Source organism: Phyllobates terribilis, unplaced genomic scaffold (assembly GCF_046119375.1).
Source record: "Phyllobates terribilis strain yellow unplaced genomic scaffold, ASM4611937v1 Scaffold_2__4_contigs__length_985480577, whole genome shotgun sequence".
NCBI lineage: Eukaryota > Metazoa > Chordata > Amphibia > Anura > Dendrobatidae > Phyllobates > Phyllobates terribilis.
Genome location: NW_027362762.1, coordinates 950,484,035 through 950,725,530, shown reverse-complemented (window position 1 = coordinate 950,725,530; position 241,496 = coordinate 950,484,035). Strand labels below are relative to the sequence as shown.

Sequence of the window (241,496 nt, the reverse complement as noted above, 5' to 3'; positions counted from 1 at the left end):
GTGACCACCCGAGCCGTGCTGCGTCCACCAGGTACGGGACTCGGCCAACTCCCAGGCAGTTCCAGAGCGTGGTCCAGAGCTCCCCTATCTTCCTTCCTACTGGCCGTCCTCACCAGGGACCCACCTATGTCCGGCTTCCTCGGGCCTTATGGGGCAAAACCTCTCTCCGGCTTTCCTGACCCTATGTGGCGTGCCTTCCTGGTGGATGTGGCAAGGGGTCGTGCCAAAGCTTGACCACGACCTCCGGTTCCTGGCTAAGGATGATTGACCTCCACCAGTTTGGGATCCGGTACCCTTCTCTGCCAACCCTTCACCCGTTTTAGTTCACTCGTGGGATCTCAGGGTTCCCTCTATGCTTGCGTCTCTGGGCCTTTCTTTGTGTTCCTGCTCCTTTCTGTTCCTTCTTCTTCTTCCTTCTCTCTCTCCCTCTCTCAGCTTCAGGCCTAGCTCTGGAGCTGGGCCCAGACGGAGCCACAGCTCCCTGTCAGCCCTCTCTGGCTGAGCTCCTCTCTGAACAGACCCTGTCTTAAGATGGTGCCCACCTTTTATACTCCCTCTGACACCCGAGCCCTGGTGACAACGCAACCAATGGGCTCCTACCTATGCCCAGAGTCCCTCCCCTGTCTGCTCCTACACCACTGGGATGTTCCTACCCCCCCCCACTCCAGCCAGGGACAGACGCTGTCGTACCTGCACATCTATCTGGTGGGAGTACCGTTGTTCTGTCCCCCGGAAATGGGGTGTATGTGGTGCATGCAGCTAACTGAGCTCTGTTCCACACTCCATCCTTACCCGGGAGTGGAATACCACACCTCTGGTTCGAGGTGCAATACCCCTGTAGCAGCCGAGTCCTCGGGGTGCTACATTCCCCCCTGGTAAATCACAGCACGTCCTCGGGCTGGAAAAGAGTAAAACAACTTAGACATACAAAAATTTTAAAGTACACACTAACATATAAAACATTATAAAAACATTATCAGGAAACATAACATTACAGGTAACTTCTTATATTATAGTCTTAGCAGCATAAACTTTCAATATAAAACTCCTTCATATAAAACGTTCTTGATCAACACGTCCTTGATCTCTGGTCACCGTGCAACTTATGACCAGGTAAAGGGCAACAGTCACTAGTTCTAAAGTAGAAACGCTGTCCCTCTATAAAACCAGTAGGGGGCGCCTTAGGAAGCGCAACTATTTACAGGGTATGGCCGCTCTCAGTCCTCGGCCCGTGGTGATAAGGAAGTGGCTGCTCACAGTCCTCAGCCTGGTTAGGGATAGGGGCACACAGGAAACAGTCCCTTTAATAACTCCACACTAGTCCCAACGGGGACCACACTTCAATTAGCAGCAGTTCACATAACAGTTCTTGTAACAGTTCTGGTACCCTGACGGGTAACTATATACAACTCCTTTGTTTATGCTACTTCCCTTCAGTAGCGGTGTCCTCTCCTTGTCTCCTCCTGAGGGTAGTCTTCAGACCCGTCCGGGTCCTCTTGATCTTCCTCATACCGTATCTCCTTCTCCGTCAACCGGTGCACGTGAAGGGCGTATGGTCCCTTGGCACACTGATGCCGGGTAAAGGTGACCTCATCACCCGGGTAAAGGTCACGACCTCGGTGTCCCTCCGGCAGGTGGCTCTCGACATCCCTGCGGGTGACAAAGACGTCGCCGGGGGTCCGGTGGTCTCGTATAAAGCCCCAGCCGTGCTCCAACTGGAACTTTATTACGGTCCCGTTGGCGCGGGGACCGTGGGCCGCACGGGGGTTTCGTCGGGCCCGGCGTTTCTGCTCCGCGCTTTGAACCTGCAGCCGTTCCTCGCGGATCCGCCTCTCTCGCCGTTCTCTCCCAAAGACCTCCAGCTGTTGACGGCAGCACTCCTCACGCTGGGCTGCGGCCGCCCGGGTCTCTTGGGTGAACCCCATGAGGTTTTCACCGGTGGGGTCCCATGCAAATTGGGCCTCCTCCAACGGGAGCGGGACAATGTTGGCGGGTGCCGGTGCCGGGATCAATGGCTCGCACAGGGGTCGTTCCTTCCGGAGTCAGGGGTTGACGTACTCCGGTGGCCACACGAAAGGCAGCCCGTCCGGGCTGGTATGTTGTGCAAACAAATCTTCGCCCAGGGGCAGCACTGTGGAGGTTGAGGGCGCTGTGGGGGCAGCGGCGCCCGGAGGTACTTGGCCTTGCGTCCAGGCCGGAGGCATCCTCTTTGGATCCAGGTATGGCACCTTTGGGGAAGAGGGCGCTGGAGGGGCAGCGGCGCCCGGATTCACCAGGCCTTGCGACCAGGCCGGTGGCGCTGTGGAGGTAGAGGGCGCTGTGGAGACGGCGGCGCCCGGGGGTACTCGGCCCTGAGACCAGGCCGGTGGTACTTCCTGCTTCGCCGCGCTCAGGGTTGAGGCGCATGACGTGACAGGGGGCATGGCCGCGGCTCCTGCCGCTTGAGGCCTAGCTGGAAGCAGTGGCGGTGCAGCGACGGGCGTGGTAGGTGGGACTTCGGGCTCTGCGACGGGGAGCTGGGGCAGGCTTGCGGCTACTGGGCACGGGGTGATGACGTCCCCATTACCTGCTTCCATCTCTGCGGCTCCCTCCGCGGCGTCGTCTCCGGCCTTCGTCCCTCCTGAACCATCCTCAGGGGCAGACATACTCCACGTTGCGGGTGGCGTCCTCTGCTGGCGGGTTCCAGCCTGCTGGACCATCTCCCTTCTCCACTCGGCCAGTGCTTCTTGCTGCACTCGGGCCATCTTCCGGGCCAAGGCCTCCAGCGCGGTCTGTGCACGCTCCCGATCTCTGGGGAGCTGTGCCAGGATCTCCACCAGGCCTTCTGGGGTGGCAGCCTGCAACAGGTTCCGGACCACAGGGTCGGTGCTGCTCGACTCTCCCTCCATCTCCGGGTGCGATCTGTCCAGACTCCTCCAGGCCGCACCCATCTTCTCTGTTTTGTTCCCTATCCGCCCCCATTGAGGGTGGTCCAGGGGCAACTTAGTGACAGTCAGTTCCAGGGGCAGCCCTCCCACGCTGATCGACATTTCCATTCTCACAGTCTCTGCTGGTGGGGGCGGTCCCTGCTTTTGGCGCCATTCCTGGACCTGGCCCACGATGGGAGGTGGCCTCTTGCCACCCTCTGGCACGCCCATAATGGCGTCCGCTCTGCCAGGGCGGGAAATCGTCTCAGATGGCGGGAATCGTCTCTTTATGGCGGGAAACTCCGTGGATGGCGGGCAAAGGCTGCAGATGGCGGGCAAACGGCGGGAAATTACCCGAGATGGCGTCCGATGGCGGGGACCCTCTGGAATTGGCGGGAGACTCCTTTTTACGGTAAATGTGAACTTTTCTTCAGGCACGCAGTACCCGTCGGTTGCGGGCACGTAATCCTGCCGACTACGCCAAAGTTGACGCGCCCCTGGGCCTGAGTCGCGCGGCATCGCGCGCACGGGGGCTTACCCGGAGCCGGATCAGATAGGGGTAGTAGTCTCGTGGCGGTGACCCGGTCCGTGCCCAGGGAGTCAAACTGAGTGGCAGTATTTAGCAGTAGATGTTAGAATGTTCGACTACGCCACCCGTGGATTGCGGTTATGAAACCGCCGCTGCCGGGCAGACCACTGAGGCTGGTGTTGTTTGTGCAGCTGAAGATGGGATGACTCCCCACGGGAGGAGTATTGCCTCAGGGCAGCTATTGTAGAGTTTGATGATGGGGGTGATGGTGCGGATGTCCCAGTACTGGTGGTGCAGGTACGACGACGAAACACGGAGTCTGGTAGTGCAGTTTCAAAAGCTTTACTCACAGTTGTTGCTCCGGTCACTTTGGCCAGCAGTGACCACCCGAGCCGTGCTACGTCCACCAGGTACGGGACTCGGCCAACTCCCAGGCAGTTCCAGAGCGTGGTCCAGAGCTCCCCTATCTTCCTTCCTACTGGCCGTCCTCACCAGGGACCCACCTATGTCCGGCTTCCTCGGGCCTTATGGGGCAAAACCTCTCTCCGGCTTTCCTGACCCTATGTGGCGTGCCTTCCTGGTGGATGTGGCAAGGGGTCATGCCAAAGCTTGACCACGACCTCCGGTTCCTGGCTAAGGATGATTGACCTCCACCAGTTTGGGATCCGGTACCCTTCTCTGCCAACCCTTCACCCGTTTTAGTTCACTCGTGGGATCTCAGGGTTCCCTCTATGCTTGCGTCTCTGGGCCTTTCTTCGTGTTCCTGCTCCTTTCTGTTCCTTCTTCTTCTTCCTTCTCTCTCTCCCTCTCTCAGCTTCAGGCCTAGCTCTGGAGCTGGGCCCAGACGGAGCCACAGCTCCCTGTCAGCCCTCTCTGGCTGAGCTCCTCTCTGAACAGACCCTGTCTTAAGATGGTGCCCACCTTTTATACTCCCTCTGACACCCGAGCCCTGGTGACAACGCAACCAATGGGCTCCTACCTATGCCCAGAGTCCCTCCCCTGTCTGCTCCTACACCACTGGGATGTTCCCCCCCCCCCACTCCAGCCAGGGACAGACGCTGTCGTACCTGCACATCTATCTGGTGGGAGTACCGTTGTTCTGTCCCCCGGAAATGGGGTGTATGTGGTGCATGCAGCTAACTGAGCTCTGTTCCACACTCCATCCTTACCCGGGAGTGGAATACCACACCTCTGGTTCGAGGTGCAATACCCCTGTAGCAGCCGAGTCCTCGGGGTGCTACACCTCCATGTAGCTTTGTTTTGCGGGGATTTAATATTAGAAATAGAGAGCCGATCTTTTGAAATTCAAATTCTCCGTCTTCAACAAATTTTACCTCCAAAATTTGATTTGCAGCGAATAAATGTGCGCAAATTTCAATATCGGAAAGCTTGTTATTGCTCATAAAATACACGAGGGGGAAGAGATTACACTGCAGGAGAAAGAGGACCCTGCTGACCATAAGAGCTTACTACACTGCAGGAGAAAGAGGACCCTGCTGACCATAACAGCTTACTACACTGCAGGAGAAAGAGGACCCTGCTGACCATAAGAGCTTACACTCTACAGGATGGAGAGGAATCTGCTGACCATAAGAGCTTACACTCTACAGGAGAGAGAGAGGACCCCACTGACCATAAGAGCTTACACTCTACAGGAGAGAGAGAGGACCCTGATGACCATAAGAGCTTACACTCTACAGGCGAGAGAGAGGACCCCACTGACCATAAGAGCTTACACTCTACAGGAGAGAGAGAGGACCCTGCTGACCATAAGAGCTTACACTCTACAGGAGAGAGAGAGAGGACCCCGCTGACCATAAGAGCTTATGACGCGCCCCCTGGGCCGTGTGTGTGGTGAAGTACCCGGAGCCGGGTCCCCGTGTGATGCTGGGGGTTGTAGTCTCCGTGGCGGCGACCCGGTCCGTGCCCAGGGCGGTCAAACCAAATGGCCAGTCTATATGCTGAATGTCCGACTACGCCACCCGTGGATTGCAGTCAGAGTGAACCGCCGCTGCAGGGCAGACCGCTGAGGCTGGTGTTGTGGGTGCAGCTGAGGGTAGTATAACTCCCCACGGGAGGAGTATAGCCTCAGGGCAGCAAGTGCGGATGTTGGGGGTGATGGTGCGCGGGAGCAGCAGTAACGACACAGAGTCCTGTAATGCCGTCCAGGGTATTTACTCACAGTTCTTTATCCACATTACTCCAGCTGGTCATAACGTCCCACGGCGCACTGTGTTCACCAGGTGAGGGGCTCGGCCGACTCCCAGATAACTTTGGAGCGTTTCACAGGACCCCCTTTGTGTGTCCTTTCTCTGGCCTGTCATACCCCACCAGTGACCACGTTTCTGTCCGGCTGCCTCGGGCCTTCTCGGGTAAACGATAGTGCCCTGACCCTATATGGTGCCTTCCTAGCGGGTGTAGCGAGGGGCTGCGCCACATAAAATGTCACAGCCTCCTTTTTCTAGCTGAGGGTAGTTCCCCGCCTCCACTAGTTTTGGGGACCGGTCTCCCCCTTTGGCCTGACCCCCCTACACAGGTAGATTCAGGCGCGCGGTGGCGACTCGCCGGTCCACACCCCTGGGATCCCTTCGTTCCTTGTTCCTGGAGCCTCCTCCGCTCCTCTTCCTTCCTTCTCCTTCCTCCAGGCTCCGGCCGCTCTCTCAGGCCTGCCTGTGGAGCAGAGCTCGGTCTGAGCCTCTGCTCCCTGTCTTCTCCTCTTACTCCCCACTCTCTCTCCTTGCCCTTTCAGTGCTGGCTGGGCCTCACAGGCTAGGCCCGCCTCCGGAGCAGAGCCCCATGCAGAGGCCCTTACTCTGTCACTTCTTCTCTCTGAGCTGAACTGAGCTGAACTGAGATGGTGCCCACCTTTTTGTAACATACCTGGCGGCGTCCTTGCATGGTGGTCCATCTCCCACTGTGCAAGAGCGCGCACTTGATCTCCAGTCCAGAATGTCTCTCTGGCTTCCCTCCTTGCTGTCTGTTTGTCTGTTTTGGCTGCATAGGGCGACGCCCGCTGAACTTCCTGTTTCTTGTACCTTCTGCGGACACGCCCCTGTTGCACCTTCAGCCTATTGCTGTCCATCTTTGGGTATTTATACCACCTTCTTCCTCAAGATGGCGCCTGAGCATTGTGTCCTGTCAGTCGGCTGTTTGTCTCTGACATGCCAGGTCCTATCCTGTTTTCCTGCCTGTTTTCCAGTTCTTTGTCTGAACTGTGGTCTGTTCTTGTGAACACGCTTCTTGCCTGTTCTTTCGCCTTCTAGGGGCCGTATTCCTAGATCTGCCTGTCTGTGCCTTGCGGTATCTGTTCCCGTCTGAACAGAGTCCTGTTTGTGTCCCTGCCTTGCGGTATCTGTTCCTGTCTGAACTGAGTCCTGTCTATTTCTCCTGTCTTGCAGTATCTGTTCCCGTGTCTGAACTGAGTCCTGTCTATGTCTCCTGCCTTGCGGTATCAGTTCCCGTGTCTGAACTGAGTCCTGTCTGTGTACTCTTGCCTGCTGCCTTTCCTGGAGGCTGTATTTCCAGGCCTGTCTGAACACGCTCCTAGCCTGTTCCTCCCGCCTTCTAGGGGCCGATTACCTAGATCCGTTCCTGTATCTTGTCTGTCCTGTCTGAACACGCTCCTTGCCTGTTCGTCCCGCCTCTCTGGGGGCCGTATTCCCAGACCCGCTCCTGTATCCCGCTGCAGTGTCAGTCTCTTCCGTACACTCAGTTCCAGTCTGAACTCTCTCCTATCCTTTACCTGTTTTGCCTCTATGTCCGTTCCTTTCCTTTTTCTGCAGAGTCTGAACTCGTACCTAACTCCTGCTGGTTGTCTCTGTACTCCCGTTTGTGAGTTTGTGGTCCCCTCGCTACTTCACTGCAAGTACCCTGTGGGTATCTGGCTCTGCCTTTCCCTTCCTGTCTGTTCCGTGTGAACAGAGCCCTGTCCGTCCTGCTCTGACTCCTTGCTCACTGCTCCGGCAGCCTTGCTCCGCTCTTACCCTTTTGCTCACTGCTCCGGCAGTCCTGTCCTGCCCTGCTTCTGCCCGCTGCTCCGGCAGTCCTGTCCTGCCCTGCTTCTGCCCGCTGCTCCGGCAGTCCTGTCCTGCCCTGCTTCTGCCCGCTGCTCCGGCAGTCCTGTCCTGCCCTGCTTCTGCCCGCTGCTCCGGCAGTCCTGTTCTGCCCTGCTTCTGCCCGCTGCTCCGGCAGTCCTGTCCTGCCCTGCTTCTGCCCGCTGCTCCGGCAGTCCTGTCCTGCCCTGCTTCTGCCCGCTGCTCCGGCAGTCCTGTCCTGCCCTGCTTGTGCTCGCTGCTCCTGCAGCCCCGTCCTGCTCTGTTCTTGCCCACCGCTTTGGGCGTTCCCTCTCTGCAGTGGTTGTCTACCGCATCTGCGGTTCTGTGACCCAGTCTGTACTGGGTCTTAACCTTTCTGTGCTCCAGCCCGTCCTTTCGGCCAGTACCTCCCTGCCTGCATACTCGCCTGTATCCACCCCTCTGCATACCTGCCGTGTTTGCTTACATCCACCAGTCTGTGCCAGCCTAACCTGCCTGTTCCAGTAATTCCAGTGTGGGTCAACCCCCGTGTCCGGAGTTTGACCTGGAGTAGCACCTGGTCCCTCTGCCCGGTTTCTCCCTGGTGCACTGGCGTCGTATGCCGTCGTGCCACCTTGGTCGGATCGGCCAGATACTTAGTCACGCCCCTCCAGGCACTCTCCGGTCCATGGTCCAGTGGAACCACAACACCCGCACACGCCAGTCAGTCCGGGCGTGTGCATAACAGCATGCTCAGGCCATGGTTCCCGTTGAGCCCCACGGCCTTCGCTCTCTGAGAAGTTTTCCAGCGAATACATGCATTAAAATAAATAAATAAAATTTATTTTTTTTTTTCTCAGCTGAGTTCCAGGCGAATTACGCACCCGTCCAGATGGATCTATCTGCTCTCGTTCCTGCGGATCCGCCACGTTACTATGGGGATCCAAGACAAAGTCGTGCATTTGTGGAGCAATGCATGCTACACTTCAAGTTCTACCCTCTATGTTTTCCCACCGATCGGGTTAAGGTGGCATTCATTATGTCTTACCTGGCGGGTGATGCCTTGGAATGGATCAACCCCCTATATGAAACACGGGATCCGATCCTCCTGGACCTAATGGCCTTCCTGGTGGCCTTTCTAATGGTCTTCGATGATCCTAACCCGGAGGCTCCTGCTGAAGCTTCACCTCCCAATATCCCGGAGCAGCCCCGATGGGTAATGTGTGTGGGTAGCGCAATAGTCCTCCAGCCCAATGAGACTACTGCCCACCCAGAATCCTCACAGGGTGACTACGCTTTCCGGAATACTTCTCCCAACCTCAAGAGGCAGTCCAGACGTGCTAGACGTAGAGGCAAGCCGTCACGCCAGGGTCTGTCCTCCCTGAGACCTCCTGACCCCAACCTTGAAGTCCCTACTGAAGCTTCATCTCCCTGTATCCCGGAGAAGCCCCAACGGGTAATGTGCGTGGGTAGTGCTCCGGTTCTCCTGCCCGAAGAGACTTCTGCCCATCCAGACTCCACACAGGAGAACTTCCTGCACCCGGCATCAGATGCTTCACCCACTTTAACCGGTGTGCATGTCCAAGGATGCTCCAAAGCTGTGGTTACCTCTGAGTCTGTGCACCTCTACTACCTGGCGGAGGACCCCCTGTTGCCTCCTGAATCCTCCGGGATACCACTCAATGACAAATGGAGAGAGACTTCTCTACACTCGGTACTCGATACTTTGTCCGCTTCGTCCTGTGAGCCTGACAATCGGTACCCCAAAGTGGTAGTTACCCCCGAGTCTCTACACCCCTCCGACCAGGCGGAGGACCTCCAGTTGTCTCCAGAACCCTTCGGGGTGCTACCTGGTAGCGAAAGGACAGAGACTCTCCTATACTCTGTACCTGATACCTCGCTCGCTTCGTCCAGTGAGTCCAACCTAGTGTACTCCGAAGCAGAGGTTACTCCCGAGCCTCTACACCCCTCCGACCAGGCGGAGGACCTCCAGTTGTCTCCAGAACCCTTCGGGGTGCTACCTGGTAGCGAAAGGACAGAGACTCTCCTTTACTCTGTACCTGATGCCTCGCTCGCTTCGTCCAGTGAGTCCAACCTAGTGTACTCCGAAGCAGAGGTTACTCCCGAGTCTCTACACCCCTCCGACCAGGCGGAGGACCTCCAGTTGTCTCCAGAACCCTTCGGGGTGCCACCTGGTGGTGAATGGACAGAGACTTTCCTATACTCGGTACCCGATACCTCGCCTGCTTCCTCCAGTGAGTCCGACCTAGTGTACTCTGAAGCAGAGGTTTTCTCTGAGCCTCTGCACTCTTCTGACCCGGCGGAGGACCTCCAGTTGTTTCCTGAATTCTCCGGGGTACCACCAGATAACAAAGAGACAGTGACTTTTCCTCATTATGTACCTGATAACCCGTCTATTTCTTCCTGTGAGTTTGACAAGATGTACCTCGAAGCAGAGATTACCCCCAAGTCTCTGTCCCCCTCCAACCCGGTGAAGGACTTCCAGTTGTCTCCTGTACCCTCTGGGGTGCCACCTGAAAATATGTGGAGAGAGACTTCCTTGTGTGCTGTTCCTGGTACTCCACCCGTTTCGTCTGTTGCTGAGGATGGCTGGATAGGAGGTAGCATCCTAGCTAACCAGATGAGATCAATTTTTCCTGTGGACAGTGGAAGTGATCTCCTTGAAGTGAACGACTGGTCCTCGAATTCCCTGCGGAAGATTCTGGCAGGCCTGAAGAAGAGGGGGCGTAAGGGGGGGGTACTGTAACATACCTGGCGGCGTCCTTGCATGGTGGTCCATCTCCCACTGTGCAAGAGCGCGCACTTGATCTCCAGTCCAGAATGTCTCTCTGGCTTCCCTCCTTGCTGTCTGTTTGTCTGTTTTGGCTGCATAGGGCGACGCCCGCTGAACTTCCTGTTTCTTGTACCTTCTGCGGACACGCCCCTGTTGCACCTTCAGCCTATTGCTGTCCATCTTTGGGTATTTATACCACCTTCTTCCTCAAGATGGCGCCTGAGCATTGTGTCCTGTCAGTCGGCTGTTTGTCTCTGACATGCCAGGTCCTATCCTGTTTTCCTGCCTGTTTTCCAGTTCTTTGTCTGAACTGTGGTCTGTTCTTGTGAACACGCTTCTTGCCTGTTCTTTCGCCTTCTAGGGGCCGTATTCCTAGATCTGCCTGTCTGTGCCTTGCGGTATCTGTTCCCGTCTGAACAGAGTCCTGTTTGTGTCCCTGCCTTGCGGTATCTGTTCCTGTCTGAACTGAGTCCTGTCTATTTCTCCTGTCTTGCAGTATCTGTTCCCGTGTCTGAACTGAGTCCTGTCTATGTCTCCTGCCTTGCGGTATCAGTTCCCGTGTCTGAACTGAGTCCTGTCTGTGTACTCTTGCCTGCTGCCTTTCCTGGAGGCTGTATTTCCAGGCCTGTCTGAACACGCTCCTAGCCTGTTCCTCCCGCCTTCTAGGGGCCGATTACCTAGATCCGTTCCTGTATCTTGTCTGTCCTGTCTGAACACGCTCCTTGCCTGTTCGTCCCGCCTCTCTGGGGGCCGTATTCCCAGACCCGCTCCTGTATCCCGCTGCAGTGTCAGTCTCTTCCGTACACTCAGTTCCAGTCTGAACTCTCTCCTATCCTTTACCTGTTTTGCCTCTATGTCCGTTCCTTTCCTTTTTCTGCAGAGTCTGAACTCGTACCTAACTCCTGCTGGTTGTCTCTGTACTCCCGTTTGTGAGTTTGTGGTCCCCTCGCTACTTCACTGCAAGTACCCTGTGGGTATCTGGCTCTGCCTTTCCCTTCCTGTCTGTTCCGTGTGAACAGAGCCCTGTCCGTCCTGCTCTGACTCCTTGCTCACTGCTCCGGCAGCCTTGCTCCGCTCTTACCCTTTTGCTCACTGCTCCGGCAGTCCTGTCCTGCCCTGCTTCTGCCCGCTGCTCCGGCAGTCCTGTCCTGCCCTGCTTCTGCCCGCTGCTCCGGCAGTCCTGTCCTGCCCTGCTTCTGCCCGCTGCTCCGGCAGTCCTGTCCTGCCCTGCTTCTGCCCGCTGCTCCGGCAGTCCTGTCCTGCCCTGCTTCTGCCCGCTGCTCCGGCAGTCCTGTCCTGCCCTGCTTCTGCCCGCTGCTCCGGCAGTCCTGTCCTGCCCTGCTTGTGCTCGCTGCTCCTGCAGCCCCGTCCTGCTCTGTTCTTGCCCACCGCTTTGGGCGTTCCCTCTCTGCAGTGGTTGTCTACCGCATCTGCGGTTCTGTGACCCAGTCTGTACTGGGTCTTAACCTTTCTGTGCTCCAGCCCGTCCTTTCGGCCAGTACCTCCCTGCCTGCATACTCGCCTGTATCCACCCCTCTGCATACCTGCCGTGTTTGCTTACATCCACCAGTCTGTGCCAGCCTAACCTGCCTGTTCCAGTAATTCCAGTGTGGGTCAACCCCCGTGTCCGGAGTTTGACCTGGAGTAGCACCTGGTCCCTCTGCCCGGTTTCTCCCTGGTGCACTGGCGTCGTATGCCGTCGTGCCACCTTGGTCGGATCGGCCAGATACTTAGTCACGCCCCTCCAGGCACTCTCCGGTCCATGGTCCAGTGGAACCACAACACCCGCACACGCCAGTCAGTCCGGGCGTGTGCATAACAGCATGCTCAGGCCATGGTTCCCGTTGAGCCCCACGGCCTTCGCTCTCTGAGAAGTTTTCCAGCGAATACATGCATTAAAATAAATAAATAAAATTTATTTTTTTTTTTCTCAGCTGAGTTCCAGGCGAATTACGCACCCGTCCAGATGGATCTATCTGCTCTCGTTCCTGCGGATCCGCCACGTTACTATGGGGATCCAAGACAAAGTCGTGCATTTGTGGAGCAATGCATGCTACACTTCAAGTTCTACCCTCTATGTTTTCCCACCGATCGGGTTAAGGTGGCATTCATTATGTCTTACCTGGCGGGTGATGCCTTGGAATGGATCAACCCCCTATATGAAACACGGGATCCGATCCTCCTGGACCTAATGGCCTTCCTGGTGGCCTTTCTAATGGTCTTCGATGATCCTAACCCGGAGGCTCCTGCTGAAGCTTCACCTCCCAATATCCCGGAGCAGCCCCGATGGGTAATGTGTGTGGGTAGCGCAATAGTCCTCCAGCCCAATGAGACTACTGCCCACCCAGAATCCTCACAGGGTGACTACGCTTTCCGGAATACTTCTCCCAACCTCAAGAGGCAGTCCAGACGTGCTAGACGTAGAGGCAAGCCGTCACGCCAGGGTCTGTCCTCCCTGAGACCTCCTGACCCCAACCTTGAAGTCCCTACTGAAGCTTCATCTCCCTGTATCCCGGAGAAGCCCCAACGGGTAATGTGCGTGGGTAGTGCTCCGGTTCTCCTGCCCGAAGAGACTTCTGCCCATCCAGACTCCACACAGGAGAACTTCCTGCACCCGGCATCAGATGCTTCACCCACTTTAACCGGTGTGCATGTCCAAGGATGCTCCAAAGCTGTGGTTACCTCTGAGTCTGTGCACCTCTACTACCTGGCGGAGGACCCCCTGTTGCCTCCTGAATCCTCCGGGATACCACTCAATGACAAATGGAGAGAGACTTCTCTACACTCGGTACTCGATACTTTGTCCGCTTCGTCCTGTGAGCCTGACAATCGGTACCCCAAAGTGGTAGTTACCCCCGAGTCTCTACACCCCTCCGACCAGGCGGAGGACCTCCAGTTGTCTCCAGAACCCTTCGGGGTGCTACCTGGTAGCGAAAGGACAGAGACTCTCCTATACTCTGTACCTGATACCTCGCTCGCTTCGTCCAGTGAGTCCAACCTAGTGTACTCCGAAGCAGAGGTTACTCCCGAGCCTCTACACCCCTCCGACCAGGCGGAGGACCTCCAGTTGTCTCCAGAACCCTTCGGGGTGCTACCTGGTAGCGAAAGGACAGAGACTCTCCTTTACTCTGTACCTGATGCCTCGCTCGCTTCGTCCAGTGAGTCCAACCTAGTGTACTCCGAAGCAGAGGTTACTCCCGAGTCTCTACACCCCTCCGACCAGGCGGAGGACCTCCAGTTGTCTCCAGAACCCTTCGGGGTGCCACCTGGTGGTGAATGGACAGAGACTTTCCTATACTCGGTACCCGATACCTCGCCTGCTTCCTCCAGTGAGTCCGACCTAGTGTACTCTGAAGCAGAGGTTTTCTCTGAGCCTCTGCACTCTTCTGACCCGGCGGAGGACCTCCAGTTGTTTCCTGAATTCTCCGGGGTACCACCAGATAACAAAGAGACAGTGACTTTTCCTCATTATGTACCTGATAACCCGTCTATTTCTTCCTGTGAGTTTGACAAGATGTACCTCGAAGCAGAGATTACCCCCAAGTCTCTGTCCCCCTCCAACCCGGTGAAGGACTTCCAGTTGTCTCCTGTACCCTCTGGGGTGCCACCTGAAAATATGTGGAGAGAGACTTCCTTGTGTGCTGTTCCTGGTACTCCACCCGTTTCGTCTGTTGCTGAGGATGGCTGGATAGGAGGTAGCATCCTAGCTAACCAGATGAGATCAATTTTTCCTGTGGACAGTGGAAGTGATCTCCTTGAAGTGAACGACTGGTCCTCGAATTCCCTGCGGAAGATTCTGGCAGGCCTGAAGAAGAGGGGGCGTAAGGGGGGGGTACTGTAACATACCTGGCGGCGTCCTTGCATGGTGGTCCATCTCCCACTGTGCAAGAGCGCGCACTTGATCTCCAGTCCAGAATGTCTCTCTGGCTTCCCTCCTTGCTGTCTGTTTGTCTGTTTTGGCTGCATAGGGCGACGCCCGCTGAACTTCCTGTTTCTTGTACCTTCTGCGGACACGCCCCTGTTGCACCTTCAGCCTATTGCTGTCCATCTTTGGGTATTTATACCACCTTCTTCCTCAAGATGGCGCCTGAGCATTGTGTCCTGTCAGTCGGCTGTTTGTCTCTGACATGCCAGGTCCTATCCTGTTTTCCTGCCTGTTTTCCAGTTCTTTGTCTGAACTGTGGTCTGTTCTTGTGAACACGCTTCTTGCCTGTTCTTTCGCCTTCTAGGGGCCGTATTCCTAGATCTGCCTGTCTGTGCCTTGCGGTATCTGTTCCCGTCTGAACAGAGTCCTGTTTGTGTCCCTGCCTTGCGGTATCTGTTCCTGTCTGAACTGAGTCCTGTCTATTTCTCCTGTCTTGCAGTATCTGTTCCCGTGTCTGAACTGAGTCCTGTCTATGTCTCCTGCCTTGCGGTATCAGTTCCCGTGTCTGAACTGAGTCCTGTCTGTGTACTCTTGCCTGCTGCCTTTCCTGGAGGCTGTATTTCCAGGCCTGTCTGAACACGCTCCTAGCCTGTTCCTCCCGCCTTCTAGGGGCCGATTACCTAGATCCGTTCCTGTATCTTGTCTGTCCTGTCTGAACACGCTCCTTGCCTGTTCGTCCCGCCTCTCTGGGGGCCGTATTCCCAGACCCGCTCCTGTATCCCGCTGCAGTGTCGGTCTCTTCCGTACACTCAGTTCCAGTCTGAACTCTCTCCTATCCTTTACCTGTTTTGCCTCTATGTCCGTTCCTTTCCTTTTTCTGCAGAGTCTGAACTCGTACCTAACTCCTGCTGGTTGTCTCTGTACTCCCGTTTGTGAGTTTGTGGTCCCCTCGCTACTTCACTGCAAGTACCCTGTGGGTATCTGGCTCTGCCTTTCCCTTCCTGTCTGTTCCGTGTGAACAGAGCCCTGTCCGTCCTGCTCTGACTCCTTGCTCACTGCTCCGGCAGCCTTGCTCCGCTCTTACCCTTTTGCTCACTGCTCCGGCAGTCCTGTCCTGCCCTGCTTCTGCCCGCTGCTCCGGCAGTCCTGTCCTGCCCTGCTTCTGCCCGCTGCTCCGGCAGTCCTGTCCTGCCCTGCTTCTGCCCGCTGCTCCGGCAGTCCTGTCCTGCCCTGCTTCTGCCCGCTGCTCCGGCAGTCCTGTCCTGCCCTGCTTCTGCCCGCTGCTCCGGCAGTCCTGTCCTGCCCTGCTTCTGCCCGCTGCTCCGGCAGTCCTGTCCTGCCCTGCTTGTGCTCGCTGCTCCTGCAGCCCCGTCCTGCTCTGTTCTTGCCCACCGCTTTGGGCGTTCCCTCTCTGCAGTGGTTGTCTACCGCATCTGCGGTTCTGTGACCCAGTCTGTACTGGGTCTTAACCTTTCTGTGCTCCAGCCCGTCCTTTCGGCCAGTACCTCCCTGCCTGCATACTCGCCTGTATCCACCCCTCTGCATACCTGCCGTGTTTGCTTACATCCACCAGTCTGTGCCAGCCTAACCTGCCTGTTCCAGTAATTCCAGTGTGGGTCAACCCCCGTGTCCGGAGTTTGACCTGGAGTAGCACCTGGTCCCTCTGCCCGGTTTCTCCCTGGTGCACTGGCGTCGTATGCCGTCGTGCCACCTTGGTCGGATCGGCCAGATACTTAGTCACGCCCCTCCAGGCACTCTCCGGTCCATGGTCCAGTGGAACCACAACACCCGCACACGCCAGTCAGTCCGGGCGTGTGCATAACAGCATGCTCAGGCCATGGTTCCCGTTGAGCCCCACGGCCTTCGCTCTCTGAGAAGTTTTCCAGCGAATACATGCATTAAAATAAATAAATAAAATTTATTTTTTTTTTTCTCAGCTGAGTTCCAGGCGAATTACGCACCCGTCCAGATGGATCTATCTGCTCTCGTTCCTGCGGATCCGCCACGTTACTATGGGGATCCAAGACAAAGTCGTGCATTTGTGGAGCAATGCATGCTACACTTCAAGTTCTACCCTCTATGTTTTCCCACCGATCGGGTTAAGGTGGCATTCATTATGTCTTACCTGGCGGGTGATGCCTTGGAATGGATCAACCCCCTATATGAAACACGGGATCCGATCCTCCTGGACCTAATGGCCTTCCTGGTGGCCTTTCTAATGGTCTTCGATGATCCTAACCCGGAGGCTCCTGCTGAAGCTTCACCTCCCAATATCCCGGAGCAGCCCCGATGGGTAATGTGTGTGGGTAGCGCAATAGTCCTCCAGCCCAATGAGACTACTGCCCACCCAGAATCCTCACAGGGTGACTACGCTTTCCGGAATACTTCTCCCAACCTCAAGAGGCAGTCCAGACGTGCTAGACGTAGAGGCAAGCCGTCACGCCAGGGTCTGTCCTCCCTGAGACCTCCTGACCCCAACCTTGAAGTCCCTACTGAAGCTTCATCTCCCTGTATCCCGGAGAAGCCCCAACGGGTAATGTGCGTGGGTAGTGCTCCGGTTCTCCTGCCCGAAGAGACTTCTGCCCATCCAGACTCCACACAGGAGAACTTCCTGCACCCGGCATCAGATGCTTCACCCACTTTAACCGGTGTGCATGTCCAAGGATGCTCCAAAGCTGTGGTTACCTCTGAGTCTGTGCACCTCTACTACCTGGCGGAGGACCCCCTGTTGCCTCCTGAATCCTCCGGGATACCACTCAATGACAAATGGAGAGAGACTTCTCTACACTCGGTACTCGATACTTTGTCCGCTTCGTCCTGTGAGCCTGACAATCGGTACCCCAAAGTGGTAGTTACCCCCGAGTCTCTACACCCCTCCGACCAGGCGGAGGACCTCCAGTTGTCTCCAGAACCCTTCGGGGTGCTACCTGGTAGCGAAAGGACAGAGACTCTCCTATACTCTGTACCTGATACCTCGCTCGCTTCGTCCAGTGAGTCCAACCTAGTGTACTCCGAAGCAGAGGTTACTCCCGAGCCTCTACACCCCTCCGACCAGGCGGAGGACCTCCAGTTGTCTCCAGAACCCTTCGGGGTGCTACCTGGTAGCGAAAGGACAGAGACTCTCCTTTACTCTGTACCTGATGCCTCGCTCGCTTCGTCCAGTGAGTCCAACCTAGTGTACTCCGAAGCAGAGGTTACTCCCGAGTCTCTACACCCCTCCGACCAGGCGGAGGACCTCCAGTTGTCTCCAGAACCCTTCGGGGTGCCACCTGGTGGTGAATGGACAGAGACTTTCCTATACTCGGTACCCGATACCTCGCCTGCTTCCTCCAGTGAGTCCGACCTAGTGTACTCTGAAGCAGAGGTTTTCTCTGAGCCTCTGCACTCTTCTGACCCGGCGGAGGACCTCCAGTTGTTTCCTGAATTCTCCGGGGTACCACCAGATAACAAAGAGACAGTGACTTTTCCTCATTATGTACCTGATAACCCGTCTATTTCTTCCTGTGAGTTTGACAAGATGTACCTCGAAGCAGAGATTACCCCCAAGTCTCTGTCCCCCTCCAACCCGGTGAAGGACTTCCAGTTGTCTCCTGTACCCTCTGGGGTGCCACCTGAAAATATGTGGAGAGAGACTTCCTTGTGTGCTGTTCCTGGTACTCCACCCGTTTCGTCTGTTGCTGAGGATGGCTGGATAGGAGGTAGCATCCTAGCTAACCAGATGAGATCAATTTTTCCTGTGGACAGTGGAAGTGATCTCCTTGAAGTGAACGACTGGTCCTCGAATTCCCTGCGGAAGATTCTGGCAGGCCTGAAGAAGAGGGGGCGTAAGGGGGGGGTACTGTAACATACCTGGCGGCGTCCTTGCATGGTGGTCCATCTCCCACTGTGCAAGAGCGCGCACTTGATCTCCAGTCCAGAATGTCTCTCTGGCTTCCCTCCTTGCTGTCTGTTTGTCTGTTTTGGCTGCATAGGGCGACGCCCGCTGAACTTCCTGTTTCTTGTACCTTCTGCGGACACGCCCCTGTTGCACCTTCAGCCTATTGCTGTCCATCTTTGGGTATTTATACCACCTTCTTCCTCAAGATGGCGCCTGAGCATTGTGTCCTGTCAGTCGGCTGTTTGTCTCTGACATGCCAGGTCCTATCCTGTTTTCCTGCCTGTTTTCCAGTTCTTTGTCTGAACTGTGGTCTGTTCTTGTGAACACGCTTCTTGCCTGTTCTTTCGCCTTCTAGGGGCCGTATTCCTAGATCTGCCTATCTGTGCCTTGCGGTATCTGTTCCCGTCTGAACAGAGTCCTGTTTGTGTCCCTGCCTTGCGGTATCTGTTCCTGTCTGAACTGAGTCCTGTCTATTTCTCCTGTCTTGCAGTATCTGTTCCCGTGTCTGAACTGAGTCCTGTCTATGTCTCCTGCCTTGCGGTATCAGTTCCCGTGTCTGAACTGAGTCCTGTCTGTGTACTCTTGCCTGCTGCCTTTCCTGGAGGCTGTATTTCCAGGCCTGTCTGAACACGCTCCTAGCCTGTTCCTCCCGCCTTCTAGGGGCCGATTACCTAGATCCGTTCCTGTATCTTGTCTGTCCTGTCTGAACACGCTCCTTGCCTGTTCGTCCCGCCTCTCTGGGGGCCGTATTCCCAGACCCGCTCCTGTATCCCGCTGCAGTGTCGGTCTCTTCCGTACACTCAGTTCCAGTCTGAACTCTCTCCTATCCTTTACCTGTTTTGCCTCTATGTCCGTTCCTTTCCTTTTTCTGCAGAGTCTGAACTCGTACCTAACTCCTGCTGGTTGTCTCTGTACTCCCGTTTGTGAGTTTGTGGTCCCCTCGCTACTTCACTGCAAGTACCCTGTGGGTATCTGGCTCTGCCTTTCCCTTCCTGTCTGTTCCGTGTGAACAGAGCCCTGTCCGTCCTGCTCTGACTCCTTGCTCACTGCTCCGGCAGCCTTGCTCCGCTCTTACCCTTTTGCTCACTGCTCCGGCAGTCCTGTCCTGCCCTGCTTCTGCCCGCTGCTCCGGCAGTCCTGTCCTGCCCTGCTTCTGCCCGCTGCTCCGGCAGTCCTGTCCTGCCCTGCTTCTGCCCGCTGCTCCGGCAGTCCTGTCCTGCCCTGCTTCTGCCCGCTGCTCCGGCAGTCCTGTCCTGCCCTGCTTCTGCCCGCTGCTCCGGCAGTCCTGTCCTGCCCTGCTTCTGCCCGCTGCTCCGGCAGTCCTGTCCTGCCCTGCTTGTGCTCGCTGCTCCTGCAGCCCCGTCCTGCTCTGTTCTTGCCCACCGCTTTGGGCGTTCCCTCTCTGCAGTGGTTGTCTACCGCATCTGCGGTTCTGTGACCCAGTCTGTACTGGGTCTTAACCTTTCTGTGCTCCAGCCCGTCTTTTCGGCCAGTACCTCCCTGCCTGCATACTCGCCTGTATCCACCCCTCTGCATACCTGCCGTGTTTGCTTACATCCACCAGTCTGTGCCAGCCTAACCTGCCTGTTCCAGTAATTCCAGTGTGGGTCAACCCCCGTGTCCGGAGTTTGACCTGGAGTAGCACCTGGTCCCTCTGCCCGGTTTCTCCCTGGTGCACTGGCGTCGTATGCCGTCGTGCCACCTTGGTCGGATCGGCCAGATACTTAGTCACGCCCCTCCAGGCACTCTCCGGTCCATGGTCCAGTGGAACCACAACACCCGCACACGCCAGTCAGTCCGGGCGTGTGCATAACACTTTTATACCTCCTTCTCAGTGCACCCAGGAACTGCTCTCTCCCTCCTATGCATTACAGGGTTCCCCTTCCTCGGTGTTCCCTCCCCCACTCCAGCCAGGGACAGGGACTGTCGTGCTCCACTTGGAGCATATCGGTCGCCCTGCCCCCCTGAAATGTGGTGCAATGCATGCAGGTGTCAGGGTCCTGATCCACACTCCATCCTTACCTGGAAGTGAGATATCGCACATCTGGTTGAGATACAATACCTCTGTAGCGACCGAACCCTCGGGGCGCTACACTTACACTCTACAGGAGAGAGAGAGGACCCTGCTGACCATAAGAGCTTACACTCTACAGGAGAGAGAGGAACCTGCTGACCATAAGAGCTTACACTCTACAGGAGAGAGAGAGGAACCTGCTGACCATAAGAGCTTACACTCTACAGGAGAGAGAGAGGACCCCACAGATCATAAGAGCTTACACTCTACAGGAGAGAGAGAGGACCCTGCTGACCATAAGAGCTTACACTCTACAGGACAGAGAGAGGACCCTGCTGACCATAAGAGCTTACACTCTACAGGAGAGAGAGAGGACCCTGCTGACCATAAGAGCTTACACTCTACAGGAGAAAGATGAACCTGCTGACCATAAGAGCTTACACTCTACAGGAGAGAGAGAGAGGACCCTGCTGACCATAAGAGCTTACACTCTACAGGAGAGAGAGAGGACCCTGCTGACCATAAGAGCTTATGTTTCACCCTGGCCTGGATGCCACAAAATGTAATAAAGCTGTGTCTGAGAGCAAGGGGGAGGTTCTCTAGTCAGTGGAACATTAGCATGCAGTACCTTCTGTCTCAGGCCAGTAGGGGGAGCAGGCTGCCCCTATAAAAGCTGGTGCTGGGGGCAGGGTTAGAGAGAACTGGATGACCTGTCTCAGTACTGAGACGTGTCCCGGAGCAGAGCAGGGGCAGAAAGTTGTATTGCACCTAAGAGGAAGTGTGGCAGGAGGAGAGCCACAAGCCAGAGACAAGAGGCGAAGTGAGCCTGTCTTGGCAGATAAAGGACTTAATTTACCAGACTTTGGTGTCTGAGGCTGGGAGGATTCCACATCCCACAGCAGATAACCAGTCCGCAGGGGACTGTATATTCCTTGGCCTAAGAAGCCTGAAGGCCCTGCCACAACAGAAGGGACCAGGAAAGCCGTACCAGGCCGGGAGCAGAAAGGAACCAACGTCGCAGGTCATACAGGCGAGAGTACACGGAAAGCTCGGAAACGTGGGCTGTTACCCTATAACGAGGAGATAGCCAGAAGGAGCACAGAAAGCACGGTAGGCCTACACCCTCACCCTGACCAGGGCCAATTTCCCCATTGCTCTCAGACATCCAGGTCCCCTCCTAGCCGGGACTGTTTATGGGTCAGTTTACCTGTTTTAGTAAAGACCCTGGACTGCAACCTGTTGTCTGTGTGCTCCTTCGCGCCTCCAGCACTACCGGTACTGGGACTCTCACCACCATCACTCCCACCATCCATTATACTGCCCTGGGGCCGCACTCTTCCCGTGGGGAGTCACACTACACTAGCTGCACACCTCATCAGCCCCAGCGGTCTGCATGCAGCGGCGGTTCCTAATAACCGCAATCCACGGGTGGCGTAGTCGGACATAATCATCAGCGCATAACGGACTACCACTGGCCTGACCACCCTGAGCCACGGAACCGGGTTGCCACTACTACTCCCATCGTTTCCCTATTGCCCGGATCCGAGTGCCCCACGGCCCAGGGGGCGAGTCACTTACACTCTACAGGAGAGAGAGGACCCTGCTGACCATAAGAGCTTACACTCTACAGGAGAGAGAGAGGACCCCAATGTCCATAAGAGCTTCCACTCTACAGGAGTGAGAGGACCCTGCTGAGCATAAGAGCTTACACTCTACAGGAGAGAGAGAGTAACCTGCTGACCATAAGAGCTGACACTCTACAGGAGAGAGAGAGGACCCTGCTGACCATAAGGGCTTATACTCTGCAGGAGAGAAAGAGGACCCCACTGACCATAAGAGCTTACACTCTACAGGATAGAGAGGAACCTGCTGACCATAAGAGCTTACACTCTACAGGAGAGAGAGAGAGAGAGGAACCTGCTGACCATAGGTGCTTATACTCTACAGGAGAGAGAGAGGACCCTGCTGACCATAAGAGCTTACACTCTACAGAAGAGAGAGGAACCTGCTGACCATAAGAGCTTACACTCTACAGGAGAGAGAGAGAGGACCCTGCTGACCATAAGAGCTTACACTCTATAGGAGGGAGAAAGGACCCCGCTGACCACAAGAGCTTACACTCTACAGGAGGGAGAAAGGACCCCGCTGACCATAAGAGCTTACACTCTACAGGCGAGAGAGAGAACCCCACTGTCCATAAGAGCTTACACTCTACAGGAGAGAGAGACTTAGGCTACGGTCACATTATCAGTATTTGGTCAGTATTTTACATCAGTATTTGTAAGCCAAAACCAGTTGACGAAGAATCAGAGGAAAAGTATAATAGAAAAACGTCACCACTTCTGTATTTTTCACCCACTCCTGATTTTGGCTTACAAATACTGATGTGAAATACTGAGCAAATACTGAGCATGTGATCACAGCCTTAGGCCACGGCCCCACTATCAGTATTTGGTCAGTATTTCTTCTCAGGAGTGGGAGCCAAAATCAGGAGTGGGTGATAAATGCAGAATTGGTGACTTGTTTCTATTATACCTTTTCTCTGATTGTTCCTTCTCCTGGTTTTGGCTCCCACTCTTGAGAAAAATACTGATCAAATACTGATAGTGGGGCCATCAATGAATGATTTTTGGAGCTAAATAAAGTTGGTGGGACATTGCTTAAACCCTTGGATTACCATAAGAACTGGGGTGAGTATATTGGCTCATTTAAATTACTAAAGAATGGGTCTGTTGTATTTCAAATAAAGTGTTTACACTGTGTCTATGTCTTTCTTTACTTTGTTTGGTCATGAAAAGGTCTGATTGACACCTTGACATCTCCAAACAAAAGAGCTATGTGTCAGCTAGTCCCATTCACCCAATCTTCATTAGCATTTCTATTCATGTAGTTTATGCGGCTGCTGTGAGGTGTTTTTTTTAGCCTGTGAATGTGCCACTAGGCAAACAGTTTCACTGCCATAAATAACATCTCACAGCTGGTTCGTTAGCCCCTACGTCCCTCCTCCCTGATCAGCACTCAGCAGCGGAACCAGAAAGATTGTGACCCCCGGCTGCTGACAGCACTTGTCGAGACATCAGCGGATGTCAGAGCTGGCTGCAGCCGGGGGTCACGTGATGCCTGTCAGCGGCCAGTGATAGCGCCGCTTACAGGCATTATCAGCAACAGAAGGTATTTACAAGAAGTCTTAGGGGCCCCGGGGGGATACATGGGGGGGAGGGAATATAAAGTAGTGGACAACCCCTTTAATAGCCATGGAAGGGGCCATGAATACTAGCCCGCTCCGCGGCTATTAATATCACCCCTCAGCAGTCCCAGAAATGGCGCATCCATAAGATGTGCCAAATCTGGAGCTTAGCCTCGCTCTTCCACGCTGCCTTATAGCGGTAGCAGGGAGTAATGGGGTTGGGGTTCACGTCAGCCGCCAATACAAGGCCCAGGTTAGTAATGGAGGGCGTCTACACCGCGTGCAGAATTATTAGGCAAATGAGTATTTTGATCACTTTGATGCTTTTTATACATGTTGTCCTACTCCAAGCTGCATAGGCTTGAGAACCAACTACCAATTAAGTAAATCTGATGGTGTGCATCTCTGTAATGAGGAGGGGTGTTGACTAATGACATCAACACCCTATATAAGGTGTGCTTAATTATTAGGTAACTTCCTTTCCTTTGGCAAAATGGGTCAGAAGAGAGATTTGACGGGCTCTGAAAAGTCCAAAATTGTGAGATGTCTTGCAGAGGGATGCAGCAGTCTTGAAATTTCCAAACTTTTGAAGCGTGATCACCGAAAAATCAAGCGTTTCATGGCAAATAGACAACAGGGTCGCAAGAAGCGCATTGGCCAAAAAAGGCGCAAAATAACTGCCCATGAATTGAGGAAAATCAAGCGTGAAGCTGCCAAGATGCCATTCGCCACCAGTTTTGCCATATTTCAGAGCTGCAACGTTACTGGAGTATCAAAAAGCAGAAGGTGTGCGATACTCAGGGACATGGCCAAGGTAAGGAAGGCTGAAAAACGACCACCTTTGAATAAGAAGCATAAGATAAAACGTCAAGAATGGGACAAGAAATATCTTAAGACTGATTTTTCAAAGGTTTTATGGACTGATGAAATGAGAGTGACTCTTGATGGGCCAGATGGATGGGCCAGAGGCTGGATCAGTAAAGGGCAGAGAGCTCCACTCAGACTCAGACGCCAGCAAGGTGGAGGTGGGGTACTGGTATGGGCTGGTATCATCAAAGATGAACTTGTGGGACCTTTTCGGGTTGAGGATGGAGTGAAGCTCAATTCCCAGACCTACTGCCAGTTTCTGGAAGACAACTTCTTCAAGCAGTTGTACAGGAAGAAGTCGGTATCGTTCAAGAAAAACATGATTTTCATGCAGGACAATGCTCCATCACATGCATCCAACTGCTCCACAGCGTGGCTGGCCAGTAAAGGTCTAAAAGAAGAAAAAATAATGACATGGCCCCCTTGTTCACCTGATCTGAACCCCATAGAGACCCTGTGTTCCATCGTAAAATGTGAGATCTACAGGGAGGGAAAACAGTACACCTCTCGGAACAGTGTCTGGGAGGCTGTGGTGGCTGCTGCACGCAATGTTGATTGAAAACAGATCAAGCAACTGACAGAATCTATGGATGAAGGCTGTTGAGTGTCATCGTAAAGAAAGGTGGCTATATTCATCACTAATTATTTTGGTTTTTGTTTTTGCATGTCAGAAATGTTTATTTCTAAATTTTGTGCACTGATATTGGTTTACCTGGTGAAAATAAACAAGTGAGATGGGATTATATTTGGTTTTTATTAAGTTGCCTAATAATTCTGCACAGTAATAATTACCTGCACAAACAGATATCCTCCTAAGATAGCCAAATCTAAAAAAAACCCACTCCAACTTCCAAAAATATTAAGCTTGCATATTTATGAGTCTTTTGGGTTGATTGAGAACATAGTTGTTGATCAATAATAAAAATAATCCTCTAAAATACAACTTGCCTAATAATTCTGCACACAGTGTATAAGACGCCTCCATTACTAACCGTGTGGTTAAATGGTCGCCGCTTTTTCAATAAAAGACACGGCCAGAATAAAGTATTTAAATGAGAAAAAAAACACACGGTTCTACAATTTTTTTCATTACACGCCTCCGCGAAGCCCTCGATCTCCTGAAAAAAACGTAAAATAACAAACAACAATATCTCTCACCTGTCCGCCGTCAACGACGCAGTCCACGTACCGCCAACAATTGTCCCACAACGATCCGGGTCACTTCTACAGCAGTGACATCAGCCATCATTGATGTCACAGCTGTAGAATACAGCACTGTATACTGACAGGGGTGTAAAATTAATGCAGAAACGCATTAAAACCGCATTGTGTGAACTCAGCCGTCTGATATTATTGCACCAATGCCCTTTGAGGTATATTCATAGGAATATTGCACTACGCCCTTTTTAGATCTGGAGCACAACCAGATTATGCAACGTCCTTATCTAAGGAATTTTCCCTATGACGTTCACGCTTTTATCCTGGAGTGTGAACACTAATGCTCCTGTGCTAACAAACAATGTATGTTGTTTAGCACCAATACAATAGGGTGTTAGCTTCCTGATGTATCCACCGAATGTGTTGTGGGGGGTGAAACGCATTGAGCTGAAATACAACTATTATATTAGCACAGGGATTAGGTGCCCATAAAACCCTGATGCTAGGAAATAATCTGATGAGCAAAAGGGTAACAATCTTTAGAACTTTTGAGTTTCAGGCTCCATGTCTCACCATCCACTACAGGTTCTGATGTGAAACGACCATCATTTTATAGACAATCATCTTGGCTACCTCATACATAAATTTGACTTGGAACTATTTAGCATATGATTACTTATGCAGATTCTTGTCATTGTTACGGTTTTGCTCCTAAAAATCTAAATTGAAATTTGTATTATTTTGTAAATCTACCTTTGGCTTTCAGCATTGCCTGGATCCTTCTTGCTCGCAATCAGATTCAATCATGTCTCAACCGAAATCTGATCCTAGGTCTCTTCTACACGTTCCCACAGTTGGTGCATACTGGTTGCCTCACTTGGGTATATGTACAGCTTTATCTTCAACTCTACCCACAAGTTTTCAATTCAGTTGAGGTCTGGGGACTGTGGGGCCAAACCAGCACATTTACTTCATTGTCATTTAACCATTTCTTCGCCAATCTCGATGTATCTGTGGTGTCCCTGCGGGTTCAATCGCCACAGAGGTACTGCATCTCACCCCGAGGTGTGGTATCTCACTCTCAGGTAAGGATGGAGTACTGCCCGGGACCCTAATACCTGCATCCAACACACCACTCCAGGCCAGCAGTGGGGGCAAGATGTCTCTGGTTCTTGCTGAGCCCTTCCCTTGAGTGGTGTGGAGGGGAACCAAGTGAGGGGGAACCATGTAGTTGGTGTGGGTGGAGGACGTAGTTTAGGGGAGCACTCAGTAGGAGTATAAAAAGGGGAGCCATCTTAGAGAGACAAGTCAGTCAGAGGAGGAAAGTGAGGGGAGCAGAGGCTCTGCAGGAGCTCTGCTCCAGAGGCGGGCCTAGCCAGTGAGGCCCAAGTCTGAAGAGAGAGAGGAGCGGGAGGAAGGCTCCAGATGGAACAGAAGGGATCCTAGGGGTACGGGAAGTGCTGGAGGCCACCCGTACGCCCGAATCTGCCAGGCGGTGGAGGGATCAAGTCGCAGAGGGGACCGGCCCCTGACCAGTGAGAATTACAAAGTTCAACTGGAAACCGGAGGCTTCTGTACTTTTAGGGTGCAGTTGCCACATCCGCACTCAAGTAACCAAAAAGGTAACCACATAGGATTCAGGGAACTCCAGGTTGCCCAGAAACATCCGAGGATACCGGCTTGGGACATTGTTTGGCGAGGCGCAGGGCAAGACAGGTGAGAGCCAGGGCAGGAAGACGGCTGAGAAGGTCATATAGAACGGGGTCCTGTCAGGCACTCTTGAAACAACTGGGAGTTTGCTGAACCCCTGCCTGGTGAACGCAGCACCACGTGGGAGGCTGTAGTCTGGACAGTGCAACCTGAGGAACTTAACAACTGTGAGTAAACTCTGAAGACTGCACCCCACTGTCTCTGTGAAATTATTGCTGCGCAATCATGCCCTGCACTACACCGCAACATCCATAACATCTGAGCACAGCCCTGGAGCTAAGCTCTACCTGTGGAGAGCTAAACCAACTCTGCTGCATTAACAACAGCTCCAGAGGATCTGCTCCGCAGCGGCTGCTCCATATAGCCGCATACCACAGGTGGCGTCACGAACTATACATAAAAACTATAAATCCCGTGTAAATAACCCCCCTTTTGATTGACCGTCCTGGGTCATGGACCGGGTCACCGCCACTGTGACATCTCCCCTAGCAACAACTGGCCCGGCACCGAGTACCCCACGGCCCAGGGGGCGCATCATCTTTGGCGTCACGAACAGGATATGAACCCACCCGTTATCACCGGGTATTGTGCGCCTAGAGACAGTGTTCTATACTGAATGTGGCGCCCGCTCCAGAAGAATGGGCGCCATTATGTGCATTATCAAGGACAACATAGAACCTCCCATCGTGGGCCGGGTCCCAAAATGGCGCCAAAAGCGGAGCACGCCCCAAGCAGCAGTAACCATGTACGTAGATGTGTCCATCAAGGTGGGGGAGCTGCCCCCAGGTGTGGTCGACAGCAAGCAGCCATGGGACCGCCCCAGAAAGGGGATAGGAAAAAAGAAGAACACTGGGAGATGGGGTGTGGTCTCAAGCAGTCTAGACAGACCGCACCCGGCAGGCAAGATGGAGGGAGGTGAGACCGGAGTTCCCGCCAGCGGCCTGCAACAGCCTGAGGCACCCCTCACCTATGAGGAGATGGTATCCAAGCTGTCCCAGGAGGATACGGAGTTCCTCTACGCCGAGATGGAGGACATAAGTCGGAAGATGGAGAGGGCCCAGCAGGATGCCATCGCCAGCTGGAAAAAGGAGATGGAGAGAATGGGGAACAGGCAGCAGCCAGTGCTGCAATCAACAGGCAGCGTCCCAGCCTTGGCGGAGCCGGACCAGTGCCAGGAGGCAGAGTGCAGCACAGGAGCGGCCGCGGGAGCAGGTAAGAGGAGTCTCCCTGTCCCGGGCGCTGAAAGTGACTCGCCCAGGGTGATGGGGATGACTCAGGTACCCAGGCCTTTAGCCTTAAGGATGTCGCGGTGGTCGGCTCCCGGGCCCGTACCCTGGGGTTGCTCTTTAAAAGGGGCTAATAGGTTTCTTAGTTTTATTAAAGTTCGTGACGCCACCTGTGGCTTCTGGTGAGAATCACCAGCGCTGCGCAGTCCACTGAGGCCGATGATAAGGCAGCTCGATAGTATAGCTCCCCACAGGTGGAGCTAGGCCTCAGGGCAGCGTAGGGAAAGGGGGGATGCAGGACAGGCGAGACCCAGCCGGGTCAGAGCAAGAACAGGGACAGACACGATAGTCACTTCAGTACCTTTTACTGATGGAAATTCAGGCACATCACGGAGCACTGTAGGGTGAAGGGTGCATGTCAGGATCCTCCCCAATGAGCGGGTGTAGGGCCTCCTGTTTCTTGCCTCTGCGTAGTGAGCTTCTGACCTACCTGGAGCTAGGCCTAACTTTGTCTCCGTCCTGCGCTGGCTGACCTTGTGGTAGGGCCTTTTCTTGGATTACACGCTCCTCAGCTTGTGGGGCCTATGTGTTTCCTGGCTCTATTACGTATCAGCACTATAGCGATCCTGGGACTTGTAGTTCTCCAGGGATTCCGGTTATGCTTTACTGGGTCATAGAGATCCCGGTAAGCTTCGGACCCGGTGTCCGGTAAATTCTTCGGGGTGAGCTTGTTAAGCTCCTCTGCCCCCTATGTACTAACTCTCCACTCGCCTTCGGCCTACTCGGGCCCTCACTAGGCTATACACACTAACGGCAGCTTGCCGCGCTTCACCGATCTTATGGCGCCGGCACACCTAAAGCTCACTATTCTGAGCTACAACTGAGTCTGGACTGTGCTCCACTGCAGGCTAACCTCTCTCAGGCGTCTCTACTGCAGGAACTCTCTCAACAGACTGTACTAGACTGAGCTCAACTCTGTATTCAGGTCTGTACTTGCTGAACTCTCCAGAGGAATTGCTAACTGCCTGGCTCCGCCTTCCCTATTTATATCCCTAACGGGCTCCCTGTGGTGGTCTGAGGTGGAAGGTGGAGATGTGTGAATGGTTGTGGCGGCCTCTTGTGGAGGAATCCATCAATACACCCTTCCAGGATCTGTGATACCAAGCGCAGCTGGGCGTCACAAAAGCACTGATCTGCTCCTGGGCCCCTTGCCGGAACTGTCAACCCCGGGCACTGTCGACGCAGGCCCGCTCCTGGTCCCCCTGCAGAGCCCTCCGTCACCGGGCGCGGAAAGTGCAGATCCGCTCCTAGTCCTCTTTCAGGACCCTCCGTCTCCCGGCGCAAATGTGGCACCCCTGAGGGTTTGGTCGCCACAGAGGTATTGCATCTCATCCAGAGGTGTGGTATCTCACTCTCAGGTAAGGAAGGAGTACAGCTCAGGACCCTAACACCTGCATTCATTACACCACATTTCCGGGGGACAGGGCGAGATTGCTCCTACGGGAGAGCACAGTCCCTGATCCCTGGCTGGAGTGGGGGGAACCACCTAGAGAGGGGGAACCATGTAGTGGATGGGGTGGAGGAAGTAGATCCTGGGAGCACTTGAGTAGGAGCAGTATAAAATAGAGGCACCATCTTAGATCTAGAAGGAGAGTTCAGTCAGTCCAGTCAGAGGAGGAGAAGTGAAGGAGCAGAGGCACTGTATGAGCTCTGCTCCAGAAGCGGGCCTAGCCTGTGAGGCCCGAGACTAGAGGAGAGAAGAGAGGAGTGGGAGCAGGAAGGCTCCAGGAACCGATGGGACCCTAGGGGTACGGGCCGTGCAGAAGGCCACCCGTACACCCGCTGCTACCAGGAGGTAGAGGGGTCAGGCCAGATAAGGGGAACCGGTCCCTCAACTAGCGGAGAAACAGCAAGGCTCAACTAGAAACCAGAGGCTGCAGCACTTTAAGTACCGTAGGCCAAAAGTCCACACAAGTCCCACTAAGAAGGTAGCCATATAGGACCCAGGGGACGGAACACACGTCGCCCGCCAAGGCCCGAGGGTACCTGATAGAAGTGTCACTGAGTGTGAGGTGCAGGGAGAAGGCCAGAGAAAGGACACACAAAAGGGGGTCCTGCTAAATACTACGGAGTTACCTGGGGGTCGGCTGAACCCCTCACTGAGTGAGCACAGAACGACGAGGGCCGTTACATGGGTCCCTGTAACCAGAACTGCAACAACTGTGAGTAAAGATCTTGGGACGGCATCACACGGACTCTGTGTTCATTACTGACTCCCCGCACCACAACCACCATCATCCACCCACACTGCCCTGAAGCTACACTCTTCCTGTGGGGAGTAATAATACCCTTGCTGCAATACCACCAGCTTCAGAGGACTGTTCCACAGCGGCGGTCCCCTTTAGCCGCACTCCACAGGTGGCGTAGTCGGACACTATAAAACCCATATAAATAACCCCTATACACAGATACTAACCTTGGATTGACTGCCCTGGGTCACGGACTGGGTCACCGCCACTGTGACTACCACCCCCAGTGTCTACCGGCCCAGCTCCGGGTACCCCACGGCCAAGGGGGTGCGTCACAAACGCCCTAAACCTACTCCTGGGCCCGGAACCGCCAATCCCGGGCACCAGTGACGCAGGTGTGGCGCCCTTGAGGGTTCAGTCGCCACAGAGGTGTTGCCTCTCAGCCAGAGATGTGGCATCTCACTCTCGGGTAAGGAAGGAGTACAGCTCAGGACCCTAACACCTGCATCCAACACACCACTCCAGGCCAGCAGGAGGGGCAAGATGCCTCCCACGTACTTGCTGAGCCCCTTTCCTGGCTGGAGTGGGGGGAACCTAGCTGGTAAGGGGAACCACATAGTGGGTGTGGGTGGAGGAAGTAGTTAAGGGGAGCACATAGAAGGAAGATATAAGTAGAGAAGCCATCTTAGAAAGACAGATTAGTCAGAGGAGGAAAGTGACAGGAGCAGAGGCTCTACAGGAGCTCTGCTCCAGAGGCGGGCCTAGACAGTGAGGCCCAAGTCTGAGAGGAAGGAGAGAAGAGAGGAGAGGAGAGGGAGCAGGAAGGCTCCAGGAACCAGAAGAAAGGACCCTAGGGGTACGGGCCATGCAGAAGGCCACCCATACACCCGCATCTACCGGGAGGTGGAGGGGTCAGGCTGCATAAAGGGAACTGGTCCCTCAGCTAGCAGAAGACTGTACGTCTTAACTAGAAACCGGAGGCTGCAGTATTTTATGTCCTGTAGCCAACAGTCCATACCAGTCTCTCCAGGAAGGTAGCTATATAGGACCCAGGGGACGGAACAGACGTCGCCCGCCAAGGCCCGCAGGTACTGGACTGGGACACTTGGTATGAGGTTCAGGGAGACAGCCAGAGAGAAGACACAGAAGGGGGTCCTGCTATGTACTCCGGAGTTACCTGGGGGTGGACTGAGCCCCTCACTGAGTAAACGCAGCACGGCACGGGAAGTCACTTTGACGTCTGTAACTTGGACTGCAATAACCGTGAGTAAAGACCCTGAGGACTGCACTTCCTTGTCTCTGTGTTTCTTGCTGCGCCATCTGCCCCTGCACTACAACGCCCAGCACAACCAACATCAACTACACTGCCCTGGAGCTAGCTCTTCCTGTGGAGAGCCACACCATCCTTGCTGCAGTAACATCAGCTTCAGAGGACTGCTCCGCAGCGGCGGCTCCCTTAGCCGCATTCCACAGGTGGTGTCACAAACTCTATAAAAACTCTATAAATCCCCTATACATAACCCCTTTTATTGACCGCCCTGGGTCACGGACCGGGTCACCGCCGCTGTGACATTCCCCCAGCATCTACCAGCCCGGCACCGGGTACCCCACGGCCCAGGGGGCTCGTCACAGGCACGCTCCTGGGCCCCTTACAGGAACCACCTCCCCCGACACCTGAGTGGGTGTATGGGCGCCTGCCCTGGGACTGGTCCGCGGAAGTGTAGGACCGTAGCCTCCCACTGCTACCCGCTCCTGGGCCCTCCGCCATCTGTAGGGGTGAAGAGGACCAGTTCCTGTGGGAGAACCCTGGGGGGGACCTCATGGGATATCGCCGGGAGACTAAAGCAGAAGCTGCGCGCTGGGTGGAGCAGTGTAAGGGAGAGCTCGAGCATTTGGAGAAGGAGCGGCGCTTCCGGCGGGAGCGCTGGGAGAGGATGGAGGCCCGGAATATGGAGGAGAAGGCCCGGGCCCGCAGAAACAAGGAGGCCGCACACGGTCCCCGTGCCGAGGGGACCGTGGTGAAATTCAACCTGGAAGGGGGATGGGATTTCATCTGGGATCCACACACCGAGACGGATCTCTTTGTTAACAGGAGGGACGTGGAGTCCCACCTAAAGGAAGGACATCCGGATCGGAATCTCTACCCTGGTGGACACGTCACCTACACCAGGCACAGAGGTGAATGGGGCTGGTATGCCCTGAACGTCCACAGGGTGGTGGAGGAGAGTGTACCCTCGCCATCTAGAGCTGATGACCCGGCTGGGCCAGCTTATTGTGGACAGGTGCTTCCACGGAGGGAGCACCATTATTGAACTGCTTCCTTTAAAAAGAACTGTATATAGTTACCCGGAAGGGTACAGCAATGTTGGTGTGAACTGGAAAAAGTTATGAGTGTGTTTTCATAATTACCCGGTAAGGGTACTAAAGACTGACAGGCTGAGGACTGTGAGCAGCCAAGAACTGACCTTGTAAATAGTTGCACTTCTTAAAGTGCCCCTTATTGGTTTTATGCAACAAAGATGACCTCAGAACAAAAACCCGTTTGGCGTGGCCGAAGACGTGGTCCAACGACCGGATCACCTATGCCCTGCAGCCACGCCCAGGGCCTACGTTGAGGGTTTTCGGACGGGTCCCTCAAATTGCACCTTCGTCAGTGAGATGGACACCCTGTTACAGATCATGCTGTAACCTGCTAAGAATGTTTTATGTGGAAAATGTTTTAAATAAGTGAAGGCAATGTTATTGAAAATGCTTTGTAATGTTTTGATAAAGAAACCAGTAATGTTCAAGTAATGTGCCTCCCATAAAGGGAAGAAAAGTTGTTTGCAAATTCTTCTATGCGAATGCATTCTAAAATTGCATGTCCTTAAAATATTTTGTGTTTCACTCTGTTCCAGCCCGCGGACGTGCTGTGTTTTATCAAGAGGGTATGTGGCGCCCCTGCGGGTCCAGTCGCCACAGAGGTACTGCATCTCACCGAGAGGTGTGGTATCTCACTCTCAGGTAAGGATAGAGTGCTGCCCGGGACCCTAACACCTGCACCCAACACTACACTACTCCAGACCAGCAGGAGGGGCAAGATGCGTCGCTTCCCTGCTGAGCCCTGTCCCTGGCTGGAGTGGGGGGAACCAAAGTAGGGGAAACCATGTAGTGGGTGTGGGTGGAGGACGTAGGTTAGGGGAGCACTTGTTAGAAGTGATATAAAAGAGGGAACCATCTTGGAAAGATAGATCAGTCAGAGAAGGAGAAGTAGTGGGAGCCGGAGCTCTGCAGGAGCTCTGCTCAGAGAAGGAACAGGGCCTATCCAGAGAGACCCAAGACTGAGAAGAAGAGAGGAGCAGGAGAAAGGCTACAGGAAAGTGAAAGGGATTCCAGGGGTACGGGCAGTGCTGGAGGCCACCCGTATGCCCGAATCTGCCAGGTGGTAGAGGGATCAAGTCGCAGAGGGGACCGGCCCCTGACCAGTGAGAATTACAAAGTTCAACTGGAAACCGGAGGCTTCTGTACTTTCAGGGTGCACTTGCCACATCTGCATTCAAGTCGCCAAAAAGGTAACCACATAGGATTCAGGGAACTCCAGGTTGCCCAGAAAGTTCCGAGGATACCGGCTTGGGACATTGTTTGGCGAGGCGCAGGGCAAGAAGGGTGAGAGCCAGCGCAGAAAGACGGCTGAGAAGGTCATATAGAACGGGGTCCTTTCAGGCACTCTTAAAACACCTGGGGGATTGCTGAACTCCTGGCTGTGAATGCAGCGCGACGTGGGAGGCTGTAGTCTGGACAGTGCAACCTGAGGAACTTAACAACTGTGAATAAACTCTGAAGACTGCACCCCACTGTCTCTGTGAAATTATTGCTGCGCCATCACCCCCTGCACTACACCGCAACATCCATAACATCTGAGCACAGCCCTGGAGCTAAGCTCTACCTGTGGAGAGCTAAACCAACTCTGCTGCATTAACAACAGCTCCAGAAGATCTGCTCCGCAGCGGCGGCTCCATATAGCCGCATACCACAGGTGGCGTCACGAACTATATATAAAAACTATAAATCCCCTGTAAATAACCCCCCTTTTGATTGACCGCCCTGGGTCACGGACCGGGTCACCGCCACTGTGACATCTCCCCTAGCAGCGACCGGCCCGGCACTGAGTACCCCACGGCCCAGGGGGCGCGACACTGGCATGGACGTCTGTGATCTCACTATTACGATTACAGTGTTTGTAGCACCAGAACTGATAGACCTTGTGATGAGCCGACTTGTTGACTTCGATATTTTACCTGGACGTCCACCTCTTGGCTTTCTATTGGATGGACGGACTTCATTTTGTATTCTTTCAACTGGCATGGCGCTCACATGATGTAGGTTGGCAATTTTCTTGGCTGAGAGACTGCTATGGATGAGCTGGATGATGCTGTTTCTTTTTTCTTGGGAAATCTTCTTCATGGCGGCTCCTCGATTCAAACCAGTGACCTTCACTTGGGAATCAACCTAATAACACACTGAGCTATTAGGGAATGTGAGAACAGGTTGTCTTTTGTAGTTTACAGGAAGAAAAGGATTTATGTGCCGCCAGGAGCAAAACAGTAACAATGCAGTGACATGACAAGAATCTGCATAACTAATCATATGCTAAATAGTTGTAAGTCACATTGATGTATGAGATAGCCAAGATGATTGTCTATAAAATGATGGGAGTCTCACGATCGAAGCCGTAGAGGATGGTGAGATATGGAGCCGGAAAGCCAAAAGTTCAAAACATTATTACAAGTGATGAGCGATCGTGCTCGCTACTGCTTGGTACTCACCTGAGCATCTCACTGCTCGACATGCTCGGCGCTCGGTGAGTATTTCCGGGATACTCAGGTGGGAGCTCGGGTCCCCTCCCCGCCGGCTTGGAGCTCTTTAGAGAGCCAATTAACATGCAGGGATTGCCTGCCACTCACTGTAATGCCGTAGCCATGTTGGTTGTGGGCATTACAGTGATTGGCTGGCCGCACAGCGTCATCAGGTCTATATAAGACCGGGCGCCGCCATGCTCGTCACAGTCACTCTGGAATCAGGCAGAGTAGGGAGAGGTGCTGCTGAGCTAGGGAGAGAATTGGCGGTGTAATAGTTAGATATAGGTATTCTACAGCAAGATACAGGTGCATCTCACTAAATTAGACTATCATCAAAAAGTTAATTTATTTCAGTTCTTCAATACAAAAAGTGAATCTCCTATATTATATAGAGCAGTGGTCCCCAACCTTTTTTGCACCAGGGACCGGCTTGAAGCAAGATCATTTTTCCATGGCCCAGCAAGGAGGGGGTGGGGTGGGCGGGGCTTTGGTCATATGGGGGCGGGGTAATGGAGGGATTTGGAGTTTAGTGCATACTTATCATATAGTGTAGACCAGGTCCCCGCCAGGAGCCCCACATAATGTGCTGTGCCAGGAGCCGCATCACTGAGGCCCCATCACGCCCTGCAGCAGGACAGGGCAGCTGTCCTGACAGCTGCTGTTCAGCTGCAATTACTTCATCCCAGGGGCGGACACAGACTGTAGTGGGCCCCTTTGCAAGAAATTTTTGGGGGCCCCCCCCGCCCTTCATAAGGCAACAAAGTTATGTAAACATAACCCCCCCATGTGCATCTCTCACCCCCCCATGTGCAGTTCACCCCCCGTGCATCTCTCATCCCCCTCCGTGCATCTCTCATCCCCCTCCGTGCATCTCTCACCCCCCCGTGCACCTCTCATCCACCCCCCGTGCATCTCTCATCCCCCCCGTGCATCTCTCACCCCCCCGTGCATCTCTCATCCCCCTCCGTGCATCTTTCATCCCCCTCCGTGCATCTCTCACCCCCCCGTGCACCTCTCATCCACCCCCCGTGCATCTCTCATCCCCCCCGTGCATCTCTCATCCACCCCCCGTGCATCTCTCATCCCCCCGTGCATCTCTCATCCCCCCGTGCATCTCTCATCCACCCCCCGTGCATCTCTCATCCCCTCCGTGCATCTCTCACCCCCCTCCGTGCATCTCTCACCCCCCCGTGCACCTCTCATCCCCCCCCCGTGCATCTCTCATCCCCCCCTCCGTGCATCTCTCACCCCCCGTGCATCTCTCATCCACCCCCCGTGCATCTCTCATCCCCCCCTGTGCATCTCTCACCCCCCCGTGCATCTCTCATCCCCCCCGTGCATTTCTCATCCCCCAGTGCATCTCTCATCCCCCCCCGTGCATCTCTCACCCCCCCGTGCATCTCTCATCCCCCCCCCGTGCATCTCTCATCCCCCCCGTGCATCTCTCATCCCCCAGTGCATCTCTCATCCCCCCGTGTATCTCTCATCCCCCCCGTGCATCTCTCACCCCCCCGTGCATCTCTCATCTCTCCCCTCCCCCCCATGTGCATCTCTCATCTCTCCCCTCCCCCATGTGCATCTCTCATCTTTCCCCTCCCCCCCATGTGCATCTCTCATATCTCCCCTCCCCCCCATGTGCATCTCTCCCCTGCCCCCCTTGTGCATCTCTCATCTCTCCCCTCCCCCCATGTGCATCTCTCATCTCTCCCCTCCCCCCATGTGCATCTCTCATCTCTCCCCTCCCCCCCATGTGCATCTCTCATCTCTCCCCTCCCCCCCATGTGGATCTCTCATCTCTCCCCTCCCCCATGTGCATCTCTCATCTCTCCCCTCCCCCCATGTGCATCTCTCATCTCTCCCCTCCCCCCCATGTGCATCTCTCATCTCTCCCCTCCCCCATGTGCATCTCTCATCTCTCCCCTCCCCCCATGTGCATCTCTCATATCTCCCCTCCCCCCCATGTGCATCTCTCCCCTGCCCCCCTTGTGCATCTCTCATCTCTCCCCTCCCCCCATGTGCATCTCTCATCTCTCCCCTCCCCCCATGTGGATCTCTCATCTCTCCCCTGCCCCCCTTGTGCATCTCTCATCTCTCCCCTCCCCCCATGTGCATCTCTCATCTCTCCCCTCCCCCCATGTGCATCTCTCATCTCTCCCCTCCCCCCCATGTGCATCTCTCATCTCTCCCCTCCCCCCCATGTGGATCTCTCATCTCTCCCCTCCCCCATGTGCATCTCTCATCTCTCCCCTCCCCCCATGTGCATCTCTCATCTCTCCCCTCCCCCCCATGTGGATCTCTCATCTCTCCCCTCCCCCCATGTGGATCTCTCATCTCTCCCCTCCCCCCATGTGCATCTCCCATTCCCCCCACTCCTAGTTAATTGTATTTAAAAAAAAAATAAAACTTGTTATACTTACCCCCATGCGATCCCTGCAGAATCCTGGCGCTCGTCCAAATCGCTGACACCAGGTTCTCCTGCCTTCCGGTCATGTGACGGCGCCGTCACATGACCGGAAGTCAGAGGAATTATGAGATGTCCTGGACCCGGCGCTTTGCATGGGGCCGGGGGCCCCATGAGGAGAGAGACGCACAAGAGGGGGGCTCCGAGGGGGCTCCTACCGGCCGGGCCCCATACTGGAGTCAGGGCAGTCATGCTGGAGGCTGGAGGGGCCCCCTCTCCCTCGGGGCCCCCGTTCAATGAACCGGCTGCACGGGCGGTAGTTCCGCCCCTGCTTCATCCTGCTTCAGGACCTGTGGTGACATCACAGTTATGTACCTTGATGTCATCACAGGTCCTCTACAGGTCTACCCTGCGGGAGTCTAGAACAGTGGGCAGCATCCACCCCACACAGTGTGCTCTGAGCCACCGCAGACCAGAGCACACTGTCAATGTTTAGTGATTGTCTGTGGCGGTGCCGCGGACCGGCTGAAAAACCCCAACGGCCCGGTCCTGGTCCGCGGACCGGCGGTTGGGGACCTCTGATATAGAGTCATTACACACAGAGGATCTATTATATAGAGTCATTACACACAGAGGGATCTATTATATAGAGTCATTACACACAGAGGGATCTATTATATAGAGTCATTACACACAGAGGATCTATTATATAGAGTCATTACACACAGAGGGATCTATTATATAGAGTCATTACACACAGAGCGATCTATTCTATAGAGTCATTACACACAGAGGGATCTATTATATAGAGTCATTACACACAGAGGGATCTATTATATAGAATCATTACACACAGAGGGATCTATTCTATAGAGTCATTACACACAGAGGGATCTATTATATAGAGTCATTACACACAGAGGGATCTATTATATAGAATCATTACACACAGAGGGATCTATTATATAGAGTCATTACACACAGAGGGATCTATTATATAGAGTCATTACACACAGAGGGATCTATTATATAGTCATTACACACAGAGGGATCTATTATATAGTCATTACACACAGAGGGATCTATTATATAGAATCATTACACACAGAGGGATCTATTTCACATGTTTATTTCTGTTAATGTTGATGATTATGGCTTACAGCCAATGAGAACACAAAAGTCATTATCTCAGTCAATTAGAATACTTTATAACAACAGCTTGAAAAATATTTTTAAAATCCGAAATGTCTGTTCAGTCAATGCCTCAATACTTGGTCGGGGCTCCTTTTGCATCAATGCGGCAATGTGGCATGGAGGCGATCAGCCTGTGGCTGCTGAGGGGTTATGGAAGCCCAGGTGGCTTTGATAGCAGCCTTCAGCTCGTCTGCATTGTTGGGTCTGGGGTCTCTCATCTTCCTCTTGACAATACCCCATAGATTCTCTATAATAGATTCTCTACGGGGTTAAGGTCAGGCGAGTTTGCTGCCAATCAAGCACAGTGATACTGTTGTGTGTAAACCAGGTATTGGTACTTTTGGCCGTGTGGACAGGGGCCAAGTCCTGCTGGAGAATGACATTTCCATCTCCAAAAAGCTTGTCGGCAGAGGGAAGCATGAAGTGCTCTAAGGCTGCGTGCACAATGCGTTTTTCATGCGTTTATGCTGCGGAATTTCCACAGCGGAAACGCATTAAAAACACATGGTAATCCGCACCCCATGGTCCCCAATGGCATTCCGCAATGTCAATGCACATGCTGCGGATTTTTCCGCAGCATTTCTGCAGCGCTCATAAATCCGCAGCATGTTCATTAATTTTGCGGAAGCGCCGCCATTGACTTGCATTGAGACGCATAGAATCCGTGTCTGTACATTTGTACAAACGGATTATATGCTGTTCAATGTGCGTATGGTACCCAAGTCTGGAGGAGAGGAGACTCTCATCCAGACCTGGGTACCATTGTACCTGTAAAAAAAAGAATAAAATAATAAAGTTTATATTCACCTGTCCGGCGGCCCCTGCAGCGCTTCTCCTTCCAGGACCTGAGATGACGTCGCGGTCATGTGACCGCAGGCTGTCTCGCGAGATGCTGGCAAGCCACGAAGGAACCAGGAAAGAGCGCGACAGCACACGCGGCGGCATCGGGGGTGAGTATAGCTTTTATTTTTTTATTTTTACGGTCACACTATATAAATCTGTGCCGGTTGTATGGATTTATACAGTGTGACCTAGTTGTCAAGCACTTTCCAAGTGATGCTATCGCCTGGAAAGTGCTTGTCAGTCCGCATGCGGAAACACATGCATTAACGCATGTGGATAAGCATGTGAATCCGCATGTATTCTGCAGGAAAAACGCATGCACAATCTGCATGCGTTTTTTCTGCCAGGGAGATGCAGAAATGCTGCAGAAATTTTCTGCTTCATTTCTGCATCGTGGGCACATAGCCAAAAATGTCCTGGTAGACGGCTGTGCTGACTTTGGTCTTGATAAAACACAGTGGACCTACACCAGCAGATGACATGCCATCACTGATTGTGGAAACCTCACACTAGACCTCAAGCAGCTTGGATTGTGGCTTCTCCACTCTTCCTCCAGACTCTGGGATCTTGTGGAGTGTGTCAATGACTGCCTCTGGACATCTGTCAAGTCAGCAGTCTTTCCTATGATTGTGGAGCCTACTGAAACAGACTAAGGGACCCTTTTAAATGCTTAGGAAGCCTTTGCAGATGTTTTTTGTTAATTTTTTTAATTTACTGAGAAAATGACTTTTGTGTTTCCATTGGCTGTAAGCCATAATCATCAGCATTAACAGAAATAAACACTTGGAATAGATCACTCTGTTTGTAATGACTCTATATAATATATGAGTTTCACTTTTTGTATTGAAGAACTGAAATAAATTAACTTTTTGATGATATTCTAATTTAGTGAGATGCACATGTATCTATCCATCTGAACTAACAGTCCTTCTGAGGACTAATCCAGCTACATATATTATTGGTGATAGCAGGAGTTAGGCAGGCAGGGTTTGTGGACAGTGTATACAGCACAAAAGGGTCCTTTGCATGTTCTGTCTGCTGCTATTACAGATTCATAGCCTTACATATCAGGGGAATTTTTTTTTGCTCTTAATCCTGATTATTTGCTTACAAAGCAATACAGTACACCATTGTACTGCTCCATTTGCTTGTTAGCAGAATACAGGCAGATTTTTTTCATTTCATTGGCATTGCTGTATTGTGGAAGCAGAGAAACTTTTCCATCATCAGACGTGATCCTATATTACTGCGGTAATAATTGTGACATTTTGTGGAGCGTGCCAAATATTCCACTCCATTTAAAGTCAGCCAGCTGTGTTTTGTTGAACCTATTCACACTTGGTCGCTGACCAATACCACATCTATAAGGCCACCTCCTAAAACCGTGGTCATCAGATGTGATCCCATATTACTGCCGTAATAATCGTGACATTTTCTGGAGCATGCCAAATATTATACTCCAGTTAAAGTCTGCCAGTTGTGTGTTGTTCCAAACTATTCACACTTGGTCTCTGACCAATAGCATATTACAAGGCATGTGCCTAAAACCATTGTCATCAGACGTGATCCCATATTACTGCGATAATAATCCAGAAATTTTTGGGAGCGAGTCAAATATTATTCTTCATTTATAGTATGGCAGCTGTGTGTTGTTGAACCTATTCACACCTGGTCGCTGACCAATATTAAGTGTACGACAAGGCCAGTGGCTAAAACCGTGGTCGTCAGATGTATCAGATATTACTGCGGTAGTAATACTGAAATTTTTAGGGAATGTGTCAAATATTATACTCCATTTAAATTATGCCAGTTGTATGCTCAAACCTATTCACAATTGGTCGCTGACCAATACCATATCTGTGAACAATGTTGTCAGAGTATTACGCCACTTTTACGGACTGACATACAAAAACAAAGCTAAAATGGATTTTACTGGAAGAAATGTTAAGAAACATTCTTTGCAGGGTCATGACTTGTATATAAGGCCAAATATATATATATATATGTTAAGAAACATTCTTTGCAGGGTCATGACTTGTATATAAGGCCAAATATATATATATATATATATATATATATATATATATTTGGCCTTATATACAAGTCATGACCCTGCAAAGAATGTTTCTTAACATTTCTTCCAGTAAAATCCATTTTAGCTTTGTTTTTGTACAGTACAGACCAAAAGTTTGGACACACCTTCTCATTTAATGATTTTTCTGTATTTTCATGACTATGAAAATTGTACATTCACACTGAAGGCATCAAAACTATGAATTAACACATGTGGAATTATATACTTAACAAAAAAGTGTGAAACAACTGAAAATGTCTTATATTCTAGGTTCTTCAAAGTAGCCACCTTTTGCTTTGATGACTGCTTTGCACACTCTTGGCATTCTCTTGATGAGCTTCAAGAGGTAGTCACCGGAAATGGTTTTCACTTCACAGGTGTGCCCTGTCAGGTTTAATAAGAGGGATTTCTTGCCTTATAAATGGGGATGGGACCATCAGTTGTGTTGTGCAGAAGTCTGGTGGATACACAGCTGATAGTCCTACTGAATAGACTGTTAGAATTTGTATTATGGCAAGAAAAATGCAGCTAAGTAAAGAAAAGTGAGTGGCCATCATTACTTTAAGAAATGAAGGTCAGTCAGTCCGAAAAATTGGGAAAACTTTGAAAGTGTCCCCAAGTGCAGTTGCAAAAACCATCAAGCGCTACAAGGAAACTGGCTCACATGAGGACCACCCCAGGAAAGGAAGACCAAGAGTTACCTCTGCTTCTGAGGATAAGTTTATCCGAGTCACCAGCCTCAGAAATCGCAGGTTAACAGCAGCTCAGATTAGAGACCAGGTCAATGCCACGCAGAGTTCAAGCAGCAGACACATCTCTTCAACAATTGTTGAGAGGAGACTTTGTGCAGCAGGCCTTCATGGTAAAATAGCTGCTAGGAAACCACTGCTAAGGACAGGCAACAAGCAGAAGAGACTTTTTTGGGCTAAAGAACACAAGGATTGGACATTAGACCAGTGGAAATCTGTGCTTTGGTCTGATGAGTCCAAATTTGAGGTTTTTGGTTCCAACCACCGTGTCTTTGTGCGACGCAGAAAAGGTGAACGGATGGACTCTACATGCCTGGTTCCCACTGTAAAGCATGGAAGAGGAGGTGTGATGGTGTGGGGGTGCTTTGCTGGTGACACTATTGGGGATTTATTCAAAATTGAAGGCATACTGAACCAGCATGGCTACCACAGCATCTTGCAGCGGCATGCTATTCCATCCGGTTTGCGTTTAGTTGGACCATCATTTATTTTTCAACAGGACAATGACCCCAAACACACATCCAGGCTGTGTAAGGGCTATTTGACCAAGAAGGAGAGTAATGGGGTGCTACATCAGATGACCTGGCCTCCACAGTCACCAGACCTGAACCCAATCGAGATGGTTTGGGGTGAGCTGGACCGCAGAGTGAAGTCAAAAGGGCCAACAAGTGCTAAGCATCTCTGGGAACTCCTTCAAGATTGTTGGAAGACCATTTCCGGTAACTACCTCTTGAAGCTCATCAAGAGAATGCCAAGAGTGTGTGACGCGCCCCCTGGGCCTGTGTTGTGCAGGGGGATACCCGGAGCCGGATAGCTGGAGGTTGTAGCTCTCCGTGGCGGTGACCCGGTCCGTGCCCAGGGCGGTCAAACCAGTGGCAGTCTATTGGTGTTATAATAAGTGTCCGACTACGCCACCCGTGGATTGCGGTCAGTGGGGACCGCCGCTGCGCTGCAGACCGCTGAGGCTGATGTTATATGCGCAGCCAAGAATGGGATAACTCCCCACGGGAGAAGTATTCCCTCAGGGCAGCTGGAGTAGATGATGGTAGTGATGGTGTGAGCGTCCCAGTACTAATGGTGCTGGTGCGGCGATGAAACACAGAGACGTGTGGTTGCAGTTTCCAATGCTTTACTCACAGTTCTTTACTGGTCCTAGTCACCTCGGTACCGGCGGTGACTGCCCAAGCCTTGCTGCGTCCTCCAGGCAAGGGGCTCGACCAACTCCCAGGCAATTCCAGAGCGTGGCACAGGACTCCCTTCCTTTCCTTTCTCTGGCCGTCCCCACCAGTGACCCACCTTTGTCCAGCTTCCTCGGGCCTTCTGTCGGCGAAACCTCTCTCCGGTTTCCCTGACCCTATGTGGTATGCTTTCCTGGTGGATGTAGTGAGGGGTCGCACCAAGATGTGGTCACAACCTCCGGTTTTGGCTGAGGATTAGTCGCCTCCACCAATTTGGGTTCCGGTACCCTGCTCTGCCAACCCTTCACCCTGTATCTCCTGGGCATATGGGGTTCCTTCTGTCCTCGTGTCTCTGGGCCTTTCTCTGTGTTCCTGTTCCTTGCTTCCTTTCTTACTGTCCTTTCTGTTCATTCTCCTTTCTCTCTCTCTCAGGCTCCAGCCTCCTGACAAGGCCTGCCTGCGGAGCAGAGCCCATGCAGGGGCTCTGCTTCCTGTCTTCTCCTCTCACTCTTAGCTTCTTCTCTGCACTGCACTGACTACTGTCCTAAGATGGTGCCCACCTTTTATACCTCCTTCTAACACCCGAGCCCAGGTGACTAGCAACCAATGGGCTCCTACCTATGTCCAGAGACCCACCCCTATCTGCTCCTACACCACTGGGTTTTCCTCCCCCTCCCCACTCCAGCCAGGAACAGATGCTGTCGTACCTGCACTTCTGTCTAGTGGGAGCACCGTTGAGCTGTCCCACGGAAATGGGGTGTGTGTGGTGCATGCAGCTTACTGAGTCCTGGTCCACACTCCATCCTTACCCGGGAGTGGAATACCACACCTCTGGTTTGAGGTGCAATACCCCTGTAGCAGCCGAGCCCTCGGGGTGCTACATTCCCCCCTGGTAAATCACAGCACGTCCTCGGGCTGGAAGAGAACAAAACAATTTGAAAACATACAAATTTTTAGAATGCATTCGCATATAAGACATTAACTTTTCACTCATCCCTTTATGGGAGGTACTCTTTTCTTTTTAACGTTACTGGTATAAACTTCTTCATAAAACACTTTGCTAATGCCACCGGAACTCTTTTTGCAAAAACACCATATAAAACTTTGGCATTTCTATTTTAGCAGCATATTAAACTTTTTCAGTAGAAAACATTCTTAAGTAAAACATTTTTTTTTTTTTTTTTCAAAAACACATTCTTGAGTTCTGGCCGTGGTGCGACTTGCAACCAGGTGTTCTTTCTTCTTAGGGGAATGGCTGCTCACAGTCCTCAGCCTGGTTAGGGATTAGGGGCACACAGGTAACAGTTCACACAGTCAACAGTTTCACAACAGTTCTTGTACCCTGACGGGTAACTATATACAGTTCCACTTTACCGTTCACTGGTAACGGTGTCCTCCCGATGCCCCTTCCTCGTACTCTTCAGATCCGTCCGGATCCTCAGGGTAGTCCATGTCTGGGAGGTACCGCAGCTCCTCCTCTGTTAGACGGTGGGCATCGAGGGCATACAGTCCCTTTGCGCCCCCTTGTGCAGCAGGCCTCGCGACCGGGCCTGGAGAAGGTCGCTGTTAATGACGCCCGGGGTCAGAGGGTGCGACTTTGGGCCTGGGCGCGGGCTGGTGGCGGCAGTGACCAGGGCTGGAGGGCTCGGCAGCAGGGCTTTTTGCGGGGTCTGGAGCAGGTCGGTGTCTGCAGCGCCCAGGATTGGCGGCTCCACCAGGGGGCCCGGGAGCAGGCTGACGCTGTCAGCGTCCGGGACAGGGAGACTCCTCTTACCTGCTCCCGCGACCGCTCCTGCATCACTCCTCTTCTCCTGGCGCTGGTCGGGGCCGGCGACGGCTGGGGCACTGCCGATGCTGGGCAGCTTGGTCTGCTGCCGGTCCGCCATCTTGCTCTCCGTTCCTGGTGTCCTCCTCCCCCCTGGTGGACTGTGGCCTACCTTGCGTTGATCTTCCTCCGTAGGCCGCGGCTCCGCAGTCGATCGTCGGGGTTGAGGACCTTGCGTCGCGCTCCTGTGACGTCAGCGTCGCTCCCTCTCCCTTCCAGGACCTTACGCAGCGTCAGTGCGTGGGGCGGAGCTTCAGATCTCGCGCGCTTTCGGCGTCCACGCCCCTCTTCTTCCCGCCCGGCATCCCGAAGATGGCGCCTGATGGCGGGAAAACGACTGCGGATGGCGGGAAGACGGCGGGAAATGACCCAAGATGGCGTCCGATGGCGGGAAACGGTCCAAGATGGCATCTGATGGCGGGAATCGGCTCCGGATGGCGGGAAACGACTCCGCACGGCGGGAAACTTCGGGAAATGGCGGGAGACTTTTTTTCAAGGTACATGCACAATCTTCTTCAGGCACGCAATACCCGTTTGTGGCGGGTTGGTCTCGATCCTGCCGACTACGCCAAAGTTGACGCGCCCCCTGGGCCTGTGTTGTGCAGGGGGATACCCGAAGCCGGATAGCTGGAGGTTGTAGTTCTCCGTGGCGGTGACCCGGTCCGTGCCCAGGGCGGTCAAACCAGTGGCAGTCTATTGGTGTTATAATAAGTGTCCGACTACGCCACCCGTGGATTGCGGTCAGTGGGGACCGCCGCTGCGCTGCAGACTGCTGAGGCTGATGTTATATGCGCAGCCAAGAATGGGATAACTCCCCACGGGAGAAGTATTCCCTCAGGGCAGCTGGAGTAGATGATGGTAGTGATGGTGTGAGCGTCCCAGTACTAATGGTGCTGGTGCGGCGATGAAACACAGAGACGTGTGGTTGCAGTTTCCAATGCTTTACTCACAGTTCTTTACTGGTCCTAGTCACCTCGGTACCGGCGGTGACTGCCCAAGCCTTGCTGCGTCCTCCAGGCAAGGGGCTCGACCAACTCCCAGGCAATTCCAGAGCGTGGCACAGGACTCCCTTCCTTTCCTTTCTCTGGCCGTCCCCACCAGTGACCCACCTTTGTCCAGCTTCCTCGGGCCTTCTGTCGGCGAAACCTCTCTCCGGTTTCCCTGACCCTATGTGGTATGCTTTCCTGGTGGATGTAGTGAGGGGTCGCACCAAGATGTGGTCACAACCTCCGGTTTTGGCTGAGGATTAGTCGCCTCCACCAATTTGGGTTCCGGTACCCTGCTCTGCCAACCCTTCACCCTGTATCTCCTGGGCATATGGGGTTCCTTCTGTCCTCGTGTCTCTGGGCCTTTCTCTGTGTTCCTGTTCCTTGCTTCCTTTCTTACTGTCCTTTCTGTTCATTCTCCTTTCTCTCTCTCTCTCAGGCTCCAGCCTCCTGACAAGGCCTGCCTGCGGAGCAGAGCCCATGCAGGGGCTCTGCTTCCTGTCTTCTCCTCTCACTCTTAGCTTCTTCTCTGCACTGCACTGACTACTGTCCTAAGATGGTGCCCACCTTATATACCTCCTTCTGACACCCGAGCCCAGGTGACTAGCAACCAATGGGCTCCTACCTATGCCCAGAGACCCACCCCTATCTGCTCCTACACCACTGGGTTTTCCTCCCCCTCCCCACTCCAGCCAGGAACAGATGCTGTCGTGCTTGCACTTCTGTCTAGTGGGAGCACCGTTGAGCTGTCCCTCGGAAATGGGGTGTGTGTGGTGCATGCAGCTTACTGAGTCCTGGTTCACACTCCATCCTTACCCGGGAGTGGAATATCGCACCTCTGGTTTGAGGTGCAATACCCCTGTAGCAGCCGAGCCCTCGGGGTGCTACATGTGCAAAGCAGTCATCAAAGCAAAAGGTGGCTACTTTGAAGAACCTAGAATATAAGACATATTTTCAGTTGTTTCACACTTTTATGTTAAGTATATAATTCCACATGTGTTAATTCATAGTTTTGATGCCTTCAGTGTGAATGTACAATTTTCATAGTCATGAAAATGCAGAAAAATCTTTAAATGAGAAGGTGTGTCCAAACTTTTGGTCTGTACTGTATATGTAGCACCCTGAGGATTCGGCTGCTACAGGGGTATTGCACCTCAACCCAGAGGTGTGGTATTCCACTCCCGGGTAAGGATGGAGTGTGGAACTGAGCTCAGTCAGCTGCATGCACTACACACATCCCATTTCCGAGGAGCAGACCAACGGTACTCCCACTTAGAAATGTGCAGGTACGACCGAGTCTGTTCCTGGCTGGAGTGGGAGGGGGGTGGACCATCCCAGTAGTGTAGGGGCAGATAGGGGGAGCAGCCTGGGTAAAGATAGGAGCTCATTGGGTGCTGGTCACCTGAGCTCACACATAGAGGGAGTATTTAAGGTGGGCACCATCTAAGATCAGGGTCAGTCAGCCAGTCTTTGCAGAGAGGAGAGGAAGAGAGCAGAAGAGCAGAGCAGCCCCAGGCCCAGAGAGAGTGAGAGAGGAGAGCCAGAAAGACCCAGAGGGGGAGACAGAAAGGAACTCTGAGAACCCAAGTACAACCCCAGGGTGAAGAGTTGGCAATAGGGTACCGGATCCCAAACTGGTGGGGGCTAAAGCATACCTCAGCCAGAGACCGGAGGCCGTGGGCAGGATCTGCCACGGCCACCCACCACATCCACCCTGAAGGCAAACCACGTGTAGGGTCAGGGAACCCAAGGCCAAGGGTCTCCCAACAGAAGGCCCGAGGGAGCTGGACCTAGGTGGATCCCTGGTGGGGACGGCCAGAAGAAAGGACAAGAAGGAGGGCTCAGGGACACGCTCCGGACTTGCTTGGGGGTTGGCTGAATCCAGGACCTGGTGGACGCAGCACGGCTCGGGTGGTCACTGAAGGCCGGAGTGACCGGAATATCTGCAGTAAGTAAACACCCTGAACTGCACAACCCGACTCTGTCTTTACTTATCATCTACGCTGCACCACCACAACCCCCATCCTCTGCACCTGACCCCCTGAGGCTATACCCCTCCCGTTGGGGGTTATACTATCTAAAGCTGCACCAACACCATCAGCCTCAGCGGACCCTGCTGCAGCGGCGGCCGTAGTGACCGCAATCCAACGGGTGGCGTAGTCGACATAACGAACTTTGTAACATCTGTAGGACTGCCACATACTCTGAGCTTGACACCCTGGGCACGGACCGGGTCACAGCCACTCGGAGACTACAACCCCCATCTGATCCGGCTCCGGGTATTCCCCTAAAGAATATGGCCCAGGGGGCGCGTCAACTTTGGCGTAGTCGGCAGGATTACGTGCCCACAACACCCGGGTACTGCGTGCCTGAAGAAAAGAACAAGTTTACCTCAAAAAGAAGTCTCCTGCCGGTTCCGGAGGGTCCCCGCCATCGGACTCCATCACAGATCGATTCCCGCCGGTTGTCCGCCATTAACAGCTTTTTCCCGCCATCTGCAGAGTTTCCCGCCACTGGGAGACGATTCCCGCCATTTCCGAAGATTTCCCGCCTTGGAAGAGCGGACGCCATTATGGGCGTGCCAGAGGGTGGCAAGAGGCCGCCTCCCATCGTGGGCCAGGACCGAAAATGGCGCCAAAAGTGGAAACCGCCCCCACCAACAGAGACTGTGATGCTAGAGGTGTCTGTCAGCGTGAAAGAACTGCCCCTGGAGCTGACAATCACCAAGTGGCCCCGGGACCGCCCTCGAAGTGGGAGGACTGAGAAGAAGAGAGCAAAGATGGGTGTCGCCTGGAGCAGTCTGGAGAGAGCGCACCCGGAGACAAGACGTCTGGAGGGAGAGCCAGGCAGCACCGACCCAATGGTCAGGAGCCTGATGCGGGCCGCCACTCCAGGCAGCACCGACCCAGTGGTCAGGAGCCTGTTGCCGGTCGCCACTCCAGAAGGCCTGCTAGAGACAGCGGGAGGAGAGCAGAGCAGCACCGACCCGTTGGTCAGGAGCCTGCTAGAAGCAACGACCCCACTAGGCTTAGTGGAGGTCCTGGCACAGCTCCCCCGAGATCGGGAGTGTGCACAGACCGCGCTGGAGGGCCTCGCACGGAGGATGGCCCGGGTGCAGCGAGAGACGTTGGCGGAGTGGAGCCGTGAGATGGCCCAGCAGACAAGAACCTGTCAGCGGAGCACGCCACCCGAGACGAGGAGACAGACCGCCTCTGAGGATGGCGCAGGAGGACTGAAGGCCGGAGACGGCGCCGAGAAGGGAGCTGAACGAAAGGAGGCAGGTAAAGGGGACGTCTCTACCCCAAACCGGGAAACCGCGCACCTGCCCCAGCTCCCCGTCGCAGAGCCCGAAGTAACCCCTGCCGTGCCCGTAACCGCAACGTCACCGCCGCCGACTAGGCCTCAAACGGAAGCCGCGACCCCTGTGACGTCACACGCCTCGACCCCGAGCGTGACCAAGCAGGAAGTACCACCAGCCTGGTCGCAGGGCCTAGTACCCCCGGGCGCCGCAATACCAACAGCGCCCCCTACCTCCGCGGAGCCACCGGCCTGGTCGCAGGGCCAAGTAGCCCAGGGCGCCGCCGTCCTTACGGTGCCCTTCACTTTCCAGGTGCCCCAGGCCTGGCCGCAAGGCCTGGGCAACCCGGGCGCCACCACCACCGCGCCCATAAAACCAAGAGTGCCGCACCTGGGTGAAAATCTATTTGCCCAGCATACGTGCCCGAACGGGTCTGAAACTGAAACTGTCCACAAAGAAAGAGCAGGAGGACGTCGTCGTTGAGTACAGCGGAGTAGAAGCTGTATATAGTTGCCCGTCGGGGCACAGTGAACTGTTACTGCTGCTAATATAGTCCCCGTTGGGACCAGTAAATTGAACTGTTACCCGTATTTCCCTTAATCCCTCTGACCGAGGACTGAGAGCGGTCATCCCTTTCCTAATACCTGGCCGAGGACTGAGAGCGGCCATATTTCCCCTTGTATATAGTTGCGCTTCCTAAAGCGCCCCCTACCGGTTTTATAGGAAACTGTTTTCTTAAAGAGACTGTAGCACTTTACCCGGTCACAAGTTGCACCGTGACCGGAGGAACCAGAAGACAAGAATGTTTTTATGAAAAGTTTTTATGAAAAGTTTTATATGATAGTTTATTATGTTGTTTATGCAAAAATTGTATGTTTGGTGTTTTTTATCTCTTACAGCCCGAGGACGTGCTGTGATTTACCAGGGGGGAATGTAGCACCCTGAGGATTCGGCTGCTACAGGGGTATTGCACCTCAACCCAGAGGTGTGGTATTCCACTCCCGGGTAAGGATGGAGTGTGGAACTGAGCTCAGTCAGCTGCATGCACTACACACATCCCATTTCCGAGGAGCAGACCAACGGTACTCCCACTTAGAAATGTGCAGGTACGACCGAGTCTGTTCCTGGCTGGAGTGGGAGGGGGGTGGACCATCCCAGTAGTGTAGGGGCAGATAGGGGGAGCAGCCTGGTAAAGATAGGAGCTCATTGGGTGCTGGTCACCTGAGCTCACACATAGAGGGAGTATTTAAGGTGGGCACCATCTAAGATCAGGGTCAGTCAGCCAGTCTTTGCAGAGAGGAGAGGAAGAGAGCAGAAGAGCAGAGCAGCCCCAGGCCCAGAGAGAGTGAGAGAGGAGAGCCAGAAAGACCCAGAGGGGGAGACAGAAAGGAACTCTGAGAACCCAAGTACAACCCCAGGGTGAAGAGTTGGCAATAGGGTACCGGATCCCAAACTGGTGGGGGCTAAAGCATACCTCAGCCAGAGACCGGAGGCCGTGGGCAAGATCTGCCACGGCCACCCACCACATCCACCCTGAAGGCAAACCACGTGTAGGGTCAGGGAACCCAAGGCCAAGGGTCTCCCAACAGAAGGCCCGAGGGAGCTGGACCTAGGTGGATCCCTGGTGGGGACGGCCAGAAGAAAGGACAAGAAGGAGGGCTCAGGGACACGCTCCGGACTTGCTTGGGGGTTGGCTGAATCCAGGACCTGGTGGACGCAGCACGGCTCGGGTGGTCACTGAAGGCCGGAGTGACCGGAATATCTGCAGTAAGTAAACACCCTGAACTGCACAACCCGACTCTGTCTTTACTTATCATCTACGCTGCACCACCACAACCCCCATCCTCTGCACCTGACCCCCTGAGGCTATACCCCTCCCGTTGGGGGTTATACTATCTAAAGCTGCACCAACACCATCAGCCTCAGCGGACCCTGCTGCAGCGGCGGCCGTAGTGACCGCAATCCAACGGGTGGCGTAGTCGACATAACGAACTTTGTAACATCTGTAGGACTGCCACATACTCTGAGCTTGACACCCTGGGCACGGACCGGGTCACAGCCACTCGGAGACTACAACCCCCATCTGATCCGGCTCCGGGTATTCCCCTAAAGAATATGGCCCAGGGGGCGCGTCATATATACAGCAGGATCTTTATTATAAAACCAGACTTGCCAATGTAACCTCTTAATCCTTGCAAGTTATAACACAATGTTCACAAGGTAGACAGCAGCGGTGGTCGGTCCTCTAGACAACAAGCAAACTCCTTCATGATGATAGAGGACACTATCTCCTTAGCTTGTTGGTACTTTTCCAGCCAGGAATATCCAGTGAATTGGCACGCCACCATTTGGTATCAGTACCCAGTACCAGAAGCGAAGCCATCCACATTTTCCATATCTCAGGAATTTTATTTGGTAGACTGGCTGCCCAAACATTAGTTTTTCACAAAGGAGCTGAAGATGTAGCACCCTGAGGATTCGGCTGCTACAGGGGTATTGCACCTCAACCCAGAGGTGTGATATTCCACTCCCGGGTAAGGAAGGAGTGTGGAACTGAGCTCAGATAGACTGCATGCACTACATACATCCCATTCCAGAGGAGCAGGCCGACGGTACTCCCACTTAGAAATGTGCAGGTACAACCGAGCCTGTTCCTGGCTGGAGTGGGAGGGGGGTGGTACATCCCATGTAGTGTAGGGGCAGATAGGGGGAGCAGTCTGGGTAGTGATAGGAGCTCATTGGGTGCTGGTCACCTGAGCTCACACATAGAGGGATATATAAGGAGGGCACCAACTTAGATCAGGGTCAGACGCTGAGAACAAGTCAGTTGGAGAGGAGAGAGAAGGAAACAGCAGCCCTGGAGAGAGAGTGGAGCAGAGAAAGACCCAGAGGGGGAAGACTGAAGGGACCCAAGAACCCAAATTAGAGCACCGGGTGAGGAGTCAGCAAGAGGGTACCGGAACCCAAGCTGGTGGGGGTAAAGACATTCCCCAGCCAGAGACCGGAGACCGTGGGCAGTGTCTGTCACGGTCACCCACTACATTCACCCCGAAGGCACACCACATGAAGGGTCAGGGAACCCAGGGCCAAGGGTGTCCCAAAAGAAGGCCCGAGGGAGCTGGACTTAGGTGAATCACTGGTGGGGACGGCTGAAGAAAGGACAGAGGGAGAGCTCAGGGCCACGCTCCGGACTTGTTTGGGGGTTGGCTGGATCCAGGACCTGGTGGACGCAGCACGGCTCGGGTGGTCACTAGCAGCTGGAGTGACCAGTACAACATCAGCAGTAAGTAAACACCCTTAACTGCACAACCCGAGTCTGTCTTCATTGCCGGCTGCATCGCACCACCACAACCCCCATCCTCTGCGCCTGTCCCCTCTGAGGCTATACCCCTCCCGTTGGGGGTTATCTCACCAAGCTGCGCACCCACCATCAGCCTCAGCGGACCCTGCTGCAGAGGCGGCCACAGTGACCGCATCACAACGGGTGGCGTAGTCGACACAAAAGAACTTTAGTAACATCTGTAAAGCTGCCACATAACACTTAGCTTGACGCCCTGGGCACGGGACCGGGTCACAGCCGCTCGGAGACTACAACCCCCCATCTGATCCGGTGCCGGGTATTCCCCTCAAAAAGGAATATGTCCCAGGGGGCGCGTCAAAGACACTGAGTGGCAGTAGGTGCAAGTTTCTCCAGCATGACCTATTTGTTAGATATCAGAGGGAGAACAGAATTTGGCTTTGCCAAGGTGCCAGATTGCATCTTAAGTCTTATTGATTGCTGGAGTCCACAGTAAAAAAGCAGCCATAGAGTATTTGGGAACCTTCACACAGACTTTTCTTAGCCAGGGCTGCTTCTCGGTGAGAGTTGTTTTTCACCACAGCCATATTCTTTAGGTTGGTGAAAGGACTGGCATAGAGGGAAACCGTACCTACTCCGTCTGTCATTTTTCCCAGGAAGTCCTCTAATGCAGCTTGTTCCATAAGCAATGGCAGCCAGTCCAACATCAGCTCACACTTCTTGGTGCTTAGACACACAAAGATCTCTTTCTTTACGCCTTGAATTTCATGACTACACAGTTGAGCAATGGCCTGATCTGCAATGCGTTTTGAGAAATAAAGTGCATAAGCAAAGCCACGGTTTAGGCCACTGAAGGTCATCATTAACCGAAACTCATACAGCATTCCCACAGACTGAAAGAGGGGTATCAGTGCATCTTCATAGATCTCCTGAGGAATATTGCCAATAAAATTTTCAGAACCATGTGGAGGAGCTTCTCCAACCCAACCTGGAGGGGGGGCCACCATATTACCTCTGTCCATTCTCTTGCACCAGTGATACATTAGAGCTCCTCATCCACTCGACGAGTCCAGCTTTATTTTTCCTGTTCTCAGAGTTGAGCCATATCTGAGGCTTGCAGGCTGCACTGGCTGCTCCTTTTGGTTCCATGGCTCCTCTCCTGCAGTGTCTGTGTCTCTTTGGATAAAGCCCTGCTACCAAGTTGATGGTCTGCAGAGAGTCTGATCTCTGATTCTCCTTGTAAAGTCTCTTTCAATTATCTGTCTCTAATCTCCTGCTACAGAGGCATATGTTCCTTAAATAGTTCAATTGTCCTTTGAAGTACACATCCACAAGTCAAGAATTAGGGAGGGTATTTTTCTACAGGGTTCAGGTCTCATTGTTTGATCCTTTAAACAATTTACATAGTTGGTATAGCAAGGGGCTCTTGTGAACAAACATCTAGCTGGCTTTAGTATAATATGCAATTAGCATAGTAACAACCATCATTGTTTTAGAACCAAGAGAAGACAACAATCAGGGTTATACAAATACTGGTCTGTCCTTCTTGACCCACCACAGAAATACACATACATTTGTGACACCTCAAAGCCTTCTGTAAGCCCCTTACCCTGGGAGATGGGGGACTCGGAGTCGGGTCCTGTGTTGGAGAGATGGGGTGCAGCCGTGGCCCGGACCCGTTCCGTGCCCAGGGCCGTCACATTAAAAAGAATGGTATGGGCTTATCCGGGTTGAGTGGCTGATTCCGACTACACCACTGTGGCACCTGGTGAAGGCCACCAGCGCTGCTGCAGTCCGCCGAGGCATGGTGTTATGGCAGCCAACGTTGTTACTACTCCCCACAGGCGGAGCAGGGCCTCGGGGCAGAAGGACAAGATGGAGGGGGTAGTAGTCTAGGAGATCTGGTGCTGTGTAGTGCAGTGTAGTGCAGAATAAAGAGTCCGGAGGCCATAGGGGTGAACTTCCAAGGCTTTACTCACGAAAGAGATGGCAGTAGGAAGGCGACTCCCTGCTCCTCGCGGAGTTCTGCGGTCACCAGAGACGAGGGGGTCCGACAACCTCCGAGTAAGTCCAGTGTTAAATCAGGACCCCACACCAGAGTGTTCCTAGACTTCAGACCGGGTCCTTTCCTGTCTGTGTGTATGTAGATAGGCCTGGTCTCCCTCTGAACTCCTCTCAGAAAAAGGGTACGGGTGGCAGCGCCATTCCTTCCGTTACCCGGTGGGATCCTCAGGGCCTACCGGGCTTTCCTGACCGGGACGTAGAGTAGCGAGGTCAGGTGTCGGGGGCCGGTACCCCTCTTGCAGCCGGAATCCCTCTGAATAGATCAGGTTGGAGAGGACAGGTGGCGTATACCGCTCCGTCTGCATCCTCCCGTGATCCATTTGCGGTGGAGCTACACTCTTAAGCTCCGGGCCTTCTTGGTCATGGTCCTTGACCGGGTTGAGACATTCTTTATCTGCAACCTGCCCGTCGACCCAAGGCTAGGGTACGAGGGCCGTGTCTCCCTCCACTGCAGGCCCACACAGGATCCACGTTCAGCGTGTGAGATCACAATACAAGAGACCCAGAACCAAAATGTTTTTTTTGTTAAATATGAAATTTAAAGTGTCACTAAAATGTGAGTCCTCCACCCTCACCCACTAAATTGGTTCCCCTAGCTCTTGGTTCCCCAATCTCCCGGTAACCAGGAGGGCAGCACCTAGTGCCTTCTAGCCCCCTCTGGTGGGAGAAGTGTGGTGTGGGATGTGAAGGAAGGGTCCTGACCATCGCACTGTTCTTACCTCAGAGGAGGAACACCACACTCCATAAAAGAAGTGCAGCATCCCTGTGGCGGTCGAACCCTCAGGGGCGCCACACATTCACAAGTCAACACAAACACACAATAGTGTATTTATCTTGGCTTAACAAATCTAACCATCTGGCTGATTAAGATTATAAGCTGTTTTGTCACAGTAGTGGAGGGCCACAGTTAAAAATGTATTTTCTATAATTAAGGAGTGGGTCTCCTACACTGGTAATGCCCACGCACTAAGTGTATGGGCTGAAAAACATTGACTTCTGGGGGGTATACATATATATTATATATGATATATGAAGTTAGAGGTAGGCCTCTAAAAATAGTTCCTACGCGCATCATAAACACCCTTAAAAAAATTATGTGGGCGTTGCATGATGGTCACCCTGGTGATATGGTGGTGGAGGATGAGGAGAAGGAGGACGGCGACATAAAATAGAAGAAATCCTGAGGCATATATATTACCCATGTCTGGGTATGAAGGGGTGCATAGGAATAGACCCCCACCCCCCTAAAAAATAACCACTGGATTTGAGTTTATGTTCTATGCTATCATCTGGTGGTGTTGAGAAGTCTGGCCCAATCCAGCCCTTGTTCATTTTTATAAGAGTCAGCCTGTCAGCATTTTCAGTTGACAGGCGAGTGCGCTTATCAGTTATATTAGTTATAATGCCCCCGGCAGCACTAAAAACCATCTCTGACAAAGCGCTAGCGGCTATGACCTCCAAGGCGTACAGAGACAGTTCATGCCACATGTCCAGCTTGGATATCCAACAGTTGTAAATAAGGCACAGAGAGGAATCATGGAGGACGCTGGTACGGTCACCAAGGTAGTCCTTCAGTATCTTCCAAAACTTTTCCCTCCTTGTCAGAGTACCCCGTGTATCAGGGCCTGTGCACTGGGAGGGTATAAGAAAAATGTCCCAGACCTTTGACAGCGTTCCCTTGCCTCTGCTGCATCTGGTTTGTGTCTCCCTCTCCTATACTCCTTGGTTGTCCAATGAACTGTCTGTGACCTCTGCCGCCAGCATTGTCAGATGGGAATTTTTTTTTTAGAATTCTTCAACAAGGACCTGAACTGAATATCTCCAAAAATGAACTCCTTCTGTTTCCTCCCTATACTAACTTACCTATACCTGATTTTTTACTAACCTACCTATACCTGACTTTTACTAACCTACCCATATCTGACTTTTACTAACCTACCTATACCTGACTTTGCAATTTCATGTAAGGTGGTGCCACCATAACTCCCACTCAGCACGCCTGCTGTCTTGGAGTCATATTTGACACACAACTTTCCTTTATTCCCCATGTACAATTGATTCGCCGAGGGGGATTTGGGGGAGACTCGGTACCCGGGCCTTGACCTTCTGTGGGATGTCACGGCAGTCGGCTCCCGGGCCCGTACCCTGGGGTCACTCTTTAAAAGGGGTTTTGTTAACAGTTTTGTCTCGTGACGCCAACTGTGGTTCCCGGTAATGAGTACCGGCGCTGCTGCAGACCTCCGGGGTGATGGGATGGCAGCTGGGATGTTTCTGCTCCCTACAGGCGGAGCGGGCCCCGGGTCAGGGTTGATGGAAGGGATGCAGGTGAGAGGTGGCCCGATCGGGTCAGGGGGAATGACGGACACGCACACAGGGGGTTTGCTTTAGTACCTTTACTGGTGTAGACGGCAGGTACAGTCCAGGGTACTTGATAGGAAGGGTGCACTTCTGGACTCTCCCCAGTGAGCGGGTATAAGGCCTCCTGATCCGTTTCTTCCTTTCTCTAAAGCTTCTGGCCAGCCTGGAAGTAGGTCTAGCTTTTATGCTGTTTCACTCTCTCACCTGTCTGCTTGTAGTAGAACTTTTTTTTGGCTACCACTATCCCTGGATGCTGGGGCCTTCGTGGTTCCAGGTGAACCAGGGGTCTAGAATCCTCCTGGTATGCCTGTTGTCCCTACTGGGTGTAGAGGACCCTGTAGGCGCGGACCCGGTGTCCGGCTGGTGTCCTGGGGTGAGCTTTAGATGCTCTTCTGCCCCCTTAACTCCTCTCTCCTTGCCTCGGCCATGCTCGGGGCCCTCAACACAGCAGCAGATGTGCTGCTCCTTCACTGATCTAAAGTGTCAGCACACTCCGACTACCTAACTCCACCCTCCAGCCTATATATCCCTAACAGGGCTCCCTCTGGTGGTATGAGGTGGAAGGGTGGAGGTGTCTGTGTGTAGTGAGGGCCTCTTGTGGAGAAGTCCGTCCATGCACCCTTTTGGGTCCTGTGGTACCTGTGGTAGCATGGTGCCACATTCCCCCCTAGTACAACTCAGTACTCCTGGACTGAAGCATTTTTGTAAAACAGGTAACAACAACAATTATGATAACAATAACACAAATAAAATTTTCAAAGTTACAGTGAGTCCCATAACCAGGTGTCCATCTCACTGGTGAAGGTGCAACATGAGCAGCATGAGGGACCCGTCTGAAAACCCTTAACGTAGGCTCTGGGCGTGGCTACAGGGCATAAGTGATCCAGGTGTTGGACCACGTCTTCGGCCACGCCAAGCGGGTTTTTGTTCAATGGTCTTTTGACATAAAACCAATAGGGGGCACCTTAGTAAGTGCAACTATTTACAATGGACAGTTCTTTGGTTATTCACCGTCCATAACCTACAGTCTCTATACCCTCACGGGTAACTAAATGCACACATATAAATTTTTCAGTTCACACACAGATTTTAAATTTTCTTCTGTACCCTTACTGGTAACTATGTACAGTACTTTTCAGCAGTTCAATAATGGTGCTCCCTCCGGGGAAGCACCTATCCACAATAGGCTGGCCCAGCCGGGTCATCAGCTCTAGGTGGCGAGGGTTTGCTCTCCTCCACCACCCTGTGGACATACGGCAGGGCCATGGGTATCACTGGAGCCACGACCCCTGCTGGTGGGGCGGTCGCTCCGGCCTGAGCAGCGCCGGGCGCGAGTTGAGCATCAGGAGCGTTAACCGGTGCTCCGGCATTTTGCTGGTCGTCGGCCATAGTTGCGCCCCCCTAGTCAACCGTAGCCTACCTTCTTTACTTTTATCAGGTAGGCCGCTCTGCAGATCACGGTCTCCTTCCAGGACCTGATGCTTCCTGGTGCTGCGTCAGAGCGCGAGGCGGGGCTTGAGCTTCGCGCTACTAATGGTCACGCCTCTCTGGTTCCCGCGGTTATGCCCCTCTTCTTCCCGCGTGGCGACGCGGTAATGACGGCGATGTTCACCACAGTTAAAACACAGTTCAAATACGGCACACAGTATCCGGTGGCAACGGGCACAAAATCCTGTTTGTGACGCCAGGAAGAGTTGACTTGCCCAGGGGGATTTGGGGGAGACTCGGTACCCGGGCCTTGACCTTCTGTGGGATGTCACGGCAGTCGGCTCCCGGGCCCGTACCCTGGGGTCACTCTTTAAAAGGGGTTTTGTTAACAGTTTTGTCTCGTGACACCAACTGTGGTTCCCGGTAATGAGTACCGGCGGTGCTGCAGACCTCCGGGGTGATGGGATGGCAGCTGGGTTGTTTCTGCTCCCCACAGGCGGAGCGGGCCCCGGGGCAGGGTTAATGGAAGGGATGCAGGTGAGAGGTGGCCCGGTCGGGTCAGGGGGAATGATGGACACGCACACAGGGGGTTCGCTTCAGTACCTTTACTGGTGTAGATGGCAGGTACAGTCCAGTGTACTTGATAGGAAGGTGCACTTCTGGACTCTCCCCAGTGAGCGGCTATAAGGCCTCCTGATCTGTTTCTTCCTTTCTCTAAAGCTTATGGCCAGCCTGGAACTAGGCCTAGCTTTTATGCTGTTTCACGCTCTCACCTGTCTGCTTGTAGTAGAACTTTTCTTTGGCTACCACTGTCCCTGGACTCTGGGGCCTTCGTGGTTCCTAGTTCTGTAAAATGATAGTAGCTTCAGGTGAACCAGGGGTCTAGAATCCTCCTGGTATGCCTGTTGTCCCTACTGGTTGTAGAGGACCCTGTAGGTGCGGACCCGGTGTCCAGCTTATGTCCTGGGGTGAGCTTCAGATGCTGCTCCTTCACTGATCTAAAGTTTCAGCACACTCCGACTACCTAACTCCACCCTCCAGTATATATATCCCTAACAGGGCTCCCTCTGGTGGTATGAGGTGGAAGGGTGGAGGTGTCTGTGTGTAGTGAGGGCCTTTTGTGGAGAAGTCCGTCCATGCACCCTTTTGGGTCCTGTGGTACCTGTGGTAGCAGGGTGCCACACAATCACTCACTCTCTCCTCTCCAATACAATCTGAATGCAGCAGCCAGGGTCGTATTTCTATCAAGCCACTTCACCAACGCCTCTACCTGTGCCAGTAAATGCACTGGTTAGGTTATCCATTCACTACAGAATACAATACAAACTCATCTCTCTCACCCACCAAGTGCTCCACAGTTCTGCACCACCCTATATCGCATCCCTTATTTCTGTCTATCACCCTTCCCGTGCCCTCCATTCTGCAACTGATCTAAGACTAACATCCTCCTTAACCCGAACCTCACACCTCTGTCTAAAAGACTTCTTTCGTGCCGCGCCAGTTTTCTGCAATGCCAAAATGCATATGTGGCACCCCAGGGGTCTGGTTTCCACAGTAATGCAATGTTATGTCTGAGAGCAGGTGGGAGGTCTCTTGGTCAGGAATCCTATGCATGCCACACCTCCTGCCCAGTCCTGGGAGGGGAAGGACTTCCCCTATATAAACCTGGGGCTGAGGCAGGGTTAGAGAGTTCAGAGGGAGAGTTCAGCCAGGAGGGCTGACAGGGAGCTGTGGCTCCGGCTGGGCCCAGCTCCTGGGCCATGCCAGAAGTAGAGACAGAGAAGAGAAGCAGCTATGGGAAGAAACAACAGGAGCTCTGTGGGAGCAGTGTTACAAGGAGTCAGGGGCTGGCAGCTGCAGAGCTCGCCCTGACTGAGAAGATTTCTTACCGGACCCGGAGTCCGAGGCTGTGGGGACTAACTCCTACCCAGCAGCAGAATCCGTCAGGCAGGGGATTTCAGGTCCTCTGGCCAAGAAATCCGAAGGCACGGTCACACGCATGGGACCAGCACCGCCGTCGTGGAGCGGAAGCTACTAGAAGGCCCCGAGTCACCGGCCATACGGGTGAGCACCACACGGTACACTCAGGGACGTGGGCTACTTATACCCGCCTCTAGCAAGGTAGCCAGAAGAGTACAGTTAGTTTGGGAGGCCTACAACTCCGCCTGGCCAGGGGAGATCCCATCTGCTCAAGGACTGACCAGGCCCCAATCGCTAGCCAGTACTCCGGGAGGGTCTATCGTTGTCACCAGTAAAGACCCTGAACTACACCGTACCGTCTCTGAGTGGTTCCTGCTACCCCCATCATCCACGTCGGCTGCCCTGAGGCCATACCCCTCCCGTTGGGGGTTATACTATCACGCTGCACAATCCTACTGTTATGCACACGCCCGGGCTAAGCGGCGTGTGCGTGTGATTGGTAGTGATTCCACTGGACCGTGCCGGAGAGTGAATGCCTGGAGGGGCGTGACTAAGTATTCACCCGATCCGACCAGGGTCGCACGACGGCATACGACGCCAGTGCACCAAGGAGGAACCGAGCAGAGGGACCAGGTGCTACTCCAGGACAGACCCCGGACACGGCTGTTGACCCACACAGGGGAATACAGGAACAGGCTGGTAGGCTGGCACACAGACTGGTGGGTATAGGCAGGCACGACTGGTATGCAGGCAGGCGGGTATGCAGGCAGGGGGGTAAAGGCAAGCACAGCTAGAGTGCAGACAGGGAGACACTAGCAGGTAGGAACACAGGCGGGATAGGACCCAGTACACACCGGGACTCAGGAACAATACAGGCAGAGGGTTACAGGCAAGCACAGCTAGAGTGCAGACAGGGAGGCACTAGCAGGTAGGAACACAGGCGGGATAGGACCCAGTACACACCGGGACTCAGGAACAATACAGGCAGAGGGTTACAGGCAAGCACTGCTAGAGTGCAGACAAGGCTGAGCAGGGAGGACAGGGCTCTGTTCACACGGAACAGACAGGAAGGGAAAGACAGAGCCAGATACTCACACAGTACTTGCAGAGACAACAAGCAGGAGTTAGGTACGAGTTCAGACTCTGCAGAAAAAGGAAGGGAACGGACATAGAGGCAAAAACAGGTAAAGGACAGGAGAGAGTTCAGACTGGAACTGAGTGAACGGAGGAGACCGACACTGCAGAGGGATACAGGAGCAGGTCTGGGAATACGGCCCCCAGAGAGGCGGAACGAACAGGCAAGGAGCGTGTTCAGACAGGACAGACCAGACGCAGGAGCGGGTCTAGGAAATCGGCCACTAGAAGGCGAGAGGAACAGGCTAGGAGCGAGTTCAGACAGGACAGACCAGACACAGGAGCGGGTCTCGCAAAGCAGGAGACATACAGGACTCAGTTCAGACAAGGGAGCTGATACCGCAAAGCAGGAGACATACAGGACTCAGTTCAGACACGGGAGCTGATACCGCAAAGCAGGAGACATACAGGACTCAGTTCAGACACGGGAGCTGATACCGCAAAGCAGGAGACATACAGGACACAGTTCAGACACGGGAGCTGATACCGCAAAGCAGGAGACATACAGGACTCAGTTCAGACACGGGAACTGATACAAAAAGCAGGAGACAAGAGACGGGACCTGGCACCTTCAGAGTGCAAGCACACACTGAAGGAAACACTATGCTCAGGCAGGGATAGAAGGGAGCTGCTGAGCTATATACCAGGTGACAGACAGCAATAGGCTGAGGACGCACAAGGGGTGTGACCCACAGCAGGTACAAAAGGCAGGAAGTGATCGGGCGCCGCCCTTAAGCAGCAGAAACAGACACAAACAGACAGCATGGAGGGAAGCCAGAGAGACATTCTGGACAGGAGATCAAGTGCGCCCTCTTGCACAGTGGGAGATGGACCACCATGCAAGGACGCCGCCAGGTATGTTACAGTACCTCCCCCCTTACGCCCCCTCTTCTTCAGGCCTGCCAGAATCTTCCGCAGGGAATTCGAGGGCCAGTCGTTCACTGGGTTGGAGGGGGACAGAGACTTAAGGGTAATCTCTGCTTCGAGGTACATCTTGTCAAGCTCACAGGAAGAAATAGACGGGTTATCAGGTACATAATGAGGAAAAGTCACTGTCTCTTTGTTATCTGGTGATATCCCGGAGGATTCAGGAAACAACTGGAGGTCCTCCGCCGGGTCAGAAGAGTGCAGAGGCTCAGAGAAAACAACTGCTTCAGAGTACACTAGGTCGGACTCACTGGAGGAAGCAGGCGAGGTATCGGGTACCGAGTATAGGAAAGTCTCTGTCCATTCACCACCAGGTGGCACCCCGAAGGGTTCTGGAGACAGCTGGCGGACCTCCGCCTGGTCAGAGGGGTGTAGAGACTCACGGGTAACCTCTGCTTCAGAGTACACTAGGTCGGACTCACTGGAGGAAGCAGGCGAGGTATCGGGTACCGAGTATAGGAAAGTCTCTGTCCATTCACCACCAGGTGGCACCCCGAAGGGTTCTGGAGACAGCTGGCGGTCCTCCGCCTGGTCAGAGGGGTGTAGAGACTCACGGGTAACCTCTGCTTCAGAGTACACTAGGTCGGACTCACTGGACGAAGCAAGCGAGGTATCAGATCCAGGATATAGGAAAGTCTCTGTCCATTCACCACCAGGTGGCACCCCGAAGGATTCTGAACACAACTGGAGGTCCTCCGCCTGGTCGGAGGGGTGTAGAGACTCAGGAGTAACCTCTGCTTCGGAGTACACTAAGTTGGACTCACTGGACGAAGCGAGCGAGGTATCAGGTACAGAGTATAGGAGAGTCTCTGTCCTTTCGCTACCAGGTAGCACCCCGAAGGGTTCAGGAGACAACTGGAGATCCTCCGCCTGGTCGGAGGGGTGTAGAGACTCGGAGGTAACTACCACTTTGGGGTACCCATTGTCAGGCTCACAGGACGAAGCGGACAAAGTATTGAGTACCGGGTGTAGAGAAGTCTCTCTCCATTTGTCATCGAGTGGTATCCCGGAGGGTTCAGGAGGCAACAGGGGATCCTCCGCCAGGTAGTAGAGGTGCACAGACTCTGAGGTAACCACAGCTTTGGAGCATCCTTGGACATGCACACCGGTTAAAGAGAAAGAAGCATCTGATGCCGGGTGCAGGAAGTTCTCCTGTGTGGAGTCTGGATGGGCAGAAGTCTCTTCGGCCAGGAGAACTGGTGCACTACCCACGCACATTACCCATTGGGGTTTCTCCGGGATACAGGGAGATGAAGCTTCAGTAGGGACTTCAAGGTTGGGGTCAGGAGGTCTCAGGGAGGACAGACCCTGGCGTGACGGCTTGCCTCTAAGTCTAGCACGTCTGGGCTGCCTCTTGAGGTTGAGAGAAGTATTCCGGAAAGCGTAGTCACCCTGTGAGGATTCTGGGTGGGCAGTAGTCTCATTGGGCTGGAGGACTATTGCGCTACCCACACACATTACCCATCGGGGCTGCTCCGGGATATTGGGAAGTGAAGCTTCAGCAGGGGCTTCAGGGTTAGGGTCCTCGAAGACCATACGAAAGGCCACCAGGAAGGCCTGCAGGTCAAGGATGACAGGATCCCATGCTTCCCATAGGGGGGTGACCCATTTCAAGGCATCACCCGCTAGGTAGTCAATCATAAAGGCCACTTTAGCCCAATCGGAAGGAAAATAGAGAGGGTAGGCCTTAAAGTGTAGCATGCATTGCTCCACAAATGCACGACACTGTCTTGGATCCCCATAGTAACGTGGCGGATCCGCAGGAACGAGGGCTGATAGATCCATCTGGACGGGTGCGTAATTCGCCTGGAACTCAGCTAAAGGGGGAAAAAAATTTATTTATTTTATTTTAATGCATGTATTCGCTGGAAAAACTTCTCAAAGAGCGAAGGCCGTGGGGCTCAACGGGAACCATGGCCTGAGCATGCTGTTATGCACACGCCCGGGCTAAGCGGCGTGTGCGTGTGATTGGTAGTGATTCCACTGGACCGTGCCGGAGAGTGAATGCCTGGAGGGGCGTGACTAAGTATTCACCCGATCCGACCAGGGTCGCACGACGGCATACGACGCCAGTGCACCAAGGAGGAACCGAGCAGAGGGACCAGGTGCTACTCCAGGACAGACCCCGGACACGGCTGTTGACCCACACAGGGGAATACAGGAACAGGCTGGTAGGCTGGCACACAGACTGGTGGGTATAGGCAGGCACGACTGGTATGCAGGCAGGCGGGTATGCAGGCAGGGGGGTAAAGGCAAGCACAGCTAGAGTGCAGACAGGGAGACACTAGCAGGTAGGAACACAGGCGGGATAGGACCCAGTACACACCGGGACTCAGGAACAATACAGGCAGAGGGTTACAGGCAAGCACAGCTAGAGTGCAGACAGGGAGGCACTAGCAGGTAGGAACACAGGCGGGATAGGACCCAGTACACACCGGGACTCAGGAACAATACAGGCAGAGGGTTACAGGCAAGCACTGCTAGAGTGCAGACAAGGCTGAGCAGGGAGGACAGGGCTCTGTTCACACGGAACAGACAGGAAGGGAAAGACAGAGCCAGATACTCACACAGTACTTGCAGAGACAACAAGCAGGAGTTAGGTACGAGTTCAGACTCTGCAGAAAAAGGAAGGGAACGGACATAGAGGCAAAAACAGGTAAAGGACAGGAGAGAGTTCAGACTGGAACTGAGTGAACGGAGGAGACCGACACTGCAGAGGGATACAGGAGCAGGTCTGGGAATACGGCCCCCAGAGAGGCGGAACGAACAGGCAAGGAGCGTGTTCAGACAGGACAGACCAGACGCAGGAGCGGGTCTAGGAAATCGGCCACTAGAAGGCGAGAGGAACAGGCTAGGAGCGAGTTCAGACAGGACAGACCAGACACAGGAGCGGGTCTCGCAAAGCAGGAGACATACAGGACTCAGTTCAGACACGGGAGCTGATACCGCAAAGCAGGAGACATACAGGACTCAGTTCAGACACGGGAGCTGATACCGCAAAGCAGGAGACATACAGGACTCAGTTCAGACACGGGAGCTGATACCGCAAAGCAGGAGACATACAGGACACAGTTCAGACACGGGAGCTGATACCGCAAAGCAGGAGACATACAGGACTCAGTTCAGACACGGGAACTGATACAAAAAGCAGGAGACAAGAGACGGGACCTGGCACCTTCAGAGTGCAAGCACACACTGAAGGAAACACTATGCTCAGGCAGGGATAGAAGGGAGCTGCTGAGCTATATACCAGGTGACAGACAGCAATAGGCTGAGGACGCACAAGGGGTGTGACCCACAGCAGGTACAAAAGGCAGGAAGTGATCGGGCGCCGCCCTTAAGCAGCAGAAACAGACACAAACAGACAGCATGGAGGGAAGCCAGAGAGACATTCTGGACAGGAGATCAAGTGCGCCCTCTTGCACAGTGGGAGATGGACCACCATGCAAGGACGCCGCCAGGTATGTTACACCTACCACCGGCCTCAGCGGTCTGCCCTGCAGCAGCAGCTCCTTAGCTGTACTCAACGGGTGGCGTAGTCGTCCAACATCTACCGCTATTACAGCGCCACTTAGTCTGACTCCCTGGGCACGGACCGGATCACCGCCACGAGACTACAACCCTCAAGAGATCCGGCTCCGGGTAAGCTCCCGCGTGCGCAACGCAGCGCGACACAGGCCCAGGGGCGCGTCACATACAACGCCTGTGTCACGGTAAAGGCAGCAGAACATAAAGGCAACCATGTGTGCCAGACTGCCAAGAGTCAAGACTTCCCTGTCTTCACCAAGAGGACGACTGTCCATGTTCTCCTCCTCTTCCTCCTCCTCCTCATTATCACCCAATCCTCGTTGAGATGAGATGAGGCTGGGCTGTGTAGCATCACCCTGTATAGTTCCTTACCTATCTCATCGTGCTCCGCCTGCAATGCCTCCTCTTTAATTGTCAGCAGCGAGCATTTTAGTAGACAGTGAAGTGGGATGGTGACGCTAATTATGGTGTCATCGCCGTTTACCATCTTGGTGGAGTCCTCAAAGTTTTGGAGGATGGCACAGATGTCAGACATCCATGCTAACTCATCAGCTCTTATGTGTGGAGGCTGACCTGAATGCCTATGGGAGTGTTGAAGCTGGTACTCAACAACTGCCCTCTGCTGCTCACAAATCATTCCAAACATCTGCAACGTTGAATTCCAATGCGTGGTCACATCGCACACCAGTCTGTGAGCTGAAGCAGGGCGAGGGCGGCGGAAGCTGTAGCTGACTTTCTGAAATGGGCACACACGCGGCGTACCTTCACAAGCCGCTCTGGCAGGTCCGGGTGAGAAACCGCTGAACCTCTAAATTGAGCACATGGGCTAGGCATGGTACGTTTGCGAGTTTGCCTAGCTTCAGAGCTGCCACCAGGTTCCGTCCATTGTCACACACGACCATGCCTGACTGTAGGTTCAGCGGTGAGAGCTACAGATCTGCCTTCTCTGTTACAGCTTTCAACAAATCTGCAGCGGTGTGCGGCTTGTCACCTAAGCATACAGTTCTGCTCATTGTTATTGTCACCCATGAAGTTTAAGTACATAATCTGGAATATCTCCTGAAAAAAAATGAATCAAGTGATGTAGATGGAGGCTGAAGAGGAGGAGATGCAGGAGCTGTAGAATGTGGTGGCAACTCTGATTGACCCAGGACCCATAATCCTCTGCGTCGGGAGGACGTGTTCCGTCCCAGGGTCCGATTGAGTCCCGGCTTTGAACAATATTAACCCAGTGTGCCGTCAGTCAGAGATACCGTCCCTGGCCACAAACACTTGTCCACGTGTTTGTGGTTAGGCGGTTCCCAGTAACTGCGTTGGTGAGGGCTCGGGAAATGTTTTAGGACATGTGCTTGTGTAAGGTGGGGACCCCACACTGTGAGAAATAGTGGCGGGTGGGGACTGAGTACCGAGGGACAGCCGCCGCCATGAGGTTGCGGAAAGCTTCCGCCTCCACAAGCCTAAAAGGCAAAATTTCTAGTTCAAGCAGTCGAGAAATGTGGCAGTTTAGTATGGTGGCCTGTGGGTGGGTGATTGCTTATTTGTGCTTGCGTTCCAAGGACTGGGGTAGGGAGTGGGACAACTGAACGCTGCGCTGGGACAAGGATGTGGTTGCTGATGCTGAAGGTTGGAAGTGTGCAACGACAGGTGCAGGGTGGGAGGCATCTTCGTCTGCATCATGGACGGAGGCTTGGCGTGCACGTACAACAGGGGAAGAGGCAGTGGTGTCACCCACAGACACTGTTTCTGGACCCTGGTGCTCGGCCCATCAACTTCATCATCCACCACCTCGTCTTACACTTCCGCACCCTGGTCCTCCTCCTGACTTTCTGTCCATTGTGTTTCATCATCATTCACCTCTTGCGATGGTAATTGCACTTTCCCACCGTCACCTTCGGGTGACCATGGCTGCTCAAATATTTGGGCATCGCTACATGTGATCTTCTGTTACCCCGCTTGAAGCGGACCGAGCCAGAGGCCAGAATCTATAAACGGAAAGATGAGCAGAACAGCTCTTTGGAGTGTCCAAGTGTGGGAAGGGTTGTCTCCGGGCACTCGGCATGGTGGGAGGAAGGAGGATCAGGGTGAAAAATATGCCAACTCCAAGTAAAAAAAATCTCCCGGATCTGCACATTCTTCAAACAAGAATCTGCAAAAACGCTAGTGCATGCCCTCATCATCTCCTGCCTCGACTACTGCAAGCTCCTGCTTTGTAGCCTCCCTTCTAACACTCTCGTACCCATCTAATCTATCCTAAACTCTGCTGCCCGACTAATCCACCTGTCCCCCCGCTATTCCCTGGCCTCTTCTCTCTGTCAATCCCTTCACTGACCCAGAGACTCAAGTTTAAAACCCTAACCTTGGCATGAAAAGTCATCCACAACCTGTCTCCTCCATACATCTGTGACTTAGTCTCCTGGTACTTACCTGCGCGCAACCTCCGATCCTCATAAGATCTCCTCTCTACTCCCCTCTTATCTCCTCTTCCCACAATCGCTTACAAGATTTCTCCCATGCATCCCCCCTACTGTGGAACTCTCTACCCCAACATATGAGACTCTCGTCTACCATTGAAACCTTCAAAAGGAACTTGAAGACCCACCTCTTCTGACAAGCGTACGACCTGCAGTAACCCTTGCCCCACCATACTGCTGCACGATCAGCTCTACCCTCAACTACTGTATCCTCACCCATCACTTGTAGACTGTAAGCCCTCGCGGGCAGGGTCCTCTCTCCTCCTGCACCCGCCGCTGTCACGTTTTTGTTCATGATTATTGTAATTGTTTTTGCTATGTATACCCCTTTTTCACATGTAAGGCGCTCTAATAATAAATAATAATAATGTAGTCCAGACTCACGACTACTGAGACCGAACCGTGTGGAAGACAGGGTGGTGGTTGCAAACTGACTGGAAGCATTATTTATTTATCTGCTATCCAACCAATAACCTTTTCACACTGATCTGGCTTCAAGAGTGGTGTTTCGCAGTCCCCTAGAAAGTGGGACAGGAAGCTAGGTCGACATGAAGTGGGTACTGGTTGTGCTCCCTCAGCAGGCACAGTTTCATCTTGCCCACGGCCTCGGCCTCTGCATGCACCATCACCATCACCATTGCGTTTACTTCCCAGTCCCTTGTCACACACCTTGCCCATGTGAAATGGAGTTTAATATTTGTGACATTGCCAAAAATATCTGTATTATTACTGCAGTAATATAGGATCATGTCTGATGGCAGTGACCTGGGAGTCAGAGATGCTTCTAGGGGTCTTCCCCATGATGTTCCCATGTCAATTTAGCACTGTATGGATGTGTTTGATGATGTGTCACACACCACATGGCCAGATAAGGTAGTAATATGTTAAGATTACATTTACTGGTGAATGTATTTTCCACCATTGAAAGTAACACAAAAGTGCAAAAACGCATCAAAAACGCTATGTGTGAACATAGCTCAAGGTGTGGAGGAGCATTTTTTTGGGGGGTTATTTATTTTGCCTTATATGCAAGTCATTACCCTGGAAAGAATGTTCCTTAATGTTTTTTCCAGGAAAATCTATTTTGGTTTAGTTTTTGTATGTTTTATTGTGAGTCCGTAAAAGTGGCGTAATACTGACAAAATTGTTGACAGCAGTGACCTGGGAGTCAGAGATGCTTCCAGGGGTCTTCCCCATACTGTTCCCATGTAATTTGAGCACTGTTCCCATTGATTTGGACAATTTTTAGGCCCCCTGCAGACCTTAGGGGGGCCACCGGAAAAATGCTCGAGTTTCCCATTGACTTACATTGGGCTTGTTGCTCGGGTCGAGCACACGAGCATTACAATTTGCACCCAAGCATTTTAGTGCTCGCCCATCACTAATTGTTACCCTCTTGCTTGTCAGTGGAAGATGCTCTGATATGAATATACGACCCCTGGCAAAAATTATGGAATCACCGGGCTCGGAGGATGTTCATTCAGTTGTTTAATGTTGTTGAAAAAAAGCGGATCACAGACATGGCACAAAACTAAAGTCATTTCAAATGGCAACTTTAGGGCTTTAAGAAACACTAAAAGAAATCAAGATTAAAAATGTGGTACTCAGTAAGGGTAATTTTTTCAGACCAAGCAAAGGGAAAAAATTATGAAATCACTCAATTCTGAGGAAAAAATTATGGAATCACCCTGTAAATTTTCATTTTCAAAACTAACACCTGCATCAAATTAGATCTGCTCGGTAGTCTGCATCTAAAAAGGAGTGATCACACCTTGGAGAGCTGTTGCGCCAAGTGGACTGACATGAATCATGGCTCCAACTCGAGAGATGTCAATTGAAACAAAGGAGAGGATTATCAAACGCTTAAAAGAAGGTAAATCATCACACAATGTTGCAAAAGATATTGGTTGTTCACAGTCAGCTGTGTCTAAAATCTGGACCAAATACAAACAACTTGGGAAGGTTGTTAAAGGCAAACATACTGGTAGACCAAGGAAGACATCAAAGCGTCAAGACCGGAAACTTAAAGCAATATGTCTCCAAAACAGGAAATGCACAACAAAACAAATGAGGAACGAATGGGAGGAAACTGGAGTCAATGTCTGTGACCGAAGTGTAAGAAACCGCCTAAAGGAAATGGGATTTACATACAGAAAAGCTAAAAATAAGCCATCATTACCATCTAAACAGAAAAAAACAAGGTTGCAATGGGCTAAGGAAAAGCAATCGTGGACTGTGGATGACTGGATGAAAGTCATATTCAGTGATGAATCGCGAATCTGCATTGGGCGAAGTGATGATGCTGGAACTTTTGTTTGGTGCCGTTCCAATGAGATTTATAAAGATGACTGCATGAAGAGAACATGCAAATTTCCACAGTCATTAATGATATGTGGCTGCATGTTAGGTAAAGGCACTGGGGAGATGGCTGTCATTACATCTTCAATAAATGCCCAAGTTTACATTGATATTTTGGACAGTTTTCTTATCCCATCAATTGAAAGGATGTTTGGGGATGATGACATCATTTTTCAAAATGATAATGCATCCTGCCATAGAGCAAAAACTGTGAAAACATTCCTTGAAAGAAGACACATAAGGTCAATGTCATGGCCTGCAAATAGTCCGGTTCTCAATCCAATTGAAAATCTTTAGTGGAAGTTGAAGAAAATGGTTCATGACGAGACTCCAACCTGCAAAGCTGATCTGGCAACAGCAATCAGAGAAAGTTGGAGCCAGATTGATGAAGAGTACTGTTTGTCACTCATTAAGTCTGAGACTGCAAGCTATTATTAAAGCCGGAGGTGGTGCAACAAAATATTAGAGATGTATTGGAGTGTTCTTTTGTGTGTTTGTTTTTCATGATTCCATAATTTTTTCCTCAGAATTGAGTGATTCCATAATTTTTTCCCTCTGCTTGCTCTGAAAAAAATTACCCTGACTGAGTACCACATGTTTTATATTGATTTCTTTAAGTGTTTCTTAAAGCCATAAAGTTGCCATTTGAAATGACTTTAGTTTTGTGCCATGTCTGTGAGCTGCTTTTTTTTCAACAACATTAAACAACTGAATGAACATCCTCCGAGCCCGGTGATTCCATAATTTTTGCCAGGGGTTGTAGGAGTGTTTGCATAAGACTGTCTTATAGGTTCACATCTGTTTGGTTTTATTTCTCTAGATTAGTTCATAACTAGGACCTAGAACTTCATAGGGGAAATTCCTTAGATAAGGATGTTGAATAATCTGGTTGTGTTCCAGATCTAAAAAGGGCGTAGTGCAATATTCCTATGAATACCTCAAAGGGCATTGGTGCAATAATATCAGACTAATAGTGCAATATTATTCCATCTAACCATAGGAATAACAAGATACTCTGGTATGACTCTGCGATAGTATAGGCATAAGGAATTCCTTATTGGTGCAGTATTATATATGCCATCACTCGTAGCATGGATAGAATCACAGTTGCAAACAGAAGATGATAGGACACCTGGGTGTTTTTACCCTTTATTGATGATATCCATAATATGACCCTGATCTGTACAGAAGGGCAGTATTGGATAGACTTTACATAACACAGTGGATTTGGGAATGAATTTATTTTAAGAAACCATAATAAAGGTTATATTTTATTTTTAGTCCACCTCTTTCAGTGAATTTGTTTTCATTGTTTTGAGGTTGTGTTTTCAGTAAATATTTAATTGTTGCACATTGAGAAACATGATGGTGAAATCATATAAATAAATATCAAAAATGTGTTAATTTCATGACTCATTCTCGTTACGTTAATTACATGTATTATGACGGCAAGTTCCAGTACTGTGCTGTTTGATGCATATGTACATGTATATTTGCCAGCACTTATTTTTCTACAATGCTAATGTAATTACTTTGTATTATAGCTGATTCACTTTGATTCACTCCACCTTGCTGGTATTATAATTGGAAGCAAAATTACCACACGCAAATCTGCAGCAGAAAATTTGTACTGTATTTATCCTGTGGGAATATATCCCAATGAGATCTATTTTGTGGCAAATTTGTTTAGCTGAAATTGAAAAATTCCCAGATATTTCAGATTTATCAAACTGTATGTTATGCACACGCCCGGACTGACTGGCGTGTGCGTGTTTAGTGATCCCACTGGACCATGAACCGGAGAGTGCCTGGAGGGGCGTAACTAAGTATCTGCCCGATCCGACCAAGGTCGCACGACGGCTAACGACGCCTGTGCACCAGGGAGGAACCGGGCAGAGGGACCAGGTGCTACTCCAGGTCAGACCCCGGACACGGCTGTTGACCCACACTGGGGAATACAGGAACAGGCAGGTTCGGCTGGCACACTGACTGGTGGGTATAGGCAGGCACGACTGGTATGCAGGCAGGCGGGTACTGATAAGCACGACTGGTATGCAGGTCGGGGGTACAGGAAAGCACAGCTGGAGTGCAGACAGGGAGACACTAGCAGGTTGGAGCACAGACGGGATAAGGTCCAATACAGACTGAGACTCAGGAACAGAACCGCAGATGCGGTAGACAAGCAGAGCAGAGCGAGGCCGCCGGAGCGGTGAGCAAGAGCAAAGCAAGGCAAGACCGTATGATCAGACCGTGTTCCTGCACGGTCAGACACGGCCATTACACAGAAGCTCATTTATAAGATTATCTCAGCACAGGGACATTTTATTTAAACACATCCGATTGTGGAGCGTATTATTATTCCAAAATCTATTGATTAAATTTAACTTTTATTTCTTAGAAAACCCCTTTAAGTCTTGTACTGCCTGGTGAGGAGTAGAGTGGAGGTGTCGGTTTTTGGTAGAGGTGAGAATTGTTCTGTGACTGTTGCTTGGTATTTCGACTGTGTGCATAGTCCCCATTCTCTCCTATTTTGTTTACCTTCTAATCTTTCTGGTGTTTCCCTCTGTTGTCTGTGTGCACATATTTTGTATGATTGGTATTTTCATTTTATCCCTGTATGTCCTTACTTTTTTGTCTGGTTTGTGTATTTAAATACACTATTCCATCTCACTTCCCTGGGTGGGGGAGGGGATAGATTAGGGCTGATTCAGAAGCTCAGCAAAGTACGTGACCCCAGCATCTTCACCATCAGTATTAACCTGGGGAGCAGGGATAGCTAGGGCGCCCCTAGCATTAGGGACCAGGAAGGAACCCCTGGCCCCGGGTTATCAGACAACAGAATCATGACAGGATGGCTGTGAGAGACATTGTGAGGGGCTGGCTGTGGGGGATATTGTGAGGGGCTGGCTGTGGGAGATATTACAAGGGGCTGGCTGTGGGAGACATCACGAGGTGCTGGTTGTGGGGACATTACAAGAGCAGCTGACTGTTGGGACATTACAAAATGGAATGTGTGGGGACATCATATTATATGGGAGACTGTGGGGGACATTATACTGTATATAGAGGGCTGTGGTGGACATCATACTATATTTGAGGGGCTATGGTGGTGACCATACTATATAATAGGGGGCTGTGGTGAACCTCATATTGCATAGGGAGCTGTGGTGGACATCAAAGTGTATATTGGGGGCTATTGTGGATATACTGTGGGGATATGTGTAGGGGGACACTGTGAAGAGGATGGCACAGTTTGGAGAGGACAATGTGATGGGCAGTGTGAGTGCATAGTGTGAAGAGGGTGCACAGAATGGATATGGAGAAGGGGCAGCATGAAATGTCGGCACAGTATGGTCGAGAGGTTAGCCTGGCGGGGGACAGTGTGGAGATATAGAGAGCGTAAAGGAAAACAGTGGAGAGGGGACAGCCATGGTATATGCTGTGGTTCATAAGGACGGATGGTGGGGCAGTTATAGCTAATAATGGCTGACAGTGTGGTGGTTATAGCTCGCAAGGGCAGACAGTGTGGTGGCTGTAGCTCACTAAAAGGGTTGTCCACTACTAGGACAACCCCTTCTTGATCTAAATGTTTGGCCCAGATAAAATAAAAAAGGTTATACTCACCTCTTGTGCCGGTGCCATTTTAACTGTGTTGGCACTTGCGCTCCCGGGGCTCTCGTGCGGTTGTTGAGACACCTTGTTGTGAAGCCTTCGTATGGAGACAGTGCCCCAGCCTATTGATGTGAAAAGTCATCATAGCATCTGGATAAGTTGGAGACAAAAAGAAAGAAACAACTCAATCAGAGAAGATGTCACCTATAAGGTACCTGGATGTAATTTTTTACTTGTTGATACTGACTATGTCTCATTAGCACTGTGGTTCCTGTATGGTCCGCAGTTTGATAATGACTGTTGACAACAATTCCCAGCATCTCCTTATCACTGTTAAAGTCATACTGGAAGTTGTCGGTTCATGAGATACATATTGTATATGGGTCTGACTTGACATTCCAACTTTTTGCAGTACTAAGCTTGGTGATGTAGTCATGTACTGATGGTGGTTCTGGTGACTTATACATGTACTGACGCTTTGCCTCGGCTCTTCCTCATTGCCCTGGTGTGTTGGCAATCAGGGTAATGTATCAAGGCTGCATTATACAATATATGTACATTCTACCTTTTGTGTCTCCCCCATTTCCTCATAGACTGTAAGCTTGCGAGCAGGGCCCTCACTCCTTTCGATATGAGATATGCTTATTCTGTATTGTCTGTATAAGTCCCCCCTAAAATTGTAAAGTGCTGCGGAATATGTTGGCGCTATAAAAATAAAAAAATATTATTATTATTTAGTTGGGGTTGATGTCAGCTGTCGTTTGTCAGAAATCACAGCTGGCATCAAACCCTGTTGTTAGTAATGGAGAGGTGTCTTTCAGATACCCCCATTATTAACTCAGTAATAATAAAATAAAAAAAACACACAAAAAAAATATTTTATTTGAATAAACACTCCCCCACACTTTCACTGGTTCACCAATTTATTAAAAAAAATAAAAAACCTATGCAGGTCTGACGTAGTCCCCAAGAGAGAAATAGAAACAAGACACTGTCCTTCGTTCACCAATTTATTTAAAAAATGGTCCCACGTAGGTCTGACGTAATTGAGCGATTACCACGACATTCCCCTAATCTGGCTCCGGCGACTGTAATGCTATTCACAGTCGCCGGGTCTCGTTGAGCACATCCTGAGCCGGCGACTTTGATGAGCGGTGACGTCAGCACCCGCCGACTGTGAATAGTAGTGATGTTGTCTCGCCCAGGGGGATATAGGGGACTCGGTACCCGGGCCTTTTACCTTGTTTAGGAGGTCTGGCAGTCGGCTCCCGGGACCGTACTCTGGGGTCTCTCTTGAAAAGGGGTTTTAGTGTACAGTTTGTCTCGTGACGCCACCTGTGGTTTCTGGTAATAGTTACCGGCGCTGTTGCAGACCTCCGGGGGTGATGGGATGGCAGCTGGGATGTTTCTGCTCCCCACAGGCGGAGCGGGTCCCCGAGGCAGTGTAGGTGCAGATGGTGATGCTGGGCGTTGCAGTGCAGAAGAATGGCGCAGCAGGAGTAACTGACAGAGACAGGAGATTCACTTCAGTACCTTTACTGGTGCGGATGTCAGGTACGGTCCAGGGTACTCGGTAGGAAGGGTGCACTTCTGGACTCTCCCCAGTGAGCGGGTATAAGGCCTCCTGGTCCGTTTCTCCCTCTCTATAAGTTCCTGGCAAGCCTGCAGCTGGGCCTAGCTTCTGTGTTGTGTTGTTCTCTCACCTGTCGCTTGGTAGTAGGACCTTTCTCTGGCAACCACTATCCCTGGACGTTGGGGCCCTCATGATTCCTAGTCCTGTAAAGGGTTTAGCTTCAGGTCAACCAGGGATCTGTAATCCTCCTGGTATGCCGGTAATCCCTACTGGGTGTAGAGGACCCTGTAGGTGCGGACCCGGTGTCCGGTTTGTGTCTTGGGGTGAGCCTATGATGCTCCTCTGCCCCATCAACTCCTCTCTCCTCTCCTTACTGCCTCCGGCCACACTCGGGGCCCTCAATCCAGCAGCAGACGTGCTGCGTCTTCACTGCTCTCAGTGGCAGCACACTCTCTGACTTTCTCACAGACTCAACTGAACTGCCTGACTCCACCCTCCATATATATATCCCTAACAGGGCTCCCTCTGGTGGTATAAGGTGGAAGGGTGGAGGTGTCTGCATGCAATGAGGGCCTCTTGTGGAGAAGTCCGTCCATGCACCCTTTTGGGTTCTGTGGTACCTGTGGTAGCAGGGTGCCACAATGTCAGTAACATTACTGCTCTTCACAGTCACCGGGGCCAGATTCGAGGAACGTCGTGGGAATCGCTGGACCACGTCGCATATCCTATGCACATAGCCTTTTCTATCTACTGTCTATCTATCTACTGTCTATCTACTGTCTATCTACTGTCTATCACCTAATCATCTGTCATGTTTATTCTGCATTCTATTGAATGACACGGATGTCACACTTTATGTCTACCGTGTGCACATATGAGGTATGTTTTGTCACCTGTGCTGCCGGGAAAAAACAGACATGTCTACATGTGGGTGAAACGGATACATGTGTGGTTTACACAGTCCGTGTGAAAGCACGGAGGTGTGAGGATCACCATAGATTTCAATGTGTGTACGTGTCCCCCGTTTGTGTGAAAACGGATGCCACACGTACCGGAAACATGGACATGTGAAGGGGGCCTTATTGTGATTGGTTATAAATAGATCAAGAAAATAAAAAGTAATTACCTTCGTAGATGCATTCATAGTGTTAACAAGACCAGTGATATTAGAGGAAGCCACAACTTAGTATCTGACTTCCACATGAACAATGCAAAACTATAATTTCCTTATACTACCTTCCTGAACGGTCCTAGTTCACATTGTTTTGAAACATTTCCTTCAACCCTGATGGACTCTAAATTACCTCCGCTCACCCTAAGTAAGGTTCAGCATCATAATCAAGATATAAACAGATTACATAAATCCAGCAACAAACATTCTCTATTAGACCCATTTCCGAGAAAGAACTTTGGGGATCTGGATCTCACATGGCTGACCTCTTCCGAATATATCCAATAGCATAACCATACATGCCAATATCTTAGATGGGCCCCCCAGTAACACCATACTTACTAACAATTCTTTTTAAGATTAGAAATAGATACAGGGATTGTACCCCACTCCTCCGGGACCCACCCTCCAACATTTCTTCTTTAAATTATAAAAAGACATAGGGATTGGAAACCACTCCTTTTGGACCTACCCTAAAATTCACTCTCTCTGGCACCGGTTTGAGATAGGCACAGGGACAAAATTGTTTGATGCAAAAGTGGTGGCCTTAGTTCAGTCCATAAATCTTCACCCAAAGCAAAAAGAAACAGCTTTTCTCAGGCAAAACTGTATAACATAAAATAAACAGTCCCTCATATGTATGGACTCACCTGTTTTCAAAGGTATCCTCACAAATCTGCACCGGTCTTTGTACCTTCATACACAGACCATAAGTGAGGCAGCAGATCAGCCTTAAATAGCCCATTTAAAATCCTGGAAGTGGAGATATGTGAACGGCCAGACCCACCAAGCTCTTGAGGCCATTACTAAGACCAGAACCCAAAATCCAGGCCTATTTAAAAAAAACTTTCAGCACTAATGGTGCTGGAGCCTCCATTTCTGTGCTTCAAATCACTGAGGCACATATCTCCCGTCCAGTAACTATCCAGCTGCACCCTTGCACTCTATAATGCAACATTTCATTCAATTGACTAAACGAACACCATCCAGAAAATGGAACGAAAAAGAAAAGTTATAGTTAAGAAGGGAGGCTGAAAAACTAGACGAATAAAAGAAAAACTTGAAAACCAACTTAATGAGACAATAAAAATCTTCATCCTGTGACAATATCCATTAAATGGTCGTGAAATTAGTTTATTATCGAAAGGTTTAAGTTTCTGTCCTTCACAAGTATCCACTGATTTCAAATTGTTTCTTGATCTCAATCAATTGAGAGCTAACCCTTCAGAAACATTTCATAATTACCAATATTGAAAAAAAAATGACACTATGTCCCTACCGCTACGACGCCTGGATGTCAGACCCAAATCTAATTTTTACCCCATTCATCAACTTATCTTAAGGAGAAGAAAGGGCCCTTAAAGCTTAAATCTAGTCATGAAGCCAGCTGATAAAGGGGAAAGAATTGCCATACAGACTAGGGATGATTATTTAACCAAATGTTGCAAACTATTCTCTGATGAAAAAAAAATGTTTCTCTCAATTTTTAAAAACTCAATTGATGATCATAAAAAATATATCACAAACTTATAATAAGCATATGAAGATTAGAATTATTAATAAATATGAAAATCAATTTTTAACAGCTAATTTTCCCAAGTTTCCAAACTTTTACCACTTACAAAAAATTCACAAAGATTAAAAAAAATTCCCCCGGTCATCTATCAATTTTTTGTCAACCCTGAATGAATAATATAATGTTAAAAAATGTTGTTGCTGTAGAATCATTAACTCTAACACCATTCACGTTATATAGTTTAGTACCATGGGTTAGTGGGGACCCTGAGACAGTCCAGGAATAAAGAAGGGACAGAGGCTGCATGTAGACCTCTACTGGGAGCACAGGTGAAGAAATAATGTCAGGATTGTCAGGGTGAGGCACTATACTATGTGGGAGTGATCTGAGGCATACGTTAGCTGAAGATAGAGGGTCCCATGAAGCATTCTGTGTTATTGTAACATATTTCACCAGATGTAACTGACGCACCCCTGGGCCTGTGTCGCGCAGCGTTGCGCACGCGGGAGCTTACCCGGAGCCGGATCTGTTGAGGGTTGTAGTCTCGTGGCGGTGACCCGGTCCGTGCCCAGGGAGTCAGACTAAGTGGCGCTGTATCAGCGGTAGATGTTGGATGACTACGCCACCCGTTGAATGCAGCTTTGGAGCTGCCGCTGCAGAGCAGACCGCTGAGGCCGGTGGAAGGATGGTGCAGCGGGGATGGTATAACCCCCAACGGGAGGGGTATGGCCTCAGGGCAGCCGACGTGGATGATGGGGGTAGCAGGAACCACTCAGAGACGATGCGGTGTAGTTCAGGGTCTTTACTGGTGACAAAGATAGACCCTCCCGGAGTACTGGCTAGCGATCGGGGCCTGGTCAGTCCTTGAGCAGATGGGATCTCCCCTGGCCAGGCGGAGTTGTAGGCCTCCCAAACTAACGATACTCTTCTGGCTACCTTGCTAGAAGCGAGTATAAGTAGCCCACGTCCCTGAGTGTACCGTGTGGTGCTCACCCGTATGGCCGGTGACTCGGGGCCTTCTAGTAGCTTCCGCTCCACGACGGCGGTGCTGGTCCCATGCGTGTGACCATGCCTTCGGGTTTCTTGGCCAGAGGACCTGAAATCCCCTGCCTGACGGATTCTGCTGCTGGGTAGGAGTTAGTCCCCACAGCCTCGGACTCCGGGTCCGGTAAGAAATCTTCTCAGTCAGGGCGAGCTCTGCAGCTGCCAGCCCCTGACTCTTTGTAACACTGCTCCCACAGAGCACCTGTTGTTTCTTCCTATGCTGCTTCTCTTCTCTATCTCTACTTCTGGCATGGCCCAGGAGCTGGGCCCAGCCGGAGCCACAGCTCCCTATCAGCCCTCCTGGCTGCACTCTCCCTCTGAACTCACTAACCCTGCCTCAGCCCCAGGTTTATATAGGGGAAGTTCTTCCCCTCCCAGGACTGGGCAGGAGGTGTGGCATGCACAGGATTCCTGACCAAGAGACCTCCCACCTGCTCTCAGACGTAATATCTCTATCACTGTGGCAACCAGACCCCTGGGGTGTCACATTCCCCCCTAGTGAAATTTAGTACTCCGGGACTAAACATATTTTTAGAAAAACATAACAAGGTATAAACAATAAGAATACAATAAGAAAAGCACATAAAGATGGTTACGGCGTGTCCGTAACCGGGTGCAGTCTTTGAAGAAAGCAAGGTGTCCATTTCACCAAAACAGGGAGACGTAACCAGGTAGGGGTCTGTCCTGCCCCGAGTCCTTAACAGTCTTTAGTCCGTCCTGGGTTACGCTCCAACTATGTACACAGGATTCCCGGTAAATCCACCAAAGACTCCTATAAATTACTAGAAACACATAATTATTTACAGGATATGGCCGCTCTCAGTCCTCGTCCAGATAGAGGGAAAGAACGACCGCTCTCAGTCCTCGGTCAGTGGGGATAAGGAATGGCTGCTCACAGTCCTCAGCCTGGTTTAAGATAGGGGCACATGGGGAACAATTCACTAATCCCAACGGGGACCATATTTTGATTAGCAGCAGTCCTTGTACCCTTACGGGTAACTATTTACAGCTCTTTATTCACGCTACTTCCCTTCAGTAGCTATGTCCTCTTTGTGCTCCCTCCTGAGGGTAGTCCTCAGACCCGTCCGGGTCCTCTTGGCTTTCCTCGTATTGGTAGTACTGCAGCTCCTCCTTGGTTAGCTGGGTTAGTATCTCTGCGACAGTCCTCCTCCCAGGTGGCCAGGACTTTACCTCCCTTTGGGCTGCCCTGGTTAATTGGGCCACCAGGATGCTCACTTTTTGCTCCTCTGTGAGGGGGTACACCTGGAAGAGGCTATCCAGCTTTTCTCTAAAGTCATGCAGGGTATGTGACTCCCCTGAGTACTGGGGTAGCCAGGCTGCCCCCGGGATATAGGGCATGGTGAAAGGCATGACCGCAACAGCGGTGGCGCTGGCGGGGGTTGAAGCGGTGAAGCTCTCCTCCGTATCCGGCATCCTTCTCCCCCCTAGTGGACCGTGGCCTACCTTGCGATGATCCTCTTCCGTAGGCCGCGGCTCCGCAGTGGATCGTCAGGGTTGAGGACCTTCCGTCGCGCTCCTGTGACGTCGGCGTCTGCTGGGCTCCTTCCAGGACCTTGCGCAACGTCCGGACGTGAGGCGGGGCTTCAGTTCTCGCGCGCTTTCGGAGTCCACGCCCCTCTTCTTCCCGCGCGGCATCCTCAAGATGGCGTCCAATGGCTGGAAAACTCCACCGATGGCGGAAAGGAAGCGGAAGATGGCGCCGGATGGCGGGAATCTTCACCACAGGTAAGTTTGAACAGTCATTTTCAGGCACGCAGTACCCGGTGGTTGCGGGCACGAAATCCTGCCGACTACGCCAAAAGTTGACGCACCCCTGGGCCTGTGTCGCGCAGCGTTGCGCACGCGGGAGCTTACCCGGAGCCGGATCTGTTGAGGGTTGTAGTCTCGTGGCGGTGACCCGGTCCGTGCCCAGGGAGTCAGACTAAGTGGCGCTGTATCAGCGGTAGATGTTGGATGACTACGCCACCCGTTGAATGCAGCTTTGGAGCTGCCGCTGCAGAGCAGACCGCTGAGGCCGGTGGAAGGATGGTGCAGCGGGGATGGTATAACCCCCAACGGGAGGGGTATGGCCTCAGGGCAGCCGACGTGGATGATGGGGGTAGCAGGAACCACTCAGAGACGATGCGGTGTAGTTCAGGGTCTTTACTGGTGACAAAGATAGACCCTCCCGGAGTACTGGCTAGCGATCGGGGCCTGGTCAGTCCTTGAGCAGATGGGATCTCCCCTGGCCAGGCGGAGTTGTAGGCCTCCCAAACTAACGATACTCTTCTGGCTACCTTGCTAGAAGCGAGTATAAGTAGCCCACGTCCCTGAGTGTACCGTGTGGTGCTCACCCGTATGGCCGGTGACTCGGGGCCTTCTAGTAGCTTCCGCTCCACGTCGGCGGTGCTGGTCCCATGCGTGTGACCGTGCCTTCGGGTTTCTTGGCCAGAGGACCTGAAATCCCCTGCCTGACGGATTCTGCTGCTGGGTAGGAGTTAGTCCCCACAGCCTCGGACTCCGGGTCCGGTAAGAAATCTTCTCAGTCAGGGCGAGCTCTGCAGCTGCCAGCCCCTGACTCTTTGTAACACTGCTCCCACAGAGCTCCTGTTGTTTCTTCCTATGCTGCTTCTCTTCTCTATCTCTACTTCTGGCATGGCCCAGGAGCTGGGCCCAGCCGGAGCCACAGCTCCCTGTCAGCCCTCCTGGCTGCACTCTCCCTCTGAACTCACTAACCCTGCCTCAGCCCCAGGTTTATATAGGGGAAGTTCTTCCCCTCCCGGGACTGGGCAGGAGGTGTGGCATGCACAGGATTCCTGACCAAGAGACCTCCCACCTGCTCTCAGACGTAATATCTCTATCACTGTGGCAACCAGACCCCTGGGGTGTCACATAACCACAAAGCATCAACATCTGGGCTATACGGAAGATATAAAAGCCAAATGTAATACTTGTTAATATATGGATATTTGTTCCATTGTTCTTCAGTAAACTACAGTTTATTTTTATATGCTGGAGTAGCTAAACTATCAGGTCCTGGTTTGCTACACCATCCAGCAAAATGCAGGGTGGAAGAAAGAACTAACAAAGGAACATTGTTGAACACAAACACAGACAAAAGGACTCCTTTCACTGGTGTTAAGAATCGCCTCAGAACATCTTGACCTGTGCGACCCTTACATCAGCGTCTTCTTCTGTGCACATCTGCACCTTGCGCTCTCTTGGTGCCAAAGCCTCCTGCAATTTGGCATGCAGGGCTTTTATATCCTTCCTCTGAGTCACCTGATCAGGTCCAGCACACTAAGTTGGTCCCCCTGTAAATCTTCCAGCACAATTTGGTTCTGTTTGATTTCGTCTGGCCAGAAGATGACTGTCTCTCCTCATTAACTTCAGGACCCAGCCTATTTTGACCCTAAAGACCTTGGCATTTTTGTCAATTCTGACCAGTGTCCATTTACGAAGTAAAAGCTCTGGAACACTTCAACGGATCCTAGCGATTCTGAGATTGTTTTTTCGTGACATATTGGGCTTCATGTTAGTATTAAATTTAGGTCGATAATATTTGCGTTTATTTGTGAAAAAATCAAAAATATGGGAAAAATTTAGAAAATTTTCAAATTTTGAATTTTTATTCTGCTAAACCAGAGTGATGTGACACAAAATAGTTAATAAATAACATTTCCCACATGTCTACTTTACATCAGCACAATTTTTGAAAAAAAAAAAAAATTTTGGTAGGAAGTTTGAAGGGTTCAAAGTTCATCAGCAATTTATCTTTTTTCCAGCAAAATTTACAAAACCATTTTTTTAGTGACCACATCACATTTGAAGTCCCTTTGAGGGGTGTACATGACAGAAAACACCCAAAAGTGACACCTTTCCAAAAACTGCACCCCTCAAGCTACTCAAAACTACATTCAAGAAGATTATTAACCCTTCAGGTGCATCACAGGAACTAAAGCAACATGGAAGAAAAAAATGAACATTTTAATTTTTCTAACAAAAATTTTCTTTTAGCCTAAATTTTTTAATTTTCACATGGGTAATAGGATAAAATGCATCCTAAAATTTCTTGGTCAATTTCTCCTGAGTACACCGATACATCATATGTGGTCATAAACCACTGTTTGGGCACACGGCAGGGCTCAGAAGGGAAGGAGCGCCATTTCACTTTTTGAATGGAAAATTAGCTCCAAAAGTCAAATTGCGCTCCTTCCCTTCTGAGCCCTGCCATGCGCCCAAACAGTGGTTTATGACCACATATGAGGTATCAGTGTACTCAGGAGAAATTGCCCAACAAATTTTAGGATGCATTTTATCCTGTTACCCATGTGAAAATTAAAAAATTTAGGCTAAAAGAAAATTTTTGTGAAAAAAAAAGTACTTTTTTGTTTTCACAGATCAATTTGTGAAGCACCTTGGGGTTCCAAGTGCTCACTATGCATCTAGATAGGTGCATTGGGGGGTCTAGTTTCCAAAATGGGGTCAATTGTGGGGGAGCTCCACTGTTTAGGCACATTAGGGGCTCTCCAAACGCAACATGGTGTCCGCTAACAATTTGAGCCGATTTTCCATTCAATTTGTTAGCGGACACCATGTCGCATTTGGAGAGCCCCTGATGTGCCTAAACAGTGGAGCTCCCCCACAAGTGACCCCATATAGATGCATAGTGAGCACTTGAAACCCCCAGGTGCTTCACAAATTGATTCGTATAAATGAAAAAGTGAAAAAAAAAACACTTTTTCATTTTTATGAATCAATTTGTGAAGCACCTGGGGGTTCCAAGTGCTCACTATGCATCTAGATAGGTGCCTTGGGGGTCTAGTTTCCAAAATGGGGTCACTTGTGGGGGAGCTCCAATGTTTGGGCACACAGGGACTCTCCAAACGCAACATGGTTCCAATTTGTTAGCGGACACCATTGTGTGGTGTATGTCAGGTTGGTGTGCGGTGTGGTATAGTGTAGTGTATATACCACACACACACAACCTCACATACACTACAACACACACCAACCTGACATAGCCTCCTCAGCTGAGTACGCCCTAGACTGGGATGAGCGGGACGGGCAGGACATTTTGTGTGCTGTGTGCGTGTGTAAAAAGAAAAAAAAAAAAAAAAATCGAAACTTTATTATAGTGTGAGTGTACGTGTGTGTGTGTGTGAGTGCTTGGTGTAACCTTCTGCAGTCACGTGTGGGGGCTGTCAGGTGTAGGGGGCTGTCAGGCGTAGGGGGTGCGCTCAGGCACACGGGGCGCATGAGGGGGTGGTCAGGCGTAGGAGGGGGCTGAGGAGATGGAGGAGCCAGCAGCAGCAGCAAGGGGGGTGATCACTGGGGCAGGAGCCGGCAGCAGCAAGGGGGGTAGGAGGCCGGCAGCATCAGGGGGGTGATTACTGGGGCAGAAAGGGGAGCAGGAGCCGGCAGCAGCAGGTGGGTGATCACTGGGTTTGCGGGGGGGGATGATCACTGGGACGGGGGGGTGAACACTGGGGGCGGGGGGGTGAACACTGGGGACGGGGGGGTGAACACTGGGGACAGGGGGGGTGAACACTGGGGATGGGAGGTGAACACTGGGGACAGGGGGGGGATGAACACTGGGGACAGGGGGGGTGAACACTGGGGACAGGGGGGGTGAACACTGGGGACAGGGGGGGTGAACACTGGGGACGGGAGGGTGATTATTGGGAGGTGGGGGGTGATCACTGGGGGGAGGGGGTGATTATTGGGAGGGGGGGATGGTGGGTGAGATCACTGGGACTGGGGGATGGTGGGTGTGATCACAGGAGCAGGGCATTTACACTGAGCCTGCTGCTGCCGCCTGTGATCACAGTCCACCGGCTGTCAGAAGGAGAGCAGCAGCCGGTGGATGAAGACATGGGAGAGGGAGCGAAGGTCGGGGTACAAGTATGAAAGTGGAGGGGGGGTCGGGGGGGAGTGGGGGCAATACTACCTGCTGCGGATCAGCGGCGGCGGATCAGCGGCGGCGGCAGACGATCCACGGCGGCGGCAGCAGACGATCCACGGCGGCGGCAGCAGAGGATCCACGGGGGGTGGCAGCAGAAGATCAACGGGGGCAGCAGCAGAGGATCCACGGCGGCAGCAGACGATCCAGGGACAGGAAGGAGCTGGGGAGTTTCAGCCATCGTGAACAACTCCCTCCACATCTGATTGGGGCTAGTATCCATGTGACGCTAGCCCCCCAATCAGATCTGGGGGGAGGGGGGGATAGAGGTGACACTCCCCCAGCCAATGGCTGATGCTATAAGCATCAGGCCGTGCCCAGATTTAAATATTTCACCAATTTTCATTGGTGAAATATTTAATTCATTCCGATTGGCAGTTTCACTAAAAGTGAAAATGAAACTGCCATTCGGAGGGGTCCCAGGCACGGGGGGGGGTTAATCCACCTCCCGTGGGGTCAACTTCAGGATGTCCAGTTGCAGTAGCAACTGTGATACCTGAGCGACCCCGCTCGCAGGCGCTGCAGGGACGCGATCCCTCCATGTCACAGACGCTGTGACACGGGTCGGGAACGAACTGATTTCCATGTCACAGACGCTGTGACACAGGTCGGGAAGGGGTTAATGGCACATCCTGAAAGGACTCATCAGGGATATCACAGCTTATTACAAGAACACAGGTGGCATTAATGTGGGCAGTGAAAGAGAGATTGAAAAAGACAGTCAGGATAGCTAAATGATTGCCCCTGTGAGGGAAGAACCTTGACTGGGCCACATCAATAAAGACGGTGCACTTCTACCCCTTTTGGGCATATTTGTTGCTAGTATTTAGTTTTGGAGACGCGTGGTTCATCTGGAAATTGCCGTTTAAGAGCTAAAGAGTTAGCACTCAGTATCAATGTTTCTGGTGGGCCTGTAACACCAACTCACACACAGATGACGGGGATTGGGTCCAGTTTGGAACGTGTGAGTGGAGATTATGGTGAGGAGGAAGTGAAGCTGAAAATTGAGATGATGATGGTGAGGAGATGAAGCTGTGAGGAGAGATCATGGTGGAGAGGAAGTAAATCTCAGAGAGGAGATAATGGTGAGGAGGTAAAGCTGTTAGTGGAGAAGATGGTGGGGAAGAGGTGAAGCTGAGAAGAGTGAAGATGCTGGTGAGGAGGTGAAGCTGAGAGAGAAGATGATGACGGGGAGGAAGTAAAGCTCAGAGAGAAGATAATGGTGAGGAGGTGAATTTGTGAGGTGGGATGAGCTTGGGGAGGAGTTGTAGCTGTGAACGGAGATGATGGAGGGAGGAGATGAAGCTGTGAGGAGAGATGATGGTGGGAGAAGGTGAAGTTGTGAGGGGAGATTCTCGTGGGGAGGAGGTCAAGCTGTGAGGGGAGATGATGTTGGGGAGGCAGTGAACCTGATATGCACCCGCCTATTTATGGATGGTGCTGCCTGACTACTGGGGGACATAGTAGTCAATAATATTTCTTTACGGTAGCCTGCTCCTCCTTTCCTTTCTCTCTTACCCCACTTGACCCTTATTATTAGATAAAACTTTGAGTATTTTGCCCTCCTCTCCTGAAAAGGGCAGACTGAGGACCACTGTTATTCTGATATCCTTTTACCCATCCCCATTCCTTTCCATCCTTCCTTGTTTCCAATTATAGGGTGATAATGGATTATTCTGCCCCTTCTTTTGTCACCGTTAGTATCTCCCCTATCTCTTTGTGATTGGAGGCACACTGTGTGCTTACTTCAGCATATTCTTACTTCATTGGAATTTTTGCCATGGCTGCTGATGAGTTACTTTTGGAGGTCCTGAACAAGAAGCTGCAGGCTAAGGGTGAGGTTTGGCTTAGCCATTTCCTGTCCAGCCTTGGTCCTTCGTTCTCCACTTACGATGCTCTCCTTATGGTATCTTCTACCGAAGGTTCAAGATGCCGGCAGACAATACAGCATTCACACTCCCTCACGCGGCTCAGCCCCAGACCCCTCCACTTGGGTTCTCCATATGGGTTGCAGTGGGGAGACCGCAATGTCAAAAATTCTTCTGCTGCATCCATGGGTAGGCTGAGAGGCTCCCGCATGGTAGCTCTGTCCCTTCCTCCTTCACGTCCTATTTTCATGGTCAGGGAGGCCTATTGTGGGGTTCTTGGAGTACAGTCAGAAATTGAATCTTCCTTTTGTCTTCTTCCCATCCACCCTGAATGTTAACACCTTTTTGGTTGTCATTTCGAAGATTTTTTTTTATACTTTGATACTTGACTCCCCATTGATTCTTACATATCCTGCCAGTATTTCAAGCTGTTCAGTTCCTTCCTCGAATGGTTGGTGAGATTTAAAACAGGTTGTAGGTCAATAATTCATTACCTTAACAACTTCCTTTCTGTCATATTGCATTGTATTAGTAAACTTGGCACTTGCTTATGATACAAAGGGACGATAATTTATTTGTGAAAGCAATCTAGATAAGTCGACCTTCATCAGTCTCCGAATTGCTTTAGGAACACTATTTGTACAGCACTTGGAGAGCAGTGTCCACCGCTATGTGGAGAGAGTGCTCTGTTATCTGGACTACTTTCACAAATAAAATATCATCCCTTTGAATCACAAGCGAGTGCCAAGTTTATGTTTACTGATTGACGGCATAGGATCCTACTTGAGCACTAACTTACCGGAAGTGCCATGACTCGTATTGCACTGTACTAACCATCAGTCCTCATCCTCCCTTTCTGTCTTAAGTTTGCTCTGGCATCTGATGCTTTGGTGCCTCAAACATAATATTTAATTCAGTACACGTTATGTGCGGAGTGTGGATGATGTCATTGCTGATTCATGTTCTCATTTTATGTGGAAGGTATTTCAATTGGCCAATCTAGGGATGGATTTGGAGGGAACATCATGCCTGGAGCATCTGTGGGAGTTGGTGGACCACAGCTGAGGTTCTTGATTGGTAACACAATCACATCGGAAACATGGCATTGCCATAGTAAAGCGTGGAATAAGTGGTTAAAGATGGTTGATGAAAGGGCTGTAACAGCCAGTGATTTGGCTCGTTTGAAGGCCACAGTTGTATTCTTGTTGTCCATGAGGTTCCAAGGGTCGCCTGGCCTTGTCTCAGCAGACGTTGTCGGGTGTCGTTTTTATTTTCAGCTCTTGGGTTGGTGGGACATCATTAAGAGTTTTGTAGTTCGCCAAGCACTTAAGAGGCAGAAGAGGGAGTACACATGTTGCGATTGCGAATGTTGTCATCTGGTGTCTTGGTGCTGTTGGGCAGAGCAGCCTAGTTTGTTTGCACGTTGACTTATGTATCTGTGCTTTTATCGGTAAGTTTTTGTCTAGCATATTTTGGAGCTCTTAGAACAGGGGAGTTGATACTGCCTTTTAAACGGAGGTCGGATGGTTTGATTGAGAATGATATCACAATAGGTAATGGCTCCATTAATGTCAGAGTTCAACGGTCAAAAATGGATATTTTCGGTTGGTATTTGTGGCTACCTCTTTATTCAGTGCAGGATCCCATGTGCCCTGTTGGGGCCATAGAATGTTTCCTGGCAATACGTGCACCAGGGTACCAATTCTTTACCCACAATCTTGGTTCTCACTCAACCCAGTATCAGTTCCGGGCAGTATTTAATCGTTGCCTCACTGCCTGTGGGGGTTAGCCCAACTTAGTTCGGGACACATTTATTTCACATCAAGGATGGTAAAGAAGCCGCCGGAGCGGATTTATCACTAGCAGGGGTTATGCGGATTGGTCATTGGCATTCTTCATGCTTTGTAGGTTATATCTGCTCCGATTTGCTGCTGTAGCTCAACTCTCCTATCTTGCTTTACCGAAGGTGTAGCTCGGGTCTTAGTATTGCTGTTAGGCCATTCATATATTTTTTGGGATGCGCAGTGAGTGGAGACTGAAATTTGTGGTTTTGTGAAAGCGATATTTTCTGGAGGGATATCTAGGGATTGATATGAAATCAGGTACTGTCAAAAGTAGTCAACGCTAGCAGGCATGTAGCAGGATCTGTCATCCTGGTAGTCTATGTGGGGGCCAATGATCTCTGGCATTTAAGAATGCCGTAATTACCGATGATGTTGAGCGTTTTCATTTTTTTTTCTGAAATTGTTTTGGCATGGTTGGAGGTCATAGCTTAAATGGTCTGTCAAGTGGCCAGGGATTCGGAGGTGGTGGAAAAGGCCAGACAAACGGTGAACGCTCGCATGTTCAGATTCGTTCGGTTAACATCTGGGGTGGTTGTGCACCGCCACCAGTTGGAAGGGGGCAACAGTAGGCTAATAAGGGAAGATGGGGTACATCTGTGAGATATGGTGTTGATTTCTTCCTATCAGACCTTCAAGATGGGATGGAGCAAGCCCTCTTTTTGCTGGGTGGCGGTCGTAGCACTCTGTAGTGCTACAAGGTCTCCTCCATGTCACCGAAACTACAGTACTCTTGAAAGGATATTAAAATATAACTGATAATTAATTATTAAAAAATGTACAACCTATTATATAAGACAAACATCAAAAGCATAAATATGAGAGTGTCAGGAAAATATTAATGTCACGGACATATTAACAGAATATTAGCCCCTTCTCCCATGCCCTCTGCTGTAGTGTTTGTCCAGAGATGGCAATCATACAGTGTCACCACATGTCAGCACCAAGCTTTCCCCTTCTGCTCAGCACAATAGCCCCAATTAGCACACGCCTGGGAAATAGCTTATGCAACTGTATCTCCTCTTAACACAGACCTGAGATAGATTGACACCTTCTCCCAGGCCAGAGGAAAAGGTTTGTTAAGTTCAAAGGCACTCACAACAATTCCCGGCCACCAGCCATAGCCAGATCGACTCCGATATGAACTATGAAATATTATGAGTTCCATACGTCCGACAGTAACGGGACCCATATGTGTAGTGACCAAATCAGCCCAGGAATGTATAGGTAGTTTTCCAGGGCTGTAACCAAAATCAGGGAGCTGTAGCGCAAAAACACCAGAATGGCAGACTGCAGCTATGTGATGTGTGATATCTAAATAAAGATAAAATCATAAGGGAAAAAATGGCGTAGTTTGCAAGCTTCTGCGATCAACGAGCGGTGAGTTATCACAGAAGTTAGCGTTTTTAATAAAAATGTACAGGCTGGAGACCGGCCCACATGATGTCACCACAAGGGGTGTGTGGGCAGATCTCCCCTTAGGTATAAGAGAATCCATGGAGAAGACAGGAGCACTCATTGCCAGGGGGGAATAAGAATTATAAGCAATGGGTCCTGTTCAATAACAGCATATTCCAACTGGAGAGCCCCTCCTCCACCTATATTGAATCGTCTCCGTGATTGTATAGTGTAAGTTTCTTCTTTTTACCCTGTTTATTTTATGTAACTGCGTAGGTATTTTAATGTCTTCTTTGTAACATACTGGTATATATTTTTCCTAAACACTGCCTCCCTTTTGGATTAAATATAAAATTTAATAGTTCTGTTTCTTTTGCTCTGTAATCGTTCCCTTCCCCGAAGCCATATATGCTACCAAAACGCCAGGCCTGTATTATTATTGTCCGGTGGCGGCAGAGAGTATTAATAATTGGGCTATCGTGAAGCTGACAGTGACTGTACGGAGGGCGTTAAACACGTCCAGGCTGTGGAACCCAGGGTGTTGCGCAATATGCTCACTGGTCGCTTACCGATACCTACGTAGAAAGTAGTCTGGATCGCGTGCTTGCGACTCCGGACAAAATATTGACAGCGTGACGGCACGGTGAGATATTGTGTGATCTCCCCGGTGTCGTCCCTCTGTGTGTGTTGGAAATTCCTGACAGAGAGCATGATCTTATCCCTATTAAATCTCTCAACCTTTCTCCTGCCTTACAGCAGAGGTTGGCACCCTAGACCTGCACAAGTGGCGAACCTCACTCCTCGGCGGCTGACCCTACTGTCCCTTGTATACCCTTGCAGGGGAGGGATCAAGGCCTGTTAGTGCTAGTGCCGCTCCAGGGAAGAATCTTATCTGACCAATTTGTGTCAAAAAGTCAAACAAATGTATTTATATACAAATTAACGGTATGGCATGATATAGTCATATATCGTTTGTATAAAATACCACCAGGTACTGGATGTCAAAAAGAAAGAAAAAGTCTTGCCCCTATTGAGTATCTCAGTCTTGCTCCTACCTTACAGTGGAGGTTGTCACTCTAGACCTGCGCAGATGGCGACCCCACGCACCGGAGGCTGACCCTTCTATCACTGCTGTCCTCTGTTTAGAAGGAGGGACAGTAGTAATGCTGTTATCGATATATCTGAGATATGCCAGTCCATATTTAAGGAGATAAAACAATTTGAACACATGGATCAAAAGATCATATTTCCATTAGCATCAATATGGCTCCATACAGCACGTGGTATCTCTGTGGGGAGAGGTGGTAAAGCCAAAACTGATTGATTCAAATTGACATAAACAGGATTGGTATGAGGCTCAATTGGTCACATAATAAAAGGCAAGATAAACTTCATTAAGGAAGTAAAACTAGATACATATAAGACACAGTCTCTCTATATATGATAGCAGGAAAAGCTCAATATCATAACAAAAATGCTCATTACAATATGCAAGGAGCTCGAGTCTCTATGTGTAATGACAGGTAAAACTCAATGAGCAAAAAAGAAAAGAATATACAATATACAGGGACCTGTAGAGAAATAACAACACATTTTATTGATACAAAAAAATACAAGCATAAAAAAAACAGAGTAAAAACATTTTAAAAGTCCAAAGCACAGGGCATCAATCGGCGCATTCACGATGACGGTCATCACATGGTTATTAGCTATGGTGCAATAATAAGAGCGAAGTGCAGACGAAACAAGAAAGCAAAAGCTACAGCGTGTGTGGCGGAAGTGGACTCCTGTACCCCCACGCATGCGTCAGTACCTGCAGTATGTACGGCGGGAATGGATCAGTACGCATGCTGCTAGCGAGGTGTCACGTCATCACACCATCAAATAAGGGCCTGATAAAGCACGGAAATACGCGCATGCGTGGTAAGAAATAAATTTGGAAAAACATTGTATTAGATACTACAGTCATGGCCAAAAGTTTTGAGAATGACACCAAAATTCTATTTTCCCATGATCTGCTGGCCTCTGGTTTTTATTAGTGTTTGTCTGATGTTTATATCACATACAGAAATATAATTGCAATCATATTATGAGTACCAATAGGTTATATTGACAGTTAGAATGAGTTAATGCAGCAAGTCAATATTTGCAGTGTTGCCCCTTCTTCAAGACCTCTGTAATTCTCCCTGGCATGCTCTCAATCAACTTTTGGACCAAATCCTGACTGATAGCAGTCCATTCTTGCATAATCAATGCTTGCATTTTGCCAGAATTTGTTGGTTTTTGTTTGTCCACCCGTCTCTTGATGATTGACCACAAGTTCTCAATGGGATTAAGATCTGGGGAGTTTCCAGGCCATGGACCCAAAATCTCTATGTTTTGTTCCATGAGCCATTTAGTTATCACCTTTGCTTTATGGCAAGGTGCTCCATCATGCTGGAAAAGGCATTGTTGGGCGCCAAACTGCTCTTGGACGGTTGGGAGAAGTTGCTCTTGGAGGACATTCTGGTACCATTCTTTATTCATGGCTGTGTTTTTAGGCAAGACTGTGAGTGAGCCGATTCCCTTGGCTGAGAAGCAACCCCACACATGAATGGTTTCAGGATGCTTTACAGTTGGCATTAGACAAGACTGGTGGTAGCGCTCACCTCTTCTTCTCCGAATAAGCTGTTTTCCAGATGTCCCAAACAATCGAAAAGGGGATTCATCAGAGAAAATGACTTTGCCCCAGTCCTCAGCAGTCCACTCCCTGTACCTTTTGCAGAATATCAGTCGGTCCCTGATGTTTTTTCTGGAGAGAAGTGGCTTCTTTGCTGCCCTCCTTGAAACCAGCCCTTGCTCAAAGAGTCTCCGCCTCACAGTGCGTGCAGAAGCACTCACACCAGCCTGCTGCCATTCCAGAGCAAGCTCGGCACTGCTGGTAGTCCGATCCCGCAGCTGAAACAGTTTTAAGATACGGTCCTGGCACTTGCTGGTCTTTCTTGGGCTCCCTGGAGCCTTTTTGACAACAATGGAAGCTCTCTCTTTGAAGTTCTTGATGATGCGATAGATTGTTGACTGAGGTGCAATCTTTGTAGCTGCGATACTCTTCCCTGTTAGGCCATTTTTGTGCAGTGCAATGATGGCTGCACGTGTTTCTTTAGAGATAACCATGGTTAACTGAAGAGAAACAATGATACCAAGAACCAGCCTCCTTTTAAAGTGTCCAGTGATGTCATTCTTACTTAATCATGACTGATTGATCGCCAGCCCTGTCCTCATCAACACCCACACCTGTGTTAATGGATCAATCACTAAAACGATGTTAGCTGCTCCTTTTAAGGCAGGACTGCAATGATGTTGAAATGTGTTTTGGGGGTTAAAGTTCATTTTCTGGGCAAATATTGACTTTGCAAGTACAGTAATTGCTGTTAAGCTGATCACTCTGACATTCAGGAGTATATGCAAATTGCCATTACAAAAAATGAAGCAGTAAACTTTGGAGAAATTACTATTTGTCTCATTCTCAATACTTTTGGCCATGACTGTATTAGAAAGAAGTTAGGTACAACGCCATGGTCTAATGATAAGACTCAGTAAATACAGTAAAGACGCCAATCACACAGGGAGGATATGGAGGAGCGAGATGTTGAGGATACGCGGCCCTAGAGGGATACACAGTGCATCTAAGCCAATTGCAACAACGGGAAACATAGTCATAAATGTGTGAATATAAAAGTTATTGCTATTATAGGAATGAGCAAAAAGTGTCCATATGTGTGATACCTGTAATATCATGACACTGAAGAAAAGACAGTGATAGTTGGAGCTTGGAGTGGAGCACCTTGTGACCACTCCCTTCCACTATATCTCCATTCCTTGCTGGTTATAGATCTTCTATACTGACGTCTCTGAAGGAGCTTGGCTCTGGCTAGGCTTGAGGTGTTGGTGCTTGTTGCAGCAGTGAAGTTTCTTGTTGGAGAGCTGAGGAGTGTTATTTGTTGGGTCTTTTCCCGTCCGTTTGTCTTACCGTCCTCGTGTTGTCTTATTGTAGTAGTGGGGCTAGTGTCTCAGTGGCCTATGGACTAGTCAGGGTAAGTTCAGGCCCAGCGGGGGCTTAGGCACGTGATGGTGCATGGTGGGAAGGACCTGTCTAGGGACGATAGGGAGTTCAGGGATCTCACTCGGGTTTATGTTAGGAGGTGAGTCCTCTCCCTATCACCCGGGACTTCCTTGTACATCTTCCATGGTGTTCCCTGTGTGTTGCACTTCACGCTGGGCGTCCTCTTGCCGACGGTGTGACATTAATCTACGTGACACTTGACTCTGAGACAAGGGTGAACTCCTCCACAGCTTCCTCGGTTTGGCTTTTGCCTGACTTCACTCCCAGAATAATAAACTTTCTGACACCTGGTGATAACTTTGGCTTTGCCTTTGCCACGTTTTAACCTAAAAATCAAAAATATATATATATATATATATATATTTTTTTTTACGGTAAAATTCGACTATCCATGACAAAATATGCAAATTATTTGGCCCAACAAATGTTGAAAACTGACCCATAAAGGGATAAAACAATGTCAGACACAACTTTCGTCCTTATAGCTGACAACCATTTGCTTTCGATTTACTAAAATCATCAGGAAAATGGCAACAACCAGACAGAAGGAATCACACTTTAAAAAAAATAAATAAATAAATTGCAAAACTTTTGGTCTCCACTGTAAATATGTGAATAAGTGGATATTTGGTAGAAGGCGGACATGGCGTCCGGGCGTCTGACTGCTGGCGTATGGCTTCCCAGCTCTAGGGTTAGCTATAAAGGTTTTGGCTTTTTGGTTTAAAAGATATGTTTTAATAAACGCTGTGACCGACCTCCATCCAGCAAAAGGTAGAAAGTTGTTTATGCCTTATTTTGTGTGTGTGGGGGGGGGTCAGGTGGTGGGTGACCACTATTCGAGTGTTTTTCCTGCCTGCCATCAGTCGGGGAGAGGAGATGATAAAAAAAAAAAAAAATACATTTTAGCTGTAACAAACTACAAAACTTTGAAACCCAAAACAGGTTCTGTAGAAGCCAAATGGTTCAAAATGTTTAATAAAACCCAATGTAAAAAATGATTGTTTAAACAATATTTACAAATCTAAGCAACTAATTCGATCCAGTACGCCCCCTCAAAATAAAAAAAACCCTCACTACTGCCACCTACTGTCTACCTTGCTTAGTGCAGAGGACGCTTGCTACACAAATCTTTGGCAGCTTGGACATGTCTCTGCTGCTCATTCTGCTCCTTGTGTCCCTTTTACTACAAGTGGGGAAATGTCAAAGTAAGTGACCGCCATGTGTTTAACCCTGTGGTTGCTGTCTGCCTCTGCTTCTTTGCTGCCTGTTCTCTGCTATTTTTGCTGTGTCCATATGTTGGTATGATATTATGAGCTGAACATTTCTTATTTACTTCTGAAGTTATGAATTCACAATGTAATAATAACTTTGCATTTACTTTTCTATTTTTTTTTTTTTGACTTTTTGAAGCTTTTCTAGCTTTTCTAGCTTTTCTTTTGCAATATATAAGCTGGGAGGATTATTAAATAACTTTGCAAATTTCTGATCCTATTGTAAAACGGAGCAATGTTTTTCAATAGTCCGTCGAATCAAATTAGTATGATGATCGAAAGTATAGATAAAAAGGTGTTTATCATCCCTAGATTTTGCTTTACCCATTCCTCTCTCCTGTTTCCAAACCTCTTGTTACTTATTAATTAAATTCTATTGATACTCGTCAGAATGAGCTCACTGACAAATCTCTGGTAACTCATCCCGCAGACTCCCGATATACAGCTAAATGGGTCACCATTTTTTTTTAGTGAAGCCCAATTGCAAAAATTACTTATAGCCAATAAAAAAAAAACAGCCTCTCTGGTGCCCCCCCCCCCCTTGTGGTGACTGTGTGTAACTACACATGTTGCGTTCCTCTGCATAGCAAAGGTTACACATGTCCCTGCTGTTCCTGCTGTTGGGTGTGACCCTTTTACTACAAGTCTCCACTGTCAGGGTGGGTGATCTCCATGTAATTAGAATAATCCTATATTAACTCCATAGTTGCTGGCAGCTTCTGCCTCTTTGTTTTATCCCTTTTCCATGTTCTGTACTATTTTTGCTATTTTCTATATGTACTGATTGATCTGTTGGCCCCCGATCCCATCTGCCAATTAACCGAAATCTACTACTTTACGATATACTATTAACTTAACGTTCACTTTCGAGGTTTTGGCTTTTTGAGCTCTATATTTCGTCCGTCATAGGAGCTGCTCTTGCTTTATCTATGTAATTGCTCTTATTTTTGGCACATTTTGCTCCAAAATAATGTCTAATCTCCTCTACCCCACAAGTATTACCCACTTGTGCTGGCACAGGTTGTGGATGTAGTTTGTTGTTTGGCTCGAATTTAGAAACATTTGTAGATGTGACTTTTTATAGGTTGCACATAACTTTTGAGCCATTACCATAGGTGGGTGGAAAAGAAATTGAAGAAACAGGTCCTGACCTATTCAGGTGCAGGAGCTGAGCCCAATTCATAGACAGCAAGCGTCGGCTGTATTATACACTGTGTTCCAAATTATTATGCAAATAATATTTTCTCAAATTACCTATATGAATTGCAGTCATTGTAATTTTCCAGTCAAATAACTATTAGAGTACAATTGAAAGGTTTTTGTACAAACTACCTATGATAACAGGATATTTTTAAAAAAATAAAAAACTCAAACTGCACTCGAAATGCATGTTCCAAATTATTATGCACAGCAGAGTTTTCAACCTTTTCATTTTAATAAAGAACAAAAAAATGGTCATTTTTGAAATTATAAGCATTAGCAGGTTATTACACACTGAAATCAAACAGTTTTCAACTCAAAACTTTATTCTAGGTGATGATACATTTTCACATAGGACCCCTTGTTCGAAAGGAGCTTCTGAACTCTCTCATCCATTGAATTTGTCAGGTTTTGGATGGTTTCTGCTTCAATTGTTTTGCATGAGGACAGAATACCCTCCCAGAGCTGTTGCTTAGATGTGAACTGCCTCCCGCCATCATAGACACTCCTTTTGATGAGGTTCTCAATGGGGTTGAGGTCAGGGGAGCATGGGGGCCACACCATAAGTTTGTCCCCTTTTATGCCCATAGCAGCCAGAGATGCAGATGTGTTATGTGCAGCATGAGATGGTGCATTATCATGCATGAAAATGATCTTGCTGCGGAATGCACGGTTCTTCTTCTTGAACCATGGCAGGAAGTGCTGTTTGAGAAACTCCACATACATTATGGAGTTCATCTTTACCCCTTCAGGGATCCTAAAGGGGCCGACAATCTCTCTCCCCATGATTCTAGCCCAAAACATTACTCCACCTCCTCCTTGTTAGCGCCGTAGCCGTGTTTGCATGGGGTGTCCATCAACCAGCCATCCTCCACTCCATCCATCTGGACCATCGAGATCATTTCATGCATGATAATGCCCCGTCTCATGCTGCACATAACACATCTGCATCTCTGGCTGATATGGGCATAAAAGGGGACAAACTTATGGTGTTGTCCCCATGCTCCCCTGACCTCAACCCCATTGAGAACCTCTGGAGCATCATCAAAAGGAGTGTCTATGATGGCGGGAGGCAGTTCACATCTAAGCAACAGCTCTGGGAGGGTATTCTGTCCTCATGCAAAACAATTGGAAGCAGAAACCATCCAAAACCTGACAAATTCAATGGACGAGAGAGTTCAGAAGCTCCTTTCGAACAAGCGGTCCTATGTGCAAATGTAACATCACCTAGAATAAAGTTTTGAGTTGAAAACTGTTTGATTTCAGTGTGTAATAACCTGCTAATGCTTATAATTTCAAAAACGACCATTTTTTTGTTCTTTATTAAAATTAAAAGGTTGAAAACTCTGCTGTGCATAATAATTTGGAACATGCATTTTGAGTGCAGTTTGAGTTTTTTATTTTTTTAAAAATATACTGTTATCATAGGCAGTTTGTACAAAAACCTTTCAATTGTACTCTAATAGTTATTTGACTGGAAAATTACAATGACTGCAATTCATATAGGTAATTTGGGAAAATCTGAGAAAATATTATTTGCATAATAATTTGGAACACAGTGTACAGCTGGCACCTGCTCGCACGCATTGTCTTTTTCAAGAGGATTTGACTCGGAATCCGCCTGCAGAAGCGCAGTGAAACGGCAGAGAAGAATGGATATAAGGCACAGCAATGTCAAGACGACAAGTTCCAGCTTCTATTAATTGCTTCAGGGTTCCGAAACAGAGTATGCTTAAGAAAGATAATATTTGTGTTGCCACCATATAACCATATTACCAGGAAAAACAAGTTTGGATATGGAGCGATATTATATATGAAGGGTACGGATGTACATATCTTTCATAATAGAGATGGTAACGTTTCATAGGGACCAAGGTCGCTCAGTAGATGATGAGAGCATGTAGATGTCCAAAAGGTCTTGACAATCTGTTTGATATAGAAAAACCGATGTTCTCAGCAGCATACGATCGAAAGGGTAAAATATCAAAAAAGTCTGCAAAATAACGAAAAGCAAATAGTGTAAAATAACTGAACACATAATGCACATATACAGTGGACAATAAAAACATAAACAGGGCCCAACAAAATAATATAATACAGATTTAGAGAAAAGACTTGAAACTAATAAATTCATTAAGAACAAATGGTATAACTGTATTGAGAATACATTTGGTTCCCATTTGAAGACGTTCCTCTTCAAATCAACACCTCTAATTCAAAGGTAGGCATGGTCAATCCCCCATACTGCCAGGCCGATTGAATTACAGTTCATGAAAGTGCCTGGGGATGGTTTTAATTTTTTTTCTCAAAAACATGTGAGTTAGTCGCATTTTTATTGCCCCCCCCCCCCCCTACAGTTGTGCTCAAAATTCTACATACCCCGGCAGAATTTTTCCTTGGCCTTTTTTTAGAGAATATGAATGATAACTAGTGTTGAGCGAGCACTAAAATGCTCGGGTGCTCGAAGCTCGGGACGAGCTCGCCGTGATACTCGGGTGCTCGACCCGAGCAACGAGCCCAATGTTAGTCTATGGGAGACCCGAGCATTTTTGCGGCGGCACCCCCGGCAGTCTGTAGAAAGCCTAAAAAGTGCCCAAAACGATAGTGACAGTGCTTAAATGACATGGGGACAGCATGGGGATCGCCCCAGGAAGCATTTCTGACCCCCAGGTCACTGCTGTCAACAACGTGGTCAGAGGTATTAAGCCACTTTTAAGGGCTCACAATAAAACGTTCAAAAACGAAACTGAAACTGCTTTCCTGTGAAATATGTTAAGGAACTTCCTTTCCAGGGTAAAGACTTGTGTATAAGGTAAAATAAATAGCCAAAAACAAAAATACTCCTCAACATTTTGGGCTATGTTCACAAGTAGCATTTTTTATGCGTTTTTGCACTTTTGTATTGCTTTCAACCGTGACAAATGCATTTACCGGGAAATGTCATTTTAACATTTTACAACCTTATCTGGCCATGTGCTGTGTGACACATGCATATGACTCGCCCCCTGGGCCGTGGGGCACTCGGAACCGGGCTTCAGTGTAATGATGGGGGTAGTAGTGGCAACCCGGTCCGTGGCTCAGGGTGGTCAGACCAGTGGTAGGCTACTATGTGCTTTGCAATGTCCGACTACGCCACCCGTGGATTGCGGTCAGGGCTAACCGCCGCTGCAGAGCAGACCGCTGAGGCTGGTGCAGCAGGGAATAGTACGACTCCCCATGGGAGGAGTGTAGCCTCAGGGCAGCGAGGTGTAGATGGTGGGAGTGATGGTGCAGGGAGTCCCAGTACCGTTAGTGCTGGCGAAGTAAGAAGCACAAAGACAACGTGTTGCAGTCCAGGGTCTTTTACTCACAGTTCGTATACTCCAAGCCACTTCAGTACAGGTAGTGACTGCCCAAGCCGTGCTGCGTCCGCCAGGTGAGGGGCTCGGTCAACCCCCAGGCAATTCAGGAGTGTGGCACAGGACTCCCTTCTATCCTTCCTCTGGCTCGTGCCCCACCAGTGACAAGGCTTTTGTCCAGCTGCCGCGGATCTATGCGGGTAAACGTGGGCCCCATTTCCCACTATCCTATATGGTGCCTTCCTAGCAAGGTTTAGCAGGGGGTTGCACCAAGTGATGATCACGACCTCTGGTTCTTGGCTGAGGGATAATTTACCTCCACCAATTTGGGATCTGGTACCCTTTTCTTGCCTGACCCGTCACTCGATTTCACGTTGGTCCTTAGGGTCCCCTCTGCCTTCTTGTTTCTGAGCCCTTCTGTTTCTCTGTCACTTCTTCTCCTTCCTGTTCCTTCTTCTCCTCCTTCCCTCGGCCTCTTCTCCAGGCCTACTTCTCCTTCTCCTCCCAGGCTCTGGCCTTCACCCTAGGCCTGCCTTTGAGCAGAGCTCCTACAGAGCCTTCGCTCCCTGTCTTCTCTCACTCTGAACTGACTTGACTCCTGTCCTAAGATGGTGCCCACATTTTATACTTCCCCTCTGAGAGTGAGCTCAGGTGACCAGCACCCAATGAGCTCCTACCTATGCTCAGAAACCGTCCCCTTCTGCTCCTACATCACTGGGTTTTCCTCCCCTCTCCCCACTCCAGCCAGGGACATGGTCTGTCGTGCCTGCATTACTGTATAAATGGGAGCACCGTTGAGCTGTCCCCCGGAAATGGGGTGTGTGTGATGCATGCAGCTAACTGAGCCCTGGTCCATACTCCATCCTTACCCGGGAGTGGAATACCACACCTCTGGTTGAGGTGCAATACCCCTGTAGCAGCCGAACCCTCGGGGCGCTACACATACAGTGCTGAAAAGACATGGGAACAGCATGGGGAAGTCCCCTGGAAGCATCTCTGACCCCCAGGTCACTGCCTAAAAGTGTGCCCATCAGAAGTGATCCTTGCCACATCAGAAGATGCAGACTTGCAACTATCCCCGTGCAAGTCCTTGTCCCAGGGCAGTGTTCAATTGTACCTCCCCCATTCCTTGTAATGCTAGCGCAAATATGCAGCCTGCCACCCACCCACCCGCAGGCTGCAACACCATACTGCTAGCTTTCACTTGAAATGGGGCCTTTTAGTTTGGAGGAGGCCGAAGCTGAACACTACCTCATGGCTGCTTCGGCAACGAGGTATCCATACTCAGTCCCCAGCCGCCCGGCGGCCGGGTGTCCACGCTCGGTCCCCAGCCGCCAGGGGGCGGCCGGGTGTCCATACTCGGTCACCAGCCGTCCCGCGGCCGGGTGTCCACACACGGTCCCCAGATGCCTAGGGGTGGCCGGGTGTCCATAAACGGTCCCCAGCCGTCCCTATTTCTCCTGTCACCTTCCCCCACACTTTTCTTAGCCTGGCCTGCTTTAGGGCAGCATTGGACGAGCCAACCAGAGAACCAGACTGCTCCGGTGGGCCCTGGCTTCTCCATCAGGGGAGTTGAGAGTACCAAGGTGAGGAGCATGATGATGATAGAAGTTAGCATCTGCTTTGTTTTCTTTTAATGCAAGTGTAAGTGTGCAGCCTGCCACCCCCAGGCTGCAATGCCATACTGCTAGCTTGCACTTGAAATGGGGCCTTTTAGTTTGGAGTAGGCTGAGAGCTGGCCACTACCTCATTGCTGCTTCGGCGGCCAGGTATCCATACTCAGCCCCCAGCCGCCCGGCGGCCGGGTGTCCACACTCGGTCCCCAGCCGCCAGGGGGCGGCCGGGTGTCCATACTCAGTCCCCAGCCGCCCCATGGACGGGTGTCCACACACGGTCCCCAGCGGCCTGGGGGCTTCCGGGTGTCCATAAACTGTCCCCAGCCGCCCCTATTTCTCCTGTCACCTTCCCACACACTTTTCTTAGCCTGGCCTGCTTTAGGGCAGCATTGGACGAGCCCACCAGAGAACCAGACTCCTCCGGTGGGCCCTGGCTTCTCCATCAGGGGAGTTGAGAGTGTTAAGGTGAGGAGCATGATGATGATGATAGAAGTTAGCATCTGCTTTGTTTTCTTGGAATGCAAGTGCATGTATGTGACGCGCCCCTGGGCCTGTGTCGCGCAGCGTTGCGCACGCGGGAGCTTACCCGGAGCCGGATCTCTTGAGGGTTGTAGTCTCGTGGCGGTGATCCGGTCCGTGCCCAGGGAGTCAGACTAAGTGGCGCTGTATCAGCGGTAGATGATGGACGACTACGCCACCCGTTGAATGCAGCTATGGAGCTGCCGCTGCAGGGCAGACCGCTGAGGCCGGTGGAAGGATGGTGCAGCGTGGATGGTATAACCCCCAACGGGAGGGGTATGGCCTCAGGGCAGCCGACGTGGATGATGGGGGTAGCAGGAACCACTCAGAGACGATGCGGTGTAGTTCAGGGTCTTTACTGGTGACAAAGATAGACCCTCCCGGAGTACTGGCTAGCGGTTGGGGCCTGGTCAGTCCTTGAGCAGATGGGATCTCCCCTGGCCAGGCGGAGTTGTAGGCCTCCCAAACTAACGATACTCTTCTGGCTACCTTGCTAGAAGCGAGTATAAGTAGCCCACGTCCCTGAGTGTACCGTGTGGTGCTCACCCGTATGGCCGGTGACTCGGGGCCTTCTAGTAGCTTCCGCTCCACGACGGCGGTGCTGGTCCCATGCGTGTGACCGTGCCTTCGGGTTTCTTGGCCAGAGGACCTGAAATCCCCTGCCTGACGGATTCTGCTGCTGGGTAGGAGTTAGTCCCCACAGCCTCGGACTCCGGGTCCGGTAAGAAATCTTCTCAGTCAGGGCGAGCTCTGCAGCTGCCAGCCCCTGACTCTTTGTAACACTGCTCCCACAGAGCTCCTGTTGTTTCTTCCTATGCTGCTTCTCTTCTCTACTTCTGGCATGGCCCAGGAGCTGGGCCCAGCCGGAGCCACAGCTCCCTGTCAGCCCTCCTGGCTGAACTCTCCCTCTGAACTCTCTAACCCTGCCTCAGCCCCAGGTTTATATAGGGGAAGTTCTTCCCCTCCCAGGACTGGGCAGGAGGTGTGGCATGCATAGGATTCCTGACCAAGAGACCTCCCACCTGCTCTCAGACATAACATTGCTGTTACTGTGGAAACCAGACCTGGGGTGCCACATATGTAGCAGCGGCTAGGCCTGAGGTGGTCAGCGTTTTGGAGCATATCCTACCTCCTCCGAGGATTGCTGGATGTTTTCCTGCTACTATCCCAGTTCTATGACTCCTGTTAAAACGAAGCTTCAGGTGATAAATGATGGATGAGGTGGTGGCAAAGGAGAAAGAGCAGGAGGAACAGGGACTATTCACATCAATATCAGGCCAGTCAACCACACATGTCTTGTAGGATATGTTTCTGTACCAAAAGGAGCGGTTCGGCTACACCGTTATAGGGCATACAGTGAGTGCAATGCCTACCAAAAATTTAGAGGCACTCCAATTCCCCATGGAAGTGACATGGAGGTCAGAGGGCCTTAACTAAACCATTTTTTCCATTTATAGCAACTGGGTCTCCTGTGCACTGTTGGCCTAAGCTGTGAATGGAAGGCTTTTCAAAAATTATGAGGAACTGCATTGCCCCTTGAAACAGACGTGGATTACAGAATACTAAAAACCTTCTACCCATTATTGGGGAGTGGGTCTCCCTTGGTGTTCGCCTATGCATTGAAAAGCAAAAGCTGTCTAAAATTAGGAGGAAATGCAATGCCCGTTGGAAGAGTCGTGGAGGTCGCAGTAGCTTAAGAATACAGTTTTAATGCCACTTGGAAAAGTGGTGGAGGTCACAGTAGCTTAACAAGATGGTTTTAATGCCCCTCGGAAGAGACGTGGAGGTCGCAGTAGCGTTGCCTTCCAAGCAAAATCTGCCAAAAATTAGAAGGAAATGCAATGGCCGTTAGAAGAGTCATGGAGGTTAGAGTTAATTAAAAACAACATTTCAATGCTCCTTGGAAGAGCTGTGGAGTTCAGAGTGGTTTAACAAGACGCTTTTAATGCCCCTCGGAAGAGACGTGGAAGTCGCAGTAGCTTAACAAGACAGATTTAATGCCCCTTGGAAAAGTGGTGGAGGTCGCAGTAGCTTAACAAGATGGTTTGAATGCCCCTTGGAAAAGTGGTACCGAGTACCGAGGGACGGCCTCTGCCATAAGGTTGCGGAAGGATTCCGTCTCCACCAGCCTAAAAGGCAGCATTTCCAATGCAAGCAGTCGTGAAATGTGCGAATTTAGGACTGTGGCCTGTGGGGCGTTGGCTGCGAATGTCCGCTTTCGTTCAAAGGTCTGGGATATGGACAATTGAACGCTGCGGTGGGACGTGGACGTGGACATGGACGTTGATGCTGTTTCTTGAGAAACTGCCATAACAAGTGAAGACTGAGAGGAGGGGGCATCTTTGCATGCAGTATGGACAGGGGATTGCCTTGCACGCACAACAGGGGGTTCTCTTACACGCACAACAGCGGAAGAAGCAGTGGTGACATCCGCTGACACTGGTCGTGGACCCTGGGGTTCGCCCCACAAAGTCGGGTGCTTTGCTGCCATGTGTCTGATCATGCTGGTGGTGGTTGTGGCACCCCAGGGGTCTGGTTTCCACAGTAATAGCAATATTACGTCTGAGAGCAGGTGGGAGGTCTCCTGGTCAGGAATCCTATGCATGCCACACCTCCTGCCCAGTCCTGGGAGGGGAAGAACTTCCCCTATATAAAACTAGGGCTGAGGCAGGGTTAGAGGAGAAGAAGAAGAAGAGGAGTCCCAGATGTAGACATAGTCTAGTCTGGAGAGGAGCGGCTATAGGAAAGAAAGATCAGGAGCTCAGTGGGAGCAGTGCTAAAAGGAATCAGGGGCTGGAAGCTGTAGAGCTCGCCCTGATTGAAGAGTTCTTACCGGACCCGGAGTCCGAGGCTGTGGGGACTAATCCTTACCCAGCAGCAGAAACCGCCCGGCAGGGGATTTCAGGTCCTCTGGCCAAGAAACCCGAAGGCACGGTCACACGCAAGGGACCAGCACCGCCGTCGTGGAGCGGAAGCTACCAGAAGGCCCCGAGTCACCGGCCATACGGGTGAGCACCACACGGTACACTCAGGGACGTGGGCTACTTTTATCAGCCTCTAGCAAGGTAGCCAGAAGAGTACGATTAGTTGGGGAGGCCTACAACTCCACCTGGCCAGGGGAGATTCCATCTGCTCACGGACTGACCAGGCCCCGATCGCTAGCCAGTACTCCGGGAGGGTCTACCTTTGCCACCAGTAAAGACCCTGAACTACACCGCACCGTCTCTGAGTGTTTCATCATCCACGTCCGCTGCCCTGAGGCCATACCCCTCCCGTTGGGGGTTATACCATCCCCGCTGCACAACCGTATCACCGGCCTCAGCGGTCTGTCCTGCAGCGGCGGTCTCATGACCGCATTCAACGGGTGGCGTAGTCGAACATTCTAACATCTACTGCTAAATACTGCCGCTCAGTTTGACTCCCTGGGCACGGACCGGGTCACCGCCACGAAACTACTACCCCTCTCAGATCCGGCTCCGGGTAGGCCCCCGTGTGCGCAGCGCTACTCAGCACAGGCCCAGGGGCGCGTCAACTTTGGCGTAGTCGGCAGGATTTCGTGTCCCGCAACCACCGGGTACTGCGTGCCTGAAAAAGAGACTTTTCAACTTACCTGTGGTGAAGATTCCCGCCATCCGACGCCATCTTCTACCTTCTTCCCGCCATCCGTGGAGTTTTCCCGCCGTTGGACGCCATCTTCTGCCTTCTTCCCGCCATCCGTGGAGTTTTCCCGCCGTTGGACGCCATCTTGAAGACGCCGCGTGGGAAGAAGAGGGGCGTGGACTCCGAAAGCGCGCGAGAACTGGAGCCCCGCCTCACGTCCGGACGTTGCGTAAGGTCCTGGAAGGAACCCAGCAGACGCCGACGTCACAGGAGCGCGACGGAAGGTCCTCGACCCTGACGATCCACTGCGGAGCCGCGGCCTACGGAAGAGGATCATCGCAAGGTAGGCCACGGTCCACTAGGGGGGAGGAAGATGTCGGATACGGAGGAGAGCTTCACTGCCGCAGCCACCGCCAGCGCCGCCGCTGCTGCGGTCATGCCTTTCACTATGCCCTATATCCCGGGGGCAGCCTGGCTACCCCAGTACTCAGGGGAGTCACATACCCTGAATGACTTTAGAGAAAAGCTGGATAGCCTCTTCCAGGTGTACCCCCTCACAGAAGAGCAAAAAGTGAGCATCCTGGTGGCCCAACTAACCGGGGCAGCCCAAAGGGAGGTAAAGTCCTGGCCACCTGGGAGGAGGACTGTTGCAGGGATATTAACCCGGCTGAAGGACACCTTTGATACCCGCACCTCAGCTGAGAATAAGCTTAGATTCTACGGGTGCAAACAGCGAGCACATGAGAATATAAGGGACTATGCACTAAACCTACAAGAGGCCCTGAGAGCCATTAAGCAGACCGACCCTGACGGCGTGGGAAACGAGGACAGGCTGTTGACCGAACAATTTATAGAGGGACTATATTGCAATGCCCACCGAACCCAGTTGCGGGCAATGGCCTTACAGGATCCTCATCTGGACTTTGCACAGTTCAAGGACAGAGCCATCCGGGTGCTCCGAGAACTGGCACCGGGTGGCGTTGTGACCCACAGGCGCCCTACTACCGCTTACCACCAGGAGTCGGAGCCCTTGTCGGCAGGGCCTGTGGGGGCTGATGCGCAGGCTTTAAACAATGACCCGGCTCCAGACCTGCACCATCAGGTCCAAGAGCTAGCTAAAAGCGTTGCTGCGCTAACCCGAACTGTGCAGTCGTTACAGGTTTCTGCTCCAGGGAAGATCCAGCTGGCATCCGGACCGCAAGACATCCCGTGGCGTTGACCAAGGAGGACCCCACCGGCCAGAGGAAGACCCAGCGACCGATACAACGAGGACGAACAACCCATCTGCCGCCGCTGCAATCAACCCGGACATATGGCAAGGTACTGTCCTTTAAACTGGCACAACCTGGGGTAGAGGGCCAACACCCAGGAATAAGATCACCAGGCCCATCGAACTGGCGTGACAAATATGTGGGAGGACGTCCAGTCTTGCCTGTGGTACTGGATGGCATTCCTATGAGTGCCCTACTTGACACCGGGTCACAGGTCACCACCATCCCGTACGTGCTCTTTAAGCAGTACTGGAATGACTCGGATATAACCCGCTACCCTGACGACGACTTGAGTATCATCGCCAGCAATGGTCAACCCGTGCCACAGATCGGATTCAAAGAGATGACCATTAAAGTCGGTAAAGTCGAACTGGCAGCACAGGGACTGATCATTGTGGACATTGACAAGCGCGAGAGTCACCCAAAGATAACTCTAGGAACTAATGTGATTGAAAATTGTCTTGCAGAGGTGATTTTCATTTTACAGCAGATTGCCAAGAACGCCAGCTCCGGCCAACAGCGAGTGCTCCAAAAAGAGATCCGGGCACTGATGCGGCGGCAACAGGTGGAACTCTCCGGTGGTGAGATTGGAAGCGTGAGAATGTGTGACCCTTTCCCTATTGCCATGCCCCCAAAAAGTGAAATGATGATTTGGTGCCGGGCAGCTATTGGTCTAAGAGGTAGAGACTACCAAGCAATGGTAGAACCCGTCTACTCAGACAGTAGGCCCACAATTTTGACAGCACGGGGGGTGGTTGATGTACGCCATGGGCGTGTGCCCGTTCGCATAATAAACATCGGGAAGAGAGAAGTACACCTGCCCCGGTATGCCACGCTAGCTAAATTGTTCACCATAAACCAGAATTCTGTACAGGCCGTGGAACCCTTGCCTCCATCTCAACCAGAGGAAGGTAACGGCTCTAAGAAAACAATAGAGGACTGGTGTCAGCAACTACATTTGGGTACTGACTCCACTCCCTCACACCAGAAACAGGGAGTCTATCGGGTGGTTCAAGAGTACGAGAGAGTGTTTAGTAAACACCCGTTAGACTTCGGGCGAGTAAAGGGGGTAGAACACCACATCCCCACGGGAGACCATCCTCCCATAAAGGAGAGATACCGACCCGTACCCCCTGCACACTACCCCAGCCTCCTTCATGTCTCTAAGCATCCCCTTGGCGTGTTGGTAATCAGGGATAGCTGTAGCCCCTGGGCAGCTCCACTAGTCTTGGTTAAAAAGAAAGACAACACCATGAGAATGTGTGTAGATTACCGGAAAATCAACCGTATCACACACAAAGATGCGTACCCCTTACCAAGGATAGAGGAGTCTTTGGCTGCTTTAAAATCTGCTAACTTCTTCTCTACTTTGGATCTCACTAGCGGGTACTGGCAGGTTCCTGTAGCAGAGGCGGACCGGGAGAAGACCGCATTCACCACCCCGATGGGACTTAGCGAGTTTACCTGCATGCCGTTCGGACTCTGCAACGCACCAGGAACCTTCCAACGGTTGATGGAATGCTGTCTGGGACACCGAAACTTCGAGACGGTCCTGTTATACCTGGACGATGTCATCGTCTACTCCAAGACCTACGAGGACCACCTGAAACACCTGGCAGAAGTGTTCGAAGCCCTGGCAAACTACGGCCTAAAGGTGAAACCCTCCAAGTGTCACCTCCTGAAACCAAGGGTGCAGTACCTGGGACACGTGGTGAGTGCTGACGGAGTGGCTCCCGACCCTGATAAGATCACCGCAATTAAGGAATGGCCAAGCCCCTCCAGCGTAAAGGAAGTGCGGCAGTTCCTCGGGTTGGTAGGCTACTACCGAAGATTCATTCCCGGTTTCACCAAAAAGGCAGCTCCTATGCAGGACCTCCTGATAGGCCAGTCCAGGAAGGCCAAGAACCAGAAGCCGCCCTTCAGATGGGAGAAGCTGGAAGAAGAGTCCTTCCGCCAGCTGAAGATGGCCCTCACGGGGGATGAAATCCTGGCGTACCCGGATTACAGCCAGCCCTTTATCCTCTACACCGACGCAAGTAACATCGGGCTAGGAGCCGTACTGTCCCAGATCCAGCAGGGGAAGGAACGGGTAATTGCTTACGCCAGCCGAAAACTGCGACCCACCGAAAGAAACCCTGAGAATTACAGCTCATTCAAGTTAGAATTCCTGGCAGTGGTGTGGGCAGTCACCGAACGCTTTAAGCACTACCTCGCCTCTTCCCGGTTCACCGTGTACACGGATAACAACCCGTTGACACACCTGGATACGGCAAGACTCGGTGCCCTGGAGCAGAGATGGATGGCCCGCCTGTCCAACTATGAGTTCACGATCAAATACCGGGCAGGACGCTCCAATACCAACGCGGATGCCCTGTCCAGAATGCCAAACCTACCGGACGTAGGGGAAGATCCAGAGGAATTGGAAGAAGTTGAACTCCCCGCGTTCCACCGTCATGGGACTATCCAGTATTCCCACCGTGTAAGGAGTAAGCAATCCGCTACGTTCAATCCCTTACCTCATTACAACTGGGCGGAAACGCAAGACAGTGACACCGCCGTCCGACTGGTGAAGGAGATGCTGACTCAGCCAGATGCCTGCCTTGACCCAGACGCTCCGGAGGAGGCCAAGCAACTGTGGATTGAGAAGAGTCGACTGTTCCTTTACAAGGGGAAGTTGTGCCGCAGAATGGTTAACTCCCGGACGCATGAACTGATCTGGCAAGTAGTGGTGCCAAGAAGAGACGCGGCTATGGTACTGGAGGCATACCACGACGGAGCTGGGCACTTCGGATGGAAGAAGCTGGAGTTCCTGCTGCGCGGGCTGTTCCACTGGGTAGGCATGAGGGGAACCATCGAGAGGTGGTGCAGAGACTGTGGACCGTGCCACCTAAGAAGGAAGGACCGTGCCAGCCAGAAGACTCCCTTGCAGCCCATCATCACCCGACAGCCACTGGAACTGGTAGCCCTGGACCATGTGAAACTGGCTCCAAGCAGATCTGGGTATGTCTACGCCCTCACAATCGTAGATCATTACTCCCGGTTCCTGGTGGTGGTCCCGGTCAAGGACTTGACGGCTCAAACAGCAGCTAGAGCCTTCCAGCAGCACTTCTGCCGTCCACACGGATACCCAGAGCAGGTGCTGACGGACCAAGGACCTGCCTTTGAAGCGGAAGTCTTCCAGGAGTTCTGCACTCTGTATGGCTGCCGGAAGATAAGAACAACACCCTATCATCCGCAAACCAATGGACTCTGTGAGAAAATGAACCAGGTGGTGATAGACCTTCTGAAAACATTGCCCCTGGAAGAACGCAATCTGTGGCCTGAGAAACTGCCTGATCTGGTGGACCTATACAACCACATCCCGGTAGGTTCTACCAACTGTACCCCGACTTACCTAATGAGAGCAAGACCTGGTAAGCTCCCTGTTGATCTGGAGATGGGAGTCCTGACACCCGAGGACACTTCACCAGAAGCAGACTGGGACACAGAAAGGCAGCAGCAGTACCGGAAAGTACAGGAGAGCGTGGAGCGAAGTCTCTGTCAAGCTAGAGAGAGACAGGAGAAGACTTACAACCAATATGCTCCCGCTGTTCCCCTGGTACCTGGAGAGCAGGTCTTGAAGAGGAAGAGACGGCTCCACAAGTTGGACGACCAGTGGGAGAAGGACCCGTACACCGTACTACCCTCAAGCCATGAGAACCCGAAAGTCTGCACAATCAGTAAGGACGGAGGAGAAACCACAGCCGTTGTATCCCGAGATCACCTGAAGAAGTGTCCCGAACAGCTACGGGACCCTGAAGAAGAACAAGAAGACCCTCGACCCGCAGAGGAAAGGGAGGAGATGGTTAGTACTGTACTCGGAGACTTCCCTCGGTCTTGGACTCAAGTCAATGGCGCTGTTGTGGTACCCGTCCTCACCTTCCTCCAACCAGCATCCCAAGTGCCTACGGAGAAACAGGTAGAGCTGGAAGAGCGGCCGGTCCAGGAGGCAGAAGACCCCACACAAGCAGACCAGGAGGATCAACCCTCTGCTTATAGTGAGCCTGCCGTGCCCCTAGTGAGCCAAAGAGCCCGTAGACAGCTGCCCAGTTTACCTTTGACAGCCCCTACACCCTGTAGCTCAGGACCAGTCAGTCAGCTCCGTAGGTCCACTAGAGCCACTAGAGGCCAGTTGCCCGTACGTTGGAGGATCTAAGTGTTTAGACTGCTTTATTTGTATTTACCTGTTTATTGTTGCCTGTAAATAATTGTGTATTTTTAGTTATTTTATAGGTGTCGTTTAGGGATTATCCGGAATCCTTTGTACATATGTTTGGAGCGTAACCCAGGAATGGACTAAAGACTGTTAAGGACTCGGGGCAGGACAGACCCCTACCTGGTTACGGCTCCCTGTTCCTTGGTGAAATGGACACCCTTGTTTTCTTCAAAAACTGCACCCGGTTGCGGACACGCCGTGACCATCCTAATGTGTTTTTCTTTATTATGCTGTTTCTGTTTATACTTGTTATGTTTACAAAAATATGTTTAGTCCCGGAGTACTAAATTTTACTAGGGGGGAATGTGGCACCCCAGGGGTCTGGTTTCCACAGTAATAGCAATATTACGTCTGAGAGCAGGTGGGAGGTCTCCTGGTCAGGAATCCTATGCATGCCACACCTCCTGCCCAGTCCTGGGAGGGGAAGAACTTCCCCTATATAAAACTAGGGCTGAGGCAGGGTTAGAGGAGAAGAAGAAGAAGAGGAGTCCCAGATGTAGACATAGTCTAGTCTGGAGAGGAGCGGCTATAGGAAAGAAAGATCAGGAGCTCAGTGGGAGCAGTGCTAAAAGGAATCGGGCTGGAAGCTGTAGAGCTCGCCCTGATTGAAGAGTTCTTACCGGACCTGGAGTCCGAGGCTGTGGGGACTAATCCTTACCCAGCAGCAGAAACCGCCCGGCAGGGGATTTCAGGTCCTCTGGCCAAGAAACCCGAAGGCACGGTCACACGCAAGGGACCAGCACCGCCGTCGTGGAGCGGAAGCTACCAGAAGGCCCCGAGTCACCGGCCATACGGGTGAGCACCACACGGTACACTCAGGGACGTGGGCTACTTTTATCAGCCTCTAGCAAGGTAGCCAGAAGAGTACGATTAGTTGGGGAGGCCTACAACTCCACCTGGCCAGGGGAGATTCCATCTGCTCACGGACTGACCAGGCCCCGATCGCTAGCCAGTACTCCGGGAGGGTCTACCTTTGCCACCAGTAAAGACCCTGAACTACACCGCACCGTCTGAGTGTTTCATCATCCACGTCCGCTGCCCTGAGGCCATACCCCTCCCGTTGGGGGTTATACCATCCCCGCTGCACAACCGTATCACCGGCCTCAGCGGTCTGTCCTGCAGCGGCGGTCTCATGACCGCATTCAACGGGTGGCGTAGTCGAACATTCTAACATCTACTGCTAAATACTGCCGCTCAGTTTGACTCCCTGGGCACGGACCGGGTCACCGCCACGAAACTACTACCCCTCTCAGATCCGGCTCCGGGTAGGCCCCCGCGTGCGCAACGCTACTCAGCACAGGCCCAGGGGCGCGTCATGGTCAGGCTGGTAGTTTTGTCACCCCTGCTGATGCTGGCATGGCAGGTGGTATAAATGGCCTTTTTGGGGTTATCAGCAGAGTCTTTAAAAAAATTCCAGACTCTGGAAGACCTACAGGTCTGGGAACTGTTGCCCGCCTTCTGTGTGCGGCCACCACACTGCTTCTTCCTGCCTGTTGGGGTACTCTGCCTCCCTCACCCTGTGTGCTGCTGGCCTCGCTCTGCATGTCCTCCTGCCACGTTGGGTCAGTTACTAGATCATCCACCACCTCCTCCTCTTCCACTTGCGCACCACGATCCTCCTCCTCACTTCCTGGCAATTGTGTCTCGTCATCGTCCACCTCTTGTGACAAATTGCCAGCGTCGACTTCCTGCGGCCGTGGCTGTTCAAGGGTGAGGAGGAGTATGCGGTCGAGACTCACGGCTACTAAGATTTGACCGTGTGGAAGACAGACCGGAGGTGGTGGTGCCCAGGTAACTGGAAGTATTATCTGCTATCCAATTAATAACCTGTTCACACTGATCAGTTCGCAATACTGGTGTTGTTCTGTGCTTCCCTAGTAATTCGTCCAAGAAGTGGGAGCGAGAAGATGTGGCTGTTGGTTGTGGCACATTTTCACCTTGGCCACGGCCCCGTCCTCTGAACGCACCACCACCAGAACTTCCAGTTCCACGTCCCTTGCCACGCGCCTTGCCCATTGTAAAGGAAGTAAAATAGCTTACACTCGCACTATCAATGGAAAAAGGGTAATAAAAAGTAGATTAGAACCGTGGAAGAGGAAAACCACAGTTCTATTTCTCTGGCCTACACCCGATTCTTTAAAACAATCTGAACAATAAGATTGTTTTTCTTTACGGAAAAAATACCAAAAGCTGAATAATAGAGATTTTTTACCGTGGAATGGCAAAACCACAGTTATTGTTTACTGGGGTATACCAGACAATTTTAAATAGATATATTTGAGGCTGAACAGTGAGCGACACTGTTTTTTTTTAGGTAAAAATTGCCCAAAAGTGGATAATACAGAGGTGTGAACCGTGGAACTGCAAAACCACACTTCTATTTCTCTGGCCTACACCAGACTATTTTCAACAAATATATTTGTGTCTGAACAATCAGGGAGACACTATTACTATTTTTCTTTACGGCAAAAAATGCCAAAAGCAGGATAACACAGAGATTTGACCCGTGGAACTGCAAAACCACAGTTCTATTTCTCGGGCCTACACCAGACTATTTTCAACAGATATATTTGTGTCTGAACAATCAGGAGACACTATTACTGTTTTTATTTACGGCAAAAAATGCCAAAAGCAGGATAATAAAGATTTTTCACTGTGGAACGGCAAAACCACAGTTATAATTTACTGGTGTATACCAGACTTTTTTAAATAGATATATTTGCCGCTGAACAGTGAGCGACACACTCAAACAGGTTTTTTTTTTAGGTAAAAATGGCCCAAAAGTGGATAATACAGAGGTTTGAACCGTGGAACAGCAAAACCACACTTCTGCTTCTCTGGCCTACACCAGACTCTTTTAAAAATATATATTTGTGTCTGAACTGTCACAGACACACTTTTTGTTTTCTTTTGGGGGGGGGACACCAATAGATTAATAAGATGGGTATTTGTACAGTGTGAAGGAGGAAAAAAAAAAAGAGGATTTAGATGAAAAAAAAGGATTTTTCCTGGCCCCCGAGACCTGGAGCTAAGTCCAGTAATTTCAGCAACAGGAGCACACAGGACTGTAATGCAGCGTTTGCTGGTATAACCACTGCGTCTCCTATACAGCCTGCCTGCCTGCCTGATATCTGGGATGGATATTAGTCTTGAGAAGGACTGTTTGTTTGATCTGGCAGCCTTTACAGACCCTACACTAACTATTTCGCAGTATATATCCCTCCCTAAATCAGCAGCGCTGTCCCTACACTGTCTGATCCCAGCCGTCTGTGTCCAAGATGGCGGCGCCCAGTTTTAAATACTTGAGGTGACGCTGTGCGGCCAGCCAATCACTGTAATGCCCACAACCAACATGGCTGCAGCATTACAGTGACTGGCTGGCAATCCCTGCATGTTCATTGGCTCTGTAAAGAGCGCCAAACATGCAGGGCGGAGACCCGAGCTCCCGCCCGAGTAACCCGGAAATGCTCGGTGCTCGCCGAACATCCCGAGTAGCGTGATGCTCGGGCGAGTACCGAGCAGTGTCGAGCATGTTCGCTCAACACTAATGATAACAAAAACCTTTTTCTCCACTCATGGTTATTTGGTTGGGTGAAGCCATTTATTGTCAAACTACTGTGTTTACTCTTTTTAGATATTAATGACAACCAAAAACATCCAAATGACCCTGATCAAAAGTTCACATACCCCAGTTCTTAATACCGTGTATTGCCCCCTTTAACATCAATGACAGGTTGAAGTCTTTTGTGGTAGTTGTGGATGAGGTTCTTTATTTTCTCAGATGGTAAAGCTGCCCATTCTTCTTGGCAAAAAGCCTCCAGTTCCTGTAAATTCCTGGGCCGTCTAGCATGAACTGTGCGCTTGAGATCTCCCCAGAGTGGCTCAATGATATTGAGGTCAGGAGTAGAGATGAGCGTTGTTCTACTCGAACTGTTCGCCAATCTCAAATTCGAGCTGTTTTGGGCAGTGTTCGAGTCGTTCGGCGAACACGAACGATTTGAGAAAAATTCGTCTGTTCGAGGTTATGTTCGATAACTGTTCGTGCACCAAAATCATAACTGGATTTTTTCTCAGTAATGATGAAAATTAATGTTAATACGCAGTTTGAGTGTACAGCGGGGTGGGGGGAGGGGCAGGGGATGGATCTCTGCAGGAATAATGAAGAACTCCATTTTTTTTTCTCTTTCCCGCATTTACAGTGGGGAGGTGCAATCTGTCAGCCTATCAGCAGCGCACACACGGAGCGAAGTGCTTTTTTTCACACAAGCAAGGGCATGTGTCATTGGCAGTGTATGTCACATGTCCTTGCCCTATAAGACCCAGCCATTTTCCCTGTCGCCACCATTTTCTCACTGCTGCAGCTGCGTGTTAGACGGCACCGCTGTTGCTGTGTGCGCTATACCTTGTTAATTTCAAGCCAATTTTCGCACAAATCTACAGATAGCTTGGGAGTAGGGAATAGTTGTGATTGCAGTCCTTTTAAGGACTAGGTTACAGCATTTCCTATGACTTTTATCAGGCAGGTCTGTGCTCTTAAATAGATAGATTGTGGGAGTAAAGACTAATTGTAATTGCAGTCCTTTTCAGGACTAGGTTACATCAGTTCCTATCAGTTTTTGCCAGGCAGGTCTGTGCCAGTGCTATGCAAGTTTTTTTCACAGCATTTGGCTGAATCTAGCAAAGCTAATCCTTTTTGGCCTATTGCAGAGTGTGTTAGTCAGTGGAGTAGCCTATCTTTGTTGCAAGACATACCACCTGTGTATAGAATACCAATTTTTTTACTGCACCTAGTGAAGTAAAATCTTTTGGGAATAGCATCATTCTATTAGTCCATCTATACTGACCTCCATCAGGTTGCAAATTGAATATAATTTTTTTCTGCATCTAGCTCTGAAAAAATATTTGGCCTTCTAGCAGTGTGTGGGACTTGTTCTATTAGTCCATATATACTGACCTCCATCACGTTGCAAATTCAAAATAATTTTTTGTCTGCATCTAGCTCTGAAAAAATATTTGGCCTTCTAGCAGTGTGTGGTACTTTCTCTATTAGTCCATCTATACTGACCTCCATCAGGTTGCAAATTAAAAATAATTTTTATCTGCATCTAGCTCTGAAAAAATATTTGGGCTTCTAGCTGTGTGTGGGACTTGCTCTATTAGTCCATCTATACTGACCTCCATCAGGTTGCAAACTGAATATAATTTTTTTCTGCATCTAGCTCTGAAAAAATATTTGGGCTTCTAGCAGTGTGTGGGACTTTCTCTATTAGTCCATCTATACTGACCTCCATCAGGTTGCAAATTAAAAATAATTTATATCTGCATCTAGCTCTGAAAAAATATTTGGCCTTCTAGCAGTGTGTGGGACTTTCTCTATTAGTCCATCTATACTGACCTCCATCAGGTTGCAAATTAAAAATAATTTTTTGTCTGCATCTAGCTCTGAAAAAATATTTGGCCTTCTAGCAGTGTGTGGGACTTGGTCTATTAGTCCATCTATACTGACCTCCATCAGGTTGCAAATTGAATATCATTTTTTTCTGCATCTACTTCTGAAAAAATGTTTGGGCTTCTAGCAGTGTGTGGGACTTGGTCTATTAGTCCATCTATACTGATCTCCATCAGGTTGCAAATTAAAAATAATTTTTATCTGCATCTAGCTCTGAAAAAATATTTGGGCTTCTAGCTGTGTGTGGGACTTGTTCTATTAGTCCATCTATACTGACCTCCATCAGGTTGCAAACTGAATATCATTTTTTTTCTGCATCTACCTCAGAAAAAAAATTTGGGCTTCTAGCAGTGTGTGGGACTTGTTCTATTAGTCCATCTATACTGACCTCCATCAGGTTGCAAATTGAATATAATTTTTTTCTGCATCTACTTCTGAAAAAATATTTGGGCTTCTAGCAGTGTGTGGGACTTGGTCTATTAGTCCATCTACACTGACCTCCATCAGGTTGCAAATTAAAAATAATTTTTATCTGCATCTAGCTCTGAAAAAATATTTGGGCTTCTAGCAGTGTGTGGGACTTGGTCTATTAGTCCATCTATACTGACCTCCATCAGGTTGCAAATTGAATATCATTTTTTTCTGCATCTAGCTCTGAAAAAATATTTGGGCTTCTAGCAGTGTGTGGGACTTGTTTTATTAGTCCATCTATACTGACCTCCATCAGGTTGCAAATTGAATATAATTTTTTTCTGCATCTACTTCTGAAAAAATATTTGGGCTTCTAGCAGTGTGTGGGACTTGGTCTATTAGTCCATCTATACTGACCTCCATCAAGTTGCAAATTAAAAATAATTTTTATCTGCATCTAGCTCTGAAAAAATATTTGGGCTTCTAGCAGTGTGTGGGACTCATTGTATTAGGCCATCTATACCAAGCTCCACCAGCTTTGAAATTAATAATAATTTTTAGCTGCATCTAGCCCTGAAAATAATTTTTCCCAATAGTGGTAGCAATAGAAATATGGGGCGCGCGCCTGGCTAACAAAAATATACGCTTCATAACACAAAACACCAGCCTAGCGCACTGCATTAATAAGATGGCATGATCGTCTCTCCCAGTGCTAGGCCTACTACGCAGGCTAGCATTCCTGTGCCTAAAACACAATGTATGGGTCCGCGCTAGCCACTATGCTGAGGGGTATAAAGCTGCTGCTAACGCTTTATAACAATTCAATTGGCAGATTTTCACAGAGCTCTTCCACAACGCCCACCCATCAGGCAACAGTTGCCCACCCTCCCTATGGGATCTAGTGGCGAATAGTTGATGCCATTAATCAGAGCGTCAGTTGCCCCGTCAACGTGGCAAGCATACGGTAAGGCATGGGAAGAGTGGACACGACTAGTAGCAGGCAGACGGGTTGACCAATGTGAACAAGCCAGATCACAAGTCACCATAGAATTTCTCCACCAGCTAATGATGAGGGGCATATCAGGGGCGTCAGCGCAGCGGTGTCTGACCGGAGTAGCATTTCACTTCCAACTACTGAATTGGGGAGATGTGACAAAGATTCATCATCAGACAATCCATAAAAGGGTGGAAAAGGGGTCAGCCAAGTCAGGAATGTAGACGTCCCGTCCCGTGTCACTAAAACTGATTTCTCACATCATATCCCTAACACCATTAACATGACACTCACAATTTGAAGCAACACTAATGTCTACTGCATTTGTGATCGCCTTCTTCGGGGCGCTATGTATAAGCGAATTAGTCCCTCAATCCAAAATTACCACCAGTGGAGGCTTATTACACCAGGACGTAGTCATAGCCAATAATGCAATACGTCTGCGCATACACCAATCGAAAACGGTTCCAGCGGGCAGGGGTACTTGGGTACTTCTACAACCCACAAACGGTACACTGAGTCGGGTAACAATAGTGAAAACATATCTAACCATCAGATCACAAAGTAATTTCTTCCTATCACACATTGATGGAACGCCATTATCAAGATACCTGTTCCAAGCTATATTTAATAAATGCATAACATCGGCAGGGAACCACCCGAAAGATTACGGGACACACTCATTCCGCATAGGTGCGGCCACGGAAGCAGCAAGAGCAGGACTGTCAGAAACGGAAGTTCAGAGGATAGGGAGATGGCGATCCACGTGTTTGGCGAGATACATAAGACCGGACTTGTTATCCTAACGTGGTTTGTTTCTTTTACAGGTGACGCTAAGCCAACAGTGTGAGTGATAGGCCACTCGTTTATATATTGTGCACAAAAAAGGGCGAAAGTCCGCCCAGGCGGGAGGAAATTAGAGTTTCATAACACATATTTCAACTGGAGAGGTATTAGAGGCCTGCTATGGCCACAGGTACTAATGGAGGTAATCAAGGTAGGGAGAGAGGCAAGAGGTCCGGTCATCTTAGTTATACAGGCCGGGGGAAACAACCTAGGTCATCACAAGAGCGCATAACTAACGGCAATAATGAAACTAGACACAGAGCGCTTCAGAGAATTTTTCACAAAATTAGCTATAGTATGGTCAGAGATTGTGCCGATAGCGGTATGGCAAGGTGCGCGAGACATCACGGCCATCGAATGGACAAGGCGGGTAATAAATATTCGGATGGCAAAATTTAGAAGAGACAGAGGCGGTGTAGTGATACGACACCGACAACTGGAAGGAGATAAAGCAGGCCTCATACGGCCCGACGGTGTTCACTTAATAGATATTGGACTGGACATATTCCTGTCAGGACTCCAGGACGGAGTGGAACAAGCGTTAAGAGTGATGGGTGGGGGTCAGAGTCCTGCATACGAGTACGCTGGATCCTCCGTGGCCTGGAAATAGAAAGGACATGTTGGAGAGTTACACTTGTTGGCCAACTTGCCGGAGTGGGGACCCAGGGCATGCTGCAACAAGCTGAATTATTTTAGAAATAAAATGCCTTTCTAATGGAATGAGTATAAAGAGTTAATAAAGCTGTGACCGATCCTCACCCATCCAGTTGTAAGAGTTACATTATTGTATTGTCCATGAAAGGGGGGCGGTAGGGGGGCTGAGCGTCTGGGTTTGGTTGGGGGTCCCCACAGTCTGCCTAGGCTAGATTCATTTAAAAATTCTTATTAGATACACAGGCGGTGCAGCTTGCTTCGCAGCTGGGCTACTACGCCCAAAGTATTGCCTAGGCTAGATGCAGTTAAAAATTCTACGCTGACTAGCAGACACTGAAGATTTGGAGCAGACCTCTGAGTAAACAGCTCTTCAGACTCAACCATCTGTGTTTCCCCAAGCCATAGTGTATGTAGTTTCTTACAGTTAAAAGGGGGGTGGTGCGACCCAACCCACCAGGAATTGACGATGCCAACGTCACGTAAGACACAGCAAGGGGACTCCCAAAATTGTTGCACAGTCACCACTTAACCCTAGAACGCATACCTGTGGCCTTGCAGGCCCGCCCAGTTAATTGTTTTCTATTTTCTGCAAGATTACTTTAGTTAGAATTTTGAAACTCTAGGTATTCTTCATGTATATAGTTGTTTGTCATTTGAGTTTGAGTTATTCCATGTTATTTGCACACGGGCCTAAAGGGCCCCAGGTATGTGAAAGTGTAGATTTTTATGGTCATGCGTTCAATTGCTCCACTGTTGCTTAAAACGGTTGGTGAGGTGATTTTACCAAATCCCCAAGCTTTTAGTCTCCCAAGGATGACACAGGGGTAGAAATGTCCTTGCGAATCCATGATTTGTTCATCTTTATGAACGTGAGTCTGTCTACATTCTCAGTGGACAGCCGCGTGCGATTATCTGTCAGCACACCACCAGCAGCGCTGAACACACGTTCAGAGAGAACGCTGGCTGCATGGCATGACAAGATCTCCAAGGCGTGAGTGGCGAGCTCCGGCGATTATTCCAGATTGGAATACCAAAATGAGCAAGGGTCCAGTGACACAGTCATGGCTTTGATGTTCACTTGGAGATTCTCCTGTACCATCCTCTCTAGGCATTGACTATGTGTCAGACTTCTTGTCTCCTGTGGCCTTGCAAAGGATGGTCTAAAAAAGTGGTGAAACGATTCCACAAAATTGCTGTTACCAGCAGATACTGTGTTACTGTTACTGTTTGAGTGATGAAGACTCGACAGTCCCACCGTTGGCAAGTTAGAACTGTGAGATTCACTACGTGCACTGACGCGCCCCCTGGGACATATTCCTTTTAGAGGGGAATACCCGGCACCGGATCAGATGGGGGGGTTGTAGTCTCCGAGCGGCTGTGACCCGGTCCCGTGCCCAGGGCGTCAAGCTCAGTGTGATGTGGCAGTTCTACAGATGTTACTAAAGTTCTTTTGTGTCGACTACGCCACCCGTTGTGATGCGGTCACTGTGGCCGCCGCTGCAGCAGGGTCCGCTGAGGCTGATGGTGGGTGCGCAGCTTGGTGAGATAACCCCCAACGGGAGGGGTATAGCCTCAGAGGGGACAGGCGCAGAGGATGGGGGTTGTGGTGGTGTAGTGCAGACAGCAGTGAAGACAGAGTCGGGTTGTGCAGTTAAGGGTGTTTACTTACTGCAGATGTTGTACCGGTCACTCCAGCTGCTAGTGACCACCCGAGCCGTGCTGCGTCCACCAGGTCCTGGATCCAGCCAACCCCCAAACAAGTCCGGAGCGTGGCCCTGAGCTCTCCCTCTGTCCTTTCTTCAGCCGTCCCCACCAGTGATCCACCTAGGTCCAGCTCCCTCGGGCCTTCTGTTGGGACACCCTTGGCCCTGGGTTCCCTGACCCTTCATGTGGTGTGCCTTCGGGGTGAATGTGGTGGGTGACCGTGACAGACACTGCCCACGGTCTCCGGTCTCTGGCTGGGGATTGTTTTTACCCCCACCAGTTTGGGTTCCGGTACCCTTTTGCTGACTCCTCACCCGGTGCTCTGATTTGGGTTCTTGGGTCCCTTCTCTTCTGTGCTCTGGGTCTTTCTCTTTTCTCCTCTCTCACTCTGGGTCTTGGTCTTTCTTCTCTCCTCTCCTAACTTGTTTTCTGCAGCTGATCCTCTCTGCATCTGATCCTCTGCATCTGACTCTCTGCGTCTGACCCTGATTCTAGTTGGTGCCCACCTTATATATCCCTCTATGTGTGAGCTCAGGTGACCAGCACCCAATGAGCTCCTAACTTTACCCAGGCTGCTCCCCCTATCTGCCCCTACACTACATGGGATGTACCACCCCCCTCCCACTCCAGCCAGGAACAGACTCGGTCGTACCTGCACATTTCTAAGTGGGAGTACCGTCGGCCTGTTCCTCGGAAATGGGATGTATGTAGTGCATGCAGCCTACCGAGCTCAGTTCCACACTCCTTCCTTACCCGGGAGTGGAATATCACACCTCTGGGTTGAGGTGCAATACCCCTGTAGCAGCCGAATCCTCAGGGTGCTACATTCCCCCCTGGTAAATCACAGCACGTCCTCGGGCTGTAAGACATAAATAACACCAAAAACATACAAAATTTTCATATAAACATAATAAAACATATAAAACATGATATATATAAAACTTTTCATATAAACATTCTCGTCGTCTCTTGTTTCAGGTTCCTCCTCCGGACACTGTGCAACGTGTGTCTGGGAAAAGTGCGACAGTCTCTTAGAAAAACTGGTTTTCTATAAAACCGGTAGGGGGCGCTTTAGGACGCGCAACTATATACAGGGGAAGTTGGCCGCTCTCAGTCCTCGGCCAGGTAGAGGGAAGGGAATGGCTGCTCACAGTCCTCAGCCTGTGGGATGAAGGGGTTAACGGGTAAACAGTTCACTGGTCCCAACGGGGACTATTTTAGCAGCAACGGTTCACTGTGCCCCGACAGGCAACTATATACAGTCTCTACTCCCGTCCTCAACGACGGCTCCCTCCTGCTTTTTCTTAGTGATACGGTGTTGCTTCAGACCCGTCCGGGTCCTCTGGCTCCTCCTCCCCGTACCGCAACTCCTCCTCCGTCAAGCGGTGTACGTGGAGGGCATAAGGTCCTTTGGCACACTTGTGCCGGGTGAAAGTGACCTCGTCTCCGACGTAGAGGTCACGGCCTTTGTGACCTTCCGGCAGGTGGGACTCGACGTCTCTGCGCGTCACAAAAACGTCACCGCGGTTGTTACGGTCCCGAATAAAGCCCCACCCATGCTGCGGGTTGAACTTTATCACCGTCCCGATGGTGCGGGGACAGTGCGCTGCACGGGGGTTCCTCCTAGTCCGGCTCTTCTGCTCCGCGCTCCGGATTTGGGCCTGTTGTTCTCTGACCCGCCTCTCCTCCCGTTCTCTCGCAAACTCTGCTAGCTGCTGACGACAACACTCAGTACGCTCAGCGGCGACTGCCCGAGTTTCCTGAGTGAACCCCATTAGATCTTCTCCGGTGGGGTCCCACTCAAACTGTGCTTCTTCTAAAGGAGGCGAGACCCGAGTCACGGGCTTCGGAGCCGGGATCAGGGGCTCACACAAGGGCCCTAGTCTTTGTTGCCGCTCCAGCTCATGGTATCCTTCGGGCCAGATGAAGGGCCGCCCGTCCGGCCATGTGAGCTGGCTGAAGAGGTCCTCCCCCAGGTGTGGCACCCTTGGTATTACGGGCGCGGGCGCGGTGGTGGTGGCGCCCGGGTTGCCCAGGCCTTGCGGCCAGGCCTGGGGCACCTGGAAGGTGAAGGGCACCGTTAGGACGGCGGCGCCCTGGGCTACCTGGCCTTGCGGCCAGGCCGGAGGCTCCGCGGAGGTAGGGGGCGCTGTTGGTGATGCGGCGCCCGGGGGTACTAGGCCTTGCGACCAGGCTGGTGGTATTTCCTGCTTTTTCACGCTCCGGATCGAGGCGCGTGACGTCACAGGGGTCGCTGCGGCGGCTTCCGGTCGGGGCCTAGTCCATAGCGGTGACATGGCGGCTACGGGCACAGCAGGGGGACTTTCGGGCTCTGCGACGGGGAGCTGGGGCAGGTGGGCGGTTTCTCGGCTTGGGGTATAGGCGTCCCCTTTACCTGCCTCCATGCGTTCGGCTCCCTTCTCGGCGCCGTCTCCGGCCTTGGGTCCTCCCGCGCCATCCTCAGAGGCGGTCTGCTTCCTCTTCCAGGGTAGCGTGCTCCGTTGACTGGTCTCAGCTTGCTGGGCCATCTCCCGGCTCCACTCCGCCAGTATCTCGCGCTGTACCCGGGCCATCCTCCGTGCGAGGCCCTCCAGGGCAGTCTGTGCACACTCCCGGTCTCGGGGGAGCTGCGCTAAGATCTCCGCTAGACCTAACGGGGTTGTGGACTCTAGCAGGCTCCTGACCATCGGGTCGGTGCTGCTCTGCTCTGCTTCCGGCAGGCTCCTGGCCAGCGGGCCGGTGCTGCTCTGCCCTCCTTCCTCGGTCTCTAGCAGACTCCTGGCCAGCGGGCCGGTGCTGTTCTGCTTTCTCTCCATCTCCGGGTGAGCTCCTTCGCTACTCCTCGTTAGACCTCTTGCCTCCGGGTGCGCTCGCTCCAGACTGCTCCAAGCGACACCCATCTTTTCTCCTCTCTTTCGTCTCCTCCCACTTCGAGGGCGGTCCCGGGGCAACTCGGTGACTGTCAGCTCCAGGGGGAGTTCTTTCACGCTGACAGACACCTCCAGCATCACAGTCTCTGTTGGTGGGGGCGGTTTCCACTTTTGGCGCCATTTTCTGTCCCGGCCCACGATGGGAGGTGGCCTCCTGCCCTCCTTTGGCACGCCCATAATGGCGTCCGCTGCTCTTCCAAGGCGGGAAATCTGCGGTTTTGGCGGGAAGCGTCGCCCAGTGGCGGGAAACTCTGCAGATGGCGGGAACAAGTTGGAAATGGCGGACAATCGGCGGGAAACGACTGGTGATGGAGTCCGATGGCGTGGACCCTCCGGAACCGGCGGGAGACTTCTTTCTGAGGTAAACTTGCACTTTTCTTCAGGCACGCAGTACCCGGGTGTTGCGGGCACGTAATCCTGCCGACTACGCCAAAGTTGACGCGCCCCCTGGGACATATTCCTTTTAGAGGGGAATACCCGGCACCGGATCAGATGGGGGGGGTTGTAGTCTCCGAGCGGCTGTGACCCGGTCCCGTGCCCAGGGCGTCAAGCTCAGTGTGATGTGGCAGTTCTACAGATGTTACTAAAGTTCTTTTGTGTCGACTACGCCACCCGTTGTGATGCGGTCACTGTGGCCGCCGCTGCAGCAGGGTCCGCTGAGGCTGATGGTGGGTGCGCAGCTTGGTGAGATAACCCCCAACGGGAGGGGTATAGCCTCAGAGGGGACAGGCGCAGAGGATGGGGGTTGTGGTGGTGTAGTGCAGACGGCAGTGAAGACAGAGTCGGGTTGTGCAGTTAAGGGTGTTTACTTACTGCAGATGTTGTACCGGTCACTCCAGCTGCTAGTGACCACCCGAGCCGTGCTGCGTCCACCAGGTCCTGGATCCAGCCAACCCCCAAACAAGTCCGGAGCGTGGCCCTGAGCTCTCCCTCTGTCCTTTCTTCAGCCGTCCCCACCAGTGATCCACCTAGGTCCAGCTCCCTCGGGCCTTCTGTTGGGACACCCTTGGCCCTGGGTTCCCTGACCCTTCATGTGGTGTGCCTTCGGGGTGAATGTGGTGGGTGACCGTGACAGACACTGCCCACGGTCTCCGGTCTCTGGCTGGGGATTGTTTTTACCCCCACCAGTTTGGGTTCCGGTACCCTTTTGCTGACTCCTCACCCGGTGCTCTGATTTGGGTTCTTGGGTCCCTTCTCTTCTGTGCTCTGGGTCTTTCTCTTTTCTCCTCTCTCACTCTGGGTCTTGGTCTTTCTTCTCTCCTCTCCTAACTTGTTTTCTGCAGCTGATCCTCTCTGCATCTGATCCTCTGCATCTGACTCTCTGCGTCTGACCCTGATTCTAGTTGGTGCCCACCTTATATATCCCTCTATGTGTGAGCTCAGGTGACCAGCACCCAATGAGCTCCTAACTTTACCCAGGCTGCTCCCCCTATCTGCCCCTACACTACATGGGATGTACCACCCCCCTCCCACTCCAGCCAGGAACAGACTCGGTCGTACCTGCACATTTCTAAGTGGGAGTACCGTCGGCCTGTTCCTCGGAAATGGGATGTATGTAGTGCATGCAGCCTACCGAGCTCAGTTCCACACTCCTTCCTTACCCGGGAGTGGAATATCACACCTCTGGGTTGAGGTGCAATACCCCTGTAGCAGCCGAATCCTCAGGGTGCTACAGCACCACTGGTGTTTTGTGGAAAAGCACATGTAAGATTCTGCAACAGCGTCTGCAGATACTCCTGCATTCGTCAATACCTTTTTATGGCAGGAATTATTTCGGCAAATATACTTTTGTACCGGGGATCTAAGAGTGTGGCAACCCAGTAGTCGGGATTACTTCGAATTCTGACAATCCGGGGGTCATGTTGCAGGTAGTGCAGCAAGAAGGCACTCATGTGTCTTGCGCATCCAGAAGTACCAAGTCCTTGTTGTGTTGGTAGCGAGGTAAGAATCATGCTTCCTTCCTCTGCCCTCTCCCTCCAACCTCGCACAACAGAAATGTGATCAAGGTCTCCCTCATCTGATGAGTCTTCCATGCCCATCGCCAGTTCGTCCTCCACTTCTTCCTCGGCTCCTGCACCTTCCTCAACAGTTTGGCTGCTACCATGCGCCCTGGTTAATCCCTCTCCCCCACCCTCCCATGCCTGCCGCCTTGGTGCTGCCAACCGTCTGGACCTTGGAGATGTTATCCCTTCCGCATACGACTCCTCCTCTACTTCCTCCACCTCCTCTTGTCCCACCACCTGACTCTGAATTCTGTTTAATGTGTGCTCCAGCATGTAAATCACCGGAATAGTCATGCTGATAATGGCATCGTCGTCAGCACTAAACATCTTCGTCGCCATTTCAAAACTGTGCAGAAGGGTGTGTGGCGCCCCTGAGGGTTCAGTCGCCACAGAGTTACTGCATCTCACCCAGAGGTGTGGTATCTCACCCTCAGGTAAGGAAGGCGTATGGCTCGGGACCCTGACTCCTGCATCCAACACATACCCGCAGTGGGGGTAGGGCGAGATTGCTCCTAAGGGAGAGCACAGTCCCAGGTCCCTAGCTGGTTTGAGGGTCCTATGTAGTGGGTGCTTAGGGGAGCAGCTTAGGGGAGCACATGACAAGGAGAGTATAAATAGGAAGCCATCTTAGAAAGAGCAAGCCAGACAGAGGAGGAAAAGTGACAGGAGCAGAGACTAGGCATGAGCTCTGCTCTGGAGGCGGGCCTAGCCTGGGAGGCCCAGGACTGAAGGAGAGAAGAGAGGAGTGGGAGCTGGAAGGCTCCAGGAACCGAAGGGACCCTACGGCTACGGGCCGTGCAGAAGGCCACCCGTACTCCCGCTGCTACCAGGAGGTAGAGGGGTCAGGCCAGATAAGGGGAACCGGTCCCTCAACTAGCGGAGAAACAGCAAGGCTCAACTAGAAACCGGAGGCTGCTGCATTTCATGTACTGCAGGCCAAAGTCCACACCAGTCTCACTAAGAAGGTAGCCACATAGGACCCAGGGGACGGAACACACGTCACCCGCCAAGGCCCGAGGATACCGGATAGAAGTGTCACTGGGTGTGGGGTGCAGGGAGAAGGCCAGAGAAAGGACACACAGAAGGGGGTCCTGCTAAGTACTCCGGAGCTATCTGGGGGTGGACTGAGCCCCTCACTGAGTATGCACAGCACGACGGGGGAGATTGCTCTGGTACCTGTAATCTGGTCTACAACAACTGTGAGTAATATCTTGAGACGGCATCACACGGACTCTGTGTTCATTACTGACTCCCTGCACTACAACCACCATCATCCACCCACACTGCCCTGAAGCTACACTCTTCCTGTGGTGAGTAATAATACCGTTGCTGCAAAACCACCAGCTTCAGAGGACTGTTCCGCAGCGACGGCCCCTTTGGCCGCACTCCACAGGTGGCGTAGTCAGACATTATAAAATCCATATATACAAATTACCCTTGGATTGACCGCCCTGGGTCACGGACTGGGTCACCGCCACAGTGACTACAACCCCCAGCGTCTACCGGCCCGGCTCAGGGTACCCCATGGCCCAGGGGGCGCGTCAACTTCATAGGTCCCTGATCTGAGACCACTCCTGCAGCGTGATTTGCCCCACCTCTGGATCTCGTTGGCCCAGGCTATACGTCAGAACGTATTGCACCAGGGCTTGTCGGTGCTGCCACAGTCGCTGCAACATGTGCAGAGTTGAATTCCACCGTGTCGGCACATCGCATTTCAGCCGGTGAACTGGCAGGCCCAACGACTTCTGTAGAGATGTAAGTCGTTGAACTGCGGGATGCGAACGGAGGAAGTGAGCACACAGCGACCGTGCCCTCTGCAGAAGGCCATCTAGTCCGGGATAGTGGGCTAAAAATTGCTGGACAACCAGGTTCAACACGTGAGCCATACAAGGCACGTGTGTGACATTGCCCCGGCGAAGTGCCGCACCCAGGTTTGCAGCATTGTCGCACATGGCCTTCCCTGGTTGCAGGTCCAGTGGAGACAACCTTTCATGAAACTGGGTCTCCAGAGCTGACCACAACTCCTCAGCTGTGTGACTCACATTTCCCAGACATTTCAAAGTAAACACTGATGCCGTTGAGCCCTGCTGCCAGCATAGTAAGGAGGTGTGCAGGATTCCTTCTGCACAGTTAGAAAGCAGGTGGCATTACCAGACAGGCTTTGGGTGCAGGTGGAGGACCGAGAGGAGGTTGAGGAGGCAGAAGCAGTGGAGGAACTTCGAGATAAAGAGGATTGACGCACAACTCGTGGGGACGGCAAGACTTGGACAGCAGCCCCTTATCCTGCTGTCACCATAGTTACCCAGTGCCCAGTCAGCGACATGTAACGCCCCTGTCCATGCCTTCTCGTCCAAGTGTCTGTGGTGAAGTGCACCCTGTCACACACAGAGTTTCTCAAAGAAGCGGTGATGTTGTGTGCGACATGCTAGTGGAGCGCAGGCACACCTTTCTTTGAGAAGTAGTGCCGACTGGGCATCTGGTACATAAGGTCTTGAAAATCCTCTGTGTCCTCCAGGTGGAAAGGCAGCATTTCTGTAGCCAACAGCTTGCAGATGGTGAAATTCAACCTCTTAGCTTTCTCATGGCTAGGAGGAAATGGTCTTTTACTTTTCCACATCTGAGGGACCGAGGGCTGGCTATTGTGCTTAGACGGTGTTGAGTAGGGTGTCCCCGGCAAACTGCCGGTCTGTGAGGAAGATGCAGGCGGACATGTTAGGTTGCCTTGATCCAAAGGTGGTGCTCTCGATGTCGGAGAGCGCTCAACACTAGCAGGTGTTTCCACTTCCCAATGAACTGACGACCTGCCAATCACACTGGCTGTTGCGGGTAAAGAGGTGGCAGGTCTGCGTCCAAAAACATGTGTGACTGCTGTCCCCCCAGTCACAGAGGATGAAGAGGCTGCGGATGCACAAGATGGGGCAGACGGTGGTTGGCCCAGCCGGCTAGGCCGCATTGTAGCACAGTGAGCTTCCCACTGCAACTTATGCTTCATTTCCATGTGACGGTACATGCATGAAGTACTCAAACTATGGATTTTTTGGCCTCTACTTAGCTTTTACTGACAAATATTACAGATAACACGAGTTGGGTCATCCTTATCGATCTGAATAAATGCCCAGGCTATGCAAGGCTTAGAGCCCATGTGACCTGAAGAGCCACTACGACTTGTGGTCAGAGGCAGAGTTGTGGTTGAGGATGCAGTTGTTGACGTGCTTCCAGTACTCCGTCTCTGTTCAGGAAGGCGCAACCTAACCTCGTCGTCAATAGCATCTGTGATGCCCCGCTGCGCTTGGTATCACAGATCCTAGAAGAGTGCATTGATGGAATCTTCCACAAGAGGAACCCATAAACATTCACACATCTCCACCTTCCACCTCAGACCAGCAGAGGGAGCCCGTTAGGGATATAAATAGGGAAGGTGGAGCTAGGCAGTTCAGTTCCTCTGAAGAGTTCCTGCAGTAGAGAAGCCTAAGAGAGGTCAGTCTGCAGTGGAGCTCAGTCTAGTCTAGAGAACGCAGTTAATAGTTCAGCAGTGGAGCACGAGGCTCCTGCTTGCTAGATTCAGGGAGCCCAGATAGAGCTTAAGGTGTGCCGGTGCCGTAAGATCAGTGAAGCGCGGCAAGCTGCCGTTAGTGTGTATAGCCTAGTGAGGGCCCGAGTAGGCCGAAGGCGAGTGGCGAGTTAGTACATAAGGGGCAGAGGAGCTTAACCAGCTCACCCCGAAGCATTTACCGGACACAGGATCCGAGCTTACTGGTATCTCTATGACCCAGTAAGGCATAACTGGAATCCCTGGAGAACTACAAGTCCCAGGATCGCTAAGGTGCTGATATGTAACAGAGCCAGGAGATGCTTAGGCCCCGCATACTGGAAGCGTGAACTCCAAGAGAAGGCCCTACCACAAGGTCAGCCAGGACAGAGACAAAGTTAGGCCTAGCTCCAGGCAGGTCAGAAACTTACTACGCAGAGGCAAGAAACAGGAGGCCCTACACCCGCTCATTGGGGAGGATCCTGATATGCACCCTTCACCCTACAGTGCTCCGGGATGTGCCTGAATTTCCACCAGTAAAAGGTACTGAAGTGACTACCGTGTCCGTTCCCGTTCTTGCTCTGACCCAGCTGGGTCTCGCCTGTCCTGCATTCCCCCTGCATACGCTGCCCTGAGACCTAGGTCCACCTGTGGGGAGCTATACCATCGAGCTGCCTTATCACCGGCCTCAGTGGACTGCTGCAGCGCTGGTGCTTGTCACCAGATACCACAGGTGGCGTCATGAACTCTTATAAAATTAACAATTATCCACCCTTTTAAAGAGAGACCCCAGGGTACGGGCCAGGGAGCCGACCACCGCGACATCCCCAAGGCCAGGCAAATGCCCGGGTACCGAGTCATCCCCATCCCCAGGGCTAGTCACATCCTCCTCCACCTCCTCTGCTGACCTCATCGACTGGCTGACTGTGGGTTGACAGTAAGTGGGATCTCCAACCTCGTCATCATCACCCTGTGTGTTATCACACCCGTCGTCCTCAGAGCCAACCTCTTCCTGCCCTGACCGAAAAGTCAAGTTGTCGCTCCAATCAGGTATTTGAGTCTCATCATCGTCTTCATCATTGTCTCCACCAACAGGAGTTACAGTTTGGGAACAAGGGTCTACATTATGCTCAGAACCTTCTTCATCTGGTCCTGGATCCGACTTATAAAGATTCTGGGCATCAGATCAGATCATTTCCTCATCTGGATTAACAGAAGCTCTGGAGCAGACCTCCATTTCCCAGGCTATAGTATGAGTAAACAGCTGTGCAGACTCAACCATCTGTGCTACCCCATACTCAGACGGGCAGCTGGAGACTTGGGAGCTGTGAGGAAGCAAGTGCGATTGGGGTGACACCTCTGAGGACTGGAGTATTTGTGACGTTGAAATTGAGGTGATGGAGAGCCCACTTGAAGGAGCACTTGATATCCGTTGAAGCATCTGCTGTTTTTGTGCCTCATTTAGAATTTGTAGCGATGGGCGTGTCCGTAAGAATGGGATCGTATCACATTGTCCACGAAAAGAAGTCGACATCTTAGTTTGGCTGGAAGATGGTCTTTCTTCTGCAGATGTTACTCCCCCCCCCACCGTGGGGGGCCTCGACCCACCGGCGGACAGGCACCAGTATTGGGATAGGGGGGCTGGCCGTCAGGGTCCACCGCGGCTCTGGCACAAACCCGGCGACACAGAGGTGGCACGGGCATGAACGGACTGGCCGTGTCGGCTTCTCACTTTTTGGATTTTAGAAGGGCATGACATGCCTATATCTGTGTCTCCCCCTCCTTTTACTCCTCCACCTCTTTTCTTTTCGCATGACTATATGTACTTGTCACTTTTCCATGTGTTAGTTGTGTCTTCTGAGCAGTTTGTCAGCTTTTGGACACCTTTTGAAGGTGTTTTCTATGTGTTTCTATGTGTTTTTGTTTGCCTGCCATTGGTTTTAACGGTGTTCGACGAACAGTTCGACGAACAGTTCGGCGAACACACGGGTGTTCGACGAACCGAACCGAACTCGAACACTACGGGGGTGGCTCAACACTAGTCAGGAGACTGAGATGGCCACTCCAGAACCTTCATTTTGTTCTGCTGTAGCCAATAACAGGTTGACTTGGCCTTGTGTTTTGGATCGTTGTCATGTTGGAACGTCAAAGTACATCCCATGCGCAGTTTCCGGGCTGATGAGTGCAAATTTGCCTCCAGTATTTGCTGATAACGTGCTGCATTCATCTTTCCTTCAACTTTTACCAAGTTTCCTGTGCCTTTGTAGCTCACACATCCCCAAAAGTGATCCACCACCGTGCTTTACTGTAGGAATGGTGTTCCTTTCATCATAGGCCTTGTTGACCTTTCTCCAAATGTAGTGTTTATGGTTGTGGCCAAAAAGTTCAATTTTGGTCTCATCACTCTGAATTACCTTGTACCAGAAGTTTTGAGGCTTGTCTCTGTGCTGTTTGGCGTATTGTAGGCGAGATACTTTGTGACATTTGCACAGTAATGGCTTTCTTCTGGCGACTCGACTATGCAGCCCATTTTTCTTCAAGTGCCTCCTTATTATGCTTCTTGAAAAAGCCATACCACTAGTTTTCAGAGAGTCATGAATTTCAGCTGATGTTAGTTGTGCGTTTATCATTGCATCCCGAACAATTTTCCTGGCAGTTATGGCCGAAATTTTTGTTGGTCTACCTGACCGTGGTTTGGTTTTTACAGAGCCCCTTATTTTCCATTTGTTAATCAGTTTGAATGCTGCTGACTGGCATTATCAATTCCTTGGATATCTTTTTGTATCCCTTTCCTGTGTAATACAGTTCAACTACCTTTTCCCGTTGATCCGTTGATAATTCTTTTGCTTTCCCCATGACTCACAATCCAGAAACATCAGTGGCTGGATGAAAGATGCAAGAGTCTTTCTGGATCCCAGAAACTCACTCAGCTTTTATGCACATATGGCGCCCCTGCGGGTTCAGTCGCCACAGAGGTACTGCATCTCACCCAGAGGTGTGGTATCCCACTGTCAGGTAAGGAGGGAGTACTGCCCGGGACCCACCCACCTGCATCCAACACTACACCATTCCAGACCAGCAGGCAGGGCAAGATGCACTGGCTTATGCTGAGCCCTGTCCCTGGTTGGAAGTGGGAGAACCGAGAGACGGGGAACCAAGTAGTGGGTGTGGGTGGAAGAAGCTGTACAGGGGTGCACTTGAGTAGGAGTATAAAAAGGGGGAGAAAGAGTTCAGTCTGAGGAGAATTAGTGGGAGCAGGAGCTCTGTAGGAGCTCTGCTCAGAGGAGAGGAAAGAGGCACGGGCCTAAACTGAGAGGCCCAGGATGACAGGCTGGAAGAGGACGGGAGCAGAGGGAAGGCTCCAGGAAGAAGGGGATCCCAGGGGCATAGCGAGTGCGGAAGCCACCCATGCGCCCGAATCTACCAGAACGTGGAGGGATCAGGCAGCAGAGGGGACTTGCCCCTAACTAGTAGAGAACAACCAGGCTCAGCTAGGAACCGGAGGCTACTGTACTTTCAAGGTGCAGCTGCTGACTACCGCAACTATATCGCTAAAAATGTGGCCGCATAGTATTCAGGGGACAGCACGTTGCCCGCCAAAATCCGAGGCTACTGGCTTGGGACACTGGTTGCGTAGCGCAGAGCTGGAGGGTGAGAGCCAGCGCAGGAAGACGACTGAGGAAGGCACACAGAATGGGGTCCCATTAAGTATTCCTGAAATACCTGGGAGTTTGTCTGACAACTGTGAGTAAACCTGAAGACTGCACCCCACTGTGTCCTAGAATTATTATCTGCACCATCACCTGCACTACACTGCACAGCAACATCTACCTCATGAAATCATCACTATATCCTGCCCTGGAGCTAAGCTCTGCCTGTGGAGAGCTGAACTAACTCTGCTGCGTCACCATCAGCTCCAGAGGATCTGCACCGCAGCGGCAGCTCCATATAGCCGCATACCACAGGTGGCGTCACGAACAATATATATAAAAACTATATTCCCCTTCCAATAATCCCCTTTTATTGACCGCCCTGGGTCATGGACCGGGTCGCTGCCACTGTGACATCCCCAGCACCGACCAGCCCAGCACCGAGTACCCCACGGCCCAGGGGGCGCGTCATACTCTCACTGATTACAAGCAAACAGGTCACAGGTGAGGATCTTACCTTTAGTAGCCATTCAAATCCATTTGTGTCAAATTCTGTGCATGTTATCAGGCCAAAATCACCAGGGTATGTGAACTTTTGATCAGGGTCATTTGGATGTATTTGGTTGTCATTAACCGCTTCCCGACCGCCCACTGTATATAAACGTCGGCGCTGCCTGGGCTCTGTGCAGCGCCAACGTTTATAAACGGTCGGTGGTCCCGCAGCGCTCAGGACCCTCAGGTTGCGGTTCAGATCAGTAGCAGTGACAGAGGACATCATCGGGACCTGATTGGATCAGGTCCCAATGATGTTAACCCTTTGCTATCTTCTATATGCCGCGATTTATAGCGATCGCGGCATTTAGAAGATAGTGAGAGGAGAGGGGGTCGTCCACTTACCTCTCCGACGGCCCCCTGATGCCTAAGAGGACCTGCCGTTGTCATGGCAGCCGGAGGTCACATGACCTCCTCCGGGTGTGCCATGTACGGTGTCCTGCTAGACTCAGCCTGCAGCTGAAGTCTAGCAGGAGACACTAACAGTGTGAAACTGTCAGAAAAGCTCTCATGCAATGCAATACATGTCTATTGCATTGCATGAGAACAGTGATTAGAAAAATAAAAATTAATGTCCCATGCAGGACTAAGTAAAAATGTAAAAAAAAAGTCTAAAAAATGTTTTCAAACTGTTAAAAAAATCACAAAATAAATAAAAATAAATAAATAAAATATTAAACCAATAAATCCGTATATTTATGCAAAAACAAAAAAAGTACACATATTTGGTATTGCCGCATCCGAAACAACCCGATCTACAAAATTGTCACACTAATTAACTCCTGTGCACACCGTAATAAAAATAAATAAAAAACGCAGCAAAAAACTATGCTTTTCATCATATCGCCAAACAAAAAGTGGAATAAAATGCGATCAAAAAGCAAAATGGAAATAAAAATGGTACCACTGAAAACGTCATCTTGTTCCGCAAAAAGAAAAGCCACCATACAGCTCCATCATCCGAAAAATAAAAAAGTTATAGCTCTCAGAATAAAGCGATGCAAAAAAAATATATTTTCTATAAAATTGTTTTATTATGTAAAAGCGCCAAAACATAAAAAATATATATACGGTAAGTGTAGTATCGCTGTAAACGTACTGACCCGAAGAATAATGCTGCTTTATCACTTTTACCACATGCAGAACGGCATAGAAAAAAAACTCAAAAAACAATTCCTGAATTGTTGGTTTTTGTTAGTTTTATCTCCCAAAAAATGGAATAGAAAGCGATCAAAAAATGTCACATACCCAAAAATGGTACCAATAAAAATTTCAACTCGTCCCGCAAAAAACAAGCTGTCACATGACTCTGTCGGCTGAAATATGGAAAAATTATAGCTCTCAAAATATGGTAATGCAAAAACTAGATTTTGCAAAAAAAGCGTCTTTTAGTGTGTGACAGCTGTCAATCATAAAAACCCGATATAAATCTGGTAGCTCTGTAATCGCACCGACTCGAAGAATAAAGTAATCTTATCAGTTATACCACACGAGGAACAGCGTAAAAAATAAATAAAACCAATTCTTCACCTGCTACTGATTTGTTTATTATGTCTCCCAAAGATTGCAGTAAGGCTCTGCTCACATTTATCCTGCGCTCTGCGCTGAGCACTTACACCAGAGTTTCCGTGTAAATCTCTGAAATACGTGATTCAGACGGAACCCATGACGGAAGATTCCCTGTAATGAGGCAGATATAGGCCACTGTGGATGCCGTCTGGCCTGTGATCCCACGGTGTCAGTTTTTTTAGGCGTGCATAAAAGTGTGGTTGGCCACAGTTTTGTGCACTTCTAAAAAAAAAGGACACCGCTAAACAGAGGCCAGACAGAGTCCAGAGTAACTCTGCTGCCTCATTACCATGAATGGATCCCGCAGGGGTTTCATCTGAATTACATCACTTGGAAATTTAGATGGAAACCCCGATGTAAGTGCTCAGCCTAGAGCGCCGGATAAATGTTACGTAAAATGTTCCCAATAAAAGCTTCAACTCAGTCCTCAAAAAAAGCTAGTCCTCACTCAGGTCCGTCATCTGTTAAAAATATAAGGGACTTCCAAGTTACTGGTAGCAGAAAGGCTCTGGAAAAGCGAAATGGCCCTTGCCCCCCAAAAGAAATTCAGAAAATTTTGCGCTCCCAAATCCAAATGCCTATTCCGCAATAATTTGTTCTCCAATGGTTAAATAGCGCAGCGCTCTGTCCCTCCCAGATCTTGCCGTCTGGCTAAGCGGTACGGTACAGCCACATAACGGGTATTGCCACGTTTAGAAGAAATTGTGTGACACATTTCGGCACCATTTTTACCCATTGCCCTGTGTGAAAATGTAAAATCTGAGGGTAAAACATTTTTTTATATATATAATTGTTTTCTTCACTGCCCAATGGTATAAATTTAAAAATTAAAAAATACTCACTACTTCGCTAGATGAATTCCTTCAGAGGTGTAGTTTACAAAATGGGGTCACTTGTGGGGGTTTCTGCTGTTTCGGCATGTCAGCGACTCTTCAAATGTGACATGGTGTCTGCAACCTATCCCAGCCAACATAGCGCTCCTTTCTCTTCCGAATTCTGCCGTACACCAAAGCAGTGGTTTCCCCCCACATATGGGGTATCGGCATACTCAGGAGAAATTGCACAACAAATTTCATGGTGCAATTTCTCCTGTTACCCTTATGATAATGCAAAATTAGGGGATGAAAAATATTTTTTGTGGAAAAAATGTGAAAATTTTATTTTTACAGCTCAATATTATAAACTTCTGTGAAGCACCTGGGGGTGCAAGGTGCTCACCACACATCTAGATAAGTTCCCTAAGGGGTCTAGTTTCCAAAATGGTGTCACTTGTGGGGGGGTTTCCACTGTTTAGGCACATCAGGGGCTCTCCAAATGCGACATAGCGTCCGCTAATTATTCAAACTAATTTTGCATTCAAAAAGTCAAATGGCGCTCCTTCCCTTCCGAGCCCTGCCGTGCACCCAAACAGTGGTTTTCCCTCAGATATGGGGTATCCACGTGCTCATGAGAAATTGCACTACAAATTGTGTAGTTCATTTTTTCCTATTACGCTTGTGAAAATAAAAAAATTGGGTCTAAAGTAACATTTTTGTGAAAAAAAGTTAAATGTTCATTGTTTTCTTCCCCATTCCAAAAATTTCCGTGAAACACCTGAAGAGTTAATAAACTTCTTGAATGTGGTTTTGAGCACCTTGAGGGGTGCAGTTTTTAGAATGGTGTCACTTTTTGGTATTTTCTGTCACAAAGACCCCTCAAAGTCACTTCAAATAAGATATGGTCCCTAAAAAAATGTTTTTGTAAATTTTGTTGGAAAAATGAGAAATCGCTGGTCAACTTTTAACCCTTAGAACTTCCTAACAAAAAAAAATGTTGGTTCCAAAATTGTGCTGATGTAAAGTAGACATGTGGGAAATGTTATTGTGGCACCCCAGGGGTCTGGTTTCCACAGTAACAGCAATGTTATGTCTGAGAGCAGGTGGGAGGTCTCTTGGTCAGGAATCCTATGCATGCCACACCTCCTGCCCAGTCCTGGGAGGGGAAGAACTTCCCCTATATAAACCTGGGGCTGAGGCAGGGTTAGAGAGTTCAGAGGGAGAGTTCAGCCAGGAGGGCTGACAGGGAGCTGTGGCTCCGGCTGGGCCCAGCTCCCGGGCCATGCCAGAAGTAGAGACAGAGAAGAGAAGAGTAGAGTTGAGAAGAAGAGAAGCAGCTATAGGAAAGAGAGATCAGGAGCTCTGTGGGAGCAGTGCTAAAAGGAATCAGGGGCTGGCAGCTGAAGAGCTCGCCCTGATTGAAGAGTTACCACCGGACCCGGAGTCCGAGGCTGCGGGGATTAACCCAGACCCAGCAGCAGAAACCGCCCGGCAGGGGATTTCAGGTCCTCTGGCCAAGAAACCCGAAGGCACGGTCACACGCGTGGGACCAGCACCGCCGTCGTGGAGCGGAAGCCACTAGAAGGCCCCGAGTCACCGGCCATACGGGTGAGCACCACACGGTACACTCAGGGACGTGGGCTACCTTTACCCGCCTCTAGCAAGGAAGCCAGAAGAGTACAATTAGTTGGGGAGGCCTACAACTCCGCCTGGCCAAGGGGGATCCCATCTGCTCAAGGACTGACCAGGCCCCGACCGCTAGCCAGTACTCCGGGAGGGTCTATCTTTGTCACCAGTAAAGACCCTGAACTACACCGCATCGTCTCTGAGTGGTTCCTGCTACCCCCATCATCCACGTCGGCTGCCCTGAGGCCATACCCCTCCCGTTGGGGGTTATACTATCACGCTGCACAATCCTACCACCGGCCTCAGCGGTCTGCCCTGCAGCAGCAGCTCCTTAGCTGTACTCATCGGGTGGCGTAGTCGTCCAACATCTACTGCTGATACATCGCCGCTCAGTTTGACTCCCTGGGCACGGACCGGGTCACCGCCACGAGACTACAACTCTCAACAGATCCGGCTCCGGGTAAGCTCCCGCGTGCGCAACGCAGCACGACACAGGCCCAGGGGCGCGTCAACTTTTGGCGTAGTCGGCAGGATCTCGTGCCCGCAACCACCGGGTACTGCGTGCCTGAAAAAGACTGTTCAAACTTACCAGTGGTGAAGATTCCCGCCATCCGGCGCCATCTTCAGCCTTCTTCCCGCCATCGGTGAAGATTCCCGCCATCTTCAGCCTTCTTCCCGCCATCGGTGAAGATTCCCGCCATCCGGCGCCATTTTCAGCCTTCTTCCCGCCTTCCGTGGAGTTTTCCCGCCGTTGGACGCCATCTTGAAGACGCCGCGCGGGAAGAAGAGGGGCGTGGACTCCAAAAGCGCGCGAGAACTGAAGCCCCGCCTCACGTCCAGACGTCGCGTAAGGTCCTGGAAGGAGCCCAGCAGACGCTGACGTCACAGGAGCGCGACGGAAGGTCCTCAACCCTGACGATCCACTGCGGAGCCGCGGCCTACGGAAGAGGATCATCAAAAGGTAGGCTACGGTCCACTAGGGGGGAGAAGGATGTCGGATACGGAGGAGAGCTTCACCGCTTCAACCCCCGCCAGCGCCACCGCCGTTGCGGTCATGCCTTTCACCATGCCCTATATCCCGGGGGCAGCCTGGCTACCCCAGTACTCAGGGGAGTCACATACCCTGCATGACTTTAGAGAAAAGCTGGATAGCCTCTTCCAGGTGTACCCCCTCACAGAGGAGCAAAAAGTGGGCATCCTGGTGGCCCAATTAACCGGGGCAGCCCAAAGGGAGGTAAAGTCCTGGCCACCTGGGAGGAGGACTGTCGCAGAGATACTAACCCAGCTAACCGAGGAGGAGCTGCAGTACTACCAATACGAGGAAAGCCAAGAGGACCCGGACGGGTCTGAGGACTACCCTCAGGAGGGAGCACAAAGAGGACATAGCTACTGAAGGGAAGTAGCGTGAATAAAGAGCTGTAAATAGTTACCCGTAAGGGTACAAGGACTGCTGCTAATTAAAATATGGTCCCCGTTGGGATTAGTGAATTGTTCCCCATGTGCCCCTATCTTAAACCACGCTGAGGACTGTGAGCAGCCATTCCTTATCCCCACTGGCCGAGGACTGAGAGCGGCCATATCCTGTAAATAATTATGTGTTTCTAGTAATTTATGGGAGTCTTTGGTGGATTTACCGGGAATCCTTTGTACATGGTTGGAGCGTAACCTAGGAATGGACTAAAGACTGTTAAGGACTCGGGGAGGACAGACCCCTACCTGGTTACGTCTCCCTGTTTTGGTGAAATGGACACCTTGCTTTTCTTCAAAGACTGCACCCGGTTGCGGACACGCCGTAACCATCTTTATGTGTTTTTCTTATTGTATTATTATTGTTTATACCTTGTTATGTTTTTCTAAAAATATGTTTAGTCCCGGAGTACTAAATTTCACTAGGGGGGAATGTGGCACCCCAGGGGTCTGGTTTCCACAGTAACAGCAATGTTATGTCTGAGAGCAGGTGGGAGGTCTCTTGGTCAGGAATCCTATGCATGCCACACCTCCTGCCCAGTCCTGGGAGGGGAAGAACTTCCCCTATATAAACCTGGGGCTGAGGCAGGGTTAGAGAGTTCAGAGGGAGAGTTCAGCCAGGAGGGCTGACAGGGAGCTGTGGCTCCGGCTGGGCCCAGCTCCCGGGCCATGCCAGAAGTAGAGACAGAGAAGAGAAGAGTAGAGTTGAGAAGAAGAGAAGCAGCTATAGGAAAGAGAGATCAGGAGCTCTGTGGGAGCAGTGCTAAAAGGAATCAGGGGCTGGCAGCTGAAGAGCTCGCCCTGATTGAAGAGTTACCACCGGACCCGGAGTCCGAGGCTGTGGGGATTAACCCAGACCCAGCAGCAGAAACCGCCCGGCAGGGGATTTCAGGTCCTCTGGCCAAGAAACCCGAAGGCACGGTCACACGCGTGGGACCAGCACCGCCGTCGTGGAGCGGAAGCCACTAGAAGGCCCCGAGTCACCGGCCATACGGGTGAGCACCACACGGTACACTCAGGGACGTGGGCTACCTTTACCCGCCTCTAGCAAGGAAGCCAGAAGAGTACAATTAGTTGGGGAGGCCTACAACTCCGCCTGGCCAAGGGGGATCCCATCTGCTCAAGGACTGACCAGGCCCCGACCGCTAGCCAGTACTCCGGGAGGGTCTATCTTTGTCACCAGTAAAGACCCTGAACTACACCGCATCGTCTCTGAGTGGTTCCTGCTACCCCCATCATCCACGTCGGCTGCCCTGAGGCCATACCCCTCCCGTTGGGGGTTATACTATCACGCTGCACAATCCTACCACCGGCCTCAGCGGTCTGCCCTGCAGCAGCAGCTCCTTAGCTGTACTCAACGGGTGGCGTAGTCGTCCAACATCTACTGCTGATACATCGCCGCTCAGTTTGACTCCCTGGGCACGGACCGGGTCACCGTCATGAGACTACAACCCTCAACAGATCCGGCTCCGGGTAAGCTCCCGCATGCGCAACGCAGCGCGACACAGGCCCAGGGGCGCGTCATTATTTATTAACTATTTTGTGTGACATATCTCTCTGATTTAAGGGCATGAAAATTCAAAGTTTGAAAATTGAAAAATGTTCAAAATTTTCGCCAAATTTACGATTTTTTCACAAATAAACGCAAGTGATGTCGAAGAAATTTTACCACAATCATGAAGTATAATATGTTACGAAAAAACATTCTCAGAATCAGGGGAATCCGTTGAAGCGTACCGCCTCAGTATTACAGGTAATGTGGTGAACTATTTCAAAAGTTTTATTACCAGCTGAGTTATTGAAATTCACGTTTTTAGGGATATATTTACATACAGAACGGGATCCAGGACCTTTACTACCAAATAAAAAACGATTAGCTATTAGTGGAACATAATTACTTTGGGTAAGTTTGTCCTCAGATTCCACGATCTGCGCAAAGTAATTTGTGGGTTCTGAGTTAGTTGGTGTTTAAGATCTCTGTCTGTTAGGAGAATAGACCAGTGTTCACTTTTGTCATTGGATTTGTATACCAAAAGGGATTGTTTATTAGAGTTGGCTGCTCTTTCAAATCCCTTTTTGATATCCTTATTAGTGTTGAGCGAACATGCTCGACACTGCTCGGTACTCGCCCGAGCATCTCACTACTCGGGATGTTCGGCGAGCACCGAGCATTTCCGGGTTACTCGGGCGGGAGCTCGGGTCTCCACCCTGCATGTTTGGCGCTCTTTACAGAGCCAATGAACATGCAGGGATTGCCAGCCAGTCACTGTAATGCTGCAGCCATGTTGTTTGTGGGCATTACAGTGATTGGCTGGCCGCACTGCTTCACCTTGAGTATTTAAAACCGGGCGCCGCCATCTTGGACACAATCGCTCCGGATCAGACAGTGTAGGGACAGCGCTGCTGATTTAGGGAGAGATATATCCTGCGAAATAGTTAGTGTAGGGTCTGTAAAGGCTGCCAGATCAAACAAACAGTCCTTCTCAGGACTAAAATGCATCCCAGATATCAGGCAGGCAGGCAGACTGTATAGGAGACGCAGTGGTTATACCAGCAAAGGCTGCATTACAGTCCTGTGTGCTCCTGTTTCTGAAATTGCTGGACTTAGCTCAAGGTCTCGGTGGCCAGGAAAAATCCTTTTTTTTTCATCTAAATCCTCTTTTTTTTTCCTCCTTCACACTGTACAAATACCCGTCTTATTAACCTTTTGGTGCCCCCCAACCAAAAAAAAAAGTGTGTCTCTGATTTTTCAGACACAAATATATCTGTTGAAAATAGTCTGGTGTGGGCTAGAGAAATAGAAGTGTGGTTTTGCAGTTCCACAGTTCAAACCTCTGTACTATCCAGTTTTGGGCCATTTGTATCTAAAAAAAACAGTTTGAGTGTGTCGCTCACTGTTCAGCCACAAATATATCTATTTAAAAAAGTCTGGTATACACCAGTAAATTATAACTGTGGTTTTGCTGTTCCACGGTAAAAAATCTCTATTATCCTGCTTTTGGCATTTTTTGCCGTAAAAAAAAACCTAATAGTGTCTCCCTGATTTTTCAGACACAAATATGTGGCGCCCCGGGGGTTCGGCTGCCAAAGGGGTATTGCCCCATGCAGGATGTCACCTCCCCCCCTTATAATGCCTCATGCAGGAGGTCACCTCTCCCCCCATATAATGTCCCATGCAGGATGTCACTTCCCCCCATATAATGCCCCATGCAGTGTGGTGCCCCGAGGGTTCGGTTGCCACAGGGGTATTGCACCTCAACCAGAGGTGTGATATTCCACTCCCAGGTAAGGATGGAGTGTGGACCAGGGCTCAGTTAGCTGCATACACACTCACCCCATTTCCGGGGGACAGCTCGACGGTGCTCCCATTTATGCAGGCACAACTGACCATGTCCCTGGCTGGAGTGGGGAGGGGGGAGAGAACCCAGTGATGTAGGAGCAGTAGGGGACGGTTTCTGGAGCATAGGAAGGAGCTCATTGCATGCAGGTCACTTGAGCTCAGACACAGAGAAGTAGATAAAAGGTGGGAGCCATCTTGGGAAGGGAGTGAGTTCACAGAAGTAGTTCAGCCAGAGAGAGCTGACAGGGAGCTGCGGCTCAGCCTGAGCTCAGCTCCACGAGGCTGGCCTAGAGAGAAGGCTGGGGCCAGAGAGAAGAAGGGAGGAAGGAGAAGGAAGGAAGGAGAAGAGACAGAGGAGTAGAAAGGCTCCAGAAACAAGAAGGCAGGAGGGACCCTAAGAGAGCAGAACGGACAGCAACCGTTGCAAACCCGCGTTATATCAGGTGAAGGGTCAGGCCATGGAAGGGTGCCGGATTCCCAAGTTGGCGGAGGTAAATCATCCCTCAGCCAAGAACCGGAGGTCGTGATCATTTATTGGTGCGACCTCTTGCTACACCCGCTAGGAATGCACCACATAGGGTCAGGGAAACTGGCGCCAAGTTTTACCAGAGAAGGCCCGAGGCAGCCGGACAGAAGCGTGGTCACTGGTGGGGTATGACAGGCCAGAGAAAGGACAGAAGGGGGTCCTGTGCCATACTCCTGAATTGCCTGGGGGTTGACCGAGCCCCTCACCTGGTGGACGCAGCACGGCTCGGGCAGTCATTGCTGACAGAAGTGACTAGGATAACAACTGTGAGTAAAAGACCTGGACTGCACCATTGGACTCTGTGTGATTTATGCTGCGCCTGCACCATCACCCCCAGCATCCACCTACATTGCCCTGAGGCTACACTCTTCCCGTGGGGAGTTATTCTATCCCTGTGCTGCACACCAACACCAGCCTCAGCGGTCTGCCTTGCAGCGGCGGTTATCCCTGACCGCAATCCACGGGTGGTGTAGTCGGACATTCATAACTCTACAAATAGACTGCCACACAATTTGGTCTGACCACCCTGAGCCACGGGATCGGGTTGCCACCACTACCCCCAGCATCGTACAGAAGCCCGGTTCCGGGTACCTCACGGCTCAGGGGGCGAGTCAAATATATCTGTTGAAAATAGTCTGGTGTAGGCCCGAGAAATAGAAGTGTGGTTTTGCAGTTCCACGGGTCAAATCTCTGTATTATCCTGCTTTTGGCATTTTTTGCCGTAAAGAAAAACAGTAGTAGTGTCTCCTGATTGTTCAGACACAAATATATCTGTTGAAAATAGTCTGGTATACACCAGTAAATTATAACTGTGGTTTTGCTGTTCCACGGTAAAAAATCTCTATTATCCTGCTTTTGGCATTTTTTGCCGTAAAGAAAAACAGTAGTAGTGTCTCCTGATTGCTCAGACACAAATATATCTGTTGAAAATAGTCTGGTATACACCTGTAAATTATAACTGTGGTTTTGCTGTTCCACTGTTAAAAAATGTCTATTATCCAGCTTTTGGCATTGTTTGCCGTAAAAAAAAAACTAATAGTGTCTCCCTGATTTTTCAGACACAAATATATCTGTTGAAAATAGTCTGGTGTAGGCCCGAGAAATACAAGTGTGGTTTTGCAATTTCACGGGTCAAATCTCTGTGTTATCCTGCTTTTGGCATTTTTTGGCGTAAAGAAAAACAGTAGTAGTGTCTCCTGATTGTTCAGACACAAATATATCTGTTGAAAATAGTCTGGTATACACCAGTAAATTATAACTATGGTTTTGCTGTTCCACGGTAAAAAATCTGTATTATCCTGCTTTTGGCATTTTTTGCCGTAAAAAAAAACTAATAGTGTCTCCCTGATTTTCCAGACACAAATATATCTGTTGAAAATAGTCTGGTGTAGGCCCGAGAAATAGAAGTGTGGTTTTGCAGTTCCACGGGTCAAATCTCTGTATTATCCTGCTTTTGGCATTTTTTGCCGTAAAGAAAAACAGTAGTAGTGTCTCCTGATTGTTCAGACACAAATATATCTGTTGAAAATAGTCTGGTATACACCAGTAAATTATAACTGTGGTTTTGCTGTTCCACTGTAAAAAATCTCTATTATCCTGCTTTTGGCATATTTTGCCGTAAAAAAATAATAATAGTGTCTCTTGATTGTTCAGACACAAATATATCTGTTGAAAATAGTCTGGTATACACCAGTAAATTATAACTGTGGTTTTGCTGTTCCATGGTAAAAAATCTCTATTATCCTGCTTTTCGCATTTTTTGCTGTAAAGAAAAACCGTAGTGTCTCCTGATTGTTCAGACACAAATATATCTGTTGAAAATAGTCTGGTGTAGGCCCGAGAAATACAAGTGTGGTTTTGCAGTTCCACGGGTCAAATCTATGTATTATCCCCTTTTGGGCCATTTTTACCTAAAAAAAACAGTTTGAGTGTGTCGCTCACTGTTCAGCCGCAAATATATATATTTAAAAAAGTCTGGTATACACACCAGTAAATTATAACTGTAGTTTTGCCATTCCGCGGTAAAAATTCTCTATTATTCAGCTTTTGGTATTTTTTCCGTAAAGAAAAACAGTAATAGTTTCTCCCTGATTGTTCAGATTGTTTAAAAGAGTCGGGTGTAGGCCAGAGAAATAGAACTGTGGTTTTCCTCTTCCACGGTTCTAATCTACTTTTTGTTACCCTTTTTCCATTGATAGTGCGAGTGTAAGCTATTTTACTTCCTTTACAATGGGCAAGGCGCGTGGCAAGGGACGTGGAACTGGACGTTCTGGTGATGGTGCGTGCAGAGGACGGGGCCGTGGCCAAGGTGAAAATGTGCCACAACCAACAGCCACATCTTCTCGCTTCCACTTCTTGACCGAATTACTAGGGAAGCACAGAACAACACCAGTATTGCGAACTGATCAGTGTGAACAGGTTATTAATTGGATAGCAGATAATACTTCCAGTTATCTGGGCACCACCACCTCCGGTCTGTCTTCCACACGGTCAACTCTTAGTAGCCGTGAGTCTCGACTGCATACTCCTCCTCACCCTGATGCTCCTTCCTCCCACCATGCCGAGTGTCGTCAGACAGCAACTGATCCCACACTTGGACACTCTGAAGAGCTGTTCACTGGTCCATTTCCAGATTTGTGCCCCTCGCCTGCTCCGCTTGAAGTGGTGGAAGAGGAGATCCCATGTAGCGATGCCCAAATATTTGAACAGCCACGGCCACAGGAAGTCGACGCTGGCAATTTGTGACAAGAAGTGGACGATGACGAGACACAATTGCCAGGAAGTGAGGAGGAGGATCGTGGTGCGCAAGTGGAAGAGGAGGAGGTGGTGGATGATCTAGTAACTGACCCAACGTGGCAGGAGGACATGCAGAGTGAGGCCAGCAACACACAGGGTGAGGGAGGCAGAGTACCCCAACAGGCAGGAAGAAGCAGTGTGGTGGCCGCACACAGAAGGCGGGCAACAGTTACCCGTAACACCAACACGAGGGACGTTGCCAGTACAACCTGTAGGTCTTCCAGAGTCTGGAATTTTTTTTAAAGACTCTGCTGATAACCCCAAAAAGGCCATTTGTACCACCTGTGTCACGGGTGTGTCGCCACAAAGATCGTCGCGATTACACAGCCTGACTTCTCGCAGCTGAGTTTTTGGTGCTTGGTGTTTTTCGGCAGGGAGGGAGTTAATTCTCTCTCTCTGTGCTAGACGAGGCCCAGCCTCGCCCAGCTGCAGTTAATTCTGCAGTATTGGGACTCCTTCAAATACCTGCCGTTTTGATTGGGTGGTTGTCGGTGAAAGCTTTTCATGCAGACTATCGGCGTGATACGTGGTATTGTGAAGTAGGAGCGAAGTGTACTCGGTGTGGTTTTTTCCCTTCCTCGCTTTATTCTTTATCCCCTTACCCGTTGGTGTTCCCTCCGTTGTAGTGGTGTAAGTCTTTGTATGCAAGGTGGTTTTTGGTTTGCCCCTTGTACTGTCTCGTTCGTCCTGTACTGTGTTTGGCTTCCTGGGGTCAAGTTACCTAAATCTAGGTTGTATAATTTGTCTGGTCCGGAGAGGCAGGCCATGAAGGATTATATTTCAGAGAGTCTGGCTAAGGGGCATATTAGACCTTCATCTTCCCCGGTGGCCGCGGGGTTCTTCTTTGTGAAGAAGAAAGATGGTGGCCTACGCCCTTACCTGGATTTCCGTGAACTTAATCGGATTACGGTCCGAGATCTGTATCCGCTCCCACTTATCCCCGATCTCTTCAATCAGATCGTGGGCACCAAATGGTTCTCTAAATTGGATCTCAGGGGGGCGTACAATCTGATTAGGATGAAGGAGGGGGATGAGTGGAAGACGGCTTTTAACACTCCGGAGGGACATTATGAGAACCTTGTCATGCCATTTGGTCTGACTAATGCCCCGGCGGTGTTCCAACACTTTGTTAATGACATTTTTCGCTGCCTGGTGGGTCAGTTTGTTGTTATTTATCTGGATGACATCTTAATTTACTCGCCTGATCTTGTGTCTCATCAGGAGCACGTTAGGCAGGTGTTACAGATCTTGCGGGATAATAAACTGTATGCCAAGTGGGAAAAGTGTGTGTTCGCCGTTCAGGAACTCCAGTTTCTAGGCTTCCTGGTGTCAGCGTCTGGTTTTCGTATGGACCCTGGGAAAGTGCGGGCAGTTCTTGAGTGGGATCTGCCAGAGAATCTTAAGGCACTACAACATTTTCTGGGGTTTGCTAATTATTACCGGAGATTCATTCGTAATTTCTCGTCCATGGTTAAACCTCTCACAGACATGACAAAAAAAGGGATGGATTTTTCTAGGTGGTCTGACAAGGCTTGTCAAGCTTTCTCCTCCTTGAAAAAATGTTTTGCCTCGGCACCCATACTCATTCAACCTGATGCGTCACAGCCATTCATTGTAGAGGTAGACGCTTCTGAGGTAGGGGTAGGGGCAGTATTATCACAAGGTTCGTCTCCTGGTAAATGGCGTCCGTGCGCTTTTTTCTCTAAAAAATTGTCGTCCGCTGAGAGGAATTACGATGTCGGCAATAGGGAACTCTTGGCCATTAAGTTAGCTTTTGAGGAGTGGCGCCATTTTTTGGAGGGGGCAGTCCATCCGGTCACCGTCATCACCGATCACAAGAACCTGCTATATCTGGAGTCCGCAAAACGTCTGAATCCCAGACAAGCTAGGTGGTCATTGTTTTTTACCAGGTTTAATTTTGTCGTCACATATCGTCCTGGATCAAAAAATGTAAAGGAGGATGCCTTATCTCGTAGTTTCCCTGGGGCCGGGAATACGGATGACCCAGTTCCTATCCTTCAGGAGGGGGTGGTGGTGTCGGCAGTATTCTCTGAGCTTGAGGAGGAAGTATTGGAGGCTCAGGGGGAGGCCCCTGTTGGACTTCCTGGGAGACTGTTTGTTCCAGATCAGTTGCGACAAAAGGTGATCGAGGCACACCATAACTCAGCTTTGGCAGGACACCCAGGGAGTAAAGCAACTGAGGATCTCCTTTCGCGTCGGTTTTGGTGGCCTAATTTACATAGGGAGGTGGGAACTTTTGTTGCGTCCTGTGGGGTTTGTGCGCGCTCTAAGACCCCACGTACCCGTCCGTCTGGGGCTCTCTTACCTTTGAAGATCCCGGAGCGTCCTTGGACTCATCTGTCTATGGACTTTATTACGGATCTCCCGCCATCTTCGGGTAAAACGGTCATACTCGTTGTAGTGGACAGGTTCAGCAAGATGGCACATTTTATCGCTCTTCCTGCTCTTCCTAATGCTAAAACTCTTGCGCAGGTGTTCATTGGGGAGATTGTAAGGCTTCACGGTGTACCCTCTGATGTGGTGTCTGATCGGGGGTCTCAGTTTGTGTCCAAATTCTGGAGGGCATTTTGTACACGGCGGGGAATGCATTTATCGTTTTCTTTGGCTTTTCATCCTCAGACCAATGGTCAGACGGAACATCTGAACCAGAGTTTGGAGACATATCTCCGGTGTTTTGTGTCAGAGAACCAGGAGGACTGGGCTTCTTTCTTACCTCTGGCGGAGTTTGCTCTTAATAATAGGCGGAGTGAGTCCACTGGTAAGTCCCCGTTTTTTGGGGCATATGGTTTTCACCCCCAGTTTTGTACTTTCAGTAGGGGGGGCTCTTCGGGGGTTCCTGAGGAGGAACGATTTTCGTCATCACTCGCTTCGATATGGAAAGGGTTGCTGTATAATCTAAGTTCTATGGGGAACCGATACAAACGTATGGCTGATAGGAAGAGAGTGTCTGGTCCGGACCTAAGTGTGAACGATCGGGTATGGTTGTCTACCAAGAATATAAAACTTAAGGTTCCCTCCTGGAAACTGGGTCCCAGGTTCATCGGGCCGTATAGGATCTGCTCTATAATTAATCCGGTGGCATTACGTCTTGACCTCCCCTCTACTTTTAAAATTCACAACGTGTTCCACAGATCTTTGCTTAAAAGGTATGTGGCGCCGGTGATACCGTCACCTTTACCTCCTCCTCCTGTGGTGGTCAATGGTAACTTGGAGTTTCAGGTATCGAAGGTCATCGATTCACGTTTTAATCGCCGGTCCCTTCAGTACCTGGTTCATTGGAAGGGGTATGGTCCTGAGGAGAGGATGTGGGTTCCTGCGTCGGATATTAATGCAGACCGATTAATTCGGGCCTTCCACACGACTCACCCGGATAAACCTGGCCCTGAGGGTCCGGAGGCCCCTCGTAGAAGGGGGGGTACTGTCACGGGTGTGTCGCCACAAAGATCGTCGCGATTACACAGCCTGACTTCTCGCAGCTGAGTTTTTGGTGCTTGGTGTTTTTCGGCAGGGAGGGAGTTAATTCTCTCTCTCTGTGCTAGACGAGGCCCAGCCTCGCCCAGCTGCAGTTAATTCTGCAGTATTGGGACTCCTTCAAATATCTGCCGTTCTGATTGGGTGGTTGTCGGTGAAAGCTTTTCATGCAGACTATCGGAGTGATACGTGGTATTGTGAAGTAGGAGCGAAGTGTACTCGGTGTGGTTTTTTCCCTTCCTTGCTTTATTCTTTATCCCCTTACCTGTTGGTGTTCCCTCCGTTGTAGTGGTGTAAGTTTTTGTATGCAAGGTGGTTTTTGGTTTGCCCCTTGTACTGTCTCGTTCGTCCTGTACTGTGTTTGGCTTATACGGTCCTGTCCCCAATTGTTGTGATCGGGGTCCTTCTCAGGACTAGATTACTGAGGTTCAGGGATTCTCAGAAGGTAGGTTTACGCTGGCGGCCTGGACCTCTGTACCATCAACAGTACCTCCTGGTAGAGGGATTAGGCAGGGCCTCAGTGTAGGGACAGCATAGGCTCCTGACTTCCTGAACGCCGAGACAGCGTGACAGCCTGCCATGCTAGCATCAGCAGGGGTGACAAAACTACCAGCCTGACCACCACCAGCATGATCAGGCACATGGCAGCAAAGCACCCGACTTTGTGGGGCGAACCCCAGGGTCCACGACCAGTGTCAGCGGGTGTCACCACTGCTTCTTCCGCTGTTGTGCGTGCAATAGAACCCCCTGTTGTGTGTGCAAGGCAATCCCCTGTCCATACTGCATGCAAAGATGCCCCCTCCTCTCAGTCTTCACTTGTTATGGCAGTTTCTCAAGAAACAGCATCAACGTCCACGTCCATGTCCCACAGCAGCGTTCAATTGTCCATATCCCAGACCTTTGAACGAAAGTGGAAATTCGCAGCTAACGCCCCACAGGCCACAGTCCTAAATTCGCACATTTCACGACTGCTTGAGTTGGAAATGCTGCCTTTTAGGCTGGTGGAGACGGAATCCTTCCGCAACCTTATGGCGGTGGCCGTCCCTCGGTACTCGGTCCCCAGCCGACACTATTTTGCCCAGTGTGCCATCCCCGCACTACACAAGCACGTGTCCCAAAACATCTGCTGTGCCCTCAACAACGCAGTTACTGGGAGAGTCCACCTGACAACGGACACGTGGACAAGTGCTTGTGGCCAGGGACGGTACATCTCCCTGACAGCACACTGGGTAAACATAGTGGAAGCCGGGACCCAGTCGGACCTTGGGACTGAACACATCCTCCCCACACCGAGGATTGGGAGCCCTATGTCAGTCAGAGTTGCCCCCACAGTGTACAGCTCCTGCTCATCTTCCTCCTCCTCCTCATGTTCAGCCTCCATCTCAGATATCACCACATCAGTTACAAGCTGGAAGCACTGCAGTACTGCCTCCGCCAAGCGGCAACAGGCTGTGCTGAAACTCATAAGCTTAGGTGAGAAACCTCACACTGCTTGTGAGTTGTGGACAGCTGTGAAAGAGCAGGCAGATCTGTGGCTGAGACCGCTGAGCCTACATCCAGGCATGGTCGTGTGTGACAATGGCCGTAACCTGGTGGCGGCTCTGAGGCGAGGCGAGATCACACACATAGCATGCCTGGCTCATGTGCTTAACCTCGTGGTTCAGCGGTTTCTTAAATCGTACCCCGAGTTGCCAGATCTGCTCGTCAAAGTACGCCGCCTGTCAGCTCATTTTCGCATATCGGCTACAGCTTCCGCTGACCTTGCTGTGTTGCAGCAGCGTTTGCAGCTTCCGTCATACCGACTGGTGTGTGATGTCCCCACACGTTGGAACTCTACCCTCCACATGTTGCAAAGGATTTGTGAGCAGAAGAGAGCAGTTGTGGAGTACCAGCTGCAACAAAGCCGTCGATATTCAGGTCAGACTCCACACATAAGACCTCAGGAGTGGATCTGGATGTCTGACATATGTACCATCTTGACAAACTTTGAGGAGTCCACCAAGATGGTGAGTGGCGATGACGCCATCATTAGCGTCAGCATCCCACTTGTCTGTCTTTTGCAACGTTCTCTGCAGAGAATTAAAGAGGAGGCATTGCAGCCAGAGTATGATGAGATGGATCAAGAAGCTGTAGCGGTCGATTACACACAGCCCAGCCTCATCTCATCCCAACGTGCATTGGGGGACAATGAGGGAGAGGAGGAGGAGGAAGAACAGGAGCTTGTATCATGCGCTGTAGACGGTAGTACCTGTACAACTGTCATACCGTCGGTTCAGCGTGGGTGTCCTGAGGACAGGGGGGAGGAGGAGGAGGAGAGCATGGTCAGTCGTCATCTTGGTGAGGACATGGAAGTCTTGCCCTTGCCTGTTACCAGTTTGGCACGCATGGCTGACTTTATGTTATGCTGCCTTAACCGTGACCCTCGCGTTGTCAAAATGTTGGGTGACAGTCATTACTGGTTGGTGACACTTTTAGACCCCCGCTACAAGGAGAACTTTCACTCTCTTATTCCTGAGGTGGAGAGGTCTACAAAAATGGGGCAGTACCAGAAGTCCCTTGCTGCAGAACTGTTAAAAAAATTCCCATTTGAACATGCTAGCGGCAGAGGTCACAGTTCGTTGACCAACCAAGGCATACAAGTGAGAGAGAGGCAACTCCAATCCAGCAGAGGCAGGGGAACACTGTCAACGCTCTGGGACAGTTTTCTGAGACCCGCCCAGCTTACAGGCCCTGAGGCGCGGGGTACTCTCACAAGGAGTGGAAAGTTTCAAAAGATGGTGAGGGAGTATCTTGCCGACCGTACCAACATCCTCTGTGATTCCTCTGTGCCTTTTAATTATTGGGTATCCAAGCTGGACACTTGGAATGAACTCGCTCTGTACGCCTTGGAGGTCCTGGCCTGCCCTGCCCCTAGCGTGTTATCGGAGCGTGTTTTTAGTGCCGCTGGGGGAATTATAACTGATAAGCGCACTCGCCTGTCAACTGACAATACTGACAAGCTGAACCTTATCAAAATGAACAAGGGCTGGATTGGGCCAGCCTTCTCATCACCACCAAATGACAGCACAGTAACATAAAGTCAAATCCACTGTGTTATTTTGGGAGGTGTATTCACATGCACCGTTTCACACCCATACATGGGTATACGCTTCCTCATTTCGGCTTTTTTATGTTCTTCTCCTTATCCTCAGCCTCCACCACCACTATACCACCAGGGTGACCGTGGTCCATGTTGCCTTTATTGAAAGTTCCTCCGTCCTTATTTTTGTCAGCTTTTGCTTGGAAGGCATAGGCAAAGACTATTGGAGACCCACTCCCCAATAAAGGGAATAATATTTTTAAGATGCTGTACTGTATGGCTCTTGGAAGGGGCATTAAAAGCATCTTGTTAAGCTACTGCGACCTCCACCACTTTTCCGAGGGGCATTCAAACCATCTTGTTAAGCTACTGCGACCTCCACCACTTTTCCAAGGGGCATTAAAAGCGCCTTGTTAAACCACTCCGAACTCCACAGCTCTTTCAAGGGGTATTGAAATGTTGTTTTTAATTAACTCTAACCTCCACGACTCTTCGAACGGCCATTGCATTTCCTCCTAATTTTTGGCAGCTTTTCCTTGGAAGGCATAAGCAAAGACTATGGGAGACACACTCCCCAATAATGGGAATAATGTTTGTAATATGCTGTACTGCATGGCTCTTGTAAGGGGCATTGCAAGTTCCTCCGTCCTAATTTTTGGCAGCTTTTGCTTGGAAGGCAGCAGCAAATACCATGGGAGACCCACTCCCCAATAATGGTAATAATGTTTGTAATATGCTATACTGCATGGCTCTTGTAAGGGGCATTGCAAGTTCCTCCGTTCTAATTTTTGGCAGCTTTTGCTTGGAAGGCATAAGCAAATACTATGGGACACCAACTCCCCAATAATGGGAATAATGTTTGTAATATGCTGTACTGCATGGCTCTTGTAAGGGGCATTGCAAGTTCCTCCGTCCTAATTTTTGGCAGCTTTTGCTTGGAAGGCATAAGCAAAGACTATTGGAGACACACTCCCCAATAATGGTAATAATGTTTGTAATATGCTATACTGCATGGCTCTTGTAAGGGGCATTGCAAGTTCCTCCGTCCTAATTTTTGGCAGCTTTTGCTTGGAAGGCATAAGCAAATACTATGGGAGACCCACTCCCCAATAATGGGAATAATGTTTGTAATATGCTGTACTGTATGGCTCTTTGAAGGGGCATTAAAAGCGTCGTTAAGCTACTGTGACCTCCAACACTTTTCCGAGGGGCATTAAAACTGTGTTGTTAAGCTACTGTGACCTCCACGTCTCTTCCAAGGGGCATTTCGAACAGTCTTGTTAAACTACTGGGACCTCCACGTCTTTTCCGAGGGGCATTAAAACCGTCTTGTTAAGCTACTGTGACCTCCACGTCTCTTCAAAGGGGCATTAAAAGCGTCTTCTTAAGCCACTCTGAACTCCACAGCTCTTCCAAGGGGCATTAAAATAGTCTTGTTAAGCTACTGTGACCTCCACGTCTCTTCCAAGGGGCATTGAAATGTTGTTTTTAATTACTTCTAACCTCCACGACTCTTCCAACGGGCATTGCATTTCCTCCTAATTTTAGTCAGCTTTTGCTTTTCAATGCAAAGGCGAAAACTAAGGGAGACCCACTCCCCAATAACATATCCTACAAGACATATGTGGTTGACTGGCCTGATATTGATGTGAATGGTTCCTGTTCCTCCTGCTCTTTCTCCTTTGCCACTACCTCATCCATCATTTATCACCTGAAGCTTTGTTTTAACAGGAGTCATAGAATTGGGATAGTAGCAGGAAAACATCCAGCAATCCTCGGAGGAGGTAGGATATGCGCCAAAACGCTGACCACCTCAAGCCTAGCCGCTACTACATATGTGGCACCCCAGGGGTCTGGTTTTCCACAGTAACAGCAATGTTATGTCTGAGAGCAGGTGGGAGGTCTCTTGGTCAGGGATCCTATGCATGCCACACCTCCTGCCCAGTCCTGGGAGGGGAAGAACTTCCCCTATATAAACCTAGGGCTGAGGCAGGGTTAGTGAGTAGAGAAGAAGCAGAGAAAAGAAGCAAATATAGGAAGAAACAACAGGAGATCTGTCGGAGCAGTGTTACAAGGAGTCAGGGGCTGGCAGCTGCAGAGCTCGCCCTGACTGAGAAGTTATCACCGGACCCGGAGTCCGAGGCTGTGGGGACTAACTCCTATCCAGCAGCAGAAACCGACCGGCAGGGGATTGCAGGTCCTCTGGCCCAGAAACCCGAAGGCCCCGAGTCACCGGCCATATGGGTGAGCACCACACGGTACACTCAGGGACGTGGGCTACTTATACCCGCCTCTAGCAAGGTAGCCAGAAGAGTACAGTGAGTTTGGGAGGCCTACAACTCCGCCTGGCCAGGGGAGATCCCATCTGCTCAAGGACTGACCAGGCCCCAATCGCTAGCCAGTACTCCGGGAGGGTCTATCTTTGTCACCAGTAAAGACCCTGAACTACACCGTACCGTCTCCGAGTGGTTCCTGCTACCCCCATCATCCACGTCGGCTGCCCTGAGGCCATACCCCTCCCGTTGGGGGTTATACCACCACGCTGCACAATCTCACCACCGGCCTCAGCGGTCTGCCCTGCAGCGGCGGCTCCAAAGCTGCATTCAACGGGTGGCGTAGTCGTCCTCCATCTACTGCTAAATACAGCGCCACTTAGTTTGACTCCCCGGGCACGGACCGGATCACCGCCACGAGACTACAACCCTCAACAGATCCGGCTCCGGGTAAGCTCCCGCGTGCGCAACGCAGCGCGACACAGGCCCAGGGGCGCGTCAACTTTTGGCGTAGTCGGCAGGATTTCGTGCCCGCAACCACCGGGTACTGCGTGCCTGAAAAAGAGACTTTTAAAACTTACCTGCGGTGAAGATTCCCGCCATCTGGCGCCATCTTCAGCCTTCTTCCCGCCATCCGTGAAGTTTTCCCACCATCCGGCGCCATCTTCAGCCTTCTTCCCGCCATCCGTGGAGTTTTCCCGCCGTTGGACGCCATCTTGGGGACGCCGCGCGGGAAGAAGAGGGGCGTGGACTCCGAAAACGCGCGAGAACTGAAGCCCCGCCTCACGTCCGGACGTTGCGTAAGGTCCTGGAAGGAACCCAGCAGACGCCGACGTCACAGGAGCGCGACGGAAGGTCCTCAACCCTGACGATCCACTGCGGAGCCGCGGCCTACGGAAGAGGATCATCGCAAGGTAGGCCACGGTCCACTAGGGGGGAGAAGGATGTCGGATACGGAGGAGAGCTTCACCGCTCCAACCCCCGCCAGCGCCACCGCTGTTGCGGTCATGCCTTTCACCATGCCCTATATCCCGGGGGCAGCCTGGCTACCCCAGTACTCAGGGGAGTCACATACCCTGCAGGACTTTAGAGAAAACCTGGATAGCCTCTTCCAGGTGTACCCCCTCACAGAAGAGCAAAAAGTAAGCATCCTGGTGGCCCAATTAACCGGGGCAGCCCAAAGGGAGGTAAAGTCCTGGCCACCTGGGGGGAGGACTGTCGCAGGGATACTAACCCGGCTGAGGGACCCCTTTGATACCCGCACCTCAGCCGAGATCAAGCTTAGATTCTACGGGTGCAAACAGCGGGCACATGAGAGTATAAGGGACTATGCCCTGAACCTACAAGAGGCCCTGAGAGCCATTAAGCAGACCGACCCTGACGGCGTGGGAGACGAGGACAGGCTGTTAACTGAACAATTTATAGAGGGTTTATATTGCAATGCCCACCGAACCCAGTTGCGGGCAATGGCCTTACAGGACCCTCATCTGGGATTTGCACAGTTCAAGGACAGAGCCATCCGGGTGCTCCGAGAACCGGCACCAGGTGGCGTTGTGACCCACAGACGCCCCACTACCACATTTATGTGTTTCTTTATTGTATTGTTATTGTTATATCTTGTTATGTTTTTCTAAAATATGTTTAGTCCCGGAGTACTAAATTTCACTAGGGGGGAATGTGGCACCCCAGGGGTCTGGTTTTCCACAGTAACAGCAATGTTATGTCTGAGAGCAGGTGGGAGGTCTCTTGGTCAGGGATCCTATGCATGCCACACCTCCTGCCCAGTCCTGGGAGGGGAAGAACTTCCCCTATATAAACCTAGGGCTGAGGCAGGGTTAGTGAGTAGAGAAGAAGCAGAGAAAAGAAGCAAATATAGGAAGAAACAACAGGAGCTCTGTGGGAGCAGTGTTACAAGGAGTCAGGGGCTGGCAGCTGCAGAGCTCGCCCTGACTGAGAAGTTATCACCAGACCCGGAGTCCGAGGCTGTGGGGACTAACTCCTATCCAGCAGCAGAAACCGACCGGCAGGGGATTGCAGGTCCTCTGGCCCAGAAACCCGAAGGCCCCGAGTCACCGGCCATACGGGTGAGCACCACACGGTACACTCAGGGACGTGGGCTACTTATACCCGCCTCTAGCAAGGTAGCCAGAAGAGTACAGTGAGTTTGGGAGGCCTACAACTCCGCCTGGCCAGGGGAGATCCCATCTGCTCAAGGACTGACCAGGCCCCAATCGCTAGCCAGTACTCCGGGAGGGTCTATCTTTGTCACCAGTAAAGACCCTGAACTACACCGTACCGTCTACGAGTGGTTCCTGCTACCCCCATCATCCACGTCGGCTGCCCTGAGGCCATACCCCTCCCGTTGGGGATTATACCACCACGCTGCACAATCTCACCACCGGCCTCAGCGGTCTGCCCTGCAGCGGCGGCTCCAAAGCTGCATTCAACGGGTGGCGTAGTCGTCCTACATCTACTGCTAAATACAGCGCCACTTAGTTTGACTCCCCGGGCACGGACCGGATCACCGCCACGAGACTACAACCCTCAACAGATCCGGCTCCGGGTAAGCTCCCGCATGCGCAACGCAGCGCGACACAGGCCCAGGGGCGCATCACATACATGCGCTTGCATTCCAAGAAAACAAAGCAGATGCTAACTTCTATCATCATCATCATGCTCCTCACCTTGGCACTCTCAACTCCCCTGATGGAGAAGCCAGGGACCACCGGAGGAGTCTGGTTCTCTGGTGGGCTCGTCCAATGCTGCCCTAAAGCAGGCCGGGCTAAGAAAAGTGTGTGAGGGGATGTTCCAAGGAGAAATAGTGGCGGCTGAGGACAGTTTATGGACACCCGGCCGCCCCCTGGCGGCTGGGGACCGAGTGTGGACGCCCGGCCGCCGGGCGGCTGGGGACTGAGTATGGATTCCAGGCCGCCAACACAGCCATGACGTGGTGGCCAGATTCCACCTCCACATGCCTAAAAGGCCCAATTTCAAGTGCAAGCAAGCAGTATGGTATTGCAGCCTGGGGGTGGGTGGGTGGTTGGCTGCATATTTGCGCTTGCATTGCAAGGAATGGGGGAGGTACAATTGAACACTGCCCTGGGACAAGAACTTGCACGGGGATAGTTGCAAGTCTGCATATTCTGATGCGGCAAGGATGACTTCTGATGGACACACTTTTAGGCAGTGACCTGGGTGTCAGAGATGCTTCCAGGGGTCTTCCCCATGCTGTCCCCATGTCTTTTCAGCACTGTATGCATGTGTCACACAGCACATGGCCAGATAAGGTTGTAAATTGTTAAAATGACATTTCCCGGTGAATGCATTTGTCATGGTTGAAAGCAATACAAAAACGCATAAAAAATGCTACTTGTGAACATAGCGCAAGGTGTGGAGGAGTATTTTTGTTTTTGGTTATTTATTTTACCTTATACACAAGTCTTTACTCTGGAAAGGAGCTTCCTTAGCAGATTTCACAGGAAAGCAGTTTCAGTTTCGTTTTTGAACGTTTTATTGTGAGCCCGTAAAAGTGGCTTAATACCTCTGACCACGTTGTTGACAGCAGTGACCTGGGGGTCAGAAATGCTTCCTGGGGCGATCCCCATGTCATTTGAGCACTGTCACTATCGCTTTGGGCACTTGTTAGGCTTTTAAAAGACTGCCGGGGGTGCCACCGCAAAAATGCTCGGGTCTCCCATAGACTAACATTGGGCTCGTTGCTCGGGTCGAGCACCCGAGTATCACGGCAACCTCGGCCCGAGCTTCGAGCACCCGAGCATTTTAGTGCTCGCTCAACACTAATCCTTATGTTTGTATTCTCTTTGTTTAACCCCTTAACAACATTAGACGTACTAATACGCGTCTGTGCCCTGGGACTTAAGAGCCCGACCCGTATTAGTATGTCATCGCGATCGCGCGCGCACACAGGCTGAGCGGGCGCCATCGCCGCCAGGTGTCAGCTGATTGTCACAGCTGACATCCAGTACTATGTGCAGGGAGCAGTCCCGCACCGCTCCCGGCATATTAACCCCCGCAATGCTGCGATCGAAGTCGATCGCAGCATTGCGGTGGCAAGGGGAGGTGATCGGTATACTCACCTCCTCTTCCGGCCTCCAGCGCTGTCTGCCGTGGCTTCCCGGGTGTTGCCATGATGACCCGATGTCGTCATGACAACATCCGGGTCACCAGACAGCAGTAAGATTGTTTGGACATGCGCAGTGCATGACAAAACAATCTTATCACTGTGCAGCGCTGACTGCCTGCATGGCACAGGGATCGTTCTCCATCCCTATGCTATGCAGACGATCAGAATAAAAAAAGTGAAAGTCCCACAGTGGGACAAAGTAAAAAAGTGTAAAAACTCCCAGAAAGTGAAAAAAAAAAAAATTGTAAAAATATTAAAAAAATGTATAAAAAAAATAATCCACTAAAATAAAAATATAATGTACCCATCAATAAATATTATTATGAAAAAAAAGCAAACAAACAATAAAAGTACACATATTTGGTATCGCCGTGTCTGTAACGACCTGACCTAGAAAACTGTTCCACTAGTTAACCCCTTCAGTGAACACGATAAAAAAAATAAAAAAACGAAGCAAAAAACAATGCTTTATCATCATACCGCCAAACAAAAAATGGAATAACACGCGATCAAAAAGACGAATATAAATAAAAATGGTGCCGCTGAAAATGTCATCTCGTCCCGCAAAAAACAAGCCACGATATGGCTCCATCATCCAAAAAATCAAAAAGTTATAGCTCTCAGAATAAAGCGATGCAAAAACTAGATTTTACAAAATATGTGTCTTTTAGTGTATGACAGCTGTCAATCATAAAAACCCGATATGATTCTGGTATCGCTGTAATCGCACCGACCCAAAGAATAAAGTAATCTCATCACTTATACCGCACTAGGAACGGCGTAAAAAATAAATGCTAGGGCTGGGGTTGGGGTTGTGCTAATGTTAGGGTTGTTTTTTTTTTTTTTTTTCAAAAGTTAAAAAAAAAAAAAAAAAAAAGATGATATGGCAATTAGTTTTGAACGCAAGTGATCGCTACTTGAGTTTGCATCGGGTGCTCGGGTATGCACTGAGTATCGCGGGTGCTTGAGTCTCCGCCCCATATGCTTCGCGGCCAAGAAAACCTCGCGAGGATTGCCTGCCATGCACGAGCGATCCCCGCATGTTTTTTTTGGGGTGTCTAATAACGGTGAAACATGTGGGTGGGGACTCGAGCATGTCACTCGAGCACCCGTGATACATGGTGCATACCTGAGTACCTGATGCAAACTAAAGTAGCGAGCACTTGCGCTCAAGAGTAATGACAACTTATTCAATATGATGACCTAATGTTATCAAATTCTGTGTCGTACCTCTGGGTTCAAAATGTTCACTATACCCCTTAATAAAATCCTTGAGGGGTATAGTTTCCAAAATGGGGTCACTTGTGGGGGAGCTCCACTGTTTAGGCACATCAGGGGCTCTCCAAACGCGACATGGTGTCCCCTAACAAATTCAATGGAAAATCGGCTCAAATTGTTAGCGGACACCATGCTGCATTTGGAGAGCCCCTGTGTGCCTAATCATTGGAGCTCCCCCACAAGTGACCCCATTTTGGAAACTAGACCACCAAAGGCACCTATCTAGATGCATAGTGAGCACTTGGAACCCCCAGGTGCTTCACAAATTGATTCGTAAAAATAAAAAAGTGTTTTTTTTTTCCACTTTTTCATTTTTACGAATCAATTTGTGAAGCACCTGGGGGTTCCAAGTGCTCACTATGCATCTAGATAGGTGCCTTGGGTGGTCTAGTTTCCAAACTGGGGTCACTTGTGGTAGAGCTCCAATGTTTAGGCACACAGGGGCTCTCCAAATGCGACATGGTGTCCGCTAACAAATTGGAACCATGCCGCGTTTGGAGAGCCCCTGTGTGCCTAAGAATTAGAGCTCCCCCACAAGTGACCCCATTTTAGAAACCAGACCACCCAAGGCACCTATCTAGATGCATAGTGAGCACTTTGAACCCCCAGGTTCTTCACAAATTGATTCGTAAAATGAAAAAGTGTTTTTTTTTCCACTTTTTCATTTTCGCGAATCAATTTGTGAAGCACCTGGGGGTTCCAAGTGCTCACTATGCATCTAGATAGGTGCCTTGGGTGGTCTAGTTTCCAAAATGGGGTCACTTGTGGGGGAGTTCCAATGTTTAGACACACAGGGGCTCTCCAAATGCAACATGGTGTCCGCTAACAATTTGAGCCAATTTTCCATTCAATTTCTTAGCGGACACCATGTTGCGTTTGGAGAGCCCCTGTGTGCCTAAACATTGGAGCTCCCCCACAAGTGACCCCATTTTGGACACTAGACCACCCAAGGCACCTATCTAGATGCATAGTGAGCACTTGGAACCCCCAGGTGCTTCACAAATTGATTCGTAAAAATGAAAAAGTTTTTTTATCCGAGGGGTATTAAAACAGTCTTGTTAAGCTACTGTGACCTCCACGTCTCTTCAAAGGGGCATTAAAAGTGTCTTCTTAAGCCATTCTGAACTCCACAGCTCTTCCAAGGGGCATTAAAATAGTCTTGTTAAGCTACTGTGACCTCCACGTCTCTTCCAAGGGGCATTGAAATGTTGTTTTTAATTACTTCTAACCTCCACAACTCTTCCAACGGGCATTGCATTTCCTCCTAATTTTAGTCAGCTTTTGCTTTTCAATGCGAAGGCGAAAACTAAGGGAGACCCACTCCCCAATAACATATCCTACAAGACATATGTGGTTGACTGGCCTGATATTGATGTGAATGGTTCCTGTTCCTCCTGCTCTTTCTCCTTTGCCACTACCTCATCCATCATTTATCACCTGAAGCTTTGTTTTAACAGGAGTGTTAGAATTGGGATAGTAGCAGGAAAACATCCAGCAATCCTCGGAGGAGGTAGGATATGCGCCAAAACGCTGACCACCTCAGGCCTAGCCGCTACTGCATACATGCGCTTGCATTCCAAGAAAACAAAGCAGATGCTAACTTCTATCATCATCATCATGCTCCTCACCTTGGCACTCTCAACTCCCCTGATGGAGAAGCCAGGGACCACCGGAGGAGTCTGGTTCTCTGGTGGGCTCATCCAATGCTGCCCTAAAGCAGGCCGGGCTAAGAAAAGTGTGTGAGGGGATGTTCCAAGGAGAAATAGGGGCGGCTGAGGACAGTTTATGGACACCCGGCTGCCCCCTGGCGGCTGGGGACCGAGTGTGGACATCCGGCCGCCGGGCGGCTGGGGACTGAGTATGGATTCCAGGCCGCCAACACAGCCATGACGTGGTGGCCAGATTCCACCTCCACATGCCTAAAAGGCCCAATTTCAAGTGCAAGCAAGCAGTATGGTATTGCTGCCTGGGGGTGGTTGGGTGGTTGGCTGCATATTTGCGCTTGCATTGCAAGGAATGGGGGAGGTACAATTGAACACTGCCCTGGGACAAGAACTTGCACGGGGATAGTTGCAAGTCTGCATATTCTGATGCGGCAAGGATGACTTCTGATGGACACACTTTTAGGCAGTGACCTGGGTGTCAGAGATGCTTCCAGGGGTCTTCCCCATGCTGTCCCCATGTCTTTTCAGCACTGTATGCATGTGTCACACAGCACATGGCCAGATAAGGTTGTAAAATGTTAAAATGACATTTCCCGGTGAATGCATTTGTCATAGTTGAAAGCAATACAAAAGTGCAAAAACGCATAAAAAATGCTACTTGTGAACATAGCGCAAGGTGTGGAGGAGTATTTTTGTTTTTGGTTATTTATTTTACCTTATACACAAGTCTTTACTCTGGAAAGGAGCTTCCTTAACATATTTCACAGGAAAGCAGTTTCAGTTTCGTTTTTGAACGTTTTATTGTGAGCCCGTAAAAGTGGCTTAATACCTCTGACCACGTTGTTGACAGCAGTGACCTGGGGTTCAGAAATGCTTCCTGGTGCGATCCCCTTGCTGTCCCCATGTCATTTGAGCACTGTCACTATCGTTTTGGACACTTGTTAGGCTTTTAAAAGACTGCCGGGGGTGCCACCGCAAAAATGCTCGGGTCTCCCATAGACTAACATTGGGCTCGTTGCTCGGGTCGAGCACCCGAGTATCACGGCAACCTCGGCCCGAGCTTCGAGCACCCGAGCATTTTAGTGCTCGCTCAACACTAATCCTTATGTTTGTATTCTCTTTGTTTAACCCCTTAACAACATTAGACGTACTAATACGCGTCTGTGCCCTGGGACTTAAGAGCCAGACCCGTATTAGTATGTCATCGCGATCGCGCGCGCACACAGGCTGAGCGGGCGCGATCGCCGCCGGGTGTCAGCTGATTGTCACAGCTGACATCCAGTACTATGTGCAGGGAGCAGTCCCGCACTGCTCCCGGTACATTAACCCCCGCAATGCTGCGATCGAAGTCGATCGCAGCATTGCGGTGGCAAGGGGAGGTGATCGGTATACTCACCTCCTCTTCCGGCCTCCAGCGCTGTCTGCCATGGCTTCCCGGGTGTTGCCATGATGACCCGATGTCGTCATGACGACATCCGGGTCACCAGACAGCAGTAAGATTGTTTGGACATGCGCAGTGCATGACAAAACAATCTTATCACTGTGCAGCGCTGACTGCCTGCATGGCACAGGGATCGTTCTCCATCCCTATGCTATGCAGACGATCAGAATAAAAAAAGTGAAAGTCCCACAGTGGGACAAAGTAAAAAAGTGTAAAAACTCCCAGAAAGTGAAAAAAAAAAATTGTAAAAATATTAAAAAAATATATAAAAAAAATAATCCACTAAAATAAAAATATAATGTACCCATCAATAAATATTATTATGAAAAAAAGCAAACAAACAATAAAAGTACACATATTTGGTATCGCCGCGTCTGTAACGACCTGACCTAGAAAACTGTTCCACTAGTTAACCCCTTCAGTGAACACGATAAAAAAAAAAAAAAAAACGAAGCAAAAAACAATGCTTTATCATCATACCGCCAAACAAAAAATGGAATAACACGCGATCAAAAAGACAAATATAAATAAAAATGGTGCCGCTGAAAATGTCATCTCGTCCCGCAAAAAACAAGCCATGATACGGCTCCATCATCCAAAAAATCAAAAAGTTATAGCTCTCAGAATAAAGCGATGCAAAAACTAGATTTTACAAAATATGTGTCTTTTAGTGTATGACAGCTGTCAATCATAAAAACCCGATATGATTCTGGTATCGCTGTAATCGCACCGACCCAAAGAATAAAGTAATCTCATCACTTATACCGCACTAGGAACGGCGTAAAAAATAAATGCTAGGGCTGGGGTTTGGGGTTGTGCTAATGTTGGGGTTGGTTTTTTTTTTTTTTTTCAAAAGTTGAAAAAAAAAAAAAAAAAGATGATATGGCAACTAGTTTTGAACGCAAGTGCTCGCTACTTGAGTTTGCATCGGGTGCTCGGGTATGCACTGAGTATCTCGGGTGCTCGAGTCTCCGCCCCATATGCTTCGCGGCCAAAAAAACCTCGCGGGGATTGCCTGCCATGCACGAGCGATCCCCGCATGTTTATTTTGTGGTGTCTAATAACCGTGAAACATGTGGGTGGGGACTCGAGCATGTCACTCGAGCACCCGTGATACATGGTGCATACCTGAGTACCTGATGCAAACTAAAGTAGCGAGCACTTGCGCGCAAGAGTAATGACAACTTATTCAATATGATGACCTAATGTTATCAAATTCTGTGTCGTATCTCTGGGTTCAAAATGTTCACTATACCCCTTAATAAAATCCTTGAGGGGTATAGTTTCCAAAATGGGGTCACTTGTGGGGGAGCTCCACTATTTAGGCACATCAGGGGCTCCCCAAATGCGACATGGTGTCCCCTAACAAATTCAATGGAAAATCGGCTCAAATTGTTAGCGGACACCGTGTTGCATTTGGAGAGCCCCTGTGTGCCTAAACATTGGAGCTCCCCCACAAGTGACCCCATTTTGGAAACTAGACCACCCAAGGCACCTATCTAGATGCATAGTGAGCACTTGGAACCCCCAGGTGCTTCACAAATTGATTCGTAAAAATGAAAAAGTGTTTTTTTTTCTCCACTTTTTCATTTTTACGAATCAATTTGTGAAGCACCTGGGGGTTCCAAGTGCTCACTATGCATCTAGATAGGTGCCTTGGGTGGTCTAGTTTCCAAACTGGGGTCACTTGTGGGAGAGCTCCAATGTTTAGGCACACAGCTTGTTTAAATTTGGCGATAAAATCGACCAATCAGCAGAGCGTTGTTTAAATTTGGCGCCAAAATCGCTGATTGGTAGCGGTCGCCGGCGGCCGTGACCAATCAGCACAGCGTTGTTTAAGTTTGGCGCCAATCTCGCTGATTGGTCGCGGTCGGCCGGCGGCCGCGACCAATCAGCAGAGCGGCGTTTAAATTTGCCGCCGATATCGCTGATTGGTCGCTCTGGCCGGCCGCGATTAATCAGCAGAGCGGTGCTTAAATTTGCCGGACATCTCGCTGATTGGTCGCGGTGGCCGACCGAGACCAATCAGCAGAGCGGCGTTTAAATTTGCCGCCGATATCGCTGATTGGTCGCTCTGGCCGGCCGCGATTAATCAGCAGAGCGGTGCTTAAATTTGCCGGACATCTCGCTGATTGTTCGCGGCCGGCCACCGCGACCAGTCAGCAGAGCGGCGTTTAAATTTGCCGCCCATCTCACTGATTGGTCACGGTGGCCGGCCGTGATCAATCAGCAGAGCGGCGCTTAAATTTGCCGCCCATCTCGCTGATTGGTCGCGGCCGGCCACCCCGACCAATCAGCACAGCCACGTTTAAATTTGCCGCCCATCTCGCTGATTGGTCGCGGTGGCCGGCCGCGATTAATCAGCAGAGTGGCGTTTAAATTTGCTGCCCATCTCGATCATTGGTCGCGGCTGGCCACCGCGACCAATCAGCACAGCGGCGTTTAAATTTGCCGGCCATCTCACTGATTGGTCGCGGCCGGCCACCACGACCAATCAGCAGAGCGGCGTTTAAATTTGCCGCCCATCTCGCTGATTGGTCGCGGGCGGCCGGCCACCGCGACCAATCAGCAGAGCGGCGTTTAAATTTGCCGACCATCTCGCTCATTGGTCGCGGTGGCCGGCCGCGATTAATCAGCAGAGCGGCGTTTAAATTTGCCGCCCATCTCGCTGATTGGTCGCGGCCGGCCACCGCGACCAATCAGCACAGCGGCGTTTAAATTTGCCGCCCATCTCGCTGATTGGTCGCGGCCGGCCACCGCGACCAATCAGCAGAGCGGCGTTTAAATTTGCCGCCCATCTCACTCATTGGTCGCGGTGGCCGGCCGCGATTAATCAGCAGAGCGGTGTTTAAATTTGCCGGCCATCTAGCTGATTGGTTGCGGCCGGCCACCGCGACCAATAAGCAGAGCGGTGTTTAAATTTGCCGCCCATCTCGTTGATTGGTCGCGGCCGGCCACCACGACCAATCAGCGTCGTGTTAGTGTGGGCCCGGGAGCGGCGCTGCTTGTGCGGCTCCGTATTAGCGAGGACTGGGGAGCGGCGCTGCCTGTGCGGCTCCTTCTGCTGCGAGAAGCCGGGAGATGAGCGGCTGCTCGCAGCAGAAGCATCCCGACCGGCGGAGCCGCTCCCCGGTCCTCCGTTCACACTTGCTGTCGGGAGATCAGCGGGCCAAGCCGCTGATCTTCCGACGTTAGCCGCATGGAGTTCAGCGGCGCCGGTTGGGGTAGTTGTGCTGCTAGCGCCGCTCATCTCCCCGCTTCATCGCCGCTGACCTCCGTCCGCCAGATGAGCCGCTAACGGCCGCCATCTTTTTTCAGAAATCCCGCGGCGCTGATTGGCCGCTGCCGGACCAATGAGCGACGCGGGATTTCCAAGACAGACAGACAGACAGACAGACAGACAGACAGACAGACAGACAGACAGACAGACAGACAGACAGACAGACAGACAGACAGACAGACGATAAGACAATTATATAGTAGATGGTTTAGGAATTCTTCCAAATGCAACATGGAGCCCTGCTAGATGAAAAATACGTCATCTATATAACGTGACCACGAGATGAGGATTTTATGACCAGGTGTGTCAACGACCACATTCCTCTCCCAGAGCCCCAGGAAAAGCTTGGCGTATGAGGGTGCACAAGTCGCCTCCATCGCCGTTCCCTGGAGCTATAGGAAGGGGCGGCTTCAGTTGTTTTTCATTATCTGTACTCTGTTTCTATGTACTGTGTATCTTAAGATTCCATCCTAGACAAAAGTATAAAAAACAAAAATAATGGTTAGTTACTCCTAAAAAAAAATAATACAATATATAAAAGTTTTCCCAATACAAAAATAAAGAAATTAAAAAATTAAAAAGCATACTTGATAATGCCACATGTACAAAAATCCGATATATCTAAAATAATCCGATAAGTCTAAAATCAATAAAAAAAAAATAAAAAATTATTGAGTGGGCATCAATGTGGCGTGCTTGCCAATGTATCAAGAAAGTAACAAAGTACCAACAGAAAAACTCATATAATAATGAGGTTATACGAAATAAAAAAATAAATACTTTATTAATACCCAAAACGAAAAAAAAAAAAAGCACAATATTCTTATGACGGCATTGGGTGTAGACCCAATGAGCCACTGGCTGGGCTTACCCTGGAGGGGCATAACTAAGAAACTACTTGGTCTTCACTAGAGCCTCTGGTGGTGAGGATAGGCTTGGGCCGTTTGGATAGTTAATAGGTGCCACTCCAGGGCGGTCCCCAAACCTGCAGCAGGTGACCAAAGGGTCAGAGACACAACATGAAGCACAGAGGTCACAGACAGAGACGTGGTCAGACAATCCAAGGTCGGGGTGGGCAGCACAGGATCAAAATATGAAGCCGGGGTCAGAAGCTGAGAGGTCAGACAAAACGACTTAACAAGCTTGGTCAGTAGCAGGAGATATAAAACAATAATGCACCTAGACAGGGTACTAATGAATCAAAGCTCTGGCAAAGTGTGGAGGGAGGAGCTGCCTAATATATTCTCTGCTGGCAGGGGATAGGCCAGGGAAGCAAAACTCTGCAGGACACAGCTGGTTAAATTCTTGCAGAATTTGGCTGTGCCTCCCTATAGCCAGGTGGAGACTCTCCAGCAACAGAAGGATGCAGCAGCTGCTGCAAGAGGCAGCTCAGTGAGACAGCCTGACACTAGGAGGAGCAGAGCAACGAACACAGTGAGTAGGATGGCACTCACTAACCGTGCGAGTCACTGGCGTGATAATTCTCCTCGGATATTTAGCACAACAAACGTGTGAAAAGATACAAAACATGACACATACGGATATAAATAATTATATATAAATAATTGTATGCTTAGTCAATACATAGTGTGTTCAATATCTGAATGTGCCTATGGACAAATGTGGAAACCACTAGGATTAAACTGAATAAGCCAAAGAAAAAATACCGAGATAAGGTCAAATGATTGTTTGAATGGAGGAACCATTAATTGGATGAAAATGCCTTTATTGAAAAACATAGGGCATATGGTGGCACAGAAGGCGCACACAAAAAATATATATACAGTAATAATTATACACAACATGTAATATGATGATTAAAAGGCAACAGCATTTATTCACACAATTATATAAATAAGACCCAATAAAAGTACAAAGTGATAGCAGCAGGAAAGATCAAGAAACAGGAGATAATCATGTAAACCTGTATATAAGAAAGAAGATCCAAAAATAGTGAGGACACAAGGATTTTTATTTATGTAAGAGATGCAAGTGAAATGCTATAATGATAATTGTATCAAAACAGGTTAAATACTGTGTCAATCATAGAATTGGATTCAGATTCTGTATATACGGTACTTTAGCAAATGCATATTATCTATTTAGAAAAAGATGTTTTCATAAAATAAACCCTGCATGAATCAAAAACATGTGCAGCAGCAATCTCAATACTGAATAATAATATTGAGCCCTAAATGTATAAAAGTATCTGTTATATGTACTATTGAGGTAACATACCAAAGTAGGTGGTGGGCAGTTGACTGTGGCGCCAGACCCCGGCGCACCTTTCATCGTCCACTCCCTGACGAAGGTCTGTTCCGAAACCTGTTGTGTATAATTATGATATATTTTTTATGTGCGCTGTTACGCTCACGCCCGGACTGACTGGCGTGAGCGTGATTAGTGATCCCACTGTACCATGAACCGAGGAGTGCCTGGAGAGGCGTAACTAAGTATCTGTAATGCACACGCCCGGGCTGAGTGGCGTGTGCGTGTGATTCCACTGGACCGTGCCGGAGAGTGAATGCCTGGAGGGGCGTAACTAGGTATTCACCCGATCCGACCAGGGTCGCACGACGGCATACGACGCCAGTGCACCAAGGAGGAACCGAGCAGAGGGACCAGGTGCTACTCCAGGACAGACCCCGGACACGGCTGTTGACCCACACAGGGGAATACAGGAACAGACAGGTTAGGCTGGCACACAGACTGGTGGGTATAGGCAGGCACGACTGGTATGCAGGCAGGGGGGTACAGGCAAGCACGGCTAGAGTGCAGACAGGTAGGCACTAGCAGGTAGGAACACAGGCGGAATAGGACCCAGTACACACTGGGACTCAGGAACAGAACCACAGATGTGGCGGACAAACACAGCAGAGTAAGGCCGCCCAGAGTGGTGAGCGAGAGTAGAGCAGGACGAGGCCGCCTGGAGCGGTGAGCGAGAGAAGAGCAGGACGAGGCCGCCTGGAGCGGTGAGCGAGAGAAGAGCAGGACGAGGCCGCCTGGAGCGGTGAGCGAGAGAAGAGCAGGACGAGGCCGCCTGGAGCGGTGAGCGAGAGAAGAGCAGGACGAGGCCGCCTGGAGCGGTGAGCGAGAGAAGAGCAGGACGAGGCCGCCTGGAGCGGTGAGCAAAGGGTCAGAGCAGAGCGAGACTGCCAGAGCAGTGAGCAAAGGGTCAGAGCCGAGCGAGACTGCCAGAGCAGTGAGCGAAGGGTCAGAGCGGAGCGAGACTTCCGGAGCAGTGAGCAAAGGGTCAGAGCAGAGCGAGACTGCCGGAGCAGTGAGCAAAGGGTCAGAGCGGAGCGAGACTGCCGGAGCAGTGAGCAAAGGGTCAGAGCGGAGCGAGACTGCCGGAGCAGTGAGCAAAGGGTCAGAGCGGAGCGAGACTGCCGGAGCAGTGAGCAAAGGGTCAGAGCGGAGCAAGACTGCCAGAGCAGTGAGCAAAGGGTCAGAGCGGAGCAAGACTGCCGGAGCAGTGAGCAAAGGGTCAGAGCAGAGCAAGACTGCCGGAGCAGTGAGCAAAGGGTCAGAGCGGAGCAAGACTGCCAGAGCAGTGAGCAAAGGGTCAGAGCGGAGCAAGACTGCCGGAGCAGTGAGCAAAGGCAGAGCAGGCTAGAACCGCCGGAGCGGTAAGAAAGGCAGTGCAGGCTAGAACCGCCGGAGCGGTGAGCAAGGCAGAGCAGGCTAGAACCGCCGGAGCGGTGAGCAAGGCAGAGCAGGGGGGACAGGGCTCTGTTCACACGGAACAGACAGGAAGGGAAAGGCAGAACCAGATCCCTACAGGGTACTTGCAGTGAAGTAGTGAGTGGACCACAAACTCACAAACGGAAGTACAGTGACAACGAGCAGGAGTTAGGTACGAGTTCAGACTCTGCAGAAAAAGGAAAGGTACAGACACAGGAAGCAGGCTAGAAGAGTATACAGACAAGAACAGACACAGTAGCAAGATACAGGAGCGAGTCTAGGTATGCAGCCCCTAGAAGGCGGGAGGAACAGGCTAGGAGCGTGTTCAGACAGGACTGACAAGATACAGGAGCGGGTCTAGGTATGCGGCCCCTAGAAGGCGGAACGAACAGGCAAGGAGCGTGTTCAGACAGGCCTGGAAATACAGCATCCAGGAATGGCAGGCAAGCAAACACAGAAGGGGACCTGGCACATTCAGAGTGAGAGAGCACACTGAATGAAACACAATGCACAGGCAGGGATTCATTGGAGCAGCTGGGTTAAATACCAGGCGACAGACAGCAATAGGCTGAGGACGCAAAAGGGGTGTGCCCGCAGCAGGTACAAGAAACAGGAAGTGATCGGGCGCAGCCCTTAAGCAGCAGACACAGAGGCAAGCAGACAGCATGGAGGGAAGCCAGGCTAGCAGACTGGGTACTGGCAAGCACGGCTGGAGTGCAGACAGGGAGATACTGGCAAGCACGGCTGGAGTGCAGACAGGGAGGTACTAGCAGGTTGGAGTGCAGGCTGGATAGGGTCCAGTACAGACTGAGAGACAGGAACAGAGCCGCAGATGCGGTAGACAAGCAGAGTAAAGCGAAATTGCTGGAGCGGAGGACAAGGCAGAGCAGAGAGGAACCGCCGGAGCGGTTTACAAGGCAGAGCGGAGCGAAAACCGCAGGTGGGGTGGGCAAGGCAGAGCAGAGCGGAACCACTGGAGCGGTGGACAAGGCAGAGCAGAGAGGAACCGCTGGAGCGGTTTACAAGGCAGAGCAGAGCGAAACCGCAGGTGCAGTGAACAAGGCAGAGCAGAGCGAAAGCACAGGTGCGGTGGACAAGGCAGAGCAGAGCGAAACCGCAGGTGCGGTGGACAAGGCAGAGCACAGCGAAACCACAAGTGCGGTGGACAAGGCAGAGCAGAGTGAAATTGCAGGTGCGGTGGACAAGGCAGAGCAGAGCGAAACCGCAGGTGCAGTGGACAAGGCAGAGCAGAGCAAAACCGCAGGTGTGGTGGACAAGGCAGAGCAGAGAGGAACCGCCGGAGCGGTGGGCAAGGCAGAGCACAGAGAAGCCGCCGTAGCGGTGGGCAAGTCAGAGCAGAGAGAAACTGCTGGCGCGGTGAGCAAGCAGAGCAGAACAGGGCTGAAGGTGCAGGCAGAGAGGACAGGGCTCTTTTCACATGGAACAGACTGGAAAATACAGGAAGATGGCTAGAACACAGGAGGTAGATACGGAGGAAGGGAAAAGGGACAAGCAGAACCAGATACACACAAGGTACTTACAATGAAGTAGCGAGTGGACACAAAACTCACAAACAGAAGTACAGAGACAACGAGTTGGAGTTAGGTGCAGGTTCAGACACTGCAGGAAAAGGGAAGGTACAGACATAGAGACAAATAGGTAACAGGCTAGGAGACAGTTCAGACAGGAACTGATACTGCAACGAGATACAAGAACAAGCCTGGGTATACAGCCCCCAGAGTGGCAGAAACAGACTAGAAGTCACAGGTAACAGGCCTGGGTATACAGCCCCCAGAGTGGCGGAAACAGACTAGAAGTCAGAGATAACAGGCCTGGGTATGCAGCCCCCAGGGTGGCAGAAACAGACTAGAAGTCAGAGATAACAGGCCTGTTATCAGACAAGAGACATGCACACAGCATGAACTGGAGCAAGGTTTGCAGGCTGGACTGATGGGTAAGATTGCGGTCTTGCATGGTGGGAGGTGGTGCACTATGCAAGCATGCCGCCAGGGATGTTACATGCACCTTCTGTGTCACCATATGCCCTATGTTTTGCAATAAAGGCATTTTTATTCAATTAATTGTCCCTCCATTCAAACAATCATTTTTGTTTTACCCTCGGATATTTGTGTATGTCTCTTATGTTTCCTGCGTGCTCTTCATTTTTTGAATTATTTCTGCCATGACCTGTTGATTGATAATAATAAACAGATGTTCTGGTTCAGAGATTCTGTTTAATATGATTTGTCTGACATTTCATAAGCATTTTAAACTTATATTTACAGATCAATTAAGTTGATGTAAAGACTGAATATTTCTAGCGCTGACCACCCTTATTTCTCTAGACTCCTGCAATTCACACCGGCAGCTGGATGTCAGTTGCTGGCCAAATCCTGACTCATGACCAATTCTGGATTATTGTAAGGGGAGTTTCCTGACCATGGACCCAAAATGTCAATATTTTATTTACCGAACTACTTAGTTATCATTTTTCCTTGTGACATGGTCTCCATCATGAATTGTCTTGCACAACATTGCTCCTGGATTGTTTGGAGAAGTTGCTCTTGGAGAATGTTTAGGTGTAAGGGATGTAAGGGTTGAGGTGTTCTGTTTTGACCCAAGGCACCAGTGACATGGGTTCGTCTGGGTGCGTGTGATGTTGTTTGCTTTCCACTTCACATGATGAAGGATGTTCTGGCTGTATTAAAGCTTAATCTATCATGTAAAAAAATACTATGAACCTGCAGATATGGGGTTAATCTGCAGGTTAATAGCGGTCAGAAACTGGGCGGATGCCGCACTGCTGGTAGGAAATTAACTTTTTTCCTCCGGACAGCCTCAGGCTTTCAGTCATGGGGTGCGGCTTCAGTCACCGCTCAGTGTTAAGCAAAGTTGTTGAGGAAAAATAATATAAAAAAATAATTAAAAAGGAAACACAACTTAAAAATGGCGCAAAATATTAAGACAATAAGGTGCATACATTAAAGCTAATAAAAAAAAACAATCCATCCAGAAAACTGGTGACATAACAATGAATCAGCGCCTATATTCTATTATTCCCCAGGCTGCCTGCTTAGCTTCAGTTGTTATTTTTCCTTACCTGTACTCCGTTTCTATGTACTTTCTTAATGTACTTTAATATCCTGGATAAAAGTATAAAAAAACAAAAGGTTAGTTACTCATAACAAATAATGAAAACTACCGGTAATTTTTTTTTTTTATCAATGTAAAATTTCTCCCTATACAAAAATAAGAAGTAAAAAAATAAACCGACTTCATATTGGCACATCTGCGTAAAATCAGATCTATCAAAATCTAAAATGAATGAGGAGTGCTAGACAATGTATGAAGATAGTAACATAAAGTACCAAAAGAGAAACTCGCGTACCTAATAACGAGATTATACATCCAGGTATACAGGGAATGAAATAGGTATTGAATAAGTTACCAATTTTCTAAGTAAATATATTTCTAAAGGTGCTATTGACATGAAATTCTCACAACCCATCCAATCCACACATGCAAAGAAATCACCATAGATTTCCATAAATTATGTGTAATAAAGAGAAATGACACAGGGAACCAGCATTGAGCACACTTACTGAAATTTAATTAATGCTTCCTATAAAAGCCTTTGTTGGTGATGAAGCTTTAAGATGCCTCCTGTATGGAGAAACTAGTCACAGGCATTGCTCAGGTGTGATTTTGGCCCACCCTTCCACACAAACACTCTTCTGTGGCTCCTTCTATGAACTCTAAGCTTTAGTTCCTTACATAAATTTTCTGCCAGATTGAGGTCAGGTGATTGGCTGGGCCATTCTAGCAGCTTTATGGTTGGGATCATTATCTTGCTTTTTTTTTCAAGAATGTCTCTGTACATTTGTCCATTCATACTTCCTTCAATTATATGAAGTTTGCCAGTGCCGTATGTTGAAAAACAGCCCCACACCATAATGTTCCCATCTCCAAAGTTCACTGTTGGTATGGTGTTTTAGGAGTGATATGCAGTGCCTTTTGACCTCTAAACATGGTGCATTATGGCATTAAAAGTGATCAATTTTAGTCTCATCTAACCAGACAATATTCTCCCTGTATTTCACAGGCTTGTCTAAATGTTGTTGAGCAAACTTTAAACGAGCTTGAACATGGTTTTTGTTCAGCAATGGAGTCTTGCGAGGTGAGCGTGCATGCCGTCCATGGAGGTTGAGTGTATTGAGTTTTTTTGTGGCTCTCCACAGTTGGTCCTTGGTGCTTGGACAACTCTTCTGATTATTCTTTTGAGTTCTCTGTGTGAAATTTGTCAGGGAGCATCAGAACGTGGTCAGTTTATGGTGAAATTATGTTCTTTCCACTTCTGGATTATGGCCCCAACAGTGCTCACTGGAACATTCAGTGGTTTAGAAATGTTACTGTAGCCAATGCCATCAGTATGTTTTACAACAATAAGGTTGCGAAGGTCTTGAGACAGCTCACTGTTTTTACCCATCATGTTTCTTGCCTGCCACTTTGGTAATAAGACACCTTTTTATAGGCCATCAGCTGAACCAGCTGATATTATTTTTCACTAAGTGGCAGGATTGCTTTCTAATTACTGATAGAATTCAGCTGGTGTTATGATTTTCTATGGCTTTTTTCACCTCTCTTTCTTCATGTGTTCAATACTTTTTCCCTGTGTCATTTCTCATTAGTATACATAAATTAATTTATGGACATCTATGGATGATTTTGTTGCCTGTGTGGATTGGATGGGTTGTTACCAACATCTGGTGATAATTTCATGTCAATAGCACCTTTAGAAATAGATTTACTTGGAAAATTGGTGAAATGTTCAATACTTATTTTACTCACTATATATAAAAAAATAAATTCAGTACTTTATTATTATCCAAAAATAAAAATTACAGTGGGGGAAATAAGTATTTGATCCCTTGCTGTTTTTGTAAGTTTGCCCACTGACAAAGACATGAACAGTCTATAATTTTAAGGGTAGGTTAATTTTAACATTGAGAGAAGAAAATCACATTGTATAAATTAGATAAAAAAAAATTCATTATGCAGTGAGAAATAAGTATTTGATCCCTCTGGCAAACAACACTTAATACTTGGTGGCAAAACCCTTGTTGGCAGCACAGCAGTCAGATGTTTTTTGTAGTTGATGATGAGGGTTGCGCACATGTCAGGAGGAGTTTTGGTCCACTCCTCTTTGCAGATCATCTCTAAATCATTAAGATTTTGAGGCTGTCGCTTGGCAACTCGGAGCTTCAACTCCCTCCATAAGTTTTCTATGGGAGTAAGGTGTAGAGACTGGCTAGGCCACTCCATGACCTTACTGTGCTTCTTTTTGAGCCACTCCTTTGTTGTCTTGGCTGTATGTTTTGGGTCATTGTCTTGCAGGAAGACCCAGCCATGACCCATTTTTAACGTCCTGGTGGAGGGAAAGAGGATGTTACACAGGATTTTACAGTACATGGCTCCATCCATAGGCGGATTATAATGAGGGCAATATGGGCTACCGCCCGGGGCCCTGAGTCTCCAGGGGGCCCATGAATTGCTCCCATTATAATGCGCGTTTTTTTGGTCACCTCCGCACTGGCCGAAGGTTTAGATGATCACCGCTGTGGGCCCGCAGCTGTAGGCGGTTTGAATCATACGGTGTCGCCCCACCCTGCCAGTGCCACATGACGCTCCCATCTGGCCGCCGTGGCTGTATATTCACTAGCACGGGCGTGCAGTTTAAATGCTGTTGGTACCGCCCTGCATGACGTCATGTGGCAGGGCGGTCCCAACATCATTTAAATTTCCCGCCAGCGCTAGTGCATATACAGGGCTGCGTGATGCAGTCAGCGTGTCTGTGAGTGGCTGCTTTGAACTTTGGGACCGCCCTGCCACATGACGTCAAGCAGGGCGGTCCCAGAGTTCAAAGCAGCCACTCCCATCCGGCCAGCTGCAGATCCACCGGGGCGGGCAGTTTGAATGATGCTGGAACCGCCCTGCCACATGACGCCGTGTGGCCTCCTGCTGTGTATAGATGGCTACGTGTGCTCCATATTGAGTCATACAATTAATGTAAGGCTATGTGCCCACGATGCAGAAATGCTCTGGATTTTTTTTGAGCGTTTCTGCATCTCCCTGGCAGAAAAAACGCATGGGGATTGTACATGCGGATTGTACATGCGGATTGTACATGCGTTTTTCCTGCCAGGGACATGCGGATGTGAAGCGTTCTTTACATGCATTTCCGCATGCGGGTTGACATGCGATTTTAGCATCACTTGGAAAGTGCTTGACAACTTGGTCACACTATATAAATCCATGCATAAATAAATGGCAACATAAAGCTACAAAATTGGCCCTAAAAGAAACATATGGATAATTATATGAAGTAAGTCGTAAAGCAAAGCTGGTCAATAATGTGAATGTGGGTGATACCACCCCAAACTTTATTGAACCATTGTCACCTCTATATACAGTAGATAACACAGGACCCACCATTCACAATAGGTGATGTCACAGCTCACCTCCTCCGCCTGTACAATGACTGATAACACCTCTATATACAGTAGATAACACAGGATCCACCATTCACAATAGGTGATGTCACAGCTCACCTCCTCCTCCTCCTGTACAATGACTGATAACACCTCTATATACAGCTGATAACACAGGATCCACCATTCACAATAGGTGATGTCTCAGCTCACCTCCTCCTCCTGTATAATAACTGATAACATCTCTATATACAGCTGATAACACAGGATCCACCATTCACAATAGGTGATATCACAGCTCACCTCCTCCCTTTCCTGTACAAGGACTGATAACGCGTCTATATGCAGTAGATAACACAGGATCCACCATTCACAATAGGTGATGTCACAGCTCACCCCCTCCTGCTCCTGTACAATGACTGATAACACCTCTATATACAGTAGATATCACAGGATCCACCATTCACAATAGGTGGTATCACAGCTCACCTCCTCCCTTTCCTGTACAATGACTGATAACGCGTCTATATACAGTAGATAACACAGGATCCACCATTCACAATAGGTGATGTCACAGCTCACCCCCTCCTCCTCCTGTACAATGACTGATAACACCTCTATATACAGTAGGTAACACAGGATCCACCACTCACAATAGGAGATGTCACAGCTCACCTCCTCCTCCTGAATAATGACTGATAACACCTCCATATACAGTAGATACATCCATATACATATATTAGACATTTCTGATATATGCGGTGGATTTGCCATAGATGTCCAAGGTGGGAACGACCCTTTAGTCTATCGTCATCTTCTAACCCTGATACATATTTCCTATCACCTAATATTTATATAAAGGGGAGATGATAACTTACTGATCGCTCAGGGTCTGACCACCAGGATCTCTGACAATCCCAAGAACGGGGCTCAGTTCAAAGAACTCATTAAAAAAATGGCAAACTATTGTATTTTTAATTAAATAGGTGTTTTTTTTTCATAACAGATAAGGTTAGGTTTTCAGATACAACTTTAAAGGGGTTTTTCCATCTGGAAAATTTAAGACATTCCAACAGGATATCGCATAAATGGCCGATTGATGTATCAGGAATGGAGAGGAGGCCAAGAATGTGAAGCTCTCGATTTCTATAAGAACGCTGAAGTTTGCCATGCAAGTGGGCTCTGCTCCCGAATAAGTAAATGGAGAAAGCTGCTATGTTTTAATGATCAGTTCACTACCCTTTGTGTCCACCATATAGTGATTCCGGATATCGATGTCATTCCTCCCTCGGAGCCGATCGTGGTTGGTTGTCTGGAGCAAACGGTGGCAATTTGTATTGTTACAGCAGCCGAGCCTGCGGCAATTAGCTGGAGGACTGGAGATCTCCCCTACAGCGCAGAAGAAAGTAGTGTAAGACATGAAAACGGCACCGTCACCACCAGGAGCGAGCTGAGGATGATCCCAGAAAGTAGACTAAACGGAATCCGAGTGACCTGCATCTTACAACAGAACGAGACGTCTGACATCCAGACCGAGAGGACGCTCACAATACAGAATATCCACTGTAAGTACAGACTGGAGTACAGACAAAATCTTTTCTCTATCAATATTCTCACTATTGTTTCACTGAAGCAGACGATTTTACCTAATAATGTTTATTACTACAGATTAATTGGTTCACTGTTGCCAATTTTTTATTACCTTGTTAACAAAGCTCATTCTGAGTGCCAAGATTACTTTAATACTTCTCCCCTATATACAAGAATATAACTACTATAATTCTGCTCCTCTGTATGTACAAGAATATAACTACTATAATACTGTCCTCTATGTATGAGAATATAACTACTATAATACTGCTCCTATGTACAAGAATATATCTACTATAATACTGCTCCCTATGTACAAGAATATAACTACTATAATACTGCCCCCTATGTACAATAATATAACTACTATAATACTGCCCCTATGTACAGAATATAACTACTATAATACTGTCCTCTATGTATGAGAATATAACTACTATAATACTGCCCCCTATATACAAGAATATAACTACTATAATACTGCCTCCTTTGTACAAGAATATAAATACTATAATAATGCTCCTATGTACAAGAATATAACTACTATAATACTGCCCCTATGTACAAGAATATAATTACTGTAATACTGCCCCTATGTACAAGAATATAACTACTATAATACTGCCCCTATATACAGGAATATATACAGGAATATAACTACTATAATACTGCCCCCTATGTACAAGAATATAACTACTATAATACTGCCCCTATGTACAAGAATATAACTACTATAATACTGCCCCTATGTACAAGAATATAATTACTATAATACTGCTCCTATGTACAAGAATATAACTACTATAATATTGCCCCCTATGTGCAAGAATATAATTACTATAATACTGCTCCTATGTACAAGAATAGAATTACTATAATACTGCTCCTATGTACAAGAATATAATTACTATAATACTGCCCCCTAGGTACAAGAATATAATTACTGTAATACTGCCCCTATGTACAAGCTGGAGGGATCGCTCCCTGCTTGCCGCATATGAGGAAGTCAATCTGGCCATGCCCCCCCGGAGCTTTGGACTCCGAGAAGCAGACCAGATTGCCCTCAATATTAGCCGCCCGACGAGGGCCCCCCTGCACTTTCAGGACCCAGTGCATTTGCACCAGTGGTACGTCCGCCCCAGACTATAATACTGCCCCTATATACAAGACTATAGCTACTATAATACTGCTCCTTATGTACAAGAATATAACTACCATAATGCTGACTCCTATGCACAAGAATATAACTACTATAATACTGCCTCCTATGTACAGGAATATAACTGCTATAATACTGCTCCTATGAACAAGAATATAACTACTATAATACTGCCCCTATGTACAGGAATATAACTGCTATAATACTGCCTCTATGTACAAGAATATAACTACTATAATGCTGCCACTTAGTGAAAAATATTATCAACTTTTTCAACTGATGACTTATAAAAAGGTGTCTCATTGCTAAGGAGTCACGCAAGAAACATCAAATGATGGGTAAAACCAGTAAGCTGTCCTAAGACCTTCACAAGCTTATTGTTGTAAAACATACTGATGGCATTAGTTACAGAAGAATTTCTAAACTACTGAAAGTGCCATTGAGCACTTTTGGGGCCATAATCCAAACATGGTAAGAATATTATTTTACCATAAATCGGCCATGACCAGGTGCTCCCTGCAAGATTTATTTAGATAATTGGTGATGTGTTCTATGCTTATTTCACCCACTGTGTTTACTTTAATACTGACCCCTACAAATAAATACTATAATAATGAGAAGAAAATCTAATGAAAGCCATTATCCTCTAGTACTGTCATATTCCAGAACTGCAACCTCCCTAGAGGACCCAGAAGTACAAGGTTTTAACTGCTCAAAGACATGGTTGAAACGCGACTACCACAGAAGTAGAGATAGAGGTGGAAACATCTAGACTGGGCAAAGAAATATCTGAAGGCTGATTTTTCAAAGGTTTTATGGACTGTTGAGATAATAGCAACTCTTAATGGACCCATTAAGATGAGTCCATAACTTGATCTGTAATGGGCATAGACCTCCACTTAAACTCCGACTCCAGCGAGGTGGAGGTGCGCACTGCTATGGGCTGGGATTATTAAGGATGAGCTAGTTGGACATTTTCAGGCTGAAGATGACTCAAGTCAAAATCAGGTCCCAAACCTACTGCAAGTTGTTAGAAAACACTGTCTTCAAGCAAGTGGTACAGTAAGAAGTCAGCGACTGTCAAGAGAACCATTGTTCTGCAGGACAAGGCTCCATCACAGCATTGGCGTGTCCACTGCTCGGTGCCAGGAAAGGTCTTAAAGATGGAGAATAATGACTGGCCCCATCCTCACCTGACCTAAACCCTACTGAGAACTAACTTGTGCCCTTCTTATGTCGGAGATTTATGTTGGAGAACAGTCCCCTCTTTGATCAGTGTCTGGAGCTGTGGTTGGTGTTGCCCAAAAATATGAAAAAAATGACTAACTCCATGGATGGAACTTATGGCTGTTACTGAGAAGACAGCCGGATATATTACTATATTGGTCACTGAGATTTTTTGTAAAATGTCAGAATTCATTTTTTTTTACATTGAAGTGTTCTTATTCTCACTGTAACAGATGGATGGAAAGAACCAATTCAGATGGAAAATTTACATTTTTCAGTTAGTTGCCCAATAATTGTGCACACAGAGAAATTCTCCTGAGAAAGACAAATTTACACCTTTACTTTCTTAATATTCAGGTTTATTAACCTTTTGTTCAATACTAAAAGTAATCATCACAAATACAAACTTCCTAATAATTCTGTACAAAGTGTATATCCTTTTGTTTTGCTTGGCTTTTAGTTGCTCCTCAGATGATGGATATTTATGAACTTAGAACTGGTGGTGATGATTCGCTTCAATTTTCATGTCATTCGGAGGCGAATCCCCCGGCTGAATACACTTGGAAGAGGTTAGTAAGAGAAGCAACTTACAGTATTTTACCTTACAGTTATGCCCTTTCTTTCCGTGTTTGCAATAAGAAAGATCCTTGATTTTTTTTTTTTGCAATTCTCAGGCCAGTATTATTCAATTTGCAAAAATGACCGACAAACCACTGTTTGTAGCTGGGCTGGTGCGGTATGTGGTGAGCGGAATGTTTGAGGCAGTACGGATCAGTCAGGTGTCCCCCATTACTGCTGTGGCCCCTGAGCAGATACCAAAGCATAAACTTTTCCTGACACTGCAGATATATTAAGGGTGTAGAGAAAACAAATGGATCAGCACCATAAATTACTCAGAAGGTAAATCCACCCTATTTAAGGGATGCAATAAACATGACTTTTATTAATTTTGCTTAAAAGTTATCTAAATTTTTAATTACTAAAGTGAACCTGTATTATTCCATTTTCTAACCTGGTTCCTAGTATTGGAGACTTTCTCCATTCAGCTAGAATTCTCAGGACGCTAATAAGCCTATGCTATCCTATCTAAACCATGGCTGCAGTCCATGGATCTATGTAGTGATACTGGATACATATATTTTCCTATACAAGTTTCACTAAAACTAATAAAAGACATACATATAGCCACCCCAACAAGATTCACCCTAGCAGGCTTCCTCAGGGGGCTGGGGCTATAGCGAAAGGGTGAGACTCTGTAATTTGCACCATCTTGTGTATTTGTTGGGTCTGTATTATATGTTACTGTCTGTTGGTAGTTCAATAAAGTATTACCACACTGTGTTACCCTGTGTTGTCTGAATAGTATTCGGCCCACGGGAAAGGAGCGCGGATGTTCAGTGGGATGAGCTCTGGTCCATGCAGTCTTTTTAAAGTCAGCCAGGCCAGTAGACGAGAGCACCCACTGACTCACATGTCTCCACAGTCATGGCAAATCCAAGGTCCAACAACAAGATCAGGAAATCAGACAGAGCAAAGCACACACATCACTGAGCAAAGCTACAGCTGACAATGGCCTGCTCATAGCTAGCCAGCTAAATAGCTAGCAAACTAACAGGAATGGGAAACACCTGGAGGAAAGCCCGCAGCCTAGGCCAGATTGAGCAGCAGGGCTGTCAAGTAAAATGCTGACAGCCCAGCACACCCCAGGATCAGATTGGAATACTGAGCTGTCACTCACAATACTGACAGTCCAGCACACTCCAGATCCTATGGGGCGGCTGAGCTGACACTCACAGCGTCCCTAAGCCACAGTGAGTGATGAAACCATGACAGTGTGACCCCATTATATTAAGGGTGGTCACTGACTATTTGGGATCAGAGCGGGCAGAATAGTGTTAATATCAGTGGGATTTGCTGGCTTAGTTTTTGAGTTTTGGGTATTTTATTGACTATTTGATAACACTAAGGTCTAATCTGAGGGCTAAACATTTTCTTAGGCAGATGTTTTAGTCCCAGATGGCATAGAGCTCCCTTAACATGCACCTGCCTAGAAGAGCATATCGAATGTTACTCCTAAAGGTTTTCTTCATTGGTTGCTGACATATTAATCTCTTCTGACGCGCCCCCTGGGCAGTGGGGTACTCGGTAGCCGGGCTGGTCGATGCTGGGGGATGTCACAGTGGCGGTGACCCAGTCCGTGACCCAGGGCGGTCAATAAAAGGGGAATAAAGAAAAGGGAATATAGTTTTTATATAATATTCGTGACGCCACCTGTGGTATGCGGCTGTATGGGGCCGCCACTGTGGTGCAGATCCTCTGGAGCTGATGATGACGCAGCAGAGTTGGTTCAGCTCTCCACAGGCAGAGCTTAGCTCCAGGGCAGGAAGTGGTGATGTTATAGATGTTGCTGTGCGGTGTAGTGCAGGGGATGGCGCAGATAATGACCAGTCCACAACTTAATGACGGTTTCCTCTTATCTTTACTTGCGGTGGTTAGGCAGACCGGGGCACGGGTACTAGCTGGTAGTAGAGATCCGGGCGGCCTGGAAGCAAGTTGGAAATCCACCTCGCCAGGTGAAGTTGTAGGCCTTCCCTTTGGCTCTGCTGCTTATAGCTGTGCTGCGGCCCTCGTCCCTGAGTAAAACGTCTTTGTGCTCACCCGTATGGCAGCAGCTCGGGCCTTCCTGGAGTGTCGCTCCCACGTGGCAGTGCTGGGCCCTATGTGCTGCTGAGCCTCTGGGCGTCTGATGGGGCCAGGAGAGTTGCAGTCTCCTGCCCTTCGGTTTCTGCTGCTGGGCCTTCAGTGCCCCACAACCTCGGACTCCGGTGTCCGGTTCTTCTGCGCTCCTCTCTGGGGTGAGCTGCTGTGCAGATCCACTCCCCAGGTCTTTCCTCGTCGCTGTCCTGTATTCAACTCCTCTTACTAACTCTAACTAACCCCGCCCCCAGATCCCAGTTGCTAAGGGGAGGTGCTTCGCTTGCTGGTCTGGAGCCAGGAAAGTGTTGCATGCTAGTATACCTGACTAGGGGACCCCTGCTTGCTTCCAGGCATGGCATCACCTCTTGTGAGGGAGGCAATGCCACTGTTGGAACCGGACCACTGGGGTGCCACATTCCCCCCTAGTTAACTTCAGTACTCCGGGACTGAGGATACCTTTTTGAATCAACAATGAAGAATAACAATTCACATTACAAAATAGTTTACAAAGTCAAAAATCACGAAAACCCAACCAAAAACTTATAGCAGTCACTGCGGCGCTTAGTCTTTATGCCACAATCCGGATAATTGAAATTTGGCTGGTGGGAACCGCATCAACCCACTTTGTGTATCGTCCCTGGGCGTGGCTTCAGGGCACTCTGTCGTTGGGCCTGGTCTTCAGCCATGCCTGCGGTTTATTTTCAAGGCCACTTACTAACTATTTTCTATATTGTCCTGACCACACCTAGTCCTGTGGTCCAATTGTCCATAAATTTAACAAATATATATATCCAAGATTATTTAACGGTTACAACTATATATAACATACACTTTAGTTCCTCCAGTGGGCAGGGAGCTGACCTTTAGTACTTCGGGTCTATGTAGTACGTTTGTTGTCACTGACCTACCCTGGTCCCTAGTGTCTACCCCTGGTGTGGTGGGTTCAGTGTGAACTACACTACGGGTAGTCTGAGGTAACACCGGTAGGCTGGGTAATTTCCTACGAATTCTTTGACTCACCCTGGGTACGACAGGTTCACTGCTAGCAGAGGGTAGATTCCCCTGATCTGCTACTGATGAAGCATCTGTCTTTGGGGCTGACTGGTCCTCCAGATGTTCTGGAGCCTCTGAAGCTTCCGGTGAGGCCGCTTGGAGAAAGGTCAGGACCGATACCACAATTGCTCTGTTCACCTGCGTCCAAGACCGGGGAAATGCTCCAAGTACTGTCTGGACCGTTTCTTCCACCTCTTCTGTGGGCTGAGGGCTGTCTTGGTCTTCTTCTTTGTGTTTCAACAGTTCAGGGCATATCTTCAAGTGGTCTCTTGAGACTGCCACTAAAGTTTCCCCTCCATCTTTACTGATGAGGCACACCTTGGTGTAATCATAATTCGAGGGTAGGACGGTGTATGGCTCAACCTCCCACTGTACATCTAATTTATGGACTCGTCTTTTCCTCTTGAGTACTTGTTCTCCAGGTGATAAGGGAACTATTGGTGCATGCTGATTGTAAGTTTTCTCCTGCTTCTGTCTCGCCTGGGACAAACTTCTATCCACACATTCTTGCACCCTGCGGTATTGTTGCTGCCGCTCTGTATCCCAATCTGCATCTGGTGATGTCGTCTCTGGTGTTAAGACTCCCATGTCTAAGTCAATGGGTAGCTTGCCAGGTCTTGCGCTCATCAGGTAAGTGGGTGTACAGTTGGTGGAGTTCACCGGGATGTGGTTATATAGGTCCACCAAATCTGGTAACTTCTCTGGCCACAGGCTACGTTCTTCAAGGGGCAACGTCTTCAACAGGTCTATTACCACCTGGCTCATCTTCTCACACAACCCGTTGGTCTGGGGATGATACGGCGTCATCCTTATTTTCTTGCAGCCGTACAAGTTACAGAATTCCTGGAATATGTCTGCTTCAAAGGCTGGACCTTGGTCGGTAAGCACTCGTTCAGGGTAACCGTGCGGGCGACAAAAGTGTTGTTGAAACGCTTTGGCTGCCGTCTGAGCCGTCTGATCTTTCACTGGCACTACTACCAGGAATTGGGAGTAATGATCTACTATGGTGAGAGCGTAGACATAGCCTGACCGGCTTGGGGCTAGCTTCACGTGGTCCAAGGCTACCAGTTCAAGTGGTTGTTTGGTGATTATGGGCTGCAGGGGAGCCCTCTGGCTATCACGGTCTTTCCGTCTCAGGTTGCATGGACCACATTCTCGACATCATCTCTCGATTGCTTTCCTCATGCCAACCCAGTAGAATCGCTCACGTAGCAGGACTTCCAACTTCTTCCACCCGAAGTGTCGTGCTCCATCGTGGTACGCTTCTAAGACCATTGGCGCATCCCGCCTCGGGACTACCACCTGCCAGACCAGTTCGTGTGTACGGGAGTTGATGCTTCTTCGAGACAGCTTTCCCTCGTAGATGAACAGCTTGCCCTCCTCCTTCCATAACTGTTTGGTCTCCTATGGAGCATCTGGATCAGGGTGCGAGTCAGCTTCTGTCAGCAACTCCTTTACCAGGTGGACAGCCGGGTCGCTATCCTGCGTCTCTGCCCATCCATGGTGGGGCAATGGGTTGAGCGTGGCCTCTCTGTTGGCGGAGCGCTTGTCCCTCACACAGTGGGAGAACTGTGTCACCCCGTGACGATGGAAAGCGGGTAGCTCTATCTCCTCCAGCTCTTTCGGGTCTTCTCCCCCATCTGGCAAGTTGGGCATCCTGGACAGCGCATCAGCATTAGTGTTTTTATGTCCCGCCCGATACTTGATGGTAAACTCGTAGTTAGACAGTCGGGCCATCCATCGTTGCTCTAGGGCACCAAACTTCACAGTCTCCAGGTGCGTCAGTGGGTTGTTGTCTGTGAAGACTGTAAATCTGGAGGAGGCGAGGTAGTGTTTGAAGCGCTCTGTTACAGCCCAGACTATGCCTAAAAACTCCAACTTAAAGGAACTATAGTTGTCGGGGTTCCTGTCCGTGGGCCGGAGCTTCCTGCTGGCATAGGCAATCACTCTCTCTCTGCCCTGCTGTACCTGGGACAGCACCGCTCCCAATCCCACATTGTTGGCATCCGTATGAAGTATAAAGGGTTGGCCATAGTCGGGGTAGGCCAGGACTTTGTCTCCAGTAAGAGCCATTTTCAGTCGAAAATGATTCGTCTTCTGGTTTACCCCATTTGAACGGAGGTTTCGGGTTCTTGGCCTTCTTGGACTGGCCCACTAAGAGGTCCTGCATGGGTGCCGCTATCTTGATGAAACCCTTGATGAATCTCCTGTAGTAGCCTACCTGCCTGAGGAACTGCTGCACTTCCTTGATAGTGGAGGGTCTTGCCCAGTCCTTGATCACAGTGACTTTTTCAGGGTCTGGTGCTACACCTTCGGCGCTTACCACATGACCTAGGTACTGCACCTTTGGCTTTAACAGGTGGCACTTGGACGGCTTTACTTTCAGGCCATAACCAGATAGGGCTTCGAACACCTCGGCCAGGTGCTCCAGGTGGTCTTCATATGTCTTTGAGTAGACGATTACGTTGTCTAGGTACAGCAGGACGGTTTCAAAGTTTTTGTGTTCTATGCAACACTCCATTAACCCCTGGAAGGTTTCTGGGGCGTTGCAGAGCCCGAATGGCATGCAGTTGAACTCGCTGAGGCCCATTGGTGTTGTAAACGCGGTCTTCTCTCTGTCCTCCTCTGCCACAGGAACCTGCCAGTACCCACTGGTGAGATCCAAAGTGGAGAAATAGTTAGCTGACCTCAATGCTGCTAATGATTCCTCAATTCTGGGTAATGGGTAGGCGTCCTTATGTGTAATGCGGTTAATCTGCCTGTAATCAACACACATCCTCATTGTACCATCTTTCTTTCTAATGAGGACTAATGGAGCTGCCCAGGGGCTACAACTATCTCTGATCACCCCAGCCTCCTTCATCTTCCGCAACATTCCTTTGGCACATTGATAGTGAGCAGGGGGTACAGGCCAGTACCGCTCTTTAATGGGCGGATGATCTCCTGTGGGGATATGATGTTGGACCCCTTTTACCTGCCCAAAGGTGGGATGAAACTGAATGGGAGGAGACACAGATTAGATATTAGAAAAAACTTTTTGACAGTTAGGGTGATCAATGAGTGGAACAGGCTGCCACGAGAGGTGGTGAGTTCTCCTTCAATGGACATCTTCAAACAGAGGCTGGACAGACATCTGTCTGACATGATTTAGTGACTCCTGCTTTGAGCAGGGGGTTGGACCAGATGACCCAGGAGGTCCCTTCCAACTCTACCATTCTATGATTCTATGAAGTCTAGTGGGTGTTTGCTGAAGACTCGCTCATATTCTTGAACCACCCGGTATACTCCATGCTTTTGGTGCAAAGGGGTGGAGTCAGTGCCCACTTGTAGCTTCTGACACCAATCCTCCATCTGCCCCTTGGAGCCATTATCCTCCGCCGGTTTGGATGGAGGCAAGGGTTCCATTGTCTTTATTGTGTTACTGACAGTGAACAGCTTAGCAAGAGTGGCTTACCGGGGTAAATGGATCTCTTTCTCCCCACAATTCAGGATGCGTATCGGTACCCTCCCCTTGCGGACATCGACTACTCCCCTGGCTGTCAAGATGGTGGGCCTACTGTCAGAGTACACGGGTTCTACCAGGGCCTGATAATCTTGACTTCTGAGACCTATTGCTGCCCGCACCATATTAACATTTCACTCCTAGGGGGCATTGCAATGGGGAATGGATCACTCATTCTGACACTGCCGACTTCTCCACCAGACAGTTCTACCTGTTGTCTTTTCATCAGGGCTCTGATTTCCTTCTGCAGAACTCGCTGCTGACTGGAACTGGCAGTCTCTGCGACCTGTTGCAACAAAAGAATAATTTCGCCTGCGTGGCTTCGTCAGGCGCGCTATCAGCTCCCTCCTGGCAGAGCGTGCATAGCACATAGAACATGTCACAAGGTAAAAATTACTACTATATCTATGTATAAAAAAACAAGCAATGTGAACTGAGGTCTAAGATGGTACACATGCAAGAAATAGGAGCATGTTCACACTAGCAAAAAGAAGCAAAACCTACAAAAGACAAAAAATATATCTCATACCCTACCATCATTATATATAAATGTAAAGCAAAGTTGCATATTAAATATAGGGTACTTAGTGAACTATTTTTGATCAAAAAAAGTATACAAGCCGTCCCACCAGCGACAAGGTGACCCTAAATTGGGACGGTACCTACACTCTCTATATTAAAAACCTTACTGTATATCAAAGTTGAAGTAATGCATATAAAAGGGTAGACAAATAGGACCGGGTCCCAACTCCAGACCACCTAGGCCCGTGGTAAGCTACATATATACTAATCAGCTCAACAAAGGGGATGCCACACCCTTAATTTGCACAGAATGCAAACAAGACAAAAAACCAAGCAATGTGAACTGAGGTCTAAGATGGTACACATGCAAGAAATAGGAGCATGTTCACACTAGCAAAAAGAAGCAAAACCTACAAAAGACAAAAAATATATCTTAGATTAGTATATATGTAGCTTACCAAGGGCCTAGGTGGTCTGGAGTTGGGACCCGGTCCTATTTGTCTACCCTTTTATATGCATTATGTAGCGTCGGCGTCCCTGCCCTCTGCTAGGCAGGGACGCTGTTCCCCTCACCTCTCCGCTCCGAGCCCGGCGTCCTCCTCCCGCTCTGCTGGCAGCGCGCGCTCCTTCCCGGCCACGGTGCTTAGGGCGCGCGCGCGCTCCCCCCCTCTTAAAGGGGCCGCGCGCGCCGTCCTAAGGAGTCCCCGGCCAATGGCCGGAGGACTTCACCATATATAAGGCACCTCCTCCAAAATGGAGGTGCCCGAGCAATGTTGTTGCACTGTTCACTACTCTGCTTCAGCCCTCAGGTCCCGTTTCCAGTTACCTGCCAGTTTCCTGCCAGATTGCTGTCTGATTCCTGCCTGTTATCCGCTTACCTGCTTGCTAGCCTGAGGTCCGACGGTCTGCCTTCCGACACCTGTCAGTCTGTCTATGGACCAGCTTGCCTGCTCACCTGGGAGCGCTCATCTGCTACCTGTCTGCTAGCCTACCTGGAGGCTCCGCCGTCACGTGCTGTGACCACCTGCCAGTCCAGAGACTCTTGCCCGCTCACCTGGGAGCGCTCATCTGCTACCTGTCTGCTAGCCTACCTGGAGGCTCCGCCGTCACGTGCTGTGACCACCTGCCCGTCCAGAGACTCTTGCCCGCTCACCTGGGAGCGCTCATCTGCTACCTGCCTGTTAGCCTACCTGGAGGCTCCGCCGTCACGTGCTGTGACCACCTGCCAGTCCAGAGACTCTTGCCCGCTCACCTGGGAGCGCTCATCTGCTACCTGCCTGTTAGCCTACCTGGAGGCTCCGCCGTCACATGCTGTGACCACCTGCTTATCCAGAGACTCTCGCCTGCTCACCTGGGAGCACACATCTGCCATCTGCCTGCTAGCCTACCTGGAGGCTCAGCCGTCACAGGTCGTACCTACCCTTTACCCAGAGACTGTCCCGGTCACTTGCCGTGACCTCCTGCCCGTTCACCCAGAGACTGCCCCGGTCACTTGCCGTGACCTCCTGCCCGTTCACCCAGAGACTGTCCCGGTTACTTGCCGTGACCTCCTGCCCGTTCACCCAGAGACTGCCCCGGTCACTTGCTGTGACCTCCTGCCCGTTTACCCAGAGACTGTCCCAGTCACCTGCTGTGACTACCTGCCTGTCTTCCCTGGTCGCCACCCGCTTCCTTACAAGGACCGCCCCATTGTATAAGTTGCTCAGAGGTTCCGCCTCCCAGACCCGTTACAGTTTGCTCGGGCCATGGAACCCGGTGGCACCCAAGCTCCCTCGCTCTCGGACCTTTGTCATGAACTGTCCCGTCAGAGGTCCCAACAGGAGTCCATCCTGAGTCACCTGCGGAATGTCAATTCTCGCCTGGACACTCTGACTGCTCCACCTGCAACCACCGCTAGTGTCTTGACTCGCAACCCGGCAGCTCCGCTGCCCACCAATACCATGGTATCCTGCTCCGGACCCCGGCTTTCTGCACCTCCTCGCTTCGGAGGCGACTCCGCTCTGGCTCGGGGCTTCATAAACCAGTGCACCCTGCACTTTGAACTCCTGTCCCACCAGTTTAACTCCGACCGGGCCAAAGTAGCCTTCATCATGTCCCATCTCACGGGGGAGGCACTGGCTTGGCTAAATCCTCTATGGGAGAGAGGAGACCCCCTGGTGTCCGACTTGCCTGCCTTTCTCACGGCTTTCCGGAAAGTCTTCGACGAACCCGGACGGAAGACCTCATCCGCATCGTCTCTGCTATGCCTCCGTCAGGGAAGTCTCACCGTGGGCCAATATGCCATACGGTTCCGTACCCTTGCCTCGGAGCTGGCCTGGGATAACGACGCTCTGGTGTCTGTCTTCTGGGAGGGTCTGTCGGCCGTATTAAAGATGAACTCGCCGGTCGGGACATTCCTACCACTCTCGATGACTTAATAACTCTTGCCACCCGGATTGACCTACGGTTCCAGGAGCGTGCCAAAGAGGTCACCCGTGAGAGGAGGTTTCCACGTCTAGCTCCTACCTTCCAGAAACCCGTCACTCCCTCCGTTTCTCCCCAGGTACACTCTCCTGAGCCTATGCAGGTCGACCAGACCAAGATGGTCAAAACCCGTCAGGACTTACGCCGTGCCGAGGGGAGCTGCTTCTACTGTGGCAGCAAGGAGCACCGGATCCGTACCTGCCCGGAGAGGTCGGGAAACGCCTGTGTCTAGGTTCGCTCAGAGAGGTCGACCTAGACAAGAATAAATCCTCTCCATCTCTGCTGCTGTCAGTCTCAATTATCTGCGGGGAGAACCGTTTTTTCGAACTAGCCTAACTTGACTCTGGAGCAGCCGGGAATCTTATTTCACAGTCCCTGGTAGAAAAACATCGCATTCCCACCAAACCTCTGGCTGTACCCTTATCTGTCGCTGCCGTGGATGGGGGCCTCTTACCACGTCCCATCCAACTCATCACCGAATCCATTACTCTGCAGGTGGGAATGCTGAATTCTGAGAGCATCTCTTTTCATGTTCTGCCTGGACTCTCTCACGCCCTCTTACTAGGCCTACCTTGGCTCCAGAGACATGCACCCCTGCTTGATTGGAAGACCGGAGAAGTCCTTCGTTGGGGACAGGACTGCCATAAGACTTGTTTGGTTCCCGTTCATCCCGTCCGTCCTTCTCCTACCCCAACTAATCTACCTGGACTTCCGATTCCTTATTGGTCATTTGCTGATGTCTTTAATAAAAAGGAGGCAGAGACATTACCCCCTCATAGACCATACGACTGTCCTATCGACCTGTTACCCGGTACTACGCCTCCCCGTGGGCGTATTTACCCATTGTCCGCTGCTGAGACCCGGTCGATGTCCGAATATATTGAGGAGAATCTGGCCCGGGGATTCATCCGGAAATCTACCTCCCCGGTGGGAGCAGGCTTCTTTTTCGTTAAAAAGAAGGACGGCTCTCTCCGTCCCTGTATAGACTATAGAGGCCTTAACCAGATCACGGTGAAGAATAAATACCCCCTTCCGCTCATTCCGGAGTTATTTGATCGTCTGAGGGGGGCTAGAATCTTCACCAAACTGGACCTCCGTGGGGCGTACAACCTGGTCCGTATCCGTCAGGGGGATGAATGGAAGACTGCATTCAACACCCGGGACGGCCACTATGAATATCTGGTAATGCCCTTTGGTCTCTGCAATGCTCCTGCCGTCTTTCAAGAGTTGGTCAATGACATCTTCCGGGACCTTCTCTACTCCTGCGTAGTGGTGTACCTGGACGACATCTTGGTCTTCTCTCCGGATCTCCAGACTCACCGGAGGGATGTTCGTCAGGTCCTGCTCAGGCTCAGGCAGAATCACCTCTTCGCTAAATATGAGAAGTGCCTCTTTGAGCAGACCTCGCTTCCGTTTTTGGGCTACATTATTTCTCAGACCGGCCTCCGAATGGATCCAGAGAAACTGTCTGCCATCGAGAAATGGCCTCGACCGGAGGGGTTGAAGGCTATTCAGCAGTTCCTGGGCTTCGCCAACTACTACCGCCTCTTCATACCGCACTTCTCTTCCCGGACTGCCCCAATTTCCGCGCTCACCCGTAAGGGCACTAATCCCAGAGAGTGGCCGCCCGAAGCAGAGGAGGCCTTTCTTTCCTTAAAACAGGCCTTCTCTTCCGCCCCGGTGCTGCATCGCCCGGACGGCAACAAGCAGTTCTTCCTGGAAGTTGACGCCTCCTCCTCTGGAGCCGGAGCGGTACTTACCCAAAAATCGTCTTCCGGGAGAATGGTAACTTGTGGCTTCTTCTCCAAACTCTTCTCCTCTTCTGAGCGCAACTATTCCATAGGAGACCGAGAGTTATTGGCAATCAAGCTGGCATTGGAGGAGTGGCGTTACCTACTCGAGGGGGCTCTTCACCCGGTAATAATCTACACTGACCACAAGAACTTGGCTTACCTCCAGCATGCCCAGAGACTTAACCCGCGCCAAGCCCGGTGGTCCTTGTTTTTTGCTCGCTTTGATTTTGTTCTTCATTTTCGCCCGGCTGACAAAAACATCAAAGCAGACGCCTTGTCCCGATCCTTTCTGGTGTCCGATCTCGAGGAAGAACCCAAACATATCATCGATCCCGCCAGAGTAATGCAAGTGGCTCCCGTGAGTCTAAATCGTCTCCCTCCCGGTAAGACGTTCGTTTCAGTACCTGATCGGGAGAAGATCCTACACTGGGGCCATTCGTCTAAACTAGCTGGCCACGCCGGTCAGAAAAAGACCCTCCAGCTTATTACCCGGCACTACTGGTGGCCTACCCTGCACAAGGACGTAATAGACTTTGTTTCTGCCTGTGTGTCCTGCGCCCGCAACAAAGTCCCGAGACACCTGCCAGCCGGTCGCCTCCTTCCGCTTCTGTGCCTGCTGCCCCCTGGCAGCATATTGCTATGGACTTCATAACTGATCTCCCCGTCTCTGCCGGTTGTACGGTCATTTGGGTGGTCGCTGACCGCTTTTCCAAGATGGCTCACTTTATTCCCCTGCCAGGCCTCCCGTCTGCACCCGAACTGGCTAAAGACTTTATCCGCCACATCTTCCGTCTTCATGGCCTGCCCCTCCACATCGTGTCAGATCGTGGGGTACAGTTCACCTCACGTTTCTGGAGAGCCACTTGTAAATTGCTAGACGTCACCCTGGACTTCTCCTCCGCTTACCACCCACAGTCTAATGGTCAAGTGGAGCGGATCAATCAGATCCTGACCAGTTACCTCCGGCACTTCGTTAATGCCCACCATTCTGACTGGGTGGATCTCCTAAAATGGGCCGAATTCTCTTACAACAATCACGAGAGCGAATCTTCCTCCAAATCCCCGTTTTTTGTAGTCTTCGGTCAGCATCCTCGGATCCCATTTCCCGTCTCCACCTCGGTGGATAATCCGGCTGCGGAATCTCTTGTTAACAAATTTCCTCCTTGTGGGAGAGTACCCGGTCCGCACTCCTTCAGTCGTCCGAGCGTATGAAAAGACATGCTGACAAAAAATGTCTGGATCCTCCTCAATTCCATCCAGGGGATAAGGTCTGGCTCTCGTCCAAGTATGTCCGGCTCAAGATTCCTTCCTATAAATTAGGGCCTCGGTTCATCGGTCCTCTGGAGGTCATCAGTCAGATCAACCCGGTGGCCTTTAAATTGAAACTCCCGGCCAACTTGCGGATCCCTAACTCCTTCCATGTATCTCTCCTCAAACCCGTGGTACTTAACTCTTTTTCCAAGTCTACAGGTACGCCTCCTGCTCCGGTTTCCGCTGAAAACGAGTTTGAGGTAGAGAACATTCTGGCCACAAAAAGGGTAAGAGGAAAGACCTTTTTTCTAGTAGATTGGAAGGGGTTTGGTCCTGAAGAGAGAACGTGGGAGCCCCGGGAGAACATCCATGCCCCTCTCATCCTTGCTAAATTTCTGTCTGGCCTAAAAAAGGGGGGGCCTAAAGGGGGGGGTACTGTAGCGTCGGCGTCCCTGCCCTCTGCTAGGCAGGGACGCTGTTCCCCTCACCTCTCCGCTCCGAGCCCGGCGTCCTCCTCCCGCTCTGCTGGCAGCGCGCACTCCTTCCCGGCCACGGTGCTTAGGGCGCGCGCGCGCGCGCTCCCCCCCTCTTAAAGGGGCTGCGCGCGCCGTCCTAAGGAGTCCCCGGCCAATGGCCGGAGGACTTCACCATATATAAGGCACCTCCCCCAAAATGGAGGTGCCCGAGCAATGTTGTTGCACTGTTCACTACTCTGCTTCAGCCCTCAGGTCCCGTTTCCAGTTACCTGCCAGTTACCTGCCAGTTTCCTGCCAGATTGCTGTCTGATTCCTGCCTGTTATCCGCTTACCTGCTTGCTAGCCTGAGGTCCAACGGTCTGCCTTCCGACACCTGTCAGTCTGTCTATGGACCAGCTTGCCCCCTCACCTGGGAGCGCTCATCTGCTACCTGTCTGCTAGCCTACCTGGAGGCTCCGCCGTCACGTGCTGTGACCACCTGCCAGTCCAGAGACTCTTGCCCGCTCACCTGGGAGCGCTCATCTGCTACCTGTCTGCTAGCCTACCTGGAGGCTCCGCCGTCACGTGCTGTGACCACCTGCCCGTCCAGAGACTCTTGCCCGCTCACCTGGGAGCGCTCATCTGCTACCTGCCTGTTAGCCTACCTGGAGGCTCCGCCGTCACATGCTGTGACCACCTGCTTATCCAGAGACTCTCGCCTGCTCACCTGGGAGCACACATCTGCCATCTGCCTGCTAGCCTACCTGGAGGCTCAGCCGTCACAGGTCGTACCTACCCTTTACCCAGAGACTTTCCCGGTCACTTGCCGTGACCTCCTGCCCGTTCACCCAGAGACTGCCCCGGTCACTTGCCGTGACCTCCTGCCCGTTCACCCAGAGACTGTCCCGGTCACTTGCCGTGACCTCCTGCCCGTTCACCCAGAGACTGCCCCGGTCACTTGCTGTGACCTCCTGCCCGTTTACCCAGAGACTGTCCCGGTCACCTGCTGTGACTACCTGCCTGTCTTCCCTGGTCGCCACCCGCTTCCTTACAAGGACCGCCCCCTTGTATAAGTTGCTCAGATGTTCCGCCTCCCAGACCCGTTACACATTACTTCAACTTTGATATACAGTAAGGTTTTTAATATAGACAGTGTAGGAACCGTCCCAATTTAGGGTCACCTTGTCGCTGGTGGGACGGCTTGTATACTTTTTTTGATCAAAAATAGTTCACGAAGTACCCTATATTTAATATGCAACTTTGCTTTACATTTATATATAATGATGGTAGGGTATGAGATATATTTTTTGTCGTTTGTAGGTTTTATATCTATGTATAATATTAGAGTCATATGGTTCTAGTGCATGCATCTAAACGTGTATTGCATAACGATTGCTTCATGACTGTCTATCCCTGATAGCTCCTCCACTTCCTTTATATAGGAATTTAGCACATTTGCTTGCTTATTTGCAGACTGCACTTCAAACATTGATATACTCTGCATTAATGAGATCAGCGCTTGACTATACTATACTCCATGGTCGAATAGATCAGGATTTGACAACATCTTATTACTGGACTATCATTCTGTTGGCAATCTGTCATCGGGTATATATAGATATTTTTATATACAATTATTTACTGATTTTTGTGACGCTCTTCTAATGGGGGGGATGGTTTCCTTTTATTGGCTTTTTTCATCTGCCTAATCTGGTTCACTAGTCACCACTAATATAATGTAAACTTTTTTTATGGTTGTCTATTTATGAAATAATAAATATAAATTTTCATTAAGAGCTCTTTCTCTGGCTCTCTTCTTTGGAAATTCGTGCCAATATAGATGTGGCTGACATTTTGGATACAGATTCTCTTCTTCCCTCTTTTTCGGATGCCAGGGTACTCCTATGCCCTGACCATGGTGGATCACTACTCTAGGTTCCTGGTGGTCGTCCCCGTCAAAGACCTGACGGCAGAGACAGCAGCAAAAACGTTCCAGGCGTGTTTCTGCAGACCCCTTGGATACCCTGAGCAAGTGCTCACGGACCAAGGTCCGGCCTTTGAGGCTGAGTTGTTCAAGGAGTTCTGCCATTTGTACGGGTGTAAAAAGATCAGAACTACACCGTACCACCCACAAACCAACGGTCTCTGTGAAAAGATGAATAACATCATCATCGACCTGCTGAAGACCATACCACTAGAGGAGAGAAACCAGTGGCCAGACTTACTACCTGACCTGGTAGATCTGTACAATCACATACCTGTAAGTTCCACCAATTGCACTCCAGCATACCTCATGCGAGCAAGACCAGGAAAGTTGCCCATGGACCTGGAGCTCGGTGTTGTAGAACCAGAAGCAGATGTGACCACTGAGGACTGGGACATGACCAGACAGGAGCAGTACAGAAGAGTACAAGCCTGTGTCGAAGACAGTCTCACTCGGGTGAGGGACAAGCAGGAAGCTCAATACAACAGAGGTGCCCCAGCAGAACCCTTCACACCTGGTGCAGTAGTGTTAAAGAGGAAGAGAAGAAACCACCAACTTGATGACCAGTGGGAGAGAGAATCCTACACTGTGTTGAATTCAAGATTTGATAATAAGAAAACCTGTTTGATTAGCAAAGATGGGGGAAGAACAGCTGCTACGGTATCTAGAGACCACCTGAAGTTGTGTCCAGATCTGCTAAAGCCCCAAGAAGAAGTGCCTCTCACCGTACCGGTGGAACCTAAAGAAGCAGTAATCCATACTGACTTAGGAGACTTCCCGGCAGATTGGCCTCAACTAGGAGGAGCAGTAATCATACCTGTAATCACCTTCTGCCCACAGTAAGAAGAACCTGTAGGTGCCCCAGAAGAGCCTGCTCAAGAAGAGTCCCCGGAAGAAGGATCCCCGGCTGGAGCGGAGCAAGAAGGCCCAGCCAATGGTATACTTGCCAGCCCTGTAGCGAGGTTAAGGCAACCCTGCAGTTCCCCAACACTTAGAACTGACAGAATGGGAGGTAGTGCAAATACTAGTGCCTCACGCATCCCAGTACCACGTAGGTCCATACGTAGTACCAAAGGTCAGATCTCTGTCAGATACACTGAGTAAAATAGTTAAACTTCTGACAAGTGTAGATAGTTACCCCTGGGGTATTATATAGCATTGTATTGTATACTACTGTATTATCTTATATATTGCCGTGTATTCATTGCCTTTTATATGCATTTAATTTATATTTTTGCCTTCATTAATGGACAATTCAAGTGATATGGACACTTTACCTATTTACTTCTCATTACCCATTTGGGTACCTAAGAACTCTGTGGCTGAGGACTATGTGCAGCCCAAAGACTTTTCTTTGTAAATATTTGCACTCCAAGGAGTGCCCCATTGAGCAACCTCTCCGGAAGAGACTTGGACTTCTAGGTAGCTTATTCCAATACATATATCTATTTATTACTTATTAATGTTATATGCAACGTTTAAGAATGTGCCTCCCATAAAGGGAAGATTGTTATTGTTCATGTTAAATTGTTGTTTCAAAATGTACTTCAGCCCAGGAGTGCTGAGCTTTGCTAGGGGGGAATGTGGCGCCCCTGCTGTACATGAGTGCCACAGATCCTAGAGGGGTACATGGACGGATTCCTCCACAAGAGGCCCTCGCAGCATGCACACACCTCCACCTTCCACCTCAGACCACCAGAGGGAGCCCGTTAGGGATATAAATAGGGAAGGTGGAGCTAGGCAGTCAGTTAGTTCCTGCAGTAGTTCCTCTGGAGAGTTCAGCAAGTACAGGTCTGAATACAGAGTGGAGCTCAGTCCAGAGAGAGCTCAGGTTAGTGAGCCCAAGGTGTGCCGACGCCATAAGAGTGGTGAAGCGCGGCAAGCTGCCGCTAGTGTATATAGCCTAGTGAGGGCCTCGAGCGAGGCCGAAGGCTAGAGGAGAGAGTAGCTTTGGGGGCAGAGGAGCTGTACAAGCTCACCCCAGAAAACATATACCGGACACTGGGTTCGCATCTACAGGGCCGTATACCCCCCTGTAGAGACACCCGGAGACCCCTGGAAGACTTCAGGTCCCAGGATCACCCAAGAGCTGATAAGTACCAGAGCCAGGAGTCACGGAGGCCCCGCAAGCTGGGAGCGTGCTCCAAGAGAAGGCCCTACCACAAAGTCAGCCGGTGCAGGACAGAGACAAAGTTAGGCCTAGCTCCAGGCAGGTCAGAAACTTACTAAACAAAGGCAAGAAACAGGAGGCCCTATACCCGCTCACTGGGGAGAATCCCGATATGCACCCTTCACCCTACAGTGCTCTGGAATGTGCCTGAACTTCCATCAGTAAAAGGTACTGAAGTGACTATCGTGTCTGTCCCTGTTCTTACTCTGACCCGGCTGGGTCCCATCTGTCCCGCATCCTACATCCACGCTGCCCTGAGGCCTGCTCCACCTGTGGGGAGCTATACCACCCAAGCTGCCTTAACACCAGCCTCAGTGGGCTGCCGCAGCGCTGGTGATCCTCACCAGACACCACAGGTGACGTCACAAACTTTCACTTAATTATCCACCCTTTTAAAGAGAGGCCCAGGGTACGGGCCCGGGAGCCGACTACCGCGACATCCCCAAGACCAGGCAACAAGGCCCGGGCGCCGAGTCATCCCCATCCCCTGGGCTCGACAGTGTAGCAACCTGGATCATAGACAACTCCAATCCTGGCCATTTAAACCTTTAGAGTCCATGGTCAATTTTCAGCATTTAGCTGGTTGATAACCCTCAGATTAGGCAGAGCCTAAAAGGGTGGTTGTTAGGCTACGTTGACACATTCAGTATTTGGTCAGTATTTTACATCCGTATTTGTAAGCCAAAATCAGGAGTGGCACAATCAGAGGAAAAGTATAATAGAAACACGTCACCACTTCTGTATTTATCACCCACTCCTGGTTTTAGCTTACAAATACTGACCAAATACTGAACGTGTGAAAGTGGCCTTATTGTTGTGCTGAGACAGATAATGCACAGGAATGCAGGCGTATTGCTGTGTATTGGATGATCAATCAGGTTCATAAAAATTCAAGTGGGACACAAAAAGTTTGAACGTAGGAAAAAATGCACAAATCCCTTCCTTTCCCAAATTAAAAAAGAAAACGAAAAAAAGACTAATAGTTAGCAATCCATGAACATAACAGCCCGCAACTATAAAATTATCCTGTCATCAACAAAAATTTCTGCCCATTCTACAAAAAAACAAAAGCTCTCACACAGTTCTGGTGATGGAAAAATATTAAAAAAAATGTTATCTCTTAGAATCTGACAAAACAAAATCTATTTTTTTTATATATATACTGATATATATATTATATTTTATATTTTTAGTATTTTCAATTTTTAATATGAAAAATGGTGAAATATAAAAAAATATATATTAATTTGGTATTACTGCTTTAGTCATACCTCAGATAACAAGCCTAGTTTCGTGTTTTCACTACTAAAATTTAAGAAGGACCTGGATGCCTTTATTGAAAAGTATAATATTACAGGTCATATATACTAGATTCCTTGATAGGGCGTTGATCCAGGGAACTAGTCTGATTGTCGTATGGAGTCAGGAAGGAATTTTTTTCCCCAATGTGGAGCTTAGTGTTTGCTACATGGGGCTTTTTTGCCTTCCTCTGGATCAACATGTTAGGCTATGGGTTGTACTAGATGGACTTATGTTACTATGTTACATCCTTCACTTCATCTCAGAAATTTACAATGGCTCTAATGTGACCCTTCAAAAGTCTCTCCCTCTCTATCTCCCCCTGTCTCCCTCCCCCTGTCTCTCTCCCCCTCCCCCCACCGGAATATAACTGGTAAAAATATAACTATTCATCTACTTATCTGATTCTTGCCCTCCTTCCCATACTGACCATCATTGCACCTTCCACCTTTCTCAGATTTACATGTCATCCTTCTACCTCCCTCCTTTGTTGTTACGTTCCACACTTTTCCTTGACATTGCTGTGCTGATGAAGCTCCCATCAGTCAGCCAATCACACTAAGTCCATGTGGTCCCATATTATCAAACTTTGACTCCATTTGGTACCATATCTTCAGGATGGTAGGGAGAATGTCTTCATGATTAGACATCTGATAGAACATAATGGCCCCAATTCATCAAAAGGTTTATGGCAGAGAATTGTTGTAAAGCACTTTGAAAAGTCTTAAATTTTGGGCAGCTCTGCCACAATGAGCGGTGCTGGGGCATGGCTCGTCAAAATCAAGAATATTGGCGGTGATTCTGGGTAAATTTCTGATGAGGCACATGCCACTGAGAAGATGCGCCAAACTTATTAAGTGGCATTTGCCTCTTACTGAATTGGGTGCATCTTATTCCTCTGCGCCCATCATTAAGACTGGATGATGCAGAGTGTTCAGAGAAATAAATAATTTGGTTTCTTTTTAACACATAAGCGCTGCAGCCAGATAACTGTTGTCTGGCAGCAGCGGAGGAGGATGGGGCTGAACCTTGGCAGACTGTTGCACAGAAAAAAAGCCTGAGCTCAGGCTGCTGGTGCAACGTGGCGCGGGGAGGCAGCCATGGGCGAGGTACTCATCTTTTGCACCCTGGCACGTTACATGAAGGTGGGGGTCTTGGCTGGGTCTGTGGACTATTGGATCTTGCAGGCTCCATGTTACTGATGACTTTGGTTGGCCAGGACCAGATGTTAGACATTTCAATGAGGGAGACAACCAGTCAAAAATAAACTTTTTACTAAATGTTAACTTGGTTCCAATTCCTTCCTCTTTACTTGTCTGTTCTCTATCTTCACTGTTCCTCTTTATCTCCCCACAACCTAGTTCAGTGCTACAGTCCAGTTACAAGAGTCCTATTCTCAATTTGCAGTTCTGCGTATTCTTTCTCACCAAGGGTACTATGTTGCCAGTATGGCCGGTACTTAACTTCTCTGTCACTGACGCCTTGGAACTCCTGCCCGGGGCATTCTCTTTATCTCATGCACTCTGTCCTGTCTTGGCACATTACCTCTCGGCGTTATAAGCTTTGGACGGTACTGCTAGTTATCCTCTCCTGGGAACCGTCTCCGATTAACCACTCTATCCTTTTGTCGGTTCTCCATTCCTCTTTGCTGTGGCTCATACTAACCAGCGTGTTGGTCTCCTCTCACTTCAGGACACCCACGGCATGCAGCACTACTACTGTCTAGACCAGGGGTCTCAAACTCGGCTGGGTATATGGGCCGCACATGGAAAAAATTTGAATTTGGGGGGCCGCATTCTTTGTTCAATGTGACATTTTTAGTGATACCATTTTTTTTGTATACACCTTTTGAACATTTTTGCCGTGTTTATTTTTTTATGGCTTGGGTCGTTATGGATGTGGCGATAATAAACGTGCACTTTTTTGTGTTTACTTTAGTTTACATATAAAACAGCATTTTTAGTGCCCAATATTTTTTCATGCTTTATTTTATTTTATTTTTTTTTTACAATTTTATTTCCCCCAATTGGCCACATACAGTAATATTGTCTTACAATTAGCATCATATAGTAATAATGGAAAACATCTTGTAGTAATGTTCCCCATCCAAGTCCCCATCTTGTACTAATGTGCCCCATCCAGGTCCCCATCCTGTGGCTATGTGCCCCATCCAGGTCCCCATCCTGTGGCAACGTTCCCCATCCTGGCGCCCATCTTGTACTAATGTGCCTCATCCAGGTCCCCATCTTGGGGCTATGTGCCCCATCCAGGTCCCCATCCTGTGGCAATGTTTCCCATCCAGGTCCCCATCTTGTGGCTATGTGCCCCATCCAGGTCCCCATCTTGTGGCTCTGTGCCCCATCCAGGTCCCCATCTTGTGGCTATGTGCCCCATCCAGGTCCCCATCCTGTGGCAACGTTCCCCATCCTGGCGCCCATCTTGTACTAATGTGCCTCATCCAGGTCCCCATCTTGGGGCTATGTGCCCCATCCAGGTCCCCATCCTGTGGCAATGTTTCCCATCCAGGTCCCCATCTTGTGGCTATGTGCCCCATCCAGGTCCCCATCTTGTGGCTATGTGCCCCATCCAGGTCCCCATCTTGTGGCTATGTGACCCATCCAGGTCCCCATGTTGTGGCTCTGGTCCCCATCTTGTGGCTCTGTGACCCATCCAGGTCCCCATCTTGTGGCTCTGTGCCCCATCCAGGTCCACATCTTGAGGCTCTGTGCCCCATCCAGGTCCACATCTTGAGGCTCTGTGCCCCATCCAGGTCCCCATCCTGTGGCTATGTGCCCCATCCAGGTCCCCATCCTGTGGCTATGTGCCCCATCCAGGTACCCTCTTGTGGCTATGTGCCCCATCCAGGTCCCCACTTGTGGCTCTGTGCCCCATCCCGGTCCCCATGTTGTGGCTCTGTGCCCCCTGTGCTGTTCTTCACACACATAAAATAGAAAAAAAAAAAGATGATTCTCACCTGTCCTCCGTTCCCTCGGCGGCCTTCCTGCAGATGTGGCCCGCAGGCACCACAGAGTCCGACCCCTTGACGATCCCGACCTGGTCCAGGAGGAGCCGCCGACAGCAGCGCTGCATTGCCGCACAGAGACTGTCTCCCAGCACTGCATTTTCAATGTCAGCCGCCGGCTAATCAGAGGCCAGCAGCTGACATCTGCATATGGCAATGACGTCATACTCGCTGCGCCGACACGCAGATATCAGCTGCTGGCCTCTGATTGGCCAGCGGCTGGCATTGGAAATGCAGTGCTGGGAAACAGTCTCTGTGCGGCAATGCAGCGCTGCTGTCGGCGGCTCCTCCTGGACCAGGTCGGGATCATCAAGGGGTCTGTGCCTGCGGGCCGCATAAAGCAGCCTCAGGGGCCGCATGCGGCCCGCGGGCCGCGTGTTTGAGACCCCTGGTCTAGACCTTAGGTCTACTTCAGACGCACGCTGGGCCCTATCTGACGTACTGACAAGAAACTGTCTCTGTCGCTTCATCTTAGCCCCTCCAACTCGAGGCTATTCCCAACTATTAACTCTACTGTTGGGCAATACACAACATTAACACCATTAACGAATGTCATAGTTCACATTACATAATATCACAATGCACTTGTTCTTCAAGGAGGAGCGTGTGCAATATGTCCATCTCCGTACACTGGCATGGAATGTGGGCACCCAGTCTGACTATGAGCAGTAAAGCAAGCGACCTGTAAATCAGAAAGGAGCTGACAAGTAATATCGTACAGAATGGGAGGTCAGAAAAAAGGAGATAATCTCTGCAGAGGTCTGCTCAACTCAATGTATGCCCATCTTGCAAGAGCTCCAGCGCACGCACCCCGTCATCATTCTCCAATGAAGTCCTACTGCTATAGTCTACAGAGATCCAGACTTCAGAAACTGGCATATTAGGTAAATGCAAAGGATATAAGTTTATGAGCACAGTATGTAGGTGTCAGGACTTGAACCCAGCAGCTCTTGTGCACCAGGCAGCAGCTCTTCCCACTGAGCTATTCAGCTTGCTGGACAGATCCTGGCTAACTTAGATTCTAGTACCTGTATTGTTCCTGAGCAGCTCCACCCTATGTGGTTCCTGATTGGTTTCATCCTGATTAAACACCCTATTTAAACCTGGCCTGGCACCTCCTACTTGTTAGATTATTGAGATCCCAGCCTCTAGTCAAGTGCTCTATTCTCCTGCTGCTTCATACAAGATTATACTGCTTTCCTAACTACGCTACCTGCTAAATCCTTCAAGATTATACTGCTTTCCTATGTACCGATTTCTTTCTTCCCTGACTACACTAACTACCGGTGCTGCCCCTAGTGGTTGCAATATCACTACTCCAGCCCAAGTCAGTTCCTAACAGTAGTAGTAGTAGTACTTCAGTGAAGGAGGGGTGGGGGCTGTAGCTCCTTCAAGATGGACACTCAATGAGTGGACCAGACCTGTTCAGAGGTTATCACCTCTTTTGTGAATCTGAACGTAAGACACTGCTGAAGTAAGGTGCACAATAGGACAGTGAATTTTTTTTCCTTCTATGAAAGGACTTTTTTACTGCACTAGATATTAGCTGCAAGCTTTCAGCAGGGCATAATGATTGCAGTCACAGAGGTTGGAACCTGGCCCGAGTGGGTGAGGGGCCCGCCAACGCCAGCGCAAACTTATGTGTCCTGTACACGCCCATTCAGCTGAAGTATATTGCGGTGCAGAGACCCACCGGGTCCTCGCACTGCAATTCACGCTGCAGGCCAATCGGAGGCCAGCAGCTATCGTCGGCATGCACTCGACTGGGGGCGTATGGCAGTGACATCATGCACTCCCATCACTTACACGCTGAAGTCAGCTTCTGGCTTCAGAAGAGGATGCCGCACAGCGGGGGAACAGAGGGAAGGTGAGTAGAATAATTTTTTTTCTAGGCATTAAAGAGCAGTTTCAGAATGGAGTACATATATACAAGGATAGGGGGATATATATGCCAGGATAGGGACCAGGATAAGGGTCATATACCAGGATAGGGGACATATATACCAGGATGGGGGATATATACACCAGGATGGGAAACATACAGTATATACTAGGGTGGGTCCAAGATGGGGGACATTACTACATAATGGGGGAGGGGGTGCAACTCGTATGTCCTTATAGGATTTAGAATGAATGCTACAAGGGCACATACATCTGACCAGTATGAAGGATAGAGGGGTCCAGGTCCATATTTTGTACCGGGTCCTATCGGACTCTAATTACGCCACTGGCTTTCAGAATAGTATTGTCAGGGAAGTATTGAGGAATATTGAAAATGTTCTTCCATATTTCCCTGACCCAGATATTGACCATTCTTCCCCTTCTGCTCAGCAGAAAAGCCCCAATTAACACACGCCTGAGAAATAGCTTACACAAACAAATGCCAGTCAAGGAGTGTTATAACTTCGTTAGGAAGCAAGCATCTTGTCCCTGAAAGACGTAGGAAGTAATTAAAACGCAGGCTTGCACTAATTTGCGTGTAACCGTGAGGCTGCTTCCTGAGCCTCAAAGGAAAATTTGCAGACACACTGACTCCGAAATGAAATATGAAATATTGTAAGGTCCATGCATCCAACAATAATGGGACCTATATCTTTAGAGATAGAATCAACTAGAGAATGATAGGGATATTTTTCTGGCACTGAAAAACGCTACCTAGAGCTGTAGCGCAAAAACCCCAGAATAGCAGACTGCAGCTATGCGATGTGTGGTCTCTAAATGAAGATAAAATCATAAGGGAAAAAATGGCGTAGTTTGCAAGCTTCTGAGATCAATGAGCAATGAGTTATTGCAGAAGTTAGCATTTTTAATAAAAATGTACAGGCTGGAGACCAACCCACATGATGTCACCACAAGGGGCGTGTGGACAGATCTCCCCTAAGGTATAAGAGAACCCATGGTCAATAGAGGAGCACTCATTGCCAGGGGGGTATAAGGATTATAAGCAATGGGTCCTGTTCTATAACAGCATAATCAAACTGGGGAGCCCCTTCTCCACCCATATTGAATCGTCTCAGCGATTGTATAGTGTACGTTTTTCTTCTTTTATCCTGTTTATTTTATGTACCTGCTTATGTATTTTAATGTATCATTTGTAACATCCTTGTATATATTTTTCCTAAACACTGCCTCCCCTTTGGATTTAAATATAAAATGTAATAGTTCTGTTTCTTTTGTTCTGTAATCGTTCCCTTCCTCGAAGCCATATACGCTACCAAAATGCAGGCATCCAGCCAGGCCTGTATTATATTTCAAACTCGGCCGGTGGTGGCAGAGAATAATAGTAATTGGGCTATCGCGAAGCTGACAGTGACCGTACGGAGAGTGTAAACACGATTTCCATGCTTTGGAACCCAGAGGTGTGCCGCCATACGCTCACTGGTCGCTTGCCAATACCTACGTAGGGAGTATTCTGTATCGTGTGCTCGCGACTCCGGACGAAATACAGACCGCGTGACTGCAACGGCGAGATATTGCGTGATCTCCCCGGTGTCGTCCCTCTCTGTAGGGCATCTTTGACAAGTATATACACACATAGCTGCATTTATATAATTAATTCTGTACACACACATAAATGCAATGGGGAAAATAAGTGTTTGATACACTGCCAATTTTGCACGTTTTACCACCTACAGAAAATGGAGAGATCTGTCATTTTTATCGTAGGTACACTTCACCTGTGAGAGATACAATCTAAAAATAAAATCCAGAAAATCACATTGTATGATTTTGACATAGTTAATTAGCATTTTATTACATGAAATAAGTATTTGAATCAGTATAAAAACAAAACTTAATATTTGGTCCAGAAACCTTTTTTTGCATTTGCAGAAGTCAGACGTTTGTCAAAAGTGCATATATGTTTAGCATATTTGTTTCGATGCTTGTACTGTACTGTAGGTGTTATTTATTAAAGACGCTTCCCACTGTAAAAAAAAAAACACTCACAAAACAAGCAACAGGAAAAGGTTAAAAATTAAAAAAAAAACAATGGAAACTCAATACTTATTTGCCTAATCCTCAGCGTTCTAGCAAACATCTCACATGCATCTACACAATCACTGAAGCTGATCTGATCAGCTGTGCCCCTAACAGCCGCGGGTGGAATCGCAATCCACCCGTGGCTGTCAAACTCAGACAGCAGCATTTAACATAGCCGCGCCGGAAGGTCGTCACAAACTCCGCCCGTCACATGATCGCAGTTCTGCAGGAGACCCCTGTGGTTGTCATTGCTAAACTACTGTGAGTGCTGACCCGTGGTTGGCGCTCACTGTGGATGAGCATTTTTGTTACACAAAAAAGTTTCCTAAGGATACTATTGAAGCAAGTAAAAAGTAAAAAAAAAAAATGTTTTTAAAAATCTAAAAAAAAATATTAACATTTAAATCACCCCCCTTTTGCACCATTCAAAATAAAACAATTAAAAAAATCAAATCTACACATTTGGTATTGCCGCTTTCAGAATCACCCGATCTATCATTATATAAAAAGAATTAATCCAATCGGTAAACGCTGTAATAAGAAAAAAATCAAAATGCCAGAATTAGTTTTTTTTGGTCTCCGCAACATTGCAATAAAATGCAGTAACAGGCGATCAAAACATCAACCGCAAAACGGAGTAAATAAAGACATCAGCTCAGTGCGAAAAAATGAGCCCTCATCCAACCCTAGATCCCGAAAAATGAAGACGCTACTGGTCTTGGAAAATGGCAACTTTTTTTTTAACAAATTTGGGATTTTTTTTCACTAGTTAAAGAAGAACCTATACATGTTTGGCATCTACGAACTCGTAATGTCCCGGAGAATCATAATGGTAGGCCAGTGATAGCATTTAGTGAACATGGAAAAAAAACTATTGTGGAATTGCACTTTTTTTTGCAATTTCACCGCACTTGGAATTTTTTTCCCATTTTCTAGTACACAATATTGTAAAACCAATGGTCCTGCAAAAAAAAAAAAACCTCATATGGCCATGTTGGCGGAAAATTAAAAAAGTTATGTGTCTGGGAATAAAAGAAGCAAAAAAACGAAAACGCAAAAATAGAAAAACCCAAGGTGGTAAAGGGGTTAATAGTCTCTGCAACAGCATTGTTCCAGCACAATGTAGATATGACATTGTGCCAGGCCGACTAATCAGAAAAGGTGCTGGGGAGGTAGGATGAGGATCACAGGGCTCTAGTCTGACGGTCACTGACCACCAACATGGCCGCTGGACCATCTTTGTTCATCTCTATGGCATATGATTACTGCAACAAAGTTAACAATGACCAGTTGTATTGGTGGTGTTGGGTCAGGAAGATAATTCACAAGTATTTCATATGATATTTCATATAATTCCTTACTGTCTGAAAAAAATTAAATCTGGGACAATCCCTCCAAGGTCATGTTCACGCGTTCAGTATTTGGTCAGGATTAATGATGAGCGAGCACTAAAATGCTCGGGTGCTTGTTGCTCGGGTCGAGCAAATCGTAATGCTCCAGTGCTCGACCCGAGCAACGAGCCCAATGTAAGTCTATGGGAAACTCGAGCATTTTTCAGGCGGCTCCCCTCAGCGGTCTGTAGAGGGCCTAAAAATTGGCCAAATCGATGGAAACAGTGCTCACATGACATGGGGAAGACCCCTGGAAGCATTTCTGACTCCCAGGTCACTGCTGTCAACAATGTTGTCAGAGGTATTTTTACGGACTCACAATAAAACATGCAAAAACTAAACCAAAATGGATTTTCCTGGAAAAAACATTAAGGAACATTCTTTCCAGGGTAATGACTTGTATATAAAGCAAAATAAATAACCCTCCAAAAAAATGCTCGTCCACACCTTGGGCTATGTTCACATGTAGCGTTTTTGATGCGGTTTTGCACTTTTGCATTGCTTTCAACGGTAGAAAATACATTCATCAGTAAACGTAATTTTAACATTTTACTACCTTATCTGCCCATGTGGTGTGTGAGACATGATCAGACACATCCTTACAGTGCTGAAAAGACTTGGGAACAGCATGGGGAACCTGGAAACATCCCTGACTCCCAGGTCACCGCCTAAAACCGTGTTCATCAGACGTGATCCTATATTAATGTGGTAATTATACAGACATTTTTGGCAACATGACAAATATTACACTCCATTTAAAATGGGCAAGGTGCGTGGCAAGGGATGGGGAAGTGGACTTGATTGTGATGGTGCACGCCGAGGCCGTGTGCAAGATGAAACTGTGCCTGCTGAGGGAGCACAACAAGCACCCACATCATGTCGAGCTAGCTTCCTGTCCCACTGTCTAGGGGGCCGCGGAATACCACTCTGGAAGCCAGACCAGTGTGAAAAGCTTATTGGTTGGATAGCAGATAAATAAATAATGCTTCCAGTCAGTTTGCAACCACCACCACCCTGTCTTCCACCCGGTCCAGTCTCAGTAGCCGTGAGTCTGGACCATATTATTATTATTATAGCGCCATTTATTCCATGGCGCTTTACATGTGAAAAATGGGTATACATAGTAAAAACAATTACAATAATCTTGAACAAAAACGTGACAGGACTGGTACAGGAGAGATGACCCTGCCCGCAAAGGCTCACAGTCTACAAGGGTGAGGATACAGTAGGTGAGGGTAGAGCTGGTCGTGCAGCGGTATGGTGGAGCGAGGGTTACTGCAGGTTATACGCTTGTCGGAAGAGGTGGGTCTTCAAGTTCCTTTTGAAGGTTTCAACAGTAGACGAGAGTCTGATGTGTTGGGGTAGAGAGTTCCAGAGTAGGGGGGATGCACGGGAGAAATCTTGTATGCGCTTGTGGGAAGAGGAAAGTAGAGAAGGAGATCTTGTGTGGATCGGAGGTTGCATGCAGGTAATTACCGGGAGACTAGGTCACAGATGTATGGAGGAGACAGGTTGTGGATGGCTTTCCATGCCAAGGTTAGGGTTTTGAACTGGAGTCTCTGGGCAATGGGGAGCAAGTGAAGGGATTGACAGAGAGGAAAGGCTGGGGAATAGCGAGGGACAGGTGGATTAGTCGGGCAGTGGAGTTTAGGATAGATTGGAGGAGAGTGTTAGAAGGAAGGCCACAGAGCAGGAGGTTGCAGTAGTCAAGGCGGGAGATGATGAGGGCATGCACCAGTGTTTTTGCAGATTCTTGTTTGAGGAATGTGCGGATCCGGGAGATTTTTTTTTACTTGGAATTGGCATATTCCTCACCCTGATCCTCCTTCCTCCCACCATGCCGAGTGCCTGGAGACAACTCATCCCTCACTTGAACACTCCGAAGAGCTGTTCACTTTTCTATTTATAGATTCATGCCTCTTGCCCAGCCTGCTTCAAGCGGAGCAAGAGGAGATCGCATGTAGTGATGCTCAAATATTTGAGCAGCCACGGTCACACAAAGGCAATGGTGGGAAAGTGCAATTACTGTTGCAAGAGGTGGATGAAGAACATGATGAGACACAACTGACAAAGTCAGGAGGAGGACCAGGGTGCGGAAGTGTAAGATGAGGTGGTGGACGATGAAGTCGATGAGCCGAATGCCAGAGTCCAGAAACAGTGTCTGCGGGTGACATCACTGCCTCTTCCCCTGTTGTACGTGCACGCCAAGCCTCCGTCTATGATGGAAGTGAAGACGCTTTCCACCCTGCACCTGTCATTACACAATTGCAACCATCACCGTCAGTGTCCATGTCCTTGCCCCAGCACGGCATTCAGTTGTCCCTACCCCAGTCCTTGGAACGCAAGCGCAAATACGCAGCCACCCACTCACAGGCCACAATACTAAACTGCAAATTCTTCATGATGATAGAGACCACTATCTCCTTAGCTTGCTGGTACTGTTCTGTGGGAATGATCTTTGCTCCAACCAGCCAGGAATATTTCCAGTGGTTTGGTATTAGCACCCAGTACCAGAAGCGAAGCCATCCACAATTTCCTTCTCAGGAATTATTTGGTAGACTGAGTGGCTGCCCAAACACATTAGTTTCTCACAAAGGAGCTGAAGATACTGAGTGGCAGTAGGTGCAAGTTTCTCCAGCAAGACCTGTTTGTTAGATATCAGAGGGAGAACAAAGAGGGCAGCACAGTGGCTCAGTGGTTAGCACTGCAGCCTTGCAGCACCTGGTATCCTGGATTCAAATCCCACCAAGGACAACATATGCAAGAAGTTTGTATGTTCTCCCCATGTTTGCAGGGGTTTCCCCATGTTTGCATGAGTTTCCCCCTGGGTTCTCCATTTTCCTCCTCAGTAAAAAAAGCAGCCATAGAGTGTCTGGGAACCTTCACACACTTTTCTTAGCAAGGACTGCTTCTCAGTGGGGTTTGACGGGCCCACCACAGAACCGGAGTATCCTCCGGTGGGCCCTGGCTTCTCCTTCAGGAGAGTTCATAATACAAACCTTGCAGGTCGTGACTCATGATGATGATAGAGGCCACCATCTCCTTAGCTTGCTGCTGGTACTTTTCTCTGGGAATGAGCTTGGCTCCAACCAGCCAGGAATATTTCCAGTGATTTGGTATTAGCACTCAGTACCAGAAGCGAAGCCATTAAAAACAATAAAAAACAAAAGAAACAAACATGCCACTGCACTTTAGAGAAACAGGGAAGGTGGGATACACAACACGCAATGTTAATAACAGGACAATGCTAAAGAAAAGGAGAAAATGATAAAGATTCATTTAGGCCGCTGGGTGATAAAGTCCCCAGCATTACAATCCATTTAGCCTCAGCTTGTGCCAAGACCTTCGTAACATTACCCCCCCCGAGCTCCCATATGAATCACATCTATTCCACGGATCTTAAGACAACCAGGATCGCAGTTGTGAGCGATCCTAAAGTGTCTAGGGATTCTCTTGAGTACAGTGATGTCGGCCGCTGTTCTGGCCGCGCCAATGTCCCGCACATGCTCACGCACGCGTACTCGGAGTTCTCTCGATGTCAATCCAAAATAAATTAATGGGCAATCACATGTGGCATAGTAAATCACATTACTTGTGCCACAAGAAATGTGATGTCTAATATTAAATTCCCTTTTGCCATCCGAGGATGTGAACGTGCTGCTGCCCAGGACATTGGCGCAGGCACGACAGCGGCCGCATGGAAATGTCCCCAGAGTTGGTCCGTGAGAGCTAAAGGGATTTGGTCTGACCGGAACATAGTGACTGGAAATCAAGATGTCCTTTAGATTTCTAGATTATCTAGGAGTCATGAGGGGATAGTCACCAAGGATTGGTCCCAGGCAGGTGTCAGTCGTCAAGATGTCCCAATGTCTCATCATAATTTTCCTCATATTCTCCCATTCATGGTTGTAAGTGGATATATAGCGAATTTTCTTCTGCCCATCACCAGTCTCGTTTTTTCTGTTGGGATATAACAGGTGATTTCGTGGGATATGTCTTGCTCGGTCATAGCCCCGTTTAACACACTGTAACCGCGTTGTTCAAATCTACTTTTTAAATCAGTGGCCTGATGTTGAAATTTGAGGTCCGAGGAGCAGATCTGTCTCGCCCTCAGGAACTGTCTGACCGGGATGGACCTATTAGTTGCAGGATGATGGGCTGTCTCTGCATGAATCAGGGCATTGACCGACGTGGGTTTCCTGTAGACGTCAGTCTGGAGGCGCCCGACGCCATCTACCTCAAGGCCAACGTCCAGGAAGTCAATCCTGTGTGCGTTAAATTTATATGTCAGTCTAATGCCCCACATGTTTGAATTTAATTGTGCCATAAAACTCTCGAGCTGCTGCCCTGTCCCTCGCCAAAAGAACAAAATATCATAGATGTAGTGGAACCAGCACAGCACATGGTCTGCGGCCCCCACGCCCTCATCACCAAAAACCTGCCTCTCCCATGCGCCTAGGAAGAGGTTGGCATACGAGGGCGCGCTGGCCGCCCCCATGGCCGTGGCTCGTCTCTGCAAGTAAACTACATCTTTAAACAAAAAATAATTATGTGTGAGTATAAAGTGCAGCAGCTTGAGGATTAGTCCGGACGCCCCCAGGAAGAGATGGACTGCATCCAGACCAATAGTGTGTTCAATGCAGGTGTACAAGCTTTCTACGTCTGCCAAGACGAGCAAGACCCCCTCATCCAGAAGAACGCCGTCGACCCGCGTTAGGACATCCGTGGTGTCCCTTACATACGATGGTAATGTCTCTACAATTGGTTTTAAATAGAAATCAATAACTTTACAGATTGGTTCACACAATCCATTTAAACCGGACACGATCGGGCGTCCAGGTGGGTCAGCGGCGTCCTTATGGATTTTGGGCAGAAGATAAAAAGTTGACGTTTTAGGAAAGCGTATGTAATGCACACGCCCGGGCTGAGCGGCGTGTGCGTGTGATTCCACTGGACCGTGCCGGAGAGTGAATGCCTGGAGGGGCGTAACTAGGTATTCACCCGATCCGACCAGGGTCGCACGACGGCATACGACGCCAGTGCACCAAGGAGGAACCGAGCAGAGGGACCAGGTGCTACTCCAGGACAGACCCCGGACACGGCTGTTGACCCACACATGGCAATACAGGAACAGACAGGTTAGGCTGGCACACAGACTGGTGGGTATAGGCAGGCACGACTGGTATGCAGGCAGGCGGGTATGCAGGCAGGGGGGTACAGGCAAGCACGGCTAGAGTGCAGACAGGAAGGCACTAGCAGGTAGGAACACAGGCGAGATAGAACCCAGTACACACTGGGACTTAGGAACAGAACCACAGATGTGGCGGACAAACACAGCAGAGTAAGGCCGCCCAGAGTGGTGAGCGAGAGCAGGGCAAGACGAGACCGCCTAGAGCGGTGAGCGAGAGTAGAGCAGGACGAGGCCACCTGGAGCGGTGAGCAAGAGTAGAGCAGGACGAGGCCGCCTGCAGCGGTAAGCAAGAGTAGAGCAGGACGAGGCCGCCTGGAGCGGTAAGCAAGAGTAGAGGAGGACGAAGCCGCCTGGAGCGGTAAGCAAGAGTAGAGCAGGACGAGGCCGTCTGGAGCGGTGAGCAAGAGTAGAGCAGGACGAGGCCGCCTGGAGCGGTGAGCAAGAGTAGAGCAGGACGAGGCCGCCTGGAGCAGTGAGCAAGAGTAGAGCAGGACGAGGCCACCTGGAGCGGTGAGCAAGAGTAGAGCAGGACGAGGCCGCCTGGAGCGGCGAGCAAAGGGTCAGAGCAGAGCGAGACTGCCGGAGCAGCGAGCAAAGGGTCAGAGCGGAGCGAGACTGCCGGAGCAGCGAGCAAAGGGTCAGAGCGGAGAGAGACTGCCGGAGCAGCGAGCAAAGGGTCAGAGCGGAGCGAGACTGCCGGAGCAGTGAGCAAAGGGTCAGAGCGGAGCGGGACTGCCAGAGCAGTGAGCAAAGGGTCAGAGCGGAGCGAGACTGCCGGAGCAGTGAGCAAAGGCAGAGCAGGCTAGAACCGCCGGAGCGGTGAGTAAGGCAGAGCAGGGGGGACAGGGCTCTGTACACACGGAACAGGCAGGAAGGGAAAGGCAGAACCAGATACCCACAGGGTACTTACAGTGAAGTAGCGAGTGGACCACAAACTCACAAACGGAAGTACAGAGACAACGAGCAGGAGTTAGGTACGAGTTCAGACTCTGCAGAAAAAGGAAAGGTACGGACATAGAGAAACTCAGGAAACAGGCTAGAAGAGTATACAGACAAGAACAGACACAGTAGCAAGATACAGGAGCGAGTCTAGGTATGCAGCCCCTAGAAGGCGGGAGGAACAGGCTAGGAGCGTGTTCAGACAGGACAGACAAGATACGGGAGCGGGTCTAGGTATGCAGCCCCTAGAAGGCGGGAGGAACAGGCTAGGAGCGTGTTCAGACAGGACAGACAAGATACGGGAGCGGGTCTAGGTATGCAGCCCCTAGAAGGCGGGACGAACAGGCAAGGAGCGTGTTCAGACAGGACTGGAAATACAGCCTACAAGAAAGGCAAGCAAGCAAACACAGAAAGGGACCTGGCACATTCAGAGTGAAAGAGCACACTGAATGAAACACAATGCTCAGGCATGGGTTAATTGGAGCAGCTGGTTAAATACCAGGTGACAGACAGCAATAGGCTGAGGACGCACAAGGGGTGTGCCTACAGCAGGTACAAAAAGCAGGAAGTGATCGGGCGCCGCCCTTAAGCAGAAACAGAAACAGAAGCAAATAGACAGCATGGAGGGAAGCCAGAGAGACATTCTGGATTGGAGACCAAGTGCGTGCTCCTGCACAGTGGGAGATGGACCACTATGCAAGGACGCCGCCAGGTATGTTACAGTACCCCCCCCTTACGCCCCCTCTTCTTCAGGCCTGCCAGAATGTTCCGCAGGGAATTCGAGGGCCAATCCTTCACTTCAAGGAGATCACTTCCACTGTCCACCGGAAAAACTGGTCTCCTCTGGGTAGCTAGGATGCTACCTCCTATCCAGCCATCCTCAGCAACAGACGAAATGGGTGGAGTACCAGGAACAGTACACAAGGAAGTCTCTCTCCACTTATTATCAGGTAGCACCCCAGGGGGTTCAGGAGACAACTGGAAGCCCTCCACCGGGCTGGAGGGGTGCAGAGACTCGGGGATAACCTCTGCTTCGGGGTACATCTTGTCAAGCTCACAGGATGAAATTGGCGAGGTATCAGGTACAAGGTGTAGAAAAGTCACTGTCTCTTTGTTATCAGGTGGTACCCCGGAGGATTCAGGAAACAACTAGGGGTCCTCCGCCGGGTTGGAAGAGTGCAGAGACTCGGGGATAACCTCTGCTTCGGAGTACACTAGATCGGACTCACTGGAAAAAGCGGGCGAGGTATCAGGTACCGAGTATAGGAGAGTCTCTGTCTATTCGCTATCAGGTAGCACCCCGAAGGGTTCAGGAGACAACTGGGGGTCCTCCGCCTGGTCGGAGGGGTGTAGAGACTCGGGGATAACCTCTGCTTCGGAATACACTAGATCGGACTCACTGGAAGAAGCGGGCGAGGTATCAGGTACCGAGTATAGGAGAGTCTCTGTCCATTCGCTATCAGGTAGCACCCCGAAGGGTTCAGGAGACAACTGGAGGTCCTCCGCCTGGTCGGAGGGGTGTAGAGACTCGGGGATAACCTCTGCTTCGGAGTACACTAGGTCAGACTCACTGGACGAAGCGGGCGAGGTATCAGGTACAGAGTATAGGGAAGACTCTGTCCATTTGCTACCAGGTAGCACCCCGAAGGGTTCTGGAGACAACTGGAGGTCCTCCGCCTGGTCGGAGGGGTGTAGAGACTCGGGGTTAACTACCGCTTTGAGGTACCCATTGTCAGGCTCACAGGACGGAGCGGACGAAGTATCGGGTACCGGGTGTAGGGAAGTCTCTCTCTATTTGTCATCAGGTGGTATCCCGGAGGATTCTAGGTGGGCAGAAGTCTCTTCGGGCAGGAGAACAGGTGCGCTACCCACGCATATTACCCGTAGGGGCTGCTCCGGGATACAGGGAAATGAAGCTTCAGCAGGAACCTCAAGGTTGGGATCAGGAGGTCTTTGGGAGGACAGACCCTGGCGTGACGGCTTGCCTCTACGCCTAGCACGTCTGGACTGCCTCTTGAGGTTGGGAGAAGTATTCTGGAGAGCGTAGTCATCCTGTGTGGATTCTGAGTGGGCAGTAGTCTCTTCGGGCAGGAGGACTAGTGCGCTACCCACACACATTACCCATCGGGGCTGCTCCGGGATTTTGGGAAGTGAAGCTTCAGCAGGGGTCTCCGGGTTAGGGTCATCGAAGACCATTAGAAAGGCCACCAGGAAGGCCTGAAGGTCCAGGAGGATAGGATCCTGTGTTTCCCATAGGGGGTTGATCCATTCCAAGGCATCACCCGCTAGGTTAGACATAATGAATCCCACCTTAGCCCGATCGGTGGGAAAACAAAGAGGGTAGAACTTGAAGTGTAGCATGCATTGCTCCACAAATGCACGACTCTGTCTTGGATCCCCATAGTACCGTGGCGGATCCACAGGAACGAGTGCAGAAAGATCCATCTGGACGGGTGCGTAATTCGCCTGGAACTCAGCTAAAGAAAAAAAAAAAAATATATATTTTTTTAATTTATTTTTAATGCACGTATTTGCTGGAAAACGTCTCAGAGAGCGAAGGCCGTGGGGCTCAACGGGAACCATGGCCTGAGCATGCTGTAATGCACACGCCCGGGCTGAGCGGCGTGTGCGTGTGATTCCACTGGACCGTGCCGGAGAGTGAATGCCTGGAGGGGCGTAACAAGGTATTCACCCGATCCAACCAGGGTCGCACGACGGCATACGACGCCAGTGCACCAAGGAGGAACCGAGCAGAGGAACCAGGTGCTACTCCAGGACAGACCCCGGACACGGCTGTTGACCCACACATGGGAATACAGGAACAGACAGGTTAGGCTGGCACACAGACTGGTGGGTATAGGCAGGCACGACTGGTATGCAGGCAGGCGGGTATGCAGGCAGGGGGGTACAGGCAAGCACGGCTAGAGTGCAGGTAGGAACACAGGCGGGATAGGACCCAGTACACACTGGGACTCAGGAACAGAACCACAGATGTGGCGGACAAACACAGCAGAGTAAGGCCGCCCAGAGTGGTGAGCGAGAGCAGGGCAAGACGAGACCGCCTAGAGCGGTGAGCGAGAGTAGAGCAGGACGAGGCCGCCTGTAGCGGTGAGCAAGAGTAGAGCAGGACGAGGCCGCCTGGAGCGGTAAGCAAGAGTAGAGCAGGACGAGGCCGCCTGGAGCGGTGAGCAAGAGTAGAGCAGGACGAGGCCGCCTGGAGCGGTGAGCAAGAGTAGAGCAGGACGAGGCCGCCTGGAGCGGTGAGCAAGAGTAGAGCAGGACGAGGCCGCCTGGAGCGGTGAGCAAGAGTAGAGTAGGACGAGGCCACCTGGAGCGGCGAGCAAAGGGTCAGAGCAGAGCGAGACTGCCGGAGCAGCGAGCAAAGGGTCAGAGCGGAGCGAGACTGCCGGAGCAGCGAGCAAAGGGTCAGAGTGGAGGGGACTGCCGGAGCAGCGAGCAAAGGGTCAGAGCGGAGAGAGACTGCCGGAGCAGCGAGCAAAGGGTCAGAGCGGAGCGAGACTGCCGGAGCAGTGAGCAAAGGGTCAGAGCGGAGCAAGACTGCCAGAGCAGTGAGCAAAGGGTCAGAGCGGAGCAAGACTGCCAGAGCAGTGAGCAAAGGGTCAGAGCGGAGCGAGACTGCCGGAGCAGTGAGCAAAGGCTGAGCAGGCTAGAACCGCCGGAGCGGTGAGCAAGGCAGAGCAGGGAGGACAGTGCTCTGTACACACGGAACAGGCAGGAAGGGAAAGGCAGAACCAGATACCCACAGGGTACTTACAGTGAAGTAGCGAGTGGACCACAAACTCACAAACGGAAGTACAGAGACAACGAGCAGGAGTTAGGTACGAGTTCAGACTCTGCAGAAAAAGGAAAGGTACGGACATAGAGAAACTCAGGAAACAGGCTAGAAGAGTATACAGACAAGAACAGACACAGTAGCAAGATACAGGAGCGGGTCTAGGTATGCAGCCCCTAGAAGGCGGGAAGAACAGGCTAGGAGCGTGTTCAGACAGGACAGACAAGATACGGGAGCGGGTCTAGGTATGCAGCCCCTAGAAGGCGGGAGGAACAGGCTAGGAGCGTGTTCAGACAGGACAGACAAGATACGGGAGTGGGTCTAGGTATGCAGCCCCTAGAAGGCGGGACGAATAGGCAAGGAGCGTGTTCAGACAGAACTGGAAATACAGCCTACAAGAAAGGCAAGCAAGCAAACACAGAAAGGGACCTGGCACATTCAGAGTGAAAGAGCACACTGAATGAAACACAATGCTCAGGCATGGGTTAATTGGAGCAGCTGGTTTAAATACCAGGTGACAGACAGCAATAGGCTGAGGACGCACAAGGGGTGTGCCTGCAGCAGGTACAAAAAGCAGGAAGTGATCGGGCGCCGCCCTTAAGCATCAGAAGCAGAAGCAAACAGACAGCATGGAGAGAAGCCAGAGAGACATTCTGGATTGGAGACCAAGTGCGCACTCCTGAACAGTGGGAGATGGACCACTATGCAAGGACGCCGCGTATGTTACAGCGTACAGTAAGCGCTTCCACAGTTTTTTTCATTATAATGCCTTCCTCGCTGGCATGGGCTAAGATTCCCTGAAGTGTGGCAGAAAAAGAGGCAGTGGGGTTATGGTGAAGTTTAGAGTAAGTATTAGTATCTTTAAGCTGGCGAAAGGCTTACTTTTCATATTTAGTGCATGGCCAGATCACGATATTTCCCCCCTTGTCCGCAGCCTTAATTACAATATCATCATAGGTTTGCAGTTGTTTAATTGCTGCCCATTGTTGTGCTGTGAGATTGTCAAACTTCCTTTTAGTTGACAGTTTCTAAAAGTCATCGGAAACCAGTTTGGCCAATATCACAAAGGCAGGGCATAAGGACAAGGGGGGAAAGCGCGTGGATCTAAGCACTGTAAATTGAGGTAACCCACCTGGATGTAAAGGGCCTTGTTCTTATAGAAGTTCTTCCAAATTATGAATCGCCTCCCAGTCAGCCGCACTAGGAGAATCAAAGGATATCGCCCTCTTAGAGTGTAGTTTATGTAGGATGGGCTTACGGACGAACAGGTGGAGGTCCTTTAAGACTGTAAAATAATTAAATCTGTTAGTAGGGGAAAAGGTGAAGCCCTTACTCAGGACCTCCAGCTGCTCAATAGAGAGAATATGGGAGGACAGATTGACAACCTGCAGATCCCCCTGGGACTCACTCACCCGATGTGGAAACAGGCCCTTGTTCTTATTGATCAGTCTCGTCTGGATCCTTTTAGATATTTGTAGAGAGGCACCATGGTTGTCCGTCGGTTGGTGCCTATCACGTATATCTTCAGTGGAGGTAACAGATGATGCAGACGTAGATCTGGATCTAGGCTGGAAACCCATCCTGTACTGAGGACAAGCCTAAGTTTCCCCACCTATATACTCTCTGTAGCTGCTTATTCTGTATGTCTCTTTGAATTTTTTTAGATTTCACAAGTTGAATCTCATTCACCCACTTCTGAGATAATACTTCAATGTCCTCATTCAGTTTTTTGATGGAGTCAGTGGACATTTCATTTTTGAGGGAGGTTTGCAATTCCTCGATTTCGGACTCGATAGAAGCTAATGATACCTGATTTATTTCTATAAGCAAATTCATGAATCCGATCGAGCATATATTTGAGTATTGTTCCCATCTAGTTCTCATTGTCTCGTCATCAGGGGCGGAACTACCGCCCGTGCAGCCGGTTCATTGAACGGGGGCCCCGAGGGAGAGGGGGCCCCTCCAGCCTCCAGCAGGGCCGCCATCAGGGCATGACTGCCCTGACTCCAGTATGGGGCCCGGCCGGTAGGGGCCCCCTCGGGGGCCCCCCTCTTGTGCGTCTCTCTCCGGGGCCCCATGCTATGCGCCGGGTCCGGGACATTTCAGCGCTGAGCTGCGCTGTTGCAGCAGCGCCTTGATGATTCCCCTGACTTCCGGTCATGTGACGGTGCCGTCACATGGCCGGAAGTCAGGAGAACCTGCTGTCAGCGATTTGGACGAGCGCCAGGATTCTGCAGGGATCGCATGGGGGTAAGTATAACAAGTTTTATTTTTTTTAAAATACAATTAACTAGGAGTGGAGAGATGGGAGAAGCACATGTGTGTGTGTATGTGTGTGTGGGGGGGGAGATGGGAGATGCACATGTGTGTGTGTGTGTGTGGGGGGGGGGAGATGGGAGATGCACATGTGTGTGTGTGTGTGGGGGGGAGATGGGAGATGCACATGTGTGTGTGTGGGGGGGGGAGATGGGAGATGCACATGTGTGTGGTGGGGGGGAGATGGGAGATGCACATGTGGTGGAGGGGGATGAGATGGGAGATGCACATGTGGTGGAGGGGGATGAGAGAGGGGCACATGTGGGGGAGGGGGATGAGAGAGGGGCACATGTGGGGGAGGGGGATGAGAGAGGGGCACATGTGGGGGAGGGGGATGAGAGAGGGGCACATGTGGGGGAGGGGGATGAGAGAGGGGCACATGTGGGGGAGGGGGATGAGAGAGGGGCACATGTGGGGGAGGGGGATGAGAGAGGGGCACATAACGAATGTGGGGTGGGGGAGAGTAAATGATAAATGATGATGGGGTGGGGAGAGCACGGACATGATATAATGAATTGGGGCAGGGGGTGCATGTAAATATTGAATGCGGGGAGCAGGAAGTATAGAGTAGGGGGCGTTGCGGATGCAGGAGTGTGACTGGTAACAAATTGGCGGAAAGAGTAGAGGTTCTAATTAAATTATATATTAAGTGCCTATTTACAGTTAATGGGGGCACAGTGGTGGATTACAATTTATATTTGGAATGGTAGGTTGCCTAATAACTAACCATATATTGATGGTGGATGCACGTCTGTATTCAGCTGCGTAATGTAGAAGTTGGGGAATGTGCTCTAGATAACTGTGTTATTTTATGCAGAGACGAGTGATGGCGGTCTGTGCTGGATGAAGGAGAAAAGCGAAGATGAAGGACTTCACCTAGAGACGTCACCGGTGAGTCAGTCTATTACATGTACACTGTGTATAATGTCACTGGTGATCACTGTATTACCTGTACACTGACACTATATACAGAGCTCCTGTGTATAATGTCACTGGTGATCACTGTATTACCTGTACACTGACACTATATACAGAGCTCCTGTGTATAATTTCACTGGTGATCACTGTATTACCTGTACACTGACACTATATACAGAGCTCCTGTGTATAATGTCACTGGTGATCCCTGTATTACCTGTACACTGACACTATATACAGAGCTCCTGTGTATAATGTCACTGATGATCACTGTATTACCTGTACACTATATACAGAGCTCCTGTGTATAATGTCACTGTATTACCTGTACACTGACACTATATACAGAGCTCCTGTGTATAATTTCACTGGTGATCACTAGATTACCTGGACACTTACGTTATACATACCATGTATAGAGCTCCCGTGTATAATGACACTTATGGTAATATTAGTAATGTGGTGGTAATATTAGTAATGTAGTGGTAATATGTGGTCTGGTCATGGTGTGGCAGTTTTTCTCCCTTCTGTGTGGTATTATTCGGTCACTATGTTGTGGTAATATGTGGTCTGGTCATGGTGTGGCGGTATTCCCTGTATGTGGTATTATTGGTCATTTAAAAAAAAAATGTATATGACACATTCCCTTAAAGAAAACTAAATAAAAATATATCTAAAAAGAGTATTGGATATTTTAAGAAAATTTTAATAGGTTAGAGTAGGGCCCGCCCAGAAGAGTCTACCTTATCGTGGTGGCGGCTTTAAAAATCTTTTGGCCAAAACAAAAGCTGATGGCTATGTATGTGGCGCCGTCACATGGCCGAACGTCAGGAGAACCTGGTGGCAGCGACGTGGACGAGCGCCAGGATTCTGCAGGGATTGCATGGGGGTAAGTATAACAAGTTTTATTTTTTTTAAATACAATTAATTAACTAGGAGTGGGGGGAATCAGAGATGCACATGGGGGGGGATGAGAGATGCACATGGGGGGGGGTGAGAGATGCACATGGGGGGGATGAGAGATGCACTGGGGGGGGGATGAGAGATGCACATGGGGGGGGATGAGAGATGCACATGGGGGGGGATGAGAGATGCACATGGGGGGGGATGAGAGATGCACATGGGGGGGATGAGAGATGCACATGGGGGGGATGAGAGATGCACGGAGGGGGATGAGAGATGCACGGGGGGTGAGAGCTGCACATGGGTGGGATGAGAGCTGCACATGGGGGGGTGAGAGATGCACATGGGGGGTTATGTTTACATAACTTTGTTGCCTTATGAAGGGCAGGGGGGGCCCCCCAAAATTTCTTGCACAGGGGCCCACTACAGTCTGTGTCCGCCCCTGCTCGTCATCAATACTGAATGAGGGAAAAATTTGTACCCTCAAGCCACGGGGTATGAGGCCCCTCTCAATGTATTTTTTGAGAGAGACCAGATGGATATCTGTAACAGCAACAGCAGCAGACAGAATGTGCAATGGACCCTCTTGTACTGTATACACAGTGTACAAACCTTGCCTGCCTAACTCCACCTAACACCTGGATTAGTCCTCAGGGGGCTGTTAATTCAGATGGATATATAGCTTGCTGTAGAATACCTATACCTTACTATTAAACCTCCAATTCTGTCCCTCACTCAGCAGCACCTCTCCCTACTCTGCCTGTTTCCAGGGTAGACTGTGACAAGCATGGCGGCGCCAGGTCTGATATAGACCTGATGACGATGTCCAGCCAATCACTGTAATGCCACAACCAACATGGCTACGGCATTACAGTGAGTGGCAGGCAATCCCTGCATGTTCATTGGCTCTCTAAATAGCGCCAAACATGCAGGGAGAGGACCCGAACTCCCGCCCGAGCAACCCGGAAATACTCGCCGAGCATGTCGCAGTGAGCAGTAACAAGCACGCTCGCTCATCACTAGTCAGTATTTTTTCTCAGGAGTGGGAGCCAAAACCAGAAATACAGAAGTGGTGTCGCGTTTCTATTATACTTTTCCTCTGATTGTTCCACTCCTGGTTTGCGATTACAGATACTGATGTAATGCTGACCAAATACTGAACGTGTGAACGTGGCCTTAAGGAGTTTTCCACTACTGGGACGACATCTTCTCAATCAATATGTTTTCCTCATTTGAAAAAAATAACACCTATACTCACCTCCGGTTGTAGTGCCACTCCTGGGAAGTTTGCACCTTGTCTCCCATTATGTCACGTGAACCCTGCAGACAATCAGCAGCCTCTTCCCTCTCGCTTATGACTCGCCCCCTGGGCCATGGGGCACTCGGGACCGGGCTACAGGGCAATGCTGGGAGTAGTAGTGGCGACCCGGTCCCGTGGATCAGGGTGGTCAGACCAGTGGCAGTCTTTTATATGTTTTAGGTAATGTCTGACTACGCCACCTGTGGATTGCGGTCAGGGAGGACCGCCGCTGCAAGGAAGACCGCTGAGGCTGGTGTTGGGGATGCAGCGGGGAATAGTACAACTCCCCACGGGAGGAGTGTAGCCTCAGGGCAGGTAATGGGATGCTGGGGGTGATGGTGCAGGCGCAGCAGTAACCACACAGAGTCCAATAATGCAGTCCAGGGTCTTTTACTGCAGATCTTATCACAGACCCACCAGGAGTACAGTGTAGCAATGGACCTTGGTGTCTGAGGGCATTCGGGCGAGCTCCGCTGGTCAGGGTGAGTGGGTAGGCCTACCGTTCTCTCTCTCTGCCCTTGCTGACTATCTCCCCCTTTAGTGGTATGATAGCCCACGTCCCTGAGCTTGCCGTGTACTACGCCTGTATGGCTTGCGACTCGGGCCTTAGGTACCTGTAACTTCTCCGTGCTGTACCGGTCCCTCTGTGTGGCGGAGCCTCCAGGCTTCTTGGCCAAGGGGCCTGAAATCCCTTGCGTGTTGGTTATCTGCTGCAGGGCTTGCAACCCTGACAGCCTCGGACCCCAGTGTCCGGTTGTGTAGTCTCTCTCTGCCAGGACCGGCTCTCGTCGCCTCTGTCCCTGGCTTTCTGTTCCTCCTTTGCCTCCTGGACTCCTCAGCTGCGGCTGACCTGTCCCTCTCTTCTGGGAACCCTTCTGGATACTTCAGAAGTGGGTCCTGGGCTCTCTAACCCTGCCCTCAGTACCAGTTTTTACTCCGGGACTAAACTAGAAACACGATACAGGGTAAAAATTATAACATAAACATAACAGAGAAGAAAACAACAAACAACACCACATATTGAGTTCTTTAGGTCACAGTATGGCCTGTGACCGGGTGTCCATTTCACCCAATAAGGCGAAGTCTCAACCGGTGCGGGGACCTGTCCAAAGCAAACCCCAAACATTGGCCCTGGGCGTGGCTGCAAGGCGAAGCAAACTACTTTGGACCACTCGGAACCACGCCAGACAGGTTTTTCTTCCGTGGCCGTCTTCGCAAAAGGCACAAAGTGCAACTATTTACAACGTAGTTCCGGTTATCCAAAGTTCATAACCTGTCAGTCCATATATCTAGAAAAACTGGAGAAAACACTATTAGTTACAGGTAACAAACATATTAAATATATACATGGTACATTTAGATCTTGTACCTATATCCTCCAGCGAGCTGGTGTTTGACCCCTAGTGCTCCTGGTTGACCTCCTTAACCCACTGTCTTGTGGTGGACCAACCTGGCTTTCCCCACTATCATTGAGGGTACAGCTACTAGCTGGGTGTAAAGGCAGGGCAGGCAGCTGTCTGCGGGTCCTTTGGCTTACCGCAGGCATGGCAGGCTCACTGTCAGCAGAGGGTTGACTCTCCTGGGCTGCTGGCGTGGGTTCTTCCGCCTCTGGGGCCGCTTGCTCTTCTTGTTCTTCCTGTCCTCCTGTAGGCTCCTGCTGGGTAGGCTGAAGGAAGTGTAGGACGGGTACCACTATTGCGCCATTTATCTGAGTCCAGGTCCGGGGGAACTCTCCGAGAACTGTGCTGATCATCTCTTCCTTGTCCTCTGCGGGTTTAAGGTCATCTTGATCTTCATTTGGACTCTGTAGTTGCACGGGGCACCATTTTAGGTGGTCTCTGGAGACGGTGCTAGTGGTTTCTCCTCCATCCTTGGTAATCACACATACCTTCAGGTTGTCGTGGTCGGACTGCAGTACTGTGTACGGGTCTCTCTCCCACTGGTCATCCAGCTTGTGTAACCTTCTCTTCCGCTTCAGGACCTGCTCACCAGGTTTCAGGGGACCAGCAGGGGCGTGTTGGTTGAAGAGCCTCTCTTGCTTTTCTCTCGCTTGAGCCAGACTCCTCTCCACACTCTCCTGTATCTTCTTGTACTGTAGCCGCCGTTCCGTATCCCAGTCCGCGTCTGGGGAGGTGTCCTCAGGTGTCAGGACTCCCATCTCCAGGTCGATCGGCAGCTTACCTGGTCTTGCTCGCATCAGGTAAGCCAGGGTGCAATTTGTAGCATTCACCGGGATGTGGTTGTACAAGTCAATCAGATCTGGCAGCTTCTCCGGCCACAGGCTGCGTTCTTCCAGGGGTAACGTCTTGAGGAGATCGATGATGGTATTGTTCATTTTCTCACACAGCCCGTTGGTTTGCGGGTGGTAAGGCGTTATCCGAATCTTCCTACAGCCGTAGAGATTGCAGAACTCCTGGAATACTTCAGCCTCAAACGCTGGACCTTGATCTGTCAAGACCTGTTCCGGATACCGATGTGGACGGCAGAAGTGTTGCTGGAAGGCTCTGGCCGCTGTTTGGGCTGTCAGGTCTTTAACAGGAACCACCACCAGGAACCGGCAGTAATGGTCCACAATTGTCAGGGCATAGACGTAGCCCGACCGGCTTGGAGCCAATTTCACATGGTCCAGAGCTACCAGCTCAAGAGGCTGCCTGGTAACGATGGGCCTCAAGGGTGTCTGCTGGCTGGTACGGTCCTTCCTTCTGAGGTGACATGGGCCGCAGTCCCTGCTCCACTTCTCGATGGCCCTTCTCATGCCAACCCAGTAGAACCGCTCTCTCAGTAGGAACTCCAGTTTCTTCCACCCGAAGTGTCCTGCTCTGTCATGGTAGGCCTCCAGGACCATTGCTGCATCTCGCCTTGGGACCACTATCTGCCAGGTCAGCTCGTGCGTCCGGTGGTGACAAGCCTTCTGCACAGCTTACCCTCGTAGAGGAATAGCCTGCTTTTCTCCTTCCATATCTGCTTGGCTTCCTCTGGAGCGTCCGGGCCAGGGCTAGCGTCTTCCTGGGTTAACATGTCTTTCACCAGGCGTATTGCAGGGTCGCTATCTTGCGTTTCAGCCCAGCCGTGGTGGGATAAGGGATTGAACATGACGGTGGTTAAGTCCTTGCCTCTTGCCCGGTGAGAATGCTGAGTGGCCCCATACCGGTGGAACGCAGGGAGCTCTATTTCCTCCAGCTCTTCCGAGTCATCTTCTCCTTCAGGTAGGTGGGGCATTCTTGATAGGGCGTCTGCGTTGGCGTTGGTCCTGCCCGCTCGGTATTTGATTGTGAAGTCATAATTGGATAGCCGTGCCATCCACCGCTGTTCTAGGGCACCTAGTCTTGCATTGTCCAGATGTGTCAACGGGTTGTTGTCCATGTACACGGTGAACTTTGCGGAGGCCAGGTAATGCTTAAACCGTTCTGTGACGGCCCATACCACTGCCAAGAATTCTAGCTTGAGGGAGCTGTAGTTCTCCGGGTTTCTTTCAGTGGGCCTCAGCTTCCGGCTGGCATACGCGATCACCCTTTCTCTGCCCTGTTGGTTCTGTGACAGTACGGCTCCCAGCCCCACATTACTGGCATCTGTGTGGAGGATAAAAGGCTGGCCATAATCGGGGTAGGCCAGGATCTCATCCCCCGTGAGGGCCATCTTCAACTGGCGGAAGGACTCCTCTTCCGGCTTGTCCCACTGGAAGGGTGGCTTGTGACTTCTGGATTTAGATTGCCCTATCAGGAGGTCCTGCATAGGGGCTGCCATCTTAGTGAACCCGGGGATGAACCTTCGGTAGTAGCCTACCAACCCGAGGAATTGCCTCACTTCCTTGATGTTAGAGGGGCTTGGCCAGCTCTTGATGGCTGTAACTTTGTCGGGGTCGGGGGCTACTCCCTCTGCACTCACCACGTGTCCTAGGTATTGGACCTTTGGTTTTAACAGGTGGCACTTTGAAGGCTTCACTTTCAGGCCGTAGCTTGCCAGGGCTTCGAACACCTCGGCCAGGTGCTTTAGATGGTCCTCGTAAGTCTTCGAATAGACGATCACGTCGTCCAGGTAAAGGAGGACCGTCTCGAAGTTTCGGTGCCCTAGACAGCATTCCATCAGCCTCTGGAAGGTCCCTGGTGCGTTGCAGAGCCCGAAGGGCATACAGTTGAACTCGCTCAGTCCCATCGGGGTGGTGAAGGCGGTCTTCTCCTTGTCAGCCTCTGCCACAGGAACCTGCCAGTACCCGCTAGTAAGGTCCAAAGTAGAGAAGAAATTAGCTGATTTGAGAGCTGCTAAAGACTCCTCTATCCTAGGTAATGGGTGATACGATTGATTTGTCTACAGTCCACGCACATTCTCATGGTACCATCTTTCTTTTTTACCAAAACCAAGGGAGCTGCCCAGGGGCTACAGCTATCTCTAATGACCCCGGCTTCTTTCATTTCTCTCAGCATACCTTTGGCGTTCTGATAATGTGCAGGGGGTACAGGCCTGTGTCTCTCTTTTATTGGTGGGTGGCTCCCCGTGGGGATATGGTGTTGTATCCCTTTTACTCTGCCGAAGTCTAGCGGGTGCTTACTAAAAATTCTCTCGTATTCCTGAACCACCCGGTAGACTCCTTGTTTTTGGTGCAGGGGAGTGGAGTCAGCACCCACATGGAGTTTCTGGCACCAGTCCTCCTTTTGTTTCTGGGAGCCATTACCCTCCGCCTGTGGAGATGGAGGCAACGGTTCCATGGCCCTGATAGCTTTGTGCTCAACAGCAAACAGTTTGTCAAGTGTAGCGTACCTGGGTAGGTGTACCTCCCTCTCCCCAATGTTGAGAATGCAAACGGGCACCCTCCCATGATGGACATCAACCACCCCCCGGGCTGTCAAAATGGTGGGCCTGCTGTCTGAGTACACGGGTTCTACCATGGCTTGGTAGTCTCTGCTTCTCAACCCGATTGCAGTCCGACACCAGATCATCATTTCACTTTTGGGAGGCATTGATATGGGGAATGGGTCACTCATTCTTACGCTACCGATCTCACCACCAGACAGTTCTACCTGCTGCCGTCTCATCAGGGCTCTTATATCTTTCTGGAGGACCCTCTGTTGGCTGGAGCTCAAATTCATCGCCACCTGCTGTAAAATCACAATTACTTCTGAAAGACAGTTTTCAATTACATTAGTACCCACAGTTATTTTAGGGTGACTTTCACGACGGTCAATGTCCACAATGATCACTCCCTGTGTCGGCAGTTCCACCTTACCAATCTTGATAGTCATCTCTCTGAACCCCACCTGCGGCACGGGTTGGCCATTGCTGGCAATGATGCTTAAGTCATCGTCTGGGTAGCGTGTTATGTCAGCGTCACTCCAGTACCGCTTGAAAAGTACGTAGGGGATGGTAGTCACTTGAGACCCGGTGTCCAGCAGTGCACTCATGGGGATACCGTCCAGCACTACGGGTAAGACCGGGCGTCCTCCCACGTACTTATCACGCCAACTAGACGGGCCTGATGACCTTATGCCTGGGGGTTGGCCCTCTGCCCCAGGTCGGACCCATTTAAAGTACAGTACCTTGCTATGTGTCCTGGCTGACTGCACCAACGGCAAATCGGCTGTCCATCCTCAGTGTAGCGGTCGGCGGGCCTCCCTCTGAACGGCGGGATCCTCCTCTGTCGACGCCACGGGACATCCTCCGGACTGGAAGCCAGATCGATTGGTCTTAACGGTTCCACCTGCAACGACTGTACGGTCCTGGTTAATGCGGCCACACTCTTTGTTAGCTCCTGGACCTGATGGTGCAGGGCTGCAGGCTGGGATGGATTTAGGGCCTGTGCATCAGCCCCCACAAGGTCTGCGGGGTAGGGCGCTGCCCCCTGGTGGTAAGTGATGGCAGGGCGCCGGGAAGCTACAGCGCCACCTGCTGCGGGTTCTCTGAGCACCCGGATGGCCCGATCCTTGAACTGCGCAAAAGTCAAATCGGGGTTCTGTAGGGCCATGAGGCGCAGCTGGGTCCTGTGGGAGCTGGGCAGCAGACCTTCTATGAAGTGGTCAGTCAACAGTTTATCAGAGTCCTGCACGCTACCAGGGTCAGCTTGTTTGATAGCTCTCAGGGCTTCTTGCAGGTTCAAGGCATAGTCTCTGATACTATCCTGGGCCCGCTGCTTACAGCCATAGAACCGCATTTTGATTTCCGCTGAGGTACGGGTATCAAAGGTACTCAGCAGCCGGGTCAGAATGTCCTTTACTATCCTTTTCTCCTCATTGGACCATGATTTCACTTCCCGCTGGGCTGCACCGGTGAGCTGCCCCGTCAGAATGCTCACTTTCTGTTCTTCTGTCAAGGGATAAACTTTGAATAAACTGTGCAGTCTTTCCCTAAAGTCAGTTAAGGTATGGGGGTCCCCTGAGTATTGGGGTAGCCAGGCGGCTCCGGGGATGTAGGGCATAGAGAACGGCATCACCGCTGCTGCAGCCCCGCTGGTGGTAGAAGGCCCCTCCGTGTCCGTCATCTTCCTCCCCCCTAGTTAAGCGTGGCCTACCTTCCGACGATCCTCTTATGTAGGCCGCGGCTCCGCTGGTGCTGCTCCGTGTGAGGACCTTGCGTCGTGTCCTGGTGATGTCAGCGTCGCTCTCTCTCCCTTCCAGGACCTTGCGCAGCGTCAGTGCGTAGGGCGGGGCTTCAAGTCTCGTGCGCTTTGGACGTCCACGCCCCTCTTCTTCGCGCGCGGTGTCCTGAAGATGGCGTCCGATGGGGGGAAAACGGCTGAAGATGGTGGGAAACTGCTGAAGATGGCGGGAGACCGCTGAAAACGGCGGGAAACGGCTCCGAATGGCGGGGAAACTTCTTTTTAAGGTACGTGTACAGTCTTTTTCAGGCACGCAATACCCGTTTGTGGCGGGTTGGTCACAATCCTGCCAACTACGCCAAAGCTAACTCGCCCCCTGGGCCATGGGGCACTCGGGACCGGGCTACAGGGCAATGCTGGGAGTAGTAGTGGCGACCCGGTCCTGTGGCTCAGGGTGGTCAGACCAGTGGCAGTCTTTTATATGTTTTAGGTAATGTCCGACTACGCCACCTGTGGATTGCGGTCAGGGAGGACCGCCGCTGCAAGGAAGACCGCTGAGGCTGGTGTTGGGGATGCAGCGGGGAATAGTACAACTCCCCACGGGAGGAGTGTAGCCTCAGGGCAGGTAATAGGATGCTGGGGGTGATGGTGCAGGCGCAGCAGTAACCACACAGAGTCCAATAATGCAGTCCAGGGTCTTTTACTGCAGATCTTATCACAGACCCACCAGGAGTACAGGGTAGGAATGGACCTGGGTGTCTGAGGGCATTCGGGCGAGCTCCGCTGGTCAGGGTGAGTGGGTAGGCCTACCGTTCTCTCTCTGTCCTTGCTGACTATCTCCCCCTTTAGTGGTATGATAGCCCACGTCCCTGAGCTTGCCGTGTACTACGCCTGTATCGCTTGCGACTCGGGCCTTAGGTACCTGTAGCTTCTCCGTGCTGTACTGGTCCCTCTGTGTGGCGGAGCCTCCAGGCTTCTTGGCCAAGGGACCTGAAATCCCTTGCGAGTTGGTTATCTGCTGCAGGGCTTGCAACCCTGACAGCCTCGGACCCCAGTGTCCGGTTGTGTAGTTCTCTCTCAGCCAGGACCGGCTCTCGTCGCCTCTGTCCCTGGCTTTCTGTTCCTTCTTTGCCTCCTGGACTCCTCAGCTGCGGCTGACCTGTCCCTCTCTTCTGGGAACCCTTCTGGATACTTCAGAAGCGGGTCCTGGTCTCTCTAACCCTGCCCTCAGTACCAGCTTTTATAGGGGCAGCCTGCTCCCCCTACTGGCCTGGGACAGGAGGTGCTGCATGCTAATGGTCCATGACCAGAGAACCTCCCTCTTGCTCTCAGACACAGCCTTACAAGTTTGTGGCATCCAGGCCTGGGGTGACACACTTACTCTGGATGTAACTGACACCCGGAAGAAGTGAAAGCTGTGGCTGCGCTCTGACATCCTCCGGGTGTCAGCACTCATAGACTTCTATAGGGCTCAACCAATTTCACAGGGAGACGGAGCAGCGCAAAAAAATTTCAAATTTCTGGTGGAAACTGTTTGATGAATCGGCCCCATGGTTTTATCTACACATCGCTGTCATTTTGCATATTTTTCTCGTCAGTTTTGCAAGATCACAGCAAAAATAACATCATGACCACAATCACTCATATGTTATTTTATTTCAGGGGAGACCAAGTTATTGCTTCAACTGCGAATCTTCCAAGAGAAGCTGAGCCAGGATTATATAAATGTGAGGCAAGAAACTATCTGGGAGTGAACACCGGAAGCCTGCAGATTGTGAGGATTGTGGTGAGTTCCTGGTACACCCTAAAAATCAGATAATAGTAATGCATCTCTGCAGCCCAACACTGTGATAATGACCATGCTGGTATAACCTAGGAATCTTCTGTATGTAGTTATATATGTAAATTATACCAGCAACTTATATATCAAAAGAATCCCAGGTTATACCAGCCGTACATATATAATTATATACAGGAGATACCCAGTAATACCAGCTGTACATATATAATTATATACAGGAGATACCCAGGTTATACCAGCTGTAGATATATAATTATATACAGGAGATACCCAGGTTATACCTGCTGTAACTATATAATTATATACAGGCGATACCCAGGTTATACCAGCTGCACATATATAATTATATACAGGAGATGCCCAGGTTATACCAGCTGTACATATATAATTATATACAGGAGATACCCAGTAATACCAGCTGTACATATATAATTATATACAGGAGATACCCAGGTTATACCTGCTGTACATATATAATTATATACAGGAGATACCCAGGTTATACCTGCTGTAACTATATAATTATATACAGGAGATACCCAGGTTATACCAGCTGTACATATATAATTATATACAGGAGATGCCCAGGTTATACCAGCTGTACATATATAATTATATACAGGCGATACCCAGGTTATACCTGCTGTACATATATAATTATATACAGGAGATACCCAGTAATACCAGCTGTACATATATAATTATATACAGGAGATACCCAGGTTATACCAGCTGTACATATATAATTATATACAGGAGATGCCCAGGTTATACCAGCTGTACATATATAATTATATACAGGCGATACCCAGGTTATACCTGCTGTACATATATAATTATATACAGGAGATGTCCAGGTTATACCAGCTGTACATATATAATTATATACAGGAGATACCCAGTAATACCAGCTGTACATATATAATTATATACAGGAGATACCCAGGTTATACCTGCTGTACATATATAATTATATACAGGAGATACCCAGGTTATACCAGCTGTACATATATAATTATATACAGGAGATGCCCAGGTTATACCAGCTGTACATATATAATTATATACAGGAGATACCCAGTAATACCAGCTGTACATATATAATTATATACAGGAGATACCCAGGTTATACCTGCTGTACATATATAATTATATACAGGAGATACCCAGGTTATACCTGCTGTAACTATATAATTATATACAGGAGATACCCAGGTTATACCAGCTGTACATATATAATTATATACAGGAGATGCCCAGGTTATACCAGCTGTACATATATAATTATATACAGGCGATACCCAGGTTATACCTGCTGTACATATATAATTATATACAGGAGATACCCAGTAATACCAGCTGTACATATATAATTATATACAGGAGATACCCAGGTTATACCAGCTGTACATATATAATTATATACAGGAGATGCCCAGGTTATACCAGCTGTACATATATAATTATATACAGGCGATACCCAGGTTATACCTGCTGTACATATATAATTATATACAGGAGATGTCCAGGTTATACCAGCTGTACATATATAATTATATACAGGAGATACCCAGTAATACCAGCTGTACATATATAATTATATACAGGAGATACCCAGGTTATACCTGCTGTACATATATAATTATATACAGGAGATACCCAGGTTATACCAGCTGTACATATATAATTATATACAGGAGATACCCAGTAATACCAGCTGTACATATATAATTATATACAGGCGATACCCAGGTTATACCAGCTGTACATATATAATTATATACTGCGGTGATTACTTTATAGCTTTGTGCTTTTTTATGTTATTCTAATCTGTTTTCTCTGTTTCCTTCTTTCACAGAAGAATCAAAAACAGTCCGATAGCACAATGGAAGACTCACTAGCGTGGACCATCATTCTGGGCGTCATTGTTTTGTTCTTTTCATGTCATTTCCTCCGGTTGCCACATGTTTTCCTTCTTTTTTAGTTGCTTCGTAGACGCTCGCCGGCTTCTATGGTGCTATTTGCTATTTAGGAACAATACATTTTTTTCGTGCGCTATATCTTTAGTGTTGAACTATTTTTCCTACATACGGGTTTTACAAACCGGTTGTCCCTACATTGATGGCTCACATTAGTAGCAGCAGATGGACGGTCTGTCTGTTCTTCAGTAAGCGCCAGCACAATTCTTCTTGCTCTGACACTGGAGGAGAGAGAGCTGAAATGGCGCCTTCCAATAAACAACATCGCCACACTGTAAATGAATATCACCGCCGTACAGGCGTACAGTATTTATGCACACGCTATACACAGACATACGGTGTATATGTATATATATATATATATATATATATATATATATATATATATATATATATATATATATATATATATATATATATATATATATATATATATATATAATGAACATACAGTGAGTGAAATGAGTATTGAACACGTCACTAATTCTCTAAATAAATCTATTTCTAAATGTGCCATTGACATGAAATTCTCACCAGATGTCGGTAACGATCCATTCAATCCACGCAGGCAAAGAAATCAAACCGTGTCCATAAATTAAGTTATGTGTGATAATGAAAAATGACACAAGGAAAAAGTATTGAACACGGTTACTGAAATGTTATTTATATTTTGTACAAAAGCCTTTGTTGGTGAGAGAAAGAGATATTAATGGAAAATCAAACTGGTTTTCTAGAGATTATGGTGGGTAGCATGATGTACACCCCTTTTCTTCATTCCAGGTACACTATCAGCAGTGAATTACTTTTGGAACCAGTAGTATGGCCATTTCTTAAAAGTGACTGATAAGTAGTGTTGAGCCACCCCCGTAGTGTTCGAGTTCGGTTCGGTTCGTCGAACACCCGTGTGTTCGCCGAACTGTTCGTCGAACTGTTCGTCGAACTGTTCGTCGAACACCTTCGAACACCGTTAAAACCAATGGCAGGCAAACAAAAACACATAGAAACACATAGAAAACACCTTCAAAGGTGTCCAAAAGCTGACAAACTGCTCAGAAGACACAACTAACACATGGAAAAGTGACAAGTACATATAGTCATGCGAAAAGAAAAGAGGTGGAGGAGTAAAAGGAGGGGGAGACACAGATATAGGCATGTCATGCCCTTCTAAAATCCAAAAAGTGAGAAGCCGAGACGGCCAGTCCGCTCCTGCCCGTGCCACCTCCGTGTCGCCGGGTTTGTGCCAGAGCCGCGGTGAACCCTGACGGCCAGCCCCCCTCTCCCAATACTGGTGCCTGTCCGCTGGTGGGTCGAGAGAGCCCCCCTGTGGTGGAGGCAGCTCTAAGCTTTTTAATTTAAATTGTCCCTCTAATTTGAATGAATACACTTTAAATCCATTTACAAGGATCTATTGGAGGGCAAGTCTCATGCCAGCAGCCGCGTAATTCCAGCTCCAGTAGCGTCCACTAAAGCTGCTGCAGTTAAAAAGCTTTTATAAGGATCGAGCTCGGCTGTCCACCGCAAGGCATCCTAGTGCCAGTCCCAGCCCCTATGCCTTGGGGTGCCTCCTGATGCTCTTCACTAAGTATCCCATGGTCCCGAAGCATTTCCTTTGAAAAAATTAAGTGTCCAAACTACAGGTGGTGTAGCTTGCTTAACAGCCGGGATAATCCGCTGACTAGCAGACACTGCTACTAGGCACAAAGTATTTCCTGGGCTAGATGCAGTTAAAAATTTGTAAGTAGATACTCTCGTTGGATGCTGAGAAAGCATTCCATAGAGTCTCCTGGCACGCCATATATGATTCTCTTAAAAAGCTTGGGGTAGGGGTCTAGGGGACCCTTTTATAGCCAAAATCACGGCCCTGTATCACAATACGTCACCTAGGCTGAAGATAAATGGAACTGTAGCACCGAGGGCTCGGTTGCTACAGACGTATTGCACCTCACCCAGAGGTGTGATATCTCACTCTCAGATAAGGATGGAGTGTGGATCAGGACCCGACACCTGCATGCATTACACCACATTGCCGTGGGGCAGGGCGACCAATATGCCCCTGAGATGGGCACGACAGTCCCTGTCCCTGGCTGGAGTGGGGGGAGGGAACACTGAGGAAGGGGAACCCTGCAGTGCAGGAGCAGGGAGGAAGCAGTTCCTGGGTGCATTGAGAAGGGAGTATAAAAGGTGGGCACCATCTTAGTTCAGTGCAGAGAAGTCTGAGCAGAAGTGGCAGGGAGCAGGGGCTCTGCATGAGCTCTGCTCCGGAGGCGGGCCTAGTAACAGAGGCCCAGGCCTGCAAGAGGGAGAAGGAAGGAAGAGGAGCGGAGAAGGCTCCAGGAACGAGGAATGAAGGGATCCCAGGGGTGCGGACGGGCGAGTCGCCACCGCACGCCCGAATCCACCTGCGTGGAGGGGTCAGGCCAAAGGGGGAGACCGGTCCCCGAACTAGTGGAGGCAGGAAACGACCCTCAGCTAGAAACCGGAGGCTCTGACATTTTATGTGACGCAGCCCCTTGCTCCACCCGCTAGGAAGGCACCACATAGGGTCAGGGAAACTGGCGCCAAGTTTACCAAGAGGAGGCCCGAGGCAGCCGGACAGAAGTGTTGGTAAGAAAGGCCAGACAAAGGACACACAAAGGGGGTCCTGTGAAGCGCTCCAAAGTTATCTGGGAGTTGTCTGAGCCCCTCACCTGGTGAGCACAGTACGACGTGGGCAGCCGTTACCTGCAGACGTGGTCTGGATAATAAGAACTGTGAGTAAAGGCCCTGAACTGCATCACTGACTCCGTGTCGTTACTGCTGCTGCCCTGCACCATCACCCCCATCCTCCGCATACACTGCCCTGAGGCTATACTCCTCCCGTGGGGAGTTATGCTACGCTCTGCTGCACCCACAACACCAGCCTTAGCGGTCTGCCCTGTAGCGGCGGTTCACTCTGACCGCAATCCACGGGTGGCGTAGTCGGACATTTAAACATCAAAACCACATAAATAGTTCCGCCACTGGTTTGACCGCCCTGAGCCATGGAACCGGATCGCCGCCACGAAGACTACAACCACCAGCATCCACCAAAAAGGGTCCGGCTCCGGGTGTCCCAAGGCCCAGGGGGTGCGTCAGAACATTTTCATCACCTTTCACAATCACCAATGGGACAAGGCAGGGATGTCCTCTGTCCCCTCTCTTATACATCCTAGTGACGGGGCACCTGCTCTCATCAATTCGCCATAACCCCAATATTAGGTGGATTGAGGTGGGAGGCACCGAGTACAAGTGCTCTCTATTTGCTGATGATGTCCTAGTATATATCACTCAATCACATATATCCATCCCTGCTGTTATGGCTGAAATAGATCACTTTGTTACATGGTCAAATTTTAAAATCAATGCAGCGAAGTCTGAGGCCCTCGATGTCTCCCTCCCTAAATCCATATAGGATTCCATCCAGTCCAACTTTCCCTTTGCCTGGCCCTCACAGGGTATCAAATACTTAGGAATTCCTATTCATAGAGACCTCTCCCATCTATGTTATCTTAATTTTGGGCCCTTTATTGAACAATTCCATACAGACCACGGTTGGCAAGTTGGAACTGTGAGATTCACTACGTGCACCACTGGTATTTTGTGGAAAAGCACATGTAAGATTCTGCAACAGTCTCTGCTGATACTCCTGCATGCGTGCATCCCTTTCTATGGCAGGAATAATTTCTGCAAATTTACTTTTGTACCGGGGATCTAACAGTGTGGCAACCCAGTAGTCAGGATTATTTCTAATTCTCACAATTCGAGGGTCATGTTGCAGGTAGTGCAGCAAGAAGGCACTCATGTGTGTTGCGCATCCAGGAGCACCAAGTCCCTGTTGTGTTGGTGGCGAGGTAACAATCATGCTTCCTTCCTCTGTCCTCTCCCCCCAACCTCGCACAACAGAAATGTGATCAAGGTCTCCCTCATCTGATGAGTCTTCCATCAGTTCGTCCTCCACTTCTTCCTGGGCTCCTGCACCTTCCTCACTAGTTTGGCTGCTACCATGCGCCCTGGTAAAACCATCTCCCCCACCCTCACATGCCTGCCGCCTTGGTGCTGCCGACCGTCTGGACCTTGCAGATGTTAGCCCTTCCGCATACAACTCCTCCTCCTCTACTTCCTCCACCTCCTCTTGTGCCACCACCTGACTCCGAATTCTGTTTAACATGTGCTCTAGCATGTAAATCACCGGAATATTCATGCTGATAATGGCATCGTCAGCACTAAACATCTTCGTCGCCATTTCAAAACTGTGCAGAAGGGTGCATAGGTCCCTGATCTGAGACCACTCCTCCAGCGTGATTTGCCCCACCTCTGAATCTCGTTGGCCCAGGCTATACGTCAGAACGTATTGCACCAGGGCTTGTCGGTGCTGCCACAGTCGCTGCAACATGTGCAGAGTTGAATTCCACCGGGTAGGCACATCGCATTTTAGCCGGTGAAGTGGCAGGCCCAACGACTTCTGTAGAGATGTAAGTCGCTGAGCTGCGGGATGCGAACGGCGGAAGTGAGCACACAGCGACCGTGCCCTCTGCAGAAGGCCATCTAGTCTGGGATAGTGGGCTAAAAATTGCTGGACAACCAGGTTCAACACGTGAGCCATACAAGGCACGTGTGTGACATTGCCCCGGCGAAGGGCCGCACCCAGGTTTGCAGCATTGTCGCACACGGCCTTCCCTGGTTTCAGGTCCAGTGGAGACAACCATTCATGAAATTGGTTCTCCAGAGCTGACCACAACTCCTCAGCTGTGTGACTCACATTTCCCAGACATTTCAATGTAAAAACCGCCTGATGACGTTGAGCCCTACTGCCAGCATAGTAAGGAGGTGTGCAGGATCCCTTCTGCGCAGTTAGAAAGCTTGTGGCATGACCAGACAGGCTTTGGGTGCAGGTGGAAGACCGAGAGGAGGTTGAGGAGGCAGAAGCAGTGGAGGAAAAATTACATAAAGAGGATTGACGCACAACTCGTGGGGACGGCAAGACTTGGACAGCAGCCCCTTGTCCTGCTGTCACCATAGTTACCCAGTGCCCAGTCAGCGACATGTAACGCCCCTGTCCATGCCTACTCGTCCAAGTGTCTGTGGTGAAATGCACCCTGTCACACACAGAGTTTCTCAAAGAAGCGGTGATGTTGTGTGCGACATGCTGGTGGAGCGCAGGCACACCTTTCTTTGAGAAGTAGTGCCGACTGGGCATCTGGTACTGGGGCACTGCGACGGACATAAGGTCTCGAAAATCCTCTGTGTCCACCAGGCGGAAAGGCAGCATTTCTGTAGCCAAGAGCTTGCAGATGGTGAAATTCAACCTCTTAGCTTTCTCATGGCTAGGAGGAAATGGTCTTTTACTTGTCCACATCTGAGGGACCGAGGGCTGGCTATTGTGCTTAGACGGGGTTGATAAGGGTGTCCCCGGCAAACTGCCGGTCTGTGAGGAAGATGCAGGCGGACATGTTAGGTTGCCTTGATCCAAAGGTGGTGCTATCGATGTCGGACAGCGCTCAAGACCAGCTGGTGTTACCACCTCCAAAGAAAATGATGACCTACCAATCACGCTGGCTGTTGCGGGTAAAGAGGTGGCAGGTCTGCGCCCCAAAACAGGTGTGACTGCTGTCCCCCCAGTCACAGAGGATGAAGAGGCCGCGGATGCACAAGATATGGCAGACGGTGGTTGGCCCGGCCGGCTAGACCGCATTGTAGCACACTGAGCTTCCCACTGCAACTTATGCTTCATGTCCATGTGCCGGTTCATGCATGAAGTACTCAAACTATGTATTTTTTGGCCTCTACTTAGCTTTTGCTGACAAATGTTACAGATAACACGAGTTGGGTCATCTTTATCGATCTGAAAAAATGCCCAGGCTATGCAAGGCTTAGCACCCATGCGACCTGAAGAGCCACCACGACTTGTGGTGAGAGGCAGAGTTGTGTTTGAGGATGCAGTTGTTGACGTGCTTCCAGTACTACGTCTCTGTCCAGGAAGGCGCAACCTGACCTCGTCGTCACTAGCATCTTCCTCCACCTCCTCTGCTGACCTCATCTCTTGGCTGACTGTGGGTTGACAGTAAGTGGGATCTCCGACCTCATCATCATCACCCTGTGCGTTATCACACCCGTCGTCCTCAGAGCCAACCTGTTCCTGCCCTGA

The 241,496-nt window shown here is 50.1% G+C and overlaps 1 protein-coding gene and 1 pseudogene across 1 annotated transcript; one reads left to right on the top strand and one right to left on the bottom strand.

The window, feature by feature from the left end:
• Positions 1 to 53,481: 53,481 nt before the first annotated feature.
• On the bottom strand, positions 53,482 to 54,228 carry LOC141248402 (dead end protein homolog 1-like; annotated as a pseudogene).
• A 42,219-nt stretch (positions 54,229 to 96,447) lies between these two features.
• On the top strand, positions 96,448 to 235,664 carry LOC141253097 (nectin 1a-like). Its single transcript, XM_073670855.1, has 5 exons — positions 96,448 to 96,559; positions 179,368 to 179,673; positions 182,545 to 182,653; positions 233,216 to 233,339; positions 235,213 to 235,664. The coding sequence occupies exons 1-5, from the start codon at positions 96,499 to 96,501 to the stop codon at positions 235,336 to 235,338; spliced, it is 726 nt and encodes a 241-aa protein (XP_073526956.1). The 5' UTR covers positions 96,448 to 96,498; the 3' UTR covers positions 235,339 to 235,664.
• Positions 235,665 to 241,496: the final 5,832 nt, after the last annotated feature.

Excerpts from the sequence above, each read along its gene's own strand:
- LOC141253097 (XM_073670855.1), top strand. The coding sequence starts at position 96,499 with ATGTCTCTGCTGCTCATTCTGCTCCTTGTGTCCCTTTTACTACAAGTG. Across the intron at positions 96,560-179,367 it reads ACAAGTGGGGAAATGTCAAA|TGATTCCGGATATCGATGTC; the intron begins GTAAGTGACCGC and ends TCCACCATATAG. Across the intron at positions 179,674-182,544 it reads CACAATACAGAATATCCACT|TTGCTCCTCAGATGATGGAT; the intron begins GTAAGTACAGAC and ends CTTGGCTTTTAG.